Genomic DNA, 288,358 nt, shown 5'->3' with positions numbered 1-288,358 from the left:
AAACTACCGTATATATACTTGAGTATAAGCCGACCCGAATATAAGCCGGGGCACCTAATTTTACTAGGGTGTACATCTGCATGCCTCACTGTGCCTCGCTTTGCCTCCATGTGCATGCCTCATTGTGCCCAAGCCTCACTGTGTCCATGACTAGACTGACGTTTAGCATGGGAGTCTATGGAAGGGGTGCCCGGCTTTGAAAAATCGGGGCTCCCCATCCGTAGGTCCCCCAGACAACAAACTTTGCACACTTGTAGATGAGAAATGGGGCTACATGTGTGCCAAGCAAGTTCCGGGTCCAGGGGACCTACGAACAGCCGGTACCAGGTCCCCAAAATCACTGGTGAAGTTACCATTTAACATTGGAGTCTATGGAAGGGGTGCCCGGGTTTGAAAAATCAGTGCTCCTTGGCCATAGGTCTCCCAGACAACAAACTTTGCACTTTTGCAGAGGAAGAGTGAGGCTATATATGTGCTAATTTTGGGGACCCGGCCGGTACCGGGTCCCCAAAGTCCGGAAGATAAGGCGCAAAAAGGTGACTCGAGTCAAAAAAAAATGCTAAAAAACTTGGCTTATAAGTATATACTGTATGCTGAAGTTTGTATATTTATTTTGTGAAGATACCCACATATGTACTTCCTTGAATTCTGTAATACACATTCACTATGTCCTGTTGTGTCACATAATTCACAGAGCCTGTGTTTCGTCAGATTAGGCGACCTGTCAGATTTTGGAACAGAAGTGAAGTTTCGTCGCCGCCATCTTGCTACACCACACATTCGTCCACAGTAAGGATACAGTGAGAAGACGGCAAGCAGATATACATAGTTAGTCAGGTTGAAAACCACAAAAAAAAAATACAATCCCATATACACAATCCTTCTCCCACAGTTGATCCAGAGGAAGGTAAAAACCCCCAGCAAAGCATGATCCAATTTGCTCCGGCAGGGGAAAAAAATCCTTCCTGATCCCCCGAGAGGCAGTCGGATTTTCCCTGGATGAATTTACCTATAAAGGTTAGTACCCAGTTATATTATGTACATTTAGGAAAGAATCCAGGCTTTTTTTTAAAGTGGAGGTTCACCCAAAAAAGCAATTTTTAACATTAGATTGGGCCTAATTACGGGAAGCAGAATCGGGTGTTTTGATTAAAATCAATGCAGTACTTACCTTTTTTGAGATAGATGTTCTCCCGTCGCTTCCGGGTATGGGCTGCGGGACTGGGCGTTCCTATTTGATTGACAGCCTTCCGACCGTCGCATACAGCGCGTCACCAGTTTCCGAAAGTAGCCGAACGTCGGTGTGCAGGCGCCGACGTTCGGCAACTCTTGACGCGCTGTATGCGACCGTCGGAAGGCTGTCAATCAAATAGGAACGCCCAGTCCCGAAGACCATACCCGGAAGCGGCGGGAGAACATCTATCTCAAAAAAGGTAAGTACTGCATTGATTTTAATCAAAACACCTGGTTCTGCTTCCCGTAATTAGGCCCAATCGAATGGTAAAACATTTTTTTCGGGTGAACTCCCGCTTTAAAGCAATCATCTGAGCAGGCCAGAACCACCTCTGGAGGGACATCTTGTTACACACACCGAAGTCACACCTTTTTACTTATTTATAACAGTACATTGAACTTATATAGGGAAATACAGTATTTAGAAATCCGTCAAACTGTTTTGATGTTGAACTTTAAAAGCGGCTGCGTTCTGTCAGATTAACAAACCTGTGAGATCAGCAGGCTTACCGCTGCTTTTAAATTTCAACAACAAAACAGTCAAACGGATTTTTAAAGGAACAAAAACATACAGCGCACATGGGTTAAGTGAATGTCACTTTATAGTCTGTAATGGGTGGAAAAACATATATGCATGAAAAAATGAAAAAAAAAAAAAAAAAATTTTTTTTTTTTGAAATAGCCGCTAATAGCACACAGGAAAAAAGAACATTAAAATTTTTAAATTACTAATAAAAATAGTCCGCATAACAAAGGCAGCAGTTCACGTGGAGATGGTAGAGTGAAGACACATACACTTCGGGGGAGATGTTAAGAGTGAATCCAAATAGTGTGCTTACACTTGTAGGCAGAGGTAATACAATACCTCGACAAAAGCAGCCGCTTCAACGTCTCAATGCAGGGAGATGGAATCCATAGGTGGGAAGATGACAGCCACACTGGGAGCAGATGTAGAAGTTATTTCATGCAGAGAGGATACTGCCGTTTGGACACCACAAGCTCTGAGGCTGATGGAGAGGAAACCTTCCTCACAGACAGGGATCTCCAGCGGCAGGGGAAGTCCTAGAGGGGAGCCACCAAGCCGATTCAGTGACGCAGCCGCGTCACACAGGAGCGAGGAGAGGGGGACGGAAGCCTGAAAGAGTCACACAGAGAGAAGGAGGTGTCCGGACACCATCGATCCAGCGTCAGGTGACTCCAGGCACCAATCAGTGTGGGCAGAAAACGAGCAGTAGAGGTGCTGGCGCTAGTGTCACTAGGAGGATTTCCCGAGTGTCAGCACTGCACATCAGCTGCAGTGTGCTTGCTGCAAATGTATAGGGGCATCAAAGATTGTAATGGTGAGCCGTGACTGACATGTTTTGCGTGCCAGGACACTTTATCAAAAAAAAAGAATTTTTAAATACTGCATTTCACTATATAAGCTGGTAAAAATAAGTGTGAAATGCTCCGGTGGGTGTAACAAGATGTCTGCTTGCTGCCATCTCAGTGTATCCTGTGGACGAGTACAGGGTGTAGCAAGATGGCGGCAGTGACGGAACGTCACTTCCATTACAAAATCTGACGGGTCGCCTAATCTGACGAAACACCTGCCTTTTGAACTAGGAGGTGCTGAAAAGAGGATTTGGCCAATCAGTACGGGAATCACTGCTTGAAGACAGCAAGGTACAATAGGATATATAGTCCATACATATTGAAAATAAACAGCAGAGTTGAAGCTGCAAAGCCAGCAGGGAATCCAGCAAAATGTGGAGAGAGATGGGAAGCTCACAGGCAGAACTCAACATGAATTGGGATTCTTCAAGTAAGCTTATATTGCATTGCACTTAAAGTGGTTGTAAACCCAGATTTTTTTTTTTTTATAAAAACCTGCAAGACAAAGGCATAATGAGCTAGTATGATTAGCATACTAGCTCATTATGAAATCCTTACCTTAGATCGAAGCCGTCCCCGTCTCCCCCTCCGGCCGCAGACATCTCTCCGGGAAAGGTTACTTCCGGGTATCGCCGCTGTGATTGGCCGGAGCAGCGATGACGTCACTCCCGTCAAAGCCGGCATTATCGATTAATAAAACCGGCATTTTCAGTGCGCCTGCGCTGATGTCTATGGCGCGCATGCACTGTAGACATCGGTGTATTCTTTTTGGCACATATCTCCTAAACTGTGTAGGTTTGGGAGATACTGCAAACCCCTTACAGATAAGCCTTAATCTAGGCTTACCTGTAGGTGTAACTTCCCCCAGAGGGTTTACAACCACTTTAATAACTATTTTTGGTATTCCGATTACAATGCAGATGTTATAAAATGAAAGTGATACGCCCACTACAAGGCCTGATATAGCTGTCGAAAATTAATTCAATGAGGGATTCCGTCTCCCTTGTAACCCCCCCCCCCCCCCCGCCTCTTCCCTTCCCTGCCTCCCCCTCATACCCCCATTACGTGCATTCTATTAATCGGATGTTCTGCCTTGCGGTTGTTCAGTAGATTTAGGCTCCACTTACCGCTTCTCAAATCTCTACCGGCTAGTCATTTAGACGACTGGCCAATTGACCTGTGAAGCCCATATCACTGATGTATACTTTGTATGTACTGGTGGCGTTAGGATCTTACTTCCTGGAACCAAGGGCCAAATCCACAGAAGAGATACTCCGGCGTAAGCCGTCATATCTCTGGTTCTAACTTTGGAACTGATCCTCAGAAGCAGTTTTCCTAAGTTAGGCAGAAGATCCGACATCTGTAAGGGACTTACACTGCCGGATCTTAGGATGCAGTACCGCATCCGCCACTGGGGGCATTTCGAGTCGAAATGCCTCTGTTAGTATGCAAATTAGCACTTAGGGCGATCCTCAAAGCTTTTGTGCCTAGTTTTTTCGCCGTAAGTGTTAGTTTGCCTGGTGTAAAACTAGGGCTGCTTTTACAAAGTGTAAAGTTAGTCACACCTTGTAAAGGCCCATTCAAGCGACGGCATTTGGTATGCAGTCCCGAGGGAGAACTCCACGGCAATTTGTAAATTCCAAACCGGCATGGGTTCCCCCCCAGGAGCATACCAGGCCCGTAGGTCTGTTATGGGTTGTAAGGAGACCCCCCCTCCGCCGAAAAATTGACGTAGGGGGTCCCCCTACAATCCATACCAGACCCGTATCCAAAGCACGCTACCCCGGCCGGTCAGGAATGGGAGTGGGGACGAGCGAGCGCCCCCCCCCCTCCTGAGCCGTGCCAGGCCGCATGCCCTCAACATGGGGGGGTTGGGTGCTCTGGGGCAGGGGGGCGCACTGCGGGCCCCCCCACCCCAGAGCACCCTGTCCCCATGTTGATGAGGACAGGACCTCTTCCCGACAACCCTTGCCATTGGTTGTCGGGGTCTGCGGGCGGAGGCTTATCGGAATCTGGGAGTCCCCTTTAATAAGGGGGCCCCCAGATACCGGCCCCCCACCCTAAGTGAATGGATATGGGGTACATCGTACCCCTATCCATTCACCTGTAGGCAAAAAGTAAAAGTTAATAAACACACAACACAAGGCTTTTTAAAATATTTTATTATTCTGCTCCGGATGCCCCCCCTGTCTTCGTTATTAGCTCAATTACCAGGGGGGGCTTCTTCTTCCACTCTCCGGGGGTCTTCTCCGCTCTCCGGGGGGGGTTTCTTCTTCCACTCTCCGGTGGGCTTCTTCCATCTTCTCCCCTCTTCCGCTCTTGACTCGGCGAACCCCGGTTCTTCTGCAGCTCTCCGGTGCCTTCTTCTTCAGCGCTGGCTGCCTGCTATGTTTGTGTGTTAGCTCAATTTCTAACAGGCAGCCGGCGCGGTCTTCTGTGACGTCATCTTCTCTTCTGTTCTTCTCCCCTCTTCCGATGTTGCCTCGTCGCCTGTTGTCGCTGTAATGATGGAAGCGCGCCTTGCATCACATTTATATAGGCATCACCGTCCCATCATGCTCCGGTAGGTACCCACGTGGTGGGTGCACGTGGGTAGGCACCCACCACGTGGGTACCTGCCGGAGCATGATGGGACGGTGATGCCTATATAAATGGGATGCAAGGCGCGCTTCCATCATTACAGCGACAACAGGCGACGAGGCAACATCGGAAGAAAGGAACAGAAGACCCTGACGCCACAGAAGACCGGCTGCCTGTTTGAAATCGAGCTAACACACAAACATAGCAGGCAGCCAGCGCTGAAGAAGAAGGCACCGGAGAGCTGCAGAAGAACCGGGGTTCGCCGAGTCAAGAGCGGAAGAGGGGAGAAGATGGAAGAAGCCCACCGGAGAGCGGAGAAGCCCCCCCCCGGAGAGTGGAAGAAGAAACCCCCCCGGAGAGCGGAGAAGACCCCCGGAGAGTGGAAGAAGAAGCCCCCCCTGGTAATTGAGCTAATAACGAAGACAGGGGGGGCATCCGGAGCAGAATAATAAAATATTTTAAAAAGCCTTGTGTTGTGTGTTTATTAACTTTTACTTTTTGCCTACAGGTGAATGAATAGGGGTACGATGTACCCCATATCCATTCACTTAGGGTGGGGGGCCGGTATCTGGGGGCCCCCTTATTAAAGGGGACTCCCAGATTCCGATAAGCCTCCGCCCGCAGACCCCGACAACCAATGGCAAGGGTTGTCGGGAAGAGGTCCTGTCCTCATCAACATGGGGACAGGGTGCTCTGGGGTGGGGGGGCCCGCAGTGCGCCCCCCTGCCCCAGAGCACCCAACCCCCCCATGTTGAGGGCATGCGGCCTGGCACGGCTCAGGAGGGGGGGGGACGCTCGCTCGTCCCCACTCCCATTCCTGACCGGCCGGGTAGCGTGCTTTGGATACGGGTCTGGTATGGATTGTAGGGGGACCCCCTACGTCGATTTTGCGGCGGAGGGGGGTCTCCTTACAACCCATAACAGACCTAAGGGCCTGGTATGCTCCTGGGGGGGGAACCCATGCCGTTTTTTTCATTGAAAATTGGCATGGAGTTCTCCCTCTCAGGAATGCATGCCGAGCGACGCTGTCATTTTTTTTTATAATTATTTGTTTTCCCGGCGCGTCTTTTTTCACCCGTCGCAACTTTAGTGTCCCGTCGCAATCCACAAAGCCGCCCGGCGTCAATTACGTTCGCGCGATGCACGTCGGGAAAATGACGTCACACGCATGCGCAGTACGGCCGGCGCGGGAGCACGCCTCATTTAAATTGTAAACGCCCCCCGGAGAGGAGGAACGCCTTACGACGGCGGCACTTAACTTACACGGCTTGAAATTTTTACGTAAGTGCTTTGTGGATCAGGCACTTAGGTAAAAACTTTAAGTCAGTGTAACTTAACTGCTGAAAGTTAAGTTACGCCGCCTGGCTGAGGATTTGGCCCCAAATCTCTACCGGCTAGTCATTTAGACGACTGGCCAATTGACCTGTGAAGCCCATATCACTGATGTATACTTTGTATGTACTGGTGGCGTTAGGATCTTACTTCCTGGAACCAAATCTCTACCGGCTAGTCATTTAGACGACTGGCCAATTGACCTGTGAAGCCCATATCACTGATGTATACTTTGTATGTACTGGTGGCGTTAGGATCTTACTTCCTGGAACCTCACCTACTCTAGTGTTAAGTTATACTCCCTTGGGTCCCCCCCGCTCACAGTGTGTTCCCTATAGGGGTGAGCGGGTTTGGGTGATGCCAATATTGGTTCCTGATGTCACTTCTCGTAATTGTTTCCTTTTACCGTGCAAAGGAAAGGAAAACATTTTTTTGCCTAAAATTAATGTCTGCAAGGTAGACAGACAGAATAGTGTAATGATTCTGTTAAGTAAATACCTATTAAATTCCTTCATCTATATCACCTCCGGCATTCTAGTTTCTGTTCTCTCATTCACTTCCTGGTTTGCATCGCTCGTTCATGTAAGAACTACATTTCCCAGTATGCATTGCGGCACGCCCAGTAATTCACACCTCCTTGAAGTGTCTTAGGCCTCGTACACACGAGGGGACATGTCCGATGAAAACGGTCCGCGGACCGTTTTCATCGGACATGTCCGCTCGGAGATTTCGGTCTGATGGTTGTACACACCATCAAACCGAAATCCGCGTGGACAGGATACGCGGTGACGTGGCCGTGATGACGCGGCGACGTGCGCGACCCTGGAAGGTCAATGCTTCCATGCATGCATCAAATCACTTTGACGCATGCGAGGGCTTTCGGCCGAGCGGACATGTCCGGTAAGTCGTACAGACGACCGAACATGTCCGACGGACAGGCTTCCAGCGGACATGTTTCTTATGTTTCAGGCATGCTAAGAAACATTCGTCCGCTGGAAAACCTGTCCGATCTGCCGAAAAATTGTCCGGTCGGCCGTACAGACGACCGAACATGTCTGCTGAAACTGGTCCGCGGACCAGTTTCAGCAGACATGTTCGGTCGTGTGTACGAGGCCTAACACGTAGAGAGCGTCCTGCCACACAGATGTAGTTCCCAGGAGGGGTGAGCACGGCACTGACCACCGCAGTAAAGCCTCCCTTCACGGTGGTGAGTAACAATCAGACAAGCAGGAAGTGAACAGAACAGAGAAGAAATAGTGCAACTTCTGAGCAAAAACGAACAATGAGGAAGTGAAAAGAGGAATGTCTGCAGGTAAAGAATGCTTATTATGAAAAAAAAAAATTTACTTTACAACCCCTTTAACCAGCCACTTTGTTTCGGTGGCTATGTCCGCTCAGATACCTGAAGGTAAAGGGCTACTTATTTTTAGGTGCACACGACATATATGTTATACTTTGCATTGCTGATTTACTGTATTCTTTATGTACCTGTTCTGCTTTAACTGTATGAATGTTCTTTATGATACTGTCTGACATGACTCTGTACTTAAAAAATGTTTTAAAAAATAAATAAAAATAAATGAAAATAAAATGAAAGTATGCTGTGACCAGAAAAATCCTTTAAAAACGTGGTTTGTGAGGAATCCAGGTACAATGTTTGTACAGCATGTGCTTTGATGGCCATGCCAAGTTAATGTTGGACTTGATAATACATAAACTTTAGACTAATGTCTTCATGCCGATCATACAAATTCTAACATCAATAATAATAAATCGTTTAGTTGTATATTATTCACCAACATGCAGTTAACATAGCAACACAAACACAATGCATTTGCCCTACTTGCGGTGGCTTCTGTAAACAGCACGCTGCCTCTCTGTTCTCCAGCAAGAAGCTTGTAGTAAGTCAGAGTTGCACATCGCAAAGAACACTGACTCGGTCTTGGTGGATTGAAGCCCCGGGGGCCCTGATACGGGTTACCACATTTTTCACCTCCTTGTACCCCATCCAGAAGTGCCCACAACATGGACAGGGTCCCCCATAGCCAGCCTGCAACCATTCTATTAAGTCCCCTCGTGTACCTTCCCCTCTTATCATATTAATAACCCTGACACTATGCCAGACATATAAAAATTGGCAAGAGTTACACACTCTCTGCCAGTTCGGATATTAACGCTTGATTCCTAATGAGAAACACATTTCATTTATAGCTCAGCAAAGTCAGATGTTTTTCATGGAAAATTTTAAGGATGCAAAATTCACTTCTTGCTTAGTGTTGACCTATGGCATGGCCTGTATATTTTTCATTGGGTTTTATTTGGTAGTTTGTATATGTGTTTAAATTATTTTATTCGTTTTAGCAAAAGATACCAAACCACAATATATCACCATTAAAAAGCCAAATCTGTATTCATTCAATGAACCAACGAAACAGAAATGGTTCCACCTCTCATGTTAGGGAAAAAAATGATCAATATGATATACAGTAAAACCTTGGATTGCGAGCATAATTCATTCCGGAAGCATGATTGTAATCCAAAGCACTTGTATATCAAAGCAAATTTTCCCTTAAGAAATAATGGAAACTCAAATGATTTGTTCCACAACCATTTATTCATAAGTCCTTCAGTTTATAGTCCGTATAAAAGATTATAGCAATGTGATAAGTTGTGTAAAATGTCCATCCTCAAATGGAAGCCTCCCCAAGGGGATTAGAAGCAAAATCCAGCAGAAGCTACAGAGTATAAAAGAGAAGAGAGGAGCCTCTAAGTTTAGCAATATGGTTACATTTAATGAAGGTACAACATTTAGAAACTCACATGGTTGATGATTAAAAGAGGCACATATAAGTATGCAGGCATACGGGGTAAAGTGATCCACATAGACCGCCCTCCTCACCGCCGGCTCTCACCGCTATCGGTCTGCAATCATGACCGGTAAGACTACCTTGCAGTAGAGCGATCTGAAATTAGGCTTGAACCGCTCGTGGAAGGGACGACATCAATGGTGATGAGGATGATGTTCTATATGGACAGCTGTACCCCGGATGCCTGCATTCTTAGATGTGTCTGTTTTAATCATCAACAATGTGAGTTTCTAAATGTTGTACCTTCATTAACCACTTCCATACAGGGCATTTTCACCCCCTTCCTGCCCAGACCAATTTTTCGTTTTCAGCGCTGTTGCACTTTGAATGACAATTGCGCTATCATACAGCACTGTACCCAAATGAAATCTTTGGGCCAGATCCACGTACATTGCCGCATATATAGACCGGCGTAGCGCATCTCATTTACATTACGCCGGCTCAACTTAGAGACGCAAGTACCGTATCCTCATAGTATTTGCACCCAAATTTGCGCCGGCGCGACGTAAATTCCGAGGCGTAAGCCGGCGTAATTGAAAGTGGGAAGCATGTGGGCGTGCATAATTGAAATGACCTGTGACCCCATGCAAATGAAGGGCCGGCCGGACTGCGCATGACGCTGACTATGGTCAGAGCCTCTCTGCGCATGCTCAGAACTCGGCCCGGGGCAATCAGTGAGATAGGAACTAGGCCCGGCGTACTTAGTGAGATACGCCCAGTGCATAAATAGGCCCAGACATACGCCCTTCCAGTGCAAAAGTACATCCATTTGTTTCCCTTCCTGAAGCAAGGTGCTTTTGTTCCATTGTCTGTTGCTGTTTGTTGGTTTGTGTCGTGTCGTTGTGGTTTTTGGAGAGTGTTGTGGAAATATGACTGAGAGGAAGAGGAAGCTAAACTACTCCTTGCGGGAGAAGGAGATCATTGTGAGGGCCATTACCCGCTTTGGTCGTTTGCTGCATGGCCCTGAGAGTGCCAACACCACACCGGCCAAGAGGAGGCAGATACTGCAGGACATCACAGACGATGTCAATGCGTTGGGGGGTGAAACCCGGACCCGCAATGGGATCCAAAAAAAGATCAATGATCTCAGGCGTGTGGTCCGTGGGAAGCTGGCAAAGATGGTCGCTCATGCCAGGGGCACTAGAGGGGGACCACCATGCACTATTAGGCTGACTGCTGAGGAGCGTGCGGTGGCCCAGTGCTTCCACAGGCAGCAAGTGGAGTGGCTGCCTGGCTTTGACTCTATTGAGGAGGCCGTGAGGACAGGTAAGTGTTTTTTTTTTCTTTCTATCTGGTGAGTAGCATGTGTGGGGGGGGGGGGAGGGAATATGTGACAAGTGTGTGGATCCTCCAACCTGTGTATGTTTTGTGTCATCCACAGATGTGCAGGAGGGTGCTGGGCCATCTGGCCAGTCCGCAGCCTCCACCGGACATGAGTCTGAGGAAGACCCCCAGGCAAGCCCGGAGTCCTCCGAGGAGGTTGAGGAGGAGGTGATGTCAGGGAATGATCTCACGCTCCATTTGGAGGAGTCTCCCCCTAGGGCTGGCAGCAGTCAGGCCTCCATCAGGGGTAGCCCCTCCCACTCCTCCCCCAACAGGGCTTCCCCCCCAGGAGTCTCCCCTTCTCCCAGGCCACAAGCCTCATCTGGAGGCAGGAAGGCGACCCGCAAGACCAGGGGGGTGGCAGAGGTTCTGCCTGCAGACCTAAGAAGGGACCAGGCCCGTCATCTGGGTCAGGTCACCCAGACTTTGGGCCGGATGGAGGAGAGCCTGGCCTCAATCAAGGAGTCAGTTGTGGACATGTCTTGCAACTCCCTGGCTCTCATAACATGTCTCAACGACCTGCAGACTGCCACAGCAGGCGTTGGTCAGGATGTGCGTGCCCTGACCCAGGCTGTCCAGGCCAACACGGCAACCCTCAATGTGGGCCTCAGCAGAATAGCCGTGGCCTTGGAGAACAGGCCGCCAGGTGGGCAGAGACCAGGGGATGCTCCTCCTTCCCCTGATTTCCCCCCCCATGAGTCTCCCCTGAGGAGCCGGGGCCGGCCCAGGCGTGGGTCACGCCAGCGGCGTTAAGTTTTTGTATTTTATTGTTTTCAGTGTTTTTTTTTTTTTACTGTGATGATTTGTTTTATATTTGTGAATGATGTATGATTGTGGGGGTGACATTCCTGCCGGAAAAGGGGTGTCACCCTCAGTTGTGGTGGAGAAGGGATCCCCAGGACCAGGGAGAAGTGATCCCCAGGTCCGTGTGAATGGTGTATGAATGTACAGTGACATAATTGGAGCCTTGGCGTGGCGTTGCTGCTCCCAAGTCCTGCATGGTGGGCTTGTGCTAATCCAATTTGATGAGGATGTGGCGTGCATGCATGCATGCATTCTCATTGTGCCATGATTAATGTGTGGGTTTAACGTGCAAAGATGCCTAATGCGAGGCGTCTCTGGCATACAGATTGTTGTCCTGCAAGTGTGGCTGCTCAGCTCGTCCCTAACGGTGTTGCTTTAGCTGACATGCACACGTCTGGTGCAAAGTTAAAGCTGCTTTTATGAGGGGTAACTTTAGACTGGACATGCAGCTGATGCGCACAGCGCGTAGCCTGCGCCTGTCAAACATACTTTTGTGGATCGCCGTATCTCCCTCATTTGCATAGCAAAACAATGGTGCGTCTCGCGTATTTTTGCGCCCACGATGCGCCGATGTAATCTTTTTACGTCGGTCGGAAAAAATCTGGTTTTCAGGCGTATCTCGTTTTGGGGATACGGCGCATAGATACGCCGGCACATATTTACACTTACGCCGCGCATCTCGAGATACGCCGGCGTAAGTGCTTTGTGGATCTGGCCCTTTATGTTTTTTTCCCCCACAAATAGAGCTTTCGTTTTGTGGTATTTGGTCATCTTTGCGGTTTTTATTTTTTGCGCTATAAACAAAAGAGCGACAATTTTGAAAAAAACAATATTTTTTACTTTTTGATTTAATAAATATATATATAAAAAAATATGTTTTTCCTCAGTTTAGACCAGGCGTCTCAAACTGGCGGCCCTCCAGCTGTTGCAAAACTACAAGTCCAATGAGGCATTGCAAGAATGACAGTTACCAGCATGACTCCCACAGGCAGAGGCATGATGGAACTTGTAGTTTTACAACAGCTGGAGGGCCACCAGTTTGAGACCCTTGGTTTAGACTGATACGTATTCTTCTACATATTTTTGGTAAAAAAATAAATAAATCGCAATAAGCGTATATTGATTGGTTTGCGCAAAAGTTATAGCGTCTACAGAATAGGGGAAAGATTTATGTCATTTTGATTTAATATTAATATTCTAATAATGGTTGGGAAAGTAGAACAATGGCGGGACTATAGCGGTGCATGCAAAAACCAGTAAAGGAAGATAGAACAAGTAATATAAATTTTAATGATTTATTAAAAAACAGAGTAGCGTCAGGTTGTAAGGCATATCATAGACCTCACAGGAGCCCACTACACAACTCAACAACCTGATCAAGAGTACAAAGTTAAAAGGTTCCCATAACAGACATCAGTACTGTAACAGAGATCGCAACCCGGTTGGTAAACCCTATATATTTCGCCCGGTCAGGCTTCTTCAGGGGTGGTTGAGATCAGAGTTTGGATTCTGATAGTGACATACAGAGAAAGAAAGTTAACGATTTATACATAGAAACATTAGATATATATAAACAATAAACAAATAAAGTCGCTCTGTCAGTGTATATCACATAATGCCCACCTGCTGGTCCGTAGTGGGAGTAAAAAGACAACAGGGTGCGTGTATACCCTGGTTCCATCACATGCCTGAAAAATCAGGCCGGATGAGCACAAGTTGACAGCCAAAAGGATAACCTAGGCAGGGAAAAATGAGGAGCCGCTGCAGATGGAATTCACACAATCCCCAACCATCGGAGAGGCAAGGGGCGGCACCCAGAGACAGAGTGGCCAACTGTGGAGAAGAGTAGTAATATCAGTATCTATTATAGAATACTTAATAAAAATATTTATAGAAAGTAGGGGTGTAACGGATCGTCACCGATCCGTGATCCGAACGGGCCACCCCGTTCGGATCGGCACACCCCGCGATCCGCGGAGCGCTCCGGAGCCTAGGCCTAGGAAAGTCCCCGGCTTCGGCCTAGCTCCGGAGCGATCTTGCTCCACCCAGTCTGCTTGCCAGAGCCCAGCGTGACACGCCTCCCCGCCTCCCCGGGGAGGCGTGTCACGCTGTGCACTGGGCTCTGGCAAGCCGACATGGAGAGGGAATAGTAGCAGAGAAACACTAGTGTGAGAGGGGGGGGGGGGGGGGAAAGAGCACATTTCACGGGTGGATTAAAGAGGAAGCAGGTGAGGCTGTTTGGGACTTGTTAAAAGTACAATCTTGATGTTTTTACAGCTCTATATATATAATTTATATATATATATATATATATATATATAATTATATATATAGAGCTGTAAAAACATCAAGATTGTACTTTTAACAAGTCCCAAACAGCCTCACCTGCTTCCTCTTTAATCCACCCGTGAAATGTGTGTGTGTGTGTGTGTGTATATATATATATATATATATATACATACATACATACATACATACATACATACATACATATATGTATATATTACACACACACATTTTTTTTTTTTTTGCACTGATCCGAAAATGATCCGATCCGTGACTCCTGATCCGAGGATCGATCCGATCCGTGAGTTTTTTGATCCGTTACACCCCTAATAGAAAGTAATGAATGAAATGTACACTCACAGTGCTTAAATAAACAGGTATAGCATCTGTGGAGGCATACGCCTAGCTTGAGACAGGAGGCTTATCAGATCTGTAACAAGCTGATCCAAATATTATGTCAAAAAATAGAAAAAAAGGAGAAAATTAGGAAAAAGGCAAAAAAGAAAGAAAAGAAAAACAGAAAAAAAGAAAGAAGAAAAAAAGAAATGAAACAGATAGTTTACTTCTGTATATAAATATAAATGTAGCGATTATAGTGATCTTCAGCATACAGCTGTTCCATAATAGGATAAAAAGATCCACTCATAGAGAGAGAGTTTGTTAAAAAATAGCAGCAAGCCAAAAGATTATAAATGATAATTTTTAGAACAGAGAAGGAGACACTTAATAAGGAGCATAGGAAGTTGTTTGAACAAACAGAGGAGACAGGCTTGTATAGTAGGCAGCTTTTAGGCATGGTAGAAAGGATACCTGGTCAATCAATCTCAGCAGCACAGGTTGGCTCCACAGGAGTGTACAGCACACTGACGCTCCACAGCAGGACAGAGTCCTGATATACCCCTCAACCCCTCCCACACGTCCGTGCGTCAGAGGGGGCGCGGTCGGGCGTGAGCGGACACATAGTGTCAGTGCGCAGGCGCCCACACTAACGCTGGACAAGAGGCCTACAATCCCCAGCAACCCCTGGGTTGGAAGGCGTGGACGGCCGAGTGCCTTTTTCCTAATTTTCTCCTTTTTTTCTATTTTTTGACATAATATTTGGATCAGCTTGTTACAGATCTGATAAGCCTCCTGTCTCAAGCTAGGCGTATGCCTCCACAGATGCTATACCTGTTTATTTAAGCACTGTGAGTGTACATTTCATTCATTACTTTCTATAAATATTTTTATTAAGTATTCTATAATAGATACTGATATTACTACTCTTCTCCACAGTTGGCCACTCTGTCTCTGGGTGCCGCCCCTTGCCTCTCCGATGGTTGGGGATTGTGTGAATTCCATCTGCAGCGGCTCCTCATTTTTTCCTGCCTAGGTTATCCTTTTGGCTGTCAACTTGTGCTCATCCGGCCTGATTTTTCAGGCATGTGATGGAACCAGGGTATACACGCACCCTGTTGTCTTTTTACTCCCACTACGGACCAGCAGGTGGGCATTATGTGATATACACTGACAGAGCGACTTTATTTGTTTATTGTTTATGTATATCTAATGTTTCTATGTATAAATCGTTAACTTTCTTTCTCTGTATGTCACTATCAGAATCCAAACTCTGATCTCAACCACCCCTGAAGAAGCCTGACCGGGCGAAATATATAGGGTTTACCAACCGGGTTGCGATCTCTGTTACAGTACTGATGTCTGTTATGGGAACCTTTTAACTTTGTACTCTTGATCAGGTTGTTGAGTTGTGTAGTGGGCTCCTGTGAGGTCTATGATATGCCTTACAACCTGACGCTACTCTGTTTTTTAATAAATCATTAAAATTTATATTACTTGTTCTATCTTCCTTTACTGGTTTTTGCATGCACCGCTATAGTCCCGCCATTGTTCTACTTTCCCATATATAAATTTGGGATGAGGTGCTTTTGTTAAAAAAACTATTTTCTAGTCTAGACCAGCCAGATCCCATCCCCCTATTCTAATAATGGTGGCGATCTGCGATTTTTATTGTGACCGTGACATTGCGGCGGACATATCGGACACGTTTTTGGGACCATTGACATTTATACAGCGATTAGTGCTATAAAAATGCACTGATTAATGTGTAAATGTGACTGGCAGGGAAGGGGTTAACACTAGGGGGCGCTGAAGGGGTTATGTTCTGTAATGTGTGATTCTAACTGTAGGGGGAGGGGGCTCACAAGGGGAAGAGACTGATGTGTGTTCCTCTGTACTGGGAACTCTGACAGGACGTGGATCTGTGCGTTTACACACACAGATCCACACTCCTGCCCTGATCGTGGGCAATCGCGGGTGCCCGGCGGACATCGCGGCCGCCGGGCACGTGCACCGAGTCATGAGCCCTAGAGGGCCGGGAATAAAGGACGTCATATGACGTCCACCCGGAGGGAGGGTTGGTTACTGCCAGCGTCATTTTATTATGGCCCGGTATGGAAGGTGTTAAAGCGGATGTTCCATTAAAAAAATATATTAAAAGCCAGCAGCTACAAATACTGCAGCTGCTGACTTTTAATATTAGGACACTTACCTGTCCTGGAGTCCAGCGCCGTCCGCAGCAGAGGATGAGCGATCGCTCGTCTCTCTGCTGCTCCCCCCGCCATCCTCAGTGAGGGAACCAGGAAGTGAAGTGCTCCGGCTTCACTACCCGGTTCCCTACGGCGCATGCGCGAGTCGCGCTGCGCCCGCCGATTGGCTCACACGCTGTGTGCTGAGAGCCGAGTGTTCCCAGCACACAACGGGCGACAGACGGGAAGTCAGGAAAAACCCGTCTTTAGCCCGAGACGTGTGGCCGGAAGTGGGTGCAAATACCTGTCTTTAGACAGGTATCTGCACCCCCTCCCCCCTGAAAGGTGTCAAATGTGACACCGGAGGGGGGGCGGGTTCCGATCAGCGCGAGTTCCACTTTAGGGTGGAGCTCCGCTTTAAATGTAACCATATTGCTACACTTAGAGGCGCCTCTCTTCTCTTTTATAATCAGTTGTGACATGACACTACTCTTATATCAAGACATCGCTTGTATATCAAGTCCAAATTTTTTGAAAAATGTTGCTCGTCTTGCAAAACGCTTTTAAACCAAGATTTTACTGTATATGACTATTATGACAAGGTTCTAGGAGATACACCTTTTATATATGTTTGTAATAATACTTATGGTGAAGCTGTGTATGAGACCTGAATGTTTTGTGTTGTATTTCTGTTTTGTTAGTTCATTGAATGAATACGGACTTGGCTTTTTTAGAGCCGGTTCACACAGGGGCGACTTGGGATCCGTCTTGAAGTCGCCCCACGTTGCCTAACATGTCAAATTCCATTGAAGTGAATGAGAGCCGTCTTAATGTACACTATTGAAGTCCCTCTGACTTCAGAAAAGGTTCCTGTACTACTTCAAGGCGGCTTGTAGGCAACTTGTACCCATTGATTTCAATGGAAGTCGCCTCCAAGTCGGATCCCCTGTCTTAACGTTCCAGGAAGTAAAAATAGTTTTCTCGGCAAACCCCTCCTCCCACAGAGCTGATTACTCTTTGATTGGCCACTGGCAAAGTCCCCTGTCCTGGAGGCTTCAAGTCGCGCTGTGGTTCACGCTCAAGTCGCCTCGCACAAAATCGTGTTGCCCCTGTGTGAACCGGCTCTGATGGTAGTTTGTATATCTAACATTTCATGGATAAGACCATTGTGGTGTTCAGTAATAAGCTGGACTGAATGGAAATCGGGTAATTTAACACAAAATACATTAAAGGGGTTGTAAAGGTTCGTTTTTTATTTTATAAATTGGTTCCTTTAAGGTAGTGCATTGTTGGTTCACTTACCTTTTCCTTCCTTTCTAAATGTTTTTTTTCTTTGTTTGAATTTCTCACTTTCTGTTTCTCCTCAGTAAGCTTGCCCCCATCATCCGAGCGGTGGAAAGTCAGTCAGAACAGCTTACTGAGGAGGAACAGGAAGTGAGAAATTCAGACAAATGAAACAAAGAAAAAAAACATTTAGAAGGGAAATGGAAGGAAAAGGTAAGTGAATCAGCAATGCACTAGCTAAAAGGAACCTATTTAGAAAAAAAAAAAAAAACCTTTACAATCCCTTTAAAGCCAAGCTTACCATACCATGCAGTAAATAAGGACAGTTTGGTTAAATTCTTGTACTCATTCCTTCTATACTAGCTACTTTGAATGCTCATGTATCTGCTCAGTCTTCTTTCAGAAGATTAAACTAAAAGGAGCTCAGTTCAGCATGCAGTAAAAGTAACCCGCCCCCATGCAATATTTACCCAAAAGTTTATTCACATTTGAATAGTTTTGAACCTTTAAACCACTTCCATACGTTTACGTCACAATTTTGTTTTTTGAATACCTTGATGTCTTTTTTTACTTTAAATTAAATGCAACAACGTATATGTACATGTTTATGGCTCCAGAATGAGAATGAAGGACCTCTAAACATTCTGTAGTTGACTTGAAGTAAACCTGGGCAATTTAAATGTTGTCTATGATTAAAAGTGCATAACATTTTGTCGCTAAAGGACCAGGCCCCTTTATGCCATTCGACACTGCGTCGCTTTAACTGACAATTGCGCGGTCGTGTGACGTGGCTCCCAAACAAAATTGACGTCCTTTTTTTCCCACAAATAGAGCTTTCTTTTGGTGGTATTTGATCACCTCGGCGGTTTTTATTTTTTGTGCTATAAACAGAAATAGTGCTGTAATAAATATCCCCCAAAAATATCTAAAGCAAAAAAAAATCCCTCAGTTTAGGCCGATACGTATTCTTCTACATATTTTTGGTTAAAAAAAAAAAGAAAAAGAAAATTGCAATAAGCATTTATTGATTGGTTTGCACAAAAGTTATAGCGTCTACAAAATAGAGGGTCATTTTATGGCATTTTTATTAATATTTTTTTTTTTTACTAGTAATGGCGGTGATCAGCGATTTTTATCATGACTGCGACATTATGGCGGACCCATTTTTGGGACCATTGTCATTTTTACAGCGATCAGTGCTATAAAAATGTACCGATTACTGTGAAAATTACACTCGCAGTGAAGGGGTTAACCAGCAGGTGGCGCTGTAGGGGTTAAGTGTTTCTTAGGGAATGTTCCTTACTGTAGGGGGAATGGGCTGTGTGTCACATGAGACTGATCTCCACACCGAGTACACGGAGCGGAGATCAGTGTCACTAGGCAGAGCGGGGGAGATGCTCGTTTACACAAGCATCGTCCCCGTGGCGATCAAGTCCGCAGGACCCACGGTCGGGCTCACGGAGATAGCGGCAGGGTTGCAAGTGCGCTGCCGGCGGCGCACGCTTGCGCGACCACACGGCAGCATCTTAAAGGGGACCTACCTGTACGTACCTATGCCTGTGTCATAGGTAGAAGAAGTACTGGCAATCGTGCTAGTAGAAGAAATGGGCGCCATAGGCACATCATGTGACAGGTGGATCCTCCTGCTGGCCTATAAAAGGCTGCCACTGTCTGATCCAAATTGCTGGATTGTCGTCAGCCTTCTTGAGGCTCTGTACTACTGCTGTTTGGATTTCCTCTTGTGACCCAGCTTGTTCCTGACCTGTCTGATCCGCTCTCCTGGTTTGACCCCCTGGCTTGCTTTACTGACTTTGCTTCAGTTATCTGTTCCTGCCTGTTTTCCAATACCAGACCTTTGGCTTGTCTCCGTTCCTGCAACCTGCATCTTCTGCCTGGATCCACAGTGTTTGATCCCCAGCCGGCTTCCACTGTTGCTCTTTGTGCACACCTTGCCAAGGGTTATCAAGGATTCCTAGAGACTGCAGTCCAGCAGTGTTTCCTGTATTCTCCAGTCAGGGCCGGCTTTAGGTGCCCTGTGCGAGAAAGCTTTACAGCGCCCCCTAGTGACCACGCCCTCCATAACCACACCCCTCTGTAACCACACCCCTCTGTAACCACGCCCTTTCAGTGTCCACACCCATTTCTCCAATACCGGCTCCATTTAAAGCCTTCCATTCCGTTAAGTTCCCAAAAAACAGATTACAAGCTATGATAAAAATACAACTTTTATTCACATAACGCCACCTATACTGCAAATCACATGGCATAATAACGCCACCTATGCTGCAAATCACATGGTATAATAACGCCACCTATACTGCCACATAAAGTAAATCACATGGTATAATACCACTACCTGTAAACGGGTGGACTGGGACAAAAATTTGGCCCTGGACTTCATCCAGACCGGCCCACTTAATTTTTGCAAACACACACACACAATAAACTATACGCAATTGTCGGCGGTAAAAATAGCGGCGTTTTACCGCCGAGGCTATGGGCGGCTCAGTGTGAAAGGGGTCTAATACATCAGTTACTATGACCAGTGGCAGTGCATTTACCCCCGTCCCCCCACCATGCTGGGACTCTGGGACGCCGGCTTGCACCTCTTGGGCAAGGAGGGACTCTGGCTCTGGGACGCCGGCTTGCACCTCTTGGGCAAGGAGGGACTCCGGCTCTGGGACGCCGGCTTGCACCTCTTGGGCAAGGAGGGACTCTGGGACGCCTGCTTGCACCTTTTTGGCAAGGAGGGGCCTCGGGTCTGGGACGCCTGCTTGCATTTTCTTGGCAAGGAGGGGCTCTGTGACTCCTGTTTGCATTTTTTGGCAAGGAGGGGCACCGTCTCTGGGACGCCTGCTTGCACCTTCTTTTGCAAGGAGGGACTCCGGCTCTGGGACGTCTGCTTGCACCTTTTTTTTTGCAAGGAGGAAATCCAGCTCTGGGACGCCTGCTTGCACCTTTTTTTTGCAAGGAGGGACACCGGCTCTGGGACGCCTGCATGCACCTTTTTGGCAAGGAGGGACTCAGGCTCTGGGACGCCTGCTTGCACCTTTTTGGCAAGGAGGGACACCGGCTCTGGGATGCCTTCTACCACCTTTTTGGCAAGGAGGGACTCCGGCTCTGGGACGCCTGCTTGCACCTTGTTTTGCAAGGAGGGACTCCGGCTCTGGGACGCCTGCTTGCACCTTGTTTTGCAAGGAGGGACTCCGGCTCTGGGACGCCTGCTTGCACCTTGTTTTGCAAGGAGGGACTCCGGCTCTGGGACGCCTGCTTGCACCTTTTTGGCAAGGAGGGACACCTACTTGCACCTTTTTTGCAAGGAGGGACTCCGGCTCTGGGACGCCTGCTTGCACCTTTTTGGCAAGGAGGGACTCTCCGGCTCTGGGACACTCTGCCTAACTCTCTTGGAAGGAAGGTGCATAACCCTACTGTCGAAGGATGCTGTGTCCATCCATGAACGGAAGAGAGATGTTTATTTGGACAAGGTATGCATGGTAGCACTTGGTACAAGCGCACTGTGTGCACCTAAGTGCATAAAAACAACAAAGTGCAAATCAACAGTAGAAAACCACCAGAGACAATGTGTGTGCCAATGAAGGTAGAAAATTCACCAAACAAAACATAAAAACTCTCCAATGGGCGAAGTAGAGTAGCCCGACGCGTTTCTGGTTTTATTCTAAACCCTCATCAGGGGCCACAGGAGCAGATTAGTGCAGGTTACAGTTCGCTGGTGGACTGGGAGTGGATCTCACCCAGGGTCGTTCAGGCTTAGTCCAAAATGGTGTATCAGGGGGAGGATGAAACTATAGCATCTAACCCAGCCCTAGCTGCCCGAGAAGTGGAAATTGAAAGGGCCAGGGGGGCTGTTGTGGCGTTGTCCCAATATGGATGGGTGCCTGGCACCCCATCCACATTGGGACAACGCCAGGACAGGCTTCTAGACCATTCCAGGGGTCTCAAACTGGTGGCCCTCCAGCTGTTGAGAAACTACAAGTCCCTTGAGGCATTGCTAGGCTGACAGTTACAAGCATGACTCCCACAAGCAGAGGCATGATGGGACTTGTAGTTTCACAACAGCTGGAGGGCCGCCAGTTTGAGACCCATGATTTAGACCAACGAGGGGCACTGCCTAAGGAGAAGTTTTGGAAATTTGGGCAGGACATTACGCAGCTGGACATATACCAGCAGGCCCAGGGCCCTTTCACTTTCCACTTCTCTGGCAGCTAGGGCTGGGTTGGATGCTATAGTTTCATCCCCCCCGATACACCATATTGGACTAAGCCTGAACGACCCTGGGCGAGATCCACTCCCAGTCCACCAGCGAACTGTAACCTGCACTAATCTGCTCCTGTGGCCCCTGATGAGGGTTTTGAATAAAACCAGAAACGCGTCGGGCTACTCTACTTCACCCATTGGAGAGTGCTTTTAGGTTTTGTTTGTTGTTTTGTGAATTTTCTGACTTCATTGGCACACACATTGTCTTTTTTACACTCAACTGTGTTTGGCTTATAAAGCCCCATCTAGGGGGTATACCCTTTTTTGTTGTCTGCTGCAAAGAGCTTTACTTTAATGCATGAAGGATAGAAGACCTTGAACCTTTATCGCTTTAAACACTGAAGGATGTATTTACAAAAAATACAATCTTAAATCAAGATCAGTGTTGGAAGCTACTATGTCACAACCTAAACCAAACCCTATCTCAGCGGAGCAGATACTGTGGACCCCCATCAATTCTGGCATTGACTATAAACATTTAGAACTCCTCAGGCAAATTTATGCCTTGTTTCACCTTTCTAGCCCAATACGTGTGTTCCCCTTTCTCTGGTAGTACCAGTGTAGAATCAAATGGCATGGTACCTCTTGGCTGAAGATTGGCCGTATCCTTAAAATTGACTGCCACCCCAAAATTGAACTTTTTGGAATAACCCCCCCCTCCAGTGTCACATTTGGCACCTGTCAGGGGGGAGAAGGGAGCAGATACCTGTGTAATACAGGTATATGCTCCCACCTCCTGGCCTAGATCATTGCGGTGACCTATGCCAATTCCTGCGGCTACACTGTCCTCTCCCGCTGTCTTCTGGGAGACACTGGTCCCAGAAGACATCAGGGACAAGTGAGGATGCCCAGCATGACTCACGTATGCGCAGAAGGTAACCAGGAAGTGAAGCCTTGTGGCTTCACTTCCCATCACAGAGGATAGCGGCGGGGGCAGCTGAGAGACTGATCGGCTGCTGACGACGCGGGTGCCCTGGACAGGCAAGTGTCCATATAGCAAGTCAGAAGACGCAGTATTTGTAGCTGCTGGCTCTTATTTTTTTAGGCGGACCTCCGCTTTAAGGACTAGTTGCATATTATACAGCCAGGTCAATCCGTTTGATTAAATGAGTTACACATATCCATCCCCAGCATATCACACCTATTCTATAGTCCAAGGGAGGGGGCGAGAAAGACACTCCACACCAGTAAGAAAGCCTCGCATTACTGTGTGGAGTTACAGACCGAACAGGAAGCGAGGATTTCTCAGAAGAAATAAAGGGATTTTTAATACAGCTTACCTGTAAAATCCTTTTCTTGGAGTACATCACGGGACACAGAGCGGCATATTCATTACTATGTGGGTTATATGGAGTACCTTCAGGTGATGGACACTGGCAATCTTAAACAGGAAGTGCCCCTCCCTATATAACCCCCTCCCATAGGAGGAGTACCTCAGTTTTGTAGCAAGCAGTATGCCTCCCAAAAATGGTCCCCATAAGAGGGGTGGGAGCTCTGTGTCCCGTGATGTACTCCAAGAAAAGGATTTTACAGGTAAGCTGTATTAAAAATCCCTTTTTCTCTATCGTACATCACGGGACACAGAGCGGCATATTCATTACTATGTGGGATGTCCCAAAGCAATGCTTTTAATGAGGGGAGGGAGACATCTTCCCAAGACAAAGGATTTAATTTAGAGGTATACTCAAATAATAATAATAAATACAACTTAGTCGAGAAAAATTAAACTTAAATTTTAACTCAAGGGTGCCCCCGATTCCGAGGGTCTTAATCGCAGCCTGCAGCACTGCCTGCCCAAAGGCTGTATCAGTATTCCTTCTAACGTCCACCTGGTAAAATTTAGTAAACGTGTGGACTGAAGACCCGGTTGCCGCCTTGCAAACTTGAGCCATAGAGATCTGATGGTGTGCTGCCCAGGAGGCGCCCATGGCCCTAGTAGAATGAGCCTTTACTGATAAAGGAGGCAACCTCTTCAAGCCGTAGGCCTGAGTGATTCACTGTTTTATCCACCTCGATGGTGGATTTTGCAGCTGCCTGCCCTCTCTTGGGCCCATCTGGACAAATGAACACCACATCTGTTTCTTGAATCTTCTCTATAGCTTTAAGATAGGCCTTCATGGCCCTGACAATATCCAAGGTATGCAGCAACCCTTCCTTTCTGGACGTAGGTTTAGGAAAGAAGGATGGTAGTATCAAATCCTGGTTTTAGACGAACACTGGATATAACCCTTGGTAGGAAGGAAGGATGAGGACGGAAAACACCCTGTCCTTATGCAGAATAAGATATGGCTCCTTACACGATAAGGCTGCCAATTTTGACACTTTTCTGGCGGAAACAATTGCGACCAGAATTACTAACTTCCTTGTCAGAAAAACCAAAGGAATCTCAGCCAACGGCTCAAAGGGTTATTTCTGCAGAGTTGACAGAACTAGACTCAAGTCCCACAGACAAAGTGGCTACTTAACCGGAGGAAAACAATACGTAAGACCTCCTGTATGAAGGTCTTAACCAGCGAGTGGGTGGCCAGCGGCCTCTGAAACCACACTGACAAAGCTGAAATCTGTCCTTTGATTGTGCTTTAATGCCAGGCCTTTATTCACTCCTAGCTGGAGAAAACTTAACACTCGATCAATGGTATACTTGCGGGAAAGCCATTTCTTGGACTCACACCAGCCTACGTAGGCCTTTCAGACCCTGTAATAAATTACCCTGGAGACCGGCCTTTGTAGCCCTGATCAGGGTAGAGATTACCTGCCTAGACAGCCCTCTACCCCTGAGAGTCAGGGATTCAACCGCCAGGCCGTCAATTTTAGACGCCGTAATGCAGGGTGGAGGATCGGGCCTTGCGAGAGTAGGTCTGGCCGTAGAGGAAGCGTCCAAGGGTCTCCCACTGCCATCTTTAGGATTAGTGAGTACCATGCCGGAGCTACCAGGATGACTGGTTTGTGCTCCACCCTGATCCTGCGTAACAGGCGGGGTAGTAACTGTAGCGGGGGAAAGGCATACAGAAGTTTGAACTGATGCCAGGGGCACACCAACGCATCGGTTCCGCAGGCCATCGGGTCCCTTGTCCGGGACATGAACCTATCTATTCTCTTGTTGAACCTTGATGCCATGACATCTACGTCTGGCACACCCCACTTCTGGCAGATTGTCCGAAAGACCTGGGGATGTAGAGACCATTCCCCCGGCGACAGAGTTTGGCGACTTAGGAAGTCTGCCTGCCGGTTGTCCACTCCGGGAATGAATATTGCCGATATGCAGGGTACATGAGCTTCTGCCCATAGAAAAATTAAGCTCACTTCTCTCTGAGCGGCGCGACTCCTGGTTCCCCCTTGGTGGTTTATATATGCCACAGCTGTGGCATTGTCTGATTGTATCCTCACCGGGGACCCCTGCAATTTGGATGTCCATGCCAGGAGGGCTAGCCGAGCCGCTCTGAGCTCCAGGATATTGATGGGCAGCTGCTTGTCCGCCTCTGCCCAAGTACCTTGGCGAGTGTACCCATCCAAGACCGCTCCCCAGCCTATCAGGCTGGCATCTGTGGTCACTATCTTCCAGGCTATGGGGGTGAAAGATTTTCCCTTTAGCAGATTCTGAGGGTTTAACCACCAACCCAGACTTTGCCGGACTCTTGATGATAGAGTTAAAGGACACTCCAAGGCCTGGGCCTTCTTGCTCCAAGCTGTGAGAATGGCTGCCTGTAGGACGCGAGTATGGCTCTGTGCGTAAGGTACCGTCTCGAAAGTGGCCACTAGCTTGCCTAGTAAACGCATACATAGGCGAACAGTTGGTTCTCTTTTGCTTAGAACCAATCGAATCAATTCCTTGATAGCTTTGACCTTTACCAGGGGCAAAAATACCTTCTGCTGGGCCGTGTCTAACCTCATGCCGAGATATTCCAACTGTTTTGAGGGTTGAAATGCTGACTTTTCTCGGTTTAGGACCCAACCGAACCTCTCCAGGTACTGAACCGTTAGGGCTACTGCTCGCTCCAAGCAAGGAGGCGAGTGATCTATGATTAAGAGGTCGTCCAAGTATGCTAGGACTGTGACCCCTTGGATTCTTAGATTGGCTAGAATTGGAGCTAGGACCTTCGTGAATACCCGGGGGGCCGTAGCCAGCCCGAAGGGGAGCGCCACAAATTGGAAGTGACGCTGAGCCACCGTGAAGCGTAAAAATCTTTGATGTGGCTGAAAGATCGGTATATGAAGGCAAGCGTCCTTTATGTCTATAGACGCCAGAAAGTCGTCCTTTCTGGAGCGCGGCGGCTGCTGACTGAACGGATTCCATCCGAAATGACTGGACCTTTAGGTAAACATTTAGACTCTTTAGGTCCAAAATTGGTCTGACATTGCCGTTGGGTTTTGGTATGACAAACAAATTGGAGTAGAAACCTAGCCCTTTCTCTTGGGCTGGTACCTCTACTATCACGCCCTGGCGAAGCAGACGATCCAATGCCGCTAGCAACAAGGCCTTTTTTGCTGGATCGTTCGGAACCCTTGATTCCTGGAAATGAGGTGGAGGAAACTTTTGAAACTCTAATCTGTAGCCTGTGGCCACAGATGACTGGACCCATTTGTCGGGGATGTTGGCTTCCCAAACCTCTGCAAAGAGACGAAGCCTTCCCCCAACTCGAGTGAGTGGGGGCGCCCCTTCATAAAGCAGACTTAGGGGCTGGCTTCGTAGGTTTGCGATACCACGGTTTCTTGCCCCCAGGGGCCTGTCCCTGCGACTTAATGTTAAAATTTGATCGCGCAGCAGGCCGTCGATACTGCCTGGGATTTAAGGGTCCCGGAACAGGAGAAAGCTGCCTTTTGAATGCAGGACCCCGGAATTTCCTCTTGACTGGTAAAAGGGTACTTTTGCCACTTGAAATAGTCTGAATGTATTTATCCAGATCCTCTCCGAAGAGACGCCCCCCCATGGAAGGGAAAACCTGCCAGGAGTTTTTTGCATGGGGGCTCGGCCGCCCAGTTTTTTAACCATAAGAGTCTCCTCATATGCACTAAAATTAGCGACAAACGAGACGCCTGCTGGATAGAATCCTTTATAGCATCTACCGCAAAGCATAGAGCTCTAGGAATATCAGATAACTCCTCTGCCTGCTGGGCAGGGATGTCTTTAAGCATCTGCTTTGTCTGGTCTTTCAAAGCTTGACAGACTCCGATAGCAGCCACAGCCGGCTGAACCACTGCTCCTGCCGTAGCAAAGGAAGCCTTCAAAAGTGTCTCTAACCGTTTATCGACCGGGTCTTTAAACATTTGTATGTTTTCCACTGGGCAAGTTAATGACTTATTTACACATGAGATGGCTGCGTCCACAGCTGGGAGCGCCCACTTCTTGGAAAACTTCTCTTCCATAGGGTAAATCACAGAAAATCTTTTAGGCGGCAGAAAAATTCTATCTGGCCGTACCCAATCTTGAAAAATCAATTCCTCCAATAGAGGATGGACCGGAAAAACTGCGTTGCTCAAAGGCGCTTTTAAAGAGCCCAAAGAGGAAACTGCCCTAGCCTGAGTTTCTGGTAGGGGCAAGTTAAACACCAAGCGGACCATGTCTGTCAAAGACTGAACCCACAGACTCTCTGCTTGGGAGGCTGAAAAAGGTTCGTCCACAGTAGACTCCTCAATCTCTGAACCTTCTAGGTTCCGGTCCAATAGATCCTCCTGAAATTCTACTTCCTCTGAAGAGAGAACTTCCGCATCTGAGGATACACATTTAGGTGAAGGGGATCTAGTCCGCTTCTTGCCTGGAATGGAATTAGTGATCATAGCTGCTAATCTTTTTTCTAGCCCTCCCAGGGAGGTGGCTAGCATGTCCTCCGTGACAAACACAGGGTTGGGTGGATCTGGGCTAGCCTCCGCACCAGACCCCCCTACTGGCTCAACCAAGGCAGCCACCACTGGGTTAACAGGTGGGGAAAGTACTGGCATAGCCTGACTCGTCTCCTCAGATTCCAAGGGGGAACCCTTTTGTTTTTTGACCCCTTTTGTACCTCTCGATCCTGAGCCTTGGTACAATACCGAGGTATCCCTGCTACACCAACTGACAGGCGCAGCCAGGAGATAATTTAGGGGTTTAGGGAACAGCAGTACTACTGATGTCCAAAAACCTGGTGGGGAGCCCAGTATGTGCCAGTATTTATTTTTATTTATCTTTTTTCTTTTTTTTTTTTCCAAAGAAAACCTTTCTCTTTTTTTTTTTTTTTTTGAAAGCACTACTGTTCACCCACACAAAAATTGCTAGTATCCACCTGCTGCATAGGGAATTTCTAGGCTAGACAAAAATAGCTAGTTCTGATTTCCAGAACTGCAATACTTCCCTGCGCCACTGGGTGTCACTGTGTAACAGCCACAGACGCTGCCGCTCTGTGTCCTCCTGGTCCGAGCTCAGCTCTTGAATGAGCTGCATAGCATGGAGGAGGAGAACGCCCCTTCCTCCTATGAGCGTGCAACCCCGCCCCCCCCCCCTCGCAACGGCGCAAAATTTTTTTTATAACTCGCGCGCGCCCGTTTACGGGGGGGGGGGGGGGGGCCAGGCAGGAGCCATGAGGATGCCGTGGGACCTCCTAGAGGAGAGCGTTTTGAGGCTTTCTGAAGCCCTTCCCAGCTGCCTGTGACACCCAGCCAGGTATGAACACTAGGTAGGTTCAAGACACTTCCTTAGTTCTGGCAAGGTATGGGTCCACAGCCCCCCTTTGCCAACCTAGCGCGCAGCCAGATGTATACAGCAACAGACCAGGGAGATCCAATATTTGGGGAGCACATTCACAGACCATCCTGTCCCTTAAATAGACATAGTGGCCCAACTGCCAATGCTAGAGCATACACAGGCTAACTCCCCCACAGAAATCCCCTGGAGAGCCTGCTGCGAACCAAGTCCCGCAGGCCCCCCTCTTACCTGCTCCATGCCGCAGGACATTGCACAGCAAGTGGTCCAATCTTCTCCCATCTCCGTGGGTAGCGTACTAGACCTTCAGGCCCTGGGGTCCTGGAAGGTACCCACTGTCCTGGGCCCATACAGCACCCTGGCAAACAGGTTTCTTTAGGCACTAAAAAGGCTCCAAGTCCTGGGCCCAGGGTCCAGCTCTCTAGAAGAGAAGAATTATAGGCAAAACACCCCCCGCTTGGGGGCCCGGGTACTGTCCACTTTAGCACTGAGGCCGTTGGACAGATCCGGTTAGCCTGCCTTGATCCCAAGGATGCGGAGGCAAAGCTATTCCATGACCAACACCTAAGACACTGGCGAAAAAACTGAGGTACTCCTCCTATGGGAGGGGGTTATATAGGGAGGGGCACTTCCTGTTTAAGATTGCCAGTGTCCATCACCTGAAGGTACTCCATATAACCCACATAGTAATGAATATGCCGCTCTGTGTCCCGTGATGTACGATAGAGAAAAGTACATTTAAAAGCAAAATGGAAGGATGAGGTAAGTGAAGGAGGACTGCACTAAGATAAAGGAAGCTATTTAGGAAAAAAAAAATTGCACCTTTACAACCCCTTTAAGATTCACAATCTTAAATACCCATGTTGTACTTGGTTATTTAAGTGCCCTCTTCACTAAAATGTAGCAGTTTTCATGTAGGTTTACAAGTGAACAAAATTTGAGAAAAGAAAACCATTTAATAATAAAAAAAAAAAAAAAAAAGGGTGATGATCCACAATTGTTATCAAAACATTTTTATAACGACATTATCGTAAAACAGAAGCCCATCTAGTCCAATCAATGTTGAGGGGCAGCCAAGGATGCACTGCAAAGACAATCTGGAGGTTTGAGCCGATGAGTTCTAAACACCACTGTTGGGCAAGATTCAGATTGGTCTCAGGCCGGATATTTTATTGAAGGTCTTCACAACGCTCCTTTACAAATTCCTCTGAACCTATAAAAAATGAACACCATTACAAATCTTGGATGCTTAAACAGTACTTAACATTGCTTCAGAAGTCAATCCCCTCAGACTGTTCCATCAGGAACAGGTTATCCATCTTCTCCAGCTGACTACACCTTTTCAGGCTCTGGTGGAGATCAGATGGTCGGACATGTGAAGGTTTTATCCTTGGGGATCATTCAGATACAAAGCTCTTGCCATCATCCTCCACAGCTCCTAGAGCTGGATGATTCTGGCCAAAATAAATCACTTTTTTTGCTTAGAAAAAATATAAATTCTCACAATTATGATGCAACATCTTTCCTATTATGCAAAAAAAAAAAAAAAAAAAATTGTGCCAACTTTACCGTTTACTTCATTAAAGTATTTCTCCAAAGAAATTGCATTTGAAAGACCGCCACACAAATAGTGTGGCGTTTTATCCTCTAGGCCGGGCCTCTGCTAAAAAAAAAAGAGGTTTGGGGTTTTAATTCTTTAGCAAAAAAAAATAATACAGTTTTGACTTGTAAGCAGCAAGTATCAGAACAAGGTTTAGTCTTTGTGGTTAAACTGACTTCATTTACAGACTGAAGTGCATTACTTTGATTTAAAAAGTACAATGTATCATAATGCTTATCTTCATCTCCAGCTATGGATGTGGTGATGAACTTGGCCTGTTTTTTTTTAAAGTTGTGAGCAGAGAAAACCCTGCACTGAATTAGGAAAATGTTAAGATGGTGTGGTGGGGGTAGAATTGCAATCGATTCTTTAATGATAGTGCAGCTCTAACAGCTCCGCACCAAAAAAAAGGAAAATTCAGTGCTTCATTTGAGGCACGAGCATGTTGCACATGGGCTACATAGCCTAGGTTGAATCTTTAACCACTTAAGGACCGCCGCCTGTACATATACGTCGGCAGAATGGCACGGCTGGGCAGATGGACGTACCGGCACGTCCTGTCCATCTACCCAGCAGCGGACGCGCGCCCGCGACCCAGTCCGAAGCTGCGGGACCCGATCGCTGCTGGGGTCCCCGGAACTGAAGAACGGGAAGAGCCGCGTGTAAACACGGCTTCCCCGTGCTTCACTGCGGCGGCTGCATCGATCGTGTAATCCCCTTTATAGGGAGACACAATAGATGACGTCACTCCTACAGCCACACCCCCCTACAGTTGTAAACACACTAGGTGAAACATAACCCCTTCAGCACCCCCTGTGGTTAACTCCTAAACTGCAACTGTCATTTCCACACTAAAGAATGCATTTTAAATGCATTTTTTGCTGTGAAAATGACAATGGTCCCAAAAATGTGTCAAAATTGTGCAAAGTGTCCGCCATAATGTCGCAGTCACGAAAAAAAAAACGCTGATCGCCGCCATTAGTAGTAAAAAAAAAAATGCAATAAAACTATCCCCTATTTTGTAAACGCTATAAATTTTGCGCAGACAAACCTATAAACGCTTATTGCGATTTTTACCGAAAATATGTAGAAGAATCGGCCTAAGCTGAGGAAAACATTTTTTTTATATATTTTTGGGGGATATTTATTATAGCAAAAAGTCAAAAATATTGATTTTTTTTCAAAATTGTCATTCTATTGTTTATAGCACAAAAAATAAAAACCGCAGAGGTGATCAAATACCACCAAAAGAAAGCTCTATTTGTGGGAAAAAAAGGACGCTAATTTTGTTTGGGAGCCACGTCGCACGACCGCACAATTGTCAGTTAAATCTACGCAGTCCTGAATCGCAAAAAAGGGGCCTGGTCCTTTACCTGCATTTTGGTCCGGGGCTTAAGTGGTAAAAAGAGTTGTAAAGGCAGAAGGTTTTTTTAATATTAATGCATTTAGCTAAAAAGCCTTGTGTGTAGGAGCCTCCCCAGCACTTAATATTCAAGTGAGCTTATCTGTTCATGAGACCCTTGGCCATCTGGGACATTGGATTGGCTGAGACAGCAGCACCATTGGCTCCCACTGTTAAAGTGAGTTAGCCAATCGAGAGGCAGGGCTGAACAGCAGCTCCATGTCTGAATGGACACATGGTGCAGTTGCGCTGCAGCTCCCCAACAAGCTGCTTGCTGTGGGGGCACTCAACAGGAGGGAGGGGCCAGGAGCAGCGAAAAAGGTACCCGAGCAGGTCAGGTCCCGAGCCTTAAGGCTCAGTTTACATATGCAAATTGGATGTTTTGAATCCCATGTGAAACAGACTTGTTTGCAATGGAGCTGGCGGTTCACATGTCCAGGACATTTTTAAAAATACTGCGAGGTTGGGTTCAGGTGTGACCTAAATTAAAAACCATGCACCTGAACCAGTGAACAAAGCTTGACTCCTTTTTAAATAAGTGACTGCAACTGCAATTTTAAAGTGTTAAAGTAGGTTCACCCATGCCATTTACTGTTACTGGTAGGGATCTCCCAAGTGGATTCATACACTGGATTCATTCATGACTGCATGTCAACGTAATCTTAGTTTTCAAGTCTTACCTTAAAGTGATTGTAAAGGTAAAAGTTCTCACCTTAATGCATTAAGGTAAAAAAACATCCGAGGAATAGCGGCCCCCATTTACTTACTTGGCCCTTCGAAAGTCCCGCGCCGTGAACGCAGGCTTCTCGGGTCATTCATTGGTTGATTGGAAGCAGGGTAGCCATTAGCTCGCGCTGCTCATATCCATTAATGCGGCGCAACGGGGGACAGGGCCGAGTGATGGAGTGAGCGGCTATGGCCGCCAGCTGTATCACAGGCAAAACGAGCTGCAAAGTGGAAGTACATTCTTTTATTTTTATTACCTTTACATACCCTTTAAACCAATTTTCCTCCAGGTAAAAGCTGAAAAACAAAGTGAAATATGTAAAAACATGTCTTTAGCTGTAGAGTCAGACTGGTTTTAGTAAAGGGGATCTCTTCAGTATAGCGACGATCCATGTCACAGCCAACACAAGGTCAGCTTCAGGTATAGTGGATTATTCATCATTGTGTCCCCCATAAGTTTCTCTGTGTTATGAACTGTTGGGAGCATGTTAACCTATGTTTGCCATATTCACATATTTAAGGTGCATAGCTTCTTACATGTGTCATGTCTTCTTCAGTTCTGGTTATCACCATGTATTACCGATCAGATACCTGTTAAAAAAGATTCAGCAGGTCAGACACTGCAACATCAAGCAACCAAGAACACAAAGCCAAATTTTTAAAACGGTCAGTTATATTAAGGTCTCATCAGAATTTCAGACGAACGAGATTCCAAGAGATAAATCATCATCAGTTTTAAGAAAGTTCACACACTAGCTTATCTACACTGTCATGAGCAAAGCCTTCATACAAATACCGGCTATACAATTGGGCCAATGCACCTCCACCAGTTTATATACTTTTATACAAGCATTTAGCTGATCCCCTTACCCGAGGGAGTTGGACCCAAAGCTACACAAGAACACCAACTAGAGGATTGTAGGCAACGCTGAAGCCCCATTGCACAAATAGGTTGCATTGATCACCGGGAAGCAGTGGTAGCATCTACCAAGTAAATTACAGCGGCTCTACAAAGTTACAAAAATTGTTCAGATGTGCAGTCAAGTATTGCAATGTCTACTTCTCAGGTTACCTAGTTTTTACACTCAATGCTAGCATGTTCTAGTCACCTGAAGTTCCCCATTTTACTATCACTTCACCTCATCTTGAAGGAAATTACTGGTAGATCTGCAAATCCATCTAAGCCCCTGCAAGCAAAAAAGTAAAAATTTTAGTTTAACCGTTTATAAAAACACATAAAACCCACATCTTTACAGTAGCTACGGCTCAGGAGTTCAAAGTTCCATTATTTTTTTTAAGTGAGCTAGTAGGACTCATCACTGCAGTGACCCCCAACTCCACCGGACCCCCCAAACATAGAATTGTACTTACCCCACAGGATGGAGCAGTTTCATTTTCTGTGAAGATAAAGATCTTTAGGACAGGGAAAGGATTTCAGAGGACCTCTTTGAATAGACAAACTCAGAATATATTTCTCAGTCACAATATACCACTCAGTCACTTAATATCAGACTGGGGCGGTAAGATGTAATCACAAAATTCTAAACATGCAATATTTGAACCTGGAGCAAGGTTACTCACTTACCTGTACATAAAACCCAGTCGGTGTCGCCATTCAGAGTGCCAGGTATACCTACAGGGAAATTTTGACTGTCAGAATCTCCCAGCAAGTGTACATATGTAAAGCAGTTTAGAGCATAAATTTCAGAGCACATCCCTTAATGTGGACAATCAGAACAAACCACTCAGTCACCAAACATCAGACTGGGGCGGTATAAAGTCATCATAAAGTCAATTACAAGTCAAGTCACATTTCTGATAAAATTATTTCAATTAGGTGTGTAGCTTCAAGGATAAGCCAACTCCATAAGCTTTCAGCAATTTTTTGAAAATATGAGCAACTCAAAAATGCAGCTTTAGGATCAAAGTAGCAATGAAGTAAAAAGCGGCATTTACCCGTCTTATACCATCAAGGTCTTCTCTAGGCCACAGAGATCTGTAACAAATGCATAGTCAAGTTAAATGCGTCCCGCCAAGTTTGTTATACCTTGGTACATCTGGTCTGATTAAGGCCTGATCAAGGCCTATCTGCCATGAGACTTGTGTCGTCCATATACTTAGGTTAAAGCGTTGTAATAGCAGCAACAAGTTGTCATTTTAACCTACACTCCATCAGAACTCCACCATGCTAGGAATATTCTTCAGAATATTTCAGACGAACGAGACTATCAAGTCATCATTTGGAGCAAGACTGAACATACAAGCCTAGGGCAAGGTTTGGCAAGTTTCCATACATGTCAAATAGAATTTGTAGCACTGAACCAAGTATAATGGCCAAAGCTGAAGTATACATATTTAAAAACACCAATGGGGCAAAAGTAGGAGCTTCTGACAAGCATATTAACTGGACATCTATAAATAAAATAAATTGCAAGGGCCAGTTTGCTGGTCTGTCATTCAGATTTACATGGTCCTAGTAAAGAGCCTGTTACCGCTTAAAGCGGATCTCCACTCTAAAGTGGAGTCCCGCTGATCGGAACCCTCCCCCCCTCCGGTGTCACATTTGACACCTTTCAGGGGGGAGGGGGGTGCAGATACCTGTCTACAGACAGGTATCTGCACCCACTTCCGGCCCTACGATACGGGCAAAGGACGGGTTTTTTCCTTCCTTCCCGTCCGTCCCCCGTTGTATGCTGGGAACACTCGGCTCCCAGCACACAGCGGGAGCTGCGCCGTAGGGAACCGGGCAGTGAAGCCGGAGCGCTTCACTTCCTGGTTCCCTCACCGAGGATGGAGGGGGGAGCAGCAGGGTGACGAGCGATCGGCTCGTCATCTGCTGCGATCGGCGCTGGACTCCAGGACAGGTAAGTGTCCTTATATTAAAAGTCAGCAGCTGCAGTATTTGTAGCTGCTGGCTTTTAATATATTTTTCCCGTGGCACATCCGCTTTAAGACCCCCCTAGAAATGTTGGAAAAGTCAAACTCTTGACCAAAACAATTTCATGGCAGAAAGCTCCTGTTGGTGAACTGACCCCTAATCTGGTTTTGTGAACAAAAACTCACATTACAGGTTATGGTTTTGAGTTTAGTTATAATTTAAAGCAATTGTAAAGCCTGAATTTCCCTTCATTACATGTTTTATTTATCTTATCTGGTAGTGTTTAGGTTTTGTGCTGCCCTAGGCCTGACTAAACTGAGGAAAGTGGGATTATAGCGCTACTAATTTAATTAAGTATCCACATAACAATAGTTTTATTTAATAAAATATCATGAATTATAAAAATCACATGACAAACAAAATATGTAAAAACATGTGTTTTGTTACAAACATTGATTTTTTCGGGGTTGCTGAAAGTCCAAACTTGAGATATGCTGACGGGTCAAGTGAGATGTTATTTCCCAATATATTTCCCCTAACAGCTTTGAAATTTGGATTAGGGCTCTACGCTTTTTATGTGGAGTCCTGGTTTGATTCCCAATTTTTGGCAGAATTGAGGTGGTTCCTATCTGGGGCGACAGGTCAGCTCTTGTCCTTATCTATATGATAAAATATATGTCATGTGTTGATGTTTATATATGTGTATGTTTGGTTTATATTTTGTTGTTTTCTATTCTGATAGAGCTGGCTGTCTACTCTCTGGTCACTGTGTAACCCCTGATGAAGCCTTTTTGGCTAAATATATTGGGAAATAACATCTCACTTGACCGTCAGCATATCTCAAGTTGGGACTTTCAGCAACCCCGAAAAAATCAATAGGTTTGTAACAAAACACATGTTTTTAAATATTTAGTTTTTCATCTGATTTTTAGAATTCATGATATTTTATTAAATTATTAAAACTATTTTTATGTGGATACTTTATTAATTTAGCACCGCTATAATCCCACTTTCTATATATTACCTTATTGGGATGAGGTGCGTTTTTTGTTTTTGTGTTTGAAACTACCTGGATCCGTTCCACCCTTTGACCCCTAATTTAAATATGATTCACCCCTTCCTGTTAAGGCCACACCTCTTTCTGTTTTCAAATGGGGACACTAGTTTCTGAGGGACTGGGGGGGGGGGGCAATGGATTGCCTTATTTTGCATAGATTCTCTCACTTCCTGTTTGGCTATGGGTAAGGAAGGCAACTCTCTGCAAAGGGACAGGGATCGTAAAAAGTAAACCGACAGGGGCTCTAACACTCCCTTACTCTATCCCAAAAAAAAGTGTTGCCTATAAAATTCTACTTTAAAGGGGTTGCAATGGAAAAAAAAAATCATAATAAGCATCCTTTACCTGCAGACATTCCTCTTTTCACTTCCTCATTGTTCGTTTTTGCTCAGAAGTTGCTCGATTTCTTCTCTGTTCACTTCCTGCTTGTCTGATTGTAACTCACCACCGTGACGGGAGGCTTTACTGTGGTGGTCAGTGACGTGCTCACCCCCTCCTGGGGACTACATCTGTGCGGCAGGACGCTCTCTACGTGTTAGAGACTTCAAGGTGGTGTGAATTACTGGGCGTGCAGCAATGCATACTGGGAAATGCAGTTCTTACATGAACAAGCGCTGCAAACCAGGAAGTGAATGAGAGAACAGAAACTAGAATGCCGGAGGTGATATAGATGAAGGAATTTAATAGGTATTTACTATTTTTTAACAGAATCATTACACTATTCTGTCTGTCTACCTTGCAGACTTTAATTTTAGGCAAAACATTTTTTTTCCTTTACAACTCCTTTAAGCACACATTTCAGGTAATTTTATGAAGAGGACTAAGAAGATATAATCATGCCAATGGTGCAGCAGAAAACATAGCACAGGGAGGAAGGTTTGTGGTCCATGATGATAGGACAGTCCACCCCATAAGACTGGCGCTAAACTAACAGTGTAGCAAAAGACGGCGGGGACTCTTTCCATGCTGCCCCAGGCCTGGGCCTTGTTGGCCTAGGCCAGGATACAGCATTGACCTGATCTGTGTAATATTAATACAGAGCAGCTTCAATCCTTTTCACAGGTCCTCTCCAAGCACACATGGCTCCTCCCTACACAAGGAAGCCACTCCCCTAAAACACAACACTACCTTGACACCCTGGTCACACTGATCAAGACATTGAAATCATGCTACAAAAAAGTGAGGTAGCAATATTTCAAAGTAGCAATGCAGTGTTACTTCAGGGGCAACTTGAATGACATCTAAGATTTCATGCAGATTTCTATGCAAGTCACACCTGAACTAGCTTATAGTGCAGGAACTACTTTCAAAATCAATGAGATGCCAACGCACCCATTTGACTGCTTCGAATGCAGACAATAGGGTGCGACTTGCTATGCGATTTTAAACTGCCAAATTGCCTTGTGACCAGGGGCTTAGAACCACTTTATAGATGCAGAGGATACAATCCTATGTAACAGTGTGACACAAATCAGTAACTAATGTAGCACTCATTACTCAATCACCACATTACACTCTATGTTACAGCGCTTTTCATATACACCATCCCTTGACCTCAATGTAACCCAGTAATCTAATCAAAGGGTGTGAGTGGGTGGCATGTACCTAGTAAACCAACTGGTATCGGAACTTGGAATTAAAAAAAAGGTGCCTAGAATATCAGATGTGAAGCGCTAAAAAAGTACACCGACCCATTTTACTGGTCAACACTAGATTTTAGGTTCAGCTCTACTTCATAGTGACTGCAGGACTTGCCGTTCATTTCTACAAGCAAATGTTGCCCTCTCAAAAAGCCTCATCGAGTCATGACACCTACCCACATGATGTAGTCTTCATCTTCACCATACATCAAAATGAAGAGAAACCCTGAGGAGAGAGAAACTAGTTTAGTGTTGAAATTAAAAAACAGAAGCCGGCCTTTCTAGTCTTTATCATCTCAGAACAAAAGGTTACATTCACTGACAAGTCAGATATATGCTTGTCTATATAGATCATCACGGATGACCACCACATTGTACCCTACATTCAAGTCTTTACTGCTCACCTGTAATGCTGTGGGGAGCCATCTTCAGATCGTAGCAACCCTAATAAAAAATAAAAGTAAGTTACCACATCGTAATCTGGTACACATCAGCAGAAAGCTGCTCAGACATGAAATTTATGTCCTGATAGCACTGCTAGTCTATAGCAGTACAGGGATTAAAGTAGAACTATAAGCAACAACTAATTTTAGAGAGTGTAAGGGTTGTAAGGTTTTTTGCCTTTCCCCTGACAGGTCGTAGGTCTGTGCGTGTAATGTCCCTGCTCTGTGACAAGCAATCGCAGATGCCTGGAGGACACCGCGGGCGCCGGGCATTAGCATTGTCGCACCCCCTAGATGTCATATGCCTGCTTAAGATGATAGACCCCTTCTGCGGACGTCATTTGACTATGGGCGGGTAGGGAAGAGGTTAAGCGAGCTCATCTGTCCACGAGTCCCTTGGCCATCTGGGACTTTTGATTGGCCGAGACAGCAGTAGCACCATTGGCTCCCAATGTTGTCAGTCAGCCAATCAGGAGAGATGCAGGGCCAAACGGCAGCTCCATAGCAAGCTGACAGGGAGAGGCCAGAAGCAGCGAAGAGGGACCTGTGAAGAACAGGTCCCAAGCCTTAAAGATCCCTTTAAGTCCGTTTCTGAAAATACTGTGAGATTGAGCTTGGGTCAGATGTAAAAAAATGCTCCTCAACCAGTGAACCTAGCTGGACTCCTTTTAATCACTTTGCATCCAGGCCAATTGACACTTCGCTCCTACATGTAAAAATCATATTTTTTTTGCTAGAAAATTACATAGAACCCCCAAACATATATGTTTTTTTAGCTGAGACCCTAGAGAATACAATGGCGGTCATTGCAACTTTATCTTGCACGGTATTTGCGCAGCAATTTTTCAAACGCTTAAAGCTAGCCAAATTTTTTTGCAAATTGTGAATGAAGTTAAGCCGTGTAAATAGATACCCAAAATGTCTCACTTCAAAATTGCACACTCATGGAATGGCACCAAACTTCAGTACTTAAAAATCCCCATAGGCAGCGCTTTAAAATTTTACTGGTTACATGTTCGAGTTACAGAAGAGGTAGGGCTAGAATAACTGTTCTCACTCCAACGTTGGCAGCTACCTCACGTGGTTTGAACACCGTTTTATATGTGGGCGGGACTTGTGTATGCATCCGCTTCTGCGTGCGAGCGCACTAGGACAGGGACGAGAGAGTGGGTAACCGCTCAAAGAGAACCAGGTAATCTGATTCCTGTGGTCCGAGCCAAGGGTGCAGGCAGTGCAATCAAAATGCAGGTTAGGATGAAGGAAAAAAGGTGGGACAGCCGCACTCCAAAAAAACTCCTCCTTTAATTAAAAATCACAAAATACATGCCACAGCAAAAAACAGCACAACAAAAGAAAAGCTGACGTTTCGCACTATGCCTTAGTGCTTCTTCATAGCTAGCTATGAAGAAGCACTAAGGCATAGTGCGAAACGTCAGCTTTTCTTTTGTTGTGCTGTTTTTTGCTGTGCCATGTATTTTGTGATTTGGAAGAAGCACTAAGGCATAGTGCGAAACGTCAGCTTTTCTTTTGTTGTGCTGTTTTTTGCTGTGGCATGTATTTTGTGATTTTTAATTAAAGGAGGAGTTTTTTTGGAGTGCGGCTGTCCCACCTTTTTTCCTTCATCCTAACTAGGACAGGGACATTTAAAAAAAAAAAAATAAGACCCCACATCTTACCACTAGGCTGGGAAACAAAAAAAATGATCACAGCTTCCCAGCCGAGGTGGCGCCGTTTTTTTGAATGCAGAGGCCGGGCGTGACATCTTAACGTTGTGCCCTGCCACTGACAGAGACTCGGCAACCATCTGGTCCGCTGAAAATCTATGATCAGCATCCGCCAGATGCGTTCTCCGGCTCACCGATCGCAACGGTGAGTCGGTGCCGCCCGAAAGAACGATCAAGCAGCGCAACAGACGCTATGATCATTCTTATGGTGTAGGGAATCGCAGGCTGAAAATGCCAATACCTGAATGATGCCTGCAGCGGCAGGCATCATTCAGATATACCCCCACAAAGTCAAAGTTTCATACGACGGCCTGGGAGCACCAAGTGGTTAAAAAGTGACTGCAGTTGGCATGTGTGAACCTACTTTAACACTTGTAAACAGTTGCTGGTAGGGATCTCCCAAGTGGATTCACACATTTGCACATGGTGCAATCAGGCAAAATGACTGTGTGTAAATGTAATCTAATTTGTTTTCAAGTCAAACCTAAACCAATTTTCCTCCAGTTGAAAGCTTAGACTTTTTTGTAAAAACGTTTTTGGGATCTCTTCAGTATAGCGACGATCCTTGTCACAGCCAACACAAGGCCAGCTAGCTCAGGGTATAGTGGATTATTCATTATTGTGTCCCCCACAAGTTTCTTGTGTTATGAATAAACTGTTGGGAGCATGTTAACCTATTTTTGCCCTATTCACATATTTAACCACTTAAGCCCCAGACCAAAATGCAGTTAAAGGATCAGGCCCCTTTTTGCAAATCGGCACTGCGTCGCTTTAACTGACAATTACGCGGACGTGGCTCTCCAAACAAAATTGGCGTCCTTTTCCCACAAATAGAGCTTTCTTTTGGTGGTATTTGATCACCTCTGCGGTTTTTATTTTTTGCGCTATAAACAAAAAGAGCGACAATTTTGAAAAAAATTCAATGTTTTTTTACTTTTTGCTATAATAAATATCCCCCCCCCCAAAAAAAAAAAAATCGCAATAAGCGTTTATCGGTTGGTTTGCGCAAAATTTATAGCCTTTACAAAATAGATATTGCATTTTATTTTTTTTACTACTAATGGCGGCGATCAGCGATTTTTTTCGTGACTGCGACATTATAGCGGACACTTTGGACAATTTTGACACATTTTTGGGACCATTGTAATTTTCACAGCGAAAAATACATTTAAAATGCATTGTTTATTGTGGAAATGACAGTTGCCGTGTCGGAGTTAACCACGGGGGCGCTGAAGGGATTATGTGTGACCTAATATGTGTTTACAACTGTAGGGGGGTGTGGCTGTAGGTGTGATGTCATCGATTGTGTCCCCCTATAAAAAGGGATCACACGATCGATGACGCCGCCACAGTGAACGGGGAAGCTGTCTTTACATACAGCTCTCCCCGTTCTTCAGCGGCGATCGGGGCGCAAACAAAATCACAAACAAAATCACAAACAACCCCCCCCCCCCCCCCGACGTCACTCACCCGTGATTGGACAGACGGACAGAGATATAGATAGATAGATAGATAGATAGAGATAGGATATATAGATATAGAATAGATAGCTAGCTATAGATATAGAATAGATAGATAGAAATAGATAGATAGATAATAAATAGATAGATAGATATAGAATAGATAGATATAGATAGATAGAGATATGATAGATCGATAGATAGAGATATGATAGATCGATAGATCGATAGACCGATAGATAGATCGATCGATAGATAGATAGACCGATAGATCGATAGATAGATCGATAGATCGATAGATATAGAATAGATATATTAAGATAATAGATAGAGATATAATAGATAGATAGATAGATAGAGATAGAGAGATATAATAGATAGATATATAGAGAGATAGAATAGATGATATATAGAGAGATAGAATAGATGATATAGAATAGATAGCTAGCTATAGATATATAATCGATAGATAGATAAAGATAATCGATAGATAGAGATATAATAGATAGAATAGATAGATATAGAATAGATAGCTAGCTATAGATATAGAATAGATAGATAGATAGCTAGCTATAGATATAGAATAGATAGATAGATAGCTATAGATATATAATCGATAGATAGATAGATAGATAGATAGACATATAATCAATAGATAGATAGACAGATAGATAGATAGCTATAGATATATAATCAATAGATAGATAGATAGATAGCTATAGATATATAATCAATAGATAGATAGATGGATATAGAATAGATAGATATATAGACAGATAGATATAGAATAGATAGATATAGAATAGATAGATATATAGACAGATAGATAGATAGAGATAGATAGATAGAATAGATAGCTATAGATATATAATCGATAGATAGATAGATAGATAGAGAGATAGATAGAATAGATAGATAGAGATATAATAGAGAAAGAGATAGATATATAGATAGATAGATTTAGGAGAGAGAGAGAGAGAGAGAGAGAGAGAGAGAGAATACAGACCTATACACACAGGATGAGCTGCATGACTCTAGGAGGTTGCAGAGCTGGGAGCCCTCGTGTTACACATACTGGAGATGTGTAATAACACTAGCAGCCCCATCCAGATTACTGTCCCCAGGAAATGTGCTAAAAGCTTCTCAGCCCTTCACTGTACTCCCCCTCCTTCTACCTCCCAGATCCACTACACACAGTAGTAGAGTCACTGAGAAAACCGGAAGTGATTGGCTGGTCCGATAAAAGCACCGCCCTAAGTCCTATGGACCAGCCAATCACTAACCACCAACAGGACACATCCAGCACAGAGTGGTTGTGCGAGCGCGGAGCTTTGCGCTCCGTGGGCAGTATAAAAAGCCAGCTGATAGATTTGCTTGCCCAATCTCACGATTTCGATGACATCATGCTTCCCACAGCACCTCGGTGGCCGGCGCTCCCCCCCCCCCCCCCCCCACACACACACACTTAAAGGGACATGTTATAAAAAAAAAAAATGTAATTTTTTTTTTCATTTTTTTTGTTTTTGTTGATGAGTAGCTTTGGGGGGCGGCGCCCCTGCGCCCACTATGGACGGGCCGCCACTGGTCATCAGAATTCAGACGAACGAGATTCCAAGAGATAAATCATTTTTTATTCTAAAAGAAAGTTTATACACTAGTAGTTTATCTACACTGTCATGAGCAAAGCCTTCATACAACCACCGGATATGCAACTGTGGCAATAAACCTCAACAAGTTTATGCACTTTTATACAAGCATTTAGCTGATCCCCTTACCTGAGGCAGTTGACCCACTGCTACACAAGAACATTAACTAGAGGATTGTAGGCAACGCTGAAGCCCCATTCCATAAATGGGTTGTATTGATCACTGGGAAGCAGCGGTAGCATCTACTAAGTAAATTACAGCAGCTCTACAAAGTTGCACAATTGTTCAGATGTGCAGTCAAGTATTGCAATGTCTACTTCTCAGGTTACCTAGTTTTACACTCAATACCAACATGTTATAGTCACCTGAAGTTCACCTTTTTACTATCACTTCCATTAATTTCCTTCAACGGGAGATCTGCAAATCCATTTTCTGAGCCCTGCAAGCAAAAAAAAATTTTTTTTTCAGATTAACCTTCTATAAAAACACACAAAACCCACATCTTTACAGTAGCTACTGCTCAGGAGTTCGAAGCGTTTCATTATTTTTCAAAGTGAGCTAGTTGACTCATCACTGCAGTGACCCCCAACTCCACCTGACCCTCCCTCCCCCAAAACATAGAATTGTACTTACCCCACAGGATGGAGCAGTTTCATTTTCTGTGAAGAGAAAGACATCTTTAGGACAGGGAAAGGATTTCAGAGGACCTCTTTAAATAGACAAACTCAGAATATATTTCTCAGTCACAATATACCACTCAGTCACAGAATATCAGACTGGGGCGGTAAAATGTCATCACAAAATTCTAAACATGCAATATTTGTACCGGGAGCAAGGTTACTCAACTTACCTGTATATAAAAACCCAGTCGGTGTCGCCATTCAGAGTGCCAGGGATACCTACAGGGAAATTTTGACTGTCAGAATCTCCCAGCAAGTGTACATATGTAAAGCAGTTTATATCCTAAATTTCAGAGCACATCCCTTAATGTGGACAATCAGAACAAACCACTCAGTCACCAAACATCAGACTGGGGCGGTATAAAGTCATCATAAAGTCAATTATGCCCAGTATCACATTTCTGCTAAAATTATTTGTTAATTAGCTGCGTAGCTTCTAGGATAAGCCAACTCTATAAGCTTTCAGCAATTTGTGGACATATGAGCAACTCAAAAATGCAGCTTTAGGATCAAAGTAGCAATGAGGTAAAAAGCGGCATTTACCCGTCTCATACCATCAAGGTCTTCTCTAGGCCACAGAGATCTGTAACACAAATGCATAGTCAAGTTAAATGCGTCCCGCCAAGCTTGCTATACCTTGGTACATCTGGTCTGATCAAGGCTTTGGTGACTATCTGCCACGAGACGCGTGTTGTCCATATACTTGGGTTAAAGCTTTGTAATGGCAGCAACAAGTTAGCATTTTAACCTACACTCCATCAGAACTCCACCATGCTAGGAATATTCTTCAAAATATTTCAGACGAACGAGACTGTCAAGTCATCATTTGGAGCAAGACTGAACATACAAGCCTAGAGCAAGGTTTGGCATTTTTTCCATACACATCAAATAGGATTTGTAGTACTGAACCAAGTATAATGGCCAAAGCTGAAGTATAAATATTCAAAACACCAATAGGGGCAAAAGTAGGAGCTTCTGCCCAGCATATTAACTGGACATCTATAAATTAAATAAATGGGCAGTTTGCTGGTCTGTCATTCAGATTTACATGGTCCTAATCAAGAGCCTGTTACCACTTTAGACCCCCTAGAAATATTGGTAAAGTCTAGCGTTCTCCACCAAAACAATTTCATGGCAGGAATCTTTTGTTGGTGAACCGACCCCTAGTCTGGTTTTGTGAACAAAAGCTCACATTACGGTTTTGCCATAGTGAAATTTAGTTATAATTTAAATTGTAAAGCCTGAATGTTCCTTCATTACATGTTTTATTTATCTGATCCAGTAGTGTATTTAGGTTTTGTGCTGCCCTAGCCCTGACTAAACACGTGCACCCCCCAATTTGAATATTACCCACCCCTTCCTGTTAAGGCCACACCCCTTTCTGGTTTCAAATGGGGACACTAGTTCTGAGGGCCTGGGGGCAATTGATTCCCTTATTTTGCATAGATTTCCTCACTTCCTTTTTTGGCTATGGGGACTCTTTCCGTGCTGTCCCAAGCCTGGGCCTTGTTGGCCTAGGCCAGGATACAGCATTGATCTGATCTGTGTAATGTTATCAATACAGAGCGGCTCCAATCCTCTTCACAGGTCAGCTGCTAAATTAAATAAAGGGGCAGTTTGCTGGTCTGTCATTCAGATTTACATGGTCCTAGTCAAGAGCCTGTTACCGCTTTAGACCCCCTAGAAATATTAGTAAAGTCTAGCGTTCTCCACCAAAACAATTTCATGGCAGAAATCTTTTGTTGGTGAACTGACCCCTAGTCTGGTTTTGTGAACAAAAGCTCACATTACGGTTTTGCCATAGTGAAGTTTAGTTATAATTTAAATTGTAAAGCCTGAATTTTCCTTCATTACAGGTTTTATTTATCTGATCCAATAGTGTATTTAGGTTTTGAATATTACCCACCCCTTCCTGTTAAGGCCACACCCCTTTCTGGTTTCAAATGGGGACACTAGTTCTGAGGGCCTGGGAGCAATGGATTCCCTTATTTTGCATAGATTTCCTCACTTGCTTTTTTGGGGACACTTTCCGTGCTGTCCCAAGCCTGGGCCTTGTTGGCCTAGGCCAGGATACAGCTTTGATCTGATCTGTGTAATGTTATTAATACAGAGCGGCTCCAATCCTCTTCATAGGTCCCCTGCTGGCACACCTGGCTCCTCCCTACACAGGACGCCACTCCCCAAGGCCCCATTAACACCTGAGCATTTTGTAGCTTGAAGCCTCAAAACGCCTGAGGGGAAAAAAAAAAAAAAAAACTATGCAAATAGTTGACATTAGATCCTCTAGGGTCTTTGCTAAAAAAAAAAAAAAAAAAAAAGTTTGGGGTTTTAATTCTTTAGCCCCCAAAAAAAAAAAAAAGTTTTAACTTGTAAGCAACAAGTATTAGAAAAAGGTATTCAAGTGGTTAAACTGACTTTCATTTACAGACATAATGTTTCCCTTTATCTCCAGCTATGGATATGGTGATAAACTTGGCCTATATGTTCACAGGTGTCAGCAAAGAACTCTGCACTGAATTAGGAAAATGTCTCAAGATTGTGGTGGGGTAGAATTAGTTGATTCAATTGTGCAGCTCCAACAGCTCCCCACCCAAAAAAATAAAAATAAATTCAGTGTTCATGGGCTACATAGCCTAGGTTAAATCTTTAAATGAGCTGTAAAGGAAGTTTTTTTTTTTTTTATCTTGATGCATGAGGATAAAAGGCCTCCTGTGTGTAGGAGCCTCCCCAGCACTTATTTAAGCAAGCTTATCTGTCCACAAGTCCCTTGGCCATCTGAGATTGTGGATTGGCTGACCGTAGCAGCACCATTGGCTCCCACTGTTAAAGTGCGTTAAGCCAATCAGGAGAGAAGTGGGGCTGAACAGCTAAAATTTCTAAATGGACACAACTGCATCATAACAAGCTGCTTGCTGTGGGGGCACGCAACAGGATGGAAGGGCCAGGAGCCATGAAGAGTGACCTGAGAAGATCAGGACCCCAGCCATAAACATCACTTTAAGGCTCAGTTCACATATGTAAACCGGATGAGTTTTGAATCCCATGTGAAACAGACCTGTTTGCAATGGAGCTGGTAGTTCACATATGTCCAGGACAGCTGCAGTCCATTTTTGAAAATACTGCAAGATTGGGACTGGTTAAGGTGTGAATAAAAGTAAAAACATGCACCTGAACCAGTGAACAAAGCTGAACTGGACTCCATTTAAGTGACTGCAACTGCAGTTGCAAGTGTTAAACTGAGCTCACACTTGCCAAACTATTGTTACTATTGTTACATTTGCACATGATGCAATTAGGCAGAACCGTGTAAATGTAATTTAGTTTTCAAGTCTTACCTTAAAACAATTTTCCTCTAGTTGAAAGCTGAAAAACAAAAAGTGAAATATGTAAAGACACACGTCGTTACAAAAACCAGTCTGACTCTACAGCTAAAGGGGATCTTCAGTATAGCGACGATCCTTGTCACAGCCAACACAAGGCCAGCTCAGGGTATAGTGGATTATTCATCATTGTGTTCCCCACAAGCATTAGGAATAAACTATTGTGAGCATGTTAACTTATTTTTACCCTATTCACATATTTAAGTTGCATAGCTTACATGTGTCATGTCTTCAGTTCTGGCCATCCCCATGTAGCACCGACCATTGATACCTGTTAAAAGATTCAGCAGGTCAAACATCTGCAACATCAAGCAACCAAGAACACAAAGCCACATTTTTAAAACTGTCAGTTATAAGGTCTCATCAGAATTCAGACGAACGAGATTCCAAGAGATAAATCATCAGTTTTAGGAAAGTTCACACACTAGCTTATCTACACTGTCATGAGCAAAGCCTTCATACAACTACCGGCTATACAATTGTGCCAATTACCACCAGTTTATACACTTTAATAAAAGCATTTAGCTGATCCCCTTACCTGAGGCAGTTGGACCCACTGCTACACAAGAACATTAACTAGAGGATTGTAGGCAACGCTGAAGCCCCATTCCATAAATGGGTTGCATTGATCACTGGGAAGCAGTGGTAGCATGTATTAAGTAAATTACAGCGGCTCTACAAAGTTGCAGATTAATTGTTCAGATGTGCAGTCAAGTATTGCAATGTCTACTTCTCAGGTTACCTAGTTTTACACTCAATTGAATTTTTTTTTACCATCACTTCACCTACCATTCATTTCCTTCAAGATGAGATCTGCAAATAAATTTTCTGAGACCCTGCAAAAAAAAAACAAAAAAACAACCCACATCTTTACAGTAGCTACTGCTCAGGAGTTCGAAGCGTTTCATTATTTTTCAAAGTGAGCTAGTTGACTCATCACTGCAGTGATCCAACTCCACCTGGACCCCCAAACAGAATTTTACTTACCCCACAGGATGGAGCAGTTTAAATTTTCTGTAAAGAGAAAAATCTTTAGGACAGGGAAAGGATTTCAGAGGACCTCTTTAAATAGAAAAACTCAGAATATATTTCTCAGTCACAGAATATACCACTCAGTCACAGAATATCAGACTGGGGCGGTGAGATGTCATCACAAAATTCTAAACATGAAATATTTGAACCTGGAGCAAGGTTACTCAACTTACCTGTACATAAAACCCAGTTGGTGTCGCCATTCAGAGTGCCAGGTATACCTACAGGGAAATTTGACTGTCAGAAACTCCCAGCAAGTGTACATATGTAAAGCAGTTTATATCCTAAATTTCAGAGCACATCCCTTGATGTGGACAAACAGAACAAACCACTCAGTCACCAAACATCAGACTGGGGCGGTATAAAGTCATCATAAAGTTAATTATGCTCAGTATTAGACATGTGCACACTGAAATATTTTGTTTCGTAATTTTGTTTTCGTCCGAAAAAAAAATTTATTTAGTTACTCCCGAAATTCGTTTTTATTTATTTAGTTTTACGTTAAAAAAAATGCATTCGTCCGAAAATCCAAATTAAAGTCGAATCTGTCATTGAAGGCTTATGGTGTCTGTCGAATGTTGAAAAAAAAAAAACAAAAAAAAATAGATTTTAAATCTTCATGCCTCTCTACGTCGAATCTTCATGCCTCTCTACGTCGAATCTTCATGCCTCTCTACGTCGAATCTTCATGCCTCTCTACGTCGAATCTTCATGCCTCTCTACGTCGAATCTTCATGCCTCTCTACGTCGAATCTTCATGCCTCTCTACGTCGAATCTTCATGCCTCTCTACGTCGAATCTTCATGCCTCTCTACGTCGAATCTTCATGCCTCTCTACGTCGAATCTTCATGCCTCTCTACGTCGAATCTTCATGCCTCTCTACGTCGAATCTTCATGCCTCTCTACGTCGAATCTTCATGCCTCTCTACGTCGAATCTTCATGCCTCTCTACGTCGAATCTTCATGCCTCTCTACGTCGAATCTTCATGCCTCTCTACGTCGAATCTTCATGCCTCTCTACGTCGAATCTTCATGCCTCTCTACGTCGAATCTTCATGCCTCTCTACGTCGAATCTTCATGCCTCTCTACGTCGAATCTTCATGCCTCTCTACGTCGAATCTTCATGCCTCTCTATGTCGAATCTTTATGTCTCTCTAATCTAAAAAAAAAAAACACGACTCATGTCTCTCATTGTCGAATCTTCATGTCGAATCTTCATGTCGAATCTTTTCTCTCTATGTAGAATAATATTGGACTAATAGAGTTAAGGTTAGGCACATTCGACAGCAACGAAAATAAAGCATTTGTTTATGTCGGATCGTTTGGTTTTCGTTTTCTGTGCTTTCGTTATCGTTTGTTAAAACGATAACGAAAATACCTGAAATTCGGACGAAAATGCATTTGGACGAAAACTAATGCACATGTCTACTCAGTATCACATTTCTGCTAAAGTCATTTCAGTTCATTAGCTGTGTAGCTTCAAGGATGAGCCAACTCCATAAGCTTTCAACAATTTTTTGAAAATATTAGCAACTCAAAAATGCAGCTTTAGGATCGAAGTAGCAATGAGGTAAAATACGGGATTTACCCGTCTCATACCATCAAGGTCTTCTCTAGGCCACAGAGATCTGTAACAAAAATGCATAGTTAAGTTAAATGTGCACAGCCAAGCTTACTATACCTTGGTACATATGGTCCGATTAGGGCTTTGGTGACTATCTGCCATGAGACGTGTCATCCATATACTTGGGTTAAAGCTTTCAGACCAGAAGCATAAAAACATGCAGCAGACTGTGCCTACGTCGATTTATCCCACTGAAATCTTGCCTTCATGTGTTCCGTGTGTAACCTGTGAACATAGATCCATTAGCTTTGAAATAGCAGCAACAAGTTAGCATTTTAACCTACACTCCATCAGAACTCCACCATGCTAGGAATATTCTTCAGAATATTTCAGACGAACAAGACTTTCATGTCATTTGGAGCAAGACTGAACATACAAGCCTAGAGAAAGGTTTCCATACATGTCAAATAGAATTTGTAGTACTGAACCAAGTGTAACGGCCAGAGCTGAAGTATACATATTTAAACACCAATAGGGGCAAAAGTAGTAGCTTCTGACAAGCATATTAACTGGACACTCATTGTGACGTCACCCGCGGCCATCAAGCCGTTTGCTATCCATGCTGTATGCCTATAACGCTGTTATCGGCACCGATCGTGGTGCCTTTCTTGTGAGTTTGATATCTATTTACTTTTATTAAATTATAGTCCAAACGGAGAGCACTATGCCTTGTATTTTGTTTATTACATGACCTGGGATTACCTGGCACGCTTTATCTTTGGCATCTGAATGTTCCTGGAGTATCTGTCATCCATAAGAAAAGCGCATATGACCCTCCATAATCAAAGGGTCCACTTGATTAGGTGAGAGACCATTTCGTGTGGTGGTGGATTGGTTTCAAGCACTTGTGATCTCACCCTTATTGCCACCTGTCTCTCATCATTTGAGCACTCACTGGGAGGTGTGCTACATTTTATTTGGACTTTATATACATATATTTCATCATTTAGCGCTGCACCATCTGCATTTATTTACAAGCAAATATTGCCCTCTCAAAAAGCCTTGAGTCATGACACCTACTCGTATGATTTAGTCTTCGTTTTCACCATACATCAAAATGAAGAGGCACCCTGAGGAGAGAGAAAGTAGTTTAGTGTTGAAATTAAAAACAGAAGGCGGCCTTTCTAGTCTTTATCATCTCAGAACAAAAGGTTACATTCACTGGCAAGTCAGATATATGCTTGTCTATATAGATCATCACTGATGACCACCACATTGTACCCTACATTCAAGTCTTTACTGCTCACCTATATTGCTGTGGGGAGCCATCTTCAGATCGTAGTAACCCTAAAGAATGCAAAAAAGTATATATGTTAACTACTACATCTTAATCTGGTACACATCAGCAAAATAAAAACAAGAAAATATTACCTCGCTAAAATATTCAACAATATATGTGAGCTGCAACAAAAATTGTGATACACACAAAAATACACAAGAAAAAATAAATAAGTTGCGCTGATAAAGTGAAAATTGAATTTTGTTGATCAAAATCTTAAATAATAAGACCAAGCAATGAGAGTCCAAAGATTCCAAAAGTCCTCAATTGGCTTGAATTAATAATAGTGAAACAAATTGCAGTGAACTCAAAAAATATTTGTAACCACCACCGATAAGAAAAACACCATATGAAATGTGCGCTTACCAGAAGGCAAGCATAATAGGCTTGCGGCTGAACCCCAGCCAGGGTCTTTACACTGGAGTGGCCACCGACATCAAGGGTGAGAGTCCTCCCGATCATCTTGGATGACGTGATGCCCCAGAGAGAAAAAAAGACTCACAATGATGTACCATAAATATGATATTGACTATATAGTAACACACTAGGGAGAAGAGAACCACCACGGACAGGAAGCACCATATCGTTCCCATCTTTCAAGCAAAAAAAAATAAATAAAAACTATTTTCAGATTAACCTTCTATAAAAAACACACAAAACCCACATCTTTCCAGTAGCTACTGCTCAGGAGTTTGGCACGTTTCATTATTTTTCAAAGTGAGTTAGTATGACTCATCACTGCAGTGACCCCCAACTACACCTGACCCCCCAAACACAGAATTTTACTTACCCCACAGGATGGAGCAGTTTCATTTTCTGTAAAAAGAAAGATCTTTAGGACAGGGAAAGGATTTCAGAGGACCTCCTTAAATAGACAAACTCAAAATATATTTCTCAGTCACAATTTACCACTCAGTCACAGAATATATCACTGGGGCGGTAAGATGTCATCACAAAATTCTAAACATAGTTATATATTTGAACCGGGAGCAAGGTTACTCAACTTACCTGCACATAAAACCCAGTTGGTGGTCACCATTCAGAGTGCCAGGGATACCTACAGGGAAATTTGACTGTCAGAATCTCCCAGAAAGTGTACATATGTAAAGCAGTTTTATAGCCTAAATTTCAGAGCACATCCCTTAATGTGGACAATCAGAACAAACCACTCAGTCACCAAACATCAGACTGGGGCGGTATAAAGTAATCATATTGTCAATTATGCTCAGTATCACATTTCTGCTAAAGTCATTTCAGTTCATTAGCTGCGTAGCTTCAAGGAGAACTCCATAAGCTTTCAACAAATTTTTGAAAATATGAGCAACTCAAAAAAGCTGCTTTAGGATCAAAGTAGTAATGAGGTAAAAAGCAGCATTTACCCGTCTCATACCATCAAGGTCTTCTCTAGGCCACAGAGATCTGTAACACAAATGCATAGTCAAGTTAAATGCGTCCCGCCAAGTTTGCTATACCTTGGTACATCTGGTCTGATCAGGGATTTGGTGACTCTCTGCCATCATGAGACTTGTGTCGTCCATTTACTTGGGTTAAAGCTTTGTAATAGCAGCAACAAGTTAGCATTTTAACCTACACTCCATCAGAACTCCACCATGCTAGGAATATTCTTCAAAATATTTCAGACGAACGAGACTGTCAAGTCATCATTTGGAGCAAGACTGAACATACAAGCCTAGGGCAAGGTTTGGCATTTTTTCCATACACGTCAAATAGGATTTGTAGTACTGAACCAAGTATAACGGCCAAAGCTGAAGTATAAATATTCAAAACACCAATAGGGGCAAAAGTAGGAGCTTCTGCCCAGCATATTACCTGGACATCTATAAATAAAATAAAGGGGCAATTTGCTGGTCTGTCATTCAGATTTACATGGTCCTAGTCAAGAGCCTGTTACCGCGTTAGACCCCCTAGAAATATTGGTAAAGTCTAGCTTTCTCCACCAAAAAAATTTCATGGCAGAAATCTTTTGTTGGTGAACTGACCCCCTAGTCTGGTTTTGTGAACAAAAGCTCACCTTACGGTTTTGCCATAGTGAAGTTTAGTTTTAATTTAAATTGTAAAGCCTGAATTTTCCTTCATTCCATGTTTTATTTATCTGATCCAGTAGTGTATTTAGGTTTTGTGCTGCCCTAGGCCTGACTAAACACGTGCACCCCCTAATTTGAATATTACCCACCCCTTCCTGTTAAAGCCACACCCCTTTCTGGTTTCAAATGGGGACACTAGTTCCGAGGGCCTGGGGGCAATTGATTCCCTTATTTTGCATAGATTTCCTCACTTGCTTTTTTGGATATGGGGACGCTTTGCGTGCTGTCCCAAGCCTGGGCCTTGTTGGCCTAGGCCAGGATACAGCGTTGATCTGATCTGTGTAATGTTATTAATACAGAGCGGCTCCAATCCTCTTCACAGGTCCCCTGCTGGCACACCTGGCTCCTCCCTACACAGGACGCCACTCCCCAAGGCCCCATTAACACCTGAGCATTTTGTAGTTTGAAGCCTCAAAACGCCTGAGGGGAAAAAAAAAAAAAAACTAGGCAAATAGTTGACATTTTATCCTCTAGGGTCTTTGCTAAAAAAAATAAAAAAAAAGTGGGGTTTTAATTCTTTAGCCCCCCAAAAAAAATAAAAGTTTTAACTTGTAAGCAACAAGTATTAGAAAAAGGTATTCAAGTGGTTAAACTGACTCATTTACAGACATAATGTTTCCCTTTATCTCCAGCTATGGATATGGTGATAAACTTGGCCTATATGTTCACAGGTGTCAGCAAAGAACTCTGCACTGAATTAGGAAAATGTCTCAAGATTGTGGTGGGGTAGAATTAGTTGATTCAATTGTGCAGCTCTAACAGCACCCCACCCAAAAAAAAAAATAAAAAAAAAATTCAGTGTTCATGGGCTACATAGCCTAGGTTAAATCTTTAAATTAGCTGTAAAGGAAGTTTTTTTATTTTTTATCTTGATGCATGAGGATAAAAGGCCTCCTGTGTGTAGGAGCCTCCCCAGCACTTATTTGTCCCTTGACCATCTGAGATTTTGGATTGGCTGACAGTAGCAGCACCATTGGCTCCCACTGTTAAAGCGAGTTAAGCCAATCAGGAGAGAAGTGGGGCTGAACAGCTAAATGTCTAAATGGACACAACTGCATCATAACAAGCTGCTTGCTGTGGGGGCACTCAACAGGATGGAAGGGCCAAGAGCCGTGAAGAGGGACCTGAGAAGATCAGGACCCCAGCCATAAACATCACTTTAAGGCTCAGTTCACATATGCAAATCGGATGAGTTTTGAATCCCATGTGAAACAGACCAGTTTGCAATGGAGCTGGTAGTTCACATATGTCCAGGACAGCGACAGTCCATTTTTGAAAATATTGCGAGATTGGGTATGGTTCAGGTGTGAATAAAAGTAAAAACATGCACCTGAACCAGTGAACAAAACTGAACTGGACTCCATTTAAGTGACTGCAACTGCAGTTGCAAGTGTTAAACTGAGCTCACACTTGCCAAACTATTGTTACTATTGTTACATTTGCACATGATGCAATTAGGCAGAACCGTGTAAATGTAATTTAGTTTTCAAGTCTTACCTTAAAACAATTTTCCTCTAGTTGAAAGCTGAAAAACAAAGTGAAATATGTAAAGACACACGTCGTTACAAAAACCAGTCTGATTCTACAGCTAAAGGGGATCTCTTCAGTATAGCGACGATCCTTGTCACAGCCAACACAAGGCCAGCTCAGGGTATAGTGGATTATTCATCATTGTGTTCCCCACAAGCATTATGAATAAACTATTTTGAGCATGTTAACTTATTTTTACTCTAATCACATATTTTTTTTTTCACAAGAAAACCCTAATCACATATTTAAGTTGCATAGCTTACAAGTGTCATGTCTTCAGTTCTGGCCATCCCCATGTATTACCGATCAGATACCTGTTAAAAGATTCAGCAGGTCAGACATCTGCAACATCAAGCAACGAAGAACACAAAGCCACATTTTTAAAACTGTCAGTTATAATAAGGTCTCATCAGAATTCAGACGAACGAGATTCCAAGAGATAAATCATCAGTTTTAGGAAAGTTCATACACTAGCTTATCTACACATGAGCAAAGCCGTCATACAACTATCGGCTATACAATTGTGCCATTAACCTCCACCAGTTTATGTACTTTTATACAAGCATTTAGCTGATCCCCTTACCTGAGGCAGTTGACCCACTGCTACACAAGAACATTAAAGCGGGGGTTCACCCTTAGAGGGCACTTTTCCCCCTTAGATTCCTGCTCGTTATTACTAGGGGAATCGGCTATTTATTTTAAAATATGTGCAGTACTTACCCGTTTACGAGACGCATCCTCTCCGTCGCTTCCGGGTATGGGCTTCGGGAATGGGCGTTCCTTCTTGATTGACATTCTTCCGAGAGGCTTCCGACGGTCGCATCCATCGCGTCACTCGTAGCCGAAAGAAGCCGAACGTCGGTGCGGCTCTATACTGCGCCTGCGCACCGACGTTCGGCTTCTTTCGGCTACGAGCGACGCGATGGATGCGACCGTCGGAAGCCTCTCGGAAGAATGTCAATCAAGAAGGAACGCCCGCTCCCGAAGACCCATACCCGGAAGCGACGGAAGAAGATGCAGCTCGAAAACGGGTAAGTACTGCTCATATTTTAATATAAATAGCCGATTCCCCTAGACCGAACGAGCAGGAAGCTAAGGGGAGATTTTTTTTTTTTTAAAAATGGGTGAACTCCCGCTTTAACTAGAGGATTGTAGGCAATGCTGAAGCCCCATTCCATAAATGGGTTGCATTGATCACTGGGAAGCAGTGGTAGCATCTACTAAGTAAATTACAGCGGCTTTACAAAGTTACAGATTAATTGTTCAGATGTGCAGTCAAGTATTGCAATGTGTACTTCTCAGGTTACCTAGTTTTACACTCAATTAAACATTTTATTACCATCACTTCACTTACCATTCATTTCCTTCAAGAGGAGATCTGCAAATTAATTTTCTGAGACCCTGCAAAAAAAAAAAAAAACATCTTCACAGTAGCTACTGCTCAGGAGTTCGAAGCGTTTCATTATTTTTCAAAGTGAGCTAGTATGACTCATCACTGCAGTGAACCCCAACTACACCCGACCCCCCCCCCCCAAACAGAATTTTACTTACCCCACAGGATGGAGCAGTTTACATTTTCTGTAAAGAGAAAGATCTTTAGGACAGGGAAAGGATTTCAGAGGACCTCTTTAAATAGAAAAACTCAGAATATATTTCTCAGTCACAGAATATACCACTCAGTCACAGAATATCAGACTGGGGCGGTAAAATGTCATCACAAAATACTAAACATGAAATATTTGAACCTGGAGCAAGGTTACTCAACTTACCTGTACATAAAACCCAGTCGGTGTCGCCATTCAGAGTGCCAGGTATACCTACAGGGAAATTTGACTGTCAGAATCTCCCAGCAAGTGTACATATGTAAAGCAGTTTATATCCTAAATTTCAGAGCACATCCCTTAATGTGGACAATCAGAACAAACCACTCAGTCACCAAACATCAGACTGGGGCGGTATAAAGTCATCATAAAGTCAATTGTGCTCAGTATTAGACATGTGAACACTGAAATATTTTGTTTCGTAATTTTGTTTTCGTCCGAAAAATAAATTTAGTTACTCCCGAAATTCGTTTTTATTTATTTAGTTTTACGTTAAAAAAATGCATTCGTCCGAAAATCCAAATTAAGTTTGAATCTGTCATTGAAGGCTTATGGTGTCTGTCGAATGTTCTAAAAAAAAAAAAAAAAAGTGATGTCGAATCTTCATGTCTCTCCATGTCAAATCTTCCATGTCAAATCTTCCATGTCAAATCTTCCATGTCAAATCTTCCATGTCAAATCTTCCATGTCAAATCTTCCATGTCAAATCTTCCATGTCAAATCTTCCATGTCGAATCTTCATGTCAAATCTTCCATGTCGAATCTTCATGTCTCTTCCATGTCGAATCTTCATGTCTCTTCCATGTCGAATCTTCATGTCTCTTCCATGTCGAATCTTCATGTCTCTTCCATGTCGAATCTTCATGTCTCTTCCATGTCGAATCTTCATGTCTCTTCCATGTCGAATCTTCATGTCTCTTCCATGTCGAATCTTCATGTCTCTTCCATGTCGAATCTTCATGTCTCTTCCATGTCGAATCTTCATGTCTCTTCCATGTCGAATCTTCATGTCTCTTCCATGTCGAATCTTCATGTCTCTTCCATGTCAAATCTTCATGTCTCTTCCATGTCGAATCTTCATGTCTCTCCATGTCGAATCTTCATGTCTCTCCATGTCGAATCTTCATGTCTCTCCATGTCGAATCTTCATGTCTCTCCATGTCGAATCTTCATGTCTCTCCATGTCGAATCTTCATGTCTCTCCATGTCGAATCTTCATGTCTCTCCATGTCGAATCTTCATGTCTCTCCATGTCGAATCTTCATGTCTCTCCATGTCGAATCTTCATGTCTCTCCATGTCGAATCTTCATGTCTCTTCCATGTCGAATCTTCATGTCTCTTCCATGTCGAATCTTCATGTCTCTTCCATGTCGAATCTTCATGTCTCTCCATGTCGAATCTTCATGTCTCTCCATGTCGAATCTTCATGTCTCTCCATGTCGAATCTTCATGTCTCTCCATGTCGAATCTTCATGTCTCTCCATGTCGAATCTTCATGTCTCTCCATGTCGAATCTTCATGTCTCTCCATGTCGAATCTTTTCTCTCTATGTAGAATAATATTGGACTAATAGAGTTAAGATTAGGCACATTCGACCGCAACGAAAATAAAGCATTTGTTTATGTCGGATCTTTTGGTTTTCGTTATCGTTTGTTAAAATGATAACGAAAATGCATTCGGACGAAAACGAATGCACATGTCTACTCAGTATCACATTTCTGCTAAAATCATTTCAGTTCATTAGCTGTGTAGCTTTAAGGATGAGCCAACTCCATAAGCTTTTAACAATTTTTTTAAAATATGAGCAACTCAAAAATGCAGCTTTAGGATTGAAGTAGCAATGAGGTAAAATACGGCATTTACCCGTCTCATACCATATCAAGGTCTTCTCTAGGCCACAGAGATCTGTAACAAAAATGCATAGTCAAGTTAAATGTGCACAGCCAAGTTTGCTATACCTTGGTACATCTGGTCTGATTAGGGCTTTGGTGACTATCTGCCATGAGACGTGTCATCCATATACTTGGGTTAAAGCTTTCAGACCAGAAGCATTTTAAGAACATGCAGCAGACTGTGCCTACGTTGATTTATCCCACTGAAATCTTGCCTTCATGTGTTCCGTGTGTAACCTGTGAACACAGATCCATTAGCTTTGAAATAGCAGCAACAAGTTAGCATTTTAACCTACACTCCACCATGCTAGGAATATTCTTCAGAATATTTCAGACGAACGAGACGGTCATGTCATTTGGAGCAAGACTGAACATACAAGCCTAGAGCAAGGTTTCCATACATGTCAAATAGAATTTGTAGTACTGAACCAAGTGTAACGGCCAGAGCTGAAGTATACATATTTAAAGCGGTTCTCCACCCTAAAGTGGAGTCCCGCTGATCGGAACCCTACCCCCTCCAGTGTCACATTTGACACCTTTCAGGGGGGAGGGGAGTGCAGATACCTGTCTAAAGACAGGTATTTGCACCCACTTCCGGCCCGGCATTCACGGGCAAAAGACGGGCATTCTGTCACATCCCGTCGCCCCCCCGTTGTGTGCTGGGAACACTCGGCTCACAGCGGGAGACAATCGGCAGGCGCGGCGCGACTCGCACATGCGCCGTAGGGAACCGGGCAGTGAAGCCGCAGCGCTTCACTTCCTGGTTCCCTCAGCGTGGATGGCGGGGGGAGCAGCAGAGAGACGAGCGATCGCTCGTCCTCTGCTGCGATCGTCGCTGGACTCCAGGACAGGTAAGTGTCCTAATATTAAAAGTCAGCAGCTGCAGTATTTGTAGCTGCTGGCTTTTAATATTTTTTTCCCATGGCACATCCGCTTTAAACACCAATAGGGGCAAAAGTAGTAGATTCTGACAAGCATATTAACTGGACGCTCGTAGCGACGTCACCCGCGGCCATCAAGCTGTTTGCTATCCATGCTGTATGCCTATAACGCTGTTATCGGCACCGATCGTGGTGCCTTTCTTGTGAGTTTGATATCCATTTACTTTTATTAAATTATAGTCCAAACGGAGAGCACTATGCCTTGTATTTTGATTGCTACATGACCTGGGATTACCTGGCACGCTTTATCTTTGGCATCTGAATGTTCCTGGATTATCTGTTATCCATAAGAAAAGCGCATATGACCCTCCATAATCAAAGGGTCTACTTGATTAGGTGAGAGGCCATTTCGTGTGGTGGTGGATTGGTGTCAAGCACTTGTGATCTCACCCTTATTGCCACCTGTCTGTCATCATTTGAGCACTCACTGCAGGTGTACTTTCTTTGGACTTTATATACATATATTTCATCATTTAGCGCTGCACCATCCGTATTTATTTACAAGCAAATATTGCCCTCTCAAAAAGCCTTGAGTCATGACACCTACTCATATAATTTAGTCTTAGTTTTCACCATACATCAAAATGAAGAGGCACCCTGAGGAGAGAGAAAGTAGTTTAGTGTTGAAATTAAAAACAGAAGCCGGCCTTTCTAGTCTTTATCATCTCAGAACAAAAGGTTACATTCACTGACAAGTCAGATATATGCTTGTCTATATAGATCATCACTGATGACCACCACATTGTACCCTACATTCAAGTCTTTACTGCTCACCTGTAATGCTGTGGGGAGCCATCTTCAGATCGTAGCAACCCTGAAGAATGCAAAAATGTATAAATGTAAACTACTACATCTTAATCTGGTACACATCAGCAAAAAGCTGCTCAGACATGCAGTATACACGTATGTACATTAATCCCTGTACTGCTGTAGACTAGGAGCGCTATCAGGAGGTAATGTAGAACTATAAGCAACATCTCATTTTAGATGTCAGGTTTGTCTGCCTTTGTCCCATGGAGCAATTTCTCTTCACTTTCTGTCCCAAAGAACTAGTGTCCCCATTGGAAGATTTTCCCCTCTTACTTTGCTGGGGACAACTCAAAATTTGAGATTTACAAATATCATTGAAAGTCAAAACAGGAGAAAAAGTTGAATGGGGCGCACAGACAGAATAAAAACGGACAGGTGTTCTAATCAATCTTCCCTCTACACAAAATTAAAAGTTCTAATCAACTGCATTAGAGCTAAAACAGCGTGCAAGGTCTCTAGGACACATTTATGGAATAGAGAAAATCTGCAGAGATTCCTTTTAACATGAATAGTAAGCATATACCCACCTCCTATGCATCTAATTTGCAGATAGGCTGTATAAGCGGGTTTCATGACATATTGACCAGCCAGATACACTTGACTGTGGAAGGTATAACAAGCCCCCCATTCACACCAGTGACTTGTCATGCGATAAATTTCACCACATTGCCAGCAATGGAAAAAAGGTTCCTGTACTACTTTTCCGGTTTCATTGCGACTTGCAGACTTCTGTTGAAGTACTAAACACCTTCAATCTCAGTACGTACCCGCGGCTAACAGAGTTAGGCGTCAAGACTATATAAACTTCATACAAATAAATCACCAGGACAGGATGGCTTAGACACGAGAGTCCTCAGAACTGTCAAGTTATAGCCAGACCATTGTTCATAATCTTTGCGGACAGCATACTCACAGGAATTGCACCAGCTGACTGTAGAAAAGCCATTGTGGTACCAACTTTCAAGACACAGAACAGACAAAACGCCTGGAAAACTACAGGCCAGTCAACCCAACATCAACCATAGGTAAATTGGAGGGGATACGGGACTATATATAAAAAAAAATGAGGGAAAGAAAAAATAAAATCAGTAGTTAGCATGGGTTTATGAAAGGGTGTTTTCTGCCAGACCAAACATTCTACGAGGACATGAGCTGCCATCTAGACAGGGGAAGGCCCATGGATTTAGTGTTTGGGCTGCAACACACGCACTGTGCATGCGCTAACGGCCCAAGGCGGTCTGTTTAAATTTTGGAGCTTTTTCTTTTCCTTGCAAGGAAAAATTTGAATTTGAATTTTTAAATAAACCAATATCAAGCAGGCTATACTATGGAAATTTTTTCTTTTTTCATATGACATCTGCTGACCACCATTGCTACATATCTCTGTGAGTGCTGTCATCCCTGACCCATATGAGGAGCTACGACGCTGTGGACCCCGACGTTTGATTCGTGAAGGATATCGATCCATCTCCACTGTCTGAGGGACGTTTGTATCCCAACACGCCTGTTTAGACCCTTCCTGAGAAGGTCGGGTCACAGGCTTTCCGGTAAGCCTCCATTTCTCTTTACATTGGATTGTCTGGATTGCTTCCTCCTATTTCCATCTGCGGTCTTTTGGTGGAAAGCCCCTCCCTCGCATTTTTTTCCTTTGTGGACTCTATTTAATTTTACTCACCTTTATTCAACTTTATTTATACTTTCCATGAAACATGGACTTATACTGAAACACTGTGTATCATTATTACTGTGATTATTTATGTTACATAATTTACACTGATTTGTTGGAACACAGACAGGTTCTCTGGCTTCACTGCAGAAATACATTTGTTTTAGGCATCACTTACCTTCACAGGTTTAGTTATCATGTTTATTTTTTGCAACAGTCCTGTTTACTTCAGAGGATAATTGCCATATTAGATTGTGTTATTTTTATATTTCACTTATATAATTTTTCATTCATGGTTTATTCATTTATTTAAATATTCTATTGACACACTTTTCACACTTGATGTTATATTTTGTCTAGCGCTGCACTGTCTTTTTCCATACGTTTTTTTTGTTTTTGTATCTAAACATTTGTGTTCAGCTGCAGGACGTCCCTCCCGGGACCCACCCTTAATTGCTTTATTATTGCTTTCACCTAGCGCAGATTCCCCTATCCCATTTCCCTTCCTTATACCAATCATGGATTTAGTGTACCTGGATTTTGCAAAGGCATTTGATAATCCCCCCCCATAAGCGCTTAAGTTACAAGCTGAGGTCTGAAGGCATGGACCACAAGGTTTGTTCTTAGTTTAACTGGTTACAGGGGCAGGTCCAAAAGGGTGGTGATAACATGTACTCCGACTGGTCTGGATTGGCAAGTGGGAGGGTTCCAAGGTTCTGTCTGGGGACCAAGTCAATCTTTTCATAAAGGATGGGATAAAAAGCTGCTTTCACAGATGACAAAATTAAGCAGGGCAATAACTTCACTTCAGGATATCGAAAGACTTGAACAAAATAATGGAGTGGCCCAATACATGGCAAATAAGGTTTAATGTAGAGAAATGTAAATTAATGCACTAGGGAAAAAAAAAAAAAAAGAAGCAAACTACTCACTAGGGGAGAACAAATGAGGGAAATCAAGGAGGAGAACTATCTGTCCTAGTAGATGGCCAATTGGTAGCTGCAGCTTGACATTGCATGCATAAAAGAGGGGATCTACTCCAGAGAAAACCATAATCCTACCCACTTTATAAAACTGGTTAGACCACTCTGCCCAGTTCTGGTCACCAGTCCCCAGAAGGGATGTGCTGGAACTGAAGGGCAACACAAGAGAACTGAAGGACCTCAAATATGGAGGAACGCCTACAAGCACTAATGCATGGGTGCTCAACCTGTGGCTCTCCAGCTGTTGCAAAACTACAATTCCCATAATGCCTCAGCCTTTGGGAGACATGCTTGTACCTGTCAGCGGCTTGCAATGCCTCATGGGAATTGTAGTTCCGCAACAGCTGGAGAGCCACAGGTTGAGCACCCATGTATAATGTATTCTCGCTGGCAAAACTATGCTTGAGAGGAGATATGATTGCAATTTACAAATACCTCTCAATGGTGATCTCAGCAGAGAGGGGGAAAAAATTAAATAAAGTCTCAAGGGGTGCAAGAGGACATGGGCCCACACAATGAGATTGGAGAAGCAGTTTAACCTTTAACTGCCCAGGGAGATTTCACCATCAGGGCAATAAGGATGTGGAACTCCCTTCCATGATTTGTGGTTTAAGCAGGGAGTATGAATATTTTTAGAGACTCTTGGATGTGCATCTTAACCACTTAAGACCCAGACCAAAATGCAGGTAAAAGGACCAGGCCCCTTTTTGCGATTCGGCACTGCGTCGCTTTAAATGACAATTGCGCGGTCGTGCGACGTGGCTCCCAAACAAAATTGGTGCATTTTTTTTCCCACAAATAGAGCTTTCTTTCGGTGGTATTTGATCACCTCTGCGGTTTTTATTTTTTTCGCTATAAACAAAAATAGAGCAACAATTTTGAAGAAAATGCAATATTTTTTACTATAATAAATATCCCCCAAAATATATATAAAAAAAAATTCCTCAGTTTAGGCCGATACGTATTCCACCTATTTTTGGTAAAAAAAAAAAAAAAAAATCGCAAGCAGCTTTTATCAATTGATTTGCGCAAAATTTATAGCGTTTACAAAATAGGGGATAGTTTTATTGCATTTTTATTATTTTTTTTTTTTACTACTAATGGCGGCGATCATCGATTTTTTTCGTGACTGCGACATTATGGCGGACACATCGGACAATTTTGACACATTTATGGGACCATTGTCATTTTCACAGCAAAAAAATCATTGTTTACTGTGAAAATGAAAATTGCAGTTTGGGAGTTAACCACTAGGGGGCAATGAAGGGGTTAAGTGTGACCTCATGTGTTTCTAACTGTAGGGGGACAGGGCTGGACGTGTGATGTCATTGATCGCCTTTCCCTATATCAGGGAACAGACGATCAATGACAGCGCCACTGTGAACGGGGAAGGTGTGTTTACACACAAACACACCTCTCCCCGTTCAACTCCAGGGACCGATCGCGGGACTCCAGCGGCGAACGGGTCCACGGGACCCGCGGCCGTGGAGCTTCGGATCGGGTCGTGCCCGCGACCCAAAGCTGGGCATTTAACAATCACATACAGGTACGCGATTGTGCCCAACCGTGCCATTCTGCCGACGTATATTGGCACAGGAATATGGGTAATTATAGACATGGGCACAAGTACACCTGTTGAACTGGATGGACTATTGGCTTTATTCAAGCTTTTAAAGGCACAAAATAAATAAATACAGCAGAGCAAATTGCACTGATGTGCGGATTTGAAATCATACTGGTCAATATCAAAGCCACACTTCAAAGGAACCTTCTAAACTAATGCCAATAGCATGTATGAGCTTTGTGCTGTAAAAGCTGCTGAAGATCAACTTTTCGAATATTAGGCACAAACAGGCAATTCTATAGCTGCAGTGTACTGAACAGGGATGAAAACCAAAGACATGTCTTGGATGGAGTGACTTCATATTACAGCCGCCACTCAGCCAGTGAGGTCATCTCCACTGCCAATACAAAAAGCATCAAGTCCATCAACCTTGTGGCAGGGCTACTTCTATATCATGCACTAGAGACCTTGTCACACAAACCTCAAAATAGAACACTAACCAATTGTGCCACACGTCTGGTACCCGAAGAAAACATTTAAACTTACACCAATACATTTTACTAGCCTTGTCATCAGGTGTTGCTCAGACAAAAGCTGTCCTCAAAGAATTCTCAGAACAGGTCTGTGATAAGTCTCATCATTGACACAAGACAAGGACTGCACCCTCCACATCCAGCCATGTGCTCAGTAAGCAAGGGAAAGCATGGCAGAGACTCACACCCAGCCACCAAGAAAAAGACCAACAGTAATAAGACAAAGGGCGACAGGCCATGAGCTTAGAAATTCTCACATGAGCCCAGTGAAAACCCAGATTTTATTTAAATCATGCATTCACTTTAGCTTCCTTTTATTAGTGACCAGGGAGAAATAGAACAAGCCGATTGCTTCTCAGAAACAGTTTTGATAATTTACCACCAGTATGTTTCTCCTGGAATTGCAATGCTTTGTAAATGGAGGCAAAGAATGACAGTACACATTGCATGCTGAAGACTAGTCTAGAATAGCCCATGAGTGGTGGGATAGTCACAGGCAGGCCCATTGTGGACAGATGCACCAGCCCATTCATTTACATGGTCTGCTGTACCACGGAGAAATACAGAATAAAGCTCCAAGCCTCATAAAAATGCACTGCATTAAACCACAGTGCTGCACCACCATACAAAGTCACACTGCACAAACACGAAGGCGACGCTGCATGAGGGCACCATTAACGGATAAGGTGCAGCATGTTCTGGGATCATGCACACATTCCCCTAAGACACAGCTCCTAGGTGTTCAGCATTACTTAGACTGGTTACAATATGAACATGGGGCACACATCACTACAGGTAATTGCACCGATGCTTATCCAAGCTTCATCATCTCCCCCTTTCTCCTATCACAATGTATCCCATCTCCCTCCCAGCATTGGAAGCTATATCACAGCCTAAACCAAACATCAAGCCATCGCCCAGAAGCAGGCCCATCACTGTCTAGTTTAACCTCATCTCAGCAGAGCCAGTATTGTGGACCCGTCCATCAATTCTGCCACCAACATTTAGAACTCCTCAGGCAAATTTATGCCCGTTTTATCTTTACCATACTAGCCCAATACTTGTGTTCCCTTTCTTTGGTAGTACCAGTGTAGAATCAAATGGCTTGGTACCTCTTAGCTGAAGATTGGCCTTAAGGACTAGGTGCATATTGTACAGCCAGGTGAATTCTATTTGATTAAATGAGCATATCCAAACCCAGCATATCACATCTATTCCATCCCCCCCGCCTCAATGCCTTACCTTTTCAGTTATCCTAGAGAGTTTTTTTTGGGATCATTTGAGATTGTGAATGTTAACTATAATCTATGAACACAATCTTAAATACCCATGTTGTACTTTTGTTATTCAAGTGCCCTCTTGACTAGAATTGAGCAGTTTCATGTAGGTTTACAAGTTTGAGAAAATAAAAAATCCACACCCAATTTTAAAACATTTTTATTTAACTACATTGGAAACAGAAGCCCATCTTGTTCAAACGATGTTAGGGGCAGGGTGCCAAGGACGCACTACAAAAATCTGGAGGTTTGAGCAGAGTTCCAAACACCACTGTTGGGCAAGATTGGTCTCAGGCCGGAAAGGTCAGTGCAGTGCTTTTGTATGTAGCGCCCCCTTACTTTCAGTAAAGGCACTACGCTAAAGTTAGTGGGAGAATGAGAGAGATAGTTTGCTCGCATTCTGAATTATGTCAAATTTGGCTGTCGCCAAATCTGGATTGTTCTGTGTGCTAGACCGTTTTAGGGATGAGACACCATCCCTGGGCAGCAGGTGGCGCCAGAGAGGTCCAGGCAGGGCCGCCATTCCCTAGCAGCCAATTAGAGGAGTTTTCCCTCGCGGGGCATGCTGGGGAGGAGTATTTCTGTGGCGGAAGCCGTTCTGGGTTCTTCACGGGTTCCGGGTGCGGCACCCACCTTTAGGGTATGCGCACATTGCTGGCCCCACCACTATGGCCTACCTGGCCTGGGGTCGTGCGCAATGCGGAGTTCCTGACTCTGGGCCCTCCTGGCCTGGAGCAACTGATGCTATCGGGTGCCCCAGTGACTTACTGGGTTCCCAACTCTACTGAAGAGATCCCAAGCTGCGTGCTGTGCGGTGGGGGATCGGCTCAAGGAGAACCAGGAGGCAGGTTGTCTGAGAAGCTTTAACGAACCATCGGGGATCTGGGTGACCGAAGACTGACAGACAACCTTAGTACTGTCAGTCGGTGACCCCAAAGCACAATCTACTGGGAGGATAAGCTCAACTATTCCGCTCATCCAAGTTCTAGGCCTGTGGCAGAGGCTCCACTAAAACCAGGCCTGTGGCAGAGGCCTGTTCCTCCCAGCAACCTTGAGGTGACAATCCAGCTGCCAGGCTCGTGGCAGGAGTCTGTCCGGGGGGAAACTTCACCCACTCTGGCAAGAGTGGCGACGAACTATGTCTATTACTACTGAGAGCAGGATTGCTCATCTCTTATCCAAGCCTGATACTGCAAGGTTCTCTTACTTCATCAACCTTTTCTGTCCTACCCCATGTTGATGTTGGTCGTGATGGGCCGAGACAAAGCATTCAGAAAATCTTATTCGCTGATTGGACATTCGTTTACTGCTCTACTCACTACAATCACCCTAGACAACGATTGAAGGTAACTTAATACGCCGATCCCATAACCAGCGGCTCCTGAGGGGGTAGAGCCACATGTAATTTTATTAAAGGTCTTCACAATCCTTTAAACCTACAAAAAAATAAAAACACATTACAAATCTTGAATGCTTAAACAGTACTTAGCATTGCTTTATAAGTCAATCCCCTCAGACTGTTCCATCAGGAACAGGTTATTCATCTTCTCCAGCTGACTACACCAGTGGGTTCACCTTTTCAGGCTCTGGTGGAGATCAGATGGTCGGACATGTGAAGGTTTCATCCTTGGGGATCATTCAGATACAAAGCTCTTGCTGCCATCATCCGCCACAGCTTCTATAGCTGGATGATTCTGGCCAAAATGACAATCATTTTTTGCTTAAAATAAAGATCAATTCTCACAATTATGGTCTAACATCTTTCATATTATAGAAAAAAGTGGCAACTTTACTGTTGAATTAATTTAGGTATTTTCCAAAAAGTTGCATTTGAAAGACAACTATGCAAATAGTGTGACATTTTATTTTCTAGGGTCTCTGCTAAAAAAAAAAAAAAAAAAAAAAAAAAAGTTTGGGGTTTTAATTCTTTAGCCCCCAAAAATTTAAGTTTTGACTTGTAAGAAACAAGTATTAGAAAAAAGGTATTCAAGTGGTTGAAGTGACTTCCATTTACAGACAATGGGTCATGTTTCTCTTCATCTCCAGCTATGGATGTGGTGATAAACTTGGCCTATTTGTTGACAGCGGTGTCAGCAAAGAACTCTGCACTGAATTAGGAAAATGTCTCAATATTGTGGTGGGGTAGAATTAGTTGATTCAACAATTGTGCAGCTCTAACAGCACCCCACCAAAAATTTAATAAATAAAAAAAACTGAAAATTCAGTGTTCATGGACTACATAGCCTAGGTTAAATCTTTAAATGAGCTGTAAAGGCAGAAGTTTTTTTTTATCTTGATGCATGAAGATAAAAAGCCTGCGTGTAGAAGCCTCCCCAATACTTATTTAAGCAAGCTCATCTGTCCACAAGTCCCTTGGCCATCTGAGATTTTGGATTGGCTGACAACAGCAGCACCATTGGCTCCCACTGTTAAAGTGAGTTAGCCAATCAGGAGAGAAGTGGGGCTGAACAGCTAAATGTCTAAATGGACACAACTGCATCATAACAAGCTGCTTGCTGTGGGGGCACTCAACAGGATGTAAGGGCCAGGAGCCGTGAAGAGGGACCTGAGAAGATCAGGACCCGAGCCTTAAAGATCACTTTAAGGCTCAGTTCACATATGCAAATCGGATGAGTTTTGAATCCCATGTCAAACAGACCAGTTTGCAATGGAGCTGGTAGTTCACATATGTCCAGGACAGCGACAGTCCATTTTTGAAAATATTGCGAGATTGGGTATGGTTGGGTTCATGTGAGAATTAAAGTAAAAACATGCACCTGAACCAGTGAACAAAGCTAAACTGGACTTCATTTAAAAAAGTGACTGCAAATGCAGTTGGCATGTGTGAACCTAGTTTAACACTTGCAAACTACTGTTACTGGTAGGGATCTCCCAAATGTATTCATACATTTGCACATGGTGCAATTAGGCAGAACCGTGTAAATAATCTAGTTTTCAAGTCTTACCTTAAACCAAATTTTCCTCCAGTTGAAAGCTGAAAAACAAAGTGAAACATGCAAAAAACACACGTCGTTACAAAAACCAGTATAGCGACGATCCTTGTCACAGCCAACACAAGGCCAGCTCAGGGTATAGTGGATTATTCATCATTGTGTCCCCCACAAGCATTATGAATAAACTATTGGGAGCATGTCAACATTTTTGCCCTATTCACATATTTAAGTTGCATAGCTTACATGTGTCATGTCTTCAGTTCTGGCCATCCCCATGTAGTACCGACCATCGATACCTGTTAAAAGATTCAGCAGGTCAGACATCTGCAACATCAAGCAACCAAGAACACAAAGCCAATTATAAAAAACTGTCAGTTATAATAAGGTCTCATCAGAATTCAGACGAACGAGATTCCAAGAGATAAATCATCATCAGTTTTAAGAAAGTTCACACACTAGCTTATCTACACTGTCATGAGCAAAGCCCTCATACAACTACCGGCTATACAATTGTGCAAATTAACCTCCACCAGTTTATGCACTTTTATACAAGCATTTAGCTGATCCCCCCTTCCCTGAGGCAGTTGGACCCACTGCTACACAAGAACATTAGGATTGTAGGCAATGCGGAAGCCCCATTCTATAAATGGGTTGCATTGATCAGTGGGAAGCAGTGGTAGCATCCACCAAGTTATAAAAAGAGGGGGTGTAATGGCGCTTGCTAATCTACAAGTAGAATAGTAGTAATGAATAACATGTATATGGAAATAAATCTAACAATTCCTGTGAGTTAGAATGTGTTTCACTCCAAGTATAATACTGCCCACCAAACATCAACCGGATAATGTGGGGGGGGGTGACGAGAGTGATTTTGTGTGAAAAAATTATGAACATAGGTGGTGTGAAATACCACCCAGAGAAAAGCACTGACGCACTAAATAAGATAATAAAAATGAAATGTAGAATAGTATACAATTACTAGTATAACAAATAAACTCTGTATGTGAAGAAATATGGTCCACTGCAACATTCAGTAATTGATAAAGATAATAAATGAAAAGTATATGCATAATAAAATTCTCAAAACGAGTCTGTGCACATACGTGCCAATTAATCAAATTGATAGTGTTCAAAATCCGTTGCTATAAAGTGCTTCAATAAATAAATACATTTCAAAGTGTAAAAAATGGGGTGTGTATGGGTGACACTTTGATACTCAAACAATAAAGTGCTGCGTGAAATAAAAAAAATTTAAATGAGACTAATAAAAACCGTGATCGTGAACCACAATCAGTGGGCAAAAAATGCAAAATCAACTCCGATTAATAAATACAATATTCCATGCAAAGAATGCAAAACGTAAATCTATGTGCAAAGTCAATGAAAATAAATAATCCAAAGATATAGTGATCAAAATCCGTGAAAGATGATAACAAGACTCCAAATGGAATCCACAGCAAATTTCTAGTGCAGTGCTTGAATCCACACAAAATTCTTCGTGCAATATGCTCAGATCCTGGTGACCTGTTTCCCCAAGCCTCTCACCTCAGCGGGCTTAGTATTAAGCCTCTTAACGTTCCACAGTAGCCGTTAATATCCTGAACAATGGCAACCTCTATGCGCAGATGAATGACTCTCAAAGATAAAACAAACAACGGGAGGGCTCCATAGTGCATTAACGTATAAACGAAGTTTAATGCGTACAAGCACTAACTTGCATTCAGGATGAACAGCAGCATACACGTCAATTATGCTCAGTATCATATTTCTGCTAAAATGATTTCAGTTCATTAGCTGTGTAGCTTCAAGTATCAGCCAACTATATAAGCTTTCAGCAATTTTTGGAAATATGAGACTCAGAAATGCAGCTTTAGGATCAAAGTAGCAATGAGGTAAAATACGGCATTTACCCATCTCATACCATCAAGGTCTTCTTTGGGCCACACACAGATCTGTAACACAAATGTATAGTTAAGTTAAATGTGCACAGCCAAGTTTGCTATACCTTGGTACATCTAGTCTGATTAGGGCTTTGGTGCCATGAGACTTGTGTCGTCCGTCCATATACATAGATTTCATCCCTTCAGACCAGAAGCATTTTAAGAACATACAGTAGACCGTGCCTACCTCGATTTATCCCACTAAAATCTTGTCTTCATATGTTCCACTGTGTGTAAACTGTGAACACAGGGCCATTAGCTTTGTAATAGCAGCAACAAGTTAGCATTTTAGACCTACACTCCATCAGAACTCCACCATGCTAGGAATATTCTTCAAAATATTTCAGACGAACGAGACATTCAAGTCATCATTTGGAGCAAGACTGAACATACAAGCCTAGGGCAAGGTTTGGCAAGTTTCCATACATGTCAAATAGAATTTATAGTATTAAAGTATAATGGCCAGAGCTGAAGTATACATATTTAAACAGCAATAGGGCCAAAAAAGTAGGAGCTTACTAACAAACATTAACTGGACATCTATAAATAAAAAAAGGCGTAGTTTGCTGGTCAGATTTACATGGTCCTTTTCAAGAGCCCGTTACTGCTTTAGACCCCCTAGAAATATTGGTCAAGTCAAACTTTCTCCACCAAAATAAATTCATGGCAGAAAGCTCCTGTTGGTGAACTGACCCCTAACCTGGTTTTCTTAAAGACTCACACTTCAGGTTATGGTTTTGCCATAGATTTTTTTGAATTGCTTTAAAGCAATTGCAAAGCCTGAATTTCCCTTCAATATATATGTTCTATTTATCTGATCTGTAATTTGTAGCTTAAAGCCTCAAGCTAGAAAACGCTGGGTGGGGGAAAAAAAATGTAAATCTATTCTCAATGGAGATGGTTCACATCTCCACAACCCCTGAAGCTCCAACAAGTTCTGGAACTTTTAGGCAGATTACAGGAGTTTTTCGGCTTTTTCCATTGGCAACCTTTTGACCTGTACAAAATCACATCAAAAACCTGCGACATTCTGCTTAAAAACACTAAGCTCAGGTGTGAATGGGGCCCTAGGGGAGCACTTGTGCAAGTTTAATTCTGAGCCAGGCTGTTTGCATCCAGATAGACTGCATGGCTCAGCCCCGCACATGCTCAGTCTGACCGACAGCAGCAGGAGCCATTGGCCAGCCAAGTCTGAAAGACAGGGGAGAAGAGCTGCACAGTACCGGACCAAGATCAGGCTGAGTATTTAGGGGGCTGGAAGGGAAGTTACCAACGTTTACATGAATGCAGAGAAGGCTTTAAGGTGTATATTTAAAAAAAAAAAAGCACCACTTTTACCACCCTGGTCACACTGATCAAGACATTGAAATCATGCTACGTCAAGTGAGGTAGCATGATTTCAAAGTAGCAATTCAGTGATACTTCAGTTGCAACTTGGAAGACATCTGAGAGACTTCATGCAGATTTCTATGCAAGTCACACCTGAACTAGCTAAAGGTAGTGCAGGAACTTTCAAAAATCGGTGTGACGCAAACCCACCCATTTGACTGCTTCCAATGCAGACAATAGGGTGCGACTTGGCATGCGATTTGAAACTGCCAAATTGCATTGTGACCAGGGGCTTAGAACCACTTTATAGATGCAGAGGATACAATCCTATGTAACCGTGGGACACAAGTCAGTAACTAATGTAGCACTCACTACTCAATCATCCATTACATTGCATGTTACAGCGCTTTTCATATACACCATCCCTTGACCTCAATGTAATCAAAAGGCAGGAGTGGGTGGCATGTACCTAGTAAACCAACCGGTACCGGAACTTGGAATTTAAAAAAGGTGCCTAGAATATCAGATGTGAAACGCTAAAAAAGTACACCGACCCATTTTACTGGTCAAAACTAGATTTTAGGTTCAGCTCTACTTCATAGTGACTGCAGGACTTGCTGTTCATTTCTACAAACAAATATTGCCCTATCAAAAAGCCTCATCGAGTCATGACACCTACCCATATGATGTAGTCTTCACCGTACATCAAAATGAAGAGGCACCCTGAGGAGAGAGAGAAGCTAGTCAAGTGTTGAAATTAAAAAAACAGAAGCCGGCCTTTCTAGTCTTTATCATCTCAGAACAAAAGGTTACATTCACTGACATGTCAGATATATGCTTCGTTCTCAAAAAATTAGCATATTGTGATAAAGTTCATTATTTTCTGTAATGTACTGATAAACATTAGACTCCTATATTTTAGATTCATTACACACAACTGAATTAGTTCAAGCCCTTTATTGTTTTAATATTGATGATTTTGGCATACAGCTCATGAAAACCCAAAATTCCTATCTCAAAAAATTAGCATATTTCATCCGACCAATAAAAGAAAAGTGTTTAATAAAAAAAGTCAACCTTCAAATAATTATGTTCAGTTATGCACTCAATACTTAATCCTTTTGCAGAAATGACTGCTTCAATGCGGCGTGGCATGGAGGCAATCAGCCTGTGGCACTGCTGAGGTGTTATGGAGGCCCAGGATGCTTCGGTAGCGGCCTTAAGCTCATCCAGAGTGTTGGGTCTTGCATCTCTCAACTTTCTCTTCCCAATATCCCACAGATTCTCTATGGGGTTCAGGTCAGGAGAGTTGGCAGGCCAATTGAGCACAGTAATACCATGGTCAGTAAACCATTTACCAGTGGTTTTGGCACTGAGCAGGTGCCAGGTCGTGCTGAAAAATGAAATCTTCATCTCCATAAAGCTTTTCAGCACATGGAAGCATGAAGTGCTCCAAAATCTCCTGATAGCTAGCTGCATTCACCCTGCCCTTGATAAAACACAGTGGACCAACACCAGCAGCTGACATGGCACCCCAGACCATCACTGACTGTGGGTACGTGACACTGGACTTCAGGCATTTTGGCATTTCCCTCTCCCCAGTCTTCCTCCAGACTCTGGCACCTTGATTACCGAATGACATGCAAAATTTGCTTTCATCCGAAAAAAGTACTTTGGACCACTGAGCAACAGTCCAGTGTTGCTTCTCTGTATCCCAGGTCAGGCTCTTCTGCCGCTGTTTCTGGTTCAAAAGTGGCTTGACCTGGGGAATGCGGCACCTGTAGCCCATTTCCTGCACACGCCTGTACACGGTGGCTCTGGATGTTTCTACTCCAGACTCAGTCCACTGCTTCCGCAAGTCTCCCAAGGTCTCTTTCCTCAGGTTCCGGTCACCTCTTCTCGTTGTGCAGCGTTTTCTGCCACACTTTTTCCTTCCCACAGACTCTTCCCACTGAGGTGCCTTGATACAGCACTCTGGGAACAGCCTATTCGTTCAGAAATTTCTTTGAGTCTCACACTCTTGCTTGAGGGTGTCAATGATGGCCCTCTGGACAGCAGTCAGGTCGGCAGTCTTACCCATGATTGCGGTTTGGAGTAATGAACCAGGTTGGAGTTTTTAAAAGCCTCAGGAATCTTTTGCAGGTGTTTAGAGTTAATTAGTTGATTCAGATGATTAGGTTAAGAGCTCGTTTAGAGAACCTTTTCATGATATGCTAATTTTTTGAGATAGGAATTTTGGGTTTTCATGAGCTGTATGCCAAAATCATCAATAATAAAACAATAAAAGGCTTGAACTACTTCAGCTGTGTGTAATGAATCTAAAATATATGAAAGTCTAATGTTTATCAGTACATTACAGAAAATAAAGAACTTTATCACAATATGCTAATTTTTTGAGAATGACCTGTATATATAGATCACCGATGACCACCACATTGTACCCTACATTCAAGTCTTTACTGCTCACCTGTAATGCTGTGGGGAGCCATCTTCAGACTGTAGCAACCCTGAAGAATGCAAGAATAAAATGTAAACTACCACATTTTAATCTGGTACACATCAGCAGAAAGCTGCTCAGACATGAAATTTATATGTACATTACGTCTTGACAGCGCTCCTAGTCTATAGCAGTACAGGGATTAAAGTAGAACTATAAACAACTCATTTTAGAGAGTGTAAGGGTTGAAAGGTTTTTTACCTTTCCCCTGACAGGACGTGGATCTGTGCGTGTAATGTCCCTGCTCTGTGACAAGCAATCGTGAATGCCTGGAGGACACCGTGGGCGCTGGGCATTAGCATTGACGCAACCCCTAGATGTCATATGCCTGCTTAAGATGATAGATCCCTTCTGCAGAAGTCATTTGACTATGGGCGGGTAGGGAAGAGGTTAAGCGAGCTCACCTGTCCACGAGTCCCTTGGCCATCTGGGACTTTTAATTGGCCGAGACAGCAGCACCACCATTGGCTCCCAATGTTGTCAGTCAGCCAATCAGAGACGCAGGGCCAAACGGCAGCTCCATAGCAAGCTGCTTGCTGTAGGGGCACTTGACAGGGAGGAGCCAGGAGAAGGGAAGAGGGACCTTAGAAGATCCCTTTAAGGCTCAGTTCACATATGCAAATCGGATGAGTTTTGAATCCAATCTGACACATGTGAAACAGACCTGTTTGCAATGGAGCTGGTGGTTCACACGTGTCCAGGACAGCTGAAGTCCGTTTCTGAAAATACAGAGAGAGATTGGGTTTGTCAGGTGTGAATTAAAGTAAAAACACGCAATTGAACCAGTGAACCTAGCTGGACTCCTTTTAACCACTTTTCATCCAGGCCAATTCTGACACTTTTACATGTAAAAATCATAATTTTTTTGCTAGAAAATTACATACAACCCGCAAACATTTTTTTAGCAGAGACCCTAGAGAATACAATGGTGGATATTGCAACTTTATCCCGCACGGTATTTGCGCAACAATTTTTCAAACGCTTTTTTCATGCTTAAATTTTTTCATGCTTACATTTTTTTTTAAAAACAAGTGAATTTAGCCCCCTTTTTTTTTGCAAATTGTGAAGAATGAAGTTACGCTGAGTAAATAGATACCCAACATGTCACGCTTCAAAATTGCACACGCTTATGGAATGTCATCAAACCGGTACTTAAATTCCCATAGGCGATGCTTTAAAATGTTTAACTTGTTACATGTTTGAGTTACAGAGGAAGTAGGTCTAGGGTTAGAATAATTGCTCTAGCTCCAACGTTCGCAGTGACCTCACATGTGTGGTTTGAACACTGTTTCGTATGTGGTCAGGACTTGCGTATGTGTTCACTTCTGCATGCAAGCACACGGGGACAGGGGCACTTTAAAAAAAATAAAATAAAAAACCGAAGTTAGGCTTACCGGTAACTCTGTTTTCAAGAGTCTTCCAGGACAGCCCTGTAGATGTAGCTCCTCCCTCCGGGACAGGAAACACAATCACCCCCAATCATAAAAGGCGGTCCTCCAGGTCCTCTCCTCAGTTCACCCAAGAATTCCTGAAGGACTCTGAAAAACATAATCTTACCAACACATCGTTAGTACAAACTTCCATTTCCAGTTTAGAATAATATACACCGGGTGGGAAGCCAGGCTGTCCTGGAAGACTCTTGAAAACAGAGTTACCGGTAAGCCTAACTTCGGTTTTACCCTTTCGTCTTCCAGGACAGCCCTGTAGATGATAGACAAGAAACTTACTTATCAGGGTGGGGTTACTGCTTGGAGGACCCTCCTACCAAATGCCTGATCCTTCTCAGACATCAAGTCCAGGCGATAGTGCTTGGCGAAGGTAGTATAACTTGACCACGTTGCCGCCTTGCAAATCTCTTCTGGTGAGGCTCCGGCCCTCTCAGCCCATGAACTCGAAACTGCTCTAGTCGAGTGTGCTTTAACAAATGGGGCTTGCAGGCCCTCTAACTCATAAGCCTTCTCTATTGCCATCCTGATCCATCTGGCAATAGAGGATTTAGATGCTTTATGTCCCTTCTTACTACCTGAAAAATTAACAAAAAGGGAATCGCTCTTCCTAAACTCTTTGGAAGCTTCTAAGTAAACTAAAAGGCACCTCCTAACATCTAATAAGTTCTGGGGTGCTCCCTCTGAATCTGAGGTGGAACGAAAAGGAAGGACAATGTCCTGTGTCGTATGGAACTTGGACACAACCTTAGGAAGAAAACTGGGGTCTGTTTTCAAAATAATCCTATCATCAAAAATTAACAAAAAAGGCTCCAAAATTGATAGAGCCTGTAGCTCACTCACCCGTCTGGCTGAGGTCACTGCCACCAAGAGGACTGTTTTAAGTGTGACCCATTTCAGGATGGATTCCTCCAGAGGTTCAAAAGGTTTGCCTGAAAGTGCTCTGAGCACCAACGAAAGATCCCAAGAAGGACAGGTCGAAACCCTCACTGGCCTAGATCTTGACAAGGCCTTGAAAAAACTCCTAACGTATGAATTCTGCTGAAGGGAACACTGCAAGAAGACACTCAGGGCTGCTACCTGTACTTTTAGGGTGCTAGGGGAGAGACCCAGATCTACCCCAGCCTGCAAAAAATCCAGAATAGCTGGAATACCTGGATGATCTAACTTTTGTTCTCTCATCCAGGAACAAAATCTCTTCCAGAATTTGGCATAGATTGCTCTTGTAACTGGCTTTCTGCACTGTAATAGGGTGTTTATTACTTTCTCTGAGAAACCCTCTGCTCTCAATAACTGTTCCTCAGATACCACGCAGTTAGACTCAATCTGTCTATCTGCGGGTGTAGGATTGGACCCTGCGAGATCAGATCCTTCCGGACTGGAAGGGGAAACGGAGGAAGAATGCATAGTTCCTTCAGGATTGCGAACCAAGGCCTCTTTGGCCAACAGGGCGCGATCAAAATCAAGTCTGTTGCCTCCAACCGAAATTTCTGGAGCACTGCTGCTATCATCCTTACTGGGGGAAAGGCGTAGCAAATGTTGAACCTCCAGGGATTGGTAAATGCGTCTATCCTTAAGGCCTGGTCTCTGGGATGTATTGAGAAGAACTGGGTTACCTTCCTGTTCTTTTCTGAGGCAAAAAGATCTATTTCCGGAAGATCCCACCTCTGTGTTATCTGAGTAAATACTTCTTCGTTCAGGGACCATTCGTCCTGCTTCACTGGCTGGCGACTTAAGTAATCTGCCAGAGAGTTTTGAGTACCCTTTAGGTGGACTGCTGTCAGTGAAAACAAGTTGGTCTCCGCCCAGGAGAGGATTTTGTTGGATATTTCTTGCAAAGCCGGACTTCTTGTCCCTCCCTGCTTGTTCAGGTACGCAACAGCCGCTGCGTTGTCCGAACGAACTTGCAGGTGATGTCCTACCAACCTTCCCTGAAATGACTCTATGGTTCTTAGGATTGCCAACAGCTCTCTTTGGTTGGAAGAACGACTTGCCTCCGCTGGAGACCATGCTCCCTGGGCTACTGCTTCCCCTAGGTGGGCTCCCCAGCCCCAGGCACTTGCATCCGTAGTCACTATTACTTCCACCGGGAAGGACCAGTCTAGACCCTTGCTCAGGTTGTGATGTCTTCGCCACCACCACAACTTCCTTTTTACTTTGGCTGAGATTGGAATCAGCGACTCTTAATACTGACTCTGGCCACTCCAGAGACGGAGCATAAGTTCCTGTAATGGGCGTTGATGATGTCTTGCCCAAGGAACTGCAGGGAAACAGGATGTCATGAACCCCAGGACTCTCATTACCTCTCTGATTGAAATCCACTGATTGGACTGTAGTTGGGCAACGGCCTGACTTACTTTGGTAACCTTTTCCTCGGGGAGATACATTTTTCTCTTTACCGAAGATAACTTGTACCCCAGGTATACCACTTCCTGGGATGGCACTGTCGTGGCAAAAAGCTGGGCTGTACGCAGAGCACACCGCCATTTTGCCCTGTGCTATTAAGCACAGAATCCATCTTAATGAAATAATCCATAATTAAGCTAAATATATTCACTCACCATCATTCTCTGCCATTCATACAAGCAAGAGACCTCACACCAGCATGTTCTCATTCCATTCAGCTCTGTCATCATCTCTTCTGACTTCAAGCCCCTTCTCTCTTTATTTATGTCAATTTGAGTAACAAAAGAAGGTGGTGGCTTTACAAAACAGCCAATCAGACATGGTGTATACATTCAAAAGAACCAATCACAGACATGTGATTCAAACAATGCTAGTAGTGATGTATACAAATGGCTGCGGGCAGTGGCCATGCTCTGTGAGACACAAAGGAATCAGAAAGCATGGCCACTGCACACAGAGCCATGTGCAGACTGCCATTGTTGCAAACCATACTTAAATCATGGATCAGATAACCATAATTTTCATATAGTTATCCTACAGTTTCCAGGTACGCAGATCTGTCCACTTGGGGTCATTTAATGCAGTCGGCAAGAAGTGGCCAGTTCCTTGCTGAGGCATAAATTAACGTCCCTAAAAGGAGCGTGCAGATCTGCTGTTTCCATGGAAAGGTGTTTGCCCCAATGGCCTTCCACCAACGTCTGTATGCGTGCATTCGCTCACCTGAGCGCACTACAGCAAAACCGACACTGGGGGGACATCTGACAACATACATTTATAGAATTTTCCACAACAGTCCTCCCTTTTTGTCATATTCTCCCAAGTGTCCCGCGATGATCTTGATAGTCTTCTTACACCTAGAAACTAAATCAGTCTTTACAGTCCATAAAAAGGAAAACACGGCTTGACATGTAGACTCTGTTCTTCAGGAGCATGACTTATAAGGAGGACACAACTTGGTGAGCTGTAGTAATCGCAGATCGGTCTGGGGTCCTCTGTGTCTTGTAAATGGGTCCGGCTTCGGGGCGTCTTCATCAAGGAAAATGTGGTCATCTGCTCCGGCTCTGGTCACGCGTCCAATCAGGCAACAGGAGCGCCTCATCACAACATAGAAAGAATAGAAATAAAAACCACATGAGTATATATATTCCCATTTCCATCAACCACGATCCGCTGTAAAATAAAAATTAATCCCCAAAGATTCCCAGACCCTTCAAAGGATTCCCAACCTTCACTTAGCTACAGCTCTGGCTCTGCCTTGCAGGGACCCAAACATTATCCATATGGGCCTGAACTCCAATTCCCAGTATCCCCGATCCAGGTATAACAATCTTTACTTGTAAATTCCCAGAAATCGCCCTTGGACCGCGAGAACTTCCTTGTAGCTTCAACAGTCACATGAAACATTCCATCCTCAATAGGTGTGAATTGTTCAATCGTATCATAAGCTCAAGCCCCCCACCTTGTATATGCAGAAAGCCATGCCCAGACCTGGTCCGGGTTGGTGCCTTCTAGCCGCCCCTGCCATTCCTACTTTCTCTTGTGCCATCAGATCCTTGCGATCGGCCGCGATATAGGATGCTGGGACAGCTTCACCACCACACATGAACCTCTTGCATTGGGGGAATTACCTTATAAGCTGTAGATACCCAACTGAAGAACAGAGCCATAAAAACAAAAACAATTCTACCCTCTAAAGACATCTCATTAAATTCTATTGACAAATGTCTGTCCGGAGTCCTCACTAGTTTGTCAATAATCCTCATACCAATCATAACGTCATAAATAGCATGTACCGCTGTCATCACTGGGGACTAAAGCTCGGTGGAGACTCAGAACAGACCCCGCAATCCGTCCCGTTCACTTTCTTAAATAGTCATAAAAAAGACTTTAAATAATAACTTGGGATGCTTTTCATCGTTGCCTCTGCTAAAATTTACTAAACAAACAAATACAAAATAAACGAAGATACTACTAATTTCTTTGATGTGGAGGAGCCGCTTCTTGCAGTGGCTGGCGTGGTCTCATCCATCAAGCTTCTTTACACACGACCCAGTCACCTGGTTGGGAAAAATGAAAACCAATTAGTGTCGGGGTCCAGGAGAGCCTCTCCTGAACCCCTTTGAAGTTCATGTTACAGTGATCGCACTCACCCCATCACCTGAGAATCGACGTGACAGCTGATGAGGGGAGTACGACCCTGGTTTCAGTTGACCTCCAAACAAACCTTATGACAATGACCCCGACCTCGGGACTGTGTTCACTGCGCAATCTGTGCGTGGCTTACCATCTCCTGTACTACCTGGAACCATTGGGAGGTTCATCTAAAATGGGAACCTACTTCACCAGACTGCTGCTTGCCGATTCAAATTCTATCAAAGAAAGACAGTCTTGGCACAAACTTGATTAGAATTAGAAAGATTAGTGTTATTAGTTCGAAAAACTGTCACTTTTACATTTATTTATCCCCCCATTTTCTTCCTCATTACAGACTGGAGGAAGAAGAAACAATGAAATAGCCTATAATCCTTTAAACCTTCTTAGACTCGTATTTATCCATGTGTACAGCTGTCTATATACACATGCTCTCTATGTACAGAAACTTCTAGAAACTTCTTGGACCTGAAAAATACTTAAACAGAAATCATTACTTCATCCCTCATAATTATCCTGCAGAGAATGGCAAACAAAAATGACATTCCTGTAAATTTTCAATGACATTCTTTCAAAACCGATTCAAACGAAACTCTGTGTAACTCTTACTTTCCCCGTTTCTACTTTCCCCGTTTCTACAAAAAAATACTACAGCCTCGACGCATCGGAGGATCGCCGCGGTAAATTCGAACATATTCACGTTACTACATACAAACATTCAAATACAAATGTGGGGGAGATATTCATAGTATCCAAAACAAAAATGAAAAAAACAAAAACCCGCTGGAAATCTGCCTTCACTTTCAGCAATAGAAGAAAATACAATGGGAAAATATGAGAACAGCGTGAGAGCCTTGCATAGACCCGCTATGTATAGCTCTCCTTTGAGGGTCACCAAAGCGTGTACCACGCCTCCATCCACACTCATCATTACAGATTTCTGAAGCCACATCTGAACTACATTCAAGGTATCTTTATTCTGAGGTCTCATACCTCCAGCCAGAATACCTTCCAAAGGAGTACACCTTACTGTACCCTCTGACCACCTATGTCATTCTTTAAGGGGTCTCATGTCCGGAGCCCCAAACCCAGATTTCATATGCGTGCAGCTGTCTGACTGGTGCACTGCATGGGCGGCACATCCCATGACGATTAATCGCTTTTTTCGGCAAGCTCTGCGTCCAGAACCGCCTGCGCTTATTTTCGGAGCGGTTATGGCTTGCGCCTTTAAAATCATAACCGATCCCTGCATTCCGATTATTCTACACGGCCTTAGCAGGGCAATTAGCGTACTACTCCTCACATTTATGCTAATACAATCGCGCACAGGATTTCCGATTATTGTACACGGCCAGACCTGTCTCACGATATAAAGCCTCTAAAAATGTGTTCGCCAGACAGACCACAACGCACCATGAAATCCTCCACTTTTCAAAAACAATATTATGGCTTCTTTCTACCTGCGTCTAGATGTCACAACAATAATGGTGAAGCCCTCCTGTTTCGCTCTCGCATACCCAAAACTGTATTTACAGTATAACACTTCACAAAAACCTTTAAAAACGCCAAAATATTTTCCGTTGTCCTTTCAGGACACAAATACCATTGCTAATCTTTCAGAAGACTTCAAAGCTCCTCCCACTGACTTCCTGCTTATATATAAATGCTGAAAAGGGACTTTCTGCTGTATGCTCAGCTTGTAAAACCCAATTCTGGTTTATTTACATAATGACAGGAAGAGGGAGGGGAGGGGAAGTCTATCCATCAAAAAAAACTCCATGGACCACAAATATCCCCTGGAAGTATTATCCAATAGTAAACAAAGCCAGAACTGACTCTCTTCTGTCTCTCTCCTTTTAAAACAAAATTATTTTGGTTCAGGAAAGGTAAAACAATCTCCTCCCATCTGCCGAATAGGAGTTGACCCTACGATCTTCAAAAACAAAACGCACATCGCTGTGCACAAAAATGCATTCAAAGCCAGTTCCACAATCCATCAAAATTCAGTGCATGCAAAGCAGTCTTTTCACCCAAACGAAATCCTACACAAAAACGAAATTCTTACACAAAAGCCTCCACAATTATACTGCAAAGTCAGCCGGTAGGTTAGTCAGATCTTTTATATAAATTAGCCCTAGCACGCAAGCACAATTCAAAAGATAGCGCTTTAAACTCCATCTCAAAAATGGCCAGCAACAATGGTGCCATTTACGCTTGCAAAAAACAATTTAACTGCGCCTCGAAATCACCCTAAACATCAAAATCTGCCCCAAAGGCTGCAAAAATTCCACTGCTCAGTCACATGGTATCACACCCCAAAGATGACCCAGGATGACCCACAGAGCAAACAGACTGCACCTCACAAAATGGCCGCCAACGACCATAGCAAACAAGATGGCTGCCAAATGCAGCCCCCAAAAATCTGCCTAGAATCTCTCCACAAAGACAACACATGGAACATCAAAAACGAACACCAAAAACATTTTCTAAAAACAACCAACAAGGCACACATTTTAGGCTCCTTCAAATCGGACCTTTTCATGGTGTGAACCCCTCATAATGAGCGCAGCACAGGAATGGTGGGAACCCCTCACACTGAGCACATGAATGGTGGGAACCCCTCACACTGAGCACAGGGATGGTGGGAACCCCTCACACTGAGCACAGGGATGGTGGGAACCCCTCACACTGAGCACAGGGATGGTGGGAACCCCTCACACTGAGCACAGGGATGGTGGGAACCCCTCACACTGAGCACAGGGATGGTGGGAACCCCTCACACTGAGCACAGGGATGGTGGGAACCCCTCACACTGAGCACAGGAATGGTGGGAACCCCTCACACTGAGCACAGGGATGGTGGGAACCCCTCACACATGAATGGTGGGAACCCCTCTCCCCCCCCCAGAGCCGCATTTGAGGCTGCTTCAAATCGGACCTTTTGCCAACACAGCACATTCAAAAAATTTCAGTTAGTTATATGAAACACAACATAAAATAAAAACACTTTTCTCTAAGTTCATGTACACACCGTGGCATCACCTTTCATAACAAGCCATTTAAGAAATTCACAAAGAGGTCACATTTAAAACCTTAAAAAAAAACTCTTTTCATGCTAGCAGCCAAAGGAAATGCGATCCAAACAAAACAGCTTCATTGCAAACCATGCGCACACGTTCCTTCATCAGCCAAACAATTCAATCACAGTTCAGCCACACTCACAGGGACATGTCTTTTGGTCCCATACAAAGGTAAAAAATCACAATTTATTCATTTCTATTCCTCACATAGATCATGAACATATTACAGATGACTTTGCTCTAAAAATTGTACACTCAAGAAACACAGAGATCCAACACTGTCTCCCCTCCCCCAAGCCGCATGGCCAGAGAAACCATCTTACACCATGGAACATGCCTTGCCTGGCCAAACTATACAAAGGCAACCCGTCCAACATAAAATGATGTAAATACACACAGTCTCCATTTCTCATACACAGGAACAAGACATTCAGGTTCAAACAAAGTCCCAGCCGCACACATGAAGACATTACATTCAAAAGATACAAAATGTCTCCCTGCACACATCGCAGGCTGAATAATGCCACCTCTATACTGACAAATCATCCGCAATATACAGTTTCCATATGCATCATAAAAATGTTATATCTAACTTTCAGAATCAGAACACTGTCCGCCCCTCCCCCAAGCCGCATGGTCCACCACATGGTCAGAGAAGCCATGCCTGGCTAAACAAACCGTACACAAAAGGTAATTTTTCCAAGCAGTTTTAATCTGGTCAAACAATCAATTACTTACAAACTGTTCAATCATACAGCATTCAGGCATACACACATAATTCATACATACATGTACAATCAAATCCACTCGATTTCACAAACGCAAGCAATCATAACGCAAGCCATCATACACGTGTCCAATCGCTCGCACACACACACGTGTCCAATCGCTCGCACACACACCCGTGTCCAATCGCTCGCACACACACGTCCAATCGCTCGCACACACACACACACACACACACACGTCCAATCGCTCGCACACACACACATTATTTCAAAAAGACGAAAACTGTTTTTTTGTAGAGCAGAGCCCCCCACCACGCATCGGAACAGAAACCTACTCTTCCCCATCTGTACCGATGTGAAAAGGGGGCCCAGACTAATCCTACCTGGCTCGCCAATTAACTGTCGTGGCAAAAAGCTGGGCTGTACGCAGAGCACACCGCCATTTTGCCCTGTGCTATTAAGCACAGAATCCATCTTAATGAAATAATCCATAATTAAGCTAAATATATTCACTCACCATCATTCTCTGCCATTCATACAAGCAAGAGACCTCACACCAGCATGTTCTCATTCCATTCAGCTCTGTCATCATCTCTTCTGACTTCAAGCCCCTTCTCTCTTTATTTATGTCAATTTGAGTAACAAAAGAAGGTGGTGGCTTTACAAAACAGCCAATCAGACATGGTGTATACATTCAAAAGAACCAATCACAGACATGTGATTCAAACAATGCTAGTAGTGATGTATACAAATGGCTGCGGGCAGTGGCCATGCTCTGTGAGACACAAAGGAATCAGAAAGCATGGCCACTGCACACAGAGCCATGTGCAGACTGCCATTGTTGCAAACCATACTTAAATCATGGATCAGATAACCATAATTTTCATATAGTTATCCTACAGTTTCCAGGTACGCAGATCTGTCCACTTGGGGTCATTTAATGCAGTCGGCAAGAAGTGGCCAGTTCCTTGCTGAGGCATAAATTAACGTCCCTAAAAGGAGCGTGCAGATCTGCTGTTTCCATGGAAAGGTGTTTGCCCCAATGGCCTTCCACCAACGTCTGTATGCGTGCATTCGCTCACCTGAGCGCACTACAGCAAAACCGACACTGGGGGGACATCTGACAACATACATTTATAGAATTTTCCACAACAGCACCAACTGGGATTTGTCCCGGTTGATTATCCACCCGAGTGAGGAGAGATATTCCTGTGCAACCAGTAAATCCTTTTCTAACTGTTGAGCCGATCTGGCCACAAACAGTAGATCGTCCAGATATGGGATTACTGTGATAGCCTGATCTCTGAGAGGTGCAAGAGCTTCTGCCAGAACCTTGGTAAAAATTCTCGGTGACGAGGATAGACCAAAGGGCAGAGCTTGGAACTGGAAGTGTTGAATCCCTAAAGTTGCCCTTACTGCTACCCTGAGAAATTTTTGGTAATCTGGATGTATAGGGATGTGCAGATAAGCATCCCTGAGATCCAAGGTCGCCATGTAACACCCCGGGAACAGACATCTTGCTACTGTAAAGATCGACTCCATCCTGAACCTTTTGTACTTTACAAATCTGTTCAGGGGCCGAAGGTTCAGGATCATCCTGAACTTCCCTGATGGTTTCTTTACTATGAAGACATGGGAATATACTCCCTGTCCCTGCTCCTCCAGGGGCACCGGAATTAGAACTCTCTGATCCACTAATTCTCCTAGCGACAGCATGAGAGCTTCTGCCTTTGCCTTTTCCCTGGGTGGATGAGTCACCCTGAAGTTCCAGTGAGGCAGTGACGCAAACTCCAGCCTGTATCCGTTCTCTATTACAGTGGTCATCAACCCTCTCCTGCAGGGCCCACTAACAGGCCAGGTTTTATGTATTACCTTGGGGAGATGCAGTATAGAATACTGCAATCACTGAGGAGCAAATGATATCAGCTGTGATGCATTTCAGTTATCTTGCAAACCTGGCCTGTTAGTGGGCCCTGCAGGACAAGGTTGATGACCACTGCTCTATTAGACTTAGAATAAACGGGCTTGAAGTTGCCTTGGTCCATTGTGGGAGGAACTGCCCCAACCTTCCTCCCACGGGGACACAGGAGTCATTGCGGTTTTGGGGGGGGTTGAGGAGGATTAAACAGGATTCCTCCTCTACCAAGCCCCTTGTGGCCTGCCCAATGCTTCTTGGGTTGGCCTTCCTTCTTCTGGTTTTGCCAAAAGTTTGAACCCCTGAAGCCACGAAAAAAACTCTTTCCCTCAGCTTTTTTCTTTTTCTCAGGAAAGGCCTTCTTCCTGTCCTGAGTACGTTCCAAAGCCTCTTGGAGGCCGGGTCCAAAAAGGTGATCTCCTGAAAACGGAAGACCACACAATTTTAATTTTGAGGCGGCATCTCCCGTCCAAGTTTTTAGCCATACTGATCTTCTGGCTGCATTGACCAAGGCTGCTGACCTGGCAGCCAACTTTACTGACTCCTCTGAAGCGTCAGCTAGAAAACCCACTGCCTTGAACAAGAGTGGAAAAGATTTTAAAAGCTCTTGTCTAGAGGTACCGGCCAAGATGTGTGCCTGTAACTGGGTGAGCCAACACTCTAAGTTTCTTGCTACACAAGTAGCGGATAGAGCCGGTTTTAAACTGATCGCAGAGGCGTCCCAAGCTCTTTTCAATAGTAGGTCCCCCCTTTTGTCCATTGGGTCCCTAAGGGAACCTAGGTCATCAAATGCCAAATCTGTCCTCCTGGAGACCTTGGCTAAAGGGGCATCCAGTCTAGGAACTTTGTTCCAAGGATGAGACACATCTGATTCGAATGGAAACCTACGTTTGAGGCTGCCTGAAAAAAAGGGTCTTCTTTCAGGTTGTTCCCACTCTCGCAGAATCATATCAAAGACTTATGAACCGGAAAAACCTTGGTTCTGGTCACATTCCCCTGATACATGAGGTCATGCCGTGAGAGCTGAACCTGTTCCTCCTGGATATCCAAAGTGTCATAGATGGCATTCAGGAGATCCCCCACATCATCTAATGATAATTTGTATCTGGCCGCCCTGGAGGAATCCTCCTCTCCCTCTGATTCAGATGCTGAACCTGCCTGAGAGGAAACAACTGATCTGGGAGTTCTGTCTCTAATTTCCTCCTCTTCCTCCTGAATCTGTAAGGAAGGAGTACTAGAGGCCCTAGTTAGGGACGGGGCTGGAGCCTGCATCCTGTCTATCAGTCCCTTAAACGACTGAAATGTGGATGCCATTTCATCCTTAAAAGATGATAACATTTGGTTACAAGTGGTTAACGAACTTTCCTTAACCAAGCTATTAACACAGTCAGGACATAAAGGCTTATCCCAGTTAGAACTTAGCTTTGTCCCACACACTGCACATTTCTTCCTAGGAGGCTGGTTCTTGTCATGGGCCTTGACCTGTTAAAATAAACAACACAGTTTGACCACATTACAACCAGCTAAACCTTCATTCACCACTGTGACAAGGTTTCCTAGAAGGTGCAAAAAAAAACCTCCACCAAACAGGTTCACCACCTAGGGGGGGTATTCTGGGGTAACAATCCCCTACCTAACAGAGTAAGCCATGTGCCGTCACCAGGCCTTACCTGAGAGGTACCGGTGCCTGCTGGACCAGGATCGGAAATAGCCGCTGCTGCCTCCATGGTCTTGTGTTATCGTTTTCAGTCTCCCTGAACAAACACCAGCGCCGGGTCCTTCGAGTCTCCTCCGCGCCCTTTTTTGAAGCAGGAACGATACTTCCGGGCGCCCCCTGATGACGCGCTTCCGCCGAGAATACTCCTTCCTCTCTTTGGAACGCATGGAACCCGCCCCCTTATCGAATACCGGAAGTGGCGCGCCGAATCGATGGCGTCTCTCACCCTCGCAGCCACGCCACCCGGATCACTTCAGGGGACGGATCCCGCCGTCAACGGGGTCCGACTCTCGCCGAGCTCACGGCGGAGGAGACTCCAGCTACGCTCTCTACCCCTAGGGCCAGAGGAGTGCTGAAGGTCTGGAGGTAGGTTCTCTCAACATTAAAAACAAAAATACGTTCCTTGATTGTATCTCCTCCCGTCCGGCAGGAAACACAAAAAACTGAGGAGAGGACCTGGAGGACCGCCTTTTATGATTGGGGGTGATTGTGTTTCCTGTCCCGGAGGGAGGAGCTACATCTACAGGGCTGTCCTGGAAGACGAAAGGGTAAAAACATTTTACTTAAAGAAAAGACAATTTTGATCACTTATTTTTATTGCAAGGAATGTAAACATCACTTGTAATAGGAATAAGACATGACAGGACCTCTTTACAGCGAGATATGGGGTCAATAAGACCACACATCTCACCACTAGGCTGGGAAACCCCAAAAAAATAAAATATATGGATCACGGCTTCCCAGCCGAGGCAGCGCCGTTTTTTTTGAATGCAGAGGCTGGGCATGACGTCAACATCGTTCCCGGCCTCCGACGATCAGAGACTCCGGCGATCATCTGGTCCGCTGGAAATATTTATGATCGGCATCTGGCGGATGCGTTCTCCGACTCACCGATCGCAACGGTAAGTCGGTAGAAGCACCGGAGGGTGGCGGGAGGTCACCTTTCGTCGCCCATAAGAATGATCAAGCGGCAGAACAGCCTATATGATCATTCATATGGCGTAGGGAATCGCTGGCTGAAAATGATGATATCTGAATGATGCCTGCAGCGGCAGGCATCATTCAGATATACCCCACAAAGTCAAGGACTTCATACGACAGCCTGGGGGTACCAAGTGGTTAAAAAGTGACTACAACTGCAGTTTGCAAGTGTTAAAGTAGGTTCACACATGCCAAAAGTTACTGGTAGGGATCTCCCAAGTGGATTCACACATTTGCACATGGTGCAATTAGGCAGAATGACTGCGTGTAAATGTAATCTAATTTGTTTTCAAGTCAAACCTAAACCAATTTTCCTCCAGTTGAAAGCTTAGACTTTTGTAAAAACGTGTTTACACATTACTTTGACTACAGCTAAAGGGGATCTCTTCAGTATAGCGACGATCCTTGTCACAGCCAACACAAGGCCAGCTCAGGGTATAGTGGATTGTGTCCCCCATAAGTTTCTCGTGTTATGAACTGTTGGAGCATGTTAACCCATTTTTTCCCTATTCACATCTTTAAGGTGCATAGCTTCTTACATGTGTCATGTCTTCTCCAGTTCTGGCCATCCCCATGTAGTACCAACCATCAATACCTGTTAAAACAGCAGGTCAGACATCTGCAACATAAAGCAAGAACACAAAACCATTTTTTTTTTATACTGTCAGTTATAATAAGGTCTCATCAGAATTTCAGACGAACGAGATTCCAAGAGATAAATCATCATCAGTTTTAGGAAAGTTCATACACTAGTTTATCTACACTGTCATGAGCAAAGCCTTCATACAACTACTAGCAATGCAATTGTGCCAATTACCCTCCACCAGTTTATGTACTTTTATACAAGCATTTCGCTGATCCCTTACCTGAGGCATTTGGGCCCACCACTGCTACACAAGAACACCAACTAGAGGATTGTAGGCAACGCTGAAGCCCCATTCTATAAATGGGTTGTATTGATCACTGGGAAGCAGTGGTAGCATCTACTAAGTAAATTACAGCGGCTTTACAAAGTTGCACATTCATTGTTCAGATGTGCAGCCAAGTATTGCAATGTCTGTCATGGAGGTTATTTCGTTTTACACTCAATGCCAACATGTTATAGTCACCTGAAGTTCCCCATTTTACCATCACTTCACCTACCATTAAATTTCCTTCAAGAGGAGATCTGCAAATCCATTTTTTGAGCCCCTAAAAGCAAAAAAATTCAGCTTAATTTTCTATAAAAAAAAAAACACAACCCATGTTATAGTAGCTACTGCTCAGGAGTTCGAAGCGTTTCATTATTTTTCAAAGTGAGCTAGTATGAATCATCACTGCAGTGACCCCCAACTACACCTGACCCCCTCCACCAAACATAGAATTTTACTTACCCCCACAGGATGGAGCAGTTTCATTTTCTGTGAAGAGAAAGATCTTTTAGGACTGAAGATCTTTTAGGACAGAAAAAGGATTTCAGAGGACCTCCTTAAAAATAGACAAACTCAGAATATATTACTCAGCCACAGAATATACCACTCAGTCACAGAATATCAGACTGGGGGGGTAAGATGTCATCACAAAATTCTAAACATGAAATATTTGAACCTGGAGCAAGGTTACTCAACTTACCTGTAGATAAAACCCAGTCGGTGTCGCCATTCAGAGTGCCAGGGATACCTACAGGGAAATTTGACTGTCAGAATCTCCCAGCAAGTGTACATATGTAAAGCAGTTTATATCCTAAATTTCAGAGCACATCCCTTAATGTGGACAATCAGAACAAACCACTCAGTCACCAAACATCAGACTGGGGCGGTATAAAGTCATCATAAAGTCAATTATGCTCACTATCACATTTCTGCTAAAATTATTTCAGTTCATTAGCTGCGTAGCTTCAAGGAGGAGCCAACTCCATAAGCCTTCAGCAATTTTTTTGCAAATATGAGCAACTCAAAAATGCAGCTTTAGGATCAAAGTAGCAATGAGGTAAAATACGGCATTTACCCGTCTCATACCATCAAGGTCTTTTCTAAGCCACAGAGATCTGCAACACAAATGCATTGTTAAGTTAAATGTGCACAGCCAAGCTTGCTATACCTTGGTATATCTGGTCTGATTAGGGCTTTGGTGACTATCTGCCATGAGACGTGTCATCCATATACTTGGGTTAAAGCTTGTAGACCAGAAGCATTTTAAAGACATGCAGTAGACCGTGCCTACCTTGATTTATCCCACTGAAATCTTGTTTTCATATGTTCCACGGTTTGTAACCTGTGAACACAGGGCCATTAGCTTTGCAATAGCAACAAGTTAGCATTTTAACCTACACTCCATCAGAACTCCACCATGCTAGGAACAGTGTTGTAACTAACGGCGTTTAAATAAATGCCGTTAGGCAACGATGGGCCTCCTGAGGGTAACAAGTAATCTATCAGATTACTTTTTCCCTCTAGGCAACGCCGTTCCCATTACTGGGCGGCGTTACCGAAATTATTCCTACCCGTGTCAGCAGTACTGCAGCCATCGCCTGTCGCCGTCGGCCATCCATTATTAAAAAGAGAGTGCCTCCAGAGAGTTCCCGTAATTGGCGGAACACTAATTTTCCCAGCAGAGCCTCTGTTTAGTGTTAAGCCTATCACGGATGTCCTCTCATCTGAGGCGAGGCGGAGGATGAGAAGGCATCCGTGATAGGCTGAACACTAAACAGAGGCTCTGCTGGGAAAATTAGTGTTCCGCCAATCACGGAACACTCGGGAGGCACGCTCTTTTTAATAAAGGATGGCCGCCGGTGTAGCAGTAATATTACTGCACGAGAAGTAGAACACAGGGGAGTCAGATTAACCCTGCACGTGCCGAGAGCTACTGCAGAGGAGCACTGCATCTGGATGACCGCGGGGGACACAGGCTTGTATAGGAGGGGAGGGGGGTTCAGTCTATATGTCACGGGGTCAGTCTGGGCAGGTGATGCATGTTTACAGATGGCACAGTGTCTTATATGCTGGCAAAAAAAAAGTCAGTTACTTACACTGGCTAGGAATATTCTTCAAAATATTTCAGGCGAACGAGACTTTCATGTCATTTGGAGCAAGACTGAACATACAAGCCTAGAGCAAGGTTTGGCAAGTTTCCATACATATAGAATTTGTAGTACTGAACCAAGTAAATGGCCAGAGCTGAAGTATACATATTTAAAACATCAATAGGGGCAAAAGTAGGAGCTTACTACCAAACATTAACTGGACATCTATAAATAAAAAAAATTGCAAGGCGCAGTTTGCTGGTCTGTCATTCAGATTTACATGATCATATTCAAGAGCCTGTTACCGCTTTAGACCCCCTAAAAATATTGATCAAGTCAAACTTTCTCCACCAAAATAATTTCATGGCAGAAAGCTCCTGTTGGCTCCTGTCAGTTGACCCCTAACCTGGTTTACTGAACAAAGACTCACACTTCAGGATATGGTTTTGCCATAGTGAAGATTTTTTTTGAATTGCTTTAAAGCAATTGCAAAGACTGAATTTCCCTTCAATATAGGTTCTATTTATCCGATCTGTAATGGTATTAATACAGAGCAGCTCCAATCCTCTTCACAGGTCGCCTGCTGGCACACCTGGCTCCTCCTTACACAGGACGCCACTCCAAGGCCCCATTTACACCTGAAGTCTCAAGCTACAAAAACACTGGATGGGGGGGAAAAAATAAATAAAAAAATCTATTCTCAACTAAGATTGTTCACATCTCCACTCCAAAACACCTGAAGCTCCAACAAGTTCTGGAACTATTAGGCAGATAACAGGCATTTTTCTGCTTTTTCCATTGGTGACCTTTTGACCTGTACAAAATCACATCAAAAACCTGCGACATTCTGCTTAAAAACCCTATGCTCAGGTGTGAATGGAGCCTTAGGGGAGCACTTGTACAAGCTTAATTCTGAGCCATGCTGTTTGCATCCAGACTGCATGGCTCAGCCCCGCACATGCTCAGGTTGACTGACAGCAGCAGGAGCCATTGGCCAGCCAAGCCTAAGAGACAGAAGAGCTCCTGCACAGTACATGACCGAGATCAGGCTGAGGTTGAGTATTTAGGGGGCTGGAAGGGAAGTTACCAACCTTTACTTGAATGCAGAGAAGGTATTAAAGGTATTAAAAAAAAAAAAAAAAAAAAAAACATAAACTACTACCTTTACACCCTGGTCACACTGATCACGACACTGAAATCGTGCTATATCAAGTGAGGTAGCATGATTTCCAAATAGCAATTTAGTGATACTTCAGGTGCAACTCTGAAGACATCTGAGAGACTTCATGCAGATTTCTATGCAAGTCACATCTGAACTAGCTAAAAGTAGTGCAGAAATTACTTTAAAAAATCAGTGTGACACCAACGCACCCATTTGACTGCTTCCAATGCAGACAATAGGGTGCAGGAGGATACTAACTTGTATCACACGGTTACATAGGATTGTAACTAATGTAGCACTCACTACTCAATCATCCATTACGTTGTATGTTACGGCGCTTTTCATATACACCATCCCTTGACCTCAATGTAATCCAGTAATTAATTAAAAGGCAGGTACCTAGCATAAAACTAACCGGTACCGGAGATTGGAATAAAAAAAAAAAAAAAGTGCCTAGAATTGAAGATGTGAAGCAGTGTTGTGCCAAAAAAAAAAAAAAAAAAAGCACACCGACCCATTTTACTGGTCAAAACTAGATTTTAGGATCAGCTCTACTTCATAGTGACTGCAGGACTTGCTGTTCATTTCTACAAGCAAATATTTCCCTCTCAAAAAGCCTCATCGAGTCATGACACCTACCCATATGATGTAGTCTTCGCCGTACATCAAAATGAAGAGGCACCATGAGGAAAGAGAAAAGCTAAGTCAAGTGTTGAAATTAAAAACAGAAGCCGGCCTTTCTAGTCTTTATCATCTCAGAACAAAAGGTTACATTCACTGACAAGTCAGATATATGCTTGTCTATATAGATCATCACTGATGACCACCACATTGTACCCTACATTCAAGTCTTTACTGCTCACCTGTAACCCTGTGGGGAGCCATCTTCTGATCGTAGCAACCCTGAAGAATGCAAGAATAAATGTAAGTTACCGCATCAGCAGAAAGCTGTACTGCTGTAGACTAGAGCGCTATCAGGAGGTAAAGTAGTAAAAGAAAATAAGCAACATCTAATTTTAGATAGTGTAAAGGGAGGGTTGTAACCAAAGTAAGGTTTATTTTTGCCTTTGTCTCATGGGGCAATTTCTCTTCACTTCCTGTCCCAAAGAACTGGAGTCCCCATTGGAAGATCAAAATTTGTGATTCTTTACAAATATCCATGAAAGTCAAAAGTTGAATGGGGCGCACAGACAGAATAAAAACCCGACAGGTGTTCTAATCGATCTTCCCTCTACACAAAATTAAAAGTTTTTAACTGCATTAGAGCTACAGCAAGCAGGGTCTCCAACTAGAGAAAGTCTGCAGAGACGCCTTCGAACATGAATAGTAAAGCCTATACTCACCTCCTATGAATTTAATTCACAGATGGGCTGTATATGCGGGTTTCATGACTAACATGTATATGGAAATAAACCTAACAATTCCTGTGAGTTAGAATAATGTGTTTCACTCCAAGTATAATACTGCCCACCAAAACATCAACCGGATAATGTGGATAGACCAGCCAGATACACTTAACTAGATTCTGGAAGGTATACCAAGCACCCATTCACACCAGTGACTTAATGCGATAAATCACACCACATTGCCAGAAATGGAACTATTCATATTGCAACTTGCAAACTTCTGTAGAAGTACTAAACGCCTTCCCCTCAGTATGCACCTTTGTAGCCAACAGTCGAGTCAAGACTAAAACTTAAAAACAATCAAATCACCAGGACAGGATGGCTTAGACATGAAAGTCCTCAGAACTGTCAAGTTATAGCCACCAGACCATTGTCCATAATCTTTGCAGACAGCACACTCACAGGAATTGCACCAGCTGATTGGAGAAAAGCCATTGTGGTACCAACATTCAAGAAACAGACAAAACACCTGGAAAACTACAGGCCAGTCAACCTAACAACCATAAATAAATTGGAGGAAATAAAAGGGAGCAAGAAAAAAAAAATCAGTAGTTGGCATGGGTTTACGAAAGGTTGTTTCTGCCAGACCAAACATTCTACGAGGACATGAGCCGCCATCTAGACAGGGGAAGGCCCATGGATTTAGTGCACCTGGATTTTGCAAAAGCATTTGATAGTCCCCCCCCCCCCCCATAAGCGCTTAAAGTTACAAGCCGATGTCTAAAGTCATGGACCATAAGGTTTGTTCTTGCATTAAAAAACTGGTTACAGGGTCAGGTTTAAATGGGTGGTGATAAACACTCAGACTGGTCTGGAGTGGTAAGTGGGGTGTTCCAAGATTCTGTCTAGGGACCAATTCTATTCAATCTTCATAAATGATAGAGGATGGGATAAAAAGCTCCGCTTTCACAGATGACAAAATTAAGCAGGGCAATAACTTCACATCAGGACATGGGCATCCGCTCATAGGGTTAAGGAGGGGTGAGTGACCCCCCCTGGAATCGGCAAGGGTCTGCCATGCTCGCATCTGTAGCCGTGCTGACTCTGTGCAGTCGGCTCCACAGCTGTTGCAAGATCAGTGTCACAGAGCTCTTTACTGCCACCTCTGGCCGCTTCCTGTATGTGCACCCTCATGTTTGCTTTGCTGCCTGTAAAGTATTTTCAAAGGGACATGTGGAAACAGGACTTGGGAGAAGGAAGACCACCGTGACCTTACAAGTGGGGGCTGTGAGTACAAGTGAAGGGAGGAGGCTGTTTGTGTACGCTGACATATATACAGATGAGGGGGGTAGCTGAGTGCATACAGTGAAGGGGGTTCCAGATATAGGAAAAATCATATCATCTGTCCTGTCCACAGCTATATACACCCCTCTTCCTTTCTGTATTCCTCCATCATCACTGACTGCAGATATACATCATCTGTCCTGTATATAGAGCTGTATCTACCCACCTTCCTTCCTCTATATACCAATACCATCCACCCCTTCTATATACACACACATACTGTACACCCTCTGTATTGTACATTTGATCAGCACAGTGAGGCTGCATATCATGGGCACAGGCCTGTGCTTTATGGGATAATGACTAAGCCCCTCACCTTCATGACATTGTCAAAGAAGCGGAGCATAGGTGACCGTAAAATTATGCCCCCCCCCCCTGGAAAAAGTTCTGCGTACGCCCATGCATCAGGATATAGAAATTTTACATTAAGACCTGAACAAAATAATGGAGTGGCCCAATACATGGCAAATAAGCTTTATTGTGGAGAAATGTAAATGAATGCACTAGGGCCAAAAAAGAAAAAAGGAAAAATAAAAAAGCAAACTATTCACTAGGGGAGAACCTATAGGGATATCAAGGATGGAGAAAGATCTGTCCTAGTAGATGGCCAATTGGCAGCTGAAGCTTGTCATTCATTGCTCAAAGCTGGCAGAATAACATGCATAAAAAAAAGGGGATCTACTCCAGAGAAAACCATAATCCTACCACTTTATAAAACTAGTTAGACCACTCTGTCCAGTTCTGGTCACCAGTCCCCATAAGGGATGTGCTGGAACTGAAGGGCAACAAAATTAAGGGAACTGAAGGACCTCAAATATGAGGAATGCCTACAAGCACTAAATGTATTCTTGCTGGCAAAACTATGCTTGAGGAGATGCAATTTACAATCCCTCAATGGTGATCCCAGCAGAGGGGAGGAAAAAAAAAAGTCTCAAGGGGTGCAAGAGGACATGGGCCCACACAAGATTGGAGAAGCAGTTGACCTTTAACTGCTCAGGGAGATTTCACCATCAGGGCCATAAGGATGTGGAACTCCCTTCCATGATGTGGTTTAAGCAGGGAGTATGAATATTTAGAGACTCTTGGACGCGCATCTTAACCCACTTCCATACAGGGCATTTTCTCCCCCTTCCTGCCCAGACCAATTTTTAGTTTTCAGCACTGTCGCACTTTGAATGACAATTGCACGGTCGTGCGACATGGCTCCCAAACAAAATTGACGCCCTTTTTTCCCCACAAATAAAGCTTTTTGGTGGCATTTGATCACCTCTCCGTTTTTATTTTTTTGCGCTATAATCAAAAGAGCGACAATTTTGAAAAATAACACAATGTCTTTTACTTAGATTAAATATCATAATTTTTTTTTTTTTTTTTCTACATATTTTTGGCAAGAAAAAAAAAATTAGCAATAAGCGTATTTGATCGGTTTGCGCAAAAGTTCTAGCATCTACAAAATAGGGAATAGGATTGCGGGTGCCCGGCGGACATCGCGGCAACCGGGCACGCGCACAGGTTCCCGAGCAAGGCTAGGACGTCATATGATGCCCAGTTTGAGAGACGGAGGGTTCCTGCCGACGTCGTTTTACAATGACTCGGTAGGGAACAGGATAAAACACAACACAGGGATATGGGAACTTAGACATGGGCACAAGTACACCTACACATGAACTGGATGGACTATTGTTTTTACTCAACCTTTTAAAACGGGGGGAAAAAAAGCACACCGATTTAAAATCGTACTGAAGTCCATATCAAAGCCACACTTACCAAAGGAACCTTCTAAACTAATGCCAACAGCATGTATGAGCTTGGTACTGAAAAAAGCTGAAGATCAACTTTTTGAATATTAGGCAAAATCAAACAGGCAATTCTATGGCTGCAGTGTACGTAACAGGGATGAAAACCACAGACATGTCTTGGATGGAGTGACTTCATATTACAGCCGCCACTCAGCCAGTGAGGTCATCTCCACTGCCAATACAAATACCATCAAGTCGATCAACCTTGTGGCAGGGCTACTTCTACATCATGGACTAGAGACCTTGTCACACAACAAACCTCAAAATAGAACACTAACCAATTGTACCACACATGTCTGGTACCCAATAGGGAAAAAATGTTTAAACTTACACCAATTACATTTTACTAGCCTTGCCATCAGGTGTTGCTCAGAGACAAAAGCTGTCCTCAAAGAATTCTCAGAACAGGTCTGTGATAAGTCTCATCATTGACACAAGACAAGGACTGCACCCTCCACATCCAGCCATGTGCTCAGTAAGCAAGGGAAAGCATGGCAGAGACTCACACCCAGCCACCAAGAAAAAGCCCAACAGTAATAAGACAAAGGGTGAAAGGCCATGAGCTTAGAAATTCTCACATGAGCCCAGTGAAACCCCCACCAGATTTTTATTTAAATCATGCATTCACTTTAGCTTCTTCCCATTAGTGACCAGGGAGAAATAGAACAAGCAGATTGCTTCTCAGAAACAGTTGCTCTAGTTTTGATAACCTACCACCAGTATCTTTCTCCTGGAACGCAATGCTTTGTGAATGGAGGCAAAGAATGACAGTACACATTGCATGCTGAAGACTAGTCTAGAATAGCCCATGAGTGGTGGGATAGTCACAGGCAGGCCCATTGTGGACAGATACATCAGCCCATTAATTTAAATGGTCTGCTATACCAAGGAGAATTACAGAAAAGCTCCAAGCCTCTTAAAAATGCACTGCATGAAACCAGTACTGCACCACCATACAAAGTCACATCGCACAAACACTAAGGTGATGCTGCATGAGGGCACCATTAACGGACAAGGTGCAGAATGTTTTGGGATCATGCACACATTCCCCTAAGCCACAGCTCCTAGGTGTCCAGCATTATAGATGACTGGTTACAATAAGAACATGAGTCACACATCACTACAGGTCATCGCTCTGATTCTCATCTAAACTTTTATCTCCCCCTTCCTCCTACCACACTGGATCCCATCTCCCTCCCACTCTGGAAGCTCTGCAGAGGAGACAGCTGACATCAGCTGGGAAATGAATGGGGAGATGTCACCCATAGAGTTCCTATGCGCTTGTCAGCTACCTCCTCTGCAGCTGCCTCCACAACAAAGCCTGCATCAAAAGCCATGTATAGCAATTTTACAGGGTTAGATAGGTTAGTCTGTAGATGTGTTGGGTGAACTACTTTAAAGTGGCAATAAAATGCTTTTAAGAAAGTCAGTCACTTACCTGCTCTGTGCAGGGTAGCCCCAATCCTCTTCAGGTCCCCTGCTAGCACTCAGGGTCCCTCCCTCATGGCAAGTGCTGTGGCTCAACCCCACCCCCTCTTATTGGCAGGTGCCAATGGCTCCTACAGCTGTCTGTCAACAAGGAGTCCTTAGAGAGCCAAAGGCTTTTGTGCCCATTGCTGGATTGTGATGTGTTCAAGTATTTGGGAGGGCCTGCTGCAGGGAATTACTTTGATGCATGAAGGTAAAAAAACCAAAAAAAAAAAACCTGAATCTTTAAACACTGAAGGATGAATTTACAAAAGACAATCTTAAAGAGCACAGCGTTGGAAGCTACTATATCACAGCCTAAACCAAACATCAAGCCATCGCCCAGATGCGGGCCCATCACTGTCTAGATTTTCACCCAATCTCAGCAGAGCCAGTACTGTAGATTCCCCCATAAATTCTGCCACCAACTATAAACATGTGTAGAGCTCTTCAAGCAAATCAATGCCCCATTTCACCTTTTAGTTTAACCCCATCTCAGCAGAGCTAGTACTGTGAACCCCTCCATCAATTCTGCCACCAACTACAAACCTTTAGAACTCCTCAAGCAAATTTATGCCCCATTTTACCTTTACAGTACTAGCCCAATAAGTGTTCCCCTTTCTCTGGTAGTACCAGCGTAGACTCAAATGGCTTGGTACTTAAATGAAGATTGGCCTTATCCTTAACCACTTGCTTACTGGGCACATATACCCCCTTCCTGCCCAGGCAAAATTTCAGCTTCCGGCACTGCGTCGCTTTAACCGACGTGGCTGCCAAACAAAAATGACGTCCTTTACCACAAATGGAGCTTTCTTTTGGTGGTATTTGATCACCTGTGCGTTTATTTTTTGCGCTATAAACAAAAAAAAAAGTGTCAATTTGAAAGCAACACAATATTTTTTTACTTTTTGCTATAATAAATATCCCATTTAAATAAATCTCAGTTTAGGCCGATACGTATTGTACATTTTTTTGCTAAAAAAAAAAAAAATAGTAATAACCGTATAGCGACTGGTTTGCACAAAAGTTATAGCGCCTACAAAATAGGGGACATTTTTTTTTTTTTTACTAGGAATGGCGGCGATCTGCGATTTTTTATTGGGACTGCGACATAGCGGACACATTTTTGGGACCACATTTATACAGTGAACAGTGCTATAAACATGCAATAACTGTATAAATGTGACTGGCAGGGAAGGGGTTAACACCAGGGGGCGAGGAAGGGGTTAAATGTGTAGCCTAGTGAGTGATTCTAACTGTAGGGGGAGGGGACTGACCGATCTGTGTCCCTATGTACAAGGGACACAGCATCAGTCTCCTATCCTTGACAGGACGTGGCTCTCTGTGTTTACACACAGAGATCCACGGTCCTGCTCAGTTACTAAGCAATCGAGGGTGCCTAGCGGCCATCGTGGCCGCCGGGCATGCGCATCGTGTTCCCAGTAACGCGACCGGCGCGCGCCCCCTAGCGGCTTTAAAAGACGAGGATGTCATATGACGTCCTGTCAGAATAACTGAGCTACCTTGCCGCCAATTGACGGCAGCTGGTAGTATAGCGATTAAGGACTAGTTGCATATTGTACAGCCAGGTGAATCCATTTAATTAAATGAGCGACTCATTACCTTTTCAGTTGTCAGAAGTTTTTCGGGTTATTGGAGATTTTTAACATTCTTAACAATCTTAAATACCCATGTTGTACTTTATTATTTAAGTGCCCTCTTGACTAGAATTGAGCAGTTTTCATGTAGGTTTACAAGTAAAGTTTGAGAAAAAAAAATCCACACCCAATTGTTATTAAAACATTTTTATTTAACTACATTATTGTAAACCGAAGCCCATCTTTTCCCAACTATGTTAGGGGCACGGTGCCAAGGATGCACTACAAAGAATCTGGAGGTTTGAGCTGATGAAATTTCTAAACACCACTGTTGGGCAAGATTGGTCTTAGGCTGGAAAGGTTAGTGCAGGGCTTTTGTAATTTATTGAAGGTCTTCACAATGCTCCTCTGAACCTACAAAAAAAATACCTAAAAAATAAAAAAACGTTACAAATCTTGGATGCTTAAACAGTACTTAGCATTTCTTTATAAGTCAATCCCCTCAGACTGTTCTATCAGGAACAGGTTATCCATCTTCTCCAGCTGACTACACCAGTGGGTTCACCTTTTCAGGCTCTGGTGGAGATCAGATGGTCGGACATGTGAAGGTTTCATCCTTGGGGATCAATCAAATACAAAGCCCTTGCTGCCATCATCCTCCACAGTAATCATTTTTTGCTTAGAATAAAGATAAATTCTCACAATTATGGTGCAACATCTTTCATATTATAGAAAAAAAAGTGCCAACATTACGATTGAATTCATTAAAGTGTATTTTTTCCCCCAGAAATTGGATTTAAAAGACAACTATGCAAATAGTGTGACATTCTATCCTCTAGGGCAGGGGTGTCAAACTCCATTTTATCATGGGCCACATGAGCATTATTGATTGACCTCAAAAGGGCCAGTTGTATCTGTAAGATTAGATGTCCAGTGCAATCCCCTTACATTAGATGTCAAGAGCCAACCCACCATCAGAAGTGGAGTCCCCCACTCTCCCTTAACACAGTTGCACCCCCCTTTTTACTGCTGCTAGGAAGATGCGTTTTGCTTTCAAGCAATGCATTCAAGGGTATGGAGTAGGCCCAGAGCTCTCATGCAGCAGGTTCAAGGGCCACATGAAATGGCTTGGAGGGCCGGATTCAGCCCGCGGGCCTTGTTTGACACCTGTGCTCTAGGGTCTCTGCTTTAAAAAGGATGTTTGGGATTTAAATTCTTTAGCCCCAAAAAAAGCTGAGTTAGGCTTACCGGTAACTCCTTTTCTGAGAGTCTTCCAGGACAGCCCATGAGACCTAGGGCTCCTCCTACCAGGACAGGAAACACGTTAACCCCCACCAGATAAAAGGGCGGTCCTCCAGGCCCCATGCCAGTCTTCGAGAACCGTAGGACTACCCTGAAAAACATATGCATTAATAACACATAACTTCCATACAACAAAACCGGGTGGGAATCCGGCTGTCCTGGAAGACTCTCAGAAAAGGAGTTACCGGTAAGCCTAACTCAGCTTTTCTCTCAAGCGTCTTCCAGGACAGCCCATGAGACGATGAGCCAGAACTTACCAGTCTAGGGTGGGACAACTGCCTGAAGGACCTTTCGACCAAACGCCTGATCTTGAGCTGATAGCAGATCCAGGCGATAATGCTTAATAAAGGTCGAGTAACTGGACCATGTGGCAGCTTTACAGATTTGTTCCGGTGAAGCACCAGCCCTCTCAGCCCAAGACGCAGCCAAAGCCCTTGTTGAATGCGCTGTAACAAAAGGTGTGGGAACTTCTCTGATTTTATAGGATTCTGAGATTGCCTGCTTGATCCATCTAGCCAATGTGGCTTTAGATGCACCTTTACCTTTGTGTGTACCTGAAAATAGTACAAATAAAGCGTCTGTCTTCCTGAAGGTCTTGGTGACCTCTAAATATGCAAGAAGGGTTCTTCTTACATCCAAAAAACTAAATTTCTTTTCCTGATCACCCTGTGGTGAACTACAAAAGGATGGCAGTACAATGTCCTGTGATCTGTGAAATGTACTAGCTACCTTAGGCAAAAAACCTGGATCAGTTTTTAATACAACTCGATCCTCTAGAATCGTGAGGAAAGGCTCCCTCACTGATAAGGCCTGTAACTCGCTTACTCTACGAGCTGAGGTAATGGCTACTAAAAAAATTGTTTTTAAGGTAAGTAGCTTAACAGAAATATCCTCTAAAGGTTCAAAAGGAAACTCTACCAGAGTTTGAAGTACCAGGGACAGGTCCCAAGTTGGACAACTTCTTACCACTACCGGCCTGGCCCTTGAAATGGATTTAAAGAATCTAGCTACCGTGGGATTTTCCAAAAGAGAAAACTGGAGGAAAACGCTGATAGCTGCCGCCTGTACCTTCAAGGTACTAACTGAAAGACCCTTGTCGACACCCTCTTGAAAAAAAAGAGATTTTTAATACAGCTTACCTGTAAAATCTTTTTCTTGGAGTACATCACGGGACACAGAGCGGCATTCATTACTATATGGGTTATATGGAGTACCTTCAGGTGTAGACACTGGCAATCTCAAACAGGAAATGCCCCTCCCTATATAACCCCCTCCCATAGGAGGAGTACCTCAGTTTTGTAGCAAGCAGTATGCCTCCCAAAATGGTCCTCAAAAAAGAGGGGTGGGAGCTCTGTGTCCCGTGATGTACTCCAAGAAAAAGATTTTACAGGTAAGCTGTATTAAAAATCTCTTTTTCTTTATCGTACATCACGGGACACAGAGCGGCATTCATTACTATATGGGATGTCCCAAAGCAATGCTTACAATGAGGGGAGGGAGAACATCTCCAAGACAAAAGGATTTAATTTAGAGATATACTCAAATCATAATAAATCCAACTTAGTTGAGAAAAATAAAATTTTTAAATTTAACTCGAACAAGAGGAGCCCCCGGAATCCGAGGGTCTCAAACTGCAGCCTGCAGCACTGCCTGCCCGAAGGCAGTATCAGTATTCCTTCTTACGTCCAACTGTAGAATTTTGTAAACGTGTGGACAGAAGACCAGGTTGCCGCCTTGCAAACTTGAGCCATAGAGATCTGGTGGTGTGCTGCCCAGGAGGCGCCCATGGCTCTAGTAGAATGAGCCTTTAATGATACTGGAGGAGGCAACCCTTTCAAGCCGTAGGCCTGAGTGATTAATTGCTTAATCCACCTAGAAATGGTGGACTTTGCAGCTGCCTGCCCCTTCTTGGGCCCATCCGGTAGAATGAACAGCACATCTGTCTTCCGGATCTTCTTTGTAGCTTTAAGATAGGCCTTCATGGCCCTGACAATATCCAAGGTATGCAGCAACCCTTCCTTTCTGGAAGTAGGTTTAGGGAAGAAGGATGGTAATACCAAATCCTGGTTCAAATGAAAACTGGATATGACCTTCGGAAGGAAGGAAGGATGAGGGCGGAGAACGACCCTGTCCTTATGAAAAACAAGATATGGTTCCTTACAGGATAAGGCTGCCAGCTCCGAAACTCTTCTTGCGGAAACTATGGCAACCAAAAATACTAACTTCCTTGTCAGTAGAACCAAAGGAATATCAGCCAACGGCTCAAACGGTTGTTTCTGTAAACTTGACAGAACAAGATTTAAATCCCACGGACAAAGCGGGGATTTAACTGGAGGTCTAATACGTAAGACCCCTTGAAGGAAGGTCTTAACCAGCGAGTGGGTGGCCAGCGGCCGCTGAAACCACACTGACAGAGCAGAAATCTGTCCTTTGATTGTGCTTAATGCCAATCCTTTATCCACTCCTAGCTGGAGAAAACTTAATACTCTATCGATGGTAAATTTGCGAGAAAGCCATCGCTTGGACTCACACCAGCCTACATAGGCCTTCCAGACCCTGTAATAAATCACCCTAGAGACCGGTTTCCTGGCTCTGATTAGGGTAGAGATTACTTTCTGAGACAGACCTCTACCCCTGAGAATCAGGGATTCAGCTTCCAGGCCGTCAAATTTAGATGCCGTAAGGCAGGGTGGAGGATCGGACCTTGCGATAGCAGGTCTGGCCGTAGAGGAAGAGTCCAAGGGTCTCCCACTACCATCCTTAAGATTAGTGAGTACCATGCCCTTCTGGGCCATGCTGGAGCTACCAGGATGACTGGTATGTGCTCCACCCGGATCCTGCGCAGCAGGCGGGGTAGTAACTGGAGCGGGGGAAGCGCATAAAGAAGTTTGAACTGATGCCAAGGGCAAACCAACGCATCGGTTCCGCAGGCCATCGGATCCCTTGAGCGGGACATGAACCTGTCTAGTTTCTTGTTGAGTCTCGATGCCATGATATCCACGTCCGGCACTCCCCATCTTTGGCAGAGTGCTTGAAAGACTAGTGGATGCAGAGACCATTCCCCCGGCCATAGAGTCTGGCGGCTTAAGAAGTCCGCCTGAAAGTTGTCCACTCCTGGAATGAATATTGCCGATATGCAGGGCACATGAGCCTCTGCCCATAGAAGAATCAAGCTCACCTCTCTGAGCGGCTTGACTCCTGGTTCCCCCTTGGTGATTTATGTGTGCCACGGCCGTGGCATTGTCTGATTGAATTCTCACCGGGAACCCCTGCAATTTTGACGTCCAAGCCCTGAGGGCTAGTCGAGCAGCTCTGAGCTCCAAGATGTTGATGGGCAACTGCTTCTCTGGCTTTGCCCAAGTACCTTGGCGAGTGCAACCATCCAAAATTGCTCCCCAGCCCGTCAGGCTGGCGTCTGTGGTCACTATCTTCCAAGCCACTGGGCTGAAAGACCTCCCCTTCAGTAGATTCTGAGGGTCTAACCACCAACACAGACTTTGTCGGACTCTTGATGAGAGCGGCAACGGGATATCCAAGGCCTGTGGCCTTCTGCTCCATGCTGACAGGATGGCTGCCTGTAGGATGCGAGTGTGGCTCTGGGCGTATGGTACCGCCTCGAATGTGGCCACCATCTTGCCTAGTAACCTCATACATAGGCGAATAGTCGGTTCTTTCTTGCTTAGAACCAGTAGGATTAATTCCTTGATGGCTTTTACCTTCCTCAGAGGTAGGAACACTCCTTGTTGTTCTGTGTCTAATCTCATGCCGAGATATTCCAACTGCTTTGTGGGCTGGAAAGCTGACTTTTCTCGATTTAGGACCCAGCCGAACCTCTCGAGGTATTGGACCGTGAGGGCCACTGCTCGCTCCAAGCCGGGAGACGAGTGATCTATGACTAGGAGGTCGTCCAGGTATGCTAGGATCGTGACCCCTTGGATCCTTAGTTTGGCTAGGATTGGAGCTAGGACCTTCGTGAACACCCGGGGGGCCGTAGCCAACCCGAAGGGAAGCGCCACGAATTGGAAGTGACGCGAAGCCACCATGAAGCGTAGATATCTTTGATGTGGCTGATAAATTGGAACATGAAGGTAGGCATCCTTTATGTCTATGGACGCCATGAAGTCGTCCTTCTGGAGTGTGGCAGCTGCTGACCGCACGGATTCCATCCGAAATGAGCGGATCTTTAGATATGCATTTACCATCTTTAGGTCCAAAATTGGCCTGACATCTCCATTGGATTTTGGGATGATGAATAGGTTGGAGTAGAAACCCAGCCCCTGTTCCAGGACTGGTACCTCTACTATTACTTCCTGGGAAAGTAGATGATCTAATGCCGATCTTAATGCGGCTCCCTTTTCCGGATCGTTTGGAATCCTCGACTTCTGGAAATGAGGAGGAGGAAACCTTAGGAAATCTAATTTGTAGCCTGTGGCCACGGAAGACCGTACCCACTCGTCGGGAATGCTGGCTTCCCAAATCTCTGAAAAGAGTCGCAGCCTTCCCCCCACCTTCGTGGGTGGGGGCGCCCCTTCATAAGGTTGGCTTGGGGGCTGGTTTTGCTGGTTTGCGAAACCACTGCCTTTTGCCTCTAACAGCCTGTCCTTGTGATCTGCTGTTGAAGCCGAAGTTTGCTTTTGCAGGAGGCCGTCGATACTGCTTGGCATTAGAGGGCCCCTGCCCAGGGGAATACTGTCGTTTAAACGCAGGTCCCTGAACCTTCTTCTTAGTTGGCAAGAGAGTACTCTTGCCGTTTGAAATGGTCTGAATGTATTTATCTAGGTCTTCTCCGAAGAGTCGTCCTCCATGGAAGGGGAACCCTACCAGGAGCTTCTTGCATGGGGGCTCAGCCTCCCAGCTTTTTAACCATAAGAGTCTTCTCATATGGATAAGGGATAACGATAAACGTGACGCTTGCTGGATAGAATCCTTGATTGCGTCTACCGTAAAACATATGGCCTTAGGGACATCCGAAAATTTTTCTGCCTGCTGGGCCGGAATAAGTTTAAGCATCTGCTTAAATTGATCCGATAATGCTTGAGCGACCCCAATCGCAGCCACAGCTGGCTGTACTACTGCCCCTGCAGTAGTGAAGGAGTTCTTAAGTAGTGCTTCCAAGCGCTTATCAACTGGATCCTTGAACACCTGTATGTTTTCTACAGGGCATGTTAACGATCTGTTAACACATGAGATGGCTGCGTCCACTGCAGGAGTAGCCCATCTTTTGGAAAAATTTTCTTCCATAGGATATAGGACAGAGAACCTTTTAGGTGGTAAGAAGATCTTATCTGGCTTGTTCCAATCTTGGAACAAAATTCCCTCTAATAGAGGATGGATCAGAAACACAGCATTGCTTTGAGGCGCCCTCAGTGAGCCCAAAGCTGAAACCGTCGATACCTGGAGATCTGGTACTGGCAAGTTGAATGTCCTATGGACCAAGTCCGACAATCCTTGAATCCACCAGCTCTCCCTCAGGGAGACTGCCCCAGACTCCTCTGTATCCGGGTCTTCGATCCCTGAACCTACTTGGTCCGTGTCCAAGAGGTCGTCCAATTCCCCTGAGGAAAGGACCTCCTCTTCTGAGGGTCCGCGCTCGGGCGACGGAGATCTATTCCGCTTACTGCCCCGCATAGCTGCGGATATCATTTTTCCCATGCTTTTCTGCATCTCTTTTAAAGAGGTGAGTAATACCTCCTCCGTGACCATCTTAGGGTTGGACTGACCCGCGTCAGCTCCAGCCCCAGATCCCGATGGCCCCAAGGCTCCCTGTAGGGAAAACAGCGGCATACCATGGTACAATACCGAAGTACACCTGCTACCTATTGGTATTTGGAACTATAAAAGTTAATTGTCCAAACACCTGTTTGGGGGATAAAAAAAAAATGCTTCCTCTCCCCTAGATGACTTTTTTTTTTTTTTTTTTTTTCGTTTTTGTTTCAAATCCAGGAAAGAAAAAACATTCTGTCCCCCTGAGTAGTATTGCAAAGAAAAACTATGAGATGGAAAAGAAACAGCCTATTTCTAGGCTTGACAAAACAGTCCTCTGAAGACTGCAATATCCTTTCTGGCCACTGTGTGTCCTCGGCGCCCCGTGCTGCCGCTCTGGTCTTTCTCCTCAGTTCCAAAGTATTGATGGAACAAACAAGGAAGGGCCGCCCCTTCCTTTAAGCCACTGACCCGCCCTTCCCCCCCCAGCAATCTCAAACAGGAAATGCCCCTCCCGACAGGGGGAGGGGGGGGGGGGGGGGGGGGATTTTGGGAGGAAGGGACCTCTCTGTTCCAGCAAACTGCAGCCTGGAACACACGAGGAGGTCAGCGTTTTGCCTGCTTGCAGGCTCTGAGGAGGAAGACTGAATGGAGCATCGCCTGGAGGCCTGCAGGTAAGCAAAGCTCTCTGACACACACATATATTTTTATATAACACAGGCCCCACTCAATGCTTTTCCAACACTACAAGGGAGGTCACATCTTATGGGGAATAATACATAGAGAGCCATCCTATCTTTATGATATGTGACTAGTTTGCCAGATGCAGTGCATAACTTTAGGCATGTCCCCTGTGACCCCCCAGAAAAAAACCTGCTAAGAACCAAGTTCCGCAAGTTTTCCCCTCACTTACCTGCTCCATGCCGCAGGACTTTGCCAAGCAAGAGGCCCAATCTTCCCCCATCTCCGTGGGGATGTCTAGACCTTCAGGCCCTGGGTTCCTATGAAGGATCCACTGTCCTGGGCCCATATAGCACCCTGGCAACAGAAAACTTTAGGTACCCAAAGGTTTCTAAGTTCTGGGCCCAGGGTCCAGCTCTCTAAAAAGAAAAGCATTATGGGCTATACCCCAAGGGTTTGGGGTCCGGTTACTGACCACTTTAGCGCTGAGGCTTTTTTGGACAGAACCGGTAGCTCACCTAATCCCAAGGATGCGGAGGCAAGCTAAACCATGACTAACACCTAAGACACTGGCGTAAAAACTGAGGTACTCCTCCTATGGGAGGGGGTTATATAGGGAGGGGCATTTCCTGTTTGAGATTGCCAGTGTCTACACCTGAAGGTACTCCATATAACCCATATAGTAATGAATGCCGCTCTGTGTCCCGTGATGTACGATAAAGAAATTCCAAAATAGAAGGAACATCATGCGTTGATCTTTGGTTTTCAGACAACCATGAATTAAACTTTTTCCAAACTTTGGAATAAATGGCTCTAGTGACTGGTTTTCTGCAATTTACCAAGGTTTTAATCACCTTGTCCGAAAACCCCTGAGCCTTCAGTATCTTCTCTTCAGATACCAAGCTGTTAAGCTTAATGAAACCACCTGTGGGTGTGACACTGGACCCTGCGACAGCAAGTCCTCTCTGTTCTGAAGTCTCAGTGGAGGCTCCGAGACCAGAGACTGTAGCAGGGAAAACCATGGCCTCTTGGGCCAGAAGGGGGCGATCAAAATAAGGTCTGTCTCTTCTAGGAGAAACTTCCGGAGTACTTCCGGAATGAGTCTGATCGGCGGAAAGGCATAGCAAAGGTCGAAGGGCCATGGATTTGCTAGGGCATCTATCCCCAGAGATCGATCCCCTGGGTTTAGAGAAAAGAACTCCTCTGTCTTGCTGTTTTCCTGATTCGCGAACAAATCTGCTTCGGGATAACCCCATTTGTTGGTGACCTCCGCAAAGACTTCTGGATGAAGTGACCAATTGTCTCGCTCCACCCTGTGGCGACTGAGGTAGTCTGCCAGACTGTTTTGTGTCCCCTTCAGGTGCACTGCTGAAATTGAGCCTAGATTTACTTCTGCCCAGGACAACATTTCTTGTGCTATTCCTTGAAGAATTCGACTCCTCGTGCCTCCTTGTTTGTTGAGGTACGCCACTGTCGCAATGTTGTCTGACAGAATCTGGAGATTGTGACCCCTGATCTCCGATTGAAAGGCTTGCAGGGCTCTGTGAACCGCTAGGAGTTCCCTCTGGTTCGATGAAGCTCTTGCTTCCTTCAAGGACCATTTTCCCTGTGCGACCTGATCTTTGAGGTGGGCTCCCCATCCCCAGGCGCTTGCATCTGTCGTGATCCTCTTGGATATCGAGATGGACCATGGCAGGCCTTTTGTTAGGTGCAGATTCTTTCTCCACCACCACAAACTTCTCTTTACCTTGGTAGGTAACCAAACTTTTGACTCTAGGGACCTGGCGTCCCCATCCCAATTTTCCAGAAGGAATCTCTGCAATGGTCTCTGATGGAACCTTGCCCATGGTACCGCAGGGAAACACGAGGTCATGAGACCTACCGTCCTTGAAATTTCCCTCAGCGAGACCAACTGATTGGTCTGTAAGGCTGACACTGCTTGCACCATCTTGGAGACCTTTTCTTCTGGGAGAAAAACTTTTTGGACTACTGAGCAAAAGTCGTAACCCAGGTACTTCACCCTCTGGGCTGGAACTAGGGAAGATTTTTCCCTGTTTATCAGCCAGCCCAGGGACTGAAGAAAGTCTAGCACAGTCTGGAGATCTGCTAGTAATTTTTGGTGAGATTCTGCCACTATTAATAGGTCGTCCAGGTAAGGGATGATAGTTATCGCCTTTAACCTTAGTGGAGCCAGCGCCTCCCCCAATACCTTTGTGAAGATACGAGGGGATGAGGACAGACCGAAGGGGAGGGCCTGAAATTGAAACTGTCTGATTTCCGTTCCCATTTTTACCGCTATTCTCAGGAATTTCTGGAAAGCTGGGTGGATCGGGACATGTAGGTAAGCATCCCTTAGATCCAATGTGGCCATAAAACAGTTTGGGTAAAGCAGATTCTTGATAGAGAACACTGTCTCCATCCTGAAGTGCTTGTACCTGATCGATCGATTTAGAGATCGAAGGTTCAGAATGAGCCGATACTTCCCTGACGGCTTTCTGATGACAAAAATGTGGGAATAAAACCCTTTGTTCTGATCTGACCGGGGAACAGGAATCAGGACTTTTTGGTCTAACAGTTCTCCTACTTGGAGACCCAGAGCTCTTGCTTTCTCCCGATCTTTGGGAGGAGAGGTGATCAAAAGACGTTCTGGTGGCTGGCAGGAAAACTCTAGTCTGTACCCATTTGCCACCAGATCCAGGATGAAGGGACTTGAGGTGACAGCTGCCCATTGTGGGAGAAAGGCCTTCAATCTTCCCCCCACTGGCAGAAGCTGGTCATTGTGGTTTGGCGGGTTGCTGAGGTGTGTTAAATAAAACACCTCCTCTACCTTTGCCTTTGTATCCGGTCCAATGTTTCTTGGGCCTATTGTCCTTTTCTTTAGGACCCTGTTGCCATGGCAGGCCTTTGTTTTGGCCACGAAAAATTTTTCTTCCAGTCTGTTTTTTCTTTTCTGGAAAGGCCTTTTTCCTATCGGCCGTACGTTCCAGAGCTTCCTGCAGACCTGGGCCAAAAAGATGCTCCCCTGTCAGCGGCAGCGCACATAATCTTAATTTAGATGCTGCATCCCCAGACCATGTTTTAAGCCAAACACTTCTTCTGGCTGAGTTCACCAAAGCTGAAGTCCTGGCTGTCATCCTTACTGATTCTGCCGAAGAATCAGCCAAAAACCCCACAGCACTAAACAGGAGAGGAAAGGATTTTAAAATCTCTTCCCTAGAAGTACCTGCCAAAAGATGGGTTTGGATTTGTGTAAGCCATTCCTCCAAAATTCCTGGCTACACAAGTGGAAGCTAAAGCTGGTTTGAGATTCCCCATAGTTGAATCCCAAGCTCTATGAAGAAGGACGTCACATTTTTTGTCCATAGGATCCTTAAGCGTACCCATGTCATCAAACGCCAGGTCCGAATTTTTTGAAACCTTTGAAAGAGGAGCATCTAACTTAGGGTTTTTGTTCCACGGTAGCGCTGCGTCCTCATCAAATGGAAACCGTCTTTTTAGGTTACCAGAAAAGAAAGGTTTTCTCTCTGGATTCTCCCACTCCAGTTTGATCGTATCAAGGAGGGAATCGTGCACTGGAAAGTTTTTACTTCTCTTTTTGTGCAACCCTTTGTACATAAGGTCATGTTTGGACATTTGTACCTCCTCCTCCTCCTCCATTTCAAGGGTAGTATAGATGGCTTTTAACAAGTTATCCACATCTTCTAAAGACAGTTTAAACCTTGAGCCCTTAGAGGATACTCTATCCCTAGTCTCTGTATCTGACCCTGAGTCTTCCTGAGAAGAATGGGTAGATTTGGCTTCAGCCTCAGAGTCTTCACTCTCTACGCTCACCTGTGGGGTGCTAGCAACTGAAGCCTTTTTTGAAGATGTACCCTGTTGGGGAGCCTGCATTTTGTCAATTAGATTTCTAAATGAACCAAAAGTAGAAACAAGCTCATCCCTGACCGAAGTCAACATTTTTTGACATGAGGTCACTGGGTCATCCTTCACTAAAGCATCTATACATGTGCGACAAACTGCTTTGTTCCAAGTGGAGCTCAGTTTGTTACCGCACACTTTCTCTTATGTGGCTGCGCTTGGGATTTTTCCTGGGTCTTGCCCTGGAAGACATAAAATAAATAACCCCCATAAGTAACAAACCACAATAAATACTCCATCACCACGTGCAGGAGAAGGGAAAGTGTGTCCCCTAACACCAAATCCTATGATTGGGAGGGGGGGGGGAAGAACACTCATCAGGATAGCAAAAAAAGTCCATACTTAGAGCTTACCTGAGAGGTGCTGGTGTTGGAGGCTGCATCTGCCTGAGAAGGAACTGCAGGAGAATCCATGCCGCCCGACTGGTATTCTAACAGCCTGTGCTGCTTCTACCAGCGATCACCAGCCAGCCATTTAAAGCTACTTTTTCGCGCCGTTTTGGAGACTGGAACCGCGTCTCCGGCGCCCGATGATGACGTCATATGACCCGGAAGCGACCCCTCCGGATCTTCCTGTGGGCCAGCTTGGAGCGCAGAAGCCCCGCCCCTCCAGCGCCAGTGACTTCCTGGAATCCTAGCACGAGACAGCCATGCTGTGTGCGGGACCCGTCACCACCAAACGGCTGCAGCGTTTGCCAAGACGCTAGGGACCCGACGCCATCCCGGTCTTGGCCCTCTCCAGGCACAGAAAAAAAGAGCCGCAGATTACCACCTCTCCAGTGGACACTGCACATGGCACGGAGGTTAGTTTAAAAATGAGCACATACCCCATAACAGCCGTTAGAGCCTCTGCTCATGAGACCTAGGGGACCAGGTTCCTTGAAACATGTTACCCCCCGTCCGGAGGAAACACTAATACTGGCATGGGGCCTGGAGGACCGCCCTTTTATCTGGTGGGGGTTAACGTGTTTCCTGTCCTGGTAGGAGGAGCCCTAGGTCTCATGGGCTGTCCTGGAAGACGCTTGAGAGAAAATAAGTTTTACTTAAAGACCAACAAGTATTAGAAAAAAGGTCTTTAAGTGGTTAAGCCAACTTCCTTTTACAGACAATGGGTCATAAGGTTTCTCTTCATCTCCAGCTATGGATGTGGTGATAAACTTGGTCTGTTTATGTTGACAGTTGTGAGCAGAAAACTCTGAATTAGGAAAATGTGTCAAGATTGTGGTGGGGTAGAAGTAGTTTATTCAACAATCGTGCAGCTCTAACAGCTCCCCACCAAAAAAAATGAAAATTCAGTGTTTCATTTGAGACACAAGCATGTTGCACATAGGCTAGGATAAATCTTTAAAAATAAGTTTTAAAGGTAGGTTTTTTATCGTCATGCATAAAGAAAAAGCCTCCTGTGTGTAGGAGCCTCCCCAGCACTTAATATTTAAAGGAGCTGTAAATAAAAAAGTTATGCTGAAATGACTGTTTACAGGGTAGAGACATAATGGTCGATTCCTTTTAAAAGATATTAAAAATAGATAAAAATCAATCATATAATGTACCTGTAGTTTCTAGTTTCGTTTTTGCATGTTGTTTCCTGCCTCTCTGCTGTACAGAGCCAATAGAGGGCAGTGATGGTTTGGAAAACGAAACTGATTGGTGCTGAGGTGTTTTAGACACACAGTAATCACATCTCCTTGATTAGTGACCACAGAGAGAAAGCTCCCAGCACTGTGGTTATCAGGAAACAGACAAACAGGAAGTGTGGAGATCAGAGAAGAATTACAGCAACTTGAGAGCAAAAACGAACAATGAGGACATGAAAACAGCACTGCATTAAGGTAAAGGAAGCTATTAAGATAAAAAAAAAATCCTTTACAAACCCTTTAAGTGAGCTTATCTGTCCACAAGTCCCTTGGCCATCTGAGATTTCGGATTTGCTGACACAACAGCACCATTGGCTCCCACTGTTAGAGTTAGCCAATCAAGAGAGAAGTGGGGCTGAACAGCTAAATGTTAAAATGGACACAACTGCATCATAACAAGCGGCTTGCTGTGGGGGCACTCAACGGGGAGACGGCCAGGATCAGTGAAGGGGGACCTGAGAAGATCACTTTAAGGCTCAGTTCACATATGCAAATCGGACGAGTTTTAAATACCATGTGAAACAGACCTGTTTGCAATAAAGCTGGTAGTTCACATATGTCCAGGACAGCTGCAGTTTATTTTTGAAAATACTGCAAGATTTTTTTTGGGTTAGGTGTGAATTAAAGTAAAAACATGCACCTGAACCAGTGAACAAAGGCTGAACTCAATTTAAAAAAGTGACTGCAACTGCAGTTGGCATGTGTGAACTCAGTTTAACACTTGCAACTATTGTTACTGGTAGGGATCTCCCAAATGTATCGTTACATTTGCATATGGTGCAATTAGGCAGAACCGTGTAAATGTAATCTAGTTTTCAAGTCTTACCTTAAAACCAATTTTCCTCCAGTTGAAAGCTGAAAAACAAAGTGAAATATGTAAAGACACACGTCGTTGCAAAAACCAGTCTGATTCTACAGCTAAAGAGGATCTCTTCAGTATAGCGACGATCCTTGTCACAGCCAACACAAGGCCAGCTCAGGGTATAGTGGATTATTCATCATTGTGTCCCCCACAAGCATTATGAATAAACTGTTGGGAGCATGTTAATTTTTTTGCCCTATTCACATATTTAAGTTGCATAGCTTCTTACAGGAGTCATCTCCAGTTCTGGCCATCCCCATGTAGGTCAGACATCTGCAACATCAAGCAACCAAGAACACAAAGCCAACATTTTTTAAAACCGTCAGTTATAATAAGGTCTCATCAGAATTCAGACGAACGAGATTCCAAGAGATAAATCATCATCAGTTTTAGGAAAGTTTATACACTAGCTTATCTACACTGTCATGAGCAAAGCCTTCATACAACTACCGGCTATGCAATTGTGTCATTAACCTCCACCAGTTTATGTACTTTTATACAAGCATTTAGCTGATCCCCTTACCTGAGGCAGTTGGACCCGCTGCTACACAAGAACATTAACTAGGATTGTAGGCAACACTGAAGCCCCATTCTATAAATGGGTTGCATTGATCACTGGGAAGCAGTGGTAGTATCTAAGCAAGTTACAGCGGCTCTACAAAGTTGCAGATAATTGTTCAGATGTGCAGTCAAGTATTGCAATTAATGTCTACTTCTCAGGTTACCTAGTTTTACAATCAATTGGAAGTTTTTTTTTTACTATCACTTCACTTACCATTCATTTCCTTCAAGGAGGAGATTGATTTGCCAATTTTCTGAGAACCTGCAACCAAAAAAATATATATATATTTAGTTCAACTTAAAAAAAAAAAAAAAAAATGAAGAAACCCACATCTCTACTGCTCAGGAGTTAAGCGTTTCATTATTTTTCAAAGTGAGCTAGTATGACTCATCACTGCAGTGACCCCCAACTCCACCTGACCCCCCAAAACAGAATTTTACTTACCCCTATAGGGTGGAGAAGTTTCATTTTCTGAAAAGAGAAAGACATCTTCAGGACAGGGAAAGGATTTCAGAGGACCTCTTTAAATAGACAAACTCAGAAAATATTTCTCAGTCACAATATACCACTCAGTCACTAAATATCAGACTGGGGCGGTAAAATGTCATCACAAAATTCTAAACATGCAATATTTGTACCTGGAGCAAGGTTACTCAACTCACCTGTATATAAAACCCAGTTGGTATCGCCATTCAGAGTGCCAGGTATACCTACAGGGAAATTTGACTGTCAGAATCTCCCAGCAAGTGTACATATGTAAAGCAGTTTAGAGCCTACATTTCAGAGAACATCCCTTAATGTGGACAATCAGAACAAACCACTCAGTCACCAAACATCAGACTGGGGCGGTATAAAGTCATCATAAAGTCAATTATGCTCACTATCACATTTCTGCTAAAGTAATTTTAATTAGCTGTGTAGCTTCAAGGATAAGCCAACTCCATAAGCTTTCAGCATTTTGTTTGCATTTATGAGCAACTCAAAAATGCAGCTTTAGGATCAAAGTAACAATGAGGTAAAATACGGCATTTACCCGTCTCGTACCATCATCTGATCAGGGCTTTGGTGACTCTCTGTCATAAGACGCGTGTCGTGGATATACATAGATTTCATCCCTTCAGACCAGAATCATTTTAAAAACATGCAGCAGACAGTGCTTACCTTGATTTATCCCACTGAAAATCTTGTTTCATATGTTCCATCGTGTATAACCTGTGAACACAGGGCCATTAGCTTTGTAATAGCATCAACAAGTTAGCATTTTAACCTACACTCAGAACTCCACCATGCTAGGAATATTCTTCAGAATATTTCAGACGAACGAGACTTGCAAGTCATCATTTGAAACAAGACTGAACATACAAGCCTAGGGCAAGGTTTGGCAAGTTTCCATACATGGCAAATAGAATTTGCAGTACTAAACCAAGTATAACGGCCAGAGCTAAAGTATACATATTTATAACACCAATAGGGGCAAAAGTGGAGCTTCCTACCAAACATTAAATGGACATCTATAAAAAAAAATGGTCCTATTCAAGAGCCCGTTACCGCTTTAGACCCATCTGGAAATATTGGTCAAATCAAACTTTTTCCACCAAAATAATTTCATGGCAGAAAGCTCCTGTTGAACTGACCCATAACCTGGTTTTCTGAACAAAGACTCACTTCAGGTTATGGTTTTGCCATAGTGAAGATTTTTTTGAAATGCTTTAAAGCAATTGCAAAGCCTGAAATTCTCTTCAAGGTATGTTCTATTTATCTGATCTGTAATTGTATTAATACAGAGCAGCTCCAATCCTCTTCACAGGTCGACTGGCACACCTGGCTCCTCCCTACACAGGAAGCCACTCTCCAAGGCCCAATTGACACCTGAGCATTTTGTAGCTTGAAGCCTCAAGCTACAAAGCGCTGGATGGGGAAAAAAAATTTGACGTTTTATTTATTTTCAATGACACCTGAAGCCAGAAGCTCCAACAAGTTCTGGAACTTTTAGGCAGATTACAGGCACTTTTCTGCCTTTTCCATTGGTGACCTTTTGCCCTGTACAAAATCACATCAAAAACTTGCGACATTCTGCTTAAAAACACTATGCTCAGGTGTGAATGGGGCCCTAGGGGAGCACTTGTACAAGCGTTATTCTGAGCCAGGCTGTTTGCATCCAGACTGCATGGCTCAGCCCCGCACATGCTCAGGTTGACCGACAGCAGCAGGAGCCATTGGCCAGGCAAGCCTGAGACACAGGTAAGAGCTCCTGCACAGTACCGGATCAAGATCACACTGAGGTTGAAAATTTAGGGGGCTGGAAGGGAAGTTTACCAACGTTTACTTGAATGCAGAGAAGGCATTAAGGTGTATATTAAAGAGAGAAAAAAAAAAAAGCACTACCCTTACACCCTGGTCACAACACTGAAATGCTACATCAAGTGAGGTAGCATGATATCAAAGTGGCAATTCAGTGCTACTTCAGGTGCAACTTGGAAGACATCTGAGAGACTTCAGGTGTGACTTGCATAGAAATCTGCATTAACTAGCTAAAAGTAGTGCAGGAACTACTTTCAAAAATTGGTGTGACGCCAACGCACCCATTTGACTGCTTCCAATAGGGTGCGACTTGTCACGCGATTTTAAACTCCCAAATTGCAGTGTCACCAGGGGCTTAGAACCACTTTATGGATGCAGAGGATACAATCCTATGTAACCGTGATACAAGTCAGTAACTAATGTAGCACTCACTACTCATCCATTACATTGTATGTTACAGCACTTTTTATATACACCATCCCTTGACCTCAATGTAATCCAGTAATCTAAATCGAAGGTAGGAGTGGGGGGCATGTACCTAGTAAACTAACCGGTACCGGAGGTTGGAAAAAAACAGTACCTAGAATATCAGATGTGAAGCAGTGTTGTGCTAAAAAAGTACACCGACCCATTTTACTGGTCAAAACTAGATTTTAGGTTCAGCTCTACTTCATAGTGAATGCAGGACTTGCCGTTCATTTCTACAAGCAAATATTGCCCTCGCAAAAAGCCTCGAGTCATGACACCTACCCATATGATGTAGTCTTCGTTTTCACAATACATCAAAATGAAGAGGCACCCTGAGGAGAGAGAAACTAGTTTAGTGTTGAAATTTAAAAACAGAAGCCGGCCTTTCTAGTCTGTCATCTCAGAACAAAAGGTTACATTCACTAACAAGTCAGATATATGCTTGTCTATATAGATCATCACTGATGACCACCACATTGTATCCTACATTCAAGTCTTTACTGCTCACCTGTAATGCTGTGGGGAGCCAGCTTCAGATCGTAGCAACCCTGAGAATACAAGAATGCAAATTACCACATCTTAATCTGGTACACATCAGCAGAAAGCTGTACTGCTGTAGACTAGGAGCGCTATCAGAAGGGAAAGTAGTAAAAAGGTAAAATAAGCAACATCTCATTTTAGATAGTGTAAGGGAGGGTTGTAACTAGGGCTTGAAACTAATCGATTATGAAAATAGTAATCAATTATTTGTCAATCGATATATCAGCCAGTAACATAATGGAGTTTAAAAAAAACTAAAATTAACCTTTTATAGTACAAAAAGAGGAAATCGCTACTGTAAATATTACTTTCACTGTTCCACAGTAAAAAATGAACCCCTTACAGTAGCGATTTGCTTTTTTGTACTATAAATGGCCAATTTTAGTTTTTTTAACCCCATTATGTTGCTAAATGTCTTAGGCCTGGTACACACCTATGTTTTTTGGGGCATTTTGCAGAAACACTAAAGTTCATATAACCTGGTTTCCTATGGGACACGTTCACATTTGTGCTTTATTCAGCTGCTGCGTATTTGGAAAGGGCAAGAACATAAATGCAAAACTGCTTTTTTTGGTTCAATAGACTTCAATGGAGAAGCTGCAGAAAAGCATGTAATGCATGTTTTTTTAATCTGCCCAACAACAAATTGGCCAAAAAAAAATGAAAAAACGCAAATCAGAATTTTTTTAAATTTTTTTAAGGTTATTATTCGAGACAATATTTGGCCAACTAATCGATTATGAAAATAATCGTTAGTTGCAGCCCTAGTTGTAACCCCTGTAAGGTTTATTTCTGCCTTTATTCCATGGGGTGATTTCTCTTCACTTCCTGTCCCAAAAAACTCGTGTCCCCATTGGAAGATCAAAATTTGGGATTCTTTACAAATATCATTGAAAGTCAAAAAAGAGAAAAGGTTGAATAGGGGCGCACAGACAGAATAAAAACCCGACAGGTGTTCTAATCTCCCCTCTACACAACATTAAAAAGTTCTAAATAACTGCATTAGAGCTAAAACAGCATGCAAGGTCTCCAGGACACATTTATGGACTAGAGAAAAATCTGCCTTCCAACATGAACAGTAAGCCAATACCCACCTCCTATGCATTTAATTTGCAGATGGGCTGTATAAGCGGTTTCATGACAGATTGACCAGCCAGATACACTTAACCAGACTGTGGAAGGTATAACAAGCACCCCATTCACACCAGTGATTTGTAATGCGATAAATCACACCACATTGCCAGCAATGGAACTGTTCATATTGCATCGATGAAAAAAAGTTTCCTGCGCTACTTTTCTGATTTCATGACAACTTGCAAACTTCTGTACTAAACGCCTTCCCCTCAGTACGTACCCTTGTAGCCAACAATTGAGTCAAGACTAAAACTTCATACAAATAAATCACCAGGAACGGATGGCTTAGACACAAGAGCCCTCAAGTTATAGCCAGACCATTGTCCATAATCTTTGCAGACAGCACACTCACAGGAATTGCACCAGCTGATTGGAGAAAAGCCATTGTGGTACCAACATTCAAGAAACCGAACAGACAAAACGCCTGGAAAACTACAGACCAGTCAACCCAACACCATCCATAAATAAATTGGAGGGGATAAGGGACCATCTAAAAAATTAGAAAAAAAATATAAAAATCAGTATTTGCCATGGATTTACGAAAGGTTGTTTCTGCCAGACCAAAAATTCTACGAGGACATGAGCTGCCATCTAGACAGGGGAAGGCCCATGGATTTAAAAGGGGTTGTAAAGAAAAAAAAATATTGTCTTGGGACCAATTCCATTCAATCTTCATAAATGATAGAGGATGTGATAAAAAGCTCTGCTTTCACAGATGACAAAATTAAGCAAGGCAATAACTTCACATCAGGATATAGAAATGTTACATTAAGACCTGAACAAAATAATGGAGTGGCCCAATACATGGCAAATAAGGTTTAATGTGGAGAAATGTAAATTAATGCACTAGGGCCAAAAAGGGAAGAAAAAAAAAAACACTCCAGACATAACCCTCCTCACTGCAGCATGCAGCCTCAGTTCTCAACAAGCAGTACAAACCTAAAAAGGAGGGGTGGGTGCAGTGTCCGTCCATGGACTCAGAAAAGGATTTTACGGCGAGTACAAAAAAAAAAAAAAATCTTATTTTCTCTCATCGTCCATGGACGGACACAGCCCCTTAAATCTTGACAAGTGGGACGTCCCCAAGCAGTGTCAAAAACGAGGGGTGGGAAATATATCAGTAAAACCAATTTTAACTTCACCCCAAAACAAGCAGAGCTTCTCAATGGAGGAGGTGCAATTCTAAACAGCCACCTGCAAAAACTAGCGGCCGAAAGAAGCATCAGAATATGCACTCACAGCAACCATGCAAATTCTGGAAAAAGCATGAACGGACAAGTAAGTCACCGCCTCACACACCTGTGAGACCGACGCATGATGTCGGAAAAAATTTGATTTTTGTACTCATCGTAAAATCAATTTCTCTGAGTTAATGGACGGACACAGCAGCAATTGATTTTAGGGTATTATCCTCCTTTCTAGGAGATCGACTAGGCAGAAAAACAGCATGTTAAGTGTTAAACACTCCACACAGTACCTCCCAGGGGGCGGTTCCCCCAGGTACATCCCCCATCCTCTGCAGCCTCAGTTCGTAAACAAGCAGTACAGAGGGGTGGGTGCTGTGTCCGTCCATGAACTCAGAGAATGGATTTTACGGTGAGTACAAAAATCCTATTTTCTCTTCCGTTCATGGACAGCAGCAATTGACCTTAGGGACGTCCCCAAGCAGTGTCAAAAATCGAGGGGTGGGAAAACACAGCAAACCAACTTCACCCCAAACAAACCAGAGTTCAACGGAGGAACTTCAACCTTAAACAGCCGCCTGCAAAACATTGCGGCCAAAGGAGGCATCTGAAGATGCACTCACATCCACCTTGTAAAACTTTGAAAAGGTGTGGACGACCAGGTCGCTGCATTATACACCTGTAAAACAGACGCTTGATGGCGGAAAGCCCAAGAGGCACCTATCGCCCTGTTCGAATGTGCCGTAACCGGGAAGGGGGGCGCCCGCCCCTTTAGGGCATAGGCCTGAAGCACGACCTGCCTGATCCACCTAGAAATGGTGGCCAACGAGACCGCCAGACCCTTCTTAGGACCAGTCACCGACACGAACAGTGAATCCGACCTTCGAAACGGAGCCATAGCAGATAGGTACACCCGTAGGGCTCGAACTACGTCCAAGGAATGCAACGTAGCCTCCTTTTGGTTCGCCGGCCGAGGACACAAGGATGGAAGAAAAATGTCCTCAATGTGAAAGGCCGAAACAACCTTAGGAAGGAATGACTGCTGCAGCACCACCTTATCCCTGTGGATGACCAAGTGAGGGGCCTTGCAAGACAAGGCCGCTAATTCAGAAACCCGTCTGACCGATGTAATTGCCACCAAAAAAAACACCTTCTGGGAAAGATTCAATAAAGGGATTTCCCCAATGTCCTCAAACGGCGACTGTTGAAGCACCGAGAGGACTAAATTCAAGTCCCATGGAGGCAGTGGAGGACGCACAGGAGGGGCCACATGTCGAACCCCCTGTACAAACGTACGCACCAGAGAGTGCGCCGCCAAGGGTCGCTGAAAGAAAACAGCCAAGGCCGAAATCTGCCCCTTAATCGAACTTAAGGCGAGAGCCTGATCCACTCCACGCTGCAAGAACAGCTGTAAGAACAGCAGAATCCAGGACAACACTTATGTATGGGGGTGCCAATTCATCTCCTCACAGATGTAAGCCTTCCACCTACGATGGTAAATCTTCAATGAAGTAGACTTCCGCGCCCGCAGCATGGTAGAGATCACCGAGTCCGACAGACCTCGATCCTTTAGCACCTGGCTTTCAATAGCCACGCCGTTAAAGCCAACAACTGTAAAGCAGGATGAATGATAGGACCCTGCGACAGAAGATCCTCTCAGAGGCAGGCGCCAAGGAACGTCTGCCACCAGACGCACCAGATCCGCGTAACAGGGGCAGCGAGGCCAATCCGGAGCAATTAGGATTGATGGTAGCCCCTCGGCTTCCACTCTGCGTAGCAGACGAGGAAGAAGCTTCAGAGGAGGAAAGGCGTAGATTAGGTGATAATGACCCCACGGTGCCACCAACGCGTCCGCCCACGGGTCTCTAGACCACGTCTGGAGTGCCCCATTTCAGACACAGACTCTGAAACACATCCGGTGTAGTGACCATTCTCCTTGGACTAGCGTTTGGCGACTTATGTAGTCGGCCTGCCAGTTCTGTACCCCTGGAATGTACACAGCCGAAAGAGCCGGAACGTTCTTTTCGGCCCACCGGAGGATGAGTGACTTCCGCCGCTGCAGCCGTGTGCCCCCTTGATGATTGACATACGCCACAGCCGTGGCTTTGTGCGACTGAATACTGACCGGGCGACCCTGCAGTCTCAGAGACCACTTGGAGAGGCACAGCCTGATCGCCCGGAGTTCCAGGACATTGATTGGCAGGCAGGACTCCCGAGTCCAGCGCCCCTGGGCTGACAGAACACCCCAGACTCGCCCCCAGCCGGAGAGACTGGCATCTGTCGTGACCACCGTCCAGTGGCACGGCAGGAACGACTTTCCGGCCCGAAGTACCGGAGATGTCAGCCACTACACTAGGGAGGACCTGACCAGGCGACTCAACCGGACTTGGCAATCCAGAGACGAAGGGAGCCTGTCCCAACACGACAGAATTTCTCTGTAACACTCGAGTGTGGAATTGAGCATATGGAACTGCCTTGAAGGAGGCCACCATCAGACCCAGAACTTGCATTCAAAAGCGAAGCGACGACCACTTCTATGTCGCCAACGGCTGCACTGCAGATTGCAGTGTCTGTAGTTTCTCCATGGGAATTAAAACTCTCGCCTGTGAGGAATCCAGGACCAACCCCAGGTATTCCAGACGCTGAGACGGGACCAACACTGACTTCTGGACATTTAGCAGCCAACTGAATTCCAGGAGGTTCTGGCAGGTGATACACATCCACCTCCAATTCTGAGCTTGAAGAAGCTCTCAGAAGCAGGTCGTCCAGGTATCCTACAATAGGTATCCCGCGCTGCCTCAGCAAGGCCAGAATCGGAGCCAGCACCATGGTGAAAACCCTTGGCGCCGAAGCCAGGCCGAAAGGGAGGGCCACAAATTGAAATTTAATTGAAAGGACTTTTTAGGAAGTCCTCCTCAAAAGGATAATGGACCGCAAAGCATTTTGGAACGGAAACATTTTTGCGGCCGATCCCATTCCTTGTACAACAATGTTTCCAAATAAGGAACACAAGGAAACACCTTCGCAGTGTGGACCGGCTTGCGGAACCCAAAAAGGGACCGGCATCTGATGTCTCCGCCGAATCCTCAATTTTCTGAGTAACCCGCACCACAGTGATAAGAGCTCCCACTAGCGCCCTATCATTCCGCCGACCCTGATGCAGTCATCCTCACTGTGTGTGGACTAGGCCTGCATCCTCTGACACCTCGGAACCAAGGTCGGGAACAGTAGCTGGGCCCGATTCCGTGTCAGAGGCATCCCCAGAAGAAGGCGGTGGAGGGGGCAATTTTTACCCCCCTCTGGCCACACGCCGCTTCAATCCCGGCAACAAATGTCTCTAGGACTGCCGTCATAGCATCCACAGAGGCCACAGGGACACTAAGGGTTAACTCTGGCATGTCTGGGGGAGAAGCATCCGGTTCGGGTGCCATGCTGACCCACCCTTTTGCCACCCATGGAGTGCAAGGCAAGACCCACAGGCCTCCCGGCCGCAGCAGAGAACATGGGACCCCCCTAGAGGACTCACCACCCGACCAAGTCTGTACTGCTGCTGTCTGCCCCAGAGCGCTGCTCCGTGCTGTGCCATCCTTCAGGAAGTGTGCTGGAGCCGTTCGCTCCATTTTAGCCACTAGAGGCAAAAACCCCTTCCAAAATGGCCGCCAACATGCAAAAAGTATGTGGGCTACAAGAAAATGGGGCAGGCCCTCCCCGCACACTGCAGAAAAACAGCCCCCCCCAAGCAGACACAGCCACCGGATGGAACCCGACACCCAGAACATGGGGAAAGGAGGGAGAGGAAAGCAGGGCGGACCCCCCAATCTACCTCCCCAGGAATGCACCAGCCGCACCACCCCGCCAAAGCAAGGGGACTGCTACTTACCCGTCCTGCGACCACCAGCTGGAGGCATCCTGGAGAGAACAAACGTCCTCACAGTTACGGCACAGCTGTCGGCCCAGTACATCGACACGGACATAGAGCCCGGTCATGTGTTCCCTGGAGCGTATAGCCTCCCGGCCACCCCTGGAGCAACGGGGCATGTCGTGGACGGCCCAGCACGTAGCTAAAGGCCGGCACACGCTCGATGGCCGAACTTGGGGGGACAACAAGGATCCAGCCTGTCACCCAGTCAGCAGTTAATTGTAGATCTCAGGATCCAAAAATGTAGGAACACAAAAAGAAAAGCAAGATAATTGCAAAAAAAATCCCCAGAGCACATGGGCCCAGAGGAGCCATGTCATCTCCTTTGCTAGGCACAAAAAAACTGGGGGAGCAGAGAGTGGGGGATGTACCCGGGGAAACCGCCCCCTGGGAGGTATTGTACTGTGTGGAGTGTTTAACACTTAACATGCTGTTTTTCTGCCTAGTCAATCTCCTAGAAGGGAGGGATAATACCCTAAGGTCAGATGCTACTGTGTCCGTCCATGAACGGAAGAGAAAGACTATAAACGTGTAGAGCTCTTCAAGCAAATCAATGCCCCGTTTCACCTTTTAGTTTAACCTTATCTCAGCAGAGCTAGTACTGTGGACCCCTCCATCATGCTGCCAACTATAAACATTTACAACTCAGACAAATTTATGCCCCGTTTTTACCTTTACAGTACTAGCCCAATTAAGACCCAGTTCACACTGGGGCGACACGTCAGGCGGCTCAGCCGCCTGACGAGTCGCGTCCCATTGAAGGCAATGGATCCGTTCTAATAGGAGCGACGCAAGTCGCTCCAACTTATAAAAAAGGTTCCTGTACGACTTCGGGGGAGGCCTGCCCTGACTTCTATACAGAAGTCGTTTTGCAAATCGCCTCTGAAGTCATCCTCAGGACGACTTGCAGAGTCGCCCCCGAAGTCATGCCGCTGCAGTGTGAACCGACTAAGTGTTCCCCTTTCTCTGGTAGTACCAGTGTAGAATCAAATGGCTTGGTACCTCTTAGCTGAAGATTAGCCTTAAGGACTAGGTGCATATTGTATAGCCAGGTGAATCCATTTGATACAATGAGCAACTCATAGCCAAACTCCGCATATTACACCTATTCAATTTTCAAGTCTTACCTTAAACCAATTTTCCTCCAGTTGAAAGCTGAAAAACAAAAGTGAAATATGAAAGACGCATGTCGTTACAAAAACTAGTCTGATTCTACAGCTAAAGGGGATCTCTTCAGTATAGCGACGATCCTTGTCACAGCCAACACAAGGCCAGCTCAGGGTATAATGGATTCTTCATCATTGTGTCCCCCACAAGCATTATGATTAACTGTTGGGGAGCATGTCAACGTTTTTGCCCTATTCACATATTTAAGTTGCAAAGCTTACATGTGTCATGTCTTTAGTTCTGGCCATCCCCATGTAGTACCGACCATCGATACCTGTTAAAAAGATTCAGCAGGTGAGACATCTGCAACATCAAGCAACCAAGAACACAAAGCCAAATTTTTAAACTGTCAGTTATAAAAAGGTCTCAGAATTAAGACGAACGAGATTCCAAGAGATCACGAGCAAAGCCTTCAGTTGGACCCACTGCTACACAAGAACGTTAACTAGGATTGTAGGCAATTCTGAAGCCCCAGTCTATAAATGGGTTGCATAAACATTGATCACTGGGAAGCAGTGGTAGCATCTACTAATTACAGCGGCTCTACAAATTTGCAGATTAATTGTTCAGATGTGCAGTCAAGTATTTATATAATTTTAAGTTCAACTTAAAAAAAAAAAAAAAACACATCTTTACAGTAGACACTGCTCAGGAGTTCGAAGCGTTTCATTATTTTTCAAAGTGAGCTAGTTTGACTCATCACTGCAGTGAACTCCAACTACACCTGACCCCCAAAATACTTACCCCACAGGATGGAGCAGTTTTATTTTCTGTAAAGAGAAAGATCTTTAGGACAGGGAAAGGATTTCAGAGTACCTCTTTAACCACTTCCTTACTGGGCACATATACCTCTTCCTGACCAGGTGAAATTTCAGCTTGTGGCACTGCATCACTTTAACTGACAATTGCGCGGTCGTGCGACGTGGCTCCCAAACAAAATTGACGTCCTTTTTTCCCCACAAATAGAGCTTTCTTTTGGTGGTATTTGATTGCCTCTGCGGTTATTTTTTGCGCTATAAACAAAAATAGGGTAGTGGGAAAATACTGCGCAAGTCTAAGTTGAGTATGGAATAATTGATATCCAATTGTAAACCAATTCCAAACGATATTGAAATCGGCGAGTGAAAAAGTGCTGCTGCAGCAAAAAAATGTCAGATAAAACAAACAGAATATATAAAAATTGAGCTGCGCTGCGTGAACTAAATATCAGATAGAGTGATCAAAAATTATGACATATGAAAGAAAACACACATTGATAATAAAGTGACAAGTGCTTTTGCGCTAAAATGGATCCTAAATGAGTGAATCCACCAAAAATATATAGTGCAGCAAAACCTAATTATGTTTACATGACATAAAACAGGAATATAAATAAATGGTGATTCTGCGCAACATATCACACTAATGGAATAGTGATATCACATAAGCAAGATAAATGTAAGAGCTGACAAATAATCAGCATATAGTATTAAATGCAAAGAGAATAGTGAGTCCAAATATAAATATATATATACTCAAATAGTGAATAGTGAGTCCAAAATATATAATACTCATAAGGCGAATGTGCAAAAATATATATATAAAGAATATTGTGCAAAAAAACCGGAATGGAAGTTCAATCCCAATAGTAAACACAAATCAGCTGTCAGGGCAGATATTCTGAATGCACTGGATGAAGGTGAGCACCAGCTCTATGGTGTGAGTGCACGGCCGTGCGATAGAAGATAAACCAGATCCCTGGCTGAGCTCCCGGGACTCTTACCTCTCAGCCCTCCTAAATGGGCATTGATGTACAGGTCACTCGCAGCCTTCTATGGGTGGTCCCTGATGTTTCCTCTCTTGATCTGATGGATCCTTCCTTAATTGGGACAGATGCTCCTCGAAACCAGATGGATGATGTGGGTTATAAGAGAGAGAGAGAGAGGGGACTCCCATAGTGAGGCAACGTTTGGTGCAGGTAAAATATGTTTGAGGAAAAACCTGCACTTACATTAAAAGAAAAATAAAAGTGCAACGAGGAAACAAACAAGCGGCGTTTGAATCGCCAGCTTACGTCACTCCGGGTGTACGTCCTCCAATTCCTACGCGTTACGACACCACGTGTCTTCGTCTGGGGAATCCCCCAGACGAAGACACGTGGTGTCGTAACGCGTAGGAATTGGAGGACGTACACCCGGAGTGACGTAAGCTGGCGATTCAAACGCCGCTTGTTTGTTTCCTCGTTGCACTTTTATTTTTCTTTTAATGTAAGTGCAGGTTTTTCCTCAAACATATTTTACCTGCACCAAACGTTACCTCACTATGGGAGTCCCCTCTCTCTCTCTCTAACCCACATCATCCATCTGGTTTCGAGGAGCATCTGTCCCAATTAAGGAAGGATCCATCAGATCAAGAGAGGAAACATCAGGGACCACCCATAGAAGGCTGCGAGTGACCTGTACATCAATGCCCATTTAGGAGGGCTGAGAGGTAAGAGTCCCGGGAGCTCAGCCAGGGATCTGGTTTATCTTCTATCGCACGGCCGTGCACTCACACCATAGAGCTGGTGCTCACCTTCATCCAGTGCATTCAGAATATCTGCCCTGACAGCTGATTTGTGTTTACTATTGGGATTGAACTTCCATTCCGGTTTTTTTGCACAATATTCTTTATATATTTTTGCACATTCGCCTTATGAGTATTATATATTTTGGACTCACTATTCACTATTTGAGTATATATATATTTATATTTGGACTCACTATTCTCTTTGCATTTAATACTATATGCTGATTATTTGTCAGCTCTTACATTTATCTTGCTTATGTGATATCACTATTCCATTAGTGTGATATGTTGCGCAGAATCACCATTTATTTATACACATTGATAATAAGTGCATAACACCCATATGAGTAATGCTGATCAAAGTTCATGTGAAAGAAAAATATAAATATATTAAGTGTGCATGCATATAAACCTGTGATTTATATTGGAATTGCATGGAGATTGAACACTTTATGAACTTTTTTGGATTCATCACATGTGTTTTGCACTGAGGTTTATATGCATGCATATATAGTATATTTATATTTTTCTTTCACATGAACTTTGATCAGCATTACTCATATGGGTGTTATGCACTTATCAATGTATGTTTTATTTCACATGTCATAATTCACCAAGCGACAATTTTGAAATAAAAAAAAATATTTTTTACTTGTTGCTGTAATAAACAGCCCAATCTTTAAAAAAAATACATTTTTTTCTCAGTCTAGGTGATACGTATTCTTCTACATATTTTTGGTTAAAAAAAAAAATCGCAAGAAGCGTCTGGTTTGCGCAAAAGTTATTGTGATCGGAGCCTGAATACTGGATAGTAACCAGCGCCCAACCCTAGCTACCTGAGGTGTGCCGTGGTCGCCCGTGAGGGTACGCCTAAAAGAGGGCAAAGAGACACCAATTTAGGTACAGTAAATAGTTTAATGACAATAGAACAGAAACATGCTTAAACCAACAAAACCGCAAAAGCCTGCCTAACCTCTGCGTGGGGGTCTGGGACGTAACGATGGAAACATGAGGATCGCCAGCGGCCCATGTACTTGATGACATGAGCCGGGACCCCATGCCTGGAAGCTGCGCCAATCCTGAAGGAATGCCCCGAGAACCTACCAGGGTTGAATCCCAACATCCCAATCAGAATTCTAACGTGGGAAATAAACTGGGGTGTGGAGAGGGCCAAGGTAGGAAAGGGAAGCAAGAGGCTCTCAGGGGGAGCCGCGGCCAACGAACCCATAAGCCGATCCAAGACCTTCACTGGACACCAGGCCATGTTGGAACTGTAAAACTTGGACGATGAACCCCTGCCCTACCTGCCTGTTCTTGTTGTTGGGCAGCTGTAATGCAAAATGATCCGGCCACCTGGTGAGATCCCCTCTGCGGAGAACCAGGGAGTGGAGCCCAGCTCTAGCTACCTCCCCTGGTCTGAGGAACCTGAAAAAACAGAGGAACACCGCAGCCTCCAGGACCAAGCTGGGACCCACCCCAAAAGGTGACAGGGCCAGCAAATCCGCCAACCCTCGCATCATTGACCCGGAGATTGGCAAAGGTGTCACCACCGGCCTCCCCTGTGCCTTCTGGATACCCCTGAGCATGGCTCTGACGGGATAAGCAAAAATGGACGGTGATGCAGGTTGTGCCAGAGAAAAGTAATGCTGAATGCCTGCTAGGTACAATTTGATGGTATTATGAGACAGACATGGACTATCATGACAAAACGCCATGAAAGCCAACATATAACTGACATCATATCCCTTGGTGCTAGGGTAAATGGACGTGAATTTACAAAAATATCTCCAAGCCGTGCCATAAGCCCTGCGTGTGTTGCAGGCCAACGAACCATGGATAAGGTCAGCTGCCCGAGACCCGAGGGTTCTTAGTCCAACCTCAGCTGGGCAAAAGGCGGCACCGGCAAGCCCCTCCGATCTGCCTCTGGATGCTGCCGAAAGAAATGCGGGAAATCAGACCTGGACAATGCGTCCGCTGCCCCATTCTCCACCCCACTAACAAATTCCCCCCGAAAGTGAAAATTAAACCTGAGACCCAACCAAGTCAGCCTGCGCATGAATGCCATGATTGAGAGGGAACCTGACCTCCCCTTGTTGATGATAGCCGCAGTGGCGACATTGTCGGTGAAAAACACAACTGTATGACCAGACCACGAGGGCCCCCAGGTATATGCTGCGGCCACAACAGGGATGATCTCGAACAAAGCGGACGTCCGGGAAAAACCCGGAATATCCGCCACCTCCGGAAGCCAGGGCCCCGCGAGCCACTGCCGCCCGAAAATGGCCGCGAAACCCACTGACGCAGCGGCATCGGAAAACACCCTGGGGGAGGCTGGGGTGGGGAGTCAAATGAATAAGGACACCCCATTCCAGTCCCGCAAGAAAAGATCCCACATAAGCAGGTCCGCCCTGGCATCGGCTTCCAACCGTACCCTCGAGTCAGCGTCTCGGAAGAGCGGCAGGAGTGCCAACAGGCGAGAAACAAAAGACCTACCCTGCGGGATAATGCGCATGGCAAAATTCAGCATGCCTAAGAGACTGCAACTTCCTCTTAGAACACACTGGGGATCTAACAAAGCCATGGATGACCCCACGGATCCTGACCAGCTTGTCCTGCGGCAAGCCAGCAACCATCCGTACTGTGTCCAATGTGATCCCTAGGAAGGTAACCGTGGTGGCTGGACCCTCCATCTTGTGGGCAGCCAAGGGGACATTCAGATCCCTGAACAGTTCGGTGAGCGTGGCAAGATCCCTAGGTGCCTGAGCCGGGCTCTCTAGCAGCAAGAAATCATCCAGGTAGTGCATAACCTTGCCACACCCAAACTGTTCAGCCAACACCCAGTTGAGCGCCGAGGCAAACGTGTCAAAAAGCCACGGGCTACTTTTGGATCCGAATGTCAACTTGGTCGCGAAAAAGAACTGCCCCCGTCATTTGATGCCGTACCACTGCCACAGAGACGGCATGATAGGGAGGAGCTTGAAGGCATCGGAGATTTCCGCCTTGGATAACCAAGCTCCTGCGCCTAACTGCAATATGTGCTGGATGGCAGAGTCCACAGAAGCGTACTTTAATGCAAACTCCTCCGACGGAACGAGGGAGTTCAAACTGGGTATAGGTGATAAATGAGCAGACAGGTCGTACACCAAGCGATATTTATTTGAAAATTTACCCTTCGCCACCCCAACAGGACTCACCCTCCACATGACAAACGGCGAGGACAAAAACGGCCCAATGACGAAGCCCTTGGCCAACTCCACCCCTAGCAACTCATCAATTAACTCGGGGTTAGTGGTGGCAGATACCAAATTAGCACACTCGTGCAACTGAGATGGAAGGGTGATAAGGCCAGTGTGGAAACCCTCCTCAAACCCATCCACCAAAAATCGCCTGGGAAGGGTGACGTGCTAACCAGAAGTCCAACCGCGGGATGTTCACCTGGCTTAGTCAGGAAGCCCCTGAGGGCTTGACCGGGCAGGCAGTTTTGGGGTGCGCCCTAAAACAAATCGCACAGACGTGCAACAACCTGCATTGGTTAGGCTCCATTCACATCTAGGCAGACAAATTTGCGACGTTTTGTCCCGCGAATTGCGGCGGCAAATAGCGGCGTTTTGTACCGCGATTTGCGGCGACAAAACGCAGCGATTGTCCGCCTAGAAGTGCCCCTAGATGTGCCCCTCTATGGAGATGGTTCCCGAACGCCCGGACCTTTTTTCAGGTCGGCAGGCGTTCGGCGTGGAGATGTGAACCATCTCCATAGAGGGCAATGTCTTTTCATCCCTCTGGCGGCAGCGGCGTCGCACTACAGGCGACAAAATGCCTAGATGTGAATGGGGACTTATAGTTGCAGGTCGTGTAGTTATAGTTGCGATTTCCCTAACACATGGATAGGCCTGCCAAGCTTGTCCACCAGGCCCGACGGGCCTGAAGAAGACCCGCCTGACCCAGGCCTGCTAGCCCCAACCGCCCCCAGATGATCAACATTAGGACACCAGTTAGCGGTGTGTGCGGCAGACTGGCAGGTGGCACACGTTGGAGACTTCTGGCTAGCAAAATGCCTGCAAAACAGTTCAGTGTCCATGATGCTCCAACATGAAACCACCTGAAACTGCGCCCACATGGCCGCGACTTTGGTGGAAAAGGACCTGTGGTAGTCGTAGAACGAGCTACCGCCATACTTGTGAGCCAAATCCACGATTTTATGCAAATACAGGTCCAACTCCTCCCTCCTGGCAGGACTAACCCCACAAACAATGTCCCTAAAAACCCCGAAGGCAAGGACGAACTCGGCAATAATGAGCTTGCGGTTTAACCTGGGATCGCGGGTCCTGAGGACCACCGAGACCTCCCCGCAGGCATACGCCTTGTTCTCCACCACGTCCTGCCACGCAATGAGGAGCGAGGCCAAATTGACGTCCTTGCCTTCTAGGATATCTTTCTTGAGGTTGGCCGGGATAAAATGGGCACGGGAAATGGACGGAACCGTACCAGAACTAGCGGGAATAGCCAGAGGAGACTGCCCATCAGTAACCGCAGCAGGGACAGCCGACGGCCCAGGAACCGAGACAGCTGCCGGGATCTCCGCACCGACTGGCCGGGCCTCCAACACATCCATCCTGTCCTGCAATAGTTGAACTGAGGATGAAAGGGTGTTCAGCACTGTGTATTTGTGTCAGAGCGGTGAGCAGGGACGCCTGCTCAGCACTGGTGGATGGCTGCGGTAGGGACTGAGTAGGGAAAAGGAGTCTAAACAATTTCGCCTTTCTGGCCGAGGCCGCAAAAGGAATGCCCCTGGAACGGAGCTCGGCCATGAGCCTGGGAATAGTCCAGTTTCTTAAAGATGGCGAACTGCCCTGCTCCGAGCCCCTGGTCGGTGTGGCCGGGATAAACCCAAGATCCTCGCTCTCTGACACGTGAGACATGTTCAAATCTGCGAAAAAACAACCAACAAGTCAACTATGCCACCCAACCTGACAACCCCGCAACAACCTTATGTATGGTGCTGCTACCGAAAACATAGCGCATGAGAAACTAATGACCATGACCCCCTGCGTGAATGTAGCGCGAGCCCGAGCACCTGTGGCGCTGCACAGGTAATTAAAAACGCACACTCAGGGCTTAGAACCTACAGACCGTGGTAGGCAGAAATAGGCATGTAAGTGTGGTGCAACGTATGATGTATGAATGTACAGGCGAGTCGATTGTGAACAATCAATTAAAAACAAAAACTCAGCCCGTACTGATCCGAAGACGTGACGGATCTGATTATGTAAAATTTAACTAAACCCCCTTGAAATGTAAAACAGACACACCTTGCTGTCGCAGACACAGCTGAATCCACCTGCGAAAAACATCATGAATAATTAGCCATACGATAACCACTGACCTGCCATCACCCCCCACCCAGAGTGAACGTGCTCTGCGGTGGAGAAAGAAAAGTGACCCTGGGCAGGATGCACCCAGTAACCTTGTGCCTGCCGTATGAGAGGACATGGCCCAGAGCTGATGTGAGGCCGCAGAGCCTGTTGCATGTAAGCCAGATACAGACATGCTAAGACCTGACCCAGCAAACTACCACGTTGCGCCAGAAGTGAGGCTGTTGCAAAGGAACCTGTGACCCCCAGAAGCCAAAGGAGTAGGCACCGTGCTGCCGTGACCTAAATGTGAACAGCCCCCCTAACAACTCACCAGGGTGACTAAGCGGTGAGTAGTGACCCCCACCCTCCCCTTGCATACCCACTCTGGACTCACTCTGCTCCTGCCACAGCCGGGCCCTGCCACCCACCAGCCGGAACCCCTGACACCGACATCCCTGGTACAAAGCATGTGGCTCAGAGAGGGCCGACTGACTGTGCACTGTGGGACTACAGGTCCCAGCAAGACCCATGACGCTTGCGGGGAACTGCTGCTAACAACCACCGCCCCCCAGTGTACCCCTGAAGCAGAGGCCAAGACTACCGACACCGTGCCCCTCCCCCTACCCAGAAGCAGCACTTACCTTCACGCACCTGCAGGGAGGGAAAAAAAAAAAAGACACCCTGCGCGAGGGGTGGAGGAGACAAAAATCATGCCGACCACTTGCAAAAAGCCCCAACAAACCCCCCCTCCGCATCCACCTTCCAGCCCCCCCCAGACATACCTGACCAGGGAGTAGCGAGGGAGCGCACACGGAGGACGCACCAGCCGGAGTGCACCGAAGGGAGGGGAGCAAGCCCACACACACGCCGACATGGGCGAACGCTGCCAGCCGACGGCATTTGACCGCCCACGATGTCCGGCAACGACCGAATGGAGGATACCCGGAACCGGAAGTGACGCGTGCTGACCCCTGCAACCCGGAAGCAGCGCCGACGCGTGCTGGGAGAAGAGGAGGAGAATAAGAAGCCCCACGCTCTTCCCACAAACCCAGGCAAGCCAATGGCTAGCCTTACCACTTGCGCTTACAAAATAGGGGACATAATTATTTTTTATTATCTTTTTTTACTACTAATGGCGGCGATCAGCATTTTTTTCGTGACTGCGACATTATGGCGGACACATCGCACACTTTTGACACATTTTTGGCGCCATTAACATTTATACAGCGATCAGTGCTATAAATATGCACTAATTATTGTATAAATGTGACTGGCATTGAAGGGGTTAACACTAGGGGGTGAAAAAGGGGTTAAATGTGTACCCTGAATTGTGTTCTGTGTGTGGAGGGAGGTGACTGGGGGAGGTGACCGATCTATGTCCCTATGTACAAGGGACACAGATCGGTCTCCTCTCTCCCCTGACAGGACATGGATCTCTGTTTACACAGAGCTCCACGTCTTGTCCCTGTAGCCGGCGATCCCGAGTGCCTGGCGCACATCATGGCCGCCAGGCACTCACATCGGCATCTCAGCGATGCGGCGAGCACGCGCACCGCCGACTGCGCGCGCAGGCCGTAAAAACACGGCCGTCGGGTAGTGGTTAAATAGACAAACTCAGAATATATTTCTCAGTCACAATATACCACTCAGTCACAGAATATCAGACTGGGGCGGTAAGATGTCATCACAAAATTCTACAAAACATGAAATATTTGTACCTGGAGCAAGGTTACTCAACGTACCTGTACATGAAACCCAGTTGGTGTCGCCAGAGTGCCAGGGATACCTACAGGGAAATTTGACTGTCAGAATCTCCCAGCAAGTGTACATATGTAAAGCAGTTTATATCCTAAATTTCAGAGCACATCCCTTAATGTGGACAATCAGAACAAACCACTCAGTCACCAAACATCAGACTGGGGCGGTATAAAAGTCATCATGATGTCAATTGTGCTCACTATCATATTTCTGCTAAAGTTATTTAAATTAGCTGCGTAGCTTCTAGAATAAGCCAACTCCATAAGCTTTCAATTTTTTTGCATTTATAAGCAACTCAGAAATGCAGCTTTAGGATCAAAGTAGCAATGAGGTAAAATACGTCATTTATTTATCTCATACCATCAAAGTCTTCTCTAGGGCACAGAGATCTGTAACAAATGCATTGAGTGTGCACATCCAAGTTTGCTATACTCTGGTACATCTGGTCTGATCAGGGCTTTGGTGACTCTCTGCCATGAGACGCGTGTCGTCCATATACATAGATTTCATCCCTTCAGACCAGAAGCATTTTAAAAACATGCAGCAGACAGTGCTTACCTCGATTTATCCCACAGAAATCTTGTCTTCATCATATGTTCCACCGTGTGTAACCTGTGAACACAGGGCCATTAGCTTTGTAATAGCAGCAACAAGTTAGCATTTTAACCTACACTCCATCAGAACTCCACCATGCTAAGAATATTCTTCAAAATATTTCAGACGAACGAGACTGTTAAGTCATCATTTGGAGCAAGACTGAACATACAGGCCTAGGGCAAGGTTTGGCAAGTTTCCATACATGTCAAATAGAATTTGCAGTGCTGAACCAAGTTTAATGGCCAAAGCTGAAGTATACATATTTAAACACCAATGGGGCAAACGTAGGAGCTTCTGACAAGCATATTAACGGACATCTAAAAAAAAAAAAAAAATTACAAGGGGCAGATTTTGCTGGTCATTCAGATTTAGCCCGTTACTGCTTTAGACCCCCCTAGAAATATTGATCAAGTCAAACTTTCTCCTCCAAAATAATTTCATGGCAGAAAGCTCCTGTTGGTGAACTGACACCTAACCTGGTTTTCTGAACAAACACTCACATTTCAGGTTATGGTTTTGCCATAGTGAAGATTTTGAATTGCTTTAAAGGGGTTAAGGCTCATCTTATTCTAAAATTGGTTTTTAAGCTAGTTCATTGTTTGTTCACTTACCTTTTCCTTCGATTTCCCTTCTAAATGTTTTATTTCTTTGTTTGAATTTCTCACTTCCTTTTTATCCTCAGTAAGGACATTCTGCTTAAAAACACTATGCTCAGGTGTGAATGGGGCCCTGGGGGGGCTCAATTCTGAGCCAGGCTGTTTGCATTCAGATAGACTGCATGGCTCAGCCCCGCATATGCTCAGGTTGACTGACAGCAGCAGGAGCCATTGGCCAGCCAAGCATGAAAGACAGGGGATAAGAGCTGCACAGTACAAGGGGAGAAGACAGGGGAGAAGAGCTGCACAGTACCGGACCAAGATCAGGCTGAGGTTGAGTATTTAGGGGGCTGGAAGGGGAGTTACCAACATTTACTTGAATGCAGAGAAGGAATTAAACACACACTAATATAATATATATATATATATATATAAAAATAAATACACTAACTTTTACACACTGATCACGGCACTGAAATCATGATGCTACATCAAGTGAGGTAGCATGATTTCAAAGTAGCAATTCAGTGCTACTTCAGGTGCAACTTGGAAGACATCTGAGAGACTTCATGCAGATTTCTATGCAAGTCACAACTGAACTAGCTAAAAGTAGTGCAGGAACTACTTTCAAAATCAGTGCGACGCCAACGCACCCATTTGACTGCTTTCAAATCGCATGACAAGTCGCACCCTATTGTCTGCATTGGAACTGCCAAATTACAGTGTGACCAGGGGCTTTGCGTCCATATAGTGGTTCTAAAGGGTTCAAACCTATGTAACCGCGAGACGTTAGATAATTGAATAGTGAGTGCTACATTAGTTACTATTACATTGTATGTTACAGCGCTTTTCATATACACCATCCCTTGACCTCCGTGTGTAACCTGTGAACACAGGGCCATTAGCTTTGTAATAGCAGCAACAAGTTAGCATTTTAACCTACACTCCATCAGAACTCCACCATGCTAGGAATATTCTTCAAAATATTTCAGACGAACGAGACTGTTCAGTCATCATTTGGAGCAAGACTGAACATACAAGCCTAGGGCAAGGTTTGGCAAGTTTCCATACATGTCAAATAGAATTTGTAGTGCTGAACCAAGTATAATGGCCAAAGCTGAAGTATACATATTTAAACACCAATGGGGCAAAAGTAGGAGCTTCTGACAAGCATATTAACTGGACATCTATAAAATAAAAAATTGGCAGACCAGCAAAAGCTGCCTTTTACATGATCCTATTCAAGAGCATGTTACCGCTTTAGAAGCCCTAGAAATATTGGTAAAGTCTAGCTTTCTCCCAAAAACAATTTCATGGCAGAAAGCTCCTCCTGTTTGTTCACAAAGCCAGATTAGGGGGTCAGTTCACCAAGACTCAGATTTCAGGTTATGGTTTTGCCATAGTAAAGATTGAGTCCAATAAGCTTTAAAGGAATCGTAAGCCTGAATTTTCCTTCATTACATGTTCCATTTATTTAATCTTAAATTGTATTAATACAGAGCAGCTGCAATCCTCTTCACAGGTCCCCTGCTGGCACACCTGGCTCCTTTCTAAGGGGAGAACTCGTGCTTAATTCTGAGCCAGGCTGGTTACCTCCAGTTAGACTGCATGGCTCAGCCCTGCCCAGGTTTTGACCGACAGCAGCAGGAGCCAATGGCCAGTCAATGCTCAGCCAAGCCTGTGAGACAGGAAAGAAGAGCTGCTTCACAGTGCACAGCACCAGACTTAAGATAAGGCCTAGTATTTAGGGGGCTGCAAGGGAAGCTACAAATGTTTACTTTAATGCAGAGAATACATTAAGTTGTATGAAAAAAAAAAAATGAACAACACTACCATTTACACCCTGGCCACAACAATGAAATTGTGCTACGTCAACCGAGGTAGCCCAATTTCAAAGTAGCAATTCAGTGCTACTTCAGGTGCAACTTGGAAGGCATCTGAGAGACTTCATGCAGATTTCTATGCAAGTCACTCCTGAACTAGCTTATAGTGTAGAAACTACTTTCAAAGATTGGTGCAAAGCCAACATTTGACTGCTTCCAATGCAGACAATAGGGTGCAACTTGTCATGCAATTTGAAACTGCCAAATTGCATTGTGACCAGGGGCTTAGAACCACTTTATGGATGCAGAGGATAAAATCCTAGCCAACAGGATGACACAAGTTAGTAACTAATGTAGCACCAACTACGCCATCATCCATTACATTGTGTTACTGCTTTTTATACACCATCCCTTGACCTCAATGTAATCCAGTAATCTAACCAAAGGCAGAATTGGGTGGCATGTACTTAGTAAACTGTACTGGAGGTTTGAATTAAAAAAAGGTGCCTAAAATATCAGATATGAAGCAGTGTTGTGCTAAACAAATACAACCCATTTTAATATTCAAAACTAGATTTTAGGTTCAGCTCTACTTCATAGTGACTGCAGGACTTGCTGTTCATTTCTACAAGCAAATATTGCCCTCTCAAAAAGCCTCATCGAGTCATGACACCTACCCATATGATGTAGTCTTCATCTTCACCATACATCAAAATGAAGAGGCACCCTGAGGAGAGAGAAACTAGTCAAGTGTTGAAATTTAAAAACAGAAGCCGGCCTTTCTAGTCTATCATCTCAGAACAAAAGGTTACATTCACTGACAAGTCAGATATATGCTTGTCTATATAGATCATCACTGATGACCAACCACATTGTACCCTACATTCAAGTCTTTACTGCTCACCTGTAATGCTGTGGGGAGCCATCTTCAGATTGTAGCAACGCTGCGTATTTTGCCGCGAATAGTGTATCTTTTTTTTTCAAATCCTTCCCATTGCCGTCAATGGCCGAACGCCAATGTCGCCGGAAAAAAAGGGTCCGGGACTTTTTTTCAGGCGACAGGCTTACGGCGTCTATGAGATGTGAACCATCTCCATAGACAGCAATGGGAATTCTCCCCTCTAGCGACACAAGCATCCGGCGTCGGGCGTTTTTTCGCCTAGATGTGAATGGGCTCTTAATCTGGTACACATCAGCAGAAAGCTGTACTGCTGTAGACTAGCGGAATCAGGAGGTAAAAAAAAGCAACATCTCATTTTAGATGGGAGGGTTGTAACCCCTGTAAGGTTTATTTCTGCCTTTGTCCCATGGGGCGATTTCTCTTCACTTCCTGTCCCAAAGAACTCGTGTCCCCATTGGAAGATCAAAATTTGGCATTCTTAAATATCATTGAAAGTTAGGAGAAAAGGTTGAATGGGGCGCACAGACAGAATAAAAACCTGACAGGTGTTCTAATCTCCTCTACACAAAATTAAAAAGTTCTAAAATAACTGCATTAGAGCCAAAAGTTCTCTAGGACACATTTATGGACTAGAGAAAATCTGCAGAGATGCCTTCCAATGTGAATAGTAAGCCTTTACCCACCTTCTAGGCATTTATTTGCAGATGGGCTGTATAAAGTGGGTTTCATGACAGATTGACCAGCCAGATACACTCAACTAGACTGAGTAAGGTATACCAAGCCCCCATTCACACCAGTGACTTGGCAATGTGGTGCGATTTATCACATTACCATCAATGGAACTGTTCATATTGCATCAATGAAAAATATAAAAACGTTTCCTGCACTACTTTCCAATTTCATTGCAACTTGCAAACTTCTGTAGAAGTACTAAACACCTTCCCCTCAGTAGGTAGCCAACAGTTGAGTCAAGACTAAAACTTTAAACAAATCACCAGGACAGGATGGCTTAGACACAAGAGCCCTCAGAACTGTCAAGTTATAGCCAGACCATTGTTCATAAGCTTTGCAGACAGCATACTCACAGGAATTGCACCAGCTGATTGGAGAAAAGCCATTGTGGTACCAACATTCAAGAAACAGAACAGACAAAACACCTGGAAAACTACAGGCCAGTCAACCCAACAACCATAAATAAATTGGAGGGAAAAGTGACCATAAAAAAAAAAAAAAAAACATAGTAGTTAGCATGGGTTTACGAAATGTTTCTGCCGGACCAAACATTCGAGGACATGAGCTGCCATCTAGCCAGGGGAAGGCCCATGGATTTAGTGCACCTGGATTTTGCAAAAGCATTTGATAGTCCCCCCCCATAAGCGCTTAACCACTATAGCCCCGAGCCTGTTTTTCAGATTCGGTGTTTACGAGACTAAAACATTTTTTTTGCTATAACACTAGAGCAGGGATATGCAATTAGCGGACCTCCAGCTGTTGCAGAACTACAACTCCCATGAGGCATTGTAAGACTGACATCCACAAGCATGACAACCAGTGGCAGAGGCATGATGGGACTTGTAGTTTTGCAACAGCTGGAGGTCCGCTAATTGCATATACCTGCCCTAGAGAATAAAATGGCAGTCATTGCAATACTTTGTCACACCGTATTTGCGCAGCGGTCTTACAAGCACACTTTTTTTGGAAAAAAAAAAATTTTAAATTAAAAAATAAGACAATAAATTTGGCCCAATTTTTTTACATATTGTGAAAGATAATGTTACGCCGAGTAAAATGATACCCAACATGTCACGCTTACAAATTGCGCCTGCTCGTGGCATGGCGTCAAACTTTTACCCTTAAAAATCTCGATAGGCGACGTTTAAAAAATTCTACAGGTTGCATTTTTTGAGTTACAGAGTAGGCCTAGAATTATTGCTCCAACGATCGCGACGATACCTCACTTGTGTGGTTTGAACACCGTTTTCATATGCGGGCGCTACTCGCGTATGCGTTCGCTTCTGCGTGCGAGCTCGTTGGGACGGGGCGCTTTAAAATAATTTTTTGGGGGTTTTCGTATTTATTTTACAATTTTTAACACTGAAATAAAAAAAAAATTATCACTTTTATTCCCATTACAAGGAATGTAAACATCCCTTGTAATAGAAAAAATCATGACAGGTCCTCTTAAATATGAGATCTGGGGTCAAAAAGACCTCAGATCTCATATTTAGGCTTAAATGACAAAAAAAAAATGTTGCTTTAAGAGGCTGGGCGGGACTGACGTTTTGACGTCACTTCCGCCCAGCAGAGCTACGGGTGAAGGAGATTTTTCCTTCACTCGTAACCCCGCTCAGCTGCCGAACGGTCCCGATCTCCGCCGCTACGGTAAGCGGCGGAGGGCGCGGGACCCCTCTCCCGCCACTGTTAACTGCGATCTCGTGGCGAATCCGACGGAGACCGCCGTTATCGTTTACACGGCCGCCCACTGAAGAGATGAATATCTCGGTTGTGGCAGCAGCTGCTGCCGTTACCGAGATATTCATCTTTAAAGTGCCGACGTAGAATGACGGTGGGCGGTCGGTAACTAGTTAAGTTACAAGCCGAGGTCTGAAGGCATGGACCACAAGGTTTGTTCTCGGATTAAAAAAACTGGTTACAGGGACAGGTCCAAAGGGTGGTGATAAACACTGACTGGTCTGGAGTGGCAAGTGGGGGGTTCCCCAAGGTTCTGTCTTGGGACCAATTCTATTCAATCATCAGATGACAAAATTAAGCAGGGCAATAACTTCACATCAGGATATATAGAAGTGTTACATTAAGACCTGAACAAAATAATGGAGTGGCCCAATACATGGCAAATAAGGTTTAAAGTGGAGAAATGTAAATTAATGCACTAGGGCCAAAAAAGCAAAAAAAAAAAAAAAAAAGCAAACTACTTACTAGGGGAGAACCTATGGGGAAATCAAGGACGGAGAAAGATCTGTCCTAGTAGATGGCCAATTGGTAGCTGAAGCTTGACATTGCATGCCATTGCTCAAAGCTGGCAGAATATTAACATGCATAAAAAGGGATCTACTCCAGAGAAACCCATAATCCTACCACTTTATAAAACTGGTTAGACCACTCTGTCCAGTTCTGGTCACCAGTCCGTCCCCAGAAGGGATGTGCTGGAACTGAAGGGCAACAAAATTAAGGGAACTGAAATATGAACCTCAAATATGAACGCCTATGAAATAGGAACGCCTACAAGCACTAAATGTATTCTTGCTGGCAAAACTATGCTTGAGGACATACGATAGCAATTTACAAATACCTCAATGGTGATCCCAGCAGGGGGGGAGAAAAAAAAAAAAAAAGGTGCAAGAGGACATGGGCCCACAGAGATTGGAGAAGCAGTTTAACCTTTAACTGCCCAGGGAGATTTCACCATCAGGGCAATAAGGATGTGGAATTCCCTTCCATGATGTGGTTTAAGCAGGGAGTATGAATATTTTTAAAGACTCTTGGATGCGCATCTTAAATGCAACACAGGGATATGGGAACTTGTAGACATGGGCACAAGTATACCTACACATGAACTGGACTGACTTGTCTTTATTCAACCTTAAAAAAATAATAAAAAACCCACACGATTTGAAATCAATAGAGGCCACACTTACCAAAAGGAACCTTCTAAACTAATGCCAACAGCATTAACGAGCTTTGATTTTTGCCTAATCGTTAAAGTTGATCTTCAGCTTTTACAGCACAAACAGGCAATTCTATAGCTGCAGTTTACTGAACAGGGATGAAAACCACAGACATGTCTTGGATGGAGTGACTTCATATTACAGCCGCCACTCAGCCAGTGAGGTCATCTCCACTGCCAATACAAAAAGCATCAAGTCCATCAACCTTGTGGCAGGGCTACTTCTACATCATGGACTAGAGACCTTGTCACTCAAACCTCAGAATAGAACACTAACCAATTGTGCCACACATGTCTGGTACCCAAGAGGGGGGGGGGGGGAACTTTAAACTTACACCAATTACATTTTACTAGCCTTGCCATCAGGTGTTGCTCAGAGACAAAAGCTGTCCTCAAAGAATTCTCAGAACAGGTCTGTGATAAGTCTCATCATTGACACAAGACAAGGACTGCACCCTCCACATCCAGCCATGTGCTCAGTAAGCAAGGGAAAGCATGGCAGAGCCTCACACCCAGCCACCAAGAAAAAGCCCAACAGTAATAAGACAAAGGGTGAAAGGCCAGGAGCTTAGAAATTCTTACATGAGCCCAGTGAAACCCCCACCAGATTTTTTTTTTATTTAAATCATGCATTCACTTTAGCTTCCTCCAATTAGTGACCAGGGAGAAATAGAACAAGCCGATTGCTTCTCAGAAAAAACAGTTGCTCTAGTTTTGATAACCTACCACCAGTATTTTTCTCCTGGAACACAATGCTTTGTGAATGGAGGCAAAGAATGACAGTACACATTGCATGCTAAAGAAGTCTAGAATAGCCCATTAGTGGTGGGATAGTCACAGACAGGCCCATTGTGGACAGATACACCAGCCCATTTAAATGGTCTGCTGTATTAAGATAAATACAGGAATAAGCTCCAAGCCTCATAAAAATGCACTGCATGAAACCAGTGCTGCACCAAAGTCACACCACACAAACATAGGGGTAATGATGCATGAGGGAACCATTAATGGATAAGGTGCAGCATGTTCTGGGATCATGCACACATTCCTCAGCCACAGCTCCTAGGTGTCCAGCATTAGATGACTGGTTACAATAAGAACATGGGGCACATCACTGATGCTCATGCAAGTTTCATAATTTCCCTCTTCCTATCGCACTGGATCCCATCTCCATCCCCTCCCTCCACATGGTGGAAGCTCCGCAGGTCACAGCAGGGAAATGGGGAGATGTCAACCATAAAGTTCCTATGTAATTGTCAGCTACCTCCTCTGCAGCTGCCTCCACAGCAATGCCTGCATCAAAAGCCATGTATAGCGATTTTACCAGGTTAGATAGGTTAGTCTGTAGATGTGTTGGGTGAACTACTTTAAAGTGGCAATAAAATGCTTTAGAAAGCCAGTCACTTACCTGCTTTGTGCAGAGTAGCCCCAAATCCTCTTCAGGTCTCCTGCTAGCACTCATGGTCCCTCCCTCATGGCAAGTGCTGTGGCTCAACCCCACCCCCTCTTATTGGCTACCCGATTGGCAGGGGCCATTGGCCCCTACAGCTGTCTCTGCCAACAAGGAGTCCCCCAGAGAGCCAAAAGCTTGTGCCCATTGCTGGATTGTGATGTGCTCAAGAATTTGGGAGGGCCTTCTGCAGGGGACTACTTTGATGCATGAAGGTAAAAAACTGAACCTTTAACCACTCAAGGATGAATTTACACAAGAATCCTAAAGAGCACAGCGCTGGAAGCTACTACATCACAGCCCAAACATCAAGCCATCGCCCAGAAGCAGGCCCATCACTTTCTAGTTAAACCCCATCTCAGCAGAGCCAGTACTGTGGACCCGTCCCATCAATTCCGCCACCAGCTCTAAACATTTAGAACTCCTCAGGCAAATTTATGCCCCGTTTTACCTTTACAGTACTAGCCCATATTTGTGTTCCTTCTCTGGTAGTACCAGTGAAAAATCTAATGGCTTGGTACCTCTTAGCTGAAGATTGGCCTTATCCTTAAGGACTAGGTGCATAAGGTACAGCCAGGTGAATTGTATTTAATGAGCAACTTCATAACCAAATACAGCATTTCTGCCCCCCCCCCCCCCAATGTCTTAATACCTTACCTTTTCAGTTGTCCTAGAGAGGTTTTTTGGGATCATTTGAGATTATGTTCATAGATTATAGTTAACATTTACAATCTTAAATACCCATGTTGTACTTTGTTATCCAAGTGCCCTAAAATTGAGCAGTTCTCATGTAGGTTTACAAGTTTAGTTTGAGAAAATAAAATCCACACCCAATTTTATCAAAACATTTTTATTTAACTACATTATTGGAAACAGAAGCCCATCTTGTCCAATCGATGTTAAGGGCAGTGCCAAGGATGCACTACAAAAATCTGGAGGTTTGAGCTGATGAGTTCCAAACACCACTGTTGGGCAAGATTGGTCTCAGGACGGAAAGGTCAATGCAGTGCTTTTGTAATTTTTTTGAAGGTCTTCACAATTCTTTAAACCTACAAAAAATAAATAAAACCCAGTACAAATCTTGGATGCTTAAACAGTACTTAACATTGCTTTAGAAGTCAATCCCCTCAGACTGTTCCATCCATGACTACACCAGTGGGTTCACCTTTTCAGGCTCTGGTGGAGATCAGATGGTCGGACATGTGAAGGTTTCATCCTTGGGGATCATTCAGATACAAAGCTCTTGCTATCATCCTCCACAGCTTCTAGAGCTGGATGATTCTGGCCAAAATTACAATCATTTTTTGCTTAGAAGATAAATTCTCACAATTATGATGCAACATCTTTCATATAGAAAAAAGTGACAACTTCACTGTTGAATTCAAGTGTTTTTTTTTTCTCCAAAAAATTGCATTTGAAAGACAACTATGAAAACGGTGTTATTTTTTTTCTTTAGGGCAGGGGTGTCCAGCTCAATTTCTTTGTGGGCTGCATCAGTACTATGATTGACCTCAAAAGGGCCAGTTGTATCTGTAAGATTAGATGTCCAGTGCAATCCCCTTACATTAGATGTCCAGAGCCAACCCACCATCAGAAATGGAGTCCCCCACTCTCCCTTACAGTGCACTCCTTTGCTTATACTGCCGCTGGGAAGACGAATGCATTGCTTGAAAGCAAAACACAAGGGTCTGGAGCCCTCACACAGATGCAGTAGGTGCGAGGGCCACATGAAATTGGAGGGCCAGATTTGGCCTGCAGGCCTTCTTGACACCTGTGCTCTAGGGTCTCTGCTAAAAAAAAAGTTTAGGGTTTTAATTCTTTAGCCCAAAACATCAAGTATTAGAAAAAAGGTCTTTAAGTGGTTAAACTAACTTCTATTTACAGACAGTGTAATGTTTTTTTTTATCTCCAGCTATGGATGTGGTGATAAACTTGGCCTGTTTATTTTGACAGTTGTGAGCAGAGCACTGAACTAGTAAAATTTGTCAAGATTGTGGTGGGGTAGAATTAGTTAATTCAATCGTGCAGCTCCAACAGCTCCCCACCAAAAAATAATGAAAATTCTGCATTTCATTTGAGACAAGCATGTTGCACATGGGCTACATAGCCTAGATTAAATCTTTAAAGGAGTTTTTATGGCAGAAGTTTTTTTATCTCGATGCATGAAGATAAAGCCTCCTGTGTTTAGGAGCCTCCCCAGCACTTCTGTCCACGAGTCCCTTGGCCACCTGAGATTTTGGATTGGCTGACACAACAGCAGCACTATTGGCTCCCACTGTTAGAGTTGGCCAATCAGGAGAAGTGGGGCTGAACAGCTAAATGTTTAAATGGACACAACTGCATCATAGCTTGCTGTGGGGTCACTCAACAGGATGGAGGGGGCCAGGATTAGTGAAGGGGACCCAAGCCCTAAAGATCCCTTTAAGGCTCAGTTCACATATGCAAAAACGGACGAGTTTTGAATCCCATGTGAAACAGACCTGTTTGCAATGGAGCTGGTAGTTCACAAATGTCCAGGACAGCTGCAGTCCATTTTTGAAGATACTGCGAGATTGGGTATGGTTGGGTTCAGGTGTGAATTAAAGAGGGAGTTCACCCTAAAAATAATTTAACCTTAGATTAATGCTCATTTTGTCTAGGGGAATCTGCTAGTATTTTTAATATCGAAGCTGTACTTACCGTTTTAGAGAGCGATCTTCTCCGCCGCTTCCGGGTATGGGTCTTCGGGACTGGGCGTTCCTATTTTGATTGACAGTCTTCCGACGGTCGCATCTATCGCGTCACGAGTAGCCGAAAGAAGCCGAACGTCGGTGCGGCGCTATACTGCGCACCGACGTTCGGCTACTTTCGGAAAATCGTGACGCGATGGATGAGACCGTCGGAAGCCTGTCAATCAAAATAGGAACGCCCAGTCCCGCAGCCCATACCCGGAAGCGGTGGGGAAGATCGCTCTAAACAGTACAGCTTCGCTTTAAAAAAAATTAGCCGATTCCCCTAGACAAAATGAGCAGGAATCTAAGGGTAAAAAGTTATGTCCGGGTGAACCCCCGCTTTAAAGTAAACATGCACCTGAACCAGTGAACAAAAAACTGGACTTCATTTAAAAGACTGCAACTGCAGTTGGCATGTGTGAACCTAGTTGCAAACTATTGTTACTGGTAGGGATCTCCCAAATGTATCGTTACATTTGCACATGGTGCAATTAGGCAGAACTGTGAAAATGTAATGTAGTTTAAGTCTTACCTTAAAACCAATTTTCCTCCAGTTGAAAGCTGAAAAACAAAGTGAAATATGTAAAGACACACGTAGTTACAAAAACCAGTCTGATTCTACAGCTAAAGGGGATCTCTTCAGTATAGCGACAATCCTTGTCACAGCCAACACAAGGCCAGCTCAGGGTATAGTGGATTATTCATCATTGTGTCCCCCCATAAGCATTAGGAATAAACTGTTGGGAGCATGTCAACATTTTTGCCCTATTCACATATTTTAGTTGCATAGCTTACATGCGTCATGTCTTCAGTTCTGGCCATCCCCATGTAGTACCGACCATCGATACCTGTTAAAAAGATTCAGCAGGTCAGACATCTGCAACATCAAACCACCAAGAACACAAAGCTAAATTTTTAAAACCATCAGTTATAATAAGGTCTCATCAGAATTCAGACGAACGAGATTCCAAGAGATAAATCATCATCAGTTTTAAGAAAGTTCACACACTAGCTTATCTACACTCATGAGCAAAGCTTTCATACAACTACTGGCAATGCAATTGTGCCATTAACCTGCACCAGTTTATGCACGTTTATACAAGCATTTAGCTGATCCCCTTATTTGAGGCAGTTGACCCACTGCTACACAAGAACATTAACTAGAGGATTGTTGGCAATGCTGAAGCCCCATTCCATAAATGGGTTGCAATGATCACTGGGAAGCAGTGGTAGTTTAAGTTACAGCGGCTCTACAAAGTTGCAAATTGTTCAGTATTGCAATGTCTACTTCTCAGGTTACCTAGTTTTACAATCAATTGAATTTTTACCATCACTTACCATTCATTTCCTTCAAGAGGAGATCTGCAAATCAATTTTCTGAGACCCTGCAACCAAAATATATATTAAGTTCAACTTTAAAGAAAAAAAAAAAACCCCACATCTTTCCAGTAGCTACTGCTCAGGAGTTCGAAGCGTTTCATTATTTTTCAAAGTGAGCTAGTTGACTCATCACTGCAGTGATCCCCCAACTCCACCTGACCCCCTCCCTCAAAACATAGAATTTTACTTACCCCACAGGATGGAGCAGTTTCATTTTCTGTGAAGAGAAAGACATCTTTAGGACAGGGAAAGGATTTCAGAGGACCTCTTTAAATAGAGAAACTCAGAATATATTTCTCAGTCACAATTAACCACTCAGTCACAGAATATCAGACTGGGGCGGTAAGATGTCATCACAAAATTCTAAACATGAAATATTTGAACCGGGAACAAGGTTACTCACTTACCTGTACATAAAACCCAGCCGGTGTTGCCATTCAGAGTGCCAGGGATACCTACAGGGAAATTTGACTGTCAGAATCTCCCAGCAAGTGTACATATGTAGAGCAGTTTATATCCTAAATTTCAGAGCACATCCCTTAATGTGGACAATCAGAACAAACCACTCAGTCACCAAACATCAGACTGGGGCGGTATAAAGTCATCATAAAGTCAATTATGCTCACTATCACATTTCTGCTAAAATTTCTTCAATTCGCTGTGCAGCTTCAAGGATAAGCCAACTCCATAAGCTTTCAGCCATTTTTTTTTATCATTTATGAGCAACTCAAAAATGCAGCTTTAGGATCAAAGTAGCAATGAGGTAAAATATGGAATTTACCCGTCTCATATCAAGGTCTTCTCTAGGCCACAGAGATCTGTAACACAAATGCATTGTTAAGTGTGCACATCCAAGTTTGCTATACTCTGGTACATCTGGTCTGATCAGGGCTTTGGTGACTCTGCCATGAGACGCGTGTCGTCCATATACATAGATTTCATCCCTTCAGACCAGAAGCATTTTAAAAACATGCAGACAGTGCTTACCTCGATTTATCCCACAGAAATCTTGTCTTCATATGTTCCACCGTGTGTAACCTGTGAACACAGGGCCATTAGCTTTGTAATAGCAGCAGGGGCGTCCCTAGGGGGGGCCAGAGGGGGCCCTGACCCCCCCAACATCATGCTGTGCCCCACCAAAAAAAATTTTTTTTTTTTTGTTGCAATTTTTGTATTTTTCTCCCCGAGAGGGAGAGCGTCCCCAGTCAGCTCTGCGGGGGATTCCTCCCCCTCCCTCTGCTCGCCATCACTGCATAATGCGAGCGCTCACACAACCAGATATTCTAGCCTGGACTGTGTTTAAGTGTGTGCACTGCAGACTGCAGTACACTAATCACTGAACTACATTATCTCCATCCCTTCTCTCTCCCCCCATCTGTCTCCCTCCCCCTCTCCTGTTCTTTCAAAACATTCACAATTTACTTTCACTTTCAGTTAGGCAGATAATATATGGTGCAAATTTCTTTCCTGCATCCACAGATTGCAGGAAAGAAACTTGCATGATTCCCCCATCAACAGACAGTGGTGATAGGGGAATATCCTGCCCAGCAATTATATTCTCCCGACAAACAGTGATTATCACTAGTGACTATACAGCAACCACTAGTGATAATTATAAGAGAATCTGCTCATTAATGGTTCAAATCTCAGCCAGTTTCTGCTGAACCAGCTGAGATTTAAACTGTCTATGGCTGGTCTTAGCTCTAAGGCAGCCCATACATTGATTAACACTGTGGAGTGTCGGCTTCCTGGCGTGATCGGGCATGTGGGATTTCAAACACACCCGAGCCCATCTCTATTGGTTGTAGACAGTTGAGCTCCCTGCAGGTTGCTTAGCAGCAGTGGACCCTTCTCTGACATGCTGATCGGGATGCAATCCAGGTGATGCTCTTAGTCAAATCCTAGTCATAAATATCAGTGATTTTATTGATCAAAGCCCACACTTTACAGGCATAGAGCCCACACGGCTGCTGATCATACGGTTGATTATATTTATGTGGTTGTACTCTTGATGCTAATAGTTACTGTGTTTATTAGATCTGACTGGGAGCATCACCTGGATCACATGCCGATCAGCATGTCAACAGAGAAGGTTATACAGCATTACTGCTGCTAGGTGACCAGCTGGGGGGTCAGTTCTCTAAAAACCAATAGTGCCAGCCTTCCCCTGCATGCACCCATAATGTCACCAGCACTAGGTCCTAATAGACTGCCGCCGCTGCCAAGGAGACAGATGCCAGACCAGCGCTGTAAATAGCAGGGACAGGACAGCTGGGGATCCCCACTGTGGCAGAACACCAGGGCCCGGTGGCAAGACAACCTTTGCAACAATGATAGTTCTCCCACTGCTTTGGACCCTTATATTTTCTTGGTGTGCTGGTGACATATCTCTTGTTCTGCCACCCTGGGGGGCCCCAGTATAGTAGGAAGGGAGCTCACTGCAGAACATATGAAAGGGCCCATAGTGGGATCGTAGTAAAGGGCCCCAGGAGATTATATATATATATATATATATATATATATATATATATAAATAAATAAATTGCATTTTATAGTTGGCCCCCCTACTTTTGTCCCTGTCCCCCCATGCGCCCCCCCTAAATATGAAAGCTGGAGACGCCACTGAATAGCAGCAACAAGTTAACATTTTAACCTACACTCCATCAGAACTTCACCATGCTAGGAATATTCTTCAAAATATTTCAGACGAACGAGACTGTTAAGTCATCATTTGGAGCAAGACTGAACATACAAGCCTAGGGCAAGGTTTGGCAAGTTTCCATACATGTCAAATAGAATTTGTAGTGCTGAACCAAGTTTAATGGCCAGAGATGAAGTATTCATATTTAAACACCAATGGGGCAAACGTAGGAGCTTCCGACAAGCATATTAACTGACATCTCAAAAAAAAATAAAAAAATTACAAGGGGCAGATTTTGCTGGTCATTCAGATTTAGCCCGGTACTGCTTTAGACCCCCCTAGAAATATTGATCAACTCAAACTTTCTCCACCAAAATAATTTCATGGCAGAAAGCTCCTGTTGGTGAACGAACCTGGTTTTCTGAACAAACACTCACATTTCAGGTTATGGTTTTGCCATAGTGAAGATTTTGAATTGCTTTAAAGGGGTTAAGGCTCATCTTTTATTTTCTAAAATTGGTTTCTTTAAGCTAGTTCATTGTTTGTTCACTTACCCTTTCCTTCTAAATGGTTTATTTCTCTTTGAATTTCTCACTTCCTTTTTATCCTCAGTAAGCTATTGTCTGCATTGGAACTGCCAAATTGCAGTGTGACCAGGGGCTTTGCGTCCATAAAGTGGTTCTGAGGATACAATCCTATGTCACCGCGTGACGTTAGTAACTAATGTAGCACTCACTATTCAATCATCCATTACATTGGATGTTACAGCGCTTTTCATACACACCATCCCTTGACCTCAATGTAATCCAGTAATCCAAATCGAAGGTAGGAGTGGGTGGCATGTACCTAGTAAACCAACTGGTATCCATGGTTGAAATAAAAAAATAAAATTAAAAAAAAATAACAGACCCTCTTTACTGATCAAAACTAGATTTTAGGTTCAGCTCTACTTCAGTGACTGCAGGACTTGCCATTAATTTCTACAAGCAAATATTGCCCTCAAAAAGCCTCATCGAGGGGGCGTGGTCTAGCCGAGCTCAGGTATGGCAGCTTGAACGGAAAGCTCCCGCCGCCACGGACGAAGCTTTGAACATATAGGCGCCGGTAAGAGGACCGATCATCCCATATTGGCCACTTGACATCCCGTAACCCCAGGGAATCTTTTGATACCATTTTTACCCGAAACGGAGGACTCTTGGGGCAATTACCACTACTTGATCTGTTCAGCCCTATACCGCAATGGCGGAATCACAGAATCTCCCCCTTGGGAACAACGGAGCTCATTTACTGGGAATTAATCAAATTCCCACATACGGTGATCGAGTACCGGCAACCAAGAGCGAGGTACAACGTAATCTAAACCTGGATGATTTAAACTTGGTTGCGGCAGACATAAAAACCACGCTGACAGCTGTCATTACAGAACTGAGTGTGGAGATCCGCGCAGTTACAGCGCGAGTACAAGAGGTGGAATTACATACTGCGCAACAAGGAGCAGCGCTGCGTCATGTCAATTCTAAAGTTAATGCCAATACCCTACACCTTAGGGAATTGAATCGCCAAGTAGAGGAATTGGAAAATCGCAGCAGGAGGCATAATGTGAGAGTGAGGGGGCTCCCAGAATCGGTGGAGGCAGATCAAATTACTCCAATAATAACTGGAATTTTTAACAACTTATTAGGACGTCCTCCGCAGACTACCATCAATATGGAGCGCATCCATAGAGCGCTTCGACCGAGAGGCAAACCATCTGATCCCCCCAGAGACATAATCTGTCACAGACGATTTCTTACTTAAGGAAAACATACTCAGAAATGCTAGACTAAGAGCTAAATACGTGTATGAAGGAAACGTTATCTCCTTTTATCAAGACTTGTCTCATATTACCCTGCAGAATAGGAGGGATGTGAAACCACTCCTAGACAAATTGCGTGACAAGGGGATCATATACAAATGGAAGTTCCCATTCGGTCTACAAGCCAATAATCAGGGTCACATTGCGGTTCTGAGAGTACCGGAGGACCTACGGTCATTCTGCAAAACGATGGATATAGAGTATATGGATTTGCCAAATTGGTATGCAGACTTTAGAGCTAAGACTCCCGCAAAAGACGAAGCTAGAGATGATCTGATGGAAACATTCTCCTCCAGGGTCCGGAGACGACGTTCCCAATCATCGGACGACAGACAGCCACCCGGCGCAGATTCGGTGAACGATCCTCGAGCTACAACTACACCTAAGCCCAGGAGGGCGAGGAAAGAATATTAATAATTTGAATTGTTTTGTTTTACTTAAGCCTAGAACTGTTTTCCGTTCTCCCTTTTCTCCTAATTTTCACATTAATTCTAGGTATAATATCTGAAGGGTTATTGAAAAGTAACTTCGTTTATACTGGCAGGGCACTTTTCAAATAATATGTCTTATTTCTTGACATATTAGGTTTAAAGCGCCCTTTTATATCCACATTTTCTAGACTACTAGTTATACCAGTCTTGTGCATTATTTTCCTTTAGTGAACCCAATTTGCATTATAGCAGTGAATTCCCTGCATTGGCAATGTGTTTGTTTACACACAAGCTGGTGGTCGGCATGACTACCAGTTCTGTGATAATCAAACTGAGTGAGATGACCTGTACATGTACGCATCACTCGTGGTTCTTGTTCAATATATGTTTATCTATTTTTCAGTAGGGTGAATGGCTAACTTTTGTAATATATATGTGCCTCTTACGGTAAATATTTATTATATACACAGTTGTGGCGGCGGGTAGTGATTTAGTCCTGTTGTTGATTTTGGACTTAGTTAGATTTCAACCCCCAAGTAGCAACAATCTTTGCCTATCTCACCTTTTAGGTATAGGGCATAGAGACATTGTTACATATTATATTTTGGTTTCTATCCTCCTTCAGGAGGTTTCAAAGATACAGTAGATTATCTCTTTTTATTATTTCATTTTTGTTATTTTTCTTCCCCCCCCTTTTTTTTTTTTTTTTCTTTTTTTTTTTTTTTCTTTCCCCTTCTTCCAGATCTGATCATTCAATTCTATTCTATTTACTGAAATGTCCTTTTCCGCTAATAATATGAATGCTGCGAAAAGGAGGATCAAATTATACTCCTTGAACACCAAAGGGCTCAATATACCAGAAAAAAGGTCAAAACTTCTGCTACTTCTAAAGAAATCGGGCTCTGACATAATTTTCCTGCAAGAAACACACTTTAAGACTGATAACTATACCATCTTTACCGATAAATACTTTCCCCACATCTTACATGCCACTAACTCCGATTCCAAGAGCAAAGGGGTTTCTATTTTGATATCTAAACACTGTCCCATACAAATTTTGGATACTAAGGTTGATAGGGAGGGTAGATTCTTGTTCATAAAAGGTACACTATACAACCAATCGGTAACCCTGGCTAACATATACGCCCCAAATAGACTTCACGCCCCGTTCTTTACAGACATAATAGAATCACTAGAACTCTTTGCTTCGGGTCTAGTGATACTAGGTGGAGACTTTAATTTAACAATGAACCCCCTTTTAGACACCTCATCGGGCTCCTCCAAGACCCCATACAGAACATTGAATTTAATTAAAAAATTGCTACACCGTCTATCGTTGCACGACTCCTGGCGCACCATGAACCCCTCTTCTAAAGACTATACCTTCTACTCCCCCCCACAATTCCTACTCTAGGTTAGACTATTTTTATATTTCGCAAAACGGCCTGGAATTACTAGACAACACTTCTATTGATCCCATGATCCTATCCGATCATAATCCCATTACGATGTGTTTGTCCATTGAAGACAAACCCCTTTCCCGGAAACCTTGGAGACTGGATAATTCATTATTAAATGACAAAAACATAATCCGAAAATTAGATTCTGCAATTTCTTATTATTTCAAGGAAAACTCAACGTCTGACGTGCATCCTCCCACATTATGGCTAGCCCACAAATGTGTGTTAAGAGGCGAGCTGATTTCCTTGTTGGCAAAAAGGAATAAAGATAGGCGGGAACGTATAAAACTACTTACTGACCGAATAGAGATGTTGGAAAGAAGTCATAAACGCTCACTCGCATCAGATGTACTAGCTGAATTAACTACTGCCAGGAATGAATTACTTCAAATATTGGAGGAAAAAATTAAACGTAACAAAGTTTACTCGCAGAAATTCTTTTATGAATTTGGTAACAAAACGGGCAGACTTCTAGCTAACTCCCTGAATGCTTCAAACAAAAAATTTGACAACATCCACTCTATCAATGATCCAACAGGTAAAAAATTAACCTGTACTTCTGATATTACCAGACAGTTCCAAAAATTCTACTCTAATTTATATAATTTACGTGACACAACGCCGAAATTCGACTCAAGTTCAAGGAGATCCATGATCACTGATTTTCTAAGTTCATACTGTCCCAAACCGATTGACCCAAAGATAGCCAAAGACTTGGATAAGCCCTTGGAAACAGGTGAAGCTCTTGGAGCTCTCAAACAACTTAATGTCGGGAAAAGCCCGGGCCCTGACGGTTTCTCGGTTGATTATTTTAAAACCTTTAAAGAACTCCTAATCCCCCATTTTAAAAAAGCATTTAATTCGGATCCAACCCAATGGACATCGACCAAAGATCTGCTTGAAGCACATATAGTGATGGTCCCAAAACCGAACAAAGACAAAAATCTAGTTTCCAACTACAGACCCATTTCACTGCTGAACATGGATGTGAAGCTGTATGCGAAAATATTAGCGAACCGCCTATTACCCCTCCTGAATAACCTAATCTCTTTGGATCAAGTGGGATTCACTCCTGGGAGGGAGGCCAGGGATAATACCATCAAGGTCCTTAACATTCAAAATTGGTTACTGGTATCGAAGTTCCCGGGATTTGTACTTTCATTGGACGCAGAGAAGGCCTTCGATAGGATAGCTTGGGATTATATGCACGCAGCATTGGGATTTATGGGACTAAACGAACGTATGCTACAATATATCAACCTTCTCTACTCCTCCCCAACAGCAAGGATCAAAATAAATGGCAGCCTGTCGGAGGCTTTCTCTGTGTCCAATGGAACTCGACAGGGATGCCCATTATCACCGATCATTTTCGTTCTAATATTGGAACCCCTCCTATGTAGGCTCAGAGCCAATCAAGACATTGTGGGGATAACCATTGGAGATAAACAATATAAATTAGCTGCATTCGCTGACGATGTGCTATTATTTCTGACTAATCCTATCATTACACTCCCCAATCTGTTAAAAGACTTTTCCATCTTCCAAGACATGTCCAACCTGAAAATTAATTTTGCAAAATCCAGAGCCCTCAATATCTCCCTACCTCCAGACCAGGTTAATCTATGCAAAAAGAACTTCCCATTTGTTTGGGAAGATAGAGTATTGTCCTACTTAGGCGTTAATTTGTCCCCCCATTTAGATGACATATACTCTAATAATTTTGTTCCATTATTGAATGTGGTTAGATCCGATTTAACAAGATGGGATAAGGGACTATTCTCATGGTTTGGTCGTGCGAATATAAGATGAACATCCTACCGAGATTTTTATACCTATTTCAGACACTGCCTATTTGTATCCCCAGCTCTTTTTTCACGTCCTTTCGTAAGATTTGTGTAAACTTTATATGGGGTGGGAAACAACCTCGAATTAAATGGGACAAATTGGTGGAACCCAAGCATCTGGGAGGTATCGGAGTTCCGGATTTGCGCAAGTACTATTGGGCCTGCCACCTATCCAAGATAATTGACTGGCAAGTGCATGCTCGATCCAAAGATTGGATAGCATTGGAGGAACTTTCCTGTTTTTCAAGTGCACCTATAAGACACCTACCATGGATCAACCCCAAAAAGATCCCTCGTATAACTAAAACACATCCCATGGTAGGAGCGTCCCTGAAGATATTCAGTTATTTATGTAAGACGAAGAAGGTGTCTTCCATGTATGGACCAGTTACCCCAATCACAATAAATCCTGAAATTTATCTTCCTGACAGTAACGCATCGACATCCGATACTCTTCCAGTAACGTTATACAGAGCTACAGATTTCTTTAAGAATACTATCCTTTTGTCTCTTGAATCCTTCCAAACTACTGACCCTAATTGTAAAATCTCCAATATCAATTATGTTAAAATCACTAGATTTCTTGAAAGGCTAGAACCAATGAGTGGATGGTATAGGCCAAAGACACCATTTGAAACAATTTGCTTTAGGGAATCCCCTCAGAGCCACCTCATTTCCTTCACTTATAACCTTCTAAATTCTGACGTAGACCCTCAATTGGACAACACAAACCTTCACTGGGAAAAGGACCTTCAAGTTTCTGTGACGAATGATCAATGGGCGAATGTATTTAAACGATTCCACAAAGGCACATTGAACATCTGTACACAAGAAAACGGATACAAAATCTATTCAAGATGGTACAAGACCCCGTTGGTCATTCACAAATTTAACCCCGACACATCGCCCCTTTGCTGGCGATGTATGGTCGCGCCGGGAAGTTTGATACACATTTGGTGGGAATGCAATGTATTGGCTGAATTTTGGACGGGAGTACATAAATTGATGGTACAAATAACTACTTACTCTCCCGATTTCACGGCGGGACAATACTTACTACACTTGTCTAGCCTCTCTCACTCCGTTTACAAAGACACCATTATAATACACCTCATCAACGCAGCGAGGCTTTGCATACCAGCAAAGTGGAAACAAAATCTCCCACCTACCATTCCGGAATGGATACGTAAGGTAAACCATATTTCCAAAATGGAAGAATTAATTCATCAATCTAGGGGCTCTTCAAGATCGTATCTTGATAAATGGTCCTGTTGGACACACTTTGTGAATTCCGCTGAATGTCATGCCTTACTGGAGTCCTGATGGATTGTTCTAGATAAAATTGACCTTTATTCTGGACGTTTTTAGTCAACACATAACAAAATGAAATTATAGAATATGCCTATTGATACGTAATATTATTTACTCATTTCAGTAAACAGAAAAACCTCTCTCCTCTCTCTTATCATTTCCCCTCCCCATTTACTTAAGTCCTGCTTTAAATATATATACTTATTAAAGTTTATAATATGTCAGTTCATTTAAACTTATGTAAGACAAGAAGTTGGCGTTTCTCAACGCAAAAGTTTGATGTGTAATGCTTTATTGAAAATGCTTGTACACTAATATTTTGAAAAATTCAATAAACATAATTTAAAAAAAAAAAAAATTAATAAAAAAAAAGCCTCATCGAGTCATGACACCTACCCATATGATGTAGTCTTCATCTTCACCATACATCAAAATGAAGAGGCACCTTGAGGAAAGAGAAACTAGTTTAGTGTTGAAATTAAAAACAGAAGCCGGCCTTTCTAGTCTTTATCATCTCAGATACAAAAGTTTACATTCACTGACAAGTCAGATATATGCTTGTCTATATAGATCATCACTGATGACCACCACATTGTACCCTACATTCAAGTCTTTACTGCTCACCTGTAATGCTGTGGGGAGCCATCTTCAGATCGTAGCAACCCTGAAGAATGCAAGAATGTAAGTTACCAGGGAAGGGAGAGAGCAAGAGGGCAAGTTGGCCCGTGAGACCACTCAAGCTGAAGTAAGGTTTATTGAGCAACCCACCCCAGCCACGCAGGAAACATGGTTGACAAAACAGCTAGAATATAAAACAGCTACTTTGAAATGTGCGGAGAACAAGCGGACTCTACAAAGGCAGTGCCAGTTTGGAGAGGGAGAGAAGGTAGGGCGGATGCTATCCCTTCTGAGTAGGACTAACTCCCCTCCGTCAAATATCCCAGCAATAAAGACAATAGGGGGAGAAATATCCATGGACGGCCAGGTGATCTTACAAACATTTTGTGAATATTACAAAGAATTGTACAAATCTAAAGGGGGGGCTGAGAGTGGAGCTATGGAATCATTTTTTCAGAAAATAATAGTCCCTACCCTGCTAGACGAGGACAGACAGGCCTTGGATGCACCAATCACGTTAAACGAAATTCAGCAAGCCGTAACTTCAATGTCAAACCAGAAATCCCCTGGCCCGGATGGACTACCTATCGAGGTGTATAAGAAATTTGGCGAGATTTTGCTACCAGAGTTGTTGAAGGCTCTGGAGGGGGCTGAGAGTGGAGGCACTCTTCCCCACTCAATGCTGGAAGCAACTATCATAGTGATTCATAAAGAGGGGAAAGATAAATTGTTCCCCTCATCTTATCGCCCAATTTCTTTGTTACCTACCGATGTTAAGATCTTAGCCAAAATTTTAGCAACTCGCTTAAATAGATCCATTAGTAAACTTATTCACCCAGATCAGTCAGGGTTTATACCAGGCAGGGCAACAACTATTAATATAAGAAGAACTTTTTTAAATATAGAAATACCAACTGATAATGAGAGGCCCAGAGCAGTGTTATCTCTTGATGCCGCTAAGGCATTCGATAGCCTTGAATGGAGATATTTATGGGAAGTATTAGAGAAATTCGGCTTCGGGCCTTGCTTTGTTAGATGGGTTAAATTACTATATAGCGAGCCAAGAGCTAAAATTAAAATTAATAATGAGACATCGGAATTTTTTCAACTGGAGCGAGGGACGAGACAGGGGTGTCCTCTGTCCCCCCTTCTGTTCACCCTCGCCATGGAACCACTTGCAATAATGGCCAGGGCGAGGTCGGACATAATGGGGTTCAGAAGACACCAAGGGGAAGACAAGATTGCATTATTTGCAGATGACATCTTGTTCTTTCTGGGGGATGTAGAAACCACTCTAGACAAAGTGATACAACTGGTAAATGACTTTGGTCATTTCTCAGGTTTGACAACTGGGAAAAATCTGCCCTTTTACCACTGGATCCAGTCGATCTCCAGCTCCTGCCAAGTGCTTCTCAATTAAGCGTGGTCACAAAATTTAAATACCTAGGCATTTGGATAGCGAAAGATATTACCCAATACGCCAGTTTAAATCTTGATCCACTGTTACTAAAGTGGAAAAATAAATGTGATATCTGGAAAAGACTTCCCCTTTCTGTAGCAGGACGATGCAACTTAATCAAAATGATATGGCAACCGCAATTAATATACCTGCTCCATAACGCACCTTTATGGCTGGGATATAAATGGTTCAAGAATATAGAATCGCTATTTAGAGAACTTATATGGAGGGGAGGCCAAGCCAGGATAAGTTTGCAAACACTCCAGCTGCCAGTAAAAGAAGGGGGTATGGCGGTTCCACACCCAAAGTTATATTTTATTGCGTCACAACTGCAACATTTGGTAGGGTGTGGAACCTTTGAGGGAGACGGCTTTATTAGCCGCTTGATGTTAACGGGTAATCCCCATAAATTGTTGGTGGAAGCCCTAGAGGCAGATTATTTCCCCCATAAATTTCCAACTATAAAATTGGCTATTAAAGTATGGCACACAATAAAGACCTTATTGGGATATAGTGGTCAAACAGAATTCTCCCCCCTATGGAATAACAATAATCTACAGGAAATAACAAGCATAGAAGACTCGAGAGAATGGAAGAGTCAAGGTATAACTCGCTTAAAGCATCTGTTTGAGGGTAACACCCTAAAATCATTTACATATAAAAAGTGATAAGCGCTTCAAATTAGGTGACCAAATCACAACAAAAGGTAATAACAATGATATGTGCACAAACACAATAGGTGACTGGACTGGTGTTGGTGAAAAAAAACAATTAAAATAATCCAGAAATTTTAAAAAGAGGTGTGGACCTGAAATGGTACAAACAAAAACCTCTCTATAACTGGAAGTGTCCAAAAAGCACTAAAAGTGCTCAATCCGTGAAAGTTCAACAATTTAATAAAATAAATGATTAAATGTTCAGATGGAAAATCATAACAGACAGTCTATAAGGAAGATGAATCAGATGTTTTAAAACTTCTGAGCCTCTGCTCTTTTCCCTTAGACAGATGGTGAGATATTCTCAAAGGTGTTGTGCCCTTACCTGCAGGGTGCTATATATAGGCATATAGTGTGATCTCCAAAGCGTGATGGTCTGGTCTCTCCCAATGTTAATTGCTCCTCCTGCTCCAACTGCTAAGTGTTTCAGATCTTCCAGGCTCCGTAATCCAGGGTTGGAGATGCAATGGGGGAGGAAGAAAAAATTGCCTCCAATAGTGTAGTGAGTTAAACTCAAAATATTTATTGTGCCAGAATGGCATAAACAAACATGGATGGGCACATGCAGTAATAAATTTAAAAATCGCGGGGACGCGGCGATCTAAGTACCGCCTGACGTCCAGTGGCCTCCGGCTTGTACGGGTGTATGAATCGAGCTGACTCCCTACGGCGTTACGTCACGCACCTCGTGACTTCATCAGGGGAACCCTATTGGCTGTCAGGCCGTCAATTAAATACTCTCAAACCGGAAGTAAACAAACTTCCATTTTCTCGTGGTCCATGTCTGTAGACATAGTGATGGAAGTAATGCTTATTATTGGACGTGACCAGGACATAGTTGCGTTCTGTAAACTAGAAGAGTTTAAACATTGCAATGACAGAACTGGTGTTTTAAAGGCAATATGGGTTATATAAAAATATAAACATATAATAAATAGTGACAATTATAGTAATAAGAATAGGATTTTGGGGTATTGAAAAATATAAGGCATCTTGGAGAGGTAGCCACAAAATACGGGTTATTAGTCAGAAAGAATCCCGTTGGATTCATACACTCAACACTCTTACCCCTGGTGGGATGAATGTGGATTTCGATCTTAACTGTTTTTTAAACAATTTTTAAACATATTTTAATCATTTATACAGTGGAGAAACTATACCAACAAATGGAACATACATGATCTACTGAATGTTTATTGTTCATTGACGTGGATATGTCACATTCTGTGTGGTGGCCTTGGGCTTGTGGGGGTGTTGGTCGACCTATTATGGTACCACTTTATTTCTCCCCTCACCCTGGCCCATTTCCTTATGGACCCGTGATCTTGGGAAGTTTCCCTAGTATCCTTTGTGTCCATAAAAATACTTTCACCACACTTAATAAGTTGACATGTACAGCTTTTTCACCAGTGCACAACCAAATGCACACATTTATTGGGTCACACCACTCCATTTCTATTTTTATTTTATTTTTATTTTTATTTTTATTTTTATTTTATTTTTATTTATTTTTCTTTATCTTTATTTTTATCCTTATTTTTATTTTTATTTTTATTATTATTATTATTATTTTAATTTTTATTTATATATAAATTTCTTTTTTTCATTTTTATTCCATTTTTAAGGTGTTTTAACTACATCTCTATCATCTCTATTGATAGTAGAACCTTTTCATACACATCAATATTATGATGTAACATGTGGTCTAAGGAACATTTGACCAAATAGAAGGTATTTACATTGCGCGTATATTTAGCACAAATGATAGATATAATACCTGCCCTTTGACGGGTTAAGTCTTAAATGTTTCCATTTTTTCCATTTTAACATTCCTATACAATGTATACATCTGAATATCGCCATTGGACACTCACTTATGGCCAGCTAATCTTACACACAATAAGATTAGGCCGTTATTCCTATTCTTATTACTATAATTGTCACTATTTATTATATGTTTATATTTTTATATAACCCATATTGCCTTTAAAACACCAGTTCTGTCATTGCAATGTTTAAACTCTTCTAGTTTACAGAACGCAACTATGTCCTGGTCACGTCCAATAATAAGCATTACTTCCATCACTATGTCTACAGACATGGACCACGAGAAAATGGAAGTTTGTTTACTTCCGGTTTGAGAGTATTTAATTGACGGCCTGACAGCCAATAGGGTTCCCCTGATGAAGTCACGAGGTGCGTGACGTAACGCCGTAGGGAGTCAGCTCGATTCATACACCCGTACAAGCCGGAGGCCACTGGACGTCAGGCGGTACTTAGATCGCCGCGTCCCCGCGATTTTTAAATTTATTACTGCATGTGCCCATCCATGTTTGTTTATGCCATTCTGGCACAATAAATATTTTGAGTTTAACTCACTACACTATTGGAGGCAATTTTTTCTTCCTCCCCCATTGCATCTCCAACCCTGGATTACGGAGCCTGGAAGATCTGAAACACTTAGCAGTTGGAGCAGGAGGAGCAATTAACATTGGGAGAGACCAGACCATCACGCTTTGGAGATCACACTATATGCCTATATATAGCACCCTGCAGGTAAGGGCACTACAACACCTTTGAGAATATCTCACCATCTGTCTAAGGGAAAAGAGCAGAGGCTCAGAAGTTTTAAAACATCTGATTCATCTTCCTTATAGACTGTCTGTTATGATTTTCCATCTGAACATTTAATCATTTATTTTATTAAATTGTTGAACTTTCACGGATTGAGCACTTTTAGTGCTTTTTGGACACTTCCAGTTATAGAGAGGTTTTTGTTTGTACCATTTCAGGTCCACACCTCTTTTTAAAATTTCTGGATTATTTTAATTGGTTTTTTTCACCAACACCAGTCCAGTCACCTATTGTGTTTGTGCACATATCATTGTTATTACCTTTTGTTGTGATTTGGTCACCTATTTGAAGCGCTTATCACTTTTTATATGTAGATTTTATTTTTGTGTTATGTGAACACTTTTAGATACAGCTGCCTCGGATACACTTCAGACTATCATTACCACTTTATTAGCATTACGGTATACTCACAGTAGCGCATAGAATATTTTTTCACTATATAACCCTAAAATCATTCTCAGATTTAACAAGAGAATTTAATATTCCCAACAAAACATTTTACAAATATCTGCAGGTCCGCCATGCTATTCAAGTACAATTTAGTTCTAAAACAATGGTATGGACCCAGATCCCCGTCCTTCTCAAAGTAATCAGGGCAAGTACGGCCAAGGGCTTAATAACAGTAACATATAACAGCTTGAGTGCTAGTGCGATAAGCAGAGCGGGCCCGGCCAAGAGTAAAGAAGCGTGGGAAAGAGACCTGGGAACAATACCATCTGAACCGTGGGAGAGAATTCTGCATCAATGCGCCTGTGTTTCAATCGCCCCAGCGCAAAGATTGTCCCATTTGTTTTTACTGCATAGGGTATATCATACCCCGCATAAAATGTTTAAACTGGGGTGGAGACAGAATAACGAATGCCCGAGATGCAAAGATAAAGGGGATTTAATTCACATGGTCTGGAAGTGCCCCAAACTTTATGATTTTTGGGTAGAAATAATAGAGAGGATAAACAAGGTATTTGGAACATCCCTCAATCCAGTGGCCAGGACTTGTCTACTGGGGTGTATAGAAGATATAAGGGCACCTCAGGGCAGCTTGGAAGCTATATTGAGGTGCCTTTTCCAGGCACGAAAAACGATAGCCCAAAAATGGCAGGCGCAGACGCCCCCGTCGGTAGATAACTGGTTAGCGACTATGAATCTAACAATTTCAAATGAGAGAGTATATTTTACTAGACAGGGGAACTATGGGAAATTCACTAGCATATAGGGGCCGTGGCAGAGGGCGGTGTGGAACATATGAGGATGGCACTTGAGGAAGGGACTCCAGGGTAACGCGCCCCCCCTCCTCCCTCTCCCGTTGGAAGTGGCTATCACCCATTGCGGTGGGAGTATGGTTGATGGGTGCTCTAATGGGGATTGGCGATATAGGGCATGTGATCACAAGTATCGTCACAAGAGAAAAGGGTAGAGGACGGACTCCCCCTCTCTTCTGTGCTCGTCTGTCCGCTTAGGGGATTAACAAATGGGGTAATACGCTCCCTTAGGTAGTTGGGGGGAGGGTGGGGGGAGGAGGGGTGATTGGATACAGGGTTACAAGACGTAGAAGATATCAGGTACATCTGATTATACAGGCTAAGAATATGTTTAGTACTGATTATAGTATGTTGTCTTCTTTCTTTTTTCTGTTCGTATAATGCTAGATGGTTACCTGTTAAAATAATTGTCTGATGTATAAGTAATCTTAAAATCAAATAAAAAGAAAATTAAAAAAAAAAAAGAAATCCAGCTAGTAACACACGTCCAAATCCTTTGTGCTCTTAAGCCCCGTACACACGATCCGAAAATCGTACGAAAAATGCCGCTTTCGAAACGATCGTACGATAATCGGATCATTAGTACAGAGCTTCCGAAAACCGATCAGGACAGTTCATCTGATTTTATTATATCGGACATGCACGGAATTTTTTTTCGTACGATGCCAGATCGTACGATTTTCATTTAATCAGTACAGCTGTCGTTCGAAAATGCAAAACAAATGCATTACAACACATGACATCACTTCCGATTTTTTATCCTGCCGTACGAGAATTTTCGTGACTTTAGTAAACTCAGATTCGACGTGAGATTAGCATACAAAAAAAAACGGATGATCATTCGTCCGATAATCGGATCGTGTGTACCGGGCATTACTCATTGTTTATCTGTGCAGGAGCAGTGCTTGTACGCTAGGTTGGTCGCTCTGGATTAGACTACAGGCTAGTGCAAAATGTACAGTACCTGCAATTTCAGTCTGGGTCCACAGATTAAGCATACTGTAAGTAGTAGACACAGATAATAGCTAAGGGGTTTACGTGCACACGTAGGATATGAAACAAATCACTGTTTGAACAAGAGTGGTGCACATGCATTGATTTCAAGAAACAAAAAAAAAAAAAAAAAAAAAAAAAAAAAAGAATGTAAGTTACCACATCTGGTACACATCAGCAGAAAGCTGTACTGTTGTAGACTAGGAGTGCCATTAGGAGGTAAAGGTAAAATAAAGCAACATCTCATTTTAGATGTAAGGGAGGGTTGTAACCCCTGTAAGGTTTATTTCTGCCTTTGTCCCATGGGGCGATTTCTCTTCACTTCCTGTCCCAAAGAACTCGTGTCCCCATTGGAAGATCAAAATGTGTGATTCTTTACAAATATTATTGAAAGTCAAAAGAGAAAAGGTTGAATGGGGCGCACAGACAGAATAAAAACCCAACAGGTGTTCTAATCTCCTCTACACAAAATTAAAAACGTTCTAAATAACTGCATTAGAGCCAAAACAGCATGCAAGGTCTCCAGGACACATTTATGGAGTAGAGAAAATCTGCAGGGATGCCTTCCAATGTGAATAGTAAGCCTATACCCACCTCCTAGGCATTTAATTTGCAGATGGGCTGTATAAGCGGGTTTCAAGACAGATTGACCAGCCAGATATACCTTCCACAGTCTAGTTGAGTGTACCAAGCCCCCATTTTACACCAGTGACTTGGCAATGTGGTGCGATTTATCACATTACCAGCAATGGAACTGTTCATATTGCATCAATGAAAAATATAAAAACATTTCCTGCACTACTTTCCAATTTAATTGCAACTTGCAAACTTCTGTAGAAGTACTAAACACCTTCCCCTCAGTAGGTACCCTCGTAGCCAACAGTTGACAAGACTAAAACTTAAAACATATAAATCACCAGGACAGGATACCTTAGACACAAGAGCCCTCAGAACTGTCAAGTTATAGACAGACCATTGTTCATAATCTTTGCAGACAGCACACTCACAGGAATTGCACCAGCTGATTGGAGAAAAACCATTGTGGTACCAACATTCAAGAAACAGAACAAACAAAACACCTGGAAAACTACAGGCCAGTCAACCCAACAACCATAAATAAATTGGAGGGGATAAAAGGGACCAAGAAAAAAAAAAATCAGTAGTTATGAAAGGTTGTTTCTGCCAGACCAAACATTCTACGAGGACATGAGCTGCCATATAGACAGGGGAATGCCCATGGATTTAGTGCACCTGGATTTTGCAAAAGCATTTGATAGTCTCTCTCACAATGTTTTGTGAATGGAGGCAAAGAATGACAGTACACATTGCATGCTAAAGAAGAGTATAGAATAGCCCATGGGTGGTGGGATAGTCACAGGCAGGCCCATTGTTGACAGATACATCAGCCCATTTAAATGGTCTGCTGTATTAAGATAAATACAGAAATAAGCTCCAAGCGTCTTAAAAATGCACTGCATGAAACCAGTGCTGCACCAAAGTCACACTGCACAAACATAGGGGTAATGATGCATGAGGGACCCATTAACGGATAAGGTGCAGCATGTTCTGGGATCATGCACACATTCCTCAGCCACAGCTCCTAGGTGTCCAGCATTACTTAGACTGGTTACAATAAGAACACGGGGCACAGATCACTACAGGCAATAGCACCGATGCTCATCTAAGCTTCATTATCTCCCCCTTCCTATCACACTGGATCCCATCTCCATCCCCCTCCCCCTTCACACGGTGGAAGCTCTGCAGGAGACAGCAGATATCAGCAGGGAAATTAATGGGGAAATGTCGACCATAGAGTTCCTATGTGCTTGTCAGCTACCTCTGCATCTGCCTCCACAGCAATGCCTGCATCAAAAGCCATGAATAGCAATTTTACAGCGTTAGATAGGTTAGTCTGTAGATGTGTTGGGTGAACTACTTTAAAGTGGCAATAAAATGCTATTAAGAAAGTCAGTCACTTACCTGCTCTGTGCAGAGTAGCCCCAATCCTCTTCAGGTCCCCTGCTAGCACTCAGGGTCCCTCCCTTATGGCAAGTGCTGTGGCTCAACCCCACCCCCTCTTGTTGGCTACCTGATTGACAGGGGCCATTGGCCCCTACAGCTGTCTCTGCCAACAGCTGTCTCTGCCAACAAGGAGTCCCCAGAGAGCCAAAAGCTTGTGCCCATTGCTGGATTGTGATGTGCTCAAGTATTTGGGAGGGCCTGCTGCAGAGGATTACTTTGATGCATGAAGGTAAAAACAGAACCTTTAACCACTGAAGGATGAATTTACAGAAGAATCCCAAAGAGCACAGCGTTGAAAGCTACTACATCACAGCCTAAACCAAACATCAAGCCATCGCCCAGAAGCAGGCCCATCACTGTCTAGTTTAACCCCATCTCAGCAAAGCCAGTACTGGGACCCCTTGATCAATTCCGCCACCAACTATAAACCTTTAGAATTCCTCAGGCAAATGTATGCCCCGTTTTACCTTTACAGTACTAGCCCAATACTTGTGTTCCTTTCTCTGGTAGTACCAGTGTAGAATCAAATGGCTTGGTACCTCTTAGCTGAAGATTGAGCTTATCCTTAAGGACTAGGTGCATATTGTACAGCCAGGTGAATTGTATTTAATGAGCAACTCATATCCAAATCCAGCATGTCATTCTGCCCCCCCTTATGTCTTAATGCCTTACCTTTTCAGTTGTCCTAGAGAGTTTTTTGGGATCATAGTTAACATTCACAATCTTAAATACCCATGTTGTACTTTGTTATTTAAGTGCCCTCTTGACTAGAATTGAGCAGTTTTCATGTAGGTTTACAAGCATAGTTTGAGAAAATAAATAAAATCCACACCCAATTTTATCAAAACATTTTTATTTAACTACATTGTTAACAGAAGCCCATCTTGTCCAATCGGTGTTGGGGGCACAGTGCCAAGGATGCACTACAAAAATCTGGAGATTTGAGCTGATGAGGTCCAAACACCACTGTTGGGCAAGATTGGTCTCAGGCCGAAAAGGTCAGTGCTTTTGATTTTTTTTTTTTTTTTAAGGTCTTCACAATCCTTTAAGCATCCAAGATTTGTAATGGGTTTATTTTTTGTAGGTTTAAACAGTACTTCACATTGCTTTATAAGTCAATCCCCCTCAGACTGTTCCATCAGGAACAGGTTATCCATCTTCTCCAGCTGACTACACCAGTGGGTTCACCTTTTCAGGCTCTGGTGGAGATCAGATGGTCGGACATGTGAAGGTTTCATCCTTGGGGATCGTTCAGATACAAAGCTCTTGCTGCCATCATCCTCCACAGCTCCTAGAGCTGGATGATGCTGGCCAAAATGACAATCATTTTTTGCTTAGAATAAAGATAAATTCTCACAATTATGGTGCAACATCTTTCATATCGATGAAAGTGACAACTTTACTGTTGAATTCCTTATTCCAAAAAATTGCATTTGAAAGACAACTATGCAAATAGTGTGATTTTTTTCTCTAGGGCAGGGGTGTCGAGCTCAATTTCTTTGTGGGCCGCATCAGTGCTATGATTGAACTCAAAAGGGCCAGCTGTGTCTGCAAGATTAGATGTCCAGAGCAATCCCCTTACATTAGATGTCCAGAGCCAACCCAACATCAGAAGTTGAGTCCCCCCCACTCTCCCTTGCAATGCACCCCTCTTTCCTTATACTGCTGCTGGGAAGATGAATGCATTGCTTGAAAGCAAAACGCAAGGGTCTGGAGCTCACACAGATGCAGTAGGTGCGAGGGCCACATGAGATTGCTTGGGCCAGATTTGGCCTGCAGGCCTTCTTGACACCTGTGCTCTAAGGTCTCTGCTAAAAAAAAAAAGTTAAAGGTTTTAATTCTTTAGCCCAAAACGTCAAGTATTAGAAAAAAGGTCTTTAACCACTTAACGACCCCTTCACGCCGATATACGTCGGCAGAATGGCACAACGTATAGGTACGTTGTCCTTTAAGCCCAGCCATGGGGTCTCGGGCGCCCGCCCGCTCAGTTCACATATGCAAAACGGACGAGTTTTGAATCCCATGTGAAACAGACCAGTTTGCAATGGAGCTGGTAGTTCACATATGTCCAGGACAGCTGTAGTCCATTTTTGAAGATACTGCGAGATTGGGTATGGTTGGGTTCAGGTGTGAATTAAAGTAAAAACATGCACCTGAACCAGTGAACAAATAACTGGACTTCATTTAAAAAAGTGACTGCAACGGCAGTTGGCATGTGTGAATCTAGTTACAAACTATTGTTACTGGTAGGGATCTCCCAAATGTATTCATACTTTTGCACATGGTGCAATTAGGCAGAACCGTGTAAATGTAATCTAGTTTTCAAGTCTTACCTTGAACCAATTTTCCTCCAGTTGAAAGCTGAAAAACAAAGTGAAATATGTTAAGACACACGTCGTTACAAAAACCAGTCTGATTCTACAGCTAAAGGGGATCTCTTCAGTATAGCGACGATCCTTGTCACAGCCAACACAAAGCCAGCTCAGGGTATAGTGGATTATTCATCATTGTGTCCCCCACAAGCATTATGATTAACTGTTGGGAGCATGTCAACATTTTTGCCCTATTCACATATTTAGGTTGCATAGCTTACATGTGTTATGTCTTCAGTTCTGGCCATCCCCATGTAGTACCAACCATCGATACCTGTTAAAAGATTCAGCAGGTCAGACATCTGCAACATCAAACCACCAAGAACAAAGCTAAACTTTTAAAACCATCAGTTACAATAAGGTCTCATCAGAATTCAGACGAACGAGATTCCAAGAGATAAATCATCATCAGTTTTAAGTTCACACACTAGCTTATCTACACTCATGAGCAAAGCCTTCATACAACTACTGGCAATGCAATTGTGCCATTAACCTCCACCAGTTTATGTACTTTTATACAAGCATTTAGCTGATCCCCTTATTTGAGGCAGTTGACCCACTGCTACACAAGAACATTAACGAGGATTGTTGGCAATGCTGAAGCCCCATTCCATAAATGGGTTGTAATGATCACTGGGTGGTAGTTTCCAAGTTACAGCGGCTCAACAAAGTTGCAAATTAATTGTTCAAGATGTGCAGTCAAGTATTGCAATGTCTACTTCTCAGGTTACCTAGTTTTACAATCAATTGAATTTTTTTTACCATCACTTACCATTAATTTCCTTCAAGAGGAGATCTGCATTTCAATTTTCTGAGACCCTGCAACCAAAATATACATTTAGTTCAACTTTAAAAAAAAAAAAAAACACATCTTTACAGTAGCTACTGCTCAGGAGTTCGAAGCGTTTCATTATTTTTCAAAGTGAGCTAGTTGACTCATCACTGCAGTGATCCAACTCCACCTGACTAGCTTCTAGTGTAGAAACTTTCAAAGATTGGTGCAATTTGAAACTGCCAAATTGCATTGTGAACAGGGGCTTCAAACCACTTTATGGATGGAGAGGATAAAATCTTAGCCAACAGGATGACACAAGTTAGTAACCAATGTAGCACTAACTACGCCATCAATTACATTGTGTTACAGCTTTTTACACACTATCCCTTGACCTCAATGTAATCCAGTAATCGAATCAAAGGCAGAAGTGGGTGGCATGTACCTAATAAACTGTACCGGAGGTTGGAATTAAAAAAAGGTGCCTAAAATATCAGATATGAAGCAGTGTTGTGCTAAACAAATACAACCCAATTTAATATTCAAAACTAGATTTTAGGTTCAGCTCTACTTCATAGTGACTGCAGGACTTGCCGTTCATTTCTACAAGAAAATATTGCCCTCTCAAAAAACGTCATCGAGTCATGACACCTACCCATATGATGTAGTCTTCATCTTCACCAAACATCAAAATGAAGAGGCACCCTGAGGAGAGAGAAACTAGTTTAGTGTTGAAATTAAAAAACAGAAGCCGGCCTTTCTAGTCTTCATCATCTCAGAACAAAAGGTTACATTCACTGACAAGTCAGATATATGCTTGTCTATATAGATCATCACTGATGACCACCATATTGTACCCTACATTCAAGTCTTTACTGCTCACCTGTAATGCTGTGGGGAGCCATCTTCAGATTGTAGCAACCCTGAAGAATGCAAGAATGTAAGTTACCACATCTTAATCTGGTACACATCAGCAGAAAGATGTACTGTTGTAGACTAGGAGCGCCATCAGGAGGTAAAGGTAAAATAAAGAAACATCTCATTTTAGATGTAAGGGAGGGTTGTAACGCCTGTAAGGTTTATTTCTGCCTTTGTCCCATGGGGCGATTTCACTTCCTGTCCCAAAGAACTCTTGTCCCCATTGGAAGATCAAAATGTGGAATTCTTTAAATATCATTGAAAGTCAAGAAGAGAAAAGGTCGAATGGGACGCAGACAGAATCAAAACCCGACAGCTGTTCTAATCTCCCCTCTACGCAAAATTAAAAAAAAGTTCTAAATAACTGCATTAGAGCCAAAATAGCATGCAAGTTCTCCAGGACACATTTGTGGACTAAAGAAAATCTGCAGAGATGCCTTCCAACGTGAATATTAAGCCTATACCCACCTTCTAGGCATTTAATTTGCAGATGGGCTGTATAAGTGAGTTTCATGACAGACTGACCAGCCAGATACACTCAACTAGACTGAGTAAGGTATACCAAGCCCCCCATTCACACCAGTGACTTGGCAATGTGGTGCGATTTATCACATTACCAGCAATGGAACCGTTCATTTTGCATCAATGAAAAATATAAAAACATTTCCTGCACTACTTTCCAATTTCATTGCAACTTGCAAACTTCTGTAGAAGTACTAAACGCCTTCCCCTCAGTATGTAGCCAACAGTTGAGTCAAGACTAAAAATGAAATCAAATCACCAGGACAGGTTGGCTTAGAGACACAAGAGCCCTCGGAACTGTCAAGTTATAGCCACACCATTGTTTCATAATCTTTGCAGACAGCATACTCACAGGAATTGCACCAGCTGATTGGAGAAAAGCCATTGTGGTACAAACATTCAAGAAACAGATAAAAACACCTGAAAAACTACAGGCCAGTCAACCTAACAAGCATAAATAAATTGGAGGGGATAAAAGGGACTATCAAAAAGATAAAAAAATTATCAGTAGTTAGTATGGGTTTACGAAAGGTTGTTTCTGCCAGACCAAACATTCGAGGACATGAGCTGCCATCTAGCCCATGGATTTAGTGTACCTGGATTTTGCAAAAGCATTTGATAGTCCCCCCCATAAGCGCTTAAATTACAAGCCGAGGTCTGAAGGCATGGACCACAAGGTTTGTTCTTGGATTAAAAAAAAACTGGTTACAGGGACAGGTCCAAAGGGTGGTGATAAATAACACTGACTGGTCTGGAGTGGTAAGTGGGGGGTTCCCCAAGGTTCTGTCTTGGGACCAATTCTATTCAATCAGAAATGATAGAGGATGAGATAAAAAGCGCCGCTTTCACAAATGACAAAATTAAGCAGGGCAATAACTTCACATCAGGATATAGAAATGTTACATTAAAACCTGAACAAAATAATGGAGTGGCCCAATACATGGCAAATAAGGTTTAATGTGGAGAAATTTAAATTAATGCTCTAGGGCCAAAAAAGGAAAAATAAAAAAGTAAACTACTCACTAGGGGAGAACCTATGGGGAAATCAAGGATGGAGAACGATCTGTCCTAGTAAATGGCCAATTGGTAACTGAAGCTTGACATTACATGCCATTGCTCAAAGCGGACAGAATTTTAACATGCATAAAAAACGGATCTACTCCAGAGAAACCCATAATCCTACCACTTTATAAAACTGGTTAGACCACTCTGTCCAGTTCTGGTCACCAGTCCCCGGAAGGGATGTGCTGGAACTGAAGGGCAACAAAATTAAGGGAACTGAAGGACCTCAAAATGTATTCTTGCTGGAAAAACTATGCATGAGGACATACGATAGCAATTTACAAATACCTCAATGGTGATCTCAGCAGGGGGGAGAAAAAAAAAAAAAGGAGTCTCAACGGGTGCAAGAGGACATGGGCCCAAACAATGAGATTGGAGAAGCAGTTTAACCTTTAACTGCCCAGGGAGATTTCGCCATCAGGGCAATAAGGATGTGAAACTCCCTTCCATGATGTGGTTTAAGCATGAATATGAATATTTTTAGAGACTCTTGGAATGCGCATCTTAAATGCAAAACAGGGATATGGGAACTTGTAGACATGGGCACAAGTACACCTACACATGAACTGGACTGACTTGTCTATTAAAAAAAAAAAAAAAAAAAAAAAAGCACCGATTTGAAATCAATAGCGGCCACACTTATCAAAAGGAACCTTCTAAACCAGGGATAAGCAATTAGCGGACCTCCAGATGTTGCCAAACTACAAGTCCCATGAGGCATAGCGAGACTCTGACAGCACAAGCATGACACCCAGAGGCAGAGGCATGATGGGACTTGTAGTTTGGCAACAGCTGGAGGTCCGCTAATTGCTTATCCCCGTTCTAAACGAATGCCGATAGCATGTATGAGCTTTGTGCTGTAAAAGCTGCTGAAGATCAACTTTTTGAATATTAGGCAAAATTAAACAGGCAATTCTATGGCTGCAGTGTACTGAACAGGGATGAAAACCAGACATGTCTTGGATGGAGTGACTTTATATTACAGCCGCCACTCAGCCAGTGAGGTCATCTCCACTGCCAATACAAAAAGCATCAAGTCCATCAACCTTGTGGCAGGGCTACTTCTACATCATGGACTAGAGACCTTGTCACTCAAACCTCAAAATAAAACACTAACCAATTGTGCCACATGTCTGGTATCCAAGAGGGGGGAAAACTTTTAAACTTGCAATTACATTTTACTAGCCTTGCCATCAGGTGTTGCTCAGAGACAAAAGCTGTCCTCAAAGAATTCTCAGAACAGGTCTGTGATGAGTCTCATTGACACAAGACAAGGACTGCACCCTCCACATCCAGCCATGTGCTCAGTAAGCAAGGGAAAGCATGGCAGAGACTCACACCCAGCCACCAAGAAAAAGCCCAACAGTAATAAGACAAAGGGTGAAAGGCCATGAGCTTAGAAATTCTCACATGAGCCCAGTGAAACCCCAGATTTTTTTTTATTTAAATCATGCATTCACTTTAGCTTCCTCCCATTCGTGACCAGGGAGAAATAGAACAAGCAGATTGCTTCTCAGAAAAAAACAGTAGCTCTAGTTTTGATAACCTACCACCAGTATTTTTCTCCTGGAACACAATGCTTTGTGAATGGAGGCAAAGAATGACAGTACACATTGCATGCTAAAAAAGTCTAGAATAGCCCATGGGTGGTGGGATAGTCACAGGCAGGCCCATTGTGGACAGATACACCAGCCCATTTAAATGGTCTGCTGTATTAAGATAAATACAGAGATAAGGTCCAAGCCTCTTAAAAATGCACTGCATGAAACCAGTGCTGCACCAAAGTCACACCGCACAAACATAGGGGTAACGATGCATGATGGCACCATTAACAGATAAGGTGCAGCATGTTCTGGGATCATGCACACATTCTCCTTGGCCACAGCTCCTAGGTGTCCAGCATTACTTAGATGACTGGTTACAATATGAACATGGGGCACATCACTGATGCTCATCCAAGTTTCATCATTTCCCCCTTTCTATCACACTGGATCCCATCTCCATCCCCCTTCACATGGTGGAAGCGCCGCAGGACACAGCCGATATAAGCAGGGAAATGAATGGGGAGATGTCAACCATAGAGTTCCTATGTAATTGTCAGCTACCTCCTCCACAGCAATGCCTGCATCAAAAGCCATGTATAGTGATTTTACAGGGTTAGATAGGTTAGTCTGTAGATGTGTTGGGTGAACTACTTAAAGTGGCAATAAAATGCTTTAGAAAGTCAGTCACTTACCTGCTTTGTGCAGAGTAGCCCCAATCCTCTTCAGGTTTCCTGCTAGCACTCATGGTCCCTCCCTCATGGCAAGTGCTGTGGCTCAACCCCACCCCCTTTTATTGGCTACCCAATTGGCAGGGGCCATTGGCCCCTACAGCTGTCTCCGCCAACAAGGAGTCCCCAGAAAGCCAAAAGCTTGTGATGTGCTCAAGTATTTGGGAGGGCCTGCTACAGGGGATTACTTTGATGCATGAAGGTGAATCCTAAATAGCACAGCGCTGGAAGCTACTACATCACAGCCTAAACCAAACATCAAGCCATCGCCCAGAAGCAGGCCCATCACTTTCTAGTTAAACCCCATCTCAGCAGAGCCAGTACTGGGACCCCTTCATCAATTCCACCACCAACTATAAACATTTAGAACTACTCAGGCAAATGTATGCCCTGTTTTACCTTTACAGTACTAGCCCAATACTTGTGTTCCCCTTACTCTGGTAGTACCAGTGTAGAATCAAATGGCTTGGTACCTCTTAGCTGAAGATTGGCCTTATCCTTAAGGACTAGGTGCATATTGTACAGCCAGGTGAATTGTATTTAATGTGCAACTCATAACCAAATCCAGCATATCACATTTATTCCATTCTGCCCCCCTTATGTTATAATGCCTTACCTTTTCAGTTGTCCTAGAGAGGTTTTTTGGGATCATTTGAGATTATGTTCATCGATTAGTTATCACAATCTTAAATACCCATGTTGTACTTTGTTATTTAAGTGCCCTCTTGACTAAAATTGAGCAGTTTTCATGGAGGATTACAAGTTTAGTTTGAGAAAATAAAATCCACGCTTAATTTTATCAAAACATTTTTATTTAACTACATTATTGTAAACAGAAGCCCATCTTGTCCAATCGATGTTAGGGGCACAGTGCCAGTGCACTACACTAATCTTTGAGCTGATGAGTTCCAAACACCACTGTTGGGCAAGATTGGTCTCAGGCCGGAAAGGTCAGTGCAGTGCTTTTGTACTTTTATTGAAGGTCTTCACAATCCTTTAAACCTACAAAAAAATAAAACCCATTACAAATCTTGGATGCTTAAACAGTACTTAACATTGCTTTAGAAGTCAATCCCCCTCAGACTGTTCCATCAGGAACAGGTTATCCATCTTCTCCAGCCGACTATACCAGTGGGTTCACCTTTTCAGGCTCTGGTGGAGATCAGATGGTCGGACATGTGAAGGTTTCATCCTTAAGGATCATTCAGATACAAAGCTCTTGCTGCCATCATCCTCCACAGCTTCTAGAGCTGGTATAAAGAGATTCTCTGGTTTGGGGACTTAGACCTTAGACCCAAACAAAGGTGGAGCCAATTGGACTATTGCGGTACTGGTAAAGTTAAAGCGGGGGTTCACCCTATTAAAAAAAAAAAAAAAAAAAAAAGTTTTTTTTATTCTAGCATTACATTCGGCATCGTAGCGCGAGCTACAGTATGCCGGTCTTACATTTTTTATCCCCGTACTCACTGTGCTATTGTACATTGAAGATTCCGGGGGAATGGGCGTTCCTATGGTGAGAGAAGGTGATTGACGGCCGGCCCTGGCACGTCACGCTTCTCCGGAAATAGCCGAAATAGGCTTGGCTCTTCACGGCGCCTGCGCATAGCCTGTGCGCAGGCGCCGTGAAGAGCCGAGACCTACTCCGGCTGTCTTCGGGGAGCGTGACGTGCCAGAGCCGGCCGTCAATCATCCTCCCTCTCCATAGGCACGCCCATTCCCCGCGGGAGTCGGAATCTTCAATGTGCAATAGCACAGTGAGTACGGGGATAAAAAAAATGTAAGACCGGCATACTGTAGCTCGCGCTACGATGCCGAATGTAATGCTAGACTGATGTTAAGGACGGTGAACCACCGCTTTAAGTAATAAAAATACAATTGAAAATATAAATATATATAATTTCATTAGATCAAAAAATAATGAGAATTAAAATGGTGACGACCATACATAACACCAATATAATCCCGAAGAGGGGAAAATTTGTGGGTTGAAGGTCACGACATTAAACTTTACTAGTTACGCGGCGATAGCCGCTTCATCAGAAGCATGTTTACAAAAGAATCGAAAAAACAAACAATTAACACATAATAACACATGTTAATTGGTTTGTTTTTTCAATTCTATTGTAGACATGATTCTGATGAAAAAAAACTAGTAACTAGTAAAGTTTAATGTCGTGACCTTCAACCCACAAATTTTCCCCTCTTCGGGATTATATTGGTGTTATGTATGGTGGTCGTCACCATTTCAATTCTTGTTTTTTTATCTAATAAAATATATTTATATTTTCAATTGTATTTTTATTACTTAACTTTACCAGTACCGCAATAGTCCAATTGGCCCCACCTTTTGGTTCTCTGGTTTGGGGACCTTAGACCCAATCTCTTTATACTAAAATTTCTGGATGATGGTAACTTTTATATTATGTTTATGTATTACTACTCTAGAGGCTATACTTTAGCTTCTAGAGCTGGATGATTCTGGCCAAAATGACAATCATGTTTTGCTTAGAATAAAGATAAATTCTCACAATTATGGTGCAACATCTTTCATATAGAAAAAAGTGACAACTTTACTGTTGAATTCCTTAAAGCGTTTTTTCCAAAAAATTGCATTTGAAAGACAACTATACAAATAGTGTGATTTTTTCTCTATGGCAGGGGTGTCAAGCTCAATTTCTTTGTGGGCCGCATCAGTACTATGATTGACCCCAAAAGGGCCAGTTGGATCTCTAAGATTAGATGTCCAGAGCCAACTCGCCATCAGAAGATGAGTCCCCCACTCTCCCTTACAGTGCACCACCCTTTCCTTATACTGCCGCTGGGAAGACGAATGCATTGCTTGAAAGCAAAACACAAGGGTCTGGAGCTCACGCAGATGCAGTAGGTGCGAGGGCCACATGAAATTGCTTGGAGGGCCCACTAACAGGCCAGGTTTGCAAGATAACTGAAATGCATCACAGCCGATATCATTTGCTCCTCAGTGATTGCAGTATTCTAGACCAGTGTTTCTCAACTCCAGTCCTCGGGGCGCACCAACAGGTCATGTTTTCAGGATTTCCCTCAGATCAAACTGCTGTGGTAATTACTAAGGCAGTGAAACTGATAAAATCACCTGTGCACAATAATGGAAAGCCTGAAAACAAGACCTGTTGGTGCGCCCCGAGGACTGGAGTTGAGAAACACTGTTCTAGACTGCATCTCCCCAAGGCAATACATAAAACCTGGCCTGTTAGTGGGCCCTGCAGGACAGGGTTGATGACCAATGCTCTAGGGTCTCTGCTAAAAAAAGTTTAGGTTTTTAATTCTTTAGCCCAAAACGTTAAGTATTAGAAAAAAGGTCTTTAAGTGGTTAAACCAACTTGCATTTACAGACAGTGTCATAATGTTTCTCTATCTCCATGGATGTGGTGATAAAACTTGGCATGTTTATTTTGACAGTTGTGAGCAGAGCACTGAACTAGGAAAATTTGTCAAGATTGTGGTGGGGTAGAATTAGTTAATTCAATCGTGCAGCTCCAACAGCTCCCCACCAAAAAAAAAATGAAAATTCTGTATTTAATTTGAGACAAGCATGTTGCACATGGGCAACATAGCCAATCTTTAAAGGAGTTTTTATGGCAGAAGTTTTTTATCTCGACGCATGAAGATAAGCCTCCTGTGTGTAGGAGCCTTCCCCAGCACTTAAGTGATCTTCTGTCCATGGGTCCCTTGGCCACCTGAGATTTTGGATTGGCTGAGACAACAGCAGCAACATTGGCTCCCACTGTTAAGAGTTGGCAAATAAGAAGTAGGGCTGAACAGCTAAATGTTTAAATAAACACAACTGCATCATAGCTTGCTGTGGGGTCACTCAACAGGATGGAGGGGGCCAGGATTAGTGAAGGGGACCCAAGCCCTAAAGATCACTTTAAGGCTCAGTTCACATATGCAAAACGGACGAGTTTTGAATCCCATGTGAAACAGACCTGTTTGCAATGGAGCTGGTAGTTCACATATGTCCAGGACAGCTGCAGTCCATTTTTGAAGATACTGCGAGATTGGGTATGGTTGGGTTCAGGTGTGAATTAAAGTAAAAACATGCACCTGAACCAGTGAACAAAAAAAAACTGGACTTCATTTAAAAGACTGCAACTGCAGTTGGCATGTGTGAACCTAGTTGCAAACTATTGTTACTGGTAGGGATCTCCCAAGTGTATCGTTACATTTGCACATGGTGCAATTAGGTAGAACCGTGTAAATGTAATTAGTTTTCAAGTCTTACCTTAAAACCAATTTTCCTCCAGTTGAAAGCTGAAAAACAAAGTGAAATATGTAAAAAACACACGTCGTTACAAAATACAGTTTGATTCTACAGCTAAAGGGGATCTTTTCAGTATAGCGACGATCCTTGTCACAGCCAACACAAGGCCCGCTCAGGGTATAGTGGTATTATTCATCATTGTGTCCCCCACCAGCATTAGGAATAAACTGTTGGGAGCATGTCAACATTTTTGCCCTATTCACATATTTAAGTTGCATAGCTTCTTACAGGAGTCATCTCCAGTTCTGGCCATCCCCATGTAGTACCGACCATCGATACCTGTTAAAAGATTCAGCAGGTCAGACACTGCAACATCAAACCACCAAGAACAAAGCTAATTTTTTAAAACCATCAGTTATAATAAGGTCTCATCAGAATTCAGACGAACGAGATTCCAAGAGATAAATCATCACCAGTTTTAAGTTCACACACTAGCTTTTCTACACTCATGAGCAAAGCCTTCATACAACTACTGGCTATGCAATTGTGCCATTAACCTCCAACAGTTTATGTACTTTTATACAAGCATTTCGCTGATTCCCCTTATTTGAGGCAGTTGACCCACTGCTACACAAGAACATTAACTAGGATTGTTGGCAATGCTGAAGCCCCATTCAAAAAAATGGGTTGTAATGATCACTGGGAAGCAGTGGTAGTTTTTAAGTTACAGGAGCTCTACAAAGTTGCAAATTATTCAGTATTGCAATGTCTACTTCTCAGGTTACCTAGTTTTACAATCAATTGCATTTTTACCATCACTTACCATTCATTTCCTTCAAGAGGAGATCTGCAAATCAATTTTCTGAGACCCTGCAACCAAAATATATATTTAGTTCAACTTTAAAAAAAAAAAAAACACATCTTTACAGTAGATACTGCTCAGGAGTTCGAAGCGTTTCATTATTTTTCAAAGTGAGCTAGTTGACTCATCACTGCAGTAAACTCCAACTCCACCTGACCCCCCCTCCCCCAAAAACATAGAATTTTACTTACCCCACAGGATGGAGCAGTTTCATTTTCTGTGAATAGAAAGACATCTTTAGGACAGGGAAAGGATTTCAGAGGACCTCTTTAAATAGACAAACTCAGAATATATTTCTCAGTCACAATTAACCACTCAGTCACAGAATATCAGACTGGGGCGGTAAGATGTCATCACAAAATTCTAAACATGCAATATTTGAACCGGGAGCAAGGTTACTCAACTTACCTGTACATAAAACCCAGTTGGTGTCGCCATTCAGAGTGCCAGGGATACCTACAGGAAAATTTGACTGTCAGAAAGTACATATGTAGAGCAGTTTAGAGCCTAAATTTCAGAGCACATCCCTTAATGTGGACAATCAGAACAAACCACTCAGTCACCAAACATCAGACTGGGGCGGTATAAAAGTCATCATATAGTCAATTATGCTCAGTATCACATTTCTGCTAAAATGTCTTCAATTCGCTGTGCAGCTTCAAGGATAAGCCAACTCCATAAGCTTTCAGCAATTTTTTTTATCATTTATGAGCAACTCAAAAATGCAGCTGTAGGATCAAAGTAGCAATGAGGTAAAATACGGCATTTACCTGTCTCATACCATCAAGGTCTTCTCTAGGCCACAGAGAGCTGTAACGCAAATGAATTGTTAAGTGTGCACATCCAAGTTTGCTATACTCTGGTACATCTGGTCTGATCAGGGCTTTGGTGACTCTCTGCCATGAGACGCGCGTCGTCCATATACATAGATTTCATCCCTTCAGACCAGAAGCATTTTAAAAACATGCAGCAGACAGTGCTTACCTCGATTTATCCCACAGAAATCTTGTCTTCATATGTTCCACCGTGTGTAACCTGTGAACACAGGGCCATTAGCTTTGTAATAGCAGCAACAAGTGATCATTTTAACCTACACTCCATCAGAACTCCACCATGCTAGGAATATTCTTCAAAATATTTCAGACGAACGAGACTGTCAAGTTATCATTTGGAGCAAGACTGAACATACAAGCCTAGGGCAAGGTTTGGCAAGTTTCCATACAAGTCAAATAGAATTTGCAGTGCTGAACCAAGTTTAATGGCCAAAGCTGAAGTATACATATTTAAACACCAATGGGGCAAAAGTAGGAACTTCTGACAAGCATATTAACTGGACATCTATAAAATAAAAAATTGGCAGACCAGCAAAAGCTGCCTTTAACATGATCCTATTCAAGAGCATGTTACTGCTTTAGATCTTTAGAAATATTGGTAAAGCTTTCTCACAAAAACAATTTCATGGCAGAAAGCTCCTGTTTGTTCACAAAGCCAGATAAGGGGGTCAGTTCACCAAGACTCAGATTTCAGGTTATGGTTTTGCCATAGTAAAGATCGAGTCCAATAAGCTTTAAAGCAATTGTAATGCATGTGCCTCCACTGTGGGGACGCTCATTGTTTAGTGTTAGGACCACAGATTACAGGGTGCCTTGGCGCAGCTCTGTGGCTCACGCATGCGTTTGCAAATGCGTGCGGACCGAACCCCTGTTTTTAACGCATACAGTAGACAGGTTAATTGGTTTTCTGCAAGCTGGTCGGTAAGTAGGCTTGGTTTTTCCCTGGGCATTCCCCAGGTTTTTGTTGTTTAAAGCAATTGTAAGCCTGATTTATTTTTTTACATGTTCCATTTATCCAATCTGTAATTGTATTAATACAGAACAGCTCCAATCCTCTTACAGGTCCCCCTGCTGGCACACCTGGCTCCTTTCTAAGGGGAGAACTTGTGCTTAATACTGAGCCAGGCTGGTTACCTCCAGTTAGACTGCATGGCTCAGCCCTGCCCAGGTTTTGACCGACAGCAGCAGGAGCCAATGGCCAGTCAATGCTCAGCCAAGCCTGTGAGACAGGAGAGAAGAGCTGCTTCACAGTGCACAGCACCAGACTTAAGATAATGCCTAGTATTTAGGGGGCTGGAAGGGAAGCTACAATTTTTTACTTTAATGCAGAGAATACATTAAGTTGTATGAAAGAAAAAAAAAAAACTATCTTTCACACCCTGGCCACAACAATGAAATTGTGCTACGTCAACCGACGTAGCCCAATTTCAAAGTAGCAATTCAGTGCTACTTCAGGTGCAACTTGGAAGACATCTGAGAGACTTCATGCAGATTTCAATGCAAGTCACTCCTGAACTAGCTTATAGTGTAGAAACTACTTTCAAAGATTGGTGCAAAGCCAACATTTGACTGCTTCCAATGCAGACAATAGGGTGCAACTTGTCATGCAATTTGAAACTGCCAAATTGCATTGTGACCAGGGGCTTAGAACCACTTTATAGATGCAGAGGATAAAATCCTAGCCAACAGGATGACACAAGTTAGTAACTAATGTAGCACTAACTACGCCATCATCCATTACATTGTGTTACACCATCCCTTGACCTCAATGTAATCCAGTAATCTAATCAAAGGGTGGCACGTACCTAGTAAACTGTACCGGAGGTTGGAATTAAAAAAGGTGCCTAAAATATCAGATATGAAGCAGTGTTGTGCTAAACAAATACAACCCATTTTAATATTCAAAACTAGATTTTAGGTTCAGCTCTACTTCATAGTGACTGCAGGACTTGCCATTCATTTCTACAAGCAAATATTGCCCTCTCAAAAAGCCTCATCGAGTCATGACACCTACCCATATGATGTAGTCTTCATCTTCACCACACATCAAAATGAAGAGGCACCTTGAGGAAAGAGAAACTAGTTTAGTGTAGAAATTAAAAACAGAAGCCGGCCTTTCTAGTCTTCATCATCTCAGAACAAAGGGTTACATTCACTGACAAGTCAGATATATGCTTGTCTATATAGATCATCACTGATGACCACCACATTGTACCCTACATTCAAGTCTTTACTGCTCACCTGTAATGCTGTGGGGAGCCATCTTCAGATTGTAGCAACCCTGAAGAATGCAAGAATAAATGTAAGTTACCACATCTTAATCTGGTACACATCAGCAGAAAGCTGTACTGCTGTAGACTAGGAGCACCATCAGGAGGTAAAATAAAGCAACATCTCATTTTAGATGTAAGGGAGGGTTGTAACCCCTGTAAGGTTTATTTCTGCCTTTGTCCCATGGGGCGATTTCTCTTCACTTCCTGTCCCAAAGAACTCGTGTCCCTATTGGAAGATCAAAATGGCATTCTTAATAAATATCATTGAAAGTCAGAGGAGAAAAGGTTGAATGGGGCGCACAGACAAAATAAAAACCCAACAGGTGTTCTAATCTCTACACAAAATTAAAAAGTTCTAAAATAACTGCATTAGAGCCAAAAGTTCTCTAGGACACATTTATGGACTAGAGAAAATCTGCAGAGATGCCTTCCAATGTGAATAGTAAGCCTATTGCCACCTTCTAGGCATTTAATTTGCAGATGGGCTGTATAAAGCGGGTTTCATGACAGATTGGCCAGCCAGATACACTCAACTAGACTAAGTAAGGTATACCAAGCCCCCATTCACACCAGTGACTTAGCAATGTGGTGCGATTTATCACATTTACCATCAATGGAACTGTTCATATTGCATCAATGAAAAATATAAAAACGTTTCCTGCACTACTTTCCAATTTCATTGCAACTTGCAAACTTCTGTAGAAGTACTAAACACCTTCCCCTCAGTAGGTAGCCAACAGTTGAGTCAAGACTAAAAATTAAAACATATCACCAGGACAGGATGGCTTAGACATAAGAGCCCTCAGAACTGTCACGTTATAGACAGACCATTGTCCATAATCTTTGCAGACAGCATACTCACAGGAATTGCACCAGCTGATTGGAGAAAAACCATTGTGGTACCAACATTCAAGAAACAGAACAGACAAAACACCTGGAAAACTACAGGCCAATCAACCTAACAACCATAAATAAATTGGAAGGGATAAAAGGGACCATAAAAAAAAAAAAAAAAAAAAACAGTAGTTCGCATGGGTTTACGAAATGTTGTTTCTGCCAGACCAAACATTCGAGGACATGAGCTGCCATCTAGACAGGGGAAGGCGCATGGATTTAGTGCACCTGGATTTTGCAAAAGCATTTGATAGTCTCTCTCCCCCCCCCCCCCCCCCCCCCCCACAAGCGCTTAAATTACAAGCTGAGGTCTGAAGGCATGGACCACAAGGTTTGTTCTTGGATTATAAAAATGGTTACAGGGACAGGTCCAAAGGGTGGTGATAAATAACACTGACTGGTCTGTAGTGGTAAGTGGGGGGGTTCCCCAAGGTTCTGTCTTGGGACCAATTCTATTCAGAAATGATAGAGGATGGGATAAAAAGCTTTGCTTTCACAGATGAAAAAATTAAAGCAGGGCAAGAACTTTAAATCAGGATATAGACATGTTACATTAAGACCTGAACAAAATAATGGAGTGGCCCAATACATGGCAAAGGTTTAATGTGGAGAAATGTAAATTAATGCACAAGGGCCAAAAAATGAAAAAGAAAACAGCAAACTACTCAGTAGGGGAGAACCTATGGGGAAATCAAGCATGGAGAACGATCTGTCCTAGTAGATGGCCATTGGTAGCTGAAGCTTGACATTGAATGCCATTGCTCAAAGCTGGCAGAATAACATGCATAAAAAAGGGGGATCTACTTCAGAGAAAACCATAATCCTACCACTTTATAAAACTGGTTAGACCACTCTGTCCAGTTCTGGTCACCAGTTCCCAGAAGGGATGTGCTGGAACTGAAGGGCAACAAAATTAAAGGAAGTGAAGGACCTCAAATATGAGGAATGCCTACAAGCACTAAATGTATTCTTGCTGGCAAAACTATGCTTGAGGACATACGATAGCAATTTACAAATACCTCAATGGTGATCCCAGCAGAGAGGGGGAGAAAAAAGTAAAAAAGCAGTCTCAAGGGGTGCAAGAGGACATGGGCCCACACAATGAGATTGAAGCAGTTTAACCTTTAACTGCCCAGGGAGATTTCACCATCAGGGCAATAAGGATGTGGAACTCCCTTCCATTATGTGGTTTAAGCAGGGAGTATGAATATTTTTAGAGACTCTTGGAATGCGCATCTTAAATGCAAGACAGGGATATGGTAACTTAGACATGGGCACAAGTACACCTACACATGTTGAACTGGACTGACTTGTCTTTATTCAACCTTTTAAAGAAAAAAAAAAAAAAAGGCACCGATATGAAATCAATAGAGGCCACACTTACCAAAGGAACCTTCTAAACTAATGCCAATAGCATGTATGAGCTTTGTGCTGTAAAAGCTGCTGAAGATCAACTTTTTGAATATTAGGCAAAAACAGGCAATTCTATGGCTGTAGTGTACTGAAGAGGGATGAAAACCACAGACATGTCTTGGATGGCGCGACTTCATATTACAGCCGCCACTCAGCCAGAGGTCATCTCCACTGCCAATACAGAAAGCATCAAGTGCATCAACCTTGTGGCAGGGCTACTTCTACATGATTAGAGACCTTGTCACACAACAAACCTCAAAATAGAACACTAACCAATTGTGCCACACATGTCTGGTATCCAAGAGGGGGGGGGGGACTTTTAAACTTACACCAATTACATTTTACTAGCCTTGCCATCGGGTGTTTCTCAGAGACAAAAGCTAGTCTCAGAACAGGTCTGTGATAAGTCTCATCATTGACACAAGACAAGGACTGCACCCTCCACATCCAGCCATGTGCTCAGTAAGCAAGGGAAAGCATGGCAGAGACTCACACCCAGCCACCAAGAAAAAGCCCAACAGTAATAAGACAAAGGGTGAAAGGCCATGAGCTTAGAAATTGTCACATGAGCCCAGTGAAACACCAGATTTTTTTATTTAAATCATGTTCACTTTAGCTTCCTCCCATTAGTGACCAGGGAGAAATAGAACAAGCCGATTGCTTCTCAGAAAAAAACAGTTGCTCTAGTTTTGATAACCTACCACCAGTATTTTTCTCCTGGAACACAATGCTTTGTGAATGGAGGCAAAGAATGACTGTACACATTGCATGCTGAAGAGTCTAGAATAGCCCATGGGTGGTGGGATAGTCACAGGCAGGCCCATTGTGGACAGATACACCAGCCCATTTAAATGGTCTGCTGTATTAAGATAAATACAGAGATAGGCTCCAAGCCTCTTAAAAATGCACTGCATGAAACCAGTGCTGCACCAAAGTCACACCGCACAAACATAGGGGTAATGATGCATGAGGGCCCCATTAACGGTTAAGGTGCATGTTCTGGGATCATGCACACATTCCCCTCAGCCACAGCTCCTAGGTGTCCAGCATTACTTAGATTACTGGTTACAATATGAACATGGGGCACATCACTGATGCTCATCCAAGTTTCATCATTCCCCCCTTCCTATCACACTGGATCCCATCTCCATCCCCCCCCCTCCACATGGTGGAAGCTCCGCAGGACACAGCCGATATCAGCAGGGAAATGAATGGGGAGAGGTCAACCATAAAGTTCCTATGTAATTGTCAGCTACCTCCTCCGCATCTGCCTCCACAGCAATGCCTGCATCAAAAGCCATGTATAGCGATTTTACAGGGTTAGATGGGTTAGTCTGTAGATGTGTTGGGTGAACTACTTTAAAGTGGCAATAAAAAGAAAGTCAGTCACTTACCTGCTCTGTGCAGGGTAGCCCCAATCCTCTTCAGGTCTCCTGCTAGCACTCATGGTCCCTCCCTCATGGCAAGTGCTGTGGCTCAACCCCACCCCCTCTTATTGGCTACCCGATTTGCAGGGGCGATTGGCCCCTACAGCTGTCTCTGCCAACAAGGAGTTCCCAGAGAGCCAAAAGCTTGTGCCCATTGCTGGATTGGGATGTGCTCAAGTATTTGGGAGGGCCTGCTGCAGGGGATTACTTTGATGCATGAAGGTAAAAAACTGAACCTTTAACCACTCAAGGATGAATTTACAGAAGAATCCTAAATAGCACAGCGCTGGAAGCTACTACATCACAGCCTAAACCAAACATCAAGCCATCGCCCAGAAGCAGGCCCATCACTTTCTAGTTAAACCCCATCTCAGCAGAGCCAGTACTGTGGACCCGTCCCATCAATTTCACCAACTATAAACATTTAGAACTCCTCAGGCAAATGTATGCCCTGTTTTTCCTTTACAGTACTAGCCCAATAGTTGTGCTTCCCTTACTCTGGTAGTACCAGTGTAGAATCAAATGGCTTGGTACCTCTTAGCTGAAGATTGGCCTTATCCTTAAGGACTAGGTGCATATTGTACAGCCAGGTGAATTGTATTTAATGAGCAACTCATAACCAAATCCAGCATATCACATTTATTCCATTCTGCCCCGCCTTATGTCTTACCTTTTCAGTTGTCCTAGAGAGTTTTTTTGGGATTATTTGAGATTATGTTCATAGATTATAGTTATCACAATCTTAAATACCCATGTTGTACTTTGTTATTTAAGTGCCCTCTTGACTAAAATTGAGCAGTTTTCATGGAGGATTACAAGTTTAGTTTGAGAAAATAAAATCCACACCCAATTTTATCAAAACATTTTTATTTAACTACATTGTAAACAGAAGCCCATCTTGTCCAATCGATGTTAGGGGCACAGTGCCAAGGATGCACTACACAAATCTGGAGGTTTGAGCTGATGAGTTCCAAACACCACTGTTGGGCAAGATTGGTCTCAGGCCGGAAAGGTCAGTGCTTTTGTAATTTTATTGAAGGTCTTCACAATCCTTTAAACCTACAAAAAATTAAATAAAACCCAGTACAAATCTTGGATGCTTAAACAGTACTTAACATTGCTTTAGAAGTCAATCCCCTCAGACTGTTCCATCAGGAACAGGTCATCCATCTTCTCCAGCTGACTACACCAGTGGGTTCACCTTTTCAGGCTCTGGTGGAGATCAGATGGTCGGACATGTGAAGGTTTCATCCTTGGGGATCATTCAGATACAAAGCTCTTGCTGCCATCATCCTCCACAGCTTCTAGAGCTGGTATAAAAAGATTCTCTGGTTTGGGGACCTTAGACCCAAACGAAGGTGGAGCCAATTGGACTATTGCGGTACTGGTAAAGTTAAGTAATAAAAGTACAATTGAAAATATAAATATATAATTTTATTAGATCAAAAAACAATAAGAGAATTAAAATGGTGACGACCATACATAACACCAATATAATCCCGAAGAGGGGAAAATTTGTGGGTTGAAGGTCACAACATTAAACTTTACTAGTTACTAGTTTCGCGGCGATAGCCGCTTCATCAGAAGCATGTTTACAATAGAATTGAAAAAACAAACTATTAACACATGTTAATTGGTTTGTTTTTTCAAATCTATTGTAGACATGCTTCTGATGAAGTGGCTATCGCCGCAAAACTAGTAAAGTTTAATGTCGTGACCTTCAACTCACAAATTTTCCCCTCTTCGGGATTATATTGGTGTTATGTATGGTGGTCGTCACCATTTCAATTCTCTTGTTTTTTTATTTAATAAAATATATTTATATTTTCAATTGTATTTTTATTACTTAACTTTACCAGTACCACAATAGTTTAATTGGCCCCACCTTTTGGTTCTCTGGTTTGGGGACCTTAGACCCAATCTCTTTATACTAAAATTTCTGGATGATGGTACCCTTTATATTATGTTTATGTATTACTACTCTAGAGGCTATACTTTAGCTTCTAGAGCTGGATGATTCTGGCCAAAATGACTATCATGTTTTGCTTAGAATAAAGAAATTCTCACAATTATGGTGCAACATCTTTCATATAGAAAAAGTGACAACTTTACTGTTGAATTCCTTAAAGTGTTTTTTCCAAAAAATTGCATTTGAAAGACAACTATGCAAATAGTGTGATTTTTTCTCTATGGCAGGGGTGTCAAGCTCAATTTCTTTGTGGGCCGCATCAGTACCATGATTGACCCCAAAAGGGCCAGTTGTATCTGTAAGATTAGATGTCCAGATCCAACTCACCATCAGAAGATGAGTCCCCCACTCTCCCTTACAGTGCACCACCCTTTCCTTATACTGCCGCTGGGAAGACGAATTCATTGCTTGAAAGCAAAACACAAGGGTCTGGAGCTCACGCAGATGCAGTAGGTGCGAGGGCCACATGAAATTGCTTGGAGGGCCAGATTTGGCCTGCAGGCATTCTTGACACCTGTGCTCTAGGGCAGTGGTCATCAACCCTGTCCTGCAGGGCCCACTAACAGGCCAGGTTTGCAAGATAACTGAAATGCATCACAGCCGATATCATTTGCTCCTAAGGAATTGCAGTACTCTAGACTGCATCTCCCCAAGGTAATACATAAAACCTGGCCTGTTAGTGGGCCCTGCAGGACAGGGTTGATGACCACTGCTCTAGGGTCTCTGCTAAAAAAGTTTAGGGTTTTAATTCTTTAGCCCAAAACGTCAAGTATTAGAAAAAAGGTCTTTAAGTGGTTAAACCAACTTCCATTTACAGACAGTGTCATAATGTTTCTCCATCTCCAGCTATGGATGTGGTGATAAAAACTTGGCATGTTTATTTTGACAGTTGTGAGCAGAGCACTGAACTAGGAAAATTTGTCAAGATTGTGGTGGGGTAGAACGTTAATTCAATCGTGCAGCTCCAACAGCTCCCCACCAAAAAAAATATGAAAATTCTGTATTTCATTTGAGACAAGCATGTTGCACATGGGCTACATAGCCAATCTTTAAAGGAGTTTTTATGGCAGAAGTTTTTTATCTCGATGCATGAAGATAAGCCTCCTGTGTGTAGGAGCCTTCCCCAGCACTTAAGTGATCTTCTGTCCACGAGTCCCTTGGCCACCTGCGATTTTGGATTGGCTGACAGCAGCAGCAACATTGGCTCCCACTGTTAAGAGTTGGCAAATCGGAAGTGGGGCTGAACAGCTAAATGTTTAAATGGACACAACTGCATCATAGCTTGCTGTGGGGGCACTCAACAGGATGGAGGGGGCCAGGATTAGTGAAGGGGACCCAAGCCCCAAAGATCACTTGAAGGCTCAGTTCACATATGCAAAATGGACGAGTTTTGAATCCCATGTGAAACAGACCTGTTTGCAATGGAGCTGGTAGTTCACATATGTCCAGGACAGCTGCAGTCCATTTTTGAAGATACTGCGAGATTGGGTATGGTTGGGTTCAGGTGTGAATTAAAGTAAAAACATGCACCTGAACCAGTGAACAAAAAACTGGACTTCATTTAAAAGACTGCAACTGCAGTTGGCATGTGTGAACCTAGTTGCAAACTATTGTTACTGGTAGGGATCTCCCAAGTTTATCGTTACATTTGCACATGGTGCAATAAGGCAGAACCGTGTAAATGTAATCTAGTTTTCAAGTCTTACCTTGAACCAATTTTCCTCCAGTCGAAATCTGAAAAACAAAAGTGAAATATGTAAAAACACACATAGTTACAAAAAACAGTCAGATTCTACAGCTAAAGGGGATCTTTTCAGTATAGCGACGATCCTTGTCACAGCCAACACAAGGCCAGCTCAGGGTATAGTGGATTATTCATCATTGTGTCCCCCACAAGCATTAAGAATAAACTGTTGGGAGCATGTCAACATTTTTGCCCTATTCACATATTTAAGTTGCATAGCTTCTTACAGGAGTAATCTCCAGTTCTGGCCATCCCCATGTAGTACCGACCATCGATACCTGTTAAAAGATTCAGCAGGTCAGACATCTGCAACATCAAACCACCAAGAACAAAGCTACATTTTTAAAACTGTCAGTTATAATAAGGTCTCATCAGAATTCAGACGAACGAGATTCCAAGAGATAAATCATCACCAGTTTTAAGTTCACACACTAGCTTATCTACACTCATGAGCAAAGCCTTCATACAACTACTGGCTATGCAATTGTGCCATTAACCTCCACCAGTTTATGCACTTTTATACAAGCATTTAGCTGATCCCCTTATTTGAGGCAGTTGACCCACTGCTACACAAGAACATTAACTAGAGGATTGTTGGCAATGCTGAAGCCCCATTCCAAAAAATGGGTTGTAATGATCACTGGGAAGCAGTGGTAGTTTAAGTTACAGCAGCTCTACAAAGTTGCAAATTCAGTATTGCAATGTCTACTTCTCAGGTTATTTAGTTTTACAATCAATTGAATTTTTACCATCACTTACCATTCATTTCCTTCAAGAGGAGATCTGCAAATCAATTTTCTGAGACCCTGCAACCAAAATATATATTTACTTCAACTTTAAAAAAAAAAAAAAAAACACATCTTTACAGTAGATACTGCTCAGGAGTTCGAAGCGTTTCATTATTTTTCAAAGTGAGCTAGTTGACTCATCACTGCAGTAAACCCCAACTCCCCCCTCCCTCAAAACATATAATTTTACTTACCCCACAGGATGGAGCAGTATCATTTTCTGTGAAGAGAAAGACATCTTTAGAACAGGGAACGGATTTCAGAGGACCTCTTTAAATAGACAAACTCAGAATATATTTCTCAGTCACAATTAACCACTCAGTCACAGAATATCAGACTGGGGCGGTAAGATGTCATCACAAAATTCTAAACATGCAATATTTGAACCGGGAGCAAGGTTACTCAACTTACCTGTACATGAAACCCAGTTGGTGTAGCCATTCAGAGTGCCAGGGATACCTAAAATTAAAGAAATTCCGCGCTGGAAAATACACAAAAAACTTTAGAAAATGCAAGCCAGCACTGGAGGATAAATTCAAATAGAAATCCCAATAGTGATCAATAACAATAAAGTGCAGCGCAAAACATATAAATTAAGTAATAACACAATTGATCAAAGTATATAAAATATATATAAATATATATAAATATAACTCTAATATTAACACAAAAAGAAATCCATAAAGTGCATCAGTGAAAAAAGTCCAAAAGGTGCTCCAAATAATGAAGTGACTGATTGTGATTAAATCTCAAAAAGCTGTGATCGACAGGAAGGTTCCTTCACCAATAGCTAAAGATGGCCCCTCACCTCAGCCATTCGACCATGGCTAGGTCACAAAACTTTTGAAAAACCTCCAAGGTAAGTGTAAGGACACGTCCAAGCTTTAAAGGTTACCAGCAGGCAGCAGACAGCTCAATACTCCCAACGACCACAGAGAAATATATAAAAAAGATAGTGGATGAAACAGGCATGTAGCAGGTAAGTGTGTCCAGGAGATGTTCCAGTGGCAGGGCAGTCCCAGTCTGTGATGGTAAAGCTTCCAGGGAAGTCCACGAGATAACAGCCGGCTTGTGCTGTGAATGTTCAGAGGACACAATAACACTGGAACCTAGGGATGACGTCAGGGATACCTACAGGGAAATTTGACTGTCAGAATCTCCCAGCAAGTGTACATATGTAAAGCAGTTTATAGCCTAAATTTCAGAGAACATCCCTTAATGTGGACAATCAGAACAAACCACTCAGTCACCAAACATCAGACTGGGGCGGTATAAAGTCATCATAAAGTCAAGTCACATTTCTTTTAAAACTATTTCAATTAGCTGTGTAGCTTCAAGGATAAGCCAACTCCATAAGCTTTCAGCAATTTTTTTTGCATTTATGAGCAACTCAAAAATGCAGCTTTAGGCTCAAAGTAGTAATGAGGTAAAATATGGCATTTACCTGTCTCATACCATCAAGGTCTTCTCTAGGCCACAGAGATCTGTAACACAAATGCATTGTTAAGTGTGCACATCCAAGTTTGCTATACTCTGGTACATCTGGTCTGATCAGGGCTTTGGTGACTCTCTGCCATGAGACGCGTGTCGTCCATATACATAGATTTGAAGCATTTTAAAACATGCAGCAGTCAGTGCCTACCTCGATTTATCCCACAGAAATCTTGTCTTCATATGTTCCACCGTGTGTAACCTGTGAACACAGGGCCATTAGCTTTGTAATAGCAGCAACAAGTTAGCATTTTAACCTACACTCCATCAGAACTCCACCATGCTAAGAATATTCTTCAAAATATTTCAGACGAACGAGACTGTTAAGTCATCATTTGGAGCAAGACTGAACATATAAGCCTATGGCAAGGTTTGGCAAGTTTCCATACATGTCAAATAGAATTTGCAGTGCTGAACCAAGTTTAATGGCCAAAGCTGAAGTATACATATTTAAACACCAATGGGGCAAAAGTAGGAGCTTCTGACAAGCATATTAACTGGACATCTATAAAATAAAAAAATTGGCAGACCAGCAAGAGCTGCCTTTTACATGATCCTATTCAAGAACATGTTACTGCTTTTAGGGGGGTCAGTTCACCAAGTCTCAGATTTCAGGTTATGGTTTTGCCATAGTAAAGATTGAGTTCAATAAGCTTTAAAGGAATTTTAAACCTGAATTTTCCTTCATTACATGTTCCATTTATCCAGTCTGTAATTGTATTAATACAGAGCAGCTCCAATCCTCTTCACAGGTCCCCTGCTGGCACACCTGGCTCCTTTCTAAGGGGAGGACTTATGCTTAATTCTGAGCCAGGCTGATTACCTCCAGTTAGACTGCATGGCTCAGCCCTGCCCAGGTTTTGACCGACAGCAGCAGGAGCCAATGGCCAGTCAAGCCTGTGAGACAGGAGAGAAGAGCTGCTTCACAGTGCACAGCACCAGACTAAGATAAGGCCTAGTATTAAGGGGGCTGGAAGGGAAGCTACAAATGTTAACTTTAATGCAGAGAATACATTAAGTTGTATGAAAGAAAAAAAAAAAAAAAAAAAAAGAAACACTACCTTTCACACCCTGGCCACAACAATGAAATTGTGCTACGTCAACCGACGTAGCCCAATTTCAAAGTAGCAATTCAGTGCTACTTCAGGTGCAACTTGGAAGACATCTGAGAGACTTCATGCAGATTTCTATGCAAGTCACTCCTGAACCAGCTTATAGTGTAGAAACTACTTTCAAAGATTGGTGCAAAGCCAACATTTGACTGCTTCCAATGCAGACAATAGGGTGCAACTTGTCATGCAATTTGAAACTGCCAAATTGCATTGTGACCAGGGGCTTAGAACCACTTTATGGATGCAGAGGATAAAATCCTAGCCAACAGGATGACACAAGTTAGTAACTAATGAAGCACTAACTACACCATCATCCATTACATTGTGTTACACCATCCATTGACCTCAATGTAATCCAGTAATCTAATCAAAGGGTGGCATGTACCTAGTAAACTGTACCGGAGGTTGGAATTAAAAAAGGTGCCTAAAATATCAGATATGAAGCAGTGTTGTGCTAAACAAATACAACCCATTTTAATATTCAAAACTAGATTTTAGGTTCAGCTCTACTTCATAGTGACTGCAGGACTGCCATTCATTTCTACAAGCAAATATTGCCCTCTCAAAAAGCCTCACCGAGTCATGACACCTACCCATATGATTTAGTCTTCATCTTCACCATACATCAAAATGAAGAAGCACCCTGAGGAGAGAGAAACTAGTTTAGTGTTGAAATTAAAAACAGAAGCCGGCCTTTCTAGTCTTCATCATCTCAGAACAAAAGGTTACATTCACTGACAAGTCAGATATATGCTTGTCTATATAGCTCATCACTGATGACCACCACATTGTACCCTACATTCAAGTCTTTACTGCTCACCTGTAATGCTGTGGGGAGCCATCTTCAGATCGTAGCAACCCTGAGAATACAAGAATGAATATAGGTTACCACATCAGCAGAAAGCTGCTCAGACATGCAGTTTACATGTACATTGCCTCCTGATAATGCTCCTAGTCTACAGCAGTTTAGGAAATTAAAGTAGAACCAAAAGCAAAAACTCAAGGGAGGGTTATAACCCCTGTAAAGTTTTTTGCCTTTGTCCCATGTGGCAATTGCTCTTCACTTCCTGTCCCAAACTAGTGTCCCCATTGGACGATTTTCCCCTCTATTATGAAAGTCAATGAAAACCAAATTTTGGGTTGTTCCCAGCAATGATTGTGAACAAAATAAAGGTTGAATAGGGGCACAGACAGCAATAAACTGATAGGTGTTCCAATCAATCCCCCTCTACACAAAACTAAAAAGTTGTTAGTTACAATCTAAAGTTTACAGTATTTCAAAGGTAAAGTTCTAAATAACTGCATTAGAGCCAACAGCATGCAAGGTCCCTATGACATGTTTATGGACTAGAGAAAATCTGCAGAGATGCCTTCCAACATGAATAGTAAGCCTATACCCACCTCCTATACATTCAAATTTGTAGATGGGCTGTATAAGCTGGTTTCATGGCAGATTGACCAGCCAGATACACTGCCAACTACATTGTGGAAGGTATACCAAGCCCCCGTTCACACAAGTGCAACGTGTTATGCGACAGTTTTTCAAATCACATGACACGTTGCACCCCATTGCCAACTATACGTAAATTTTAGGTGGCATGTTGGCTCCCCAGAAAAATTCACTGTACCTCTTTCTTTTAAGGGCCATAGCAGGAGTGTGCATCCGCTGCATGGCAGCCAATGTGCGTGGCTGGTGGGCAAGATGGCAAGAGCCAGAACAGGGATTTGTGTGTAAACACACAGATCCCTGTTCTGAGAGAAATTTGCTGTTAGTAATTAGGAACAGCGATCTGTCTACTCAGTCAGTACCCTGCCCAAGCTAGAAACATTTAACCACTTCCCTGCCAGTGACATTTACACAGTAATCTGCATTTTTATAGCACTGATCGCTGTATCAATGTCAATTGTCCCAAAAACGTGTTAAGTGTCTACCACAATGTCAGTCCTTCAAAAAATAAACCTATCCCCTATTTTGTAGACACTATAAATTTTGCGCAAATATATGCTTGAGATTAACAAAAATATGTAGAATATATTTTGGCCAAAACTGATGGAACGTTTGTTTTTAAAAATAGTTTTTGGTTATTCAAATCCTGCTGGGGTTCAAGTGATTAAATGAAGTTGCAAAGAAATCAGCAGTGCAGACTGCACTGACAAATTTCAGGGACTTTTAAAGCGCTGTAAAGATTGACAGCGCTATATACATTCACATCAGTCCCTACCTTCAAGGAGCTTACAATCCAAGGTCTCCAACTTACATTCATACATACTAGGGCCAATTTAGTCAAGATCCAGTTAACCTACCAGCATGTGTTTGGAGTGTGGGAGAAAACCCACACATGCCCAGGGAGAACATGCAAACTCCACGCAGATATTGTTTTGGTTGGAATTCAAACCAGCAAACTTTTACTGCTAGGTGAAAGTGCCAACCACTACACCACTGTCATACTGAATTGGCTTGATTTTAAAGCCACTTTGGTGTGAACCAGGGACCTCCTAAACCAGGAGTTTCCAAACTGGCCTTGGGGCTAGATGTGGCCCTTTGCTTGCCTTTACGAGGCCCTTTAGACACTATTCCCCACACTGATACAAGGCACTATTTCTTCAACACTAATGGGGCACTATACATCCCACCGACACCAAGCAGGGCCCTATTCTTCCCATTGACACCAATTATGAGGCACAATTCTTTGCCCTGATACCAACAACTATTCCTTGCACTGACACAATAAGGGGACCCTATTCATGCCAGTGATGAGGCCATTTTTCTTTCCCCCAATACAAACAATGGGGTAGTTTCCTCCCACCAATGATAGGGCATTTACCCACATTGACACCTGGGCATTTGCTACTCACACTCTGGCCCTCTCAAAGTCTGAAGGACAGTAAACTGGCCCTTTGCTCAGAAAGTTTGGAGACCCCTGTCCTAAACCAATGCCAACAGCATGCCTCAAATTGTGCTGTATATGCTGATCAACTTTTAAATATTAGGCCAAATCAAACAGGCAATTATATGGCTGCAGTTTTACTGAACAGGGATGAAACCCCACAGACATGTCTTGGATGGAGCGACTTCATATTACAGCCGCCACTCAGCCAGTGAGGTTATATCTCCACTGCCAATACAGAAAGAGTTCAAGTCCATCAACCTCGTGGCAGGGCTACTTGTACATTGACTAGAGACCTTGTCAACTTAAACCTCAAAATAGAACACTTAGGCTCCATGCACACTGAAGCTGATGAACTGCAGTTTTGGCATGTTTTTTTAAAGCCCATGAACTGAACTCTGTTAGCCTATGTGCCCATGCACACCTGGGCGTTCAGTGTTAATGAGCTTTGGAGTTTATTGTCTTTTTTTCTGAACGCCCGAAATTTGCGTTCAAAGTGACGTTTTTTTTGTGGGAAAAAAAAAAAAAAACGCAGAAAAATGCAAAACGCTGAAAACTCAAAAACACTTAAAAACGCTCAACGCTGGTGCCAGCGTTTAATCCATTGGGAAAAAAAAAGCTACACTAAAAAACGCTGATTAAAGCTATTGCAAAAAACGTTGAAAGGCTCCCTGCAAAGCTACTGGCGTTTTTTTATAGCTTTTATCAGCTTCAGTGTGCATGGAGCCTTACCATTTCTGTGACACATGGCTGGCACCTACAAAAAAAATAAAAAAAAAATAGTATACATTAAAAAAAAAAAAAATTACTAGCCTTGCCATCAGGTTTTGCTCAGAGACAAAAGCTGTCCTCAAAGAATTCTCAGAACAGGTCTGTGATAAGTCTCATCATTGACACAAGACAAGGACTGCACCCTCCACCCGGCCATGTGCTCAGTCAGCAAAGGAAAGCATGGCAGAGACTCACACCCAGCCAAGACAAAGCCCACCCAGTATTAAGACAAAGGGCAACAGCTTAGTAAGTTTATGAATCCTCACATGAGCCCAATAGAACACCAGATTTTTTTTTAAATCAGGCATTCAATTTAGCTTCCTCCCATTAGTGTACAGGGAGAATTAAGGGGCTGTAAAGGTTTGTTTTTATTTTCTAAATAGGTTCCTAAAGCTAGTGCATTGTTGGTTCACTTGTTTCCTTAGATTTCCAGTCAAACTTCACCCCCAAACAAAAACCGGAGTTACTCAACGGAGGAACTCCAACCTTAAATCAGAAGATGCACTCACATCCACCTTGTAAAATTTTGAAAAAGTGTGGACCGACGACCAGGTCGCTTCCTTACACACCTGTAGTACAGAGGCTTGATGGCGGAAAGCCCTCTCAAAAAGTCTGAGTCATGACACCTACCCATATGATGTAGTCTTCATCTTCACCACACAATATGAAGAGGCACCCTGAGGAGAGAGAAAGTAGTTTAGTGTTGAAATTAAAAACAGAAGCCGGCCTTTCTAGTCTATCATCTCAGAACAAAAGGTTACATTCACTGACAAGTCAGATATATGCTTGTCTATATAGATCATCACTGATAACCACCACATTGTATCCTACATTCAAGTCTTTACTGCTCACCTGTAACCCTGTGGGGAGCCATCTTCAGATTGTAGCAACCCTGAAGAATGCAAGAATAAATGTAAGTTACCACATCTTAATCTGGTACACATCAGCAGAAAGCTGTACTGTTGTAGACTAGGAGCGCCATCAGGAGGTAAAATAAAGCAACATCTCATTTTAGATGTAAGGGAGGGTTGTAACCCCTGTAAGGTTTATTTCTGCCTTTGTCCCATGGGGCGATTTCTCTTCACTTCCTGTCCCAAAGAACTCGTGTCCCCATTGGAAGATCAAAATTTGGCATTCTTAATGAACATCATTTAAAAAATAAAAATGGCGCATACAGGAAACAAGTATATAAAATAGTCCAGAGTGCAAGTCCTATAAGCTATACAAGCTTTGGTATGAGATGCAGTCTAGTACCAGGCAGCCTTGCATGGGGATCTGAAGCAATGCTCCAAAGACATGAAAAGAAAAAGCAAACAAAACAGGCGCCACTTAGTTAACCACTACCCGACGGCCGTACGACTTTATAAGGCCGCGGGGTGGTTCTGAATTTCTAACAGGCCGTAAAAAGACGGCCTGCGCGCGCATCCATCGGCGCAGGCGCGTCCGACGGCGGCGTGTGCTCGCCGCATCGCTGAGATGCCGATGCGAGTGCCTGGCGGCCGTGATGTCCGTCAGGGGATCGGCGGCTACAGGGACAAGACGTGGAGCCGTGTGTAAACACAGAGATCCATGTCCTGTCAGGGGACAGAGGAGACCGATCTGTGTCCCTTGTACATAAAGACACAGATCGGTCACCTCCCCCAGTCACCCCCCCCTCCACCTACAGTTAGAACACAATTTAGGGTACACATTTAACCCCTTCCTCACCCCCTAGTGTTAACCTTCAATGCCAGTCACATTTATACAGTAATTAGTGCATATGTATAAATGTGAATGTCGCCAAAAATGTGTCAAAAGTGTCCGATGTGTCCACCATAATGTCGCATAATGTCGCAGTCGCGAAAAAAATGCTGATCGCCACAATTAGTAAAAAAAATAAAAAAAATAATTCTGTCATTTTGTAAACGCAATAACTTGTGCAAACCAGACGCTTCTTGCGATTTTTATTTTTTTCCCCCCCCAAAAATACGTATCGTCTAGACAGTGAAAAAAATTGGGCTATTTATTATAGCAACAAGTAAAAAATGTTTTTTTTTTCAAAATTGTCGCTCTATTTTTGTTTATAGCGCAAAAAATAAAAACCGCAGAGGCGATCAAATACCACCAAAAGAAAGCTCTATTTGTGGGGGAAATAAAAAAAACGTCAATTTTGTTTGGGAGCCACGTCGCACAATTGTCAGTTAAAGTGACGCAGTGCCACAAGCTGAAATTTCACCTGGTCAGGAAGGGGTATATGTGCCCAGTAAGGAAGTGGTTAAACTGCAGACTTTTAATGAAGTAATTCACATTAAGCACTCGCATGTCAATATAGAAGTTCAGGCATACGGATGGGGTCCTGTGATTGGTCAAAACCATCCACGACTGTTTGTGTCCCCTGTCTTCTTACACTGCTTGGATTGTGTGAAAGGAAACGGCTACACATGAGCTCCAACGTTTCCTGATGCAGATACACGGTGCTCAGAGGGCTGGAACGTCACTACGGAGGCCCAGACAGCAATGCATTTCCGTGCTGTAGCCGTGGCTTGATTGATGGAAATGCATTGCTGTCTGGGCCTCCGTAGTGACGTCATCTTCTCCCACCACAACACAGCGTTCCAGCCCTCTCTCTGAGCACCGTGTATATGTATCAAGAAACACTGGAGCTCATGTGTAGCCGTTTAATTTCACACAATCCAAGCACAGTGTAAGAAGACGGGGGACACAAACAGTCGTGGATGGTTTTGACAGATCACAGGACCCCATCCGTATGCCTGAACTTCTATATTGACATGTGAGTGCTTAATGTGAATTACTTCATTAAAAGTCTGCAGTTTTACTAAGTGGTGCCTGTTTTGTTTGACGTTTAATGATATTTATTAAAAGAAAAAGCAGAGGAGAAAAGGTTGAATGGGGCGCACAGACAGAATAAAAACCCGACAGGTGTTCCAATCTCCTCTCTACACAAAATTAAAAAGTTCTAAATTGCATTAGAGCCAAAACAGCATGCAAGGTCTCCAGGACACATTTATGGACTAGAGAAAATCTGCAGCGATGCCTTCCAATGTGAATAGTAAGCCTATTGCCACCTTCTAGGCATGATTGGCTGTATAAGCGGGTTTCATGACAGATTGGCCAGCCAGATACACTCAACTAGACTGAGTAAGGTATACCAAGCCCACAGTCACAACAGTGACTTGGCAATGTGGTGCGATTTATCACATTGCCAGCAATGGAACCGTTCATATTGCATCAATGAAAAATATAAAAACGTTTCCTGCACTACTTTCCAATTTCATTGCAACTTGCAAACTTCTTTAGAAGTACTAAACGCCTTCCCCTCAGTAGGTAGCCAACAGTTGTCATAGTTACACAGTAAGTCAGGTTGAAAAAAGACACAAGTCCATCCAGTTCAACCACAAAAAGTCGAGACTAAAAATTAAAAACAAATCACCAGGACAGGATGGCTTAGACACAAGAGCCCTCAGAACTGTCAAGTTATAGCCAGACCATTGTCCATAATCTTTGCAGACAGCACACTCACAGGAATTGCACCAGCTGATTGGAGAAACCCCATTGTGGTACCAACATACAAGAAACAGAACAGACAAAACACCTGGAAAACTACAGGCCAATCAACCTAACAACCATAAATAAATTGGAGGGGACAAAAGGGATCAAAAAAAAAAAAAAAAAAAAAAAAAACAGTAGTTAGCATGGGTTTACGAAAGGTTGTTTCTGCCAGACCAAACATTCTACGAGGACATGAGCTGCCATCTAGACAGGGGAAGGCCCATGGATTTAGTGCACCTGGATTTTGAAAAAGCATTTGATAGTCCCCCATAAGCGCTTAAGTTACAAGCTGAGGTCTGAAGGCATGGACCACAAGGTTTGTTCTTGGATAAAAAAAAATGGTTACAGGGACAGGTTCAAAGGGTGGTGATAAATAACACTCAGACTGGTCTGGAGTGGCAAGTTCCCCAAGGTTCTGTCTTGGGACCGATTCTATTCAATCATCAGATGACACAATTAAGCAGGGCAATCACTTCACATCAGGATATAGAAATGTTACATTAAGACCTGAACAAAATAATGGAGTGGCCCCAATACATGGCAAATAAGGTTTAATATGGAGAAATGTAAATTATTGCACTAGGGCCAAAAAAGGAAAAAGAAAAAGCAAACTACTCACTAGGGGAGAACCTATGGGGAAATCAAGGATGGAGAACGATCTGTCCTAGTAAATGGCCAATTGGTAGCTAAAGTTTGACATTGCTCAAAGCTGGCAGAATATTAACATGCATAAAAAGGGATCTACTCCAGAGAAACCCATAATCCTACCACTTTATAAAACTGGTTAGACCACTCTGTCCAGTTCTGGACAAGGGATGTGCTGGAACTGAAGGGCAACAAAATTAAGGGAACTGAAGGACCTCAAATATGAACGACTATGAAATAGGAACGCCTACAAGCACTAAAATGTATTCTTGCTGGCAAAACTATGCTTGGACATACAATAGCAATTTACAAATACCTCAATGGTGATCCCAGCAGGGGGGGGGGGGGGGGGGAAACGTGCAAGAGGACATGGGCCCACAGAGATTGGAGAAGCAGTTTAACCTTTAACTGCCCAGGGAGATTTCACCATCAGGGTAATAAGGATGTGGAATTCCCTTCCATGATGTGGTTTAAGCAGGGAGTATGAATATTTTTAGAGACTCTTGGATGCGCATCTTAAATGCAACACAGGGATATGGGAACTTGTAGACATGGGCACAAGTACACATGTTGAACTGGACTGACTTGTCTTTATTCAACCTTAAAAAAAAAACCCACACGATTTGAAATCAATAGAGGCCACACTTACCAAAAGGAACCTTCTAAACTAATGCCAACAGCATTAATGAGCTTTGATTTTTGCCTAATCGTTAAAGTTGATCTTCAGCTTTTACAGCACAAACAGGCAATTCTATAGCTGCAGTTTACTGAACAGGGATGAAAACCACAGACATGTCTTGGATGGAGTGACTTCATATTACAGCCGCCACTCAGCCAGTGAGGTCATCTCCACTGCCAATACAAAAAGCATCAAGTCCATCAACCTTGTGGCAGGGCTACTTCTACATCATGGACTAGAGACCTTCTCACTCAAACCTCAAAATAGAACACTAACCAATTGTGCCACACATGTCTGGCATCCAAGAGGGGGGGGGGGGACTTTAAACTTACACCAATTACATTTTACTAGCCTTGCCATCAGGTGTTGCTCAGAGACAAAAGCTGTCCTCAAAGAATTCTCAGAACAGGTCTGTGATAAGTCTCATCATTGACACAAGACAAGGACCGCACCCTCCACATCCAGCCATGTGCTCAGTAAGCAAGGGAAAGCATGGCAGAGACTCACACCCAGCCACCAAGAAAAAGCCCAACAGTAAATAAGACAAAGGGTGAAAGGCCTTGAGCTTAGAAATTCTCACATGAGCCCAGTGAAACCCCCACCAGATTTTTATTTAAATCATGCATTCACTTTAGCTTCCTCCAATTAGCGACCAGGGAGAAATAGAACAAGCCGATTGCTTCTCAGAAAAAACAGTTGCTCTAGTTTTGATAACCTACCACCAATTTTTTTCTCCTGGAACACAATGCTTGGAATGGAGGCAAAGAATGACAGTACACATTGCATGCTGAAGAAGTCTAGAATAGCCCATGAGTGGTGGGATAGTCACAGACAGGCCCATTGTGGACAGATACACCAGCCCATTTAAATGGTCTGCTGTATTAAGATAAATACAGAAATAAGCTCCAAGCCTCAAAAATGCACTGCATGAAACCAGTGCTGCACCAAAGTCACACCACACAAACATAGGGGTAATGATGCATGAGGGCCCCATTAACAGATAAGGTGCAGCATGTTCTGGGATCATGCACACATTCCCCTCAGCCACAGCTCATAGGTGTCCAGCATTAGATGACTGGTTACAATATGAACATGGGGCACATCACTGATGCAAGTTTCATAATTTCCCTCTTCCTATCACACTGGATCCCATCTCCATCCCCTCCCTCCACATGGTGGAAGCTCCGCAGTTCACAGCCGATATCAGCAGGGAAATGAATGGGGAGATGTCAACCATAAAGTTCCTAATTGTCAGCTACCTCCTCTGCAGCTGCCTCCACAGCAATGCCTGCATCAAAAGCCATGTATAGCGATTTTACAGGGTTAGATAGGTTAGTCTGTAGATGTGTTGGGTGAACTACTTTAAAGTGGCAATAAAATGCTTTAGAAAGCCAGTCACTTACCAGCTCTGTGCAGGGTAGCCCCAATCCTTTTCAGGTCTCCTGCTAGCACTCATGGTCCCTCCCTCATGGCAAGTGCTGTGGCTCAACCCCACCCCCTCTTATTGGCTACCCGATTGGCAGGGGCCATTGGCCCCTACAGCTGTCTCTGCCAACAAGGAGTCCCCAGAGAGCCAAAAGCTTGTGCCCATTGCTGGATTGTGATGTGCTCAAGTATTTGGGAGGGCCTTCTGCAGGGGATTACTTTGATGCATGAAGGTAAAAAAACTGAACCTTTAACCACTGAAGGATGAATTTACAAAAGAATCCTAAAGAGCACAGCGCTGGAAGCTACTACATCACAGCCTAAATCAAACATCAAGCCATCGCCCAGAAGCAGGCCCATCACTTTCTAGTTAAACCCCATCTCAGCAGAGCCAGTACTGTGGACCCGTCCCATCAATTCCGCCACCAACTATAAACATTTAGAACTCAGGCAAATTTATGCCCCGTTTTATTTTTACAGTACTAGCCCATATTTGTGTTCCCCTTCTCTGGTAGTACCAGTGAAAAAAATCAAATGGCTTGGTACCTCTTAGCTGAAGATTGGCCTTATCCTTAAGGACTAGGTGCATATTGTACAGCCAGGTGAATTGTATTTAATGAGCAACTCAACCAAATCCAGCATTTCTGCCCCCCCTAATGTCTTAATACCTTACCTTTTCAGTTGTCCTAGAGGTTTTTTGGGATCATTTGAGATTATGTTCATAGATTATAGTTATCACAATCTTAAATACCCATGTTGTACTTTGTTATTTAAGTGCCCTCTTGACTAAAATTGAGCAGTTCTCATGTAGGTTTACAAGTATAGTTTGAGAAAATAAAATCCACACCCAATTTTATCAAAACATTTTTATTTAACTACATTGTAAACAGAAGCCCATCTTGTCCAATCGATGTTAGGGGCACAGTGCCAAGGATGCACTACAAAAATCTGGAGGTTTGAGCTGTTCCAAACACCACTGTTGGGGCAAGATTGGTCTCAGGCCGGAAAGGTCAATTCAGTGCTTTTGTAATTTTATTGAAGGTCTTCACAATCCTTTAAACCTACAAAAAAATAAAACCCATTACAAATCTTGGATGCTTAAACAGTACTTCACATTGCTTTAGTAGTCAATCCCCTCAGACTGTTCCATCAGGAACAGGTCATCCATCTTCTCCAGCTGACTACACCAGTGGGTTCACCTTTTCAGGCTCTGGTGGAGATCAGACGGTCGGACATGTGAAGGTTTCATCCTTGGGGATCATTCAGATACAAAGCTCTTGCTATCATCCTCCACAGCTCCTAGAGCTGGATGATTCTGGCCAAAATGACAATCATTTTTTGCTTAGAATAAAGATAAATTCTCACATTATGATGCAACATCTTTCATATAGATAAAAGTGACAACTTCACTGTTGAATTCCTAAGTGTTTTTTTTTCCAGAAAATTGCATTCTAAAGACAACTATGCAAACAGTGTTATTTTTTCTCTAGGGCAGGGGTGTCTAGCTCAATTTCTTTGTGGGCCGCATCAGTACTATGATTGACCTAAAAAGGGCCAGTTGTATCTAAGATTAGATGTCCAGTGCAATCCCCTTACATTAGATGTCCAGAGCCAACCCACCATCAGAAGTTGAGTCCCCCCACTCTCCCTTACAGTGCACTCCCCTTTGCTTATACTGCCGCTGGGAAGACGAATGCATTGCTTGAAAGCAAAACACGCAGATGCAGTAGGTGCGAGGGCCACATGAAATTGTTTGGAGGACCAGATTTGGCCTGCAGGCCTTCTTGACACCTGTGCTCTAGGGTCTCTGCTAAAAAGTTTAGGGTTTTAATTCTTTAGCCCAAAATGTCAAGTATTAGAAAAAAAGGTCTTTAAGTGGTTAAACTAACTTCCATTTACAGACAGTGTCCTTTTTTTTATCTCCAGCTATGGATGTGGTGATAAACTTGGCCTGTTTATTTTGACAGTTGTGAGCAGAGCACTGAACTAGGAAAATTTGTCAAGATTGTGGTGGGGTAGAATTAGTTAATTCAATCGTGCAGCTCCAACAGCTCCCCACCAAAAAATAATGAAAATTCTGTATTTCATTTGAGACAAGCATGTTGCACATGGGCTACATAGCCTAGATTAAATCTTTAAAGGAGTTTTTATGGCAGAAGTGTTTTTATCTCGATGCATGAAGATAAAGCCTCCTGTGTTTAGGAGCCTCCCCAGCACTTAAGTGATCTTCTGTCCACGAGTCCCTTGGCCACCTGAGATTTTGGATTGGCTGACACAACAGCAGCACCATTGGCTCCCACTGTTCGAGTTGGCCAATCAGGAGAAGTGGGGCTGAACAGCTAAATGTTTAAATGGACACAACTGCATCATAGCTTGCTGTGGGGTCACTCAACAGGATGGAGGGGGCCAGGATTAGTGAAGGGGACCCAAGCCCTAAAGATCACTTTAAGGCTCAGTTCACATATGCAAAACGGACGAGTTTTGAATCCCATGTGAAACAGACCTGTTTGCAATGGAGCTGGTAGTTCACATATGTCCAGGACAGCTGCAGTCCATTTTTGAAGATACTGCGAGATTAATTCACACCTGAACCCAAAGTAAAAACATGCACCTGAACCAGTGAACAAAAAACTGGACTTCATTTAAATAAGTGACTGCAACTGCAGTTGGTATGTGTGAACCTAGTTGCAAACTATTGTTACTGGTAGGTATCTCCCAAATGTATCGTTACATTTGCACATTAGGCAGAACCGTGTAAATGGTTCCCAATTTTCAAGTCTTACCTTAAAACCAATTTTCCTCCAGTTGAAAGCTGAAAAACAAAGTGAAATATGTAAAGACACACGTCGTTACAAAAACCAGTCTGATTCTACAGCTAAAGGGGATCTCTTCAGTATAGCGACGATCCTTGTCACAGCCAACACAAGGCCAGCTCAGGGTATAGTGGATTATTCATCATTGTGTCCCCCACAAGCATTAGGAATAAACTGTTGGGAGCATGTCAACATTTTTGCCCTATTCACATATTTTAGTTGCATAGCTTACATGTGTCATGTCTTCAGTTCTGGCCATCCCCATGTAGTACCGACCATCGATACCTGTTAAAAAGATTCAGCAGGTCAGACATCTGCAACATCAAACCACCAAGAACACAAAGCTACATTTTTAAAACCATCAGTTATAATAAGGTCTCATCAGAATTCAGACGAACGAGATTCCAAGAGATAAATCATCAGTTTTAAGTTCACACACTAGCTTAGCTACACTCATGAGCAAAGCCTTCATACAACTACTGGCAATGCAATTGTGCCATTAACCTCCACCAGTTTATGTACTTTTATACAAGCATTTCGCCGATCCCCTTATTTGAGGCAGTTGACCCACTGCTACACAAGAACATTAACTAGAGGATTGTAGGCAATGCTAAAGCCCCATTCCATAAATGGGTTGCAATGATCACTGGGAAGCAGTGGTAGTTTAAGTTACAGCGGCTCTACAAAGTTGCAAATTGTCCAGATGTGCAGTATTGCAATGTCTACTTCTCAGGTTACCTAGTTTTACAATCAATTGAATTTTTACCATCACTTACCCATTCATTTCCTTCAAGAGGAGATCTGCAAATCAATTTTCTGAGACCCTGCAACCAAAATATACATATTTAGTTCAACTTTAATAATAATAAAAAAAAAAAAACACATCTTTACAGTAGATACTGCTCAGGAGTTCGAAGCGTTTCATTATTTTTCAAAGTGAGCTAGTTGACTCATCACTGCAGTGAACCCCCAACTCCACCTGACCCCCTCCCTCAAAACATAGAATTTTACTTACCCCACAGGATGGAGCAGTTTCATTTTCTGTGAAGAGAAAGACATCTTTAGGACAGGGAAAGGATTTCAGAGGACCTCTTTAAATAGACAAACTCAGAATATATTTCTCAGTCACAATTAACCACTCAGTCACAGAATATCAGACTGGGGCGGTAAGATGTCATCACAAAATTCTAAACATGCAATATTTGAACCGGGAGCAAGGTTACTCAACTTACCTGTACATAAAACCCAGTTGGTGTTGCCATTCAGAGTGCCAGGGATACCTACAGGAAAATTTGACTGTCAGAATCTCCCAGCAAGTGTACATATGTAAAGCAGTTTATATCCTAAATTTCAGAGCACATCCCTTAATGTGGACAATCAGAACAAACCACTCAGTCACCAAACATCAGACTGGGGCGGTATAAAAGTCATCATATAGTCAATTATGCTCAGTATCACATTTCTGCTAAAATTTCTTCAATTCGCTGTGCAGCTTCAAGGATAAGCCAACTCCATAAGCTTTCAGCAAATTTTTTTATCTTTTATGAGCAACTCAAAAATGCAGCTTTAGGATCAAAGTAGCAATGAGGTAAAATATGGAATTTACCCGTCTCATACCATCAAGGTCTTCTCTAGGCCACAGAGATATGTAACACAAATGCATTGTTAAGTGTGCACATCCAAGTTTGCAATACTCTGGTACATCTGGTCTGATCAGGGCTTTGGTGACTCTCTGCCATGAGACGAGTGTCGTCCATATACATAGATTTCATCCCTTCAGACCAGAAGCATTAAAAACATGCAGCAGACAGTGCTTACCTCGATTTATCCCACAGAAATCTTGTCTTCATCATATGTTCCACCGTGTGTAACCTGTGAACACAGGGCCATTAGCTTTGTAATAGCAGCAACAAGTTAGCATTTTAATACACTCCATCAGAACTCCACCATGCTAGGAATATTCTTCAAAATATTTCAGACGAACGAGACTGTCAAGTCATCATTTGGAGCAAGACTGAACGTACAGGCCTAGGGCAAGATTTGGCAAGTTTCCATACATGTCAAATAGAATTTGCAGTGCTGAACCACGTATAATGGCCAAAGCTGAAGTACACATATTTAAATACCAGTGGGGCAAAAGTAGGAGCTTCTGACAAGCATATTAAATGGACATCTATAAAAAAAATTGGCAGACCAGCAAAAGCTGCCTTTTACATGATCCTATTCAAGAGCATGTTACTGCTTTAGATCCTTTAGAAAGATTGGTAAAGTCTAGCTTTCTCCCAAAAACAATTTCATGGCAGAAAGCTCCTGTTGGTGAACTGACCCCCTTATCTGGCTTTGTGAACAAAGACTCAGATTTCAGGTTATGGTTTTGCCATAGTAAAGATTGAGTCCAATAAGCTTTAAAGGAATTGTAAGCCTGATTTTTTTTAATTACATGTTCAATTTATCCAATCTTAAAAATTGTATTAATACAGAGCAGCTCCAATCCTCTTCACAGGTCCCCTGCTGGCACACCTGGCTCCTTTCTAAGGGGAGAACTTGTGCTTAATACTGAGCCAGGCTGGTTACCTTCAGTTAGACTGCATGGCTCAGCCCTGCCCAGGTTTTGACCGACAGCAGCAGGAGCCAATGGCCAGTCAATGCTCAGCCAAGCCTGTGAGACAGGAGAGAAGAGCTGCTTCAGTGCACAGCATTAGACTAAGATAAGGCTAAGGTTGAGTATTTAGGGGGCTGGAAGGGAAGCTACAAATGTTTACTCATTAATGCAGAGAATACCTTAAGGTGTATGAAAAAAAAAAAAAAAAAAACACACACTACCTTTTACACCCTGGCCACAACAATGAAATTGTGCTACGTCAACCGAGGTAGCCCAATTTCAAAGTAGCAATTCAGTGCTACTTCAGGTGCAACTTGGAAGACATCTGAGAGACTTCATGCAGATTTCTATGCAAGTCACTCCTGAACTAGCTTCTAGTGTAGAAACTACTTTCAAAGATTGGTGCAAAGCCAACATTGGACTGCTTCCAATGCAGACAAGAGGGTGCAACTTGTCATGCAATTTGAAACCGCCAAATTGCATTGTGACCAGGGGCTTAGAACCACTTTATGGATGCAGAGGATAAAATCCTAGCCAACAGGCTGACACAAGTTAGTAACTAATGTAGCACTAACTACACCATCATCCATTACATTGTGTTACACCATCCCTTGACCTCAATGTAATCCAGTAATCTAATCAAAGGGTGGCATGTACCTAGTAAACTGTACCGGAGGTTGGAATTAAAAAAGTGCCTAAAATATCAGATATGAAGCAGTGTTGTGCTAAACAAATACAACCCATTTTAATATTCAAAACTAGATTTTAGGTTCAGCTCTACTTCATAGTGACTGCAGGACTTGCCATTCATTTCTACAAGCAAATATTGCCCTCAAAAAGCCTCATCGAGTCATGACACCTACCCATATGATGTAGTCTTCATCTTCACCAAACATCAAAATGAAGAGAAACCCTGAGGAGAGAGAAACTAGTTTAGTGTTGAAATTAAAAAACAGAAGCCGGCCTTTCTAGTCTATCATCTCAGAACAAAAGGTTACATTCACTGACAAGTCAGATATATGCTTGTCTATATAGCTCATCACTGATGACCACCACATTGTACCCTACATTCAAGTCTTTACTGCTCACCTGTAATGCTGTGGGGAGCCATCTTCAGATCGTAGCAACCCTGAGAATACAAGAATGAATATAGGTTACCACATCAGCAGAAAGCTGCTCAGACATGCAGTTTACATGTACATTGCCTCCTGATAATGCTCCTAGTCTACAGCAGTTCAGGAAATTAAAGTAGAACCAAAAGCAAAAACTCAAGGGAGGGTTATAACCCCTGTAAAGTTTTTTGCCTTTGTCCCATGTGGCAATTGCTCTTCACTTCCTGTCCCAAACTAGTGTCCCCATTGGAAGATTTTCCCCTCTATTATGAAAGTCAATGAAAACCAAATTTTGGGTTGTTCCCAGCAATGATTGTGAACAAAATAAAGGTTGAATAGGGGCACAGACAGCAATAAACTGATAGTTGTTCCAATCAATCCCCCTCTACACAAAACTAAAAAGTTGTTAGTTACAATCTAAAGTTTACAGTATTTCAAAGGTAAAGTTCTAAATAACTGTAACGGCTACCCACTGGTGTGAGGGTCTCAGCCGTTGGAGACGTCCTTTTCCCTGGCAAGCTGCGATATGCAAGTACCGCCGGTATATCCCATCGAACGCCCTTTCAAGAAACGAGACGTGCTACGTTTGCAGAGTCAAGCAGACTGACCTTTAATGTCACATTTTTCCTCCTTAAATCTGGTTACAACTGTACAGAAACAAATGACACTCCCCCCCCCCCAGGGGGGACTTCAATACACACACTTTGAAACAATGACCTTCCCTTGAGCCAATCAGCTGCTAGCCATTTCGGCTCCTCAACTTAGCTTGATCAGACAATAGAATTCAATTAACCTTTAAAACAATCACTCACACATAATCCCCATCAGCATACACCTCACAGGGGGGCTGTTACCTCCACAAGAGAGTTCATTAGCTATGCGAAGGGAACATTAGCATTCAGCAGTGACAGAGACCCTTGTCCAGTTAACCCTTTGAGCTCAGAATACAATGTGGTACACCCACTTGTGACAAGCCATGCAGTTCCTTGTAGTCCCCCTGCACAAAGATCATAACTGTCCCGGCAGCATGCATGTGTCTGTTACACTACTCCCTTTGTGGAACACTCCGGCAGACCCGGATTGATCCTTTTCGGATCAACTTTGGGATGTCCGGTCTGCTGTTAGGGTAAAAGTTCCGTTTGCCTGGACAGTCCGTCGGCCTTCTCATTGGCTTACCAGGTCGGTAGCTGATGGTGAAGGTGAATAATGGAATTCAGTTCTGGAACAGTCACTTGCTTTGCTCTCAATGGCTCCCAAAACCTGTTGCTGATGCTCTTGGGACAGATACGGCACCACCTGGATGCAAATCCCATTTAATCTTTTGACAATTTCCGCCTGTTTGTGCATTTCAATGTTCAAGCCACGGGACATCTCATAATACATGACATAGTGTCGTTGCATCTGATTTCTCACTGGCCAACTTGTCACATTCCCATTTTAGACTGATATTGTGCCGGATCTACAGTACATGTCGGGGAAGGTAGTCTTACCCGGGTCTCAGCAGCAAGCGGGTTGATTCCAGCAACGCGGGTGGTCACGGGACAAGCAGCAGCAGGTGTAGGTAAATAAGCCGAAGTCAGAGGGCCAATGTCATTGCCCAGCACCACCTCGGCAGGTAGGTTGTCCATGATACCAACTGTGGTCTTTCCTGACCCGGCTCCCCAGTCTAAGTGCACCCGGGTGGTGGATACGCGAAATACAGCACCCCCTGCGACCCGGACGGCAACTGTGCGAGTGGACACGTTCTCTGGCTTTACCAGATGTTTTTGAATCAGAGTGATAGTAGTCCCGGAATCTCTTAATCCTTGTGCTACTTGTCCATTCACCCGTACCTCCTGACGGTGATCCGGAGAGGCCGCTTGTATTGGGTCTGCCTCATACCAAATTCCCAGACATTCCTCCGGGCCCCCCTCGGTCTCCAGGCAGTGGGCCGCAGAGGGACGTGATGGAGTGACCTCTGTGTTGGGTGCTGTGCGTCTCCAATTGTTATTTGTAGCTCTCAAAGGGCAATAACGAGCAATATGTCCCGTGTCGCTGCAGTGATGGCACGTCACCCTAGGCGAATCCCGGGGGTAGTTGCTAGGCCCCTGAGGATGTGGTGGAACTGGAGCCGGAAACTCTGGGCGTGGGGTGACGGTTGGAGTACGCGGTTCTACCTTATGAGCCAGCCGTGTAGTACCCTGGCTTACTTTCCTTGTTTCCGCGTACTCATCTGCTAGCCGAGCCGCCTCGTTTAAGTTAGCGGGACGGCGATCTCGTACCCGGTCTTGTATGTTTGCGGCCAGGTCTTGGAAGAAATGTTCCATTAGGAACAGCTGCAATACTTCCTCCCCGGTGTTGGCCTTGCACCCTTGGACCCAAAGGGATGCCACCCTTTGTAACTGGTTGGCCCATTCCATGTGGGAGTCCACAGCCATCTTCTTGGACTCCCGGAAGCGCCGGCGGTAGGCTTCTGGCGTTACGGCATATCGGGTTAGCAGCGCCTTTTTAACTTGCTGATATTGTAAAATATCCTCTGGAGCGAGAGCCCGAAAGGCTTCATTGGCTTTGCCCGACAATTTCCCCGACAAAATAGTGACCCATTGGTCTGGTGGTACCTGGTGTAGTGAGCACTGCCTCTCAAAGTCCGCCAAATATCCATCGATTTCCTCCTCACTTTCTACAAAAGCTTTAAATGCAGTGAACGGTATTTTCTTTCCTGTAGCAGCAGGTGGGGGGGTAGGAACTGCAGGTGTAATGGGCTGTCTCGCTCTTACCAGTTCTTGTCCCCTCTTCGTTTGTATCTCTTCCCTTGCTTCCCGAAACAGTTGGTTGATTAGTTTCACAGACGTTTCTGGATACAAGGATAATCTCCGCTGTACAATCCCAGTAATTACATCTTCTTTGCTGACCGGTGTAAGGGGGATCAGTTCCTTCCATGGATCCATCCATTTCGTCCAGCTCCAGCAGGTCAGCTATCAGCTCCCTCCGTGGTCTGTTGCTGGCGCTCCTACCACGACTCTCTAATAAATCTTTCAGTGTGGATCTTTTCAGCCTGGCGTACTGCGACTCCATTCAGCACTTGCTCTTTGGATAAAAGGCCCATCCCACTACTGCCAACCAATGTAACGGCCACCCACTGGTGTGAGGGTCTCAGCCGTTGGAGACGTCCTTTTCCCTGGCAAGCTGCGATATGCAAGTACCGCCGGTATATCCCATCGAACGCCCTTTCAAGAAACGAGACGTGCTACGTTTGCAGAGTCAAGCAGACTGACCTTTAATGTCACATTTTTCCTCCTTAAATCTGGTTACAACTGTACAGAAACAAATGACACTCCCCCCCCCCCAGGGGGGACTTCAATACACACACTTTGAAACAATGACCTTCCCTTGAGCCAATCAGCTGCTAGCCATTTCGGCTCCTTAACTTAGCTTGATCAGACAATAGAATTCAATTAACCTTTAAAACAATTATCACTCACACATAATCCCCATCAGCATACACCTCACAGGGGGGCTGTTACCTCCACAAGAGAGTTCATTAGCTATGCGAAGGGAACATTAGCATTCAGCAGTGACAGAGACCCTTGTCCAGTTAACCCTTTGAGCTCAGAATACAATGTGGTACACCCACTTGTGACAAGCCATGCAGTTCCTTGTAGTCCCCCTGCACGAAGATCATAACTGTCCCGGCAGCATGCATGTGTCCGTTACAAACTGCATTAGAGCCAACAGCATGCAAGGTCCCTATGACATGTTTATGGACTAGAGAAAATCTGCAGAGATGCCTTCCAACATGAATAGTAAGCCTATACCCACCTCCTATACATTCAAATTTGTAGATGGGCTGTATAAGCTGGTTTCATGGCAGATTGACCAGCCAGATACACTGCCAACTACATTGTGGAAGGTATACCAAGCCCCCGTCCACACAAGTGCAACGTGTTATGCGACAGTTTTTCAAATCACATGACACGTTGCACCCCATTGCCAACTATACGTAAATTTTAGGTGGCATGTTGGCTCCCCAGAAAAATTCACTGTACCTCTTTCTTTTAAGGGCCATAGCAGGAGTGTGCATCCGCTGCATGGCAGCCAATGTGCGTGGCTGGTGGGCAAGATGGCAAGAGCCAGAACAGGGATTTGTGTGTAAACACACAGATCCCTGTTCTGAGAGAAATTTGCTGTTAGTAATTAGGAACAGCGATCTGTCTACTCAGTCAGTACCCTGCCCAAGCTAGAAACATTTAACCACTTCCCTGCCAGTGACATTTACACAGTAATCTGCATTTTTATAGCACTGATCGCTGTATCAATGTCAATTGTCCCAAACACGTGTTAAGTGTCTACCACAATGTCAGTCCTTCAAAAAATAAACCTATCCCCTATTTTGTAGACACTATAAATTTTGCGCAAATATATGCTTGAGATTAACAAAAATATGTAGAATATATTTTGGCCAAAACTGATGGAACGTTTGTTTTTAAAAATAGTTTTTGGTTATTCAAATCCTGCTGGGGTTCAAGTGATTAAATGAAGTTGCAAAGAAATCAGCAGTGCAGACTGCACTGACAAATTTCAGGGACTTTTAAAGCGCTGTAAAGATTGACAGCGCTATATACATTCACATCAGTCCCTACCTTCAAGGAGCTTACAATCCAAGGTCTCCAACTTACATTCATACATACTAGGGCCAATTTAGTCAAGATCCAGTTAACCTACCAGCATGTGTTTGGAGTGTGGGAGAAAACCCACACATGCCCAGGGAGAACATGCAAACTCCACGCAGATATTGTTTTGGTTGGAATTCAAACCAGCAAACCTTTACTGCTAGGTGAAAGTGCCAACCACTACACCACTGTCATACTGAATTGGCTTGATTTTAAAGCCACTTTGGTGTGAACCAGGGACCTCCTAAACCAGGAGTTTCCAAACTGGCCTTGGGGCTAGATGTGGCCCTTTGCTTGCCTTTACGAGGCCCTTGAGACACTATTCCCCACACTGATACAATGCACTATTTCTTCAACACTAACAATGGGGCACTATACATCCCACTGACACCAAGCAGGGCCTTATTCTTGCCATTGACACCAATTATGAGGCACAATTCTTTGCCCTGATACCAACAAATATTCCTTGCACTGACACAATAAGGGGACCCTATTCATGCCAGTGATGAGGCCATTTTTCTTTCCCCCAATACAAACAATGGGGTAGTTTCCTCCCACCAATGATAGGGCATTTACCCACATTGACACCTGGGAATTTGCTACTCACACTCTGGCCCTCTCAAAGTCTGAAGGACAGTAAACTGGCCCTTTGCTCAGAAAGTTGAGACCCCTGTCCTAAACCAATGCCAACAGCATGCCTCAAATTGTGCTGTATATGCTGATCAACTTTTAAATATTAGGCCAAATCAAACAGGCAATTATATGGCTGCAGTTTACTGAACAGGGATGAAACCCCACAGACATGTCTTGAATGGAGTGACTTCATATTACAGCCGCCACTCAGCCAGTGAGGTTATATCTCCACTGCCAATACAGAAAGAGTTCAAGTCCATCAACCTCGTGGCAGGGCTACTTGTACATGACTAGAGACTTTGTCAACTTAAACCTCAAAATAGAACACTTGGGCTCCATGCACACCACACTGAAGCTGATAAACTGCAGTTTATTGGCTTTTTTTTTTAAAGCCCATGAACTGAACTCTATGTTAGCCTATGTGCCCATGCACACCTGGGCGTTTAGTGTTAATGAGCTTTGGAGTTTGGCTTTTTTCTGAACGCCCGAAATTTGCGTTCAAAGTGCCCTTTTTTGGTGAAAAAAAACGCAGAAATGCAAAACGCTGAAAACTCAAAAACGCTTAAAAACGCTCAACGATGGTTCCAGCGTTTAATCCATTGGGGAAAAAAAAGCTACACTGAAAAACGCTGATTAAAGCTATTGCAAAAAACGTTGAAAGGCTCCCTGCAAAGCTACTGGCGTTTTGTTATAGCTTTTATCAGCTTCAGTGTGCATGGAGCCTTACCATTTCTGTGACACATGGCTGGCACCTACAAAAAAATAAATAAAAATAGTATACATTTAAAAAAAAAAAAAAAAAAAAAATGTACTAGCCTTGCCATCAGGTGTTGCTCAGAGACAAAAGCTGTCCTCAAAGAATTCTCAGAACAGGTCTGTGATAAGTCTCATCATTGACACAAGACAAGGACTGCACCCTCCACCAGGCCATGTGCTCAGTCAGCAAAGGAAAGCATGACACCCAGCCAAGACAAAAGCCCACCCAGTAATAAGACAAAGGGCAACAGCTTAGTAAATTTATAAATCCTCACATGAGCCCAATAGAACACCAGATTTTTTTTTAAATCAGGCATTCAATTTAGCTTCCTCCCATTAGTGTACAGGGAGAATTAAGGGGCTGTAAAGGTTTGTTTATATTCTAAATAGGTTCCTAAAGCTAGTGCATTGTTGGTTCACTTGTTTCCTTAGATTTCCAGTCTAAATGTTACATGCAGGCCATCACAGGTACAAGCTCATTCATTTAAATGGTCTGCTGTACCAAGAAAAAAAAATCCCACAGTGCTGCACTACCATACAGCACAAACAGGGGTGATGCATGGGGGTGCCATTAAGAATTGGCTAAAAGAGCCCCATTGTGTACACATTCCCTCAGTCACTGCTCCCAGCATTACTGAGATGACTGATTACAGAAAGAACACAAGGCACACATGACAGGTAATCACAAGATGCTGCATGCCCTTCTACCCCCTGCATCAGCCTCACCCTGGAGCCATCTTGCAGCACTGCTCGCCCCATCATGCATAAAGACTAGAAAGCTTGATATACACCATTCCTTGACCTCAATGTAATCCAGTAATCTAATCAAAGGCAGGAGTGGGTGGCATGTACCTAGTAAACCAACTGGTAGCCGTGGTTGGAATATATTAAAAGAAAAAAAAAAGTGCTTAGAATATCAGATGTGAAGCAGTGTTGTGTTAAAGCACACGGACCCATTTTACTGGTCAAAAACTAGATTTTAGGTTCAGCTCTACTTCATAGTGACTGCAGGACTTGCTGTTCATTTCTACAAGTAAATATTGCCCTTTTAAAAAGCCTCATCGGGTCATGACACCTACCCATATGATGTAGTCTTCATCTTCACCACATCAAAATGAAGAGGCACCCTGAGGAAAGAGAAACTAGTAAAGTGTTGAAATTAAAAACAGAAGCCGGCCTTTCTAGTCTTTATCATCTCAGAACAAAAGGTTACATTCACTGACAAGTCAGATATATGCTTGTCTATATAGATCATCACTGATGACCACCACATTGTACCCTACATTCAAGTCTTTACTGCTCACCTGGAATGCTGTGGGGAGCCATCTTCAGATCGTAGCAACCCTGAAGAATGCAAGAATAAATGTAAGTTACCACATCTTAATCTGGTACACATCAGCAGAAAGCTGTAATGCTGTAGACTAGGAGCGCCATCAGGAGGTAAAATAAAGCAACATCTCATTTTAGATGTAAGGGAGGGTTGTAACTCCTGTAAGGTTTATTTCTGCCTTTGTCCCATGGGGCGATTTCTCACTTCCTGTCCCAAAGAACTCGTGTCCCCATTGGAAGATCAAAATTTGTCATTCTTAATAAATATCATTGAAAGTCAGAGGAGAAAAGGTTGAATGGGGCGCACAGACAGAATAAAAACATGACAGGTGTTCTAATCTCCTCTACACAAAATTAAAAAGTTCTAAAATAACTGCATTAGAGCCAAAAGTTCTCTAGGACACATTTATGGACTAGAGAAAATCTGCAGAGATGCCTTCCAATGTGAAAAGTAAGCCTATACCCACCTTCTAGGCATTTAATTTACAGATGGGCTGTATAAAGCAGGTTTCATGACAGATTGGCCAGCCAGATACACTCAACTAGACTGAGTAAGGTATACCAAGCCCCCATTCACACCAGTGACTTGGCAATGTGGTGCGATTTATCACATTACCAGCAATGGAACCGTTCATATTGCATCAATGAAAAATCTAAAAAACGTTTCCTGCACTATTTTCCAATTTCATTGCAACTTGCAAACTTCTGTAGAAGTACTAAACTCCTTCCCCTCAGTAGGTACCCTCGTAGCCAACAGTTGAGTCAAGACTAAAAATTAAAACAAATCACCAGGACAGGATACCTTAGACACAAGAGCCCTCAGAACTGTCAAGTTATAGCCAGACCATTGTTCATAATCTTTGCAGACAGCACACTCACAGGAATTGCACCAGCTGATTGAAGAAAAGCCATTGTGGTACCAACATTCAAGAAACAGACAAAACGCCTGAAATACAGGCCAGTCAACCCAACAACCATAAATAAATTGGAGGGGATAAAAGGGACCAAAAAAACATAGTTAGCATGGGTTTACGAAAGGTTGTTTCTGCCAGACCAAACATTCTACGAGGACATGAGCTGCCATCTAGACAGGGGAATGCCCATGGATTTAGTGCACCTGGATTTTGAAAAAGCATTTGATAGTCCCCCATAAGCGCTTAAGTTACAAGCCGAGGTCTGAAGGCATGGACCACAAGGTTTGTTCTTGGATCAAAAAACTGGTTACAGGGACAGGTCCAAAGGGTGGTGATAAATAACACCGACTGGTCTGGAGGGGCAAGTGGGGGGTTCCCCAAGGTTCTGTCTTGGGACCAATTCTATTCAATCATCAGAAATGATGGATGGGATAAAAAGCTCCGCTTTCACAGATGACACAATTAAGCAGGGCAATAACTTCACATCAGGATATATAGAAGTGTTACATTAAGACCTGAAGAAAATAATGGAGTGGCCCAATACATGGCAAATAAGGTTTAATATGGAGAAATGTAAATTAATGCACTAGCCAAAAAAGGAAAAAAGCAAACTACTCACTAGGGGAGAACCTATGGGGAAATAAAGGATGGAGAACGATCTGTCCTAGTAAATGGCCAATTGGTAGCTGAAGTTTGACATTGCATGCCATTGCTCAAAGCTGGCAGAATATTAACATGCATAAAAAAAAAAAGGGATCTACTCCAGAGAAACCCATAATCCTATCACTTTATAAAACTGGTTAGACCACTCTGTCCAGTTCTGGTCACCAGTCCCCAGAAGGGATGTGCTTGAACTGAAGGGCAACAAAATGTATTCTTGCTGGAAAAACTATGCATGAGGACATACGATAGCAATTTACAAATACCTCAATGGTGATCTCAGCAGGGGGGAGAAAAAAAAAAAAAAAAAAGGAGTCTCAACGGGTGCAAGAGGATTAAGGGAACTGAAGGACCTCAAATATGAGGAACGCCTACAAGCACCAAATGTATTCTTGCTGGCAAAACTATGCTTGAGGACATACAATAGCAATTTACAAATACCTCAATGGTGATCCCAGCAGGGGGGGGGGGGGGAGGTGCAAGAGGACATAGGCCCACAGAGATTGGAGAAGCAGTTAACCATTAACTGCCCAGGGAGATTTCACCATCAGGGCAATAAGGATGTGAAACTCCCATTCATAATGTGGCTTAAGCAGGGAGTATGAATATTTTTAGAGACTCTTGGATGCACATCTTAAAAGCAAAACAGGGATATGGGAACATAGACATGGGCACAAGTACACCTACACATTTTGAACTGGACTGACTTGTCTAAGATTTGAAATCAAGAGGCCACACTTACCAAAAGGAACCTTCTAAACTAATGCCAATAGCATGTATGAGCTTTGTGCTGTAAAAGCCGCTGAAGATCAACTTTTTAAATATTAGGCAAAAATCAAACAGGCAATTCTATGGCTGCAGTTTACTGAACAGGGATGAAAACCACAGACATGTCTTGGATGGAGCAACTTCATATTACAGCCGCCACTCAGCCAGTGAGGTTATCTCCACTGCCAATGCAAAAAGCATCAAGTCCATCAACCTTGTGGCAGGGCTACTTCTACATCATGGACTAGAGACCTTGTCACTCAAACCTCAAAATATAACACTAACCAATTGTGCCACACTGGTATCCAAGGGGGGGGGGATTTAAACTTACACCAATTTTACTAGCCTTGCCATCAGGTGTTGCTCAGAGACAAAAGCTGTCCTCAAAGAATTCTCAGAACAGGTCTGTGATAAGTCTCATCATTGACACAAGACAAGGACTGCACCCTCCACCCGGGCATGTGCTCAGTAAGCAAGGGAAAGCATGGCAGAGACTCACACCCAGCCACCAAGAAAAAGCCCAACAGTAATAAGACAAAGGGTGAAAGGCCATGAGCTTAGAAATTCTCACATGAGCCCAGTGAAACCCCCACCAGATTTTTTTTTTTAGTTAAATCATGCATTCACTTAAGCTTCCTCCCATTAGTGACCAGGGAGAAATGGAACAAACAGATTTTTTTTTTTTTTCTGAGAAGCAAACAGTTGCTCTAGTTTTGATAACCTACCACCAGTATTTTTCTCCTGGAACACAATGCTTTGTGAATGGAGGCAAAGAATGACAGTACACATGCCATGCTAAAGAAGTCTAGAATAGCCCATGAGTGGTGTGATAGTCACAGGCAGGCCCATTGTGGACAGATACACCAGCCCATTTAAATGGTCTGCTGTATTAAGATATACAGAAATAGGCTCCAAAAATGCACTGCATGAAACCAGTGCTGCACCAAAGTCACACCGCACAAACATAGGGGTAATGATGCATGAGGGAACCATTAACGGATAAGGTGCAGCATGTTCTGGGATCATGCACACATTCCTCAGCCACAGCTCCTAGGTGTCCAGCATTAGATGACTGGTTACAATAAGATCATGGGGCACATCACTGATTCAAGTTTCATAATTTCCCCTCTTCCTATCACACTGGATCCCATATCCATCCACATTGTGGAAGCTCCGCAGGTCACAGCCGATATCAGCAGGGAAATGAATGGGGAGATGTCAACCATAAAGTTCCTATGTAATTGTCAGCTACCTCCTCTGCAGCTGCCTCCACAGCAATGCCTGCATCAAAAGCCATGTATAGCGATTTTACAGGGTTAGATAGGTTAGTCTGTAGATGTGTTGGGTGAACTTTAAAGTGGCAATAAAATGCTTTAGAAAGCCAGTCACTTACCTGCTCTGTGCAGGGTAGCCCGAATCCTTTTCAGGTCTCCTGCTAGCACTCATGGTCCCTCCCTCATGGCAAGTGCTGTGGCTCAACCCCACCCCCTCTTATTGGCTACCAGATTGGCAGGGGCCATTGGCCCCTACAGCTGTCTCTGCCAACAAGGAGTCCCCAGAAAGCCAAAAGCTTGTGCCCATTGCTGGATTGTGATGTGCTCAAGTATTTGGGAGGGCCTTCTGCAGGGGATTACGTTGATGCATGAAGGTAAAAAAACTGAACCTTTAACCACTGAAGGATGAATTTACAAAAGAATCCTAAAGAGCACAGCGCTGGAAGCTGCTACATCACAGCCTAAATCAAACATCAAGCCATCGCCCAGAAGCAGACCCATCACTGTCTGGTTAAACCCCATCTCAGCAGAGCCAGTACTGTGGACCCGTCCATCAATTCCACCAACTATAAACATTTACAACTCCTCGGGCAAATTTATGCCCCGTTTTATTTTTACAGTACTAGCCCATATTTGTGTTCCCCTTCTCTGGTAGTACCAGTGAAAAATCAAATGGCTTGGTACCTCTTAGCTGAAGATTGGCCTTATCCTTAAGGACTAGGTGCATATTGTACAGCCAGGTGAATTGTATTTAATGAGCAACTCATAACCAAATCCAGCATATCACATTTATTCCATTCTGCCCCCCTTATGTCTTACCTTTTCAGTTGTCCTAGAGAGGTTTTTTGGGATCATTTGAGATTATGTTCATAGATTATAGTTATCACAATCTTAAATACCCATGTTGTACTTTGTTATTTAAGTGCCCTCTTGACTAAAATTGAGCAGTTCTCATGTAGGTTTACAAGTTTAGTTTGAGAAAATAAAATCCACACCCAATTTTATCAAAACATTTTTATTTAACTACATTGTTGTAAACAGAAGCCCATCTTGTCCAATCGATGTTAGGGGCACAGTGCCAAGGATGCACTACAAAAATCTGGAGGTTTGAGCTGATGAGTTCCAAACACCACTGTTGGGCAAGATTGGTCTCAGGCCGGAAAGGTCAAGGCAGTGCTTTTGTAATTTTATTGAAGGTCTTCACAATCCTTTAAACCTACAAAAAAATAAAAATAAAACCCATTACAAATCTTGGATGCTTAAACAGTACTTAACATTGCTTTAGAAGTCAATCCCCTCAGACTGTTCCATCAGGAACAGGTTATCCATCTTCTCCAGATGACTACACCAGTGGGTTCACCTTTTCAGGCTCTGGTGGAGATCAGATGGTCGGACATGTGAAGGTTTCATCCTTGGGGATCATTCAGATAGCAAGAGCTTTGTATCATCCTCCAAAGCTCCTAGAGCTGGATGATTCTGGCCAAAATGACAATCATTTTTTGCTTAGAATAAAGATAAAATTGTCACAACAATTGTGCAACATCTTCCATATAGAAAAAAGTGACAACTTCACTGTTGAATTCCAAAGTGTTTTTTTTCCAAAAAATTGCATTTGAAAGACAACTATGCAAACAGTGTTATTTTTTCTCTAGGGTAGGGGTGTCAAGCTCAATTTCTTTGTGGACCGCAATTTTTGAGGTCGATCATCGACCTCAAAAGGGCCAGTTGTATCTGTAAGATTAGATGTCCAGTGCAATCCCCTTACATTAGATGTCCAGAGCCAACCCACCATCAGAAGTTGAGTCCCCCACTCTCCCTTACAGTGCACTCCCCTTTGCTTATACTGCCGCTGGGAAGACAAATGCATTGCTTGAAAGCAAAACACAAGGGTCTGGAGCACTCCCGCAGATGCAGTAGGTGCGAGGGCCACATGAAATTGCTTGGAGGGCCAGATTTGGCCTGCAGGCCTTCTTGACACCTGTGCTCTAGGGTCTCTGCTAAAAAAAGTTTAGGGTTTGAATTCTTTAGCTTAAAACGTCAAGTATTAGAAAAAAGGTCTTTAAGTGGTTAAACCAACTTCCATTTACAGATAGTGTCATAATGTTTCTTTTTATCTCCAGCTATGGTGATAAACTTGGCCTGTTTATTTTGACAGTTGTGAACAGAGCACGGAACTAGGAATATTTGTCAAGATTGTGGTGGGGTAGAATTAGTTAAATTGTGCAGCTCCAACAAAATAAAAAATTCTGTATTTCATTTGAGACAAGCATGTTGCACATGGGCTACATAGCCTAGATTAAATCTTTACAGAAGTTTTAATGGCAGAAGTGTTTTATCTTGATGCATGAAGATAAAGCCTCCTGTGTTTAGGAGCCTCCCCTGCACTTAAGTGATCTTCTGTCCACGAGTCCCTTGGCCACCTGAGATTTTGGATTGGCTGACACAACAGCAGCACCATTGGCTCCCACTGTTAAGAGTTGGCCAATCAGAAGTGGGGCTGAACAGCTAAATGTTTAAATGGACACAACTGCATCATAGCTTGCTGTGGGGTCACTCAACAGGATGGAGGGGGCCAGGATTAGTGAAGGGGACCCAAGCCCTAAAGATCACTTTAAGGCTCAGTTCACATATGCAAAACGGACGAGTTTTGAATCCCATGTGAAACAGACCTGTTTGCAATGGAGCTGGTAGTTCACATATGTCCAGGACAGCTGCAGTCCATTTTTGAAGATACTGGAAGATTGGGTATGGTTGGGTTCAGGTGTGAATTAAAGTAAAAACATGCACCTGAACCAGTGAACAAAAAACTGGACTTCATTTAAAAGACTGCAACTGCAGTTGGCATGTGTGAACCTAGTTGCAAACTATTGTTAATGGTAGGGATCTCCCAAGTGTATCGTTACATTTGCACATGGTGCAATTAGGCAGAACGGTGTAAATGTATCTAGTTTTCAAGTCTTACCTTAAAACCAATGTTCCTCCAGTTGAAAGCTGAAAAACAAAGTGAAATATGTAAAGACACATGTCGTTACAAAAACCAGTCTGATTCTACAGCTTAAGGGGATCTCTTCAGTATAGCGACGATCCTTGTCACAGCCAACACAAGGCCAGCTCAGGGTATAGTGGATTATTCATCATTGTGTCCCCCCATAAGCATTAGGAATAAACTGTTGGGAGCATGTCAACATTTTTGCCCTATTCACATATTTAAGTTGCATAGCTTACATGTGTCATGTCTTCAGTTCTGGCCATCCCCATGTAGTACCAACCATCGATACCTGTTAAAAAAGATTCAGCAGGTCAGACATCTGCAACATCAAGCAACCAAGAACACAAAGCTACATTTTTAAAACCATCAGTTATAATAAGGTCTCATCAGAATTCAGACGAACGAGATTCCAAGAGATAAATCATCATCAGTTTTAAGAAAGTTCACACACTAGCTTATCTACACTCATGAGCAAAGCCTTCATACAACTACTGGCAATGCAATTGTGCCATTAACCTCCACCAGTTTATGCACTTTTATACAAGCATTTAGCTGATCCCCTTTATTTGAGGCAGTTGACCCACTGCTACACAAAAACTAACTAGGATTGTTGGCAATGCTGAAGCCCCATTCCATAAATGGGTTGCAATGATCACTGGGAAGCAGTGGTAGTTTAAGTTACAGCGGCTCTACAAAGTTGCAAATTGTCCAGATGTGCAGTATTGCAATGTCTACTTCTCAGGTTACCTAGTTCTACAATCAATTGAATTTTTACCATCACTTACCATTCATTTCCTTCAAGAGGAGATCTGCAAATCAATTTTCTGAGACCCTGCAACCAAAATATATATTTAGTTCAACTTTAAAGAAAAAAAAAAAAAACCCACATCTTTACAGTAGCTACTGCTCAGGAGTTCGAAGCGTTTCATTATTTTTCAAAGTGAGCTAGTTGACTCATCACTGCAGTGACCCCCCAACTCCACCTGACCCTCCCTCAAAACATAGAATTTTACTTACCCCACAGGATGGAGCAGTTTCATTTTCTGTGAAGAGAAAGACATCTTTAGGACAGGGAAAGGATTTCAGAGGACCTCTTTAAATAGAGAAACTCAGAATATATTTCTCAGTCACAATTAACCACTCAGTCACAGAATATCAGACTGGGGCGGTAAAATGTCATCACAAAATTCTAAACATGCAATATTTGAACCGGGAGCAAGGTTACTCAACTTACCTGTATATAAAAACCCAGTCGGTGTCGCCATTCAGAATGCCAGGGATACCTACAGGGAAATTTGACTGTCAGAAAGTACATATGTAGAGCAGTTTAGAGCCTAAATTTCAGAGCACATCCCTTAATGTGGACAATCAGAACAAACCACTCAGTCACCAAACATCAGACTGGGGCGGTATAAAAGTCATCATGATGTCAATTGTGCTCACTATCACATTTCTGATAAAATGTCTTCAATTCGCTGTGCAGCTTTAAGGATAAGCCAACTCCATAAGCTTTAAGCAATTTTTTTTATCATTTATGAGCAACTCAAAAATGCAGCTTTAGGATCAAAGTAGCAATGAAGAGAAAGACATTCTTAGGACAGGGAATGGATTTCAGGGGACCTCTTTAAATAGACAAACTCAGAATATATTTCTCAGTCACAGAATATCAGACTGGGGCGGTAAAATGTCATCACAAAATTCTAAACATGCAATATTTGAACCTGGAGCAAGGTTACTCAACTTACCTGTACATAAAACCCAGTTGGTGTCGCCATTCAGAGTGCCAGGGATACCTACAGGGAAATTTGACTGTCAGAATCTCCCAGCAAGTGTACATATGTAAAGCAGTTTATAGCCTAAATTTCAGAGCACATCCCTTAATGTGGACAATCAGAACAAACCACTCAGTCACCAAACATCAGACTGGGGCGGTATAAAAGTCATCATATAGTCAATTACAAGTCAAGTCACATTTCTGCTAAAACTATTTCAATTAGCTGTGTAGCTTCAAGGATAAGCCAACTCCATAAGCTTTCAGCATTATTTTTTATCATTTATGAGCAACTCAAAAATGCAGCTTTAGGATCAAAGTAGCAATGAGGTAAAATACGGCATTTACCTGTCTCATACCATCAAGGTCTTCTCTAGGCCACAGAGATCTGTAACACAAATGCATTGTTAAGTGTGCACATCCAAGTTTGCTATACTCTGGTACATCTGGTCTGATCAGGGCTTTGGTGACTCTCTGCCATGAGACGCATGTCGTCCATATACATAGATTTCATCCCTTCAGACCAGAAGCATTAAAAACATGCAGCAGACAGTGCTTACCTCGATTTATCCCACAGAAATCTTGTCTTCATATGTTCCACCGTGTGTAACCTGTGAACACAGGGCCATTAGCTTTGTAATAGCAGCAACAAGTTAGCATTTTAACCTACACTCCATCAGAACTCCACCATGCTAGGAATATTCTTCAAAATATTTCAGACGAACGAGACTGTTAAGTCATCATTTGGAGCAAGACTGAACATAAAAGCCTAGGGCAAGGTTTGGCAAGTTTCCATACATGTCAAATAGAATTTGCAGTGCTGAACCACGTATAATGGCCAGAGTTGAAGTATACACATTTAAACACCAATGGGGCAAAAGTAGGAGCTTCTGACAAGCATATTAAATGGACATCTATAAAAAAAAATTGGCAGACCAGCAAAAGCTGCCTTTTACATGATCCGATTCAAGAGCATGTTCCTGCTTTAGTCCCCCTAGAAATATTGGTAAAGTCTAGCTTTCTCCCAAAAACAATTTCATGGCAGAAAGCTCCTCCTGTTTGTTCACAAAGCCAGATAAGGGGGTCAGTTCACCAAGACTCAGATTTCAGGTTATGGTTTTGCCATAGTAAAGATTGAGTCCAATAAGCTTTAAAGGAATTGTAAGCCTGATTTTTTTTAATTACATGTTCAATTTATCCAATCTTAAAAATTATATTAATACAGAGCAGCTCCAATCCTCTTCACAGGTCCCCTGCTGGCACACCTGGCTCCTTTCTAAGGGGAGAACTTGTGCTCAATTCTGAGCCAGGCTGGTTACCTCCAGTTAGACTGCATGGCTCAGCCCTGCCCAGGTTTTGACCGACAGCAGCAGGAGCCAATGGCCAGTCAATGCTCAGCCAAGCCTGTGAGACAGGAGAGAAGAGCTGCTTCAGTGCACAGCATTAGACCAAGATAAGGCTAAGGTTGAGTATTTAGGGGGCTGGAAGGGAAGCTAAAAATGTTTACTCATTAATGCAGAAAATACATTAAGGTGTATGGAAAAAAAACAAAAAAAAAAACACACTACCTTTTACACACTGTCCACAACAATGAAATTGTGCTACATCAACCGAGGTAGCCCAATTTCAAAGTAGCAATTCAGTGCTACTTCAGGTGCAACTTGGAAGACATCTGAGAGACTTCATGCAGATTTCTATGCAAGTCACTCATGAACTAGCTTATAGTGTAGAAACTACTTTCAAAGATTGGTGCAAAGCCAACATTTGACTGCTTCCAATGCAGACAATAGGGTGCAACTTGTCATGCAATTTGAAACTGACAAATTGCATTGTGACCAGGGGCTTAGAACCACTTTATGGATGCAGAGGATAAAATCCTAGCCAACAGGATGACACAAGTTAGTAACTAATGAAGCACTAACTACACCATCATCCATTACATTGTGTTACACCATCCATTGACCTCAATGTAATCCAGTAATCTAATCAAAGGGTGGCATGTACCTAATAAACTGTACCGGAGGTTGGAATTAAAAAAAGGTGCCTAAAATATCAGATATGAAGCAGTGTTGTGCTAAACAAATACAACCCATTTTAATATTCAAAACTAGATTTTAGGTTCAGCTCTACTTCATAGTGACTGCAGGACTTGCTGTTCATTTCTACAAGCAAATATTGCCCTCTCAAAAAGCCTCATCGAGTCATGACACCTACCCATATGATGTAGTCTTCATCTTCACCAAACATCAAAATGAAGAGGCACCCTGAGGAGAGAGAAACTTGTTTAGTGTTGAAATTAAAAACAGAAGCCGGCCTTTCTAGTCTTTATCATCTCAGAACAAAAGTTTACATTCACTGACAAGTCAGATATATGCTTGTCTATATAGATCATCACTGATGACCACCACATTGTACCCTACATGCAAGTCTTTACTGCTCACCTGTAATGCTGTGGGGAGCCATCTTCAGATCGTAGCAACCCTGAGAATACAAGAATGAATATAGGTTACCACATCAGCAGAAAGCTGCTCAGACATGCAGTTTACATGTACATTGCCTCCTGATAATGCTCCTAGTCTACAGCAGTTCAGGAAATTAAAGTAGAACCAAAAGCAACAACTCAAGGGAGGGTTATAACCACTGTAAAGTTTTTTGCCTTTGTCCCATGTGGCAATTGCTCTTCACTTCCTGTTCCAAACTAGTGTCCCCATTGGAAGATTTTCCCCTCTATTATAAAAGTCAATGAAAACCAAATTTTGGGTTGTTCCCAGCAAGGATTGTAAACAAAAGAAAGGTTGAATAGGGGCACAAGACAGCAATAAACTGATAGGTGTTCCAATCAATCCCCCTCTACACAAAACTGAAAATTGGTTAATAGTTACAATCTAAAGTTTATAGCATTCCAAAGGTAAAGTTCTAAATAACTGCATTAGAGCCAACAGCATGCAAGGTCCCTATGACATGTTTATGGACTAGAGAAAATCTGCAGAGATGCCTTCCAACATGAATAGTGAGCCTATACCCACCTCCTATAGGAGAAAGATCAAGACTCATCTCTTTTGATACCAAAGGAGACAGGAACAAGAAGCGCCCAGAGGCGATTAAGTTCGCATGTGTTGCGCTATATAAGTTTTCATTCATTCATTCTATGCAGTTACATTTGTAGATGGGCTGTATAAGCTGGTTTCATGGCAGATTGACCAGCCAGATACACTGCCAACTAGATTGTGGAAGGTATACCAAGCCCACGTTCACACAAGTGCAACGTGTTATGGGACAGTTTTTCAAATCACATGGCAGGTTGCACCCCATTGCCAACTATACGTAAATTTAAGGTGGCATGTTGGCCACACATGCCCATGGATAACATGCAAACTCCATGCAGATATTGTGGTTCGAATTCAAACCAGCAAACTTTTACTGCTAGGTGAAAGTGCCAACCACTACACTACTGCCATACTGAATTGGCTTGATATCAAAGCCACTTTGGTGTGAACCAGGGACCTCCTAAACCAGGAGTTTCCAAACTGGCCTTGGGCTAGATGTGGCCCTTGAGACTATTCCCCACACTGATACAAGGCACCATTTCTTCAATACCAACAATGGGGCACTATACATCCCACTGACACCAAGCAGGGCCCTATTCTTCCCATTGACACCAATTATGAGGCACAATTCTTTGCCCTGATACCAACAACTATTCTTCGCACTGACACCAATAAGGGGACCCTATTCCTGCCAGTGATGGGGCCATTCCCCCCCCCCCCAATACAAACAATGGGGTATATTCCTCCCACCAATATCAATGAAAGGGCATTATTTACCCACATTGACACCTGGGCATTTTCTACTCACTCCGGCCCTCAAAGTCTGAAGGACAGTAAACTGGCCCTTTGCTCAGAAAGTTTGGAGACCCCTGTCCTAAACCAATGCCAACAGCATGCCTCAAATTGTGCTGTAAATGCTGATCAACTTTTCAATTAGGCCAAATCAAACAGGCAATTCTATGGCTGCAGTTTACTGAACAGGGATGAAACCCCACAGACATGTCTTGGATGGAGCGACTTCATATTACAGACACCACTCAGCCAGTGAGGTTATATCTCCACTGCCAATACAGAGAGAGAGAGTTCAAGTCCATCATCCTTGTGGCAGGGCTACTTGTACATTGACTAGAGACCTTGTCCACTTAAAACGTCAAAATAGAACACTTACCATTTCTGTGACACATGGCTGGCACCTACAAGAAAAAAAAAAAAAAAGAAAAACTTTAGTATACATTAAAAAATATATATATTTTACTAGCCTTGCCATCAGGTGTTGCTCAGAGACAAAAGCTGTCCTCAAAGAATTCTCAGAACAGGTCTGTGATAAGTCTCATCATTGACACAAGACAAGGACTGCACCCTCCACCCAGCCATGTGCTCAGTCAGCAAGGGAAAGCATGGCACTCACCCAACGCCCACCCAGTAAGACAAAGGGCGACAGCTTAGAGTTTATAAATCCCCACTAGACCAGATTTTTATTTAAAATCAGGAATTCAATTTAGCTTCCTCCCATTAGTGTACAGGGAAAATTAAGGGGATGTAAAGGTTTGTTTTTATTTTCTAAATAGGTTCCTAAAGCTAGTGCATTGTTGGTTCACTTATTTTTTCCTAAGATTTCCCTTCTGTTTTCCCCCCTGTCTGAATTTCTCCTCAGTAAGCTTGCCCCCATCATCTGGCTGGGGGTCAGTCAGAACAGCTTACTGAGGAATAGGAAGTGAAATTCAGGAACACGAAACCAGAGGAAAAAAGTGTAAGTGAAACAATGCACTAGCTTAAAAAGGAACTTATTTAGAAAAAAAAAAACCAACCTTTACAACCCCTTTAAGACAATTTAACAGAAGCTTAAAGCGGGGGTTGACCCAAAAAAAATTTAACATTAGATTCAGCCGAGTTGCCAGAATGACAATCGGCTGTTTTTTTTATTTCATCCCCGTACATACCGCATTTTCACCACCGCTTCTGGGTATGTCTTCTGCGGGACTGAGCGTTCCTAATTGATTGACAGGCTTCCGACCGTCGCATACAGCGCGTCACGAGTTGCGGAAAGAAGCCGGACTGCGAGTCGGCTCTTTACGGCGCCTGCGCACCGACGTTCGGCTTCTTTTGGCAACTAGTGACATGCAGTATGCGACGGTCGGAAGCCTGTCAATCAATTAGGAACGCCCAGTCCCTCAGAAGACATACACGGAAGCAGCGGTGAAAATACAGTATGTACGGGGATAAATAAAAAACTCAGCTGAATCTGTTAAAATATTTTTTTTGGGTGAACCCCCGCTTTAAGACAAAGGGGATTGCTTCTCAGAACATTTTTAGTTCTCGTTTTGATAACCCCCACCATTTTTATCCTAGAATGCAATGCTTTGTGAATGGAGGAGGTGCAGAATGACAACCCCTCCAATCTGCAGATCACATTATGAAGACTACTAGTCTAGTGAACAGCCAGCCCATAAGAGGTGGTGGGATAGTCACAGGCTAGGTTCACATGTTAACATGCAGGCCATCACAGGTACATGAGCGCATTCATTTAAATGGTCTGCTATACCAAGAAAAAAAAAATCTGCGCCTCAAAAAATAAAAACCCACAGTGCTGCAGCACCATACAGAGTCACAGCACAAACAGGGGTGATGCATGGGGGTGCCATTAAGAATTGGCTAAAAGCCCCATTGTGTATACATTCCCTCAGTCACTGCTCCTAGGAGGGCCCCAGCATTACTGAGAGAACACGAGGCACATTACTACAGGTAATACCACTGATGCTGCATGCCCTTCTACATCAGCCTCCCCTGGAGCCATCTTGCAGCACTGCTCGCCCCCTCATGCAGAAAGACTAGAAAGCTTCATATCAGGAGTGGAGCCCTAGCAGGCAGAGACGGTCCCCAGCCCGCCACGTGTGAGGCCTCGACAAGCCCAAGCACTCAGACTTACCTTCACAGCAAGAAGGTCAAACGAAATGGCCGATTGCAGGCTGGGCGGAGGCTTAAATAGCAGAACGCATGGCCTTCTGGGAATGATCCTGCGCACGCGCACATGGTATCTGTTCCTGTACCGGATATCCGGCTCTTTTTTTTTTTAAAGGCGTGTACGCTGCTGCGCTGTTTGCTCGGGTTATGTGATAAGTAGGAAGTGTACTTTATTGCAAAGAGAAATGAACAACGAATTTATCTGCCGAGCTAAACATGGCAGGACATTTATTTATTGCTCGTAAATGCAGACAGCTGTACTTGTACAAAAAAAAAAAAACACTGAAATTGCTTTCCGAATTACACCCGGATCGCATGCAGATGTGGTTTATATGGAGCCAAAATGCACTGAAATCGCACCAGAGTAGCACAGGACCCTTTTCCTAAATCGGTTCATGCTGAGTCGCATTGATATGAGCTGGCACTATTACTATAATGTGATTTCCCTTGTGCAACTCAAATCACATCTGAAACTGCACTGGTGAACTTTTGCTACATGTGTTCTGCAAAAAAAATCAATTGTTCTCTATGGCCCGGATTCTCAGAGGACTTACGACGGCGCAGCGCCATGTACGCCGTCGTAAATCCTAATCCGAGCCGTTGTATCTATACGTCTGATTCTTAGAATCAGTTACGCATAGATATCCATTAGATCCGACAGGCGTAAGTCTCTTACGCCGTCGGATCTAAACTGCATTTTTTTTTTTTGACCGCTAGGTGTCGCTTCCGCAAATTAATGCAAATTAGCTAGATACGCAAATTCCCGAACGTACGCGCGGCCGACGCAGTAAAGTTACAACGTTTACGTTAGGCTTTTCCCGGCGTATAGTTGCCCCTGCTATATGAGGCGCAGCCAATGTTAAGTATGGCCGTCGTTCCCGCGTCGAAATTTGAAAAGTTACGTCGTTTGCGTAAGTCGTCCGTGAATGGGGCTGGACGTCATTTACGTTCGCGTCTAAACCAATGACGTCCTTGCGGCGTACTTTGGAGCAATGCACACTGGGAAATTCCACGGACGGCGCATGCGCCGTTCCGCAAAAACGTCAATCACGTCGGGTCACAGTAGTTTAGCATAAAACACGCCCCCCCCCCCCTTCCACATTTGAATTTGGCGGGCTTACGCCGGCCGATTTACGCTACGCCGCCGCAACTTACGGAGCAAGTGCTTTGAGAATACAGCACTTGCCCGTGTAAGTTGCGGCGGCGTAACGTAAATCGGATACGTAATGCCGCCGCAGAGATACGCCCATTGTACAAGAATCTGGGCTTATGTGTCCTGATGACAACACTGGGATCACACGCTGATTTTTTTTTACGCAGTTTTCTGCATGAGAAAAAAAAATGCTATGACATCACCATTGGTGTGAATACGGCGCATAACCGACGTGCATGAAAACTGATGTCTCTGCAAGTGAAATCTGCACGTTTTTTTCCATCAGTTTTAATGTACGTATGATGTGAACGAGCCCTGAAGGCTGGGATCACACTGCTTGCACCCCAAAGTCGTGCAATTTCGCATTGCGACTTTACAATTCCTTTTCCTTCTACACGGATTTCCTTTTTCCATTACTTCTGTGTTTTCCTATGGTGTTGTATGCAGCTTTGCAGTCACCCTGGCTAGGTGGACATTGTGCTTTGGAAGGAGATTTTGAGCTACAGGGATAGGCACAAGAACACAGCAGACAATGGACTGGAAGTGGAGTATACGGTTAAAAAAAAAAAAACCTTCTGAAGTCGCATTATGTCGCAACCAAAGTCGTTTTGATAAGACAAAGATACCATTTTACCATTGCAGTCTATGGCATTCAAGTCACACCAAAGACACTGACAATTAGTTTAGGAACTTTGCAATAGCACCACTGTATTAAAAACAATGGGCTGCATTTAGATCAGTAAAAAAATAAAGTCTGAATTCATAGACATGAATCGCTCTGTGCTGCTGCACTCGCTGCAGTACAGCAGCACAGAGCGATTCATGTCTATGGGCTCTTGCACCTGGACACAAAAAATACACCCTATTAGACATTCAGGGCCAGATTCACAGAGAATTCTGTTATGCAGCGGCGGCGTAACGTATTCCCTTTACGTTACACCGCCGCAAGTTTACAGCGTAAGTGCCTGATTCACAAAGCACTTACCTGGAAACTTGCGGCGGTGTAACGTAAATCCGCTCGGCGCAAGCCCGCCTAATTCAAATGGGGCGGGCACCATTTAAATTAGGCGCGTTCCCGCGCCGAACGTACTGCGCATGCTCCGTCGACCTGACGTGCATTGCGCTTAATGACGTCGCAAGGACGTCATTGGTTTCGACGTTAACGTAAATGGCATCCAGCGCCATTCACGGACGACTTACGCAAACGACGTGAGTTTTCAAATTTCGCTGCGGGAACGACGGCCATACGTAACATTGGCTAGTCCACCTAGAGGGCAGCCTTAGTTTTACGTGGCGTGTCTCAACTGAAACAACGTAAAGTTAGAGCAACGGGTAAAGCGTACGTTCGTGAATCGCTGTAACTAGTCATTTGCATATTCTACGCCGACCGCAATGGAATCGCCACCTAGCGGCCGGCCTAGAATTGCATCCTAAGATCCAACGGTGTAAGTCAATTACACCTGTCGGATCTTAGGGCTATCTATGCGTAACTGATTCTATGAATCAGCCGCATAGATACGACAAGCGTATCTCAGAGATACAACGGCGTATCAGGAGATACGCCGTCGTATCTCTTCTGTGAATCTGGCCCTCAGACTTTTAGCTGGATTCAGAGACGCCGCCGCAACTTTAAGGCGGCGTAGCGTATCATATTTACGCTACGCCGCCTTAAGTCAGAGAGGCAAGTACTGTATTCACAAAGTACTTGCCTCCTAACTTACAGCGGCGTAGCGTAAATGGGGTCGGCGTAAGCGCGCCTAATTCAAATTAGGATGAGGGGGCGTATTTTATGTTAATGGAGGGTGACCTGACGTGATTGACGTTTTTTACGAACGGCGCATGCGCCGTCCGTGTACATATACCAGTGTGCATTGCGCCAAAGTACGCCGCAAGGATGTATTGGTTTTGACGTGAACGTAAAGTACGTCCAGCCCTATTCACGGACGACTTACGCAAACAACGTAAAATTTTCAAATTTCGATGTGGGAACGACGGCCATACTTAACATTGACTAGTCCAGCTATTTGATGGAATAACTTTACGCCTGAAAACACCTTACGTAAACGGCGTATCTTTACTGTGACGGGCGCACGTACGTTCGTGAATAGGCTTATCTAGTCATTTACATATTCTACGCCAAACTCAACGGACGCGCCACCTAGCGGCCAGCCTAAATATTGCACCCTAAGATACGACGGCGCAGGCTGTCGTATCTTATCTAGGTTTTAGTGTATCTCTGTTTGAGAATACACTTAAACTTAGGACGGCGCAGATTCCGAGTTAGGTCGGTGTATCTACTCTGAATCCAGCTATTTTTTTTTTTTTTTACTGATCTAAATGCAGTCCATTGTTTTGAATGGGCCATAAACTTGCACTGTGTATAGATATTAAAAACAAAAGAAAATCTGCGTCGCAGGGCAACATTTTACATGCAAAGGTCACCCCTTTCCCAAAATACAGCTAGAAGAATTTTTACACATATATGCACATACAGTGCCTTGAAAAAGTATTCATACCCCTTGACATTTTCCACATTTTGTCGTGTTACAACCAAAAACGTAAATGTATTTTATGTGAGAGACCAACACAAAGTGGCAAATTATTGTGAAGTGGAAGGAAAATGATAAATGGTTTTCAATTTTTTATACAAATAAATATCTGAAAAGTGTGGGGTACATTTGTATTCAGCCCCCCTGAATCAATACTTTGTACAACCGACCATCTTTCGGTGCAATTACAACTGCAAGTTTTTTTGGGGATGTCTCTACCAGCTTTGCACATCTAGAGAGGGACATTTTTGCCCATTCCTCTTTGCAAAATAGCTCAAGCTCTGTCAGATTGGATGGAGAGTGTCCGTGAACAGCAATTTTAACATCTTGCCACAGATTATCAATTGGGTTTAGGTCTGGACTTTGACTGGGCCATTCTAACACATGAAGATGCTTTCATCTAAACCAGGGATCCTCAAACTATGGCCCTCCAGCTGTTGCGGAACTACACATCCCATGAGTCATTGTAACACACTGACATTCACAGACATGACTAGGCATGATGGGAATTGTAGTTACCGAACAACTGGAGGACCATAGTTTGAAGACCCATGATCTAAACCATTCCATTGTAGCTCTGGCTGTATGTTTAGAGTCGTTGTCCTGCTGGAAGGTGAACCTCCGCCCCTGTCTCAAGTCTTTTGCAAACTCTCTTCTAAGATTGTCCTGTATTTGGCTCCATCCATCTTCCGATCAACTCTGACCAGCTTCCCTGTCCCTGCAGAAGAAAAGCTTTCCTACACCCTACAACATGATGCTGCCACCACCATGTTTCACAGTGGGGATAGTGTGGTCAGGGTGAGCAGTGTTAGGTTTCTTCCACACATAGGGGTTTATTTACGAAAGGCAAATCCACTTTGCACTACAAATGCAAAGTGCACTTGAAATTGCACGTGGAAGTGCAGTCGCTGTAGATCTATGGGGTAGATCTGAAACGAGGGCAAGCTCTGCTGATTTTATCATCCAATCATGTGCGAGCTAAAATGCTGTTTTTTATTTTCTTTGCATGTCTCCCTCAGATCTACAGAGACTGCACTTTGCACTTGTCGTTTGCACGTGTAGTGCAAAGTGGATTTGCCTTTCGTAAATAACCCCCATAGTGTTTTTCTTTTAGGTAAAAAATGTAAATTATGGTCTCATCATAAAGGCCAGGTTTGTGGAGTGCACGACTAATAATTGTCCTGTGGACAGATTCTCCCACCTGAGCTGTGGATCTCTGCAGCTCCTCCAGAGTTAAAATGGGCCTCTTGGCTGCTTCTCTGATTAATGCTTTCCCTGCCCGGCCTGTCAGTTTAGGTGGGCGGCCTTGTCGTGGTAGGTTTGCGGTCGTGCCATATACGCTTTCCATTTTCCGATAATGAATTGAACTCTGTGAGATGTTCAAATCTGGGATCTTTTTTTTATAAACCTAACCCTGCTTTAAACTTCTTTACAACTTTATCCCGGACCTGTCTGGTGTGTTCCTTGGCCTTTGTGATGCTGTTTGTTCACTATGGTTCTCTAACAAACCTCTGAGGGCTTCACAGAACAGCTGCATTTATACTGAGATTAAATTACACACAGGTGGACTCTGTTAACTAATTCGATGACTTCTGAAGGCAATTGGTTCCATTTGATTTTAGTTAGAGGTATCAAGAGTAAAGGGGGCTGAATACAAATGCACGCCAGACTTTTCACATATTTATTTGTAAACATTTTTGAAAACTATTTATTATTTTCCTTCCACTTTACAATTATGTGCCACTTTGTGTTGGTTTATCCCATAAAATCCCAATAAAATACATTTACGTTTTTGGTTGTAACAAAATGTGGAAAATTTCAAAGGGGGAAGAATACTTTTTCAAGGCACTGTACTGTATACGCATGTACTATACAGACCATCCTCGCATTTTTATGCAGGAATTGTCTGCCAGGAATATCTGAGAAGCTTGCAATGTGGGAGGGGGGGGGGAGGACATGGGGTGACACTGTGGGGGGAGCACACGGGGGGACACTGTGGGGGAGAGCACACAGGGGGACACTGTGGGGGGGGAGCAAACTGGGGAAGCTAGAAGCACAATGAGGGACACTGGTGGGGAGAACACAGGGGGACACTGTGGGGGGAGAACACAGGGGGGCACTGTAGGGGGTGGGAACACAGGGGGACACTGTGGGAGGGGAGAGCACATGGGGGGACACTGTGGGGGGGAGAGCACACTGGGGGACGCACACAGGGGAATGCTGTGGAGGGGAAGCACACAGGGGGACACTGTGGGGGGGAGGGGGAGCACAACGAGGGACACTGGGGGGGGGGGGGAGAAACACACAGGGTAAACCTGTAGGGGGGGAGAACACAGGGGGACACTATGGGGGAGAGCACAATGGGGGACACTGGGGGGGGGAGAGCACACAGGGGGACACTGTAGGGGGGAAGAACACAGGGGGAGCACACAGGAGGACACTACACTGTGGGGGGAGAGCACACAGGGGGACACTGTGGGGGGGAGCAGACAGGGTGACACTGGGATGGGAGGGCACCATTTGGGACACTGGGGGGGAGAGCACACAGGGGTACTGGGGGGCACACTGTGGGGGGGAGAGCACATAGGGGGACACTGGGAGGAGAACACGGGGGGCACTGGAGGAAGAGGACACTGTGGGGGGGAGCACACAGATTGACACTGTGGGGGGAGCACACAGGGGGAGTACACAGGGGGAAAGCACACAGGGGGACACTGTGGGGGGGAAGCACACAGGGGGACACTGGAGGGGAGCACACTGGGGGCGGGAGAGCACACAGGGGGACCCTGTAGGGGGTAGAGCACATGGGGGGACACTGTGGGGGGGAAAACACACATGGGGACACTGGGAGAGCACACAGGGGGATGCTGTGGGGGGGAAGCACACAGGGGGACACTGTGGGGGGAGGGGGAGCACAACGAGGGACACTGGGGGGGAGAACACAGGGGGATACTGTGGGGGGAGAGCACAATGGGGGACACTGGGGGGGGGGGGAGCAGCAGACAGGGTGACACTGGTATGGGAGGGCACCATTTGGGACACTGGGGGGGGAGCACACAGAGGGGTACTGGGAGGCACTGTGGGGTGGAGAGAACATAGGGGGACACTGGGAGGAGAACACAGGGGGCACTGGAGGAAGAGGACACTGTGGGGGGGGATCACACAGAGTGACACTATGGGGGAAGCACACGGGGGGAAGCACACAGGGGGACACTGTGGGGGGGAAGCACACATGGGGACACGGGGGGGAGCACACAGGGGGGCACTGGGGGTGGGGACACTGGGGGAGGGAGAGCACATAGGGGACACTGTGGGGGGGAGAGCACATAGGGGGACACAGGGGGGGAGCACACAGGGTGACACTGGGGAGAAGCACACTGGGGGGGAAGCACACAGGGGGACACTGGAGGGGAGCACACAGAGGACACTGGAAGGAAGCACAAAGGGGGACACTGGGGGGGGGGGGGAAGCACACAGTGGGACACTGAGGGGGGGGTACACAGGGGAACACTAGGGGGGAGCACACAGCGGGACACTGGGGGAGGGAAAGCCCACACCATGGGGGTGGGGGAACCAGGAGAGTATCATGGGCCTTCCTGCGGTTATGTTGGTCCGGGTCCGATACATCTGTACCCGCCCCCCCTCCCTCTGGCGATGGCCCTGGTTTCTCTATACTACAGTAAAAAAAGTTTCACTCACCCGATGCCTGTAATAATACCGCTATGGTGCACTGCTCCCTGCCGGGCCCTCCTCTCTTCTCGTCCATCCCAGTTGATGTCACGGCGTATACAGTACAAGCATTTGCAGTGGACGGGAGGGAAGGAGGGGCCGATGGGGAGCAGCGTGCCATTTGCAGTATTATTAATGTTATTATTACACAATAATTATTATTATTCAAGTGGTCCGCCCCTGATCCCACCACCATTGTGTTTAGCTGGTTAGTGGGCATAGAGGAGGAGGGAGGGAGGGAGTGGGCTGTCATTTATCACTGTGTATAAGCCCACATTTGTGACTCTATAGTCACATGGGCTGCTCAGATGTTCTAGGGGGGAAATGCTCAGCATAGAAACTCACTGAAAACTGAGCATGTGCAGAGTTGCTACCACAGCTGCAAAATCCCTAGCTGAATTGGGGACATGAACAGAAGGTGGAGATAGAGAGCAGCAGGATCAACCAGGTTTTCATGTAATACAGCATTTATTAATAGTTTTTTAGGATGTGGGTTTAATGACACTTTAATGTTTGATTCGATTCACATAACCACAGCCTCCGCCTGGTTCTGGGCATTGGTGAGCACGTCTTCAGACAAGGTGTTACTCCCCGCTGCATGGACCCTGCCCACATACCCATGTGTAAGGATAAGCAGCCCTGTTTCAGGCTTGAAAGGTTAGTTGTGGAAAATGTTTGTTCATGCAAACATGTGTAATTGAGTTTGCTTTACTAAAATGTTTGTGTGTACAGGAGCATGTTGTTTCCTAACAAGAAAATCCTATGTCCATCGAATTTACTATGCATGCGTCTGTGTGCACAGATTGCAACGTATATATGCAGAATTTGGTTTGCTATGGAATAGCAATTTTGTTTAATGGGTTTTGGGTCTATATAATTATTGTTGGCGTAGCACTACCCCCGCAGGAGCTGCTGGTTTAGATTTTGGGCGGCACGTTACCTCTATTCTCGCTGTCCAGGGTGAAAGGAGAGTCTGAAGAATTTCAATGTCCACACACTACGGGCTATATTCTGGCTAAATGTAGGCGGGCGGCGCGTAAGCCATTTACACTCCGCCGCCCCAACCTACAGGAGCAAGTGCTGTATTCCCCAAACACTTGCTCCGTAGTTTGGGGCGGCGGAGTGTAAATGGCCCGGCGTAGCCACGCGTATCTCCAAGGGGGTGGCTTCTATTTAAATTAAGCGCGCCCCCGATTTTAACGAACTGCGCATGCGACGGGCTTAAAATAGCCCAGTGCGCATGCTCCAGTTCTCGGCGTAAAACGTCAATGACGCCGACGTGTGCGTCATTGACGTAAAGTCGTATTCAAGAACGACTTAGGGAAACGACGTAGCTGATGGAAAAACACGACGCGGACCCGACACCATACTTAACATGGCCTACGTGGGACTTGCGTAAACTTACCCCTCATATAGCAGGGGTAAGTTTACGCTTACGCAAACGACGTTAGCGACGGTTACGCGACGCGAATTCGTTCGGGAATCGGCGTATCAGGCTCATTTGCATAAACAAATGAGACCTGAACGTAAACGCCATCTAGCGGCGGGCGGAGTAATTACATTTAAGATCCGACAGTGTAAGTGACTTACACATGGCGGATCTTAAGTGTATCTATGCGAAAATGATTCTAAGAATCAGTCGCATAGATACACGGGCCAAAAAAGAGAGATACGATGGAGTATCCTGAGATACTCCATCGTATCCTTACTCAGAATATGGCCCTACGTACCTATTTTCTCTTTGGGTTTATTTTGAAGAACTTTAGTAGAAAAGAAGGGTGAGGGGTGGAAGGGTAGGTAGGTTCAGGTGCACAGTCACAAAGTAAGGAAACACTCCTGTTTCCAGCAAACAGTTCACGTCGCCACTCTAGCCAGAGTGGGTATTGGTCACCCGGATAGGTCCCTCTCACTGGCCTAGCAGCCGGAATGATACACGAAAATAAAGTACAGTCTCTGCCACAGACCTTCCTTTCTCGGTGAGATATTTTGGTCTGGAATCCTCTGCCACAGAATTCAGCACCCAAATCTCTTTAGCTTTTTCTCACTAGAACCTTTAGACCCGACAGGCTACACTGTTATACGAACATATTCGCCAGCACAACGCGGATCGTACAAAACGTCCAAAAAGTTTAATGCAGTGAAAACATCACAAGGATTGCAACATTTTCGAGGCCTTGCCTGACGAAGAGGTCCTGCGCGGCCTCGAAACGTTGCAATCCTTGTGATGTTTTCACTGCATTAAACTTTTTGTACGATCCGCGGTGTGTTGGCGAATATGTTCGTATGATTGCTGTTCCAGTTCCCAGCTGGTGATCGCTTCAGCACCCATTTTTGCACTTATTGGCCGTTTTTCCAGGAAGGTGTGCGATTGGAATATTGACTAAGGCTACACTGTCAGGCCTCTCAATGTACGGTGCATCCTTGGATGAAGTTTCCAGGCCTTCTCCTAAGTCACCAGCCTCTTGCATGGTCCTTACTAGGATAGGTCCTCCCCTGGTCTCCTTCATCAAGTGGCTTCCTCCTGCAGGACGGACAGCACAGGATCACCTCTGCAGTATGGGCCCCAGCCGGACAACTGGGCCCACCAGACGAAGCTGCAGCCCCGGGCCAACGTGGTCCCGAAACTAGGATTCACAACACGCACCCCTAGACAGGCGGGAACGGACCCCACACCAATGGCATCTGATCCTTAAAGCGGTGTTTCACCCTGCAGAACAACTTTTTAGCATAAAATTCGGCATAGTAGCGCGAGCTACAGTATGCCTGTCTTAATTTTTTTATCCCCGTACTCACTGTTATATCGTACATAGAAGATTCCAACTGCCCGCGGGGAATGGGCATTCCTTTCAAGAGGGAGGGTGATTGACGGCCGGCTCTGGCACGTCACGCTCCCCGAAGACAGCCAGAGTAGGTCTCGGCTCTTCACGGCGCCTGCGCAGGCGCCGTGAAGAGCCAAGCCTATTTCGGCTATTTCCGGAGAAGCGTGACGCGCCAGAGCCGGCCGTCAATCACCTTCCGTCTGGATTGGAACGCCCATTCCCCGCGGGCAGTCGGAATCTTCGATGTACGATATAACAGTGAGTACGGGGATAAAAAAATTAAGACAGGCATACTGTAGCTCGTGCTACTATGCCGAATTTTATGCTAGAAGAAAAAAAATTTTTTTTTATTTTTTATAGGGTGAACCCCCGCTTTAAGTACCCCCTCCCCAGCATGCACAGCGGGGTAACCACTCCCACTAATTTGTTGCTGAGGGGGCCACTCAATATACCATGACCTGACTGCTGCCACCCTTGGGGTGGACACATGCCGCAATGCTTTACTTCATGGCTGCTGCTGGAATTATATCCCCCATTGCAATTGTGACCCATTCAAGTGCAAGGGGCCCTATTGCAACTGCCCCACAACAGCACACAATGCACACATTTGCAGCTCAGTAGCATGGAATTTAGTGGAATAAAACAGGAGGCGACATCACTCTCCTCACCACCTTTAAACCTTTCACTCTGCACAAGAGGGCAAGTGTGACCGGTCTTTATTACAGGAGGTTTGTGCCCACAGGCAAAGTTTCAAATTGGATTACGGCACAGACCTGGAAGAAATACACAAAGCAACCCAAGATTCCAAAAATAAAGCCTAGTACACACTAATAGTTTTTTTTCAATCAACCCAGTGGATGGAACGAAAAAAAAAACTGACAGCCCCTGTCATAGGTGTGCGCAGCCTATTGCATTAGGGTGTGCACCCCAAAACTCAAACACACGTGTCTTTCTCTGCAGCCAAAGCTGCACGACCAGGACAAGGGGTGGGCAGGGGGATGACTGACCTGTGCGCAATGGTTTATTGCAGGGATGGGGGCGCCCTGTGCCAGATTCTTTTGTTACAAGGCTGACAGGAGTAGAGACAGCGACATCACTGCTAACCCTAATCCTAAGGGGGGGGGGGGTGAAATTTGGTATCTTTGCCCTGGATGACCTTGTCCCGTCACTGTGCATGGGACAGTGAATGAATGGGAAGTGCTCTGTGCTGAGTGGCTTCCTGTTCATTCACAAACCAAAGCATAGTTAACACAGTTTACTATGCTACAGTAATGAATGAACACAGTGGGCCAGATTCACAGAATAGATACGACGGCGTATCTCCTGATACACCGTCGTATCTCTTGTCGTATCTATGCGGCTGATTCATAGAATCAGTTCCGCATAGATAGCCCTAAGATCCGACAGGTGTAATTGACTTACACCGTCGGATCTTAGGATGCAGTACCTCGGCCACCGCTGGGTGGAGTTCTCATCGTTTTCCAGCGTCGGGTATGCAAATTAGCAGTTACGGCGATCCACGAAGGTTTTCGCGTTCGTTACGTCGGCGCAAGTCTTTTTTTCCCGTCGCAAAGTTAAGTGTGCTATTAACATAATGTAAAATTACTCCACCATGTTAAAGTATGGCCGTCGTTCCCGCGTCGATTTTGAAAAAAAATTTTTTTCCGGCGTAAGCACTTCGCGATTCACAAACACGTCGCACCGCCGTAATTTCGCAGAAAGCATGTCGGGAAAATTGCGAACGGAGCATGCGCAGAACGTCTGGCGCGGGAGCGTGCCTAATTTAAATGGTACACGCCCCATTTGAATTGGGCGGCCTTGCGCCGGATGTGTTTACGATACACCGCTGCAAGTTTACAGGTAAGTGCTTTGTGGATCAGGCACTTACACTGAAAACTTGCGGCGGTGTAACGTAAACGGGTTACGTTGCGCCGCCGCAATTGTACCAGAATCTGGCCCAGTGAGTGAGTATTTTCACTGTGTTCATTTAGAAAAGGAAGGCACTGGTAAATTACATATTTACTAACCCCTTCACCCACTCACCATCCTGAAACATCCCCCTCAGCAGCTGGGGGGAGAGGAGAGAAGAGAATTGAGCAGTACTGCGGGGGGGAGCCTGGCAGTAGGGGAAATCGGCACCGCACATAGTGGTAAGGGTGTGCCCTGGCACACCCCTTGCGCATGCCTATGACCCATGTACTAACAATCCAACGTTAGTACAGCAATCTCCCCTGCTGTGCTATTGTGTTCTGATAGGGGGGTCCACCCAGCCTCCCCTCCCCCCGAAAAAACACTCCGGCCAGTGCTCTCAGCTATTGGCCTAAGGTCCAATTACACTGGAACAGCATTGATACATTTCAGATGCATAGGTTTATAATGTTGAATGATCTGTATTTGAACTGACTTAAATCATGAAAACGCATCATGCAGGACTTTTTTTTAACATTGCAGTGCAATACAGGGGTGAAAATGGCCCTTTTTAGGAACACTGAATTTTCTCCTCCCCTAAAACACGTGACAAAATGTATGAAAAGGCATCCGTGTGAATGAGCAGAAACAAAAGGACTTTTAAATGTCATTAATATTATTTCTAGTGGCTTTTATTCCATCCTGGTCCGGTGCTAATAGTCTGCTTTAAATTATATATATTTTTAACTGTAGTCTATTTCTCTGTCTTGTGTGTATTTTGCAATGTATTTCGGTCCCCCCTTAGGAGAACAAAGAGGCTGTGCCTGCAGTAAAGGGAGGGGCGGAAGATCTATTCAAAGGCCAGCCATTGAAAGATAGCAGACTGGACCCCCCACAGCTGCCGGAGAACATAGCAGACATCGGTGAGATAGCTCTAATCAATTGTGTTTGTTTTTGTCAGATAAATGCTAAAGCTTGATCTTACAGGATTTAGAAAACCCATAGTTGAACATATACATACATTCTCTATAATAATACTGTGTTTATATAGCAATATGCTATTGTATCATTGATGCACTGTATATACGTATGTTACATTCTCTTTATCTTTTCTAGCTTGTTAGCTTGATCAGCCGCATTAGACATGACACAAGATTCAGCCCTAGACATGAAGGACGTGGAACTGAATGAGATTGACCCAGAGAAGCAACCTATGGCCGCAGAGGACGATGACCCTCCAGTTGAAGAAAGCAATGAAAAAAATGGCGTTGTTAAAATTAAACTGTCGGATGAAGATGATTACAACAACAAGGCTCGTAAATTTACTGGCTTGTCCAAAGAAGAGCTTCTGAAAGTGACCGACACCCCAGGGTGGGTGACAGTCCGTTGGGCTTTTCTGATCCTGTTCTGGCTAGGCTGGTTTGGAATGCTGGCCGGGGCCGTGGTTATCATCGTCCAGGCTCCTCGCTGTCGTCCTCTACCTGTGATGGAGTGGTGGAACAAGGGACCTCTTTATCAGCTAGGAGACCCTGACACCTTCCAAGATTCAAATGCCGATGGAGTTGGTGATATTGCTGGTGAGTAGAAAAAAAACATTTTAGTGATTTTTAACATTAAGGGATGATTAGGAATAATTAGTGTGAAGATTGGACATATGCAGGGGCGGACTGACAACTAATAGGGCCCCTGGGCAATAGGAGATTATGGGGCCCCCAGGCAATAGATTATGTGGCCACACAGTACACACACATACAGTATAGACACACAATATACACACACATACAGTATAGACACACAATATACACACACAATATACACACATACAGTATATATACACAGTATACACACACACACACAATATACACACACAGTACACACATACAGTATATATACACAGTATACACACACAGACACACAATATACACACACAGTACACACATACAGTATATATACACAGTATACACACACAGACACACAATATACACACACACAGTACACACATACAGTATATATACACAGTATACACACACAGACACACAATATACACACACGGTATACATACACACATAATATACATACACACACTGAAAAGGTACTGGAGAGGCAGGGCAGCTATAATCTTGGGATTTTAAAAAAAGGACAGATTTTTACATACCGTCCCTGGTTTTACTGAGGCTGGCAACCCTGGTGGGGCCCCCTAGTGGCATGGGGCCCTCGGGCAGTGCCCGAATGATCAGTCCGCCCCTGGACATATGTATTTCTTCGGGATATTAGACCTTTTCTAATGTAAGTGGATATTTGACCGCTTTAGTGCTTGTGCTGGATTATCACTGCACTAATAATATTCAGGTATCTGTCCAAAATATGTATTTAGCTCATATAAGTCTTAACCTTGTGCTACTAGTCTACTGTTGTATGAGAGACACAGAATCAAAGGATTGCATCAGAAGACCTTACATAGTAGAGGAAGTCTGTACTAGTCTGAGCTGATTTTAAAAATCTATTGCATCAGCTCCATTATCGTGTACTTATAATTCTTAGGAAATCACGTGAATTACCGTATATGCAAATCTCCATTGTGAAGTCTGACATTTACATGAAATATAAGGTTCAATCACGGCATATACTTTTATGTTGCTAATATGCTGGTCATGCTAGCCACAAAGGACAGATATTCAAATTGGCACACTATTAAATGTTTAAAATGGTAAAAAAAAAACATCTCACATAGTCCAGTTTATTGTAAAATGCTTAGTATTACTACGGCTCCATGGAAACTTTACCTGCTGCTCCTACTAAGTTAGGAGATGTGCAATAAGTGAAAAAAAAATAAAAAACAGACATACTTATCTAACTGCTGCAACATCGAGCCAATGCTGTAGCTGTCCCCCGCCAACTCAAAGGCCAAGAACTGAGTGATCGCATGACCGCAGATTGCTCGGTTTCTTGGTCTTCAGTGAGCAGAGAAAAGTCAGTCTCCACTATGCGCTCTGCCCCTCCAGTGCTCACCCTCCAGTGCTCTGCCCCGCCAGCAAAAGTGGCTGGCTTAGGCTCTCAGTAGAGTGCTGAGAGGCTGAACCAGCTGCCAGTTTGGAGTCTTGGTAAATCCCCAAATTTTTGTTAGAATTTTCTCAGAGTCTGGAGTGGCTCTGCATTGTCAGCCAACAATGGGTTTTAGAAAAAGTACTGTAAGTGCACTCCTGTGACCAATAAGAGGAGTACAACCAAAAAGGTTTGGCTCTATTTTAATAAATCATTAGAACCCTCATAGTGGTAGAGAAGTGACTGAATCTATTGGTCACACACTAGTCCAGTGTCTGCACTTCTTTAAGATGTGTGAAGGTTTCAGGTATCCCAGATATGCTAAAACTCCTAGCTGTACTGTGGTATATTTGTAGATGTGTGCTAGAGTTTGAGGTTTAGGAGTATACATGATCATAACTAGTCAAGCAAAGTTCTAATTCTTACATTTTTACTTTGTTTAGGTATACAAGAGCGCCTGGATTCCCTCGGCAACCTTAAGGTGAAAGGACTGGTGATTGGACCAATGCATACTACTTCTGCAGACAAACTTTCAGATACTAAACTTAAAGAAATTGATCAGAAATATGGCACAATGGAAGACTTTACAAAGTTGTTAGAGGCAGCTCGTAAGAAGAGTGAGTATGATTTGAATTATTATACACAACAGATATGCAGTGTCCTTCCATAGGAGTTAAGTGTTTCAAGAAGTATTGTATATTATAACTTTACATTGCGGAAGCAGTCATTTTAGAATAGCACCCCTAATTGTCCTAACATTTTTTTTTTCACAACAGGCTTATTAAGGAATTTAACTATCTGGATTTTATTTAGGTAAAGGGCAATTAGAAAATTCCAGTAATCCTCTTTCATATAACGCAAGAAGTATGTCATCTGCACACCAAAGATCCAAATGGGTCCAAAGCTTTTTTCAGAGATCACATCATGGTTACAATAGCAATGTTTCGAAGTCTCCCAGGACCCCTTCACAAGGAAAGTGCCTTGGACCCATTCTGGAGATCCTTGGTGTGCTGGTAACATACTTCTTGCCTTGAATGTCTTTGGTTTCCAGCTGGTAGGTCACTGCAGCAAGTCCAGCCTGACTGCAATTTGTTTTGTACTCCTTTGACCCGTTTTCAGCAGAGAGCGGTCTGAAGTCCGCTTTTCGCTAACAACATTGCCATCAGTCGAAGCAGCGCATCATCCTGACTTCCAAGTCGGGATCCGCCAGCTGCCTTGATTGATGGCAGTCTCAATCTCAGTGGCCATCTCAGACGCTGAGATGGCCACTGCCCGCCCCTTCACAGCTCAGCGCTCCAATGAGCGTGGAGAAGCAGAGAGGGGAGATGCTGACTAACACCAACTAAAATCCCTGGTAGCCATCAGGGTCCTCAGAACTAGTGTTACAACTGGGGGATTTCCCCTTTGTTCTTGTTCTGGTGACAGAGTAACTGTACTCACAAATTGTGATTTTTATTTCACTTTCTTTGATAATAGTCACCAGGGAAAACAGAGAGGGTGAATCTCCCTAACAGGGACACAGATGACAATAACAACCTGATCAATATTCCAAATACTCTTAACTCTATCTAAACCTAAAAAAGGGTTGACTTCAGTTATATTTTAAGATGATCTATAAATGACAGCCCAGCAGCTGATATAATCAACAGATCTTTCTTAGGCTGGGTTCACACTACGATTTTCCCGTCCGTCAGGCGCATACGATTTATATGAAAAAACGTATGCGGCTGAAACGGACGTAAACGTATGGAACCGCACATATGTGCGTTTTCCATTGACTTTAATGTTAAAAAAAAACGTATGCCTTTGCCATACGGTTTCAAAAACGGCCGCAAAACCGTGGTTGAACACGGTTTTGCGTACTGTTAAAAAACGTTTTGCCAGCAAATCGTACGCACCCGGATGCATCTGAGTGCATACGATTTGCAATGCATTGTCTATGTATGCGTTTTCCCGTACGGGCCCGTACGTTTTCAATACTGAAATCGTATGCGGCTGACGGACGGGAAAATCGTAGTGTGAACCCAGCCTTACTTTTTTTCTTTTTGTCAGGTATTCAGATTGTTTTGGATCTCACTCCAAACTACCGTGGCAGCAATGTTTGGTTTAATTACAGTGTGACGGCACCGGATAGCGAATTGCTGAGCCAAATTAAGGTGAGCTTCATTGCTTGTGGACTTTACTATTTCAAAATATATCACTACCGAACTCTGCCAATGGTGTAGCGTAAAAGAGCTGCAGGGGTGGTTGCCCTGACTGCTAAATTCTTAGGGGTGGGTGGGGGTATGAGGGTCTCCTTTTTCTTATCTGACTTCACTGATTATGGTGGCAAGTTGGACATGGTGATCAGACAAACAGCGATGATAGGGCACAGGGTGATGGAGGAGACTGTCAGAGCCATGTCCTTAAAATGAGGAAGTAGCAGAGGGGGAGGAGCCAGTGCTGTCACCTCCCTGATCCATGCATGCACCCATAGACACACACCTTGTGTCACCCTCCAGTTGCCTGCCAGCCTGTACTGTGTATCTGACACATACATACAATCCAATGAGAGCTGCAAACATCCATGGTATTTTAATGATAAAATTGATTCATAGAAAAATAGAGCCACTGCGTTTATGGGGCCAAACATCCTCCCCTTTTATCAGGGCTTAAGAATTCTGGCTGTGCTTACACCAACTCAGGTAAGCAGATACCAAATAAAACTGCACTGTGATTTGCTGTCTGGAATGTTTCAGGAGGGCAGGTTATTCCAGTGTTGGTGAATGCAGCAAGGATTTTACTTAACCTGCCCTCCTGAAACTGTCCAAGCAGTAGATCACAGATCACAGTGCAATTTTTTAGTATCTGCTCCATTCAAGCACAGTCAAAATTCTTAAAGGCTAAGGATTCTGGAAAAAATTCTAAATGCACATATTTTTGCAGAAAAAAAAACACAAATCAGGGTACTCACAATAAAGTGCTTAAAAATCTTCATAAAATGAGCAGCATGCTCACACACGTCACCTCTGGTGTCTCGACGCGTATTCGTCACGGTCAAGATGTCTGCTGCGGTAAAAGACGAGACTTGTAGATCATTAACAGATTTCTGTGAATGAATGGCCCAGCTGTGCTGGGGAGGAGATCCCCCACGTCCTGTCACATGGGAAGGGGTGGGGGGTCAGCAGGGCAAGCATTGGAACATGTTACATGCTAGACCCAAAATATGGTTGTACCATGTAACTTGTTCCAAGGGTGAACATAGCCTTTAAGCTCTGATGAATGTGGAGTGTATTTGGTCCCCAAAATGCGTTGGGTCTTTTCTGCTTTGAATCAACTTTATCATTAAATTATCTTGGACTCTTGGATGTTGGCGCTCTCATTTGATTGTATGTGTGTAGATTCTCAACTCTGGATCCTTTCACTCTTTCCCGAGAGTGGTTTCCATTTTGTGGAGTGCTATCAAACAGAAGCCAGTATGCCCAGTGACAATTGCAGTAACCATTAGAAAATCCGAATCCAGCGCCCTGTGGGGAATTTCTCAGTGTCACTGTACCAAATCCATATGTTTCTTCATTCATGTTTTTCTCAGTTCATAGGGACTAGCTACATCTTATACATTCCAGTGGAAGGAACTCAGAAAGGGCTAACAGTCCATGGGTTATGGGGTACAATACTTGCCTTGCCCCAGGCACTGGCGACTCAGGCTATGCCGCTGTATTGTGTCCCTTTTTTAAATGTTATTAAAACTTAGTCAGGCATTGCAGAAAGAGCTGTTTATTTAAAAAAACACCATGTTCTTTTTGTAGGAAGCCATGAACTTCTGGCTTGATTTTGGCGTTGGAGGAATTCATTTCAATGGGATCGAGAACATAGATAACGTATGTAAAAATTTGCATTCCACAGACAAAAAAAATTAAGTTTTCTTCTTCGTTTTTTCTTTGCTGACATTTAATCATTTCTCTGATTTTGCAGCCAGGTGACGTTCTTGAAGAACTGAGGAACATTACTACCAACCATAGCTCAGATGGGAAAGCAAGGTGAATAGTATACCCAATTCTTCCTCTGCTATTGGCAGCCTTTATCTGACCATAACTTGCTTATTTCAGCTGTATTTTGGTTATCTATATAGGTATTATTATAATGTTAAATTTTTATCTTGACAGGGTGCTGCTTGCCTCAGCTAATGACCCTCACAGTGACAATGTTCTAACAATTCTGAATGACACTGCTAATGGCATGTTAACTGCACGCTACCTGATCCACAAGGACAACTCAAGTGAAAGCTCTTTAGGAGAGCGTATCAAGCAGTACCAACAGGTTGCCAGTGAACAGGACCGGATTCTCTGGGCGGTAAGGGCAGCTTTAGTAGCAGGGTATTGGAGAGGCCATGCATGCAGTTATATACATTAAAGCAGAAAAAAGTGTTTATTTCATCAGAAACAAACTGGTGTCCTTGTATGCTGCAAAAAAATTGTAGCACACAAGAAATTAATAACCTTTTCATCCCATATTTCTTTCCATCTGGTGCTGTGTACTGTACTGTATAATCCTTTAGATCAAGGAGAGTATAAGCAATGCAGAACAATTTTCTGACACTCATGGAATAGCTTATTATGCTTTTCTTGTGTAGAGAAAATGCAGGACCTTAGTAAATAGTAATCAAAGATCTTGCCTTTCATATTGTAAAATGTACTGAAATGCCACCTGAAATATATCTGCATATTGGGTGGAAAATAAATATTTATCTGTTCAGATCAATTTGTACTAGGGTCGCCACTTTTTCTTCAAGCCAAACTCAAACACTTTAGCGGCGCACAGCAAAAACATATGTTTTGTTTTGCATACACTATAGCAGGATTCTCCAAACTGTGGCCCGAGGGCCAGATGTGGCCCTTTGCTAGCCTTTATCTGGCCCTTGGGGCACTATTCGTCCTACCGATACCAACAACGGAGCCCTATTTCTTCCATCAATACCAATGATGGGATACTATTCCTGCTACTAATTAGGGGCATTACTCCTCCTCCTATTGACCACCAACCCTGAGGCCATATTTGTTCTCATTGATGCCAGGCCCGGGACATTTTGCGCCCCTGCTGGGTATAATCCGGCCCTCCTTAAGTCTAAAGAACAATAAACTGGCCCTTTGTTTGAAAAGTTTGGAGACTCCTGCACTATAGGATTGTAATAGACCTGGGACACCTTTGGTGCTCCAAAGAGAATAGTAATGTGGCGTGCATAGTGCCCCCCTCACCCTCCTATGGGACCCTGTTCTTAGCCACATTCCTGTCTGATATTGTGTCTAGGTTTCAGGTGGACTGAAACCCGAACACATGATTTAAAACCCAAACTGTCCGAGTGAATCCCAGACAGGTGGCAACCCTCATTTGTACCCTTATATGTTGTGTACCCTCATATTATCCATGCAAGTCAATGGTTCATACAATAAAGGATTTGAAGAAGTCATATGTTAAATCCTTCCCCACAGGTCAGACCACGGTTGGGACACATGGCCTCTGCGGTGCACGAGAATCTGCTGCGTGTTTACCAGCTGCTGCTTTTCACTCTTCAGGGCACACCTCTTACTTTGTATGGGGATGAAATTGGACTCAAGGACTTGCCTGGACAAGTAGGTCATTTTTGTACAATCACTCGTTTTTTTCTGTGTATACGTTCTGTTTCTTACTAAAGTCAAGCAGCAGAAGGCAGACTAGGTCTTGCTCATTTTTATTAACTGTTATGAACTCTGCCATGAGAAAGATTAATTTGCAATGATGTGGGAATATATCCTAAGATGGTAATGTGTGTAGATTTAAAAGAGTACTCTGTCTCTGACATCTTCTCTCCCCTCAGCCTGCAGACAGTTCTCCATACATGCAGTGGGATGATAGCATAAACTATGGATTTTCTAAAGGATCACCGGAAAGGAACTCAAATGTCAATGAGAACATCACATTTAAGGTGAGACGTGAGATAAATTCAAGGTGGATAAAGTAGTTAAAATACTCATAGATATGAAATGTCAATTCACGATCTGAGCGTTGGTAGAGAAATAAACAATTTAGACAGGTTAGCTATCCTGCAGCAGTCCAATACATTAGAGGCAATACTTTTATCTGCCACGTTGAGGGGTGTTCAGCTAACATTGATACTGTATTATAGCTGGATTTGAAAAATCAGCATTCTAAAATGAAACCTCAAAGGTCCCCAAATACTGTATATTGAGATTCAATCATACAAAATTGCATGAAGTAAAGTGCAAAGAACAAGGATATGTATCCATATTCCCACCTGGACCCCTTTCTCTGGTGACAGACATGCATATGCCTAGCTACCATGGCCCCCAACAAGGCCTCTCCCCCCTGGTTCTGTACAGCTCACCTGATAGGCCCCACTCTCCCTCCAAGCATCCCCCCTTCCATCAAGCAATTTCAATTCAGCCCAAAAGCAGTGGGCTGAATTGAAAAAATCCCTCACTTCAAACACTCCTCCATACCCCAAATATCACCCCAAAAAATAGACAAGCATCTCTAGAAAAAATTCCCAACAGAAAACATATCTTTCTTTGTGGAAGCAAACAAAAAATGTGGCCACTTACTGGAGAGGTATGTATATATCTTCTTTTATATTTGATGCAGGCTGTTTTTTTTCATACTAGTGACATGTTTAGTTTAGGTGGACATATATTAGTACAAAATTATGCATATGGTGTCTCTAACCGTTTCAGAGACTTCATACACACTCAAATAGTTGCCCATTCCAGATAATTTTACCAGGAGTAAATGATAATCATCAAATGTCTATTAGTTCCTAATACATTAAACCAGTGTTTCTCAACTCCAGTCCTCAAGGTGCCCCAACAGGTCATGTTTTCAGGATTTCCCTCAGAAGAAACGGCTGTGGTAATTGCTAAGGCAGTGAAACGGATCAAATCACCTGTGCAAAATAATGGAAATCCTGAAAAAATAACCTGTTGGGGTGCCTTGGGGACTGGAGTTGAGAAACACTGCATTAAACAACCTGGATTATTCCATAAGAAAGTTTTAATGCTGAGAGTATTTGCCAACACTGCTATGAATTAAGTTTCAAGCAATATTTTATTCATGTCAGCAAATAGGCCAAATTACAATATGTTGGGGCGATTTATGTAGGATATTATATTATTATATATATATGTACACATACAGTACAATATTGACCAGGCCAGAATTCAGTTGGCAATGGTTGAGTTGTCCAAGCCAACTCCATTTTAACATATCAAAGGGACAGCTGATGACCCTTTGATATGTTAATCTTATGCAAGTCTACCTAGGTATGTGAGGAATGGCCTGTTAATCAAAGGGTACATCGTTTACATGCTTAAGGATGGTAAAGGCCCATAGAAGAGGTATTTGTTGATGGTAATTAGACTTGAGGGGGTAACAATAAGATCAAAAAGTATTTTGGGTTGACCTAGCAGAACCCCCCCCCCCCCCAGTGTACTAGTATTTCAGGGGGATGATTCAGGCTGGTGTCTTGCAGAGATAGTTTCCCTATCGATATGGTTCCCTGCTTGACTGCGCAGGCGAAGCCCACGGAAATCTCCGAACCTGAACAGCTGTTCTTCAGGTGTACACGGTGCATGTGCGGCTCGAGGCGGCATCCAGGCTCATTTCTTACCATCCCCGTGGATTGGAGGATGGTAAAAAAAGAGCCAGGAGGCCGAGTGAGTGCAGCGAGCTTTCCAAGCGAAGTGAAGACGTGAGGCCGACTGGCCACTCACAGCAAATTCCACGTCGCCCTGGACCTGTTGCTACAGCTGATCAGGTTCAGTGATTTCCATCGGCTCGGATTGCGCCTGCGCAGTCAAGGGGGGAACCATATCGATAGGAGGAACCATATCGGCAGATCAGTGGCAGTCAAGTCTTTTTATTCTCTATGAAGATGATGGCAACAGGTCTAGATATAGTCTAGGAAAAATGGGACTCTGAAGGCTTCTGTTCGTTGTCATATTTCATCTGTTGCAAGTACTGTATCTTATGGACTTTGTTCTGTCTGAAAATCAATCTGGAAGAATCGGGTTTCTGCTAGAAATGACTCACATTATAGTAATAACAACTGATTATCATCTACCCAACACTACTTCACTACATACATGAGCTGGTTTTCTGACATCACAAGTTCCTCACATTTTACAGAAGCACCACTTCTTCTTTTGAGTCACTAGAGAAAATGTTTTGTCTTGTACTTTTGGGACAAAGTGACACTGAGATTGGGTAGACAGTACAAATACAATACACTTTAATACAGTAGGAGTCAGAGGGCCCTGCTCCTTACAGCTTAAAATCTAAGAGGGAAGGTCAAGAGATACAAGAGGTAATAACTGTGGGAGATGTGCTGATGGAGAAAATAAATGTACAGTTGTTAGGTGGAGGCCACATAGGCTATTCTGAAGAGATGAGTTTTCGGGGATCGTCTGAAAATGGACAAAGTAGAAGAGTCGGACAGATTAGGGTAGAGAGTTCCAGAGGATGGGAGAGGCTCTGGAGATATCCTGAAGAAGAGCATGGGATAAGGTGGCAATGGAGTTAGAGAGCAGGAGGTGTGGGGAGGAGCGGAGAGAATGATTAGGTTGGTATTTTGAGACTAGGTTAGTGATGTAGCTGGGGGCCAGGTTGTGGATGGCTTTGTAAGTTATTGTTAGTATCTTGAATTTAATTTGTTGGTTGAGTGGCAGCCAATGGAGGGATTGGCAGCGGGGTATAGCAGACGCTGAGCGGTTTGTGAGGTGGATGAGCCTGGCAGCTGCGTTTATGATGGACTGAAGTGGGGATAGCCTATTTTGGGGTAAGCCAATGAGGAGGGAGTTGCAGTAGTCGAGGCGAGAGATGACCAGGGAGTGGATTAGAAGCTTTGTGGTGACATTGGTTAGGAAGGGGCATATCTCGGAGATGTTGCTGTGGTTGAGGCCGCAAATTTTGAATAGCAATAGGATGTAGGACCTTGGCGTGGGGGGACAAGTTGATAGTTGAGCCGTTGATATTGACAGAGAAATCAAGTGAAGTGGCACCTGGGAGAGGAAATATGAGCTTGGTTTTATATAGTTTAAGGAAGTGATGTGACATCCTGGCTGATATGTCTGCTAGTAAGTTGCTGATGCGTGAGGCGACAAATGGAGAGAGCTGGGGGGATGGAGAGATAGATTTGGATGTCATCAGCGTAGAGATGATATTGAAAGCCATGGGAGGCAATCAACTGACCCAGGGAGGTGGTGTAGATTGAGAAAAGGAGAGGTCCAAGAACAGAACCTTGGGGGACTCCAACAGAGAAAGGAAGAGGAGAGGAGGAAGTAGAGTTGTAAGTGACACCGAAGGATCGTAGGATAGGTAGGATGAGAACCAGCGAAGAGTACAGTCAAGGAGACCAAAGGAGTAGAGTTTTTTGAGGACGAGGCGGTGGTCCACTGTGTCAAAGGCAGCAGAGTGGTCCAGGAGAAGTAGTACAGAATAGTGTCCGTTGTTTTTTTTGCCGTTAGTAGATCATTTGTGATTTTAAGGAGAACAGTTTTCATGGAGAGTTGAGGGCGAAATCCGTATTGAAGAGGATCAAGAAGTTTGTTCATGGTCAGGTGGTCGCTCATTCAGTTGTAGACCAGTCTTTCAAGATGTTTGGAGGAGAAGGCGAGTAAGGAGATGGGGCGTGCGTTGTTAAGATTGGTGGGGTCCAGTGAGGGCTTTTTAAGTATGGGGGTGGCTGGTGCATGTTTTAGAGAGTGTGGGAAGATGCCACAAGAGAGGGAGAGGTTGAAAATGTGAGCTAGAGAGTGTAGGATCGAGACAGAGAGTGAGCATAGCATTTGTGACTGAGCAGGATCCAGGGGGCAGGTGGTTAGATGAGTGTTATGCCGCGTACACACGATAATTTTTCAGCATGAAAGAAAACGTTGTTTTTCAGCATGTCTAAAAAAGGACGTTTTCCCAACTTCATCATGAAAACGACGTTGCCTACACACCATCGTTTTTAAAAAATGATCTAGCAAAGTGTGGTGACGTACAACACGTACGACGGCACTTTAAAGGGGAAGTTCCATTCGCCTTTGGGCTGCTTTAGCTGATTCCGTGTTAGTAAAAGACGATTCGCGCTTTTTTGTCTGTTACAGCGTGATGAATGTGCTTACTCCATTATGAACGGTAGTTTTACCAGAACGAGCGCACTTGTCTCATAACTTGCTTCTGCGCATGCGCGGGTTTATTTCGTCGTTTTAGCCCACACACGATCATTTTTTACAACCCGAAAAACAACATAGTTTAAAACGACGTTAAAAAATGCAGCATGTTCGGGGGAAAAAAATTGTCGTTTTTCAGAACCTGAAAAACGATGTGCAGCCCCAACACACGGTCATTTTAAATGACGTTTTTTAAAAACTTATTTTTTTTCATGCTGAAAAATGATCGTGTGTACGCAGCATAAGATAAAAGTTTAACAACCTTGTTAAAGCGGTAGTTCACCCTGACCCACATGATGTTACCATCGAGACAGGCATTGTAGCGCGAGCTACAGTATGCCTGTCCCGATTTTTTTAACCCCGTACTCACCTCGTAGTCGTCCATCGTAGATTCCGGCTCCCGCGGGGAATGGGCGTGCCTATGGAGAGGGAGGATGATTGACGGCCGGCCCTGGCACGTCACTCTCCCCGAAGACAGCCGGAGTAGGTCTCGGCTCTTCACGGCGCGTGCGCACAGGCTATGCGCACGCGTCGTGAAGACCAAGCCTATTTCGGCTATTTCCGGAGAAGCGTGACGCGCCAGAGCCGGCCGTCAATCATCCTCCGTCTCCAGAGGCACGCCCATTCCCCGGTATCTTCGATGGACGACTACAAGGTGAGTATGGGGGGAAAAAATTCGGGACAGGCATACTGTAGCTCGCGCTACAGTGCCTGATTTAAAGGTAAAAGAAAAAAAATTTTTTTTTTTCCTGTCGATAGGGTGAACCCCCGCTTTAATGCTAGCAGGGTTGAATGAGGGAAGTAATGATTGTATCTGTGGACATGGGGTATTGAATAGGGGAGGTTTCTGCGCATTGGAGATCTCCTCATGAATTGTATCAATCTTATTTTTTAAGTGATTGGCGATCTGCTGAGCAGTGAGTGAATTTGAGGTTTGAGGCAGTGGAGGACAGAGTAGAGTGTTAAAGGTAGAGAAGAGGTTTTTTTTTTTAAAAGGGACACATTTATTCAAGAGCCACGATGCCTTTACAATTAAAAAATAAACCAAAAAAAAAGGAATCCTATAAATAAAACCCAGTCCTAGGAATGCGTGTCACTTCAACAATACATTAATATTAAGTCTTCATATTTCTTCCTGTGTTTTTCCTCACACATAAAGATTTGCTAACATTTCTTCATGTAGCAGCTATGCCCTGCCACAACTGTGCTTGGCTGAATTCAACTTGTGTAGTAACCTGTTGCTTGCCTAGCTGTCCTATCCTGCTAAACATTTCCTAAAGCTGTTTAAAATCTTCTTCCGCCACCACATCCACTGCCGCCGCTGGAATCACCTCCATAGCCAACGCCACTATAAGGTCCAGAATTCCTTGCACTGTAATTTCCACCTTTCATTGGCCCAAAGTTTGATGATGACTGGTTATTAAAGCTGCTAAAGTCACTGTAGTTGCCACTACTGCCGATACCACCACCACTGCTGCCACCAAAGTTTCCATTTCCACCACCAAATCCGCTGCCCCCGCCACTATAGCCATCGTATCCAACACCACTTCCACCATAACCAGCTTGGCCGCCGCCTCCATAACCTTGTCCACCTCCATATCCACGGTTGCCAGAGTAGGGTGGATTGCTTCCATACCCATCATTGCCAAATCCGTTGTTGTAGCCACCATCATTGCCACCTCCATATCCACCACGTCCACAAAAACCAGCACCCCTGCTTCCACCAAAGTTTCCTCCACGTTCACCATAGCTTTCACTGCCACCAAAACCACCACGTCCAAAGTTTCCTCCTCCACCACCACCACGTCCTCTTTGGCTGGAAGATGCTGTGGACATTTCTTGTCTGGACAAAGCTTTCCTTACTTCACAATTGTGGTCATTGATGGTATGGTATTTCTGAATGACAATTTTGACGACTGAATCGTGGTCTTCAAATGTAACAAAGGCAAAGCCCCCTTTCTTGCCATTAGCACAGTCTCTCATTATCTCAACAGCTTCTATCTTTCCATACTGTTCAAAATAGTCTCTTAAGTGAGATTCTTCTGTGTCCTCTTTTATTCCTCCAACAAAGATTTTCTTGACTGTTGGATGTGCTCCTGGTCTTTGAGAGTCCTCTCTGGAAACTGCTAGTTTAGGCTCCACCATGCGACCATCCACCCTATGCGGTCTTGCGTTCATATCAGCATCAACTTCCTGAGTGTTAGCATAAGTAACAAAGCCAGAGCCACGGGACCGTTTTGAGCCTGGATCTCTCATGATCACACAGTCGGTTAGGTCGCCCCATTGTTCAAAATGGTTTAGAAGGCTTTCATCTGTGGTCTTGAAGCTTTAACCGCCAATGAAAAATTTGCCGAGTTGTTCAGGTACCTCTGACTTGTGCATGATGGCAAATTACAGCTGTTCCTCCTCTCTAACGACAATGAGGACCACACAAGGCTCTCACTGCTACGATGGTAGAGAAGAGTTGACGTGGGCTGGATGAGAAGGTGTTAATGAGTGTGATAAATAAGGTCTGTTTGGCAGTGTCGAGGCAGGAATAGTATTTTAGGAGGGCAGATTTATATTGTTTGAAGTCCTTCTGGAACTTAGTCTTATGCTACAGATGCTCAAGAGAGTGGCCATGTTTTCTGAGACTTCTGGTCGTCTGCCAGGGTTGTAGCAGTCGGGGCCTGATTCTGCGTGTAGTGAGGGGGGCAAGCTTGCCCAGGGAGAAAGACAGTGATCTGTTGTAGATGAAAGTGGCTAGGTTTGGGCAGGAAAGGGGTGAGATTTTGTCATAGAGGTGATCAGTAGCAGAGTAGAGAAGAGAAGGGTTAAGGTGGCGAAGGTTTCTACGGGTAACTGTTAGGCGGTTGGAGGGAGAGGAGGTGGAATACAGGGAGAGAGCAAAACTATTAAGCTTGTGATCAGAGAGTGAGAGGGGAGAGTATTTTTTTGTTGTTTTTTTCAGAATCATGCTTGCCTAGGTGGATGCAGCATCGGTCTTATGCTGCATCTGTTCCCTGTTAGCTCTAAGACTGAGAACTGAGAGATCAAACACTGCTGATTGCTCAGTTCTCAGAGCTCCCTGAGTAGAGAGCTGGTGACTGTCACCGCTCTCTGCTTTGCGCTCACTGGATCGCGGGGCTGTTGAGGGGGCTGAAGAGGCCAGTTCAGGCTCTCAGCGGCTCGCTGAGAGTCTGAGCAGGGTGCCGGTCCAGGCATGTGGGCAGATCCCAACCATATGGCTCTGAAGCACACTGTCTGCTGAAAACAGGACACAGGAGTGCAGAACAAACTGCACTCCTGTGATCTACAGGAGTACAGACAAATGAGCTTTGGCTGTACTTGTCCTTTAAGTCCTCTAACCAGGCAGTTCATTATCATTGCTGTCTTAAATATTCTAGCCAAGACCTTTCTTCCTTCTGACTCAGCGTATATCATTGTTCCCCGGATAATCTAGTGTCAGCAAGTTCTTGGATCCTTGTAGTACTTCTAAGCAACTAAAGTTCTGCAAAATGGAAAAACATTTCGCAACTAAAACCTCTAAACTCTTTGTTAACATTTGTGAAGCAAAATCTTCTGAAGCTGTGTTAACTTCTGACCTGTAAAATGTCCTTTTATTATATATATATATATATATATATATATATATATATATATATATATATATATATATATATATATATTATTTTATTTTTTTTATTTATAGAACAGTGTAGACTAAAAGAAAAGCTGCCTTAAGTTGTTTTTGAAAATATACAAGCTTACACAGGTAGGCCACATGCCCACGAATGTTTTCAAAGCCACTTTTATGAGCGTTTTTTTGCAGATTAAAAATGCCTCACCATGTTGTCATGCCCAGCATGAAGTTTTTGAGCTGTAAATGGCATAACCGTTTTAAGCTGAAAAAAAAACAGGACCAGTGAGTTCTGAAGCTCCAGCATTAGAGCCTTAAAGACGTCAGACGCCGGCAAAATGTGTTAAATGTGATTTAACGAGGCTTAACGTTGTGTTAAGCCTCATTCTGCATTTCTTTTTCTATTTAAAATCAATGGTTCCCTATGGACTCGTGTGCTGAGAATCTTGAAGGGGAACCCCGCGAAAATGTAAATTATTTTTGCCTGAGGTTCCCCCCCAGGACAATACCAGGCCCTTTGGTCTGGTATGGATCTTAAGGGGAACCCCCCACAGTGAAAAAAATGGTGTGGAGGTTTCCCCAGGATCCATAAAAGACCCTTATCCTAGCATGCAGCCCAGCAGGTCAGGAAAGGGGGGGCGAGCGCCCCCCCCTCCTAGACCATACCAAGCCACATGCCCTCAGCATGGGGGTGGTGGTGCTTTGGGGCAGGGGGGCACTGCGTCCCCCACCCAAAGCACCTTGTCCCCATGTTGATGAGGACAAGGGCCTCTTCCCGACAACCAACGGCCAGGGTTGTCGGGAAGAGGCCCTTGTCCTCATCAACATGGGATCTGCGGGCAAGGGGCTTATCGGAATCTGGAAGCCCCCTTTGATAAAGGTGGCCCCCTTTTATTAAAGGGGGCCACCAGATCCCGGCCCCCCACCCTATGTGAATGTGTATGAGGTACATCGTACCCCTACCCATTCACCCAGGGAAATAAAAAACACACTACAAAGGTTTTTAAAGTAATTTATTAGGCAGCCTAGGGGTCTCTTCCGACTTCGGGGGTCTCTTTCGACTTCTCCGCTCTCTCCGGCCTCTTTTCCTGCTTGTGAACACAGCGGGACCACTGACGACGCGCAGTGCAACTCGCGCATGCGCAGTAGGGAACCGGGAAGTGAAGCCGCAATGCTTCACTTCCTGATTCCCTTACCAAGTTTGGCGGCGGCAGCTGCCAAACCTCGAGCGGCAGATCGGCTTTGGCTGCCAACATCGTTGGTGCCCTGAACAGGTAAGTGTCCATATATTAAAAGTCAGCAGCTGCTGTATTTGTAGCTACTGGCTTTTAATATTTTTTTTGTGGGAACTCTGCTTTAAACTATACCAGGCCTATTCTGGTACTCCTCTCCTAAATGTAAAAATCATATTTTTTTTGCTAGAAAATTACTCAGAACCCCCATTATATATGTTTTTTTTAGCAGACACCCTAGGGAATAAAATGGCAGCTATTGCAACTTTTTATTTAGCACTGTATTTGCGCAACAATTTTTTCTGGGGGGGGGACAGTTTAATGAATTAAAAAAAAAAAACAGTAAAGTTATAATGTGAAAGATGATGTTACGCCAAGTAAATAGATACCCATCATGTTACGCTTTAAAACTGCGCACACTCATGGAATGTCACCAAACTTAGGTACTTAAAAATCTCCATAGCCGACGCTTTACATTTTTTTACAGGTTACAGGAGCAGTGATTTTAATAATGCTAAAAGTGAAACAATAAAAATGAAATATTCCTTTAAATATCGTGCCTAGGGGGTCTCCCTAGTCTGCCTATAACGTAGCACATCTTTACCATGTTCATAACAGTACCACAGCAAAATTAAATTTCTAAAGGAAAAAATGTCATTTAAAATTGCTCTCGGCTGTAATGTATTGTCAGATCCTACCAATATAGATAAGAATCATTGAAGAAAAAATACCTCGCCAAAATTGAAACCCTTCAGGTCTGGTATGGATATTAAGAAGAATCCTGCGCCAAAATAAAAAAAAATTGCATGGGGTCCCCCCTAAAATCCATACCAGGCCCTTATCCAAGCAAGCAACCTGGCAGGCCGCAGAAAAAGGGGGGGACAGGAGACCCCCCAAAACACCTTGTCCCCATGTTGATGGGGACAAGGGCCTCTTCCCCACAACCCTTGACCGGTGGTTGTGGGGGTCTGTGGGCAGGGGGCTTATCGGAATCTGGAGGCCCCCTTTAACAATGGATTTTAGGGGGGACCCCATGCCATTTTTTTTTATTTTGGCGCAGGATTCCTCTTAATATCCATACCAGACCTGAACAGTTTCAATTTTGGCTGGGTTTTTTTTTCTTCAATGATTCTTATCTAGATCCAGATCCCCCCCCATGTGAATGGGTATCGGGTACATTGTACCCCTACTCATTCACCAACAAAATTGTCCCGCAATGTAAATCCATCTTCAATCACAGCGCAGACAGAAAAAAAAAGGAAAAACTTTGCCTCGATGGGAGGCGTCCCCGCGACTGCAGCCTTTTCACGATGACAGCTGTCACCGGGTGACCCTGCCCCCTTCTGATGTCACGTGATGTCTATATAACAGCTGTCATTGTGAAAAGGCTGCAGTCGGTTTTTCCGTTTTTATTTTCTTGGGACAGTCAGCGCTGTGATTAAAGATGGATTTACACCGCGGGACACTTTGAAAAAAAAAAAAATTAAATAAAGGAAATGTTCAAAACTGTCTCCTGTCATTTTTACTTTTTTGACAAATGAGTACCTGATACCCATTCACATAAGGGGGCTTCCAGATTCCAATAAGCCCCCCGCCCCCAGACCCACACAACCACCAGGCAGGGGTTATGGGGATGAGGCCCTTGTCCCCATCAACATGGGGACGAGGTGTTTTGGGGGGACCCCAATGCACCCTCCCCTTGTTGAGAGCATGTGGCCTGGTACAGTTTGGGGGGGGGGGCGCTCTCTCCCCCACACCATTTTTTTTACATTTTGGCATGGAGTTCCCCTTAATATACATACCAGACTTGAAGGGCCTGGTAAGGGATGGGGGGGGGGGGGGTTCTAATGCCATTTTTTTCATTGATTTTTATCTATTTTAAAGGAAAAGTTTTACTTTAGAAATGTCATTTTGCAGCACTCATTCATTACACTATGTATGGTCGGTATGTAAACAGCCTTACATAGTATGGGGCGTGAACTTAGCCCCCTGAACCATGATTGGCCAAAGGCACCCTGCCTTTGGCCAATTATGTCTCTCACAGCAGAGCGCACTGTGATTGGCCAAAGCATGCAGGTCAGGTGCATGCTTTGGCCAATCATCAGCTGTCAATGCTATGGGGTGTTCCATGGGCGCTTGAATTTCCTGCAAATGCCCCATAATGTTCTAAACTCGCGAACTGACAAACACCCGATGTTTCGACTCGAACATCGGGCTCATCCCCAAATGTCATTTATTGCTTGTGCGATTGGATCACTGATTTTCTCAGACTCTTGCACTAAGGGCCCTTTCACACAGGCAGACCGATGAGGTCCACCTGTTAGTTTCCTCTATGCAGTGTCGAGTGTCAGTGAACATGTGTCGGTTGACACCCACCAAAATCCAATCCTATCATGTCCACTAAAAACAGACGGATGTGGATAATTACTAATTTGTCTGACATACCGGATCAGATGGTAGTCAGGTGTAAACAGACAGGCGGTCCGATAACATCCCATAAATGAGAGCGGGGCTGTCTGTGTCCGCTCTGCATAAGTGGAGCAGACATGGACCAGCCACCCGCCCATTCAGCAGGGATCAGCGGGGATCAGTTTCCTCACTGAGCAGGCGGACTCCAACTGAACCCACCCAGTGTGTAAGGGACCTAAGATACAAGAAACATTTTAGGCATCCTCTGAAATAGGGATTTCATTTTTGGTAAGATACTATAGCGCACCAGGTGGTTAAAATGAATACAGACCCTCAAATTCGGAACTCCGTCCAAAAGAGGACATTGTGAAACAAACAGCTATATTTTTTTCACAAAAGTGGAGTTACACTTTTAGTACCTATACCATAACATGGGATGTTGCTGACATTTTGAGCTAATTTCAGCTCATTTGGATTACAGAGAGGATTATGGGAGGCTGCCTGCAATGGACGTCAAACTGGAGTTACATGACAGGAAAATGCTGTTTTTCCATAATCTTTTGCCCCCTGTACTCCTAGCTAAACCTGATATAATCCTGAAATGCTTGCTTACTTTTGGTTATCTTGAAAATAAAATCTGACCTATTCACTTTGTTTCTAGGCACAAGAAGACAACAAGCATTCAATCCTCAGTGCGTACAAACATTTGAGTGAGCTGCGTGGAAAAGAGCGATCGCTTTTGCATGGAGATTTCACACTACTTCATCAATGTGACAAATCTATAGCATACGGGCGAAGTTGGGACCAAAATGAAAGATTTGTGTCGATAGTAAACTTTGACCCAGATGAGGAGATAAGCGTGACAATAAAGCACAAAAGCCTGCCAGAGCAATGTACGGTGGTGCTGAGCTCAAACTCACAGAGGAAGGAGGGTAGCAGTATCCCACTAAAGAATCTGAAGCTAGTGCCAGGAGAGGCTCTACTGCTCAAATACCCCTACAGCGGGTAAATAATCCTCCTGTAAAAAGAGGAACTTTCACATTCCATATTCTGACCCTTTTTTTCCCCACATTAAGAGGCTCTTTGTATAAGGATATGGCTACATATGCGATCAATATACCGTATATAACCTGGAGTGGCAGACCTTCTCCATGGTAGCAGATACAAGTCACTTTATGATCATTTATGATTAATAGCATATATCTGCTAATGGATAGGTGGTCTTATAGAGTTTTATAGACATAAATATCATGTGTAGCCATGTCCTTAGCCGTTGCCACATCCCTTTCACTTCTCCCTCCCTTTAATTCGCCAAAAGGGTAACATTTGCTACAGCAGTATAGGTTTTCAGGTAGGTCTTTATACAGCAAGAGGTTCTTTAAACGCGTTAATAGCAATAAATGGAGTGTGTTTTCATAATTTTTTTCTAACATTATGAATAGTTAGTGTGCACATTGCTGTGCTTGTGTGATTTTATTTTCATACAAATATAAATGTTTGCTGCACAGTGTTTGATAAAGATGTTCCTCTGCTGATTTCTGTGTGTTAGGAGAGGGACTAGGTAAAAGGGAGAAAAGTATTAAAAGGTCAGAATAATATTCCATGAATAAAAATAGCATTTCTGTGATTGGATATCTCTGTGTGGTTAATATGCATACTTTATTCATTGAAAACACAATTTTTGACCACTGATAACCTTTTTATAGTATGGCTTATGTCCAATGCTGTATCTTTGCCTAGGCCAACAAGGCCCAGGCCTAGGGCAGCACTTTGCAGGGGGACAGCATGAAAAGAGTCCCCGCCGGCTTGGGCTACACTTTGAGTGCAGCACCAGTCTTATGAGGTGGACTCAAGACAAATCGGTCTGGCACCCCTATAAAGCGGCCGCACTGCTGCCCGTATGATAGGAATGGCGCGGACACAAGGGACGCTGACATAATCACCTATACCTGGCAGGTAGGTAGTAGGACTCTCCTGCAATCCTTTGCTTGTGTCAGTTGGACATATTAGGAATCTTAATTTTATTTCTGTCGATTGCTGATGAGAAAAATAAACAGATGGATTTATTTGTTCTTGCCCCCAATCCTTCCTTTGCTCACTGCCTGGACCACATACCTTCATCACTGTGCTATATGTTTTCTGCTGCACCACTGGCATGGTTTTTTCCTCTTAGTCCTCCATAAATTTAGCAGAAATTTGTGCTTAAAGTAGAACTATAGGCAACACTTTGTTTTTACATTTTGTCTAGAGTAAGGGAGGGTTATACCCCCTGTTGAAATGTTTCCATCTATTCATTTCTCTTCATTTCCTGCCCCATAGCCAAACAGGAAGTGAGAGGAAACCTCTACAGATAAGGGAATCCCCCCCCCCCCAAGGCCCCCAGCCTTCAGGGCAGGTCTTAAACAGGAAGGGGTGTGACCTTAACAGGAAGGGGTGAATCATATTTAAATTAGGGGTTGCACGAGTTTAGCCAGGCCTAGGGCAGCACAAAACCTAAATACACCACTGCTTATGCCACCATACTACCCACTAACCACAGAAGGAGGCGGGTAAAGAGACCTTTTGGATCTGCAGGAATCACTGCAATGTACAATTTCACATTAACCAAATCATATGAATAAGAACTTTGACCAAGCATTGGCGTGTGGAAGGGATGTGCACACCCTAATCCTGGCGTTGGCAATCTGTCAATCGCAATCCACCTGTCAATTGTAGGCAGATGACAGGTAAACCAAAAACCTTCCTTGCCAACCCCAGAACCTGGACAGGAGGGGCGGCGGGGGTGGTATTCAGTAGAACCGATCTGTATTTTCTTTCTGCAGCAGCTGAAAGTATACTTATCCTTCTCTCCCTCTCGCCAACATTCAGCTGTCACAATAGGAAAATACAGGGGATCAGTACCAATATGTGTTACTACTCCTATCCCTTATTCCTTCTCTTTCTGCTGCCCAGGTCCCCCTGTGTGTTCCCTTGCACCCCCCCCCCCCATTATTTCAGGATAGAGAGAGGGGAAGAGGATGGTAAATACGTCATGCATGCATATGTGTTGGAACTATCAGATGCACACCCTAATGCAATAGGCTGCGCACACCAATGCCACCAAGCATTTTAAGATGCTAGGTATCTGCTCCAGCTATGACCAATGTAATTATGCAAATCTTTTACATTAGGGATGGTGTGGATGGTGACAATCACTGTAGTAGTCAGCATTAAACAGCACAAAACTCCCAAGTTTTCCAGGTCATGCAGATATGGAACATATATTGATACAGTCTGGACCAATGTAACTATGTAAAAATGACCATACGTGGAATTCAGCTTTGAGAATCAATGTGCAATTATAAAAAAAATGTAGCTCTAAAATGTATATAACTGCTCCTGTTTAACCTCCAGACAGTAATATGGGTAATAAACAGGCATTGTCACAGGAGGTGCTCTGCTGTCTCCAGGAATTAGATGCTAAAGCAACTTGGTTTTCACTGGGTTTTTTTTTTTAAAGTCAGCAGCAACAAACACTGTAGCTGCTGACTTTAAATAAGCATACTTACCTGTCCAGGGTGCCCACTATGTCGGCCCCCCGAGCCCAATCCTTCCATCCGATCGGGTGCCGGCGCCGCCATTCGAACAAAGGGAAACAGGCAGTGGAGTCTTGCGGCTTCACTGCCCGTTTCCTACTGTGCATGCGCGAGTAGCGCTTTGTAAATGGCCAGCTGTCTTTTGGGAAACACACAGGTCCCAGGAGACAGCTCGCCCCATTCCCCAGAAGACAATGCGAGGACGACGAGAAAGAAGCTAGCCACGGTATACGAAGTGGCAGATCAGGAAGACTGCCAAGCAACAGCCATTTCTGGTAAGTATTAAAAAAAAATCTATTTGTTTTTTCAAATTTTTAGGAGCCTTTTTATGTAATTTTTTTTTAGGGTGGACCTCCGCTTTAATTTGTGCTACTGAGTCCTTGGTAGACAGCCACATTTTAGATCCTAAAGCTGAACTCTGATCACATTTTCATTTACATAAATTTCTTCAATAGTCACAAAAGATATAATCCACTTTGTGTGCACCAAATGCTTTTGCGAACCAAGACTTTACCCTGTAAAAGTAGCAGTATCCATATGCTATACATAGCCTGTGCAGAGAGCAGGGTTGCCAACCGTCAGTAAATTTACAAACAGTTTGTAAAACCGTAATTTTTGCATCTATCCATAAATGTCCATTACGGACATACAGGGGTAGATTCAGATAGATCAGCGGATCTTTAGATCCGCGTAATCTATCTTATTTACGATCCGCCAGCGCACGTTTTTGAGGCAAGTGCTGTATTCAGAAAGCACTTGCCTCTAAAGTTGCGCCGGCGGATCGTAAATCCCCCGGCGGAATTCAAATTCCGCGGTTCAGGGGAGTGTACTATTTAAATCAGGCGTGTCCCCGCGCCGATCGTACTGCGCATGCGCCGCCGGCTAAATTTCCCAGCATGCATTGCTCCAAATGACGTCGCTAGGACGTCATTGGTTTCAACGTGTACGTAAATTACGTCCATCCATATTCGTGACCAACTTACGCAAACGACGTAAAAAAATCAAAACTCGGCGCAGGAACGACGGCCATACTTAACATAGGATACGCCGCATATAGCAGGGGTAACTATCCGCCGGAAAAAGCCGAACGCAAACGACGTAAAAAAAAAGCGACGGGCGGGCGTTCGTTTCTGAATCGCCGGATCTCCTCATTTGCATATTCGTCACGTATACAAACGGAAGCGCCACCTAGCGGCCAGCGGGAGATTGCAACCTAAGATCCGACGGTGTAAGTCACTTACACCTGTCGGATCTAAGGGAGATCTATGCGGAACCTGATTCTATGAATCAGCCGCATAGATCCGACCGTCGGATCTCAGAGATAAAGACCAGTCGCTGCTACTCTCTCTTGTGCAGGGTGACTGGTCTTGTCCCTGCCTCTTCCTGTAGTTTTCTGTTGACAGCCTGCAGTGGGTGGAGTTTGCTGGGCTTCTTCCACAGCTCTGCTCTCTGCCAGGGTTGCCAACTTTCAGTAGATTTACAAACAGTTTTTTAAAATCTGTAATTTTTGCATGTGTCCATAAATGTCCATTATGGACGTGTAGTCTGTGGGGCAGATTCAGATAGAGATACGACGGCGTATCTCCTGATATCAGGAGATACGACGGCGTATCTCCTGATATCAGGAGATACGCCAATGAATAAAAGAACCTGAGTTTCTGTGCTCTGCCCAGAAGCTTGAGATTCCAGTTTGAAGCAGCATCGTTTCTGATTCTACCTGGTGCCATGAAGTACTTCACATTCCTTGTACCAAAGAGCTTGATACAAACGTGCTTTTAAGCACAAAGGAATTGTTTGGTGCTTTGTGTGCATTGAGATGCTGGAAGTGCACATTTTGGCGCAGTGTGGATTTGCGCACAAAGCCCAAGGGAATTCTTCCACGACAATCCCTAGCTTGCTAGTAAACAAAATTGTGCACATCTACATAGCAGGGTAAATCCACCCGACACTCTGCCATATTGCTAGTGGAGTGGACTTTATAACATTCACTCAATACTAGGTTGTCTGATTTGGGAGCAAGATAGTGATATTGAGGAATAGAGTGTTGGCATTTTGTAGTAATAATATGTGTAGGGAGGTATTTGAAAGATGGCTATCCATAAGCCCCCATTCACAACTGGGCAACAAGCTTCATGGGATGCAGTTTGCAGCAATTGCCATGGGATAAATGTTTTAGGTGCCATTAAAAATGAATGGCACACAAACAAGTGTGCTGCATTTTGCTAGCATTGCAGTGCAATTTGGAATCGCAGGCAGAATGGCCCACAGCATGTGTGTTTATATCTGTATGTACAAACAAATGGCCCTACCTATAACTGGCCTTTGCCGCAAGGAGCACATGGAAGGGGGATACATGTCAAAAAACAACAAACTAAAAATCCCAGCTCACTTACCAGCCAGCTTTCAACAAACCAAATTAAACCTGTCTAATACTTGACGTTAAAACCAATGGGTTTAGTCAGGGCTGCCATCAGGGGAGATAGCCCATACACTTGTAGGGGGCTCAGGCATCCTAAGGGAGCCCAGCCACCGAGCAGGGATGGGTGCTAGGGCGCTCCGTGGCTGCGCTGGCTTTCTGTATGTGTGCAAGTTGGCAGCTCCCGCTGCTCTGTCACTGAGCTGACTTTGGGCTCTTTGCTGCCACCTCTGGCTACTTCCTGCATCTGCACTCCTTGTGTGTGCTGCCTGTACTGTATTGTGGACTGTACTCGGCCCTCTGTGTTTCAGTGACATGTGGAAAAAAGAACTGAGACTAGGAAGACCTTTGCTGTTTTACAAGTGAAAAAGGGGGGGCTGTACATGTGTGTGTGTTAATATTGGGCGAACAGTTTGGGCCCATTCAGCGAACACCCGAATTGTCAGGGTGTTCAAACATTTGTTTGGCCTGCCCAACGCCCCACAATGCACTGAAGCAATGAAGGCTTTGCCCAATAAGGGCACAGAACACTGTCAGAGCCATGATTGGAGAAAGTAATAATGACTGTGCCCAATCATGGCTCATAGACCCACCCACATTATAAAAGGTTCCTTGCCAGAGCAGCCATTTAGAGTGTGATATTGGAGTGGAGATAGATAGAACAGGGCTCTGTTCATTGCTACTAGCGAGCTAGTGTGCTATTGTAATCCTATTGTGAGTGGTTTGTGCACAATTCTAAGCACTATTAGGTGGCTATAGCAGAAAGTAAGCTGCAAATATCACCGCCGCAAGCAACATCCATAATGATAGAGCGTACATCGCTCGTTGATGAAGGATGTTTTTTACCACAATGATAGTGTAAAGCGCTCGTTGATAGAGGATGGTCTTTTCCCACAATGATAGAGGGTAAATCACTTGTTGATGGAGGATGGTCTTTTCCCACAATGGTAGAGCATAAAGCGCTTGTTGATGAAGGATGGTCTTTTTCCATAATGATAGAGCGTAAAGCGCTTGTTGATGGAGGATGGTCTTTTCCCACAATGATAGAGCTTAAAGAGGAGTTCCACCCAAATTTGGAACTTCCTCTTAACCCACTCCTCTCCCCCTTACATGCCACATTTGGCATGTAATTTTTTTGGGGGGGGGAATGGGGGCTTCAGGAAGAGTGGGACTTCCTGTCCCACTTCCTCCTTCCTGTAGGCGACTAAGCTTAATCGCCTTCAGGAAGGGGCTGCTGTAGGCGATCGCCTAGGACACGCCACAGGTCCTAGGCGATCTCCTGGCCAATTACACAGCGCCGGGCCGCGCCGCTCGCGCATGCGCAGTGCCGCTCGCGCATGCGCAGCGGGTGCCCGGCCGTGAAGCCGAAAGCTGTCACGGCCGGGTGCCCACACTGAGAATGAAGACGCCGGCCGGGGAGGGGGGAGAGGAGCGGAGCCCCGGCCGGCACGTCGCTGGAGCAGGTAAGTGTCTGTTTATTAAAAGCCAGCAGCTACACTTTTTGTTGCTGCTGACTTTTAATAAACATACAAATGGCTGGAACTCCCCTTTAAAGCGCTTGTTGATGAAATATGACAGAGACCTCATCAGAAGACCAATTTACAGTAACAGTTTCTCTAAGCTTCATCCATATAAGATGGCTGATGTATGTTTATGCACTGCACTTCCAGGGGTGGATGCTGCCCTGTTGTGTCTGGTGCCTTTTTATAACTTGTTTGCCTTCAGAGATCTTATGGATGAGAAAGTGGACTTGTTCACACCACATGCAGTGCAGTGCGTTTTTATTCTGCATCAAGAACACATAGACAGTGATTAACTTAGATTCCAATTCGAGAGGGAGGGGCCTGATGAGGGTGCGCGTCGGAACATACTGCTGCTAGCTCTGAGGAGCTCCGTGGGTTCCATGGATCCCTCGGGCGCGCGCTAAGGCTGTGTCTCTTCCCTACCCCCCGCTGTGCCTCTTCCCCTCGCTTCCCCCGCCCCCCCTTCCGCCGTGTTACCTTGGCGCCGTGCTGTGGAGTGAGGCCGTGGGGTTCTCCCGGAGTCTTGGAGCGTGTGGAGTCCCGACTTTGGCAGGCGCTGGAGGAACTGAAGGGCTGAAGGGTTCGGGTTCCGTGTGCTGGGCGCGCTGTGAGGAGTTGTGAGGAGTCGTGAGGAAGCGCAGCCTGATTCGTCTGACTCAGCTGACTCGGCGTCTGACTCGGCGGTGTGTGAGTTACCAGAGTTACCAGTGTTACTAGATTGTCAGTGTGTCAGCATGGTTCAGAGAACAGAGAGCAGCGTACTTCAGTGAGTGAAGCTGCAGCTGACTACAGATAGTGGATCGATAGAAAAGACTGTGACTATTATTGATCAACCTTAACGCAATGCTACCTAAATGTTATCTAATGCTAATGCTACCTAAAGGTTAATCATCAGCAAACTATATAAAGGCACCTCAGTGAATGTGGCTGCAGCTGCAGCGGATTGCTGACAGAGGAGGATTGATTGATAGAAGACTGTCACTGACCTAATACTATCTGACCCAATACCAATACTATCTAAATGCTAGCCAAATGCTAACCATCAGTCAACTATAAAATTGCACTCCAGCGAGTGATGCTAAGTGTTGAAGTGGTTTGCTGATAGAAGACTGTCACTAACTAAATGTTAAAAAAAAAAAATTACTAACTATCAGCTAATTACAAGCTAATTATATCGCAACCCATGCAACTATAAGTAACGATAAGTTACTATAAATGATTACAATTATAGGCAATTGAGTTGTGATTAGCGCGTCAGGGTACAGCGCACTGCAGTGCACTATAGTGAGCGAGGTTGAAGCAGAGTGGATAGCGGACTGCCACTTTAAGTGATTATAAGGGGTGTGGGGTGTGTGGGGAATAGTGTGTCAGAATAGCGCGCGGGGAAGCGTGGCTTTCTTTTCCTGCCCCCTACCACCTTTCAGCTCAAGCTCACTTACCAGCTTATATTGCTCCCACCGTTCGCTGGTTGTCACTACACATTAAATATTAAAGGTTGGGAGACGCCTGAGCAGGAGATATGAGATAAAGGACGGAGAAGGAGAAGAAGGAGAAAATAATAAGGAAAACAGAGGACACCTTTCTATCTTTAGAGGTTCATCAATTGAATATAAGAAATGAGAGGTCGCCCAGTTAGGGGTGCTGTGGCCAACGCCCCCAAAATAAGTGCCAGTCCAGGCACTATAAAAAAATACATGACACAAGACACTTCTAAAGACTGTCCTAGTGAAACATCTGGGGCAAAAAGCAGACTATCAATGGGCCAACAAAAAAAATGGACAGAGAAGGTACTCTGAAACAGTGACAATCTCTGAGGAGGTTGTTGCGGATCCACATGGTACCACCCATAAAGATTTACCTCCATCAAAAACAGAGCTACTAGAGATGTTTTCGCGACTAGAACTATCAATCTCACGAATGGAGCTCTCGTTAAAAAATGAGATAACGATTGTACACGATGACATGAGTCATTTATTGAGAAGAGTGGAAGAAACTGAAGAAAAACTGGATAGTCAAGCAGCTGAGGTGTCTGAGTTAAAAATGCAAATGAAGGAATTACAAATAGAACAAAGGAACTTGAGGTACCGAATGGAAGATCAAGAAAATCGGAACCGGAGGAAAAATTTGAGGATACGCGGTTTGCCCGACCTGGAAGGAGAAGACCTCCAAGTAAAACTTGATAAATTATTCGGCCACATTTTGGGTAAAATAGAAACGGAAAAAATCAAATTCGAAAGAATTCATCGGATTAGAAAACCGGTGGAATTGGCAGCGGGAATACCCAGAGACGTGATCGCAAGATTTCATAATTTCCAAGATAAAGAACAGATTTGGCAGCGTCTTAAAACCATTAGGCCGGTAACATTCAATGAGACCGAATTACAGATCTTTCCGGACCTTGCCACCGAGACCCTCTCTAGAAGGAGAGTATTAAAACCACTACTCGAACATTTAAAAATACATGGTATCCAATATTCTTGGGGTTACCCAGCGTGTCTAATCGGGAAGAAGGAGGGCAGGTCCGCGACCTTAAGGTTTCCTGAAGAGATGACTAAGTTCTGTATGAGACTGGACATCCCATTGATAGAGATACCTGGTTGGAACGAACCACAAGAGAAGATATCACCTATACCGGGCCATCAGACATGGAACCTTATCCCAGGAAATAAAAGAGGAAAATAATTAAGAAAAATATCCACACAAGATGAATAACAAAAAACGAAGATGATGAAGTGGGGGGCTGGGGGGTGGGGGGGGGATGCGGGGGGGTGGGTGGGGACCGGCGGGCGTGAGCCCGGGGTGTTCCGGGGTCCTGGGGCTACTCATCCACCCCCAGCCTTTTGGTTGGGGGGAGGGCGGTGGCAGTTCGGATGCAGTCACACTCGCAGAGCTCAACCTCTGGGGCGAGAACCGTGGGCCGGGTGGAGTAGGTTGGCCACGGATCCAGGTGCCTATATAAGGCGGTAATGCCCCTATTGGTGGGGGAAGGGAGGGAGGGGGGTGGGCCAGGGTGAATGGAGGGGTCATAGTACAGAGTAAATGGGGGGAGGTGGGGGGGTGTGGGAGAGGGTTCGGGGGGGAGTATCTCCGGTTATCAGTTTTAGAAGTAAGCTGCCTGTTATGGTTTTGCCTCGATGCTTATTGGAAATCCTGTCTATGTAAGAGGACGAGTGACATGACTCAACTTATGGCAACCGAATACAATAATAACAATGTAACGGGAGTGGTCGGGGGGCGAGTGACTACCTAGTAGATATTATGGGAACCTTAAAAATACTCTCATATAATGTAAGGGGATTAAATTCCCCGTTAAAAAGGGGTAATATTTTAAGAGAAATTAAACATCTTAAAGCAGATATAGTACTCATACAAGAGACACATATCTCGCAGGAATCAAATCTTAAAATAAGCTCACCGGATTACCCATTATGGTACTACGGAGACTCACCGACTAAGCTGGCAAAGGGGGTCGCCATAGGGTTTGCTAAGGAAGTTAGATTCGTCCTGGTAGAGAGAAAAGCAGATCCCGAGGGGCGGTATCTCCTACTTAGAGGAAAATTAAATGAAGTGGATTATTCTATCGCGAATATTTACTGTCCAAATAAGAACTCCATGAGATTTCTTAAGGGGGTCGTCGAGATGTTTATGGACTTCAGGATAGGTAGGGTAGTTGTGGCGGGCGATATGAACCTCTGTCTGGATCTGGATCTCGATTGTACGTCCTGTGCACAGCGGACTGGAGATGCACAAAGAAAATTACTTAAAAAAAAACTACAACAACACCAATTGATAGACGTTTGGAGAATACAGCATCCGAAAACACGTGATTACTCATTCTACTCCGCCGTGCACGGGACGTACTCTAGGATCGATTTTTTTTTAGTGGATCATAGCTCATTGGACGTAGTGACAAGCTCGGGAATTGGGATAACTACCCTGTCGGATCACGCGCCAGTTTCAATTAATTTAAAAATCGAGGGAGCTCCCAAAAGTAACACCAAATGGAGACTTAACGAGGATTTAATACAGGATGAAGAGGTTGTAGAAAGGATAAAACAGGAATTAGAATGGTACTTCAAGACAAACTGCTCCGAACACATGTCGGAATCACTAGTTTGGGAGGCTCACAAGGCCTACATTAGGGGCATACTGATCGCAATAGGATCAGCGAAAAAAAAAGAAACCAAGAAGAAATATGATGAGTTATATAAAACTATCTTGGATCTTGAACAGACCCATAAACTAACAGGAGAGCATGAAGCGGAGCGCACCGTTATTTTAAAAAGAGAGGAATTAAGAGATCTTATCGAATATGAAAATAGAGCGGCATCCTACAGACGTAAGAAAGAGAATTATCAATGGGGTGACTTGTCGGGTAAATACTTAGCAAAAGGGTTTCAAAACAAATTTAAGGGTAATTTTATAGAATGCATTCAAACAGGCAAAGGGAGTAAGGTATATACAACATCAGAGATTGCAAGAGTATTTCAAGAATACTATGGGAAGTTGTATTCGTTATCGCAAGGGGACACCTCGGAAAAAATTAAAAGGAGAAGTGTTAATACAAAAAAATTTTTAAGTAACACATGTTTAAATAAAATATCAGATGACAAAATTAGTTTTTTAGAAGAACCTATAACGGAAATGGAAATTCGTAATAATTTAAAGGAGTCACCAAAGGGGAAAAGCCCAGGCCCCGATGGGCTAACAATTGCATATTACCAAAAGTTCAGTGACATTCTGATCCCCAGGATGTGCTCTTATATAAACGGTATTGGTTTAAACTGGGATATTCGTCAAGAGGCATTAGAGGCCGCAATTACAGTAATCCCTAAGATAGGTAAAGATCCCTCCTTATGTTCTAGTTTTAGACCCATCTCGCTATTAAATGCAGACGTAAAATTGTTCGCCAAAATCTTAGCAGGGAGATTGAAAACAATCATGAAAGATTTAGTACATACTGATCAAGTAGGCTTTGTCCCCGGGAGGGAAGGCAGGGACAATAGTATCAGAACACTTCTGTTGACACAGATAATAAAAGATAGTAAATCCCCAGACTCCTGTCTATAGACGCCGAAAAGGCTTTCGACAGGGTAGACTGGGGATTTCTATTGAACACATTGGAGTTTATCGGGATCGGTCCAAAAATGATGGGGTGGATAAGCGCCCTGTATAAACACCCAACGGCAAGAGTTAAGGTGAATGGGACATTATCTGGGACATTTGAAATGTTCAATGGGACTAGACAGGGATGCCCCCTGTCCCCCCTTTTATTTATTTTATCTTTGGAACCATTGCTGGCCGGGATTAGAAATAACCCCGACATCAGGGGGATACAAACAAATGATGGGGAACATAAACTCGCAGCGTTCGCCGACGATATCTTATTATTTATAACGAATCCAACTATAACACTCCCGAATCTATTAAAAACTCTCAAATTGTATGGAGATGTAGCTAATTTCAAAATCAATCCTCTAAAATCAGAAATCCTTAATATTAGCGTGAATTCACAGGACGTACGGAGATACAAGCAAGAGTTTCCATTTATTTGGAAAGATACCGAGATAAAATATTTGGGAGTTAATATTACATCATCCCCCGACCTAATCTACCTACAGAATTATATACCATTATTAAATGATATTAAAAAAGATTTAAAGAGAATTGCATCGAGACAAAGATCCCTACTAGGGAGAATAAATTGTTTTAAAATGTTTACTCTCCCTAAAATATTATATATAATTCAAATGCTACCAATCGCACTACCGGGTGCTTACTTTAAAATACTAAAACAGTTATTAAATAGGTTTATATGGCGGAACAAAAAAATGCGCATAAGTATGGAGGTGTTAATTAGAGATAAGGAACATGGTGGTTTGGGGGTACCTGATATTTACACATATTATATGGCCATTCACATGGCACGGGTGGTTGATTGGGTCAGAGATAACAAAGAGAAAAGGTGGGTGAGATTAGAAAGTAGTTTAAATAAGTCACTGTTAGGAAAAGAGATATGGATACCGCCACATTTTAGACAAATAAATCCGCACATGCACAAAATTACACTGGCATCCATGTCTACATGGGATAGGGCACATAAAAAACACAGATGGGGTTATAACTCCCCACTAATTCCTTTACTTGACACAAATTTTTTTGTACCAGGGAAAATGGACCTATTTGGTAACTGGATTAAAAAACCAGATGCACAATTAAAAGACATACTAAAAGACGGCAAAATTCTTACCTACCAGGAACTAAGTAAAAAAAAGGAACTGTTTGAGTTGAATAGGTGGCGATACTTGCAGTTGACGCATTTTGTAGATTCCTTCCCCTCCCCCCTGAGGTCAGATAGATACTTGCTCCCTCTGGAACGTTTGTGTCTAGCACCAAAGGGAAGGGGCGCGATCTCCGCAATTTATAAAATACTGATGGGACTGAAAGACTCCGGTTTCCCTCCTTATATTAATAAATGGGAAGAGGAATTGGGAATGGGTAAAACCGAGACAGAGGTCAGGAAAATATTAAAAAAGACACATACGACTTCACTTAATTGTGCATTGATCGAAATGAACTTTAAGTGTTTAGCACGATGGTATATAACCCCGGCCATAGCACACCGTTATCAAGACGACACCTCCAAATACTGTTGGAGGGGCTGTCTTGAAGTGGGCACTATGTCACATATTTGGTGGACCTGCCCAAAAATTGAAACATACTGGAATAATGTATTACTAATAATTGAGGAGATAACCGGAATTAAAATTCCCCATGACCCATGGGTCTGCCTGTTTCATGGGACAGAAATGTCAACTAAACAGTACATGAGAACCTTACTTCCCCATGTACTAGATGCAGCAAAGAGTCTGATCCCTAAACAATGGAAGGAACCTATAAGCCCGACAGAGAAGAGCTGGTTTTGTAGAATTAATGATATATATTATGCTGAACAGCTCAGGTTCATGGGAGAGGAGGGAGAAGGCGGATTTAAACGAAAATGGCAGGATTGGGTTAATTTTAAACTCGGACCAAGGTATATAGATAGGATGATATAGTGTAGGAAGGTGAACGGGCAAAGAGTGATTCAATAGGAGACAGAACTCCGGAGATAGGGGAGGGTGGGAGGGCGGGGATAAGGGTTGGGGGTGGCTTGTGGGAGGGGCGAGGGTTTGTTCGACTAGGGGAAATTAATGTATCTATTTATGTATTCAAGTATTTTTTTTTCCTTTCTCTCTTTTTGTATATTTATTGATACATATTTAAAAAAGCACTTTTGCAACAACAAAAAAAAAAAAAAAAAAAAAAAAAATCTTTTCCAACCATGATGCGAACTAAGGAGACTGTGAAGTGAACGCAAATTGATTGAGTATCCTGATAGTTCTCTGAGGCGGAAATAAAAAAAAAAAAAAAAAAAAAAAAAAAAAAACTTAGATTCCAATTACTTAGTTTACACCAGTACATCGCATTCTAGTGCAGTCAACAAAAGTAGAATGTTGCATTGTTTCTTTATGGAACACATCTGGAAAGTGGCAAAATGCATTGAGAATGCATCAAAAATACTCATGCAGAAACACATCTGGAACACAGAAATTGTGGTGATTTGACCATCAGGCTTGCACAGAATCTATACAGTGACGGATTTTGCATGCCAACCAGCAATAGCGTTTTACTTCGATATATAAACTTTAGAAATGGCAATACATTCAACACTGGAAACTGCAAGATTTGGCACAGTTTCTGGAAAGAATGGAACCTGGCAACTGACTTTTGATTGATGCTTTTGATAGACCTGGTGGCAGGCGGAACTTTTACACAGGCCTTCGGCATTTCCTATAATGGGAGGTTATTGTTTGGCCAAACGCTGAATAATGCAATTAAGTGAATGACAGGAGGAAAAGTCTGAACTGTGGCCACAGACTAGTAAGAAGAAGCCACCATCCTTCACTCAAGCCTACTGAACTTCAGAAGGTGCAAGAGGCCAAATCTTATAGGACAGGCTACAAATTTGACAGATCACAGTTGAGGTGTCTCAAAGTTACTTTAGACATGAAATTAAGTCCAGAGGAAGCTGCTAAGATGGCTGGAAAGTATTTTTGAAGGTGCGTCCAACCAGTCTCTTCCAGTTGGGGCCAGAGGGTTTGGACGACAATAATCAAAGGCCAGTGGGTCCAGAAGACAGGTGGGAGTACAATGGAGAATTCCAAAGTTGACCGCAGAATCCATTTAATTTATGTGCAACAGATCTCAGAAGAGAAAATGTTTGCAAGATTTTTATACTGCTACAAGGCCATCATGCTAGTGATGCCAAAAACATAGAATCATCTGGGGGGCCTTTCTCCCCAGTTTTTCTAGTACCTAAGGCAGGAGCCTTCTGGTCTGTTTCAATTTGAAGGAATCAAATGTGTTCATACACACCAAGAGGTTCAAAATAGTCCATGCAGACAGTCACAGGGACAGTTTAGCAGGAGGACCAGTTGGTATCAATCGACCGGCCGACTCATACTTCCATGTACCAATCAATGCCAAGCACCAGGCATGTGAGATTTGCGGTGGCCAGATGTCACTTCCAATTCAGGTGTCTGCCTTTACAGAATGGGCACAGCACCAGGAATCTTTTTGAAGATCTTTTTGGCAGTGGTGGTACTTGGGTCAGGTGGCACATGAGGGCGTTTCAATTTGCCTTCTTCACTCTATGAGCCAGGCTGTCTATGAATCAGAAAATCTTGTGCCTATACATATTCAACAAGAACTGGAATTTTGGACATTGCCACTGTGCTTCTTTTGGAGGCATGCCTCTCAGCCCAGCATATGCCAGTCTCTGGGGAGTCCACAATCTGAAGAAACAAGTGCAAGGCCATTGGAGCACGGTGAAGCGCAGACACCCCAAGTATCTTGAATGGAAGGAAGCCTTTTCTAGCATTGCAGGCCTTTCAGGATCTTTAAGGGGGCCTGAGTAATGTTGACAACAAGACAGTTGTAGCCTACATTGCCTGACAAGGGGACACCAAAAGTATTTTCTTGTTACATCTTGCAAAGAAACTTTTCGTGGGACAGAGAACCACTTACAGTCAGTTAAGATTGGTCTTCTTGCCAGTTAAGCTAAATCAGATATTGGTTTGTTAGGCAGAATATTTTTTCAACAAGTGCCTCATACCAATATTGGCCCTATGGGGCGTTCCAGCAGTAGTTCTCAGGGAGACTTCACTGAACATGCATCTTCTGATATTTGCAACAGGATACCAATGCAAAGACTCCATCATACAAGAGAGGTTCACAGTGCCATGGAAATTTCTGTTTGATCTTTGTCTCTGGTGAAATTAAATATTTTATGGCAAGGTCTATAACAGAACCCCAATACAATAGACTACTTTTAATAGCCTGGCTATGGAATAGGCTACACTAGAGGTGCAGGGATTCTCATCTGAGGTTGTTCAGACCTTGGTGACCAGAAGATCCTCCATGAACGCTACATATCAGAGGATATGAAAGAAGTTTGTTTTGTTTGCTCAGCAAAAGCTTTCTCTCCTGCGTTTCCTGCTCTAGCCAATATCCTTGACATTTTACAGTCAGCGCTATTGGTCGTCTGGCATACAACTCCATTTATCTTTTCAGAGGCTGCACATAGGTGCAAAAGCCAGTGACCAGATGCTTCTTTCAGATGACAATCTCTATATATATGACCTTGAGGGAAATCCTTGTTACCTCTGTGGGGCTTAGGCTTGGATCTGAGAGCACCCTTTGCTCCAATAGGTATCATTTCCATTGAAGTACCTCACGGTAAAACTAGTTCTCCTGACAACTATACTTCCGACAGAAGGATGTTGAAGATTGCAACACTTTTGCAAGGGCCCTTTGGTGTCTTTTTCTTTTCTTTTTTACCAGAGAGAGTGATACCATGTTTATCTCCAAAGCTCAATTTTAAAGTGGTATCCAGTTCCCAGAAAAACTGTGAAGTAGTCCCTCCCAGTTTTCACATGAGTGTCACTGAGTGCACAGCAGGAAGACTTCAGTTTTCTTACTCATGGTCGAGTTACTAACAGTGTACTTGGTCAAAAGAGGAAAGTGTACAATCTTAATTTAGCCACTAGGCCCTCAAGAGTCATCCACTCTTTCCTGGCTTTAGCAGCTTTTCTTTCATTGTCAGTGTCTCTTTTAATTTGTTCTCTCCCGTCCCTATATTAGCTTTGGTATATCACGTTGTGTGCTTACATGAGGTGGGCCAGGAAAACTGAAAATTGTTATCAAATACTTGCCATAATTTTCCTTTCCTGGCCCATCCTCACATCAGCACAGGGCTCCCTCCCTAGTGGCCTGTCTGTCATGATCCATGTCATGACTCTGGTCACCTGCTGGTGGCACTGTTCCCTCCAGTAACAGGGGTGCAGTTCTGGTGGCCACCAGCAGGTGTCTCCCTATGTATATTTGCACAGGTATTTAAGCCCGCCCTAAACTGGAGTTCAGGGCTTCAGTATTTTGCTTGTCAGCCTGTTCCCTGCCTGACCTGTTAGCTGTTGCCCACCTGTTCCTGCTTCGCTCCCTGCCCTGGACTCTGTCACTTATTGACCCCGGCTTGTATTTTTGGACTTTGCTGCTCTCTCCTATCCTTGACCCCTGGCTTGGACCTCGGACTTGCGTATGTCTTATCCCTGCATTACCTGCTTAGTGGTTTTTGGTTGCTGTGTCACGCTTGCTTTCTTTGATTGTTTTTCACGTGTGCTTTAACTTTAATAAAACATATATTTTCCACTATCTTGGTGCCTGTTTCCGTTAGTGCAGCCCATTGACCTGTACCCAGTACTCGGATGCCTGCGTGGGCATCCCCTGACACTGTCGCAGGATAGGTTATCAAACATCTTAGTTGGAGGACGGCTGTCTTTTAATCAGTAAGTATTTGATAACAATTTTCAAATATCTATGCACTTATCAAATACAATATCTAGGACATACTAAACAAACACTATGCAAAGGCTTAAACAAGCATAAAATACGTCTGATGTTCAGATGGACTTCCAACAGTAAAGCCTCTCTAGACACGTTGTTAGCGAAATCTGGCTGTATACAGAGCACACAGACAGATATCGTGTCTCTAAAAGTAACACATTTCGTCTTAGTGAAATGATCCATCTTTAAGCTAAGGCCCCGTACACACGACCGAGTTTCTCGGCAGAATTCAGCCAGAAACTCGATCGGAGCTGGATTCTGCCGAGAAACTCGGTCGTGTGTACACTTTTCAGCGAGGAAGCCGACGAGGAACTCGTCGGGCCAAATAGAGAACATGTTCTCTATTTCCTCGTTGTTCAATGAGGAAAGTCGGCCCGCAAAGATCCTCGGCGGCTTCAACACTGAACTCGACGAGGAACTCGATGTGTTTGGGCCATCACCACCAGCTTGTTCCCATCTCGGCATCATCACAAGACTACCTGCCGACGCCCACACGGAGTCCTTTTATTACAATAAAAGCCTTCACAGACCACAGCTGATTGGAGGAGATCACAGCATGTGACCATAGGAAGTGATGTCACAGCATGTGACCTCCTCCATGGGAAGCCAGGACACAGCATGGGGGCTCCACACAGCAAATGCCCATATATGGATGGGACAATAATACAACAGCATGATACAATATAGATACAGTAATAATAACAATACGATACAGTAATAATACAATAACCAATGAACACAGTTCCTGATGAGGGGAGCTTATCTGCAGGTGTATGCTCACATCACAAAACAGTGTTGATCAGGCACCGAGAGATGACAAAAAGCATATATCCGCTAAACCGACAATGCGTTTGCAGAGTGGACGCATCCCACAGGTGAATATCTGTGCATGACACAGGGGCCTTTTCACCGGCCGACACCCCCACTCCACAAACACCCTTCTCCAAATCAGGAAGATAATCTCAACCAGTCTCAGTCCGCCCCAGTCAGCTCTTTAGAGCGGGCTGCGGGAGAACCAACAATGGGTGACACTATGACAATACATATTAAATACATCTTCATGAAATTTCCACAACAACATTTACCAATATCATAAAAAATTACTTAACAACCTTGACAATAACACTGATTCAATTAATTCCTGAGTCAAATGAATAAAGCAGGTTTACTAGATTATGTAATGCAGAAACAATATGGACGCATAAACATGGTACACTCCTCCCAGATGGTCTAAAAGAGAGTATTAAATTCATTACAATTTGTGTTTATATATTGTGCTAAATATACATTATGGCTTCATGTGATTATTGATACATGACCAGTTCTGTTATCTGACCAATTTTGTTGCCCATGCACTGATCGATACTTAGGATATTTAGGTCTTTCAGTTTAGTTGATATCACAGTAGGGTCTATCAGTTTTTCTGTAATGTACCACTAGAGGGCAACATTTCAGTAGTTGTTCTAAGACAAATGCATGTTATGATAGTGATACAATGTTTAAACTTTGTATCATTGTCATCATATCTGGATACAGAAAGCTACTATACTGATACATAAGATAATATAAATGTACCGTATGACCTTTTTTTGAACAGTGAGAAGAGGATTCAACTAATATACTAATATGTTCTTTTAAATTAACACATGATTAAAACTTATTGTAAATTCAATGCTATTCTTTGAGAATATACCCCCCAAAAAAGTTATTATACGCTGTATATGATTAATTATTATATTTTTTATACATAAAATTATTATAATGGAAATAAATATTATGCATGTAAATCAACATTTTTTTTAATGAAAGTTACTTATGTAATTTGAGAAACCTTTATTATTTTTATTCAAGAATTAATGTTATATTTGGTTATAAGTTGTAGCTCCATCACAAGGTGTACAGATTTCGTAGGCATATCTTCATGCTTTTAAGCTACAATATTTTATACTGTATTTGTGCTCTTTGTTTATTGTTTAATGTGAGTGAACCCGTGTCAGTCTGGCAAAGTGGAGGTCCACCCTAAAAAACAAAGAAAAAAAATACACCAAAATTCTACATAAAAAAAAAAAAAAGCCGCCTAGGGTGCACTGCTGCCCAGGGCGCCCGGCCACTGGTGTTTCTACTCTCTTCTCTCTGCAGCAAGCAACTAAGTCTCAGCATCAGCAGGCAGCCGCTGCTCCACAGCAGCGGCGGAGGACTGTGTTCCGACTCCCTAATTAATAAAAGCAAGCAAACATTCATTGATAGGCGCTGGTAGGCTGCATTGATGAGCACTGGTGAGGCTGCATGATGGGCGCTGGTGAGGCTGCATGATGGGCGCTGGTGAGGCTGCATTGATGGGCGCTGGTGAGGCTGCATTTGATGGGCGCTGGTGAGGCTGCATTTGATAGCCCTGGTAAGGCTGCATTTGATGGGCGCTGGTGAGCTGCATTTGATGGGCGCTTCAATAAAAAGGTGGGGTATACATGGGCAGGGCAAAGGAGGTGAAGCCAAGTGGGGCAGGCGGCAAAATTATGTTTTGCCTAGGGTGTCAAAAATTCTTGCACCAGCCCTGCACACTGCAAACAAGTTTCAAGAAACTTTTTCTATCAGAACTTCAGGCCTTAGGGGCAGATGAAGATCACATTACTTTCTACCCAGAGAGAGCAGAACTTAGAATAGTGCTTGGATTTAGATTCTCCAAGGATTCTCATTCCTCTAACCTCTCGGGGGCCATGGGCCCTGCCAAACTTTTCAGACTCAAGTCTGGCTCCCTCCACAAGCTCGACATTGCCAAAGTAATACGATGCTTCAAGGGTCTCATCTGAATTATTTATCATCCACTGGGGCAGGAACAAATGCAAGGAGGCTTCTTTAACCGATTGCCGACCAGGCCATAGCCGAAAGACGACTAAAACTCTGGGAGGGTGTACTATAATGTCACACTCCCATGCACCCCTGGGGTGCGCACTTGGGAATGTCTGTGACCAGGGCCGTCTTTAATATGGTTTGGGCCCTGGGCAAACATTTTTTTTGGGCCACCCTCCAGCTTATTTTGGGCCTGGCTGGTTCACATGTATGTTTTTTGGCGGCCCTCATTTGTGCAGGCACAGCAGCCCATTGATTTAAATGAGGCTGCCATGCCTTTGTTTCCTGCAGATAAAAGGTGCATTCAGCATTTTAAAAATACAGTTGCCTTGAAATCCATTCTGCTTTTGCACCATGCTACTTACCTGCAGTTCTTGCACACACAAACGCACTGTGTTTTTAAAAGCGTGACCTAAACGTCTAAAAATGCAGCAAGTTTGACAGTGCGGGAACTGCAGATAAGTCACAGCAGACAGCAGAATGGACAGACAGTGCTGTATTTCAGTGCTTGATGGGCATAGGTGTGCCGTGTGCGCAGCCTATTACATGAGGCATGCACTTTTCTTTGCAGGAAACGCAGGCATGCCGGCCAATTCAAATGAATGGGCTGCTGTGCCTGCGCAAATGTGGCCCACCAAAACACATACATCTGAACCAGCCAGGCCCAAAATAAGCCCATCAAGCAGTTAAATACAGACAGTAATGCCATGTGCTCTGAGGCCTTACTCAGCCTGGACTGCAGGTCTGGTCTGTGATTTAAAGAGTTCCTCTATTTTACACATGGCATGGCATGGGGTCCCATGGTGCTAAAGCAGAATACACAGACGGTGCTGTGACCCCATGCCATGCCATGTGTAAAATAGAGAAACTTTTTAAAACACTGACTAGACCTGCAGTGAA

At 43.8% G+C, this 288,358-nt stretch overlaps 1 protein-coding gene, 5 long non-coding RNA genes, 58 other non-coding genes and 4 pseudogenes across 64 annotated transcripts; 2 read left to right on the top strand and 66 right to left on the bottom strand.

Moving 5' to 3' along the window:
* Positions 1-12,794: 12,794 nt before the first annotated feature.
* LOC120916931 lies at positions 12,795-13,370 on the bottom strand. Its single transcript, XR_005744145.1, has 2 exons — positions 13,137-13,370; positions 12,795-13,022 (listed from the first exon to the last, which is right to left on the bottom strand). It is a non-coding gene; the product is annotated as an uncharacterized LOC120916931 (long non-coding RNA).
* A 1,678-nt stretch (positions 13,371-15,048) lies between these two features.
* LOC120916930 lies at positions 15,049-15,626 on the top strand. The gene is made up of 2 exons (XR_005744144.1): positions 15,049-15,284; positions 15,399-15,626. It is a non-coding gene; the product is annotated as an uncharacterized LOC120916930 (long non-coding RNA).
* A 13,927-nt stretch (positions 15,627-29,553) lies between these two features.
* Positions 29,554-34,764, bottom strand: LOC120917572. Its single transcript, XR_005744213.1, has 7 exons — positions 34,241-34,764; positions 33,870-33,917; positions 33,656-33,681; positions 33,394-33,471; positions 32,822-32,875; positions 32,542-32,581; positions 29,554-29,769 (listed from the first exon to the last, which is right to left on the bottom strand). It is a non-coding gene; the product is annotated as an uncharacterized LOC120917572 (long non-coding RNA).
* Positions 29,839-29,952, bottom strand: LOC120918116. The gene has a single exon (XR_005744325.1). It is a non-coding gene; the product is annotated as a small nucleolar RNA SNORD22 (small nucleolar RNA).
* LOC120918069 lies at positions 32,947-33,018 on the bottom strand (annotated as a pseudogene).
* Positions 33,758-33,825, bottom strand: LOC120918107. The gene has a single exon (XR_005744316.1). It is a non-coding gene; the product is annotated as a small nucleolar RNA SNORD31 (small nucleolar RNA).
* Positions 34,010-34,078, bottom strand: LOC120918092. Its single transcript, XR_005744302.1, has one exon. It is a non-coding gene; the product is annotated as a small nucleolar RNA SNORD31 (small nucleolar RNA).
* An 8,883-nt stretch (positions 34,765-43,647) lies between the features above and the next one.
* LOC120918065 lies at positions 43,648-43,711 on the bottom strand. Its single transcript, XR_005744278.1, has one exon. It is a non-coding gene; the product is annotated as a small nucleolar RNA SNORD29 (small nucleolar RNA).
* Positions 43,712-43,869: 158 nt separating this feature from the next.
* Positions 43,870-43,937, bottom strand: LOC120918095. The gene has a single exon (XR_005744305.1). It is a non-coding gene; the product is annotated as a small nucleolar RNA SNORD31 (small nucleolar RNA).
* A 186-nt stretch (positions 43,938-44,123) lies between these two features.
* Positions 44,124-44,192, bottom strand: LOC120918091. Its single transcript, XR_005744301.1, has one exon. It is a non-coding gene; the product is annotated as a small nucleolar RNA SNORD31 (small nucleolar RNA).
* Positions 44,193-47,533: 3,341 nt separating this feature from the next.
* LOC120918068 lies at positions 47,534-47,601 on the bottom strand. The gene has a single exon (XR_005744281.1). It is a non-coding gene; the product is annotated as a small nucleolar RNA SNORD30 (small nucleolar RNA).
* Positions 47,602-48,073: 472 nt separating this feature from the next.
* On the bottom strand, positions 48,074-48,137 carry LOC120918064. Its single transcript, XR_005744277.1, has one exon. It is a non-coding gene; the product is annotated as a small nucleolar RNA SNORD29 (small nucleolar RNA).
* A 147-nt stretch (positions 48,138-48,284) lies between these two features.
* LOC120918100 lies at positions 48,285-48,353 on the bottom strand. The gene has a single exon (XR_005744310.1). It is a non-coding gene; the product is annotated as a small nucleolar RNA SNORD31 (small nucleolar RNA).
* Positions 48,354-48,536: 183 nt separating this feature from the next.
* LOC120918097 lies at positions 48,537-48,605 on the bottom strand. The gene has a single exon (XR_005744307.1). It is a non-coding gene; the product is annotated as a small nucleolar RNA SNORD31 (small nucleolar RNA).
* Positions 48,606-52,279: 3,674 nt separating this feature from the next.
* LOC120918098 lies at positions 52,280-52,346 on the bottom strand. The gene has a single exon (XR_005744308.1). It is a non-coding gene; the product is annotated as a small nucleolar RNA SNORD31 (small nucleolar RNA).
* Positions 52,347-55,148: 2,802 nt separating this feature from the next.
* LOC120918075 lies at positions 55,149-55,219 on the bottom strand. The gene has a single exon (XR_005744287.1). It is a non-coding gene; the product is annotated as a small nucleolar RNA SNORD30 (small nucleolar RNA).
* A 981-nt stretch (positions 55,220-56,200) lies between these two features.
* On the bottom strand, positions 56,201-56,265 carry LOC120918057. Its single transcript, XR_005744270.1, has one exon. It is a non-coding gene; the product is annotated as a small nucleolar RNA SNORD29 (small nucleolar RNA).
* A 155-nt stretch (positions 56,266-56,420) lies between these two features.
* On the bottom strand, positions 56,421-56,489 carry LOC120918094. Its single transcript, XR_005744304.1, has one exon. It is a non-coding gene; the product is annotated as a small nucleolar RNA SNORD31 (small nucleolar RNA).
* A 183-nt stretch (positions 56,490-56,672) lies between these two features.
* LOC120918090 lies at positions 56,673-56,741 on the bottom strand. Its single transcript, XR_005744300.1, has one exon. It is a non-coding gene; the product is annotated as a small nucleolar RNA SNORD31 (small nucleolar RNA).
* A 10,798-nt stretch (positions 56,742-67,539) lies between these two features.
* On the bottom strand, positions 67,540-67,665 carry LOC120918109. The gene has a single exon (XR_005744318.1). It is a non-coding gene; the product is annotated as a small nucleolar RNA SNORD22 (small nucleolar RNA).
* A 1,687-nt stretch (positions 67,666-69,352) lies between these two features.
* On the bottom strand, positions 69,353-69,423 carry LOC120918074. The gene has a single exon (XR_005744286.1). It is a non-coding gene; the product is annotated as a small nucleolar RNA SNORD30 (small nucleolar RNA).
* A 20,410-nt stretch (positions 69,424-89,833) lies between these two features.
* On the bottom strand, positions 89,834-89,905 carry LOC120918076 (annotated as a pseudogene).
* A 526-nt stretch (positions 89,906-90,431) lies between these two features.
* Positions 90,432-90,496, bottom strand: LOC120918056. The gene has a single exon (XR_005744269.1). It is a non-coding gene; the product is annotated as a small nucleolar RNA SNORD29 (small nucleolar RNA).
* Positions 90,497-90,666: 170 nt separating this feature from the next.
* On the bottom strand, positions 90,667-90,740 carry LOC120918106 (annotated as a pseudogene).
* Positions 90,741-90,924: 184 nt separating this feature from the next.
* On the bottom strand, positions 90,925-90,993 carry LOC120918088. Its single transcript, XR_005744299.1, has one exon. It is a non-coding gene; the product is annotated as a small nucleolar RNA SNORD31 (small nucleolar RNA).
* Positions 90,994-101,388: 10,395 nt separating this feature from the next.
* LOC120918110 lies at positions 101,389-101,514 on the bottom strand. Its single transcript, XR_005744319.1, has one exon. It is a non-coding gene; the product is annotated as a small nucleolar RNA SNORD22 (small nucleolar RNA).
* A 13,793-nt stretch (positions 101,515-115,307) lies between these two features.
* LOC120918077 lies at positions 115,308-115,378 on the bottom strand. The gene has a single exon (XR_005744288.1). It is a non-coding gene; the product is annotated as a small nucleolar RNA SNORD30 (small nucleolar RNA).
* Positions 115,379-115,888: 510 nt separating this feature from the next.
* LOC120918066 lies at positions 115,889-115,951 on the bottom strand. The gene has a single exon (XR_005744279.1). It is a non-coding gene; the product is annotated as a small nucleolar RNA SNORD29 (small nucleolar RNA).
* Positions 115,952-116,101: 150 nt separating this feature from the next.
* On the bottom strand, positions 116,102-116,169 carry LOC120918099. Its single transcript, XR_005744309.1, has one exon. It is a non-coding gene; the product is annotated as a small nucleolar RNA SNORD31 (small nucleolar RNA).
* A 184-nt stretch (positions 116,170-116,353) lies between these two features.
* On the bottom strand, positions 116,354-116,422 carry LOC120918087. Its single transcript, XR_005744298.1, has one exon. It is a non-coding gene; the product is annotated as a small nucleolar RNA SNORD31 (small nucleolar RNA).
* Positions 116,423-126,908: 10,486 nt separating this feature from the next.
* Positions 126,909-126,973, bottom strand: LOC120918055. Its single transcript, XR_005744268.1, has one exon. It is a non-coding gene; the product is annotated as a small nucleolar RNA SNORD29 (small nucleolar RNA).
* Positions 126,974-135,792: 8,819 nt separating this feature from the next.
* On the bottom strand, positions 135,793-135,860 carry LOC120918096. The gene has a single exon (XR_005744306.1). It is a non-coding gene; the product is annotated as a small nucleolar RNA SNORD31 (small nucleolar RNA).
* A 184-nt stretch (positions 135,861-136,044) lies between these two features.
* LOC120918081 lies at positions 136,045-136,112 on the bottom strand. Its single transcript, XR_005744292.1, has one exon. It is a non-coding gene; the product is annotated as a small nucleolar RNA SNORD31 (small nucleolar RNA).
* A 9,986-nt stretch (positions 136,113-146,098) lies between these two features.
* LOC120918117 lies at positions 146,099-146,199 on the bottom strand. Its single transcript, XR_005744326.1, has one exon. It is a non-coding gene; the product is annotated as a small nucleolar RNA SNORD22 (small nucleolar RNA).
* A 2,407-nt stretch (positions 146,200-148,606) lies between these two features.
* Positions 148,607-148,677, bottom strand: LOC120918071. The gene has a single exon (XR_005744283.1). It is a non-coding gene; the product is annotated as a small nucleolar RNA SNORD30 (small nucleolar RNA).
* Positions 148,678-149,141: 464 nt separating this feature from the next.
* LOC120918063 lies at positions 149,142-149,205 on the bottom strand. The gene has a single exon (XR_005744276.1). It is a non-coding gene; the product is annotated as a small nucleolar RNA SNORD29 (small nucleolar RNA).
* A 157-nt stretch (positions 149,206-149,362) lies between these two features.
* On the bottom strand, positions 149,363-149,430 carry LOC120918105. Its single transcript, XR_005744315.1, has one exon. It is a non-coding gene; the product is annotated as a small nucleolar RNA SNORD31 (small nucleolar RNA).
* A 183-nt stretch (positions 149,431-149,613) lies between these two features.
* Positions 149,614-149,682, bottom strand: LOC120918086. The gene has a single exon (XR_005744297.1). It is a non-coding gene; the product is annotated as a small nucleolar RNA SNORD31 (small nucleolar RNA).
* Positions 149,683-169,430: 19,748 nt separating this feature from the next.
* On the bottom strand, positions 169,431-169,556 carry LOC120918108. Its single transcript, XR_005744317.1, has one exon. It is a non-coding gene; the product is annotated as a small nucleolar RNA SNORD22 (small nucleolar RNA).
* Positions 169,557-171,024: 1,468 nt separating this feature from the next.
* Positions 171,025-171,095, bottom strand: LOC120918079. Its single transcript, XR_005744290.1, has one exon. It is a non-coding gene; the product is annotated as a small nucleolar RNA SNORD30 (small nucleolar RNA).
* Positions 171,096-171,566: 471 nt separating this feature from the next.
* Positions 171,567-171,630, bottom strand: LOC120918062. Its single transcript, XR_005744275.1, has one exon. It is a non-coding gene; the product is annotated as a small nucleolar RNA SNORD29 (small nucleolar RNA).
* A 5,392-nt stretch (positions 171,631-177,022) lies between these two features.
* On the bottom strand, positions 177,023-180,563 carry LOC120917574. Its single transcript, XR_005744215.1, has 2 exons — positions 180,490-180,563; positions 177,023-177,230 (listed from the first exon to the last, which is right to left on the bottom strand). It is a non-coding gene; the product is annotated as an uncharacterized LOC120917574 (long non-coding RNA).
* Positions 177,302-177,427, bottom strand: LOC120918115. Its single transcript, XR_005744324.1, has one exon. It is a non-coding gene; the product is annotated as a small nucleolar RNA SNORD22 (small nucleolar RNA).
* A 311-nt stretch (positions 180,564-180,874) lies between the features above and the next one.
* On the bottom strand, positions 180,875-180,945 carry LOC120918073. The gene has a single exon (XR_005744285.1). It is a non-coding gene; the product is annotated as a small nucleolar RNA SNORD30 (small nucleolar RNA).
* A 457-nt stretch (positions 180,946-181,402) lies between these two features.
* On the bottom strand, positions 181,403-181,466 carry LOC120918061. The gene has a single exon (XR_005744274.1). It is a non-coding gene; the product is annotated as a small nucleolar RNA SNORD29 (small nucleolar RNA).
* Positions 181,467-181,625: 159 nt separating this feature from the next.
* On the bottom strand, positions 181,626-181,693 carry LOC120918104. The gene has a single exon (XR_005744314.1). It is a non-coding gene; the product is annotated as a small nucleolar RNA SNORD31 (small nucleolar RNA).
* Positions 181,694-181,867: 174 nt separating this feature from the next.
* LOC120918084 lies at positions 181,868-181,936 on the bottom strand. Its single transcript, XR_005744295.1, has one exon. It is a non-coding gene; the product is annotated as a small nucleolar RNA SNORD31 (small nucleolar RNA).
* Positions 181,937-189,020: 7,084 nt separating this feature from the next.
* LOC120917573 lies at positions 189,021-191,877 on the bottom strand. The gene is made up of 2 exons (XR_005744214.1): positions 191,846-191,877; positions 189,021-189,229 (listed from the first exon to the last, which is right to left on the bottom strand). It is a non-coding gene; the product is annotated as an uncharacterized LOC120917573 (long non-coding RNA).
* LOC120918111 lies at positions 189,304-189,429 on the bottom strand. The gene has a single exon (XR_005744320.1). It is a non-coding gene; the product is annotated as a small nucleolar RNA SNORD22 (small nucleolar RNA).
* Positions 191,878-192,229: 352 nt separating the features above from the next.
* Positions 192,230-192,300, bottom strand: LOC120918078. Its single transcript, XR_005744289.1, has one exon. It is a non-coding gene; the product is annotated as a small nucleolar RNA SNORD30 (small nucleolar RNA).
* Positions 192,301-192,756: 456 nt separating this feature from the next.
* LOC120918060 lies at positions 192,757-192,820 on the bottom strand. Its single transcript, XR_005744273.1, has one exon. It is a non-coding gene; the product is annotated as a small nucleolar RNA SNORD29 (small nucleolar RNA).
* Positions 192,821-192,969: 149 nt separating this feature from the next.
* On the bottom strand, positions 192,970-193,037 carry LOC120918103. The gene has a single exon (XR_005744313.1). It is a non-coding gene; the product is annotated as a small nucleolar RNA SNORD31 (small nucleolar RNA).
* An 856-nt stretch (positions 193,038-193,893) lies between these two features.
* Positions 193,894-193,962, bottom strand: LOC120918093. Its single transcript, XR_005744303.1, has one exon. It is a non-coding gene; the product is annotated as a small nucleolar RNA SNORD31 (small nucleolar RNA).
* Positions 193,963-206,362: 12,400 nt separating this feature from the next.
* LOC120918114 lies at positions 206,363-206,488 on the bottom strand. Its single transcript, XR_005744323.1, has one exon. It is a non-coding gene; the product is annotated as a small nucleolar RNA SNORD22 (small nucleolar RNA).
* A 1,912-nt stretch (positions 206,489-208,400) lies between these two features.
* LOC120918072 lies at positions 208,401-208,471 on the bottom strand. Its single transcript, XR_005744284.1, has one exon. It is a non-coding gene; the product is annotated as a small nucleolar RNA SNORD30 (small nucleolar RNA).
* Positions 208,472-208,942: 471 nt separating this feature from the next.
* LOC120918059 lies at positions 208,943-209,006 on the bottom strand. Its single transcript, XR_005744272.1, has one exon. It is a non-coding gene; the product is annotated as a small nucleolar RNA SNORD29 (small nucleolar RNA).
* A 157-nt stretch (positions 209,007-209,163) lies between these two features.
* Positions 209,164-209,231, bottom strand: LOC120918102. Its single transcript, XR_005744312.1, has one exon. It is a non-coding gene; the product is annotated as a small nucleolar RNA SNORD31 (small nucleolar RNA).
* A 186-nt stretch (positions 209,232-209,417) lies between these two features.
* Positions 209,418-209,486, bottom strand: LOC120918083. The gene has a single exon (XR_005744294.1). It is a non-coding gene; the product is annotated as a small nucleolar RNA SNORD31 (small nucleolar RNA).
* Positions 209,487-224,033: 14,547 nt separating this feature from the next.
* LOC120918112 lies at positions 224,034-224,159 on the bottom strand. The gene has a single exon (XR_005744321.1). It is a non-coding gene; the product is annotated as a small nucleolar RNA SNORD22 (small nucleolar RNA).
* Positions 224,160-226,091: 1,932 nt separating this feature from the next.
* LOC120918070 lies at positions 226,092-226,162 on the bottom strand. The gene has a single exon (XR_005744282.1). It is a non-coding gene; the product is annotated as a small nucleolar RNA SNORD30 (small nucleolar RNA).
* Positions 226,163-226,632: 470 nt separating this feature from the next.
* LOC120918058 lies at positions 226,633-226,696 on the bottom strand. The gene has a single exon (XR_005744271.1). It is a non-coding gene; the product is annotated as a small nucleolar RNA SNORD29 (small nucleolar RNA).
* Positions 226,697-226,851: 155 nt separating this feature from the next.
* Positions 226,852-226,919, bottom strand: LOC120918101. The gene has a single exon (XR_005744311.1). It is a non-coding gene; the product is annotated as a small nucleolar RNA SNORD31 (small nucleolar RNA).
* Positions 226,920-227,093: 174 nt separating this feature from the next.
* On the bottom strand, positions 227,094-227,161 carry LOC120918080. The gene has a single exon (XR_005744291.1). It is a non-coding gene; the product is annotated as a small nucleolar RNA SNORD31 (small nucleolar RNA).
* Positions 227,162-227,362: 201 nt separating this feature from the next.
* LOC120918085 lies at positions 227,363-227,432 on the bottom strand. The gene has a single exon (XR_005744296.1). It is a non-coding gene; the product is annotated as a small nucleolar RNA SNORD31 (small nucleolar RNA).
* A 184-nt stretch (positions 227,433-227,616) lies between these two features.
* On the bottom strand, positions 227,617-227,685 carry LOC120918082. The gene has a single exon (XR_005744293.1). It is a non-coding gene; the product is annotated as a small nucleolar RNA SNORD31 (small nucleolar RNA).
* Positions 227,686-231,580: 3,895 nt separating this feature from the next.
* LOC120918067 lies at positions 231,581-231,653 on the bottom strand. The gene has a single exon (XR_005744280.1). It is a non-coding gene; the product is annotated as a small nucleolar RNA SNORD26 (small nucleolar RNA).
* A 14,843-nt stretch (positions 231,654-246,496) lies between these two features.
* Positions 246,497-267,780, top strand: LOC120917569 (4F2 cell-surface antigen heavy chain-like). Its single transcript, XM_040328971.1, has 10 exons — positions 246,497-246,590; positions 246,784-247,244; positions 249,153-249,326; positions 250,762-250,865; positions 252,498-252,569; positions 252,664-252,728; positions 252,855-253,041; positions 254,178-254,318; positions 254,543-254,650; positions 266,815-267,780. Exons 2-10 carry the CDS (start codon positions 246,812-246,814, stop codon positions 267,160-267,162), a joined length of 1,632 nt encoding a protein of 543 aa, XP_040184905.1. The 5' UTR covers positions 246,497-246,590; positions 246,784-246,811; the 3' UTR covers positions 267,163-267,780.
* On the bottom strand, positions 260,012-261,275 carry LOC120917570 (annotated as a pseudogene).
* Positions 267,781-288,358: the final 20,578 nt, after the last annotated feature.

Source organism: Rana temporaria, chromosome 11, assembly GCF_905171775.1.
Source record: "Rana temporaria chromosome 11, aRanTem1.1, whole genome shotgun sequence".
Taxonomy (NCBI): domain Eukaryota; kingdom Metazoa; phylum Chordata; class Amphibia; order Anura; family Ranidae; genus Rana; species Rana temporaria.
Note: the sequence above shows the minus strand (reverse complement) of the source record. Positions and strands in the feature narration are given on the sequence as shown.

Bases quoted from the DNA above. Each gene is read 5' to 3' on its own strand.
- LOC120917569 (XM_040328971.1), top strand. From the start codon at position 246,812: ATGACACAAGATTCAGCCCTAGACATGAAGGACGTGGAACTGAATGAG. The intron at 247,245-249,152 runs GTGAGTAGAAAA...TACTTTGTTTAG, and splicing joins TGGAGTTGGTGATATTGCTG to GTATACAAGAGCGCCTGGAT. The intron at 254,651-266,814 runs GTGAGACGTGAG...CTTTGTTTCTAG, and splicing joins ATGAGAACATCACATTTAAG to GCACAAGAAGACAACAAGCA.